At 50.9% G+C, this 288,358-nt stretch overlaps 2 protein-coding genes across 4 annotated transcripts; one reads left to right on the plus strand and one right to left on the minus strand.

Moving 5' to 3' along the window:
• The first annotated feature begins 53,345 nt into the window (after window positions 1-53,345).
• LENG8 (leukocyte receptor cluster member 8) lies at window positions 53,346-214,831 on the plus strand. 2 transcript variants are annotated; one of them, XM_075327596.1, is made up of 16 exons: window positions 53,346-53,537; window positions 63,459-63,512; window positions 63,611-63,758; window positions 64,192-64,287; window positions 64,597-64,704; window positions 65,544-65,799; window positions 66,016-66,196; window positions 66,327-66,506; window positions 160,588-160,860; window positions 160,955-161,092; window positions 192,291-192,579; window positions 192,778-192,879; window positions 193,368-193,436; window positions 193,760-193,889; window positions 195,278-195,485; window positions 213,305-214,831. In XM_075327596.1, the coding sequence occupies exons 2-16, from the start codon at window positions 63,478-63,480 to the stop codon at window positions 213,465-213,467; spliced, it is 2,376 nt and encodes a 791-aa protein (XP_075183711.1). In that variant the 5' UTR covers window positions 53,346-53,537; window positions 63,459-63,477; the 3' UTR covers window positions 213,468-214,831. The 2 variants fall into 2 exon arrangements, with proteins under 2 accessions (XP_075183711.1, XP_075183712.1); XM_075327597.1 differs by having other exon boundaries at window positions 64,600-64,704.
• Window positions 214,832-264,002: 49,171 nt separating this feature from the next.
• Window positions 264,003-268,977, minus strand: LENG9 (leukocyte receptor cluster member 9). Of its 2 annotated transcripts, XM_075328917.1 has the most exons (3): window positions 268,787-268,977; window positions 268,448-268,608; window positions 264,003-266,725 (listed from the first exon to the last, which is right to left on the minus strand). In XM_075328917.1, exon 3 carries the CDS (start codon window positions 266,707-266,709, stop codon window positions 265,393-265,395), a length of 1,317 nt encoding a protein of 438 aa, XP_075185032.1. In that variant the 5' UTR covers window positions 266,710-266,725; window positions 268,448-268,608; window positions 268,787-268,977; the 3' UTR covers window positions 264,003-265,392. The 2 variants fall into 2 exon arrangements, with proteins under 2 accessions (XP_075185032.1, XP_075185031.1); XM_075328916.1 differs by lacking the exon at window positions 268,448-268,608.
• Between the last annotated feature and the right edge of the window lie 19,381 nt (window positions 268,978-288,358).

A 288,358-nucleotide genomic window follows, 5' to 3' on the forward strand; every position in this document is an offset into this window, starting at 1 on the left:
TGAGTGAAAGTGTGAGTGTGAAAGTGTGAGTGTGAAAGTGTGAGTGTGAAAGTGTGAGTGTGAGTGTGTGAGTGAGAGTGTGAATGTGAAAGTGAGAGTGTGAGTGTGTGTGAAAGTGTGAGTGTGAAAGTGTGAGTGTGAAAGTGTGAGCGTGAGTGTGAAAGTGTGAGTGTTAAAGTGTGAGTGTGAGTGTGAAAGTGTGAGTGTTAAGGTGTGAGTGTGAAAGTGTGAGTGTGAAAGTGTGAGTGTGAAAGTGTGAAAGTGTGAGTGAGTGTGAAAGTGTGAGTGTGAGTGTGAAAGTGTGAGTGTGAGTGTGAAAGTGTGAGTGTGAAAGTGAGTGTGAGTGTGAAAGTGTGAGTGTGAAAGTGTGAGTGTGAAAGTGTGAGCGAAAGTGAGAGTGTGAGTGTGAAAGTGTGAGTGTGAGTGTGAAAGTGTGAGTGAAAGTGAGAGTGTGAGTGTGAGTGTGAAAATGTGAGTGTGAAAGTGTGAGTGTGAAAGTGTGAGTGTGAAAGTGAGTGTGAGTGTGAAAGTGTGAGTGTGAAAGTGTGAGTGTGAGAGTGTGAGTGTGAGTGTGAAAGTGTGAGTGTGAAAGTGTGAGTGTGAGAGTGTGAGTGTGAAAGTGTGAGTGTGAAAGTGTGAGTGTGAAAGTGTGAGTGTGAGTGAGAAAGTGTGAGTGTGAAAGTGTGAGTGTGAAAGTGTGAGTGAAAGTGTGAGTGTGAGTGTGAAAGTGTGAGTGTGAAAGTGTGAGTGTGAAAGTGTGAGTGTGTGAGTGTGAAAGTGTGAGTGTGAGTGTGTGTGAAAGTGTGAGTGTGAAAGTGTGAGTGTGAAAGTGTGAGTGTGAGTGTGTGAAAGTGTGAGTGTGTGTGAAAGTGTGAGTGTGAAAGTGAGTGTGAAAGTGTGAGTGTGAGTGTGAAAGTGTGAGTGTGAGTGTGAAAGTGTGAGTGTGTGTGAAAGTGTGAGTGTGAAAGAGTGAGTGTGAAAGTGTGAGTGTGAAAGTGTAAATGTGAGTGTGAGAGTGAAAGTGTGAGTGTGAAAGTGTGAGTGTGAAAGTGTGAGTGTGAAAGTGTGAGTGTGAAAGTGTGACTGTGAGTGTGAAAGTGTGAGTGTGAAAGTGTAAGTGTGAGTGTGAAAGTGTGAGTGTGAAAGTGTGAGTGTGAAAGTGTGAGTGTGAGTGTGAAAGTGTGAGTGTGAAAGTGTGAGAGTGAAAGTGTGAGTGTGAAAGTGTGAGTGTGAGTGTGAAAGTGTGAGTGAAAGTGAGAGTGTGAGTGTGAAAGTGTGAAAGTGTGAAAGTGTGAGTGAGTGTGAGTGTGAAAGTGTGAGTGAAAGTGAGTGTGAAAGTGAGTGTGAGTGTGAAAGTGTGAGTGTGAGTGTGAGAGTGTGAGTGTGAAAGTGTGAGTGTGAGTGTGAAAGTGTGAGTGTGAAAGTGTGAGTGTGAAAGTGTGAGTGTGAGTGAAAGTGTGAGTGTGAAAGTGTGAGTGTGAAAGTGTGAGTGTGAGTGTGAAAGTGTGAGTGTGAAAGTATGAGTGTGAGTGTGTGTGAGAGTGTGAGTGTGAAAGTGAGTGTGTGAAAGTGTGAGTGTGAAAGTGTGAGTGTGAAAGTGTGAGCGTGAGTGTGAAAGTGTGAGTGTTAAAGTGTGAGTGTGAAAGTGTGAGTGTGAAGGTGTGAGTGTGAAAGTGTGAGTGTGAAAGTGTGAGTGTAAAAGTGTGAGTGTGAAAGTGTGAGTGTGAAAGTGTGAGTGTGAAAGTGTGAAAGTGTGAGTGTGAAAGTGTGAGTGTGAAAGTGTAAGTGTGAGTGTGAAAGTGTGAGTGTGAAAGTGTGAGTGTGAGTGTGAAAGTGTGAAAGTGTGAGTGTGAAAGTGTGAGTGTGAAAGTGTTAGTGTGAGTGAAAGTGTGAGTGTGAAAGTGTGAGTGTGAGTGTGAAAGTGTGAGTGAAAGTGAGAGTGTGAGTGTGAAAGTGTGAGTGTGAAAGTGTGAAAGTGTGAGTGTGAAAGTGTGAGTGAGTGTGAGTGTGATTGTGAAAGTGTGAGTGAAAGTGAGAGTGTGAGTGTGAAAGTGTGAGTGTGAAAGTGTGAGTGTGAGTGTGAAAGTGTGAGTGTGAGTGAAAGTGTGAGTGTGAAAGTGTGAGTGTGAAAGTGTGAGTGTGAAAGTGTGAGTGTGAAAGTGTGAGTGTGAGTGTGTGAGTGAGAGTGTGAATGTGAAAGTGAGAGTGTGAGTGTGTGTGAAAGTGTGAGTGTGAAAGTGTGAGTGTGAAAGTGTGAGCGTGAGTGTGAAAGTGTGAGTGTTAAAGTGTGAGTGTGAGTGTGAAAGTGTGAGTGTGAAGGTGTGAGTGTGAAAGTGTGAGTGTGAAAGTGTGAGTGTGAAAGTGTGAAAGTGTGAAAGTGTGAGTGAGTGTGAAAGTGTGAGTGTGAGTGTGAAAGTGTGAGTGTGAGTGTGAAAGTGTGAAAGTGTGAGTGTGAAAGTGAGTGTGAGTGTGAAAGTGTGAGTGTGAAAGTGTGAGTGTGAAAGTGTGAGTGTGAGCGAAAGTGAGAGTGTGAGTGTGAAAGTGTGAGTGTGAGTGTGAAAGTGTGAGTGAAAGTGAGAGTGTGAGTGTGAGTGTGAAAATGTGAGTGTGAAAGTGTGAGTGTGAAAGTGTGAGTGTGAAAGTGAGTGTGAGTGTGAAAGTGTGAGTGTGAAAGTGTGAGTGTGAAAGTGTGAGTGTGAGAGTATGAGTGTGAGTGTGAAAGTGTGAGTGTGAAAGTGTGAGTGTGAGTGTGAAAGTGTGAGTGTGAAAGTGTGACTGTGAAAGTGTGAGTGTGAAAGTGTAAGTGTGAGTGTGAAAGTGTGAGTGTGAGTGTGAGTGTGAAAGTGTGAGTGTGAGTGTGAGTGAAAGTGAGAGTGAAAGTGTGAGTGTGAGTGTGAAAGTGTGAGTGAAAGTGAGAGTGTGAGTGTGAAAGTGTGAGTGTGAAAGTGTGAAAGTGTGAGTGTGAAAGTGTGAGTGAAAGTGAGTGTGAAAGTGAGTGTGAGTGTGAAAGTGTGAGTGTGAGTGTGAAAGTGTGAGTGTGAAAGTGTGAGTGTGAAAGTGTGAGTGTGAGTGTGAGTGAAAGTGTGAGTGTGAAAGTGTGAGTGTGAAAGTGTGAGTGTGAAAGTGTGAGCGTGAGTGTGAAAGTGTGAGTGTTAAAGTGTGAGTGTGAGTGTGAAAGTGTGAGTGTGAAGGTGTGAGTGTGAAAGTGTGAGTGTGAAAGTGTGAGTGTGAAAGTGTGAGTGTGAAAGTGTGAGTGTGAAAGTGTGAGTGTGAAAGTGTGAGTGTGAAAGTGTGAGTGTGAGTGTGAAAGTGTGAGTATGAAAGTGTAAGTGTGAATGTGAGTGTGAAAGTGTGAGTGTGAAAGTGTGAGTGTGAGTGTGAAAGTGTGAGTGTGAAAGTGTGAGTGTGAAAGTGTGAGTGTGAAAGTGTGAGTGTGAGTATGAAAGTGTAAGTGTGAATGTGAGTGTGAAAGTGTGAGTGTGAAAGTGTGAGTGTGAAAGTTTGAGTGTGAGTGTGAAAGTGTGAAAGTGTGAGTGTGAAAGTGTGAGTGTGAAAGTGTGAGCGTGAAAGTGTGATAGTGTGAGTGTGAGTGTGATGTGATGTGAATGTGTGTGTGTGTGTGTGTTCCGCCGCTGCAGGACCTTGATGCGCTCACCTCGGGGCGAGAAGCCATTCCGTGTGGGGGGCGGAGCCTGGGCGAGCGGCCAATCCGTGCGGGGGGGCGGAATTGAGGTGAGGAGAGTGGCCAATCCGTGCGGGGGGCGGAGCCGAGACGAGGAGAGCGGTCAATCCGTGCGGGGGGCGGACCCGAGGCGAGGCGAGCGGCCAATCCGTGCGGGGGGGCGGGGCCATGGCGAGGCCAGCGGCCAATCCGCTGTTTGTCACCGTAAGGACATGTCACGGTAAGGACACAATTTTGGAGCAAGACAGACAAACAGACAGACAGAATAAGGCAATCATATATATAGATGGCGGTGTGCGCTCCAAGGTTAGTCTTAATAAATCGTCCGCAGAGACTTATAAAAAAAAATCTAAAAAGTGCATGTTTTAAAAATTTGTTAAGTTTGTGTTATTTAAAGGGGTTGTTGCTTTGTAAGCAATTAATACCCTCGGGTGCTTTTGGTTGCAAAAAAAACCCAAACCACACTTTACTCACTCTCCCCAAGGGTAGCGCTGAGTCTCTCCCACTGCCCCTGGTGTCTATCATTGACCTGCTGCGCTGACAATACATCGACAGTAGAGAGCTGCTGAGCTCAGAGATCGGCCGCTGTGCTTTGTGATGCAGCCAATAATAGGAGCAGAAATGGACACTTAGAACTGGATGCAATGATGCTATTAAAACACAGTTTTCTTTTTTTGGAAAAAAAACAAACCCTAAACTTCTCCGGGGGACCAGAAAAAGGAAAATCCCTTTAAGTACTATCAGCCTCTCTTTACTGTCTCCGCTATGTCTGATTTGGAGTAGTTACTTAGGCAAAGCCAAACCCAAGCATCACAATATGGCTCCACCTGGGTTCAGGACCAGTTGTCTCCTTAGCCAGTTCTCCCCTCTTGAGGGTATCAGATATAAGTAGGGCATGTCCACCTGTTAGATTCAGATCACCTGTCTTACCTGCTGAAAGCATAATGTTACATGTGACAGTCATGTGGTTTCAGGCAATAGAAGGTCACAGCGCTTGGCTGTGTAGAATGCTCAATGACTTCCCATTGTTCCTGGTGTCATTGGTATAGGTAGCTTTCCTGCTGGATTCATCTCTCCCCCTTTTGGACCCAGCAGGAGCTCGCCTTCCACCCAGCTGCTGATCATCAGCATTCTCTTGGTGCTTAAATACCCCTTCCTTGGACTGGTACTGATGATAGTTTCAGTTCATTCAAGCTCTGGTTGCAAGCAGGAGGCTTGTACTCCTCTGTGGATTTGTTTCTGAAAACTTTGCTGAACTTCTACCTAAGTCATCTGTAGATAAGTAGTTCATGTATTTTCCCCCGTGTGTCCTTCTTGTGTTGTCTCTAGTGTTTAGTGGGGTTGATGAAGAGCTCATCCTATCTGTTCCCTATTTAGGCCCCAGCACTAGGGATACATAGGGTAAGGTATCCGGCTTGGCGCATAGGTGCGGAACCTATCTATGGTAGTGAGGGACCCCAGGTACCAGCACTAGGTTTGGTCAGAGGTCACCATCTTCTCCTACCCTAGACACAGGGTTTCCTTTCCCCTCCTTTTCGCCATTCACTTGGTAATTAACGTGACAATAACTTTGATAACAACTATGTAAATAAGATAGTGGGCACACATCTTCTCGGATGTTTCATTATAAAGGTGGTGTCACACATAGCGACGACGACAACGACGTCGCTGCTAAGTCACCATTTTCTGTGACGTAGCAGCGACGACCCGTCGCTGTCGCTGTGTGTGACATCCAGCAACGACCTGGCCCCTGCTGTGAGGTCGCTGCTCGTTGCTGAATGTCCTGCTTCATTTTTTGGACATTGCTCTCCCGCTGTGAAGCACAGATCGCTGTGTGTGACAGCGAGAGAGCGACGAACTGAAGCGAGCAGGGAGCCGGCATCTGGCAGCCTGCGGTAAGCTGTAACCATGGTAAACATCGGGTAACCAAGAAGCCCTTTCCTTGGTTACCGGATATTTACCTTAGTTACTAGCGTCCGCCGCTCTCACGCTGCCAGTGCTGGCTCCCTGCACACGTAGCTGGAGTACACATCAGGTAATTAACCCGATGTGTACTCTGGCTAGGAGTGCAGGGAACAGGGAGCCGGCACTGGCAGCGTGAGAGCGGCGGACGCTAGTAACTAAGGTAAATATCGGGTAACCAAGAGAAGTGCTTTCCTTGGTTACCCGATATTTACCTTAGTTACGCTTCCACGCGTCGCTGCTAGCTGGGGGCTGGTCACTGGTGAGATCTGCCTGTTTGACAGCTCATCAGTGACCATGTAACGACGCAGCAGCGATCCTGATAAGGTCAGATTGCTGGTCGTGATCGCTGCTGCGTCGCTATGTGTGACACCACCTTTAGAATAGTGTCCCACATCTTTCACCACCACTCATCTCAACATTAGACCAGAGTTTGTGAAAGTCATCCTGTCTTCTCTGCGGTTCCGTGTTTTGTTCTCCTTGTGAAGGAGATGGTTCACCAATATGGCCGGACTAGGCTCGGAGCCTACTGACGCCTTAGGGACTGACGCCTAAGACACTCTCTTCTTCTCACATACTATTTTGTCCTGGCCCGTTACCTTCAGAGCTACAAGCTGCTGGGGTCAAATTGCTAAGTTAAGGACCCGTCTCACTCAGTAGCATTAATTGAGAAAATTGTCTTCATCACTACAAGTATATTAGACTAGTAATATGTTTTATTTCAGCACGGGTTTTGGATTCCACTATGGAATCTTTCTATTGTGATATACTTATATTGATGAGGCCACGTTTGCACAGTACAATCAATGTGACTACTGAGATAGTATATGCACTTTACCTATAGCGGACTGTATATATAATATTTATGCAGGAATTGTACCTCATAAGGTCTAGCTATTTATTGTTTTGTTAAATTCATAATTGTATGCATTATTCATTTAAGTGTACTATTATACTGCTGCACTGCACATAGCTTTATACATGAATACCATACTTTTCGTTTTATAAGACGCTCTGGATTATAAGACGCACCCCACATTTAGAGGAAAGAAAAAGGTAAAAAAAATATGGAGTCCTTCTTCTAATCTGGTGGTGTCTTATAAAACTAAAAGTATGGTTCCGGGTCACAGGAGGCAGAGGTGTGATGCCCTGGGCAAGCCAGGGGTCACAGGTCACAACACCACACACACCCCACATTCCCTGCAGGTACACCAGCTAACCTACAAATCCTTGTTGCCTTCCTCCAGGGGCTGGTGTTCACACCAGGGGGTGGAGCCAGGCGGTTGGTGTCCGCCCACCAAGGAGTTCACAGCTCTGGAGGCAGGAAGTACCAGGCAGATAAGGGGAGAGGAGTTAAGGAGTAGGAGATGAACAGAGTGTAGCTCAGGAGGGAGCTAGAGTGAAGTGAAACAGCAGTGGAAGTGACAGAAAGCCTGAAGTTGGTCTGTGGCTATGTGCCCAGACGGAGTCAGCAAGGTCAGCAGACGGCGGTGAAGGTCTGCAGTGGGGCTGTCTGGAGGTTGCTGAAAGGACCACGGAGGCTGTGTGCCCGGGGGTCTGGAGCAGTATACAAAGGGCAGTCAGCACCAGGGCAGGGGCCTTTCGGATCCCGGCAAGGCTTGGAGTCGCCGTAAATTGCCAAATCCGTTAGTGAAGGGGACGTAGATCTCCCAACAAGCAAGTCCTGATTGACGGCAAAGGTCCAACCACAACGGGGAAACACCGCCACCGCCAAGGCACCAGTTTCCCAGGGCCGGCGCCTGCGGGCAAAGTGTGGAGCTCCTCCGGCCCAGATTGTAGTCGGGGAGCGGGTAACCGGTGGGAATCCATCGCTACCAAACAGACATTTCAAAGGTGCAGGGAAGAGACCGTCACCGCTAACTGCAGGGCACCGCAGCACCGTGAACCGTCCGAGGGACCCGTCCAACCAGCCGTTTGTTTACCGAGAACTGTGTCGTGTTTACTGGCTGAGTGAGTACCTCAGTGCCGCAAGGCACAGCGCTGCCCCTGCGCCCCTGTACCTCACTGGGCCCCGGGATCACCAACCCCTACCCACGGAGGGACAACAATACAACTGGCTGCTCCGCCTCACCATCCCCGGGACCCCCATATAGAGCAGCGGTGGTGTACACTCAATCACCACAACCGTGGGTGGCGTCACGGACAATAGACTTTATTTCCCCACAACACCAACCCCTTTTCACTCACGGGCGAGGAGTGCCGCTCGAGAACCCCCCCGGGATCCGGCCTACAGCTCGAGCCACCACTGAGCAGCGGCCGCCGGACCCGAGCAGAAGGGGGTGAGCGTAGTGTGCTGACACCCTCCTCCCCGCCCGCGACAGAGGTAGTGGTGGAATAGGGAGAGGGTGCGGCGGGTGAGTGAGGCAGGAACATCTAGAAATTGCGGGCTTCAAAGAAATACCACCTGGAGTCGGCGCATGCGTAGATTGCACTATTGGCTCAATGATGGGCTGAGATCTCATCTATGCACGTACCACCTCCAGGCGCCATTTTCCTTAATTCCACTGCTGGGAGATCAATGGGCCGGAGGCGGAGCATGCGCAGATGAGGTCTTGAGCCAAGAGCTCAATTTTTGCACGTGCCAACTCTGGGCACCATTATTTGAAGCCTGCACCACCGACATTTAGGCGGGCTTTGCACGTTGCTATGTCACACGCGATAGTCCCCGCCCCCCATCGCAGGTATTGCATAATGTAAGGGTGGCTTTGCAGGTTGCGATGTCGCAACGTGCAAAACCACCCTTACATTATGGCCCCTGACTCACCCCGCGCAATGGAGCACACAGGCCCGGACTAAGCACAGCGCATCACCCGCAGCAAAGCACAATGCACAGCTCGCAGCAAAGCCCACAGCTTTGCCCCTGCCTCCTTTGACCACTCTCTACCACCCACCAGTAAGCTACATTCGGCCTATAAGACGCACCCCTCATTTTTCTTCCAAATTTTTGTTAGGAAAAGTGTGTTTTATAATCCAAAAAAAAAATCGGTATATCTCTTTAAACATATTCTTTGTAGATAATAATAAGTTACGCATATATATATATATATATATATATATATATACTTGAAGGTGGCCCGATTCTACGCATCGGGTATTCTAGAATTTACGTATTGTGTAGTTCATGTATGATTTTTGTTATATATATATATAGATGTTGTTGTGTGTAGTTACCAAGTGTTTGTGTAGGGCGCTGTACATGTTCTGGGTGTTGTCTGGGTGTGGCGGGGGGTGAGAGCGGTGTTGTATGTGTGTTGCGTGTGTTGCGTTGTTTGTGGAGCGCTGTGTGTCTGTAGCGTTGTGTGTGTGTGTTGCACGGTTTGTGTGTGTGTGGTGTGTTTTGGGGGGAGGTAAGTTTTGTGCAATGTGTGTGTTGTGCGGTATGTGCGTATATTTGTGTGTGCCGCGGTGTTTGTGTGTTGGGTGTTGTGTGTGTGCAGCGTTGTCTGTGTGTGTGGGTGTCTGTGTAGGGCAGTTGTTTGTGGTTCCCAGTGTGTGTGTGTGGTGTGTTGTGCAGTGCGCGCGCGTGTGTGTGTGTTGGGGGGAGGTGTGCACTTCCCATCGTGCTCCATCCCCCATGCAGCGCACTCCCCATCGTGCTCCATCCCCCATGCAGCGCACTCCCCATCGTGCTCCATCCCCTATGCTGCGCACCCCCCATCGTGCTCCATCTCCCATGCTGTGCACTCCCAAACGTGCTCCATCCGCCATGCTGCGCACTCCCAAACGTGCTCCATCCACCATGCTGCGCACTCCCAAACGTGCTCCATCCGCCATGCTGCGCACTCCCAAACGTGCTCCATCCGCCATACTCCGCACTCCCCATCGTGCTCCATCCCCCATGCAGCGCACTCCCCATCGTGCTCCATCCCCTATGCTGCGCACCCCCCATCGTGCTCCATCTCCCATGCTGCGCACTCCCAAACGTGCTCCATCCGCCATGCTGCGCACTCCCAAACGTGCTCCATCCGCCATGCTGCGCACTCCCAAATGTGGTCCATTCGCCATGCTGCGCACTCCCCATCGTGCTCCATCCCCCATGCAGCGCACTCCCCATCGTGCTCCATCCCCTATGCTGCGCACCCCCCATCGTGCTCCATCTCCCATGCTGCGCACTCCCAAACATGCTCCATCCGCCATGCTGCGCACTCCCAAACGTGCTCCATCCGCCATGCTGCGCACTCCCAAACGTGCTCCATCCGCCATGCTGCGCACTCCCAAACGTGGTCCATCCGCCATGCTGCGCACTCCCAAACGTGCTCCATCCGCCATGCTGTGCACTCCCAAACGTGCTCCATCCGCCATGCTGCGCACTCCCAAACGTGCTCCATCCGCCATGCTGCGCACTCCCAAACGTGGTCCATCCGCCATGCTGCGCACTCCCAAACGTGGTCCATCCGCCATGCTGCGCACTCCCAAACGTGCTCCATCCGCCATGCTGCGCACTCCCAAACGTGCTCCATCCGCCATGCTGCGCACTCCCAAACGTGCTCCATCCGCCATGCTGCGCAGTCCCAAACGTGCTCCATCCCCCATGCTGCACCAGCATCAGCCTCTCTACCCGCAGCATCAGCCTCTCTGCCCGCAGCATCAGCCTCTCTCCTCCTAGCATCAGCCTCTCTACCCGCAGCATCAGCCTCTCTCCTCCCAGCATCAGTCTCTCTCCTCCCAGCATCAGCCTCTCTGTCCCCAGCATCAGCCTCTCTCATCCCAGCATCAGCCTCTCTCCTCCCAGCATCAGCCTTTTCTGTCCCCAGCATCAGCCTCTCTCCTCCCAGCATCAGCCTCTCTCCTCCCAGCATCAGCCTCTCTCCTCCCAGCATCAGCCTTTTCTGTCCCCAGCATCAGCCTCTCTCCTCCCAGCCTACCCCAGCCTCAGCCTCCCCCAGGATCAGCCTCCCCCAGCATCAGCCTTTTCTGTCCCTAGCATCAGCCTCTCTCCTCCCAGCATCAGCCTTTTCTGTCCCTAGCATCAGCCTCTCTCCTCCCAGCATCAGCCTCTCTCCTCCCAGCCTACCCCAGCCTCAGCCTCCCCCAGCATCAGCCTCTCTCCTCCCAGCATCAGCCTCTCTCCTCCCAGCATCAGCCTCTCTCCTCCCAGCATCAGCCTTTTCTGTCCTCAGCATCAGCCTCTCTCCTCCCAGCCTACCCCAGCATCAGCCTCCCCCAGCATCAGCCTCCCCCAGCATCAGCCTCTCTCCTCCCAGCATCAGCCTCTCTCTTCCCAGCATCAGCCTCTCTCCTCCCAGCCTACCCCAGCCTCAGCCTCCCCCAGCAACAGCCTCTCTCCTCCCAGCATCAGCCTTTTCGGTCCCCAGCATCAGCCTCTCTCCTCCCAGCCTACCCCAGCCTCAGCCTCCCCCAGCATCAGCCTCTCTCCTCCCAGCATCAGCCTCTCTCTTCCCAGCATCAGCCTCTCTCCTCCCAGCCTCAGCCTCCCCCAGCATCAGCCTCTCTCCTCCCAGCATCAGCCTTTTCGGTCCCCAGCATCAGCCTCTCTCCTCCCAGCCTACCCCAGCCTCAGCCTCCCCCAGCATCAGCCTCTCTTCTCTCAGCCTCCCCATCCCAGCCTTCCCCAGGATCAGCCTCTCTCCTCCCAGCCTCCTCCAGCACGCCGTGCTCCTCTGCCGACACTCACAGATCCGAACGCATACACTCACACACACCCACACACACCCGATCGCATACACTCACACACACCCGATCGCATACACTCACACACACCCGATCGCATACACTCACACACACCCGATCGCATACACTCACACACACCCGATCGCATACACTCACACACACCCGATCGCATACACTCACACACACCCGATCGCATACACTCACACACACCCGATCGCATACACGCACACACACGATCGCATACACTCACTCACACATACACTGACGATATTGCACATACGCGCTCATACTCACAACATCCGGAGATACCACATGCTTCTGGCCATGTGATCCTCCGGCAGGTCCTGGAAGCTCACAGCACAGTATCGCCACCGAGAAGCAAGCGATATCCCAGGATGTTGTATGTGGATGCGATGTGATGTGTGTGTGAGGTGTGTGTGAGAGTGAGTGTGATCTGGTGTGTGTGTGTGTGTGCTGTTATGTGTGTGCGTGTGTGTATGTTCCGCCGCTGCAGGACCTTGATGTGCTGGTAACTATGCTACCATGGTTACCAGCGTATCTCGTCCCCCGCTCGCACGGGAGCCCACACCAGCATACGCCGGCAAGCCCCAGCAATGCGAGGGTATGTGTCGGCTGGTTTGGCGGCGTACGCTGATGTGGGCTCCCAGGGGTACAGTACTCACCTGGTAGTCGTGGCTCCGTGACCGTGTCGCTTCGGGGAATGCGTGGGGGGGCGGGGCCAGAGCTAGCGTGCATTGCGTGAGGGGGGCGGGGCGTGGCCAAGTTGCCAATGCCTGTAGGGTGCCGGGGCGAGAGGCCAATCTGTGGGAGGGGCGGAGCCTGGGCGAGCGGCCGGCCAATCCGTGTGGGGGCGCAGCCTGGGCGAGCGGCCAATCCGTGCGGGGGGGCGGGGCCATGGCGAGTCCAGCGGCCAATCAGCTTTGTGTCACCGTAAGGACACAATTTTGGAGCAAGACAGACAGACAGACAGACAGACAGAAGATAGACAGACAGACAGACAGAATAAGGCAATTATATATATAGATATATATATATAATCTTTAGGCTTTAGTAATAACCAATCTGTTGTATATTGCTATATATGGCTTGTTCTAATATTTTCTACATTTGTATTAATTTTTATATGTGAGTCAGTGAACAATATAACTTTGTACGTACATGGACATTAGCATTGCTTTGTTTAAAAAAAAAATTTGCCTCTTGACCCTGACGATATATTTTAGTGTATATATATATATATATATATATATATATATATATAATATATATTTTATATTTAGGATATTTTAGTATGTGATAACCGTTTTCATGTGTGTGCTCCTTTTTTCTTCTCTTTGTTGTTACCCATTACTTGAATTAATGAAACCTTTTTGGATGACTTTGTCCATGATCTTTGTACTAAGTGTTTTTCTTTTTGGTTTCAGTTAATTTCCGAATGGTCCAGTATTTAGGTCCGACAGATTTATGTACTGTTATATTTACTAAAAGCAATACAAAATACAATTTATACTACCGTAGCATCAGTGTATGAATTACCTACATTAGTCCTTATTGTGGTTCTATGACCTTACAGTGTACATAAACATACAGTGTATTCTAAACAGAGATTAGCTTTTGATGATGTGCCAAACATCCATGGTAGAGGCAGAGCAGTGCTGCGACTTGCTGGAAGGTGCTGCTGTTTGCACATGTATCAGTCAGCCAACTTCCAGCACAGTTTTTAGTTAACTCAGAGAAGTAAAACTAGTAAAGAACAAACAGGAGAGGGAGGTGTTTGCAGCATTACGGAGAAGCAGGGTGCTGCTTGAAGATGTAGTTTTAGCAGAGTAAGAAAAGGCTGACCATGAATCCAAACTTTTAATGTTTTGTTCACCAAGCCACTCAGTTATCCCTTTTGCATTATGACATAGAAGCTTTGTGTAACGGAGTATGTAATGAAAGGACAGCGGCCCCTAGGCTGGTCCTCAGACTTGAGACTCTGCGCTGTCCCTTATCTCAGAGGTATGCTTGCTGGTAGTCAGGTCCAAGCCCCCAGCATGACCCTAACTCTTGTCCGAGCTCTGATCTTAGTCCCCCTCTCCAACAACCTTGGGGCGAACCGGAAAACACAATGACAAAACTCCACAAAATGATGCGGACAATGGAGAATGGAAACTGGTACACTACACACAGCACTCAAAACACACAGGAAAAACAATATGTGTACAGAGGAATAACGAAAAAGGGAAGGAACTAACGCACAACAGGGCAACACTAACACCACTCAGAAGCACAGCATGGATCCCCATAAACAGGATAACCTGCAAAACCAGGATCGCTGGATCTTATGCTGAAGCTATCATCGGCACATACTGGAAGAAAGCTGGACTTTATAGGGAAGAGACAGCTGCACATGACAATTAGAAATCTTAGCTCTTAGGTCCTCCTCATAAGTCTGCAGGAATTAACTCCTGCAGAGCTGAAGACCAGTGAACCCGAAGCAGCCGACGTCGGGCTCTGGTTGAACAATCCAGAAGCCTCAGGTTGCTTGTCAGACACTGTGATGTGAACCGTGTCTGATGATGTCGTTCCAGCAGGTGTGTGTGGAGTTGAACATCGCATGACATTTTTTTGCTCAGTGGTTAGCATTGTTGCTTTACAGTGCTGGGGTCCTGGGTACAAATCTAACTAGGGAAAACATCTGCAAGGAGTTTGTATATTCTCTAAGTATTTGAATAGGCTTCCTTCAAATCAGGTTTAATCCCACACTCCATACTTATAGGGAATTTACAGTTAGGTCCAGAAATCTTTGGACAGTGACACAATTTTCGCGAGTTGGGCTCTGCATGCCACCACATTGGATTTGAAATGAAACCTCTACAACAGAATTCAAGTGCAGATTGTAACGTTTAATTTGAAGGTTTGAACAAAAATATCTGATAGAAATTGTAGGAATTGTACACATTTCTTTACAAACACTCCACATTTTAGGAGGTCAAAAGTAATTGGACAAATAAACCAAACCCAAACAAAATATTTTTATTTTCAATATTTTGTTGCGAATCCTTTGGAGGCAATCACTGCCTTAAGTCTGGAACCCATGGACATCACCAAACGCTGGGTTTCCTCCTTCTTAATGCTTTGCCAGGCCTTTATAGCCGCAGCCTTCAGGTCTTGCTTGTTTGTGGATCTTTCCGTCTTAAGTCTGGATTTGAGCAAGTGAAATGCATGCTCAATTGGGTTAAGATCTGGTGATTGACTTGGCCATTGCAGAATGTTCCACTTTTTTGCACTCATGAACTCCTGGGTAGCTTTGGCTGTATGCTTGGGGTCATTGTCCATCTGTACTATGAAGCGCCGTCCGATCAACTTTGCGGTATTTGGCTGAATCTGGGCTGAAAGTATATCCCGGTACACTTCAGAATTCATCCGGCTACTCTTGTCATGTCATCAATAAACACAAGTGACCCAGTGCCATTGAAAGCCATGCATGCCCATGCCATCACGTTGCCTCCACCATGTTTTACAGAGGATGTGGTGTGCCTTGGATCATGGGCCGTTCCCTTTCTTCTCCAAACTTTTTTCTTCCCATCATTCTGGTACAGGTTGATCTTTGTCTCATCTGTCCATAGAATACTTTTCCAGAACTGAGCTGGCTTCATGAGGTGTTTTTCAGCAAATTTAACTCTGGCCTGTCTATTTTTGGAATTGATGAATGGTTTGCATCTAGATGTGAACCCTTTGTATTTACTTTCATGGAGTCTTCTCTTTACTGTTGACTTAGAGACAGATACACCTACTTCACTGAGAGTGTTCTGGACTTCAGTTGATGTTGTGAACGGGTTCTTCTTCACCAAAGAAAGTATGCTGCGATCATCCACCACTGTTGTCATCCGTGGACGCCCAGTCCTTTTTGAGTTCCCAAGCTCACCAGTCAATTCCTTTTTTCTCAGAATGTACCCGACTGTTGATTTTGCTACTCCAAGCATGTCTGCTATCTCTCTGATGGATTTTTTCTTTTTTTTCAGCCTCAGGATGTTCTGCTTCACCTCAATTGAGAGTTCCTTAGACCGCATGTTGTCTGGTCACAGCAACAGCTTCCAAATGCAAAACCACACACCTGTAATCAACCCCAGACCTTTTAACTACTTCATTGATTACAGGTTAACGAGGGAGACGCCTTCAGAGTTAATTGCAGCCCTTAGAGTCCCTTGTCCAATTACTTTTGGTCCCTTGAAAAAGAGGAGGCTATGCATTACAGAGCTATGATTCCTAAACCCTTTCTCCGATTTGGATGTGAAAACTCTCATATTGCAGCTGGGAGTGTGCACTTTCAGCCCATATTATATATATAATTGTATTTCTGAACATGTTTTTGTAAACAGCTAAATAACAAAACTTGTGTCACTGTCCAAATATTTCTGGACCTGACTGTAGGTTCTTAGCCAAAATAGGGACAGTGATGACAATGTCTGTAAAGTGAAATGTGTTTCGTTATATAAGCAACGCATACTAAATAAAACTACGTTTTTTATGTTATCCCCAAAAAATATTTAGTAACTTTCTGCTTTTAACATGTGTGACCTTTAGTTGAAAAATACCTGTGCTCTTAATAGAAGGAGGGGGGGCAGAAAATATTTGAGGGGCTGCTGATAAAGAGACGAGATAGGATGATGAAACTTTCCCTTTATTCCACATACTCTCCACTGATGACAACGCACTTCTTACATCGGTATTCCAAGTTCTGTAAGCCTAGCAAAAAGAAGGATTTCGGTTGTGCTTCAAACCAAGCATCCATAGCAGCCATGGCATCAGCAATGGTGTGAAATTTGGTACCCTTGAGGTGTTTCTTCAGATACAGATGATAGTCAGAGGGAGCTAGATCTGGTGAATAAGGTGGGTGGTCAACCAGCTGGACGCCCAGCTCTGCCAGTTTTCCTGTGGTCTCTTGTGCAGTATAAGCGGAGGCGTTGTCTAACACGAAAAAGATTCCTTTGGACAGCTTGCCGCACATTTTGTCCTTCAGAGCTGCCTTCAATTAGTCTAAAAGTTCAATGTAATACCTTGCATTGATGGTGAAACCCTTTTTAAGGTAGTCCACTAGCAGCACGCCCTGCTTATCCTAGAACACAGACACCATTACCTTAGTGGCTAATTTTTGCACCCTGAACATCTTTGGAAGAGGAGAACCACTGCCTCCACTCTTTTCACTGCTCCTTCTTTTCAAGGTCATACAAATAAATCCAGGTGTCATCCATAGTGACTAGTCGATCCAGGAAGTTCTTATCAGTCCGGAAACGCTGACAAATGGACCGGGAAGTTGTCACTCGCATGCTTCTCTAATCTGTTGTCAAACATTTGGGGACCCACTTTGCAGATCGCTTCCTCATGTCCAAATGTTCATGGAAAATGACACAAACACATTCACGGGAAATCCCCATGATGTCTGCTATTGCTTTAGCTGAAATTCGTGGATTCTCCAGTATGAGGTTGTGCGCAGCATCAACGATCTCCGGAACAACAACCACTCTCGGTCGTCCAGGACGTTCCTCATCATTGGGGCTGAAGTGGCCCGCTTTAAATTTGGCAACCCAGTTCTTACCTGTAGAATATGAAGGGCATTGATCCCCCAATGTCTGTGACATATCACCATGAATATCCTTCACGGACTCTCCTTGCAGAAACAAGAATTTTATCGCTCCTCTGCTCTCATTTGCTGTGAATATCGCATTAGACTCCATTTTGTTTTCCCGCGTGCGTAGAACACTGTTTCCATAAGCAACAAACACGACATTTTGAGAAAATATTAGACACATAAGACTTTCATGTGATGTAACATTCGTTACCATAGAAACAGAAAAAGATCACAAAGCCAAAGACTTATCAGCAGCCACTCGTAGTTAAAGAGTTATAGAAGTTCTGTAGATGACCATTGCTGAAGTAGTTATATCTCTAATTAAAAGTTTCTGGGATTCATTCTACGGTGCCAGTGAGAATTAAAGAAATATACTGACATCTGAATGTGTAAATACACAATGGCTGTAGAATGTGTAAATGGAGAAAGAAATTAAAGCGAAGGAAGGAAGAAAAGGAATGGAAGGAAGAGAGGGTGAATAGGAAGGAAGAGATGGAGGAAAGGAAGGAAGAGAGGAAGGAAGAGAGGAAGGAACAAAGTAATCAGGAAAGGAGAGCAAGGAAAAGAGGGAACACAGGAAGGAAGAGCGTGAGAACAGAAAGGAAGGTGTCACGTCCCCACCAGATTCCGCTCCTGCAACTTCTTCTTTGATCACCAGGCGGCGCCGTGTTCCCGCTGTGGGTAGTGCTGGTAATAGGAGAGGAGTTGGTGCCAGTGGCTTTGGTGGGCGCAGGCTCCGCTCATCCACTAAGCTGGATTTCCCTGGGACCTGCAGTACCACTGGCTGACTGTAGGTGGCATGTGTCTTTCAGCTGAAGATACCACCATTCAGCTGCAGCCAATGGGAAGACATCACACCCTTTTTATTGCTCCTCTTGTCTGCTGGACCCTGCCAGAGATAGTTCTTTATTCCTGGTTCCCGTGCTGTTTTTTGATTCCAGTATTTTGACTTCTGCTTGTTTTCTGACTACCCTTCTGCCTGCCATTTTTGTACCTCGTTGCCTGATCTGGATTTGACCTCTGCTTTGTTTCCTCATTACATCCTTGCCTGCCTGATTTTGTCCCTGTTTTGCATTTCCTGGTTTGACCCTGCCTGACTACTACTCTCATCAGACTGCAACCTACCAGGACAGTATGGACAGAAAGGAAGGACAGTATGTTAGAAAGGGTGAAAAATAATCGAATAAAGGGAGGGAAGGAAGAAAGAGATGGAGGAAAGGAAGGAAGAAAAGGAGGAAAGGAAGGAAGAGAGGGAGCATAGTGTGGCAGAAAGTGAGGAAAGGAATGAAAGAGAGGGAGGAAAGGAAGGAAGAGAGGGAGCATAGTATGGCAGAAAGTGAGGAAAGGAATGAAAGAGAGGGAGGAAAGGAAGGATGAGAGGGAGCATAGTATGTCAGAAAGTGAGGAAAGGAATGAAAGAGACGGAGGAAAGGAAGGAAGAGAGGGAGAATAGTGTGGCAAAAAGTGAGGAATGGTATGAAAGAGAGGGAGGAAAGGAAGTGTGGCGCCCCTGACCTGGTCAGGCACCACAGAGTATTGCACCCATGCGGGAGCAATGCTTCCAGGCAATCTCCAAAGGCCAGGATGAGGTGCACACACAAACATATAGTGACCAGGCCTCCCACATTACCAGAGGGGACCCTTGGGTAGCCATAAGGAGTTAACTTTCAATTCCCAGCTGGGGGTGTGTTCAGGGGCTGGTTGCTAGGAAGCAGGGCAGAGAGAGAGAGGAAGAGGAGAGTCTGGAGGAAGAAGTTGAAGTGTGTGGAAGGGAGCAGAGGAGCTCTCGTGTCAGACAGGTCCTGAGGAGTGCAGTAGCTGAAAGCGGGGGAGAAAGGAGTACTGTGGGTCGGCCTGAAAATCATCCAGAGAGAAGGGTGGCTGAGTACGGAGATCCCGGTATCCGAGCACACAAGGGGAACTAGGTCCCCAGTACAGGCAGCAGATCATCCAGAGCTGCTTAACCTACAGGTGGGGGGGGGTACTTCATGCCCTCACCACGACTACACAGAGCTTGAGCCAAGCAGCAATCACCAGGCCCATAAGGGGACAGGGCCAGAAGCCATCCCACCAAGGCCACGCTGCTGGCAGACGAGCCAGAGAGAGGGGAGCAGGGTGGTAACAGCTTCCCTGGAGGGGTCCTACCACGCTTCAAGCAAAGGATCCTCCTAAAACAGAAAGAGTGCAAGGAAGGCGAGTGGACAGCTACCCTCAGAACGGCCTCCTGGAATTCCTGGTTCAACCTGGTTATCACAGTGTCGCCCGGGCATCTCACCGTGACCTCCAAACAGTGAGTAAACACGTTGAAAGACTTCTTGGACTGTGTTTGAGTCATTCTGCGACCTGTGGTCCCACACACATACACCGGGGCCTGGGGCTTGCCTCACTCTCAGGGGGCTAATATACTGACTGCACCCACCATCAGCCCCAGGCATCCCTTAATCTGCAGTGGCGGTCCCCGCTGACCGCAATACTGAGAGTGGCGTCACGACAATCCCAAATAGAAGATTTCCTACCTGTGACCAGACTGTTCCATCCACGTGGAGTCCCTGAAGGTACTGCACCGACACATACTAGCGGGGCTTCACAAGATCTGGCGTCACGAACAGGATTTGGACTAGACCTGTTCAGACAGGTGACCGTGTGCCTCAGAGGTCCGACCGCAAAAATTGAACCGCCGCCATATTGCCATCTTCAAAAGCGCGCGCTGCAGCCCGCGCGAGGGAGAAGAGCACCGCCCACGAAGAGGTGTGGCCGCCCCAGAATCCCCACAATTCGGAGAGCGTTCTGACCCAGGAAGTGGAAAGGGAGCGCGCAGATTCTTGAAGAAAAATGGACGCTGCAGGAGGTAATGCCCCTGGTCAGGGCGACGCAGCCCAAGCGATGCCAGCCCCCGTCGCGCTGGACGCAGCAGCGCCTGGTGCCGGTGCCGCGGTCGCAGCTGCGCCGGCCGAAATCTCCCCCATAATGCCAGTTTCCTTGCTGTATGTCCCAGGAGCGCAATGGCTGCCCCAATACGCCGGTAAAATAGACACGCTGACCGGGTTTAAGAAGAAGATCAACACCCTGCTAGACATGCACGCGATGACTGGTAAGCAGAGGGCCGCTGTGGTGCTGGGACAATTGACTGGAGCAGCAGAATTGGAAGCTGAGTCCTGGACCAATGATGACCGGGGCTCTGTTGAGACCATCTTTGCCAAACTAGCAGCTGCTTTTGAACACCGCACAGAGGGAGAGCTGAGGACGGACTTCTATAACTGCCGTCAGAAGCCCCAAGATAGTATAAGAGACTATGCCCTCAGGCTGCAGGCTGCACTACGGGCTCTCAAGCTGGTGGACCCTGTCAGTGATCAGGAAGGAAACCGGATGATGAAGGAACAATTCTTGCGGGGCCTGCGCTCTCCTGAGGATGGGAAGCAGATGAAGCTGTGGTCCCTGGAACACCCTGACGTGGACTTTGCCATTCTGAAAGACAGGGCAGTGAAAGCACTCCAACCTACTGTGGACACAGACCCCGTCGCACCCGCATGGCCTGCCAGTTCCACGGCTGCAGGAGCGGAATCCTCCTCGCAGGCCCTGGTAACTGCAAAAGGACTCAACACGCCAGCAGAGACCATAAATACACTATCCTCCCAGGTGCAACAGCTCACTAAGGACGTCGCACAAATCCTGAAAGCAATGCAGTTGCCCTCAGAGACCAAAGTCCCTCATCGGATCCTGCTAGCTGACAACCCAGAGGACGTCCCTTGGATGCGGAGGAGAAGAGGTCCCCCAACCCGAGGCAGGAGCAGTGATCGCTATGACTCATCTGGACAACCCATCTGTCGTCGTTGCCAGGAGGCAGGACACTATGCAAGGGCCTGTCCTTTAAACGAGCCAAACCTGGGGCCGGGGGCCAGTCCTCAGGATTAAGAAGATCAGGCCCAAGTCGCTGCTGTGATCAGTACGTGGGTGGACGTCCTGTCCTGTCCATCGTCCTGGACGGGATCCCTACCCCGGCGTTATTGGACACCGGCTCTCAGGTAACCACGATCCCGTATGTCCTGTATCGTAGGTTTTGGTCGGACGACGATCTCCGACCACCGGACCCCTCCCTCACCATCTATGCTGCCAACGGACAACCTATAGACCAGATTGGGGTCAAGGACGTAACCATAAAGGTGGGAAGGCAGGAAATGAAGGGACAAGGACTGATTGTTGTGGACACTGATATTAGAGAAAGGAACCCGCAAATGATTTTAGGCACTAATGTCATAGAAAATTGCCTAGGGGAAGTGTTGTTGTTGCTTCACCAGATTGTTGAAGGTGCTGAGGGCAGGTCGCAAAGAGCCTTGCAAAAGGAGATCCGAATCATTCTGAGGAAGCAACAGGTAAAACAGACTGGCGGTGAGATTGGTAGTGTACGGGTGATGGATGCAAACCCCATTGTGATACCCCCACGGAGTGAAATGATGATGTGGTGTAGAGCAGCGGTAGGTCTCAGAGGACAAGATTACCAGGCTGTACTAGAGCCCACTCATTCAGACCACTGGCCCACGATTCTGACCGCCAGGGGGGTAGTTGATGTACACAAGGGACGAGTGCCTGTACGAGTGTTGAACTGTGGGGAGGAGGAAGCCAGACTACCAAGGTACGCTACCATAGCCAAACTGTTTACATGCTCAGATGACGCCATAACACCTGTAGGTCCCCTGACACAAGCTGACTCAAAAGAGGGCGAGACCTCCCAAAAGCAGTTAGAGGATTGGTGCCAGAAACTACACGTGGGGACTGACTCTACACCCGACTACCAGAAACATGGGGTTTACAGGGTCGTGCAGGAATACGAGCAGGTCTTTAGTAAGAACCCACTAGACTTTGGTAGGATCAAAGGGGTGCAACATCACATACCCACAGGCAGTCATCCTCCCATTAAGGAAAGACATAGGCCTATTCCACCAGCCCATTACCAGCGCACAAAGGACATGCTGAAGGACATGAAGGAGGCAGGCGTCATAAGGGACAGTTGTAGCCCCTGGGCGGCTCCCCTGGTCCTGGTAAGAAAGAAGGATGGCACGATGAGGATGTGTGTGGATTACAGACGGATAAATCAGATAACACACAAGGATGCCTACCCTTTGCCAAGGATAGAGGAATCCCTCGCTGCCTTGAAAGCCTCTAACTACTTTTCTACCCTAGATCTTACTAGTGGCTACTGGCAAGTATCTGTAGCAGAAGAAGATCGGGAGAAGACGGCCTTCACCACCCCAATGGGCCTCTGTGAGTTCAACAGCATGCCATTTGGACTCTGCAATGCCCCCGGGACCTTCCAGAGGCTTATGGAATGCTGCCTAGGGCACCTCAACTTTGAAACCGTCCTGCTCTACCTGGATGATGTCATCGTGTACTCCAAGACCTACGAGGACCACCTGAAACACCTGGCTGAAGTCTTTGAAGCACTATCCCGATATGGAATGAAGCTGAAACCATCCAAGTGCCATTTACTGAAGCCAAAGGTCCAGTACCTAGGTCACGTGGTCAGTGCAGAAGGAGTAGCACCGGACCCAGAGAAGGTCACAGTCATCCAGGAATGGCCCACACCTACTACCGTCCGGGAGGTACGTCAGTTCCTTGGCTTGGTAGGCTACTACAGAAGGTTCATCAAGGGCTACACGAAAATGGCAGCGCCTTTGCAAGAGCTCCTGGTAGGCCACCCAAAGAAGAGAGGAAAGATCTCCGGCCCGCCATTTCACTGGGGAGAAGCAGAAGAACACTCCTTCAGACAAATGAAAGGGGCCTTGACGGGTGAAGAGATCCTAGCCTACCCTGACTACGGTCTGCCATTCGTACTGTACACAGATGCCAGTAATGTGGGACTGGGAGCAGTGCTTTCACAGGTGCAGGGAGGCAAAGAGCGTGTGATTGCTTACGCCAGCAGGAAGCTCAGGCCTACTGAAAGAAACCCAGAAAATTATAGCTCATTTAAGCTAGAGTTCCTGGCCATGGTATGGGCTATCACAGAGCGGTTCAAACACTACCTGGCAGCCACCAAATTCATTGTCTTCACGGACAACAACCCCCTGACCCACTTGGATACTGCTAAATTGGGTGCCATGGAGCAGCGTTGGGTAGCCCGACTGGCGAATTATGACTTTACTGTCAAGTATCGAGCTGGCCGCAAGAACGGCAACGCAGATGCTCTGTCCAGGATGCCTCACCTAGCAGACGAGGGTGAAGATGTAGATGATCTTGAAGAGACTGAGCTGCCAGCGTTCCATCGCCATGGAGCAAAACAGTGTCGGCAGTTGCGTGCCAACCGCCAAGAGGTGACCCTGAACCCACTACCTCACTACAACTGGAAGGAGACCCAGGAAAATGATCCAGCGGTAGGCTTGGTAAAGAAACTGATCAGCCAGCCGGGCGCCAGCCTTGACAAAGGAGCCCCACCTGAGGCACAGTACCTATGGAAGGAGAGGGGTCGATTATTCATCTATCAAGACAAACTTTACAGGAGCATCATTGACCCGAGGACGCATGAGAAGGTGTGGCAAGTGATTGTACCACAGAAGGATACGAGGATGGTGCTAGAAGCCTATCACAATGGTGCAGGCCACTTTGGTTGGAAGAAACTGGAGGCCCTACTTAAAGTAAGATTCTACTGGGTGGGCATGAGATCTGCCCTAGAGAAGTGGTGTCGAAACTGCGGGCCCTGCAATCTTAGAAGAAAAGACCAGCACAGCCAGAGAGCACCACTCCAGCCAATCCAAACTAAACGGCCCCTGGAGATCGTGGCCCTGGACCATGTAAAGTTGGCACCCAGCAGACAAGGCTACAACTACGCTCTCACTATGGTTGACCACTACTCCAGATTCCTGGTGGTAGTACCAGTCAAGGACTTGACAGGTCAAACTGCAGCCAAAGCTTTCCAGACACACTTCTGTCGACCACATGGCTATCCAGATCAAGTGCTCACTGACCAAGGACCAGCCTTTGAAGCTGAAGTGTTTAAGGAGTTTTGTAACCTATACGGCTGCCAGAAGATCCGTACTACGCCTTACCATCCTCAGACCAATGGCATGTGTGAGAAGATGAACCACATCATTCTCGACCTTCTGAAGACGCTCCCACTAGAAGAACGAAGTCAGTGGCCGGAAAAACTGCCCGATCTAGTGGACATGTATAACAACATCCCTGTGAGTTCCACGAACTGCACACCGGCATACCTGATGAGGGCCAGACCAGGGAGATTGCCAGTAGATCTGGAAATGGGAGTTGAGACCCCTGAAGACCATCTACAAGGTGCTGATTGGGATTCCAACCGCCAAGCCCAATACAAGAAAGTACAAGAGTGTGTGGAGCGAAGCCTGACTCAGCAGCGTGAGAAACAAGAAAAGGCCTACAATCGAAAAGCACCTGCTGTTCCCTTGATGCCAGGAGATATAGTTCTCAAAAGGAAGAGAAGACGTCATAAACTTGACAATCACTGGGAAGAAGAACCCTATACTGTGTTACCATCGACGCTTAGCAATGAAAAGACATGCCTTGTCAGCAAAGATGGAGGAAAAACAACAGCTGTCGTTTCTAGAGATCGCTTAAAGAAATGTCCTGAACAACTAAGAATCCCTGAAGAAATTCTCAACCCTTTGCCAGTTCAAGAACCAAAAGAAAAGATGATCCATACTGTACTTGGAGATTTTCCAGCAAGTTGGCCTCAATACAATGGAGCAGTAGTTATTCCGGTTATTACATTCCCTCAATCTGGAGAAGTAAGAGACCCAGAAGAACCTGTTCAGAACCTGGAAGAGCCAAATGTAGCTGAAGCAGAAGACCATGCACTGGTATCAATACCCAGTACACCCATTATTCACATTGAGACACATACATCGGGTGGGAGGACACAACCTCAGACAGATGACAGTATAGTACTGCGTAGATCAACCCGCAGCAACTTTGGTCAGCTCCCATTACGCTATAGAGAAAGTACAGTTTAGTTCAAAGTGACGGTATGAAATGTAATGTTTAACCTGTTTACAGTTAAGTAACGTTTAAGTGAAATGTGCCCACAAGGACTATTGTGAGACCTCCTTAAAATGTTAGACCACTGGTTATGAACTGGCTTTAACCACAAACTCTTGCATTGTAAAAAGTTACCTCCTTGGTACCAACCACAGAGTCTGCCTGTTGAGGGGCATGGCTCTGCACCAACAAGGGGGCACGCCTGTTTATGGGGCCTGCCCTCCAACACTCGGAAGCGGGTACGCCTGTTTATGGGGCCTACCTTACACCACTCTCCTCAGGAAAGGAAGATTGGAGGAAAGGTCTGGGGAATGTGATGGCCCAGACCTGGTCACCAAAAGGACCGGCGACCTACCTCCTGGAGGTTTTTGGGTGGGGTTCGGACATGTGGGTGGTTGGTGGTGGAATGGTACCTGGTATGTTTAAATGTAAATAATTGCCCCTGTGTGGGAAAAGTTTGTATTTACCTTTTTCTCTTGTCTTTGCAGCCCGAGGACGTGCTGATGATAACTAAGGGGGAATGTGGCGCCCCTGACCTGGTCAGGCACCACAGAGTATTGCACCCATGCGGGAGCAATGCTTCCAGGCAATCTCCAAAGGCCAGGATGAGGTGCACACACAAACATATAGTGACCAGGCCTCCCACATTACCAGAGGGGACCCTTGGGTAGCCATAAGGAGTTAACTTTCAATTCCCAGCTGGGGGTGTGTTCAGGGGCTGGTTGCTAGGAAGCAGGGCAGAGAGAGAGAGGAAGAGGAGAGTCTGGAGGAAGAAGTTGAAGTGTGTGGAAGGGAGCAGAGGAGCTCTCGTGTCAGACAGGTCCTGAGGAGTGCAGTAGCTGAAAGCGGGGGAGAAAGGAGTACTGTGGGTCGGCCTGAAAATCATCCAGAGAGAAGGGTGGCTGAGTACGGAGATCCCGGTATCCGAGCACACAAGGGGAACTAGGTCCCCAGTACAGGCAGCAGATCATCCAGAGCTGCTTAACCTACAGGTGGGGGGGGGGTACTTCATGCCCTCACCACGACTACACAGAGCTTGAGCCAAGCAGCAATCACCAGGCCCATAAGGGGACAGGGCCAGAAGCCATCCCACCAAGGCCACGCTGCCGGCAGACGAGCCAGAGAGAGGGGAGCAGGGTGGTAACAGCTTCCCTGGAGGGGTCCTACCACGCTTCAAGCAAAGGATCCTCCTAAAACAGAAAGAGTGCAAGGAAGGCGAGTGGACAGCTACCCTCAGAACGGCCTCCTGGAATTCCTGGTTCAACCTGGTTATCACAGTGTCGCCCGGGCATCTCACCGTGACCTCCAAACAGTGAGTAAACACGTTGAAAGACTTCTTGGACTGTGTTTGAGTCATTCTGCGACCTGTGGTCCCACACACATACACCGGGGCCTGGGGCTTGCCTCACTCTCAGGGGGCTAATATACTGACTGCACCCACCATCAGCCCCAGGCATCCCTTAATCTGCAGTGGCGGTCCCCGCTGACCGCAATACTGAGAGTGGCGTCACGACAATCCCAAATAGAAGATTTCCTACCTGTGACCAGACTGTTCCATCCACGTGGAGTCCCTGAAGGTACTGCACCGACACATACTAGCGGGGCTTCACAGAAGGATGAGAGGGAGCATAGTATGGCAGAAAGTGAGGAAAGGAATGAAAGAGAGGGAGGAAAGGAAGGACGAGAGGGAGCATAGTATGGCAGAAAGTGAGGAAAGGAATGAAAGAGAGGGAGGAAAGGAAGGATGAGAGGGAGCATAGTATGGCAGAAAGTGAGGAATGGAACGACAGAGAGGGAGGAAAGGAAGGAAGAGAGGGAGTATAGTATAGCAGAAAGTGAGGAAAGGAATGAAAGAGAGGGAGGAAAGGAAGGACGAGAGGGAGCATAGTATGGCAGAAAGTGAGGAAAGGAATGAAAGAGAGGGAGGAAAGGAAGGATGAGAGGGAGCATAGTATGGCAGAAAGTGAGGAAAGGAATGAAAGAGAGGGAGGAAAGGAAGGATGAGAGGGAGCATGGTGTGGTAGAAAGTGAGGAATGGTATGAAAGAGAGGGAGGAAAGGAAGGACGAGAGGGAGCATAGTATGGCAGAAAGTGAGGAAAGGAATGAAAGAGAGGGAGGAAAGGAAGGATGAGAGGGAGCATAGTGTGGCAGAAAGTGAGGAAAGGAATGAAAGAGAGGGAGGATAGGAAGGACGAGAGGGAGCATAGTATGGCAGAAAGTGAGGAAAGGAATGAAAGACAGGGAGGAAAGGAAGGATGAGAGGGAGCATAGTGTGGCAGAAAGTGAGGAAAGGAATGAAAGAGAGGGAGGATAGGAAGGACGAGAGGGAGCATAGTATGGCAGAAAGTGAGGAAAGGAATGAAAGAGAGGGAGGAAAGGAAGGATGAGAGGGAGCATAGTATGGCAGAAAGTGAGGAAAGGAATGAAAGAGAGGGAGGAAAGGAAGGATGAGAGGGAGCATGGTGTGGTAGAAAGTGAGGAATGGTATGAAAGAGAGGGAGGAAAGGAAGGACGAGAGGGAGCATAGTATGGCAGAAAGTGAGGAAAGGAATGAAAGAGAGGGAGGAAAGGAAGGATGAGAGGGAGCATAGTGTGGCAGAAAGTGAGGAAAGGAATGAAAGAGAGGGAGGATAGGAAGGACGAGAGGGAGCATAGTATGGCAGAAAGTGAGGAAAGGAATGAAAGAGAGGGAGGAAAGGAAGGATGAGAGGGAGCATAGTATGGCAGAAAGTGAGGAAAGGAATGAAAGAGAGGGAGGAAAGGAAGGATGAGAGGGAGCATAGTATGGCAGAAAGTGAGGAAAGGAATGAAAGAGAGGGAGGATAGGAAGGATGAGAGGGAGCATAGTATGGCAGAAAGTGAGGAAAGGAATGAAAGAGACGGAGGAAAGGAAGGATGAGAGGGAGCATAGTATGGCAGAAAGTGAGGAAAGGAATGAAAGAGAGGGAGGAAAGGAAGGATGAGAGGGAGCATAGTATGGCAGAAAGTGAGGAAAGGAATGAAAGAGAGGGAGGAAAGGAAGGATGAGAGGGAGCATAGTATGGCAGAAAGTGAGGAAAGGAATGAAAGAGAGGGAGGAAAGGAAGGATGAGAGGGAGCATAGTATGGCAGAAAGTGAGGAAAGGAATGAAAGAGAGGGAGGATAGGAAGGATGAGAGGGAGCATAGTGTGGCAGAAAGTGAGGAAAGGAATGAAAGAGAGGGAGGAAAGGAAGGATGAGAGGGAGCATAGTATGGCAGAAAGTGAGGAAAGGAATGAAAGAGAGGGAGGAAAGGAAGGATGAGAGGGAGCATAGTATGGCAGAAAGTGAGGAAAGGAATGAAAGAGAGGGAGGAAAGGAAGGATGAGAGGGAGCATAGTGTGGCAGAAAGTGAGGAAAGGAATGAAAGAGAGGGAGGAAAGGAAGGATGAGAGGGAGCATAGTATGGCAGAAAGTGAGGAAAGGAATGAAAGAGAGGGAGGAAAGGAAGGATGAGAGGGAGCATAGTATGGCAGAAAGTGAGGAAAGGAATGAAAGAGAGGGAGGATAGGAAGGATGAGAGGGAGCATAGTATGGCAGAAAGTGAGGAAAGGAATGAAAGAGACGGAGGAAAGGAAGGATGAGAGGGAGCATAGTATGGCAGAAAGTGAGGAAAGGAATGAAAGAGACGGAGGAAAGGAAGGATGAGAGGGAGCATAGTGTGGCAGAAAGTGAGGAAAGGAATGAAAGAGACGGAGGAAAGGAAGGATGAGAGGGAGCATAGTATGGCAGAAAGTGAGGAAAGGAATGAAAGAGACGGAGGAAAGGAAGGATGAGAGGGAGCATAGTGTGGCAGAAAGTGAGGAATAGTATGAAAGAGACAGAGGAAAGGAAGGAAGAGAGGAAAGTATGGAAGGCAGGAATGTAAAGACAGGTAAACTGACAGAGGGCATGTGCAGTAGTAAGCTCTGCTGCTGTGACCTGGAGATAATATATACAGTGGAAACCTGGTTTTCGAGAACAATCCGTTCTGGGGGTGTGCTTGTAAACCAAGTTACTCGTCTAACAAAGCAAGATTTCCCATAAGAAATTGAGCAAGCTCAAACAATTCGTTCCACAACTTGTTCAATGTCCCATCCTGGTCCCCTTTTGCGCCATTGCACACATGTACAAACAAACACACACACACACAATGCTCACCTTACCTTCCATTCCCTCGCCGGCCTCCTGGTTCTTGTAGTCCACAGATACAGGATGTGTATCCGGTAACCATTGTGACGATGCAGGAGCTTCCACTGTCAGCGTCCACGTCATACGCAGGAGCCGATTGCCGTTGAGAAGCGGCTGACAGCGGAAGCTCCTCCATCGCCGTGATGGTTACCGGATACACATCGTGAACCTGTGGACTACAAGAACCAGGAGGCCGGCAATGGAACAGAAGGTAAGGTGAGCATAATATGTGTGTGTGCGTGCGGACTGTAAGTGCGGGTCAGGGCGCGGTTGATGTACGGAACCGGAAGTGTGTGCGGTGAGGATTTTGCTTGTACAGCAAAGCTTTCTCGTAAACCGAGTTACAAATTTACACCAAGCTTTGCTCGGATAGCGAAATACTCGCACACCAAGTTACTCGTTAACCGAGATTCCACTGTACTACGTTCTGTATCTCTAGGTCACAGCAGTGGAGGGTCTGACTGCACATGCTTACAGGCTCTTTGCTTACTCTTGGGGGTACTTTGCACGCTGCAACATCGCTAGCCGATGCTAGCGATGCCGAGCGCGATAGTCCCCGCCCCCGTCGCACATGCGATATCTTGTGATAGCTGCCATAGCGAACATTATCGCTACGGCAGCTTCACACGCACTTACCTGCCCTGCGACGTCGCTCTGGCTGGCGACCCATCTCCTTCCTATAGGGGCGGGTCGTGCGGCGTCACAGTGATGTCACACGGCAGGACGGCCAATAGAAGCGGAGGGGAGGAGATGAGCAGGACGTAAACATCCCGCCCACCTCCTTCCTTCCGCATAGCCGGTGGAGGCAGGTAGGAGATGTTCCTCGCTCCTGCGGCTTCATACACAGCGATGTGTGCTGCCGCAGGAACGAGGAACAACATCGTACCTGTTGCTGCAGCGAAATTATGGAAATGACCGACACTACACAGATCACCGATTTACGACGCTTTTGCGATTGTTTATTGGTGCTTCTAGGCTTCACACGTTGCGAAGTCGTTACCGGCGCCGGATGTGCGTCACTTTCGATTTGACCCCGACGACATCGCAGTATCGATGTCGCAACGTGCAAAGTACACCTTACATTATAGGACAAGTTTCTGGCAAGGTAACAAGACAGCAGCCATTTTAATGTACTGTTGTGATTACATCTATAGAAAAACAAACAATGTGATTTGATAAGTAAAGGTATTTAAGAGTTTATCTAATATATTACTAATACTTTATTATTTTCTGGTCTCGGATAACTTCTTTACGTTGCGTTCTTCTATTATGCTTTTGCCATTCCTCAGTCCACTATCAGCAGAGCAGGTCCAGGGTGAGCCATGCCACTCTCTGCTAAAGGATCTTTTCGATGTCCCTGAAATAGTGACCTAAAAGGTCATCCTTGGAATGAAGAAATGAACTTCACAGGCAGACAGAACCTTTTGCACTGCTATGTTTAGTTCTGCTTATACGGCTAAGTGTCAATGCATTGCATTTACAGTCTGAAGCTACATTTACAAATCCGTGCTACTTGTCCTAGTTCTGTGCATTTTTTTTTTCTTTGACCAATGAAGATTTCTTGACCCATACACAGATCAAAGAAAAAGACTGATGGCACTTCCTACCTTTCTAATGTGAACGGGTGCAAACTGAACATGAAACATAGTAACAAAAAGGAGACAGTTGCACTCTGTAGTGCTAAGATATGTGGAACAATGAATGTGGGAATATAGACATGCATTACTGCTATGAAAAACATGTAAAAAGTGAGATACTTAGCACCCAAAAATGGCGAGTTTTATGTGAGCCAAACAGCCAACGCCAAGCTGACCTCTTATAATTGGGTCCCTGCCTACTCTAATGCCTCTGTTTAGGTTAAAAAAAAACCCTTGCCACTGGCTGTTGAACTCACATACACCTGGCCATTTTTGGGTGTTATGTATCTCAATTTTTACATGTTTTTCATAGCAGTAGTGCATGTCTATATTCCCATATTCATTGTTCCACATGTCTTAGCGCTACAGAGTGCAACTTTCTCCTTTGTGTTACTATGCTTCATCTTCACTTTGCACCTGTTCACATTAGAAAGGAAGGAAGTGCCATCAGTCTTTTTCTTAGAATACATGGCTATGCCTTCTGATTGAGCACTCCTGCTCTTCAGACTCAGGCGATTTTAATTCTTCATTTGCAGGTTCCTGTCCTGGCCGTAAATTGGAGGTTTCTTAACCCAAAGAGAGGCATTAGAGTAGGCAGGGACCCAACAAAATGAGGTTACCTTGCCATTGGCTGTTGGGCTCACATAAAACTGGCCATTTTTGTGTGCTACGTATCTCAATTTTTACATGTTTTTCATAGCAGTAATGCATGTCTATATTCCCATATTCATTGTTCACATATCATAGTACTACAGAGTGCAACTGTATCCTTTTTTAATACAATGAGAGTCATTAGAGTAGGCAGGGACCCAACAAAAAGAGGTCGCCTTGCCGTTGGCTGTTGGGCTCACATAAAACTGGCCATTTTTGTGTGATGAGTATCTCAATTTTTCCATATTTTTCATAGCAGGAATGCATGTCTATATTCCCATATTCATTGTTCCACATATCTTAGCACTGCAGAGTGCAACTGTATCCTTTTTGTTACTATGCTTCATCTTCACTTTGCCACTTTGCACCTGTTCACATTAGAAAGGAAGGAAGTGCCATCAGTCTTTTTCTTAGATTACAGGGTTATGCTTTCTGATTGAGCCCTCCTGCTCTTCAGCCTCAGGCAATTTTAATTCATTTGCAGGTTCCTGTCTTGGCCGTAAATTGGAGGTTTCTTAACCCAAAGAGAGGCATTAGAGTAGGCAGGGACCGAACAAAAAGAGGTCACCTTGCCGTTGGATGTTGGGCTCACATAAAACTGGCCATTTTTGTGTGCTACGTATCTCAATTTTTACATGTTTTTCATAGCAGTAATGCATGTCTATATTCCCATATTCATTGTTCACATATCATAGCACTACAGAGTGCAACTGTATCCTTGTTTAACACAATGAGAGTCATTAGAGTAGGCAGGGACCCAACAAAATGAGGTTGCCTTGCCGTTGGCTGTTGGGCTCACATAAAACTGGCCATTTTTGTGTGCTACATATCTCAATTTTTACATGTTTTTCATAGCAGTAATGCATGTCTATATTCCCATATTCATTGTTCACATATCATAGCACTACAGAGTGCAACTGTATCCTTTTTTAACACAATGAGAGTCATTAGAGTAGGCAGGGACCCAACAAAAAGCCTTGCCGTTGGCTGTTGGGCTCACATTAAACTGGCCATTTTTGTGTGATAAGTATCTTAATTGTACATGTTTTCCATGCACAGATCAGTTATTCACTTTTTCAGTAAAGTGCTACCTTACATACATGCAATAAAGAAACATGTTCTCCAAGGAGACAGCAGTATGCATTTGGTACATCACTCTTTCTTGAGCAGGCGACAGTAGATCATTTCGGGCGGCTGCTTTACATTACTGACAATCTTTGGAAATAACTGTATTCAGATGGGAATAGGAGCTAAATGATTTTTGATGACCTCTACAAACTACAAAGCAACAAGACAGATAAGGAAACTTTTATATAGGCACTTCTGTAATTAGTGCAGAGCTATAATCATTGCTGCGGTGCTACGACCTGCAGTGGTATAATAATATATCAGTGTCTGATGAGAAAAGTCATTTCTTCTTATGTATAAACTTGTTATGCTCAGTCTAGTATATACCTCCAATATGGGCCACTGTGTAGCCATGCAGTACGTGATTAAGGGAATTGGAGGTCATAAAGGGAGAGGTAAAATGCCGATACGATTATATATATATATATATATATATATATATATATATATATATATATATATATATATATATATACAGTACAAACCAAAAGTTTGGACACACCTTCTCATTCACAGAGTTTTCTTTATTTTCATGGCTCTAAAAATTGTAGATTCACATTGAAGGCATCAAAACTATGAATTAACACATGTGAAATGAAATACTTAACAAAAAAGTGTGAAACAACTGAAAATATGTCTTATATTCTAGGTTCTTCAAAGTAGCCGCCTTTTGCTGTGATTGCTGCTTTGCACACTCTTGGCATTATCTTGATGAGCTTCAAGAGGTAATCACCGGAAATGGTCTTCCAACAGTCTTGAAGGAGTTCCCAGAGATGCTTAGCACTTGTTGGCCCTTTTGCCTTCACTCTGTGGTCCAGCTCACCCCAAACCATCTCGATTGGGTTCAGGTCTGGTGACTGTGGAGGCCAGGTCATCTGGTGTAACACCCCATCACTCTCCTTCTTAGTCAAATAGCCCTTACACAGCCTGGAGGTGTGTTTGGGGTTCATTGTCCTGTTGAAAAATAAATGATTGCCCAACTAAACGCAAACCGGATGGAATAGCACGCCACTGCAAGATGCTATGGTAGCCATGCTGGTTCAGTATGCCTTCAATTTTAAATAAATCCCCAACAGTGTCACCAGCAAAGCACCATCACACCTCCTCCTCCATGCTTCACGGTGGGAACCAGGCATGTAGAGTCCATCCATTCACCTTTTCTACAAAGATACGGTGGTTGGATCCAAAGATCTCAAATTTGGACTCATCAGACCAAAGCACAGATTTCCACTGGTGTAATGTCCATTCCTTGTGTTCTTTAGCCCAAAAAAGTCTCTTCTGCTTGTTGCCTGTCCTTAGCAGTGGCTTCCTAGCAGCTATTTTACCATGAAGGCCTGCTGCACAAAGTCTCCTCTTAACAGTTGCTCTGGAGATGAGAAGGCGTGTCGAAATTTTTTGTCTGTACTGTATATATATATATATATATATATATATATATATATATATATATATATATATATACTGTATACACACAGTGTGTCCACCCATATCCTGTCCACCGCCATTAACTTGAGAACGGCGGCAGCTATAGGCATAGAAGTGGTGTCTAGGTATAGTAAAGTAGCCATGTGCTACGCAATGAAACCCCCTATAGCTCCACCTGGTGGAAAACAACGAAGTTAGCATTTTAATCTCAAAAACGGAACGAGATAGAGAAAAAAAGTGAATTATAAAATTGTGGGGCATCATCAATTCAATACGAATCGACACCTTGCATACAGAAATGCTATGATATGAAACCCATGACCCCCCAAAACATTGAATGCTGGTCACGCATATGGCGCTCATTTATCTTTGATGCTCAAAGTGTGCCCCGTCAGCTGCAATGCACATCTGTACTCTGCACAGCATACTGTATCTTGCTGCACGTTGTGCAATATGGTAGGTGACACGTTTGCACAAGCATCTGTGATACGTCGTCGTAGGTCCTGCAATGTTGGTGGAGGGGTCGCATACACCTGCTGTTTGATGTGACCTCACAGAAAGAAGTCCAATGGGGTCAGGTCAGGTAAGTGTGGAGGCCACTTCATCCAGTCACCATACCCAATGACTTGTAGGAAGGTCTCCATGAGGTATCGCTTCACGTCCGCAGCCTTGTGAGTTTTGCACGTTCTATTCATAGCATTTCTGTATGCAAGGTGTCGATTCGTATTGAATTGATGAAGCCCTACAACTTTGTAATTTACTTTTTTTCTTTATCTCGTTCCGTTTTCGAGATAAAAATGCTAAATCCAGTGTTTTCCACCAGGTGGCGCTATAGGTGGTTTTATTGCGTAGCGCATGGATACTTTACTATACCTAGACACCAATTCTCTGCTTATAGCTGCCGCCGTTCTCAAGTTAATGGCGGAGGACAGGATATGGGTGGACACACTGTATATATATAATATAAATGCATAAAAATTCGTCTGTCTCCACATGGTAGCCCAAAAACTGAATTTGTAGAAATGATAGATCCATTTTTCCATTTACCTTCTTTATCCTGTCACCACCAGATTATGAGCTCTCATTGGATTATAGCTAGCATTAAAGATTATTTGTTTAATTTCCAATATTTGTAAATATGTGTAGCAACCACAACACCAGAAGAAAGACTGATCTGATCTGCTGCTGAGCAAACACAAGATTACTCAGGATCCAATCCTCATGGATCACTGCAACTTTACTTTCATAATGATGTCAGTTTTTGGCAAATTGCCTGTAGTCTTTATTTCCAGGAGGAATAATAGAGGAATGGCACACGACAGTTCTAAGAAAAAATGTGTTTTGGATCATTGTCCTGCTCAATAACCCAAGTGCGCCCCAGCTTGAGGTCACTAACAGATGAACAGACATTCTTCTTAAGAATTTTTTGGTAGAGAGCAGAATTCATGGTTCCATTTACCACCCCAAGTCTTCCAGGTCTTGAAGCAGCAAAACAGCCTTTGATGCTAGTCACTACTTACAGACCGCATAGATGGAAGGGTAGTCAGAGAAGCTAGGGTCAGGAAACAGGAGGACACGACAGGACACAAGGAGTAAACAGAAATGCGGTCAAGTCACAGGCCGAGGGTTAAAATTCCAGGAGAGTACCTATTAGATTCAGGAAGCACGCAAAGACGTGATCAGGTAACAGTCCGAGGTCAGAAGCCAGGAGGAAATGACAAGAAGAGGGAGCGGGCAGAAAGGAGTCAATGAATGGTCTGGGGTCAAGAAGCCAAGATCAGAATACTAGCAGACACAAAAGCCAAGAGCACAACTCCAGAACCAGAGAGTACAACTGGCGAGATTCTGGGAGTGCCTGCTCAGTAATGAAGCAGAGCAATTACCAGAAAGGTGGAACACCTGAGTAAAAGCACTTCCCAGAACCTGCATGGAATCCTGCGCTGTCAAACAACCTGAGAGTTAGTGCTCAAAGAAACACAGCAGAGCATCTCCAAATGTAAGATGCTCTGCTGTGTTTCTTTGAGCACTAGCTGACATGTCACTGCAGGCTCTGAAGTTCAGGAAGGCGCGGCAGAGCATCCCCTGTGTGCAAGATGGCCTGCACCGAGGAATCGTGACACAGCCCCAGACCATCACATTACGACCACCACCATATTTTACTGTTGGTATGCTGTTCCTTTTCTGAAATGCTGTGTTATTTATTTCTACGCTAGATGTAATGGGACATACACCTTCTAAAAAGTTCATCTTTTGTCTTGTCAGTCCACAGAGTATTCTCTCAAAAGTGTTGGGAGAATACTCTGTGAACTTAAGAGACAAAAGTTCAACTTTTTGAAGGTGTATGTCCCATTCCATCTGGCATAGAAGTAACACATCATTTCAGAAAAGGGGTTACCTGTTACCTGCTACACTCACCTGCATTTCCTAATGTCCCTATACGGGTCCTTCCCACCGTCGTGGTCACAGGCCGAGACCCTCGCTAGCCCTAAACTCATCCTGGCTAGTGAAAAGGTTGGCAAGAGCACTAGTCTTACCACTACAAAAATACAACAAAAGGGGAGGGAGACAGACAGGGAGAAAATGGAACCAATGTAAAACACTCCAAGCCAGTATTGGGCCCCCTGCAATGGAGCTAAACACAACAGCTACAATTGTCACGACTCCTCAGTTTCTTCCAGAGACAGGCTCCTTCGAAAGTGGTCAGCATAAGAATGATGAGAATCTATAACCGGCATCAGATGGTAAGACACTTGAATATTGAATATTTATAGGGAAGGGGGTGATCACAAAATGCTGCACCTGAGATTAAGGCTCCAAAGGACAGCCAGATATAAAAAAAACCCTTAACCCCTGCAGCACCAAAAGAAAGCAGATACATTTAAACGCAAGCTTCAGGCCTGCACATAACAAGGTGCTGTGACCTTCTAGTTCCAGGCTCACCAGAAGTCTCTTCAGAGGTCTTGCCAGAGCGGGGCAATTCATGAGAGGAGAGGGGAGGAGGAGTGAGTGATGTGGGGGTACTATAATGTGTGATGGTTTTTGGGGGCATCATACTGTGTGGGGCCATCATAATGTGTGGGGGCTTCATTCTGTATGAAGGGCTGTGGTCACATTACGCTGTGTGAGGAGCATCATGCTCTGTGGAGGGATGTAGGGGTACTATACTGTGTGATGTTTTGTTGGGCATCATACTGCATGGGTGGGCTGTGGGGGTTAGCATACTGTGGGAGGCTGTGAGGATTTCATACTGTATGAGGGGCTATGGACATATCACACTGTGTGACGGGATTCATGATATGTGGAGGGATGTAGGGGTACTATACTGTGTGAGGGATTGTGGGGGCATCATACTGCATGGGGGGGCTGTGAGGGTCATCATACTGTGTTGGAGGCTTTGAGGGTTTCATACTGTATGAGGGGTATGGACACATCACACTGTGCGATGGGAATTATACTATGTGGAGGGATGTAGGGGTACTATACTGGGTGACGGTTTGTGGGGGAATAATACTGCTTTGGGGGTCTGTGGGAGTCATCATACTGCATGGGTGGGCTGTGGGAGTTAGCATACTGTGGGAGGCTGTGAGGGTTTCATGCTGTATGAGGGGCTATGGACAAATCACACTGTGTGACGGGATTCATGATATGTGGAGGGATGTAGGGGTACTATACTGTGTGAGGGATTGTGGGGTATCATACTGCATGGGGGGGCTGTGAGGGTCATCATACTGTGTTGGAGGCTTTGAGGGTTTCATACTGTATGAGGGGCTATGGACACATCACACTGTGCGATGGGAATTATACTATGGGGGGCATAATACTGCTTTGGGGGTCTGTGGGAGCTTCATACTGCATGAGAGGCTGCGCTCATATCATGCTGAGGGGCATTATACTGTGTGGAGGAATGTAGGGGTACTATACTGTGTGATAGTTTGTGGGGGCATCATACTATGTGGGAGGCTGTGAGGGTTTCATACTGTAAGAGGTGTATGGACACATCACACTGTGCGAGGGGAATTATACTATGTGGAGGGATGTAGGGGTACTATACTGTGTGATGAATTGTGGGGGCATCATACTGCATGAGGGGGCTGTGAGGGACATCATACTGTGTGGGAGGCTGTGAGGGTTTCATACTTTATGAGGGGCTATGGACACATCACACTGTGTGAGGGGACTCATACTATATGGAGGGATGTAGGGGTACTATACTGTGATGGTTTGGGGGGGGGCATTATACTCCATGGTGGGCTGTGGAACCATCCTATTGTGGGGGTACCATACTATGTGATCATCATGCTGTGGGGCTGTCATACTGTGCGGGAAGCTGTAGACCCATCATACTGTTTTGGGAGGCTGTTGGATGTCATACTGTGGGTAAAGTATGGGGGATTTCAGGGGCCATCATAGTGAGGGATATACAGTCATGCATTATACTGCGGGAATGACTCTGGTTATTTGGATATTATCAGGAGAGGTTGTATCTTTCTTTTCATTGGGTTTAACCATAAAAATGTCTTCATTTCTGTGGTTTATAGGAATGATACTGTGGAGTAATAGCACATTTGCAGTGGCTTAGTATCACCATGTGGATTTCATTACCGTACAGTAGTACTTACGATGCTCGAGCCCAGAGAGACATTTCATGGCTGACTGTGACAAACTAATCCCAGCCATGGTATAAAGACAGAAATGTAAAGAATGTGCATTGGCCGCGCACCGTACATCAGACCCGCATCGCTACTGACTGCAATAAAAGCTCTATTTTTAAGCTCGGCTTTCATCACTTTTGTAGCATTTTTTCAATATATTCATATTCAATAACTATATTGATATAAATGTCATTCTGTACAATATGTACCGGAGCGAAAAAGATTATTGGCCAGCTCTGTAGATTATCACAATGGATGACATGAGCAAGAAAAATTCTTAACTTTCCACCCTAACCCCATGGTGAAAAATGACTCACTGGTATGCAGTCAATGGGTGATCATGCTAACAAAAATGCCAAGTACGTGCTTGTCAGGGCGAGTGTAACGCTTGCTGACGGCGTAGGGACAGCGAGCGAGATTAGTGGACCCACTGGACCACAGGAGGGACCCGGTCTTACCCTTTAGTGAGAGGGGCTTAACTAAGCGCCCACTGTGAGGCGGACGTCAGGTGCCACTCCCAGGGCAGTCACCAGGACTGTGGCAGCTGACCCCTAGGATAGAAGATAGACTTTGTTATAGACACAGATGCAGGCAGGTACAGGTGGAATGACAAAGGCAGAAAGGCAGGCAGGCGGGTATGGACAGGTATGGTGGGCATGGCAGGGACAGATAGATATGGGAAGGCAGACTCTGGTACAGGTGACGGACACAGGGATAACGACACCTGACAACTAGCTAGACAGACAGGACACTAACTAACTGAAGGTGTCATGCAGGCACCTCCCCTAATGGGAGTGTGCCTTAAATACATAGTGCTAGGTATAGGCTGAGAGGCATTTCTTTGAAATGGCACGCTGGCCCTTTAAGAGGAGGGATAATGTGTGCGCGTGCTCCCTAAGCGCATTCCTAGGGAGCCTGTGTGGCGTGCACAGGCCCCAGGGGAGAAAAGGAGGCAGCAGCATATGTGGATGGCCGGGGGGTGCGGGGAAGGATGCGACCCGGCCGGGAAAGTGAGTAAGTCGGGGTCTCTCCAGGGATGCCAGCATTACAATGAGTATTATCCTGGCTGTATGAACGATATGTCTAATATTGATGGATTCCATAATAGCGGGGTCTGTACCGCAGGACTGGCGCAGAGCAAATGTGTCAATATTCAAAAAGGGCATAAAATCTTAGCCTGGAAATTATAGGCTGGTCATTTTAACCTCTAATGTGGGTAAAACCCTTGAGGGTTTCCTAAGAAATGCTATCCTGGAGTATCTCAATAAGGATAACCTCATGACCCAGTATCATCTTTGGTTTATGAGGGATCAGTCCTGTCAAAGTAATCCGATCAGCTTCTATGAGGAGGTAAGTTCCAGACTGGACCAGAGTAATGCTGTGGATGTTATCTATCTGCCCTTTTCATTGGTGTTTGATATGTTGCTCATAAAAGGTTATTACATAAAATGAGAGCAATAGGACTAAGGGAAATATGTGTAATTGAGTTAAGAATTGGCTCAGTGATCGGTAACAAGGGGTGGTTATTAATGGAACACACTCAAATTGAGTCACAGTTAACAATGGGGCATCACAGGAGTCAGTATTGGGCCCTCTTCTTTTTAACATATTTATTATTGACCTTGTAAGGGGCATGTAGAGTAGAAATTCATTATTTACAGATGTTATTAAACTGTGCAAAGTAAAAACACTATTTGTAAGCTGGATGCTTGAACTGAGAAATGCCAATTGAACCTTAATGTAGATAAAAGTAAGGTCATGCACTTGGGGAAAGAAAATAAAATGTATAATTACAGCATATACTAAATGGTAAACCACTGAGTAGAAATGCCACTGAAAATGACTTGTATTTATGGGTAGAAAGAATACTTGTCTGTAGTGATCAGTGCCAGGCAGCTGCTGCCAAGGGAAAACAATTCATGTGATGCAATAACAGAGCCATAGATGCCCATGACAAAAACATACTTTAGTTTTGCCCCTATACAAATCACTACTGCGACCACACTAAGCTGTGTACAATGTTGGTCTCCGGTGTATAAGGACAAAGCTGAACTACAGTGGGTGCAAAGAAAAGCAACCAAAGTTATAAACTACAGAAGACAGGTTATCAAACTTGGGGTTATTCAGTTTGGAAGATTGAGGGCTTATGTGCGATCTTATTACATTATACACACATATGAGGGGACCATAGAGAGATCTTTCTAATTACCTTATTACACCTTGGCCTGCGACAAAGAGGCATTATCTATGTTTAAAAAAGGAGGCTTAATCACAAACTGCAATTCTTTACTGTAAGAGCAGTGAGAATATGGATTCTTTACTGTAAGAGCAGTGAGAATATGGATTCTTTACTGTAAGAGCAGTGAGAATATGGAATCTTTACTGTAAGAGCAGTGAGGATATGGATTCTTTACTGTAAGAGCAGTGAGAATATGGATTCTTTACTGTACGAGCTGTGAGACTATGGATTCTTTACTTTAAGAGCAGTGAGAATCTGGATTTTTTACTGTAAGAGCAGTGAGAATATGGATTCTTTACTGTAAGAGCAGTGAGAATATGGATTCTTTACTGTAAGAGCAGTGAGAATATGGATTTTTTACTGGGGTTATTCAGTTTTGAAGACTAAAGGCTTAGGTGAGATCTTAATAAATTGTACACACATATGAGGGGACCATACAAATATCTTTATCTTTTTACACCTTAAACTGCGACAAAGAAAAAAAGGCATTATCTATATTTAAAAGAAATAAGGTTTAATCACAAACTGCAATTCTTTACTGTAAGAGCAGTGAGAATATGAATTCTTTACTGTAAGAGCAGTGAGAATATCGATTCTTTACTGCAAGAGCTGTGAGACTATGGATTCTTTACTGCAAGAGCAGTGAAAATATGGATTCTTTACTGCAAGAGCAGTGAAAATATGGATTATTTACTGCAAGAACAATGAAAATATGGATTCTTTACTGCAAGAGCAGTGAAAATATGGATTCTTTACTGCAAGAGCAGTGACAATATGGATTCTTTACTGCAAGAGCAGTGAAAATATGGATGGATTCTTTACTGGGGGTTATTCAGTTTGGAAGAATGAAGGCTTAGGTGTGATCTTATTACATTGTACACACATATGAGGGAACCATACAGAAATCTTTATAATTATCTTTTTACACCTTAACCTACAATAAAGAAAAAGAGGCATTATCTATGTTTAAAAGAAATAAGGTTTAATCCCAAACTGCGATTCTTTACTGTAGGAGCAGTGAGAATATGAATTCTTTACTGTAAGAGCAGTTAGAATATGGATTATTTACTGTAAGAGAAGTGAAAATATGGATTCTTTACTGTAAGAGCAGTGAGAATACAAATTATTTACTGTAAGAGCAGTGAGAATATGGATTCTTTACTGTAAGAGCAGTTAGAATATGGATTATTTACTGTAAGAGCAGTGAGAATATGGATTCTTTACTGTAAGAGCAGTGAAAATATGGATTCTTTACTGTAAGAGCAGTGAGAATACAAATTCTTTACTGTAAGAGCAGTGAGAATATGGATTCTTTACTGTAAAAGCAGTGATATTATGTAACTCTCTTTCCCATGATATTGTAATGCTTGATTCCCTAAAAAAGTTCAAAGAGGACCTGGATGCCTTTGTTAATATAATATTACAAGTTATGGTAAGTAGATTCTGTAATGGGACATTGATCCAGGGAACTGGCCTGATTGCCATATGTTGATTTGGGAAGGAATAATCCCCAAACATACGCAATTAATGAATGCTTCTTTGGGTTTTTATTATGTATCTCTGGATGAACATGATCCAGCTTGGCTAGAATGCCAGATTTCTCCAGATTTATGGCCGGAAAACCTCTAAACAGTATTATTTTTCAACCATGCAACCACTCCTAGCATTATTAGCAAAAGAGATAATATATTTAGTTCATTGAATGGAAATATAACAGCATGTTTCAGCATTTTAATTTATAACCAATGTGCTGTCAGCTGTATGAGTGAATTACACACTTGGGAAAAATGCAGTACTGCTGTGCACCACAAGGTGGCACAAGTAATCTAAAGCTCCATTATTGTTGTTATTATTATTATTATTATTATTATTTTCTATTTTTTCTAAAGCACCATTAATCCCAGGGTTCTGCACATGGGGAAATTTTTTCTTTTATATATATATATATATATATATATATATATATATATATATATATATATATATGTAAAGCAAACATACAGTATATATATATATATATATATATATATATATGGTTTTTTATTATTTATTTGAAAGGGTGAAAAGCTGTGAAAGCTCTGAAAGAATTGACATCCTACCAATGTCACAGTGTTTCAAATCTGCAAGGTAAAATAAAGCAATGTGTGATGATATTTCAGAAATTGCGTTCACTTTGTTGGTACAGTAAAACGCAGCATCAAAAATGCGCCAAAAATAACGCATAAAGTTAGTGGTTTGAGATGTGATATTTACATGTATATAATTTATGATCTTGCTGTCCTCATCGACTCTAACAAGCTAAAACAGCTTTTAATGACTCCTCGATATCAGCATTCTACCGTTACTATATGTGCTGGTACTTCCTTTTCCTCGCTTCCCAGCATACAGAATTGCCCAATGGCTCGCCTTTCCTGACCTAAAGTCCATCGCTCTGTTATGTCCAAATGTAATATAGCAGACAGGAAAGCAGGAGCAAAGAGACAAAAACCTCTTCAAACTCCTAGTAATTAGGGATGAGCGAACCTGATCCGTAAAGTTTGGAATTTGTACCGGACACCTAGTGTCCGGGGCTCGAAATCAAACTTTTCACTGAAGTCCATGTCTAGTTCGGAAGCAGAATAAAGCTTGTTGAAAGGCTGCAGCGCCTCCAATTAACAAGCTTTTGGCATGGGGAAGTTGCCTGGACATTGCTTGGAACAAAACTAAAAAAATAAAATTATATGGGATCCCCCTATTTTTGATAACCAGCCAAGGTAAAGCAGACAGCTGTGGGCTGCAGCCCTCAGCAGTCTGCTTTACCTTAGCTAGTTATCATAAATAGAAGGGATCCCACGCCATTTTTAAGTTATTTCTTTATAAATAATTAAAAAAAAAACGTGTGAAGTCCCCCCTATTTTTGATAACCAGCTAGGGTAAAGCAGACAGCTGGGGGCTGCAGCCCTCAGCTGTCTACTTTACCTTAGCTGGTTATCAAAAATAGAGAGGATCCCGTGCTGATTTTAAACACATAATTTAAAAAAAACGGCATGCAGACCCTCCTATTTTTGATAACCAGCCAAAGTACAGCAGACAGCTGGGGAGTGATATTACCAGGCTGGAAAGGTCCATGTTTATTTGGCCCCTTCCTAGCCTATAAATAACGCTCCACAATCGCCCCAGAAGTGGTGTATTACATTGGATACGGCATTTCTGGCACTTTACCTGGCTCTTCCTCATTTCCCAGGTGCGATGTCAATCTGCGTAATACTTTTGGGGTTGATGTCAGCTGTGAATTGACATTTAGCACAGCCCAGGGGTTAGTAATGGAGACTCATCTATCAGACCTGCCCATTACTAACCCGGCAAGTGTACAGTTAAAAAGCACACATACAAACATGAAAAAAAATAGTTTATTTGAATAAGGACTCCCAATAACAGCCAAGCAAAGGTATGAAAAAATGTGGTAACAATTAAAATGCAACCTTTAATAGGTAATAGTTAAAAAGTCATAAACCACACAACAATTACGATTGTATAACCAACCCAATAAAATGGAGCAGATGTCGGGCTCCTAATATTGCCAACATAGGACAACCTTCACATGGAGGGGGAACTCCTTCCTCCGTAGTGATGGTAATAAAGACAACACTAAGTGAGTTGTCAGACACAATAAACAGTATTCAGCAGGGTTAGATAGACAAGACTAAAGGGGGCTTTACACGCTACGACATCGCTAATGCGAACTCGTTGGGGTCACGGAATTGGTGACGCACATCCGGCCGAATTAGCGATGTTGCTGCGTGTGACACCGATGAGCGATTTTGCATCGTTGCAAAAACGTGCAAAATCGCTCATCAGTGACATGGGGGGTCCATTCTCAAATATCGTTACTGCAGCAGTAAGGAGGTTGTTCCTCGTTCCTGCGGCAGCACACATCGGTACGAGTGACACCGCAGGAACGAGGAAGCTCTCCTTACCTGCCTCCCGGGCCACAATGCGGAGGGAAGGAGGTGGGCGGGATGTTACGTCCCGCTCATCTCCGCCCCTCCGCTTCTATTGGGCGTCCACTCAGTGATGTCGCTGTGACGCCGCACGGACCGCCCCCTTAGAAAGGAGGCGGTTCGCCGGTCACAGCGACGTCGCCGGGCAGGTAAGTAGTGTGACGGGTCTGGACGATGTTGTGCGACACGGGCAGCGATTTGCCCGTGTCCTGCAACAGATGGGGGCGGGTACCCACGCTAGCGATATCGGGACCGATATCGCAGTGTGTAAAGCCCGCTTTACTATAATCTCAATATCAAAAAGAGAAAAAAACACACAAAGTTGTCCAATATATAGAGGGGGGGGGGGGGCGATCGTTACAGCCTCACACTACCCCTGGCTTTATGCCAGGCCCAGACACAACATGCTGGAGGTCCATTATACTGAAGCTCTCTCATGACCATAGTCCCCTGAGGAGTAAGCGAATTATGAAACGCGTCGGGAGGTCTAGGAGCATACCAGGTCAGATGGTTGCCAATTGAGGGGTAGTGTGAGGCTGTAACGATCTCCCCCCCTTCTATATATTGGACAACTTTGTGTGTTTTTTTCTCTTTTTGATATTGAGATTATAGTAAGTCTTGTCTATCTGACCCTGCTGAATACTGTTTATTGTGCCTGACAACTCATTTATTGTTGTCTTTATTACCATCACTACGGAGGAAGGAGTTCCCCCTCCATGTGAAGGTTGTCCTGAGTTGGCAATATTAGGAGCCCGACATCTGCTCCATTTTATTGGGTTGGTTATACAATCGTAATTGTTGTGTGGTTTATGACTTTTTAACTATTAACTATTAAGGCTATGTGCGCACTAGAAAAGTGATTTTTCTCAAGAAAATTTCTTGAAAAACGCCTGGGAGTTGAAGATTTCCGCACCTACGGAAAAATCCGCGGGAAAAACGCATGCGCAGATTTGCCGCGGATTTACCGCGGATTTACCGCAGGTTGGTCCCTGCGGTTTTGCAATAAATAATATAGATAATCGATAGATAGATAATAGATAGAGGTAAAGATGGATAGATGAATAGATAGATAGATAGATGAATAGATGAATAGATAGATAAATAGATAAGAAAGACCTATATAATGTCCCACCCCCTTGCATTTTCTAAGCTGGCACCCTTTAGTGACTTTCATGTGGCACTAAAGGGTGCCTAGCCTTGTATTTAGCCATAAAATAAATAAATAATTAAAAAAAAAACCAAAAACCGACGTGAGGTCCCCCCATCTTTTGTAGCCAGCTAGGGTAAAGCACACGGCTGCAGCCTGCAGACCACAGCTGGCAGCTTCACCTTGGCTGGTAATCCAAAACAGAGGGCACCCCACACTGTTATATTACATTAAATAAATAATTTAAAACAAAAAACGTGGGGTCCCCCCCCAAATTGCATCACCAGCCGAGGTAAAGCGGACAGCTGTGGTCTGGTATTCTCAGACTAGGGAGGTCCACTGTTATTGGACACTCCCCAGCCTAAAAAAAGCAGGCCGCAGCCGCCCCAGAAGTGGCGCATCCATTAGACGTGCCAATCCTGGCGCTTCGCCCCAACTCATCCCGTTGCCCTGGTGCGTTGGCAAACGAGGTAATATATGGGGTTGATGCCAGATGTGTAATGTCACCTGGCATCAAGCCCTGGGGTTGGTGAGGTCAGGCGTCTATCAGATACCCGACATCACCAACCCAGTCAGTAAGAAATAAAAAATGGCCAACAAAAAAAGTTTTATTTGAAAAAACACTCCCCAAAACATTCCCTCTTTCACCAATTTATTGAAAAGAACAATCAATTCCACGTCCGGCGTAATCCAATAAGGGGGGGGTCCCACGGCGATCCATACCATAGTCGCTGTCTCAGTCAATGAAGAACAGAATGTTCCCCATTGGCTGGGAGAGCAATGCAGTGACCTGAGCTAACATCAATAGCCCAGGTCACTGCATGGGATGCCGAGCGCTGCTGCCAGGAGGATAGATGAGATCATTACCTGCTGTGATATTCTCCTGTACTGCTGACGTCAGCGCTGTCACTGACTTCTATGCCCGCCGCGTTTTCAGAAGTATCGCGAGAGCCCGTGACGTCACCGCTAGTGACAGTCTCGGGCCGCTCGCGAGACGGGCATAGACAGCAGTGACCGCGGTGACGTCAGGAGGCAGGAGATCGTCACAGCAGGTAATGATCTCACCTCCTGACAGCAGCGATCGTCATCCCCGCGGCTGCCAGCACTGCAGGGTGTCAGTGTCTGCCTGCGCTGCTGCGTGACAGGCTGCTGACACTGCGGGCAGACACAGACACCCTGCAGTGCAGTGTCAGTGTCTGCCTGTGTCAGTGTCTGCCTGCGCTGCAGCGGGACAAGCTGCTGATACTGCGGACACACACTGACACGCTGCAGTGCAGGCAGCCGCGAGGCTGGAGCGGGACACAGACTGCACGGGCACCTGGAGGTCGCACGGAAGTGCTTCTGTGCCTCGTCCAGGCAGTGAGACGTCTGTGTTTACTCTGCTCCGCTTCCTCTTCCTGGCATAATGACATCGCTTCCTGCAAAACCGCAGGCAGCGATGAGCATTACCGCAGGTAAATCGCGGCTATACGGGGGGTATACCGCACATCATTTGCTACCTGCGGTATACCCCCGGAATTTCGCGATTACATTACAGTGAATGGAGTGAAATTCCGGGGGTATTCCGCAGGTACCTGCGGAAAATAATGGACATGCTCATTTTCTCAAGAAATTTTCTCAAGAAATTCTTCTCAAGGAAATTTCTTGAGAAAAATCTGCAGTGTGCGCACAGCTATTTTTTTTCCACATAGGATTTGCTGGGAAATGTCTGCACAAAGATTGCAGACATTTCTCAAGAAATTTCCGCGGCAAATCCGCGGGTAAATCCGCGGGTAAAACGCACTAGTGCGCACAGGGCCTAAAGGTTACATTTTAATTGTTACCACATTTTTTCATACCTTTGCTTGGCTGTTATTGTGATTTTGGTAGAGCAAACGACACTATGTATATACATTTTGAATAAGGACGCCCCCACAATCCTTCATTCACATAAATATTACCCCAAATGGATTCGCCACTTCTGGGGCAGATGTGGGCTTCCATTTATAGGGAAGGAAGGGCCAAATAATCATGGTTCTTCCTGGCTTGATAATACTAGCCCCTAGTTGTCTGCTTTATCTTGGCTGGGTATTAAAAATGGGGGGACCCCTTGCCATTTTACTTTTTTATTTATTCCCTAGACACATATATTTGCAGGGCAATTTCTCTCCTCTTAGTCGCATTTTGCCTCCTTTTGCAGCCCCTTAGCCCTTACTATGACCATTTTATAGCACTAAAGTTTGTGTCCCCATTGACTTATATGGGATTTTGGGTCAAGTGCAGGTCCCGAACTGAACTTTTAATGAAAGTCCAGCTTGAAGTAGTGTTGCCCAACAGAATAGCAGAGCTGTGTTTGTCTGTGAACTCAATAGGCATAGCAGAGCCCAGCGGCATAGAAGAGCTGGGTTTGTCATAAGGCACCCCATGTGAGAAAATCAAACAGCCTGGAAGAATCATAGTGGAGGAAACACCTAACTATCTGAATACCTAGATGGCCTAGGCATGTGCGAAGCGGAGTGAGCCAGCCGCCGGGTAAGGAGGGCACAAAGCCTGGTGCTGGAGCCGGGACAAGTATCATTAAGATAATATAATTTTTGAATAAGATAATTTATAACATTACTAACTAGCTGTAGTACCCGGCGTTGCCCGGGATAGTAACTCTTTCTCTGGCTCTCTCCCAGTCTCTGTCTGTCTGCCTTTCTCTTTTTGTCTGTCTCTTTCTGTCTGTCTCTTTATCTCTTTCCCTGTCTGTCTCTGTCTGTGTCTGTCTCTATCCATGTGTGTCTCTGTCTCTATCAATGTCTCTCTGTCTGTGTCTATCTCTCTGTCTGTCTCTGTATCAGTCTCTCTGTCTCTCTCTATCTCTGTGTCTGTCTGTCTCTTTCCTCTTCTTCTCTTTCCCGGTCTGTCTCTTTCCCCGTTTATCTTGTTCCAGGTCTGTCTCTTTCCCCGTCTGTCTCCCTGTCTGTCTCTTTCCCCATTTGTCTCTTTCCCCATCTGTCTCTGTCTTTTTCCCTGTCTCTTTCCCTGTCTCTGACTCTTTCTCTGTCTATTTCCCTGTCTCTGTCTCTTTCAATGTCTCATTTCCTGTCTCTGTCTCATTCCCTTTCTCTGTCTTATTCCCTGTCTCTGTCTCATTCCCTGTCTCTGTCTCATTCCCTGTCTCTGTCTCATTCCCTGTCTATGTCTCATTCCCTGTCTCTGTCTCATTCCCTGTCTCTGTCTCATTCCCTGTCTCTGTCTCATTCCCTGTCTCTGTCTCATTCCCTGTCTCTGTCTCATTCCCTGTCACTGTCTCATTCCCTGTCACTGTCTCATTCCCTGTCACTGTCTCTTTCCCTGTCTCTGTCTCTTTCCCTGTCTCTTTCCCTGTCTCTTTCCCTGTCCCTGTCTCTGTCTCTTTCCCTGTCTCTTTCCCTGTCTGCCTCTTTCTCTGTCTGCCTCTTTCTCTGTCTGCCTCTTTCTCTGTCTGCCTCTTTCTCTGTCTGCCTCTGTCTCTTTTGACTGTATGTCTCTTTCTCTCACACACACACACACACACACACACACACACACACACACACATACAGCTTTATAAAGTCTGAAGGTGCAAGGACTATGTAAACATGAAACATCTGTGGACAGAACAGTCAGTGCTGATATGGCATATCATGTAATCATTAGCAATAACTTCACATTTTATGACAAAGTTTACTGCTAACAGGAAGTATATGTACACATATGCAGTATATACATATAGGGAAGTAGAGAACAGTGACGGTTAAAGGGGCAAAGAATCAGAATGTTTATAGTATGAATCAACTCAGAATCGCGGTAATACATGGTTTTTGCTAATATGGAAACATAAAACACAATGATAGAAAAGCTCAGGGTTTTACGGCTTCTCCCCATCATGTGCTGGATGTGAGTCACAGGGTATTTGCTCGGTTCCAGTAAAATGAAGCAAACAACATAACCGGATTCCAGACGTCTCAAAACAATCGCAGGTGATTATACGATGGCGAAAGCCTTTAGGCTGTGAAACCTGTCACGCTGCCAGTGCCAACTGCAATCAATCACCTCCTATAGAGCCACAAGCTTCTTACTCCTCTCACCTGGAATTTTGGGCTCTTCTTTTGCAAACTGCTCCAAACATCAGGTGAACTCATTGAACCCCATGCGTCCACATTCTGGTAATCAGGCATTGAGTTTTATGCTGCTGGAATACCGGATTATTGATTTAAAAGGGGGGCCTGTTAATCAGGTAATCTGGCACCAATGAAGTCAGTTATACGATAATTCTGCAGCATTGAACTCAATGGCGGATTACTGGATTTGAGTTCTATGATGATCTACCACTAGGTGTCACTAGATACAGCTAGTGGAGGGGAAGACAAATAGGCCGAGGTCTGGAGCCAGGAGGTCATGTATGGAACAAGGGGGAGAAGCAAAGCCAAAGTCGGGGTACAAGTCAGAGGTCAGAAGCAAGGCAGTCACGTAAGGTACCAAGGAAAAACAATGAGCTGAAGTCAGGGTATGAGTCAGAGGTCAGAAGCCAGGAATTCACGTACGGTACACAAGGAGAGAGCAGAGTCAAAGTCAGAGTACGAGCCACAGGTCAGAAACCGGAGGGTAAATGTCAGAGTCGGGGGAACAGGCGGAGAAGGGTAACACAGAGCTATGGTAGGGAGACGAGATCAGAGCAAGTACATATGGGAACGAGGGCACTCACTGCAGAGCAGAAACTATGACTGGAGGCGTACCGGGTAAGGTTGCTCCCTAATGAAGCAGAGCACTCACCTGGAACAAGGCACCTGAGGAGAGGACCCTCCTAAGCCAGCGTAGGACCCGAGAATGGGAACAACCTGTCCACCGGAACATATACAAAAAATAGCACATGCTCTACTGAATAGAAGAGCACCACGGATCAGAGCCATGACAAGTTCAGTGAGTTCACCTAAGGTGAGTTCACCTGAGGTCATAGCTGGGGTACCGTGGGAACCATACTGTACAAAGTCAATCACTTAAAGTAGTCAGCATTATTTTGGAGACCCCGCGATTTTCACATAGTCAATTCTGCGCTTCTTGAAATTTAACTGCACGCTTACTCAATACTTGCGACATCTATGGCATTGTGCTGTGTGATAAAACTGCTCATTTTAGAGTGGCCTTTTATTGTGGCCAGCCTAAGGCACACCTGTGCAATAATCATGCTGACCAGCCTAAGGCACACTTGTGCAATAATCATGCTGTCTAATCAGCATCTTGATATGCCACACCTGTGAGGTGGATGGATTATCTCAAAAAGGAGAAGTGCCCACTAAGGTATCCTTTACACATACGTGTTTCTGCTATGTGTGGCATCCGTTTCCACACGTAGAGCCATTAAAATCAATGGGTTTGTGCACACGTCCATGTTTTGACACCATGTGTCCATGTGGAACACATGCGTGTCTGTGTGTGCCACACGGCAACATGTCCTTTTTTGGCCAGAAGCACGGGTGTGACACGGACTGCACACTGATGTGATCCTTGTGACATCAGTGTAGCACATACCAGAGGACACTCATTCACTAGAATTAAATGTATTTTTATACTTACCTGTCTCCGGCGCTGCTGTCTCTGCTGGTACTTCCGGGCCCACTCATTATGCCTCATGAATATTTACTGCACTGACAGCGGACCTGGAAGTAAGTGTGACAGCAGCGAGGAGACAGGTAAGTATACAAGTTCATGCTGTCTGTGTGCTATATGGATGTTACAAGTGTGCCGCCCCCACGTCAGTAGCAGCCGGGCTGCTCGGATCCGGACCCGCAGTGTGGCTCGAGGGACTCTCTGGACCCGGGGGTCACGCAGACACTCTGAATGAAAAGGGGACGTATTTGTGCGGGGCTTGCCGTAGTCAGTCTGTGACGCCACCCACGGTGTGGTGAAGTATGGCATCATCGCTGCTTTTGTGGGACACCCGGGGCGATGGGATGGCAGCTGGTTGTTAACCCCTCCATGGGTAGGGATGGTTGCCCCGGGACCCGGTGACTTGGTGTAGGGGACGGTGATGGCAGGGGCCGGCGCGCCTGGTCAGACCAGGGAGTTTCAGCCTACTCACGGTTAAAGAAATCAGACAAGTCCAGTGATTAACCAAGGTGCTGTTGGCCGGCCACCGTGGCCGGGTGTACTCTGGTCCCCCACCCGGGCTGGTGGTCTGTGTCACTTTCCTCTGCACTGTGTTGTGATGTGGTGGACTTCCCGGTGTGGAACGCGGGAGTCCGCTCCCAGTACTATTGTTGGGAGTCGTGCCCGTCAGACGCTGACCCGCCAGGGCCTGGTAGATCCCACGGATGCACTATCGCTCTCTGTGGGTGGTTGTCTACTTTTCGGGACTTAGGTTGGGACAGGACCTATAATCCTGCCCTCAACTGGTTAATTAGCTAGGCCGTTGGTTCCGGTCCTGGCTTCAGGGTCAAAGTACCCCCACTGTGCACGGTTTACGGGTTGGTACTCCGATGTCGGTACCGGCGGGCTCCAACCCTGTCCCGGTCCACCTCGGATCTCCGGCTGCCGTTTTCCCGTCTCCTGCTAGACACGGGCCACCGTCTGCCACCTAGCCAATGCACCAGGGCTCCAACCCTGGCGCCTCTGCTCTCGAGCTTCAATTCCTCACTCCACTCCACTCGAGCTCTAAACCTGAACTACTGCTTTTCCCGCCCCGGGCTCTCCAGACCCCTAGGTGGGCGTTCTCCATCCGCCGGGTCCCGCCCACTGGTGTGCCTGTCTTTCCATGGGGGGGGGACTAGGGTTTCAGGTCGGCTGTGTGTAACCCTGTGAGGGAAGCTGCTATGTGGGGGCCTCTGTGTGTGACTACCTGGTTTTGCCAGGGCGTCACACAAGGACAGCACACTAACAGCACACAGAGAACATACACAGGGACACAAGGACGGCCATATGGACCTGAACCCAATTGTTTATAAATTAGGAGTCATTTATTCCTTGGAAGGCAAAAGGGGAAATACAAAAAATGAAGAGGGGGCCACTGTCACCCCCACATATCCACACTAATTTGGAGCTGGCCCTGCATGAACTACCCTGAAATCTAGTCCTGTAAGAAGATCGCAGTGTGTGACATCTGGGATATCAATTGGAAACCATTATCAAATCAATAAACCTATGCATAACCCACCAACAAAATGGCGACATGTCTCTCCCTTCTAAGCGACATATTGTACAAGACGGAAATGACTACGTCACTCCGCAATGTGATTGGAGAAGCTAAGTGTCATTCAATGGTTTAAACCAATTGAAATACTTTTAGGAAAACTCATTCTGATTGGATAACAGAGCCCGACCGGAAATAGTGGTAGAAAAAATAGCGGAAGTAGAACAGGGCGGGGAGCCGTTACGTCAGGAAGACGACGATTTTTTTTGCGGCCGCCATTTTGTGCTTGTAGGAGCCATTTCTGAGGCTTCGGCTACAGCGGAAAAAGCCGCAGGAGTGAAGAACAGTAACGCGCTGTGACGTCCCGGGAAGGAGGCGGTTGGTCTTGAGGAGACTTCGTCCGTAGTGGAGGAGGACACACGGGGGGCCCTGTATGAGCGGCCGGGCTGAGGTAACGCTGCGGGCGGCCGTTATCGGGCGGTATTTCTCTCAGCAGTGTACACAGCAAAGATGGCGGCTCCGTGACTCCTCACTACCCGGGCCGTATGGGAAGGGCTCTGTGCTCCGAGGGCTCCGCACATGGTTAACCCTTATATTAGCTGCTTTGCGGACACAGCCCATCCCCCACAGCCCCCCAATTCTGATGACGGCGCTTGCTTGTGAGGGGCTCAGTTCATTATATCGCTATTTGGGGGGTGGCTCTCAATTTAAAGGGTCTTTCCTCTATTGGATAATGCTTTTATTAAAGCACCACTCCAGTGGGTTTTCTTCCAGGTCTGGAGTGGTGCTTTTAATCTATTCTTATACTCCCCCTCAGGGGTCTTCATCGTCTTTCAGAGCGGCTCCGGTACCGCGGCACCATCTTATTCCTGTAGCTTCCAACTGCCTAGAAGTCAGACGTTACGTCGCAAGGTCTCAATATAAGTCTATGGGAGCCAGAACAAGGCCCCCATAGACTTGTAATGAGTTTCAGCCGCCAGATCCATAAAACACTGGAGTTGCCGGCAAATCACAGGAGGCCGAGCAGAGCGACGCTGGGAAAGGATGAAGACTAAGATAGGGGACTTACATTTCAAGGAGTTTTCCCACTAACAAAGTTGATTTTAATTAATAGATGTTGGAAACAATAGCACCATAATTGGATATGATTAAAGGGAACCTGTCACCACTTTTTTGGCCTATAAGCTGTGGCCACCACCACCGGGCTCTTATATACAGTATTCTAACATGCTGTATATAAGAGCCCAGGCCGCTGTGAGAACATAAAACTCACTTTATAATACTCACCTAACGGTCGTGCTGTGGACCTTATGAGCATCTCTGTTGTCCGGTGCCGGTGCCGCCTCTTTCAGCCATCTTCGTCCTTTCTGAAGCCTGGGTGCATGACACGGCTACGTCATACACACTCGCCGGTCCTGCGCAGGCGCACTACAATACTGTGATCTGCCCTGCTCAGGACCTGAATGCCGGCGAGTGTGGATGATGTCGGACCCGTCATGCACCGCGGTTAGAAAAGAACAAAGATGGCCAAAAGAGGCGGCGCCGGAGACGCCCATACGGCCAACCATGCGACCGTTAGGTAAGTATTATAAAGTGTTTATGTTGTCACAGCGGCCTGGGCTCTTATATACAGCATGTTAGAATGTGTATATAAGAGCCCAGTGGTGGTGGTGGTGGCCGCAGCTTAGGCTACTTTCACACATCAGTTTTTTTCCATCAGGTACAATCCGGAAAAAAATGGGTAAAATGGATCTGGTACCGCATCCGTTTTATCACCATAGATTTGCATTGTTACCGGATTGTACCTGATGGCTTTGCGTTGCATCCGTTTTTTTCCGGATGCGGCAAAATTAATCAAAGCGGCGGCCGGAGGCAACGTGTCTTGCAACGTTTTTTGTCCGGCAAAAAAGCGCATCGCGCCGGGTTTTACAATGAAAGCCTATGGACGCTGGATCCGGCGCAATGCGGTAAAAAATAGATGCGGCTGCCGGATCCGTTTTTGTAAACTGCGCATGCACCAAATTAATTAAAAAAACTGATCCATCAAAAAAACGGACAAAACGGATGCAAAACGGATCAGGTTTTTTACGCATCCGGCATAACGGATCCGTTAAAAACCGGATCCGGTGGATACGGTTTTACATTTTTTTTTCCGGATCCTTTGGATCAGGAAAAAAAAGGATTGTGCCTGAATGCAGAAAACTGATGTGTGAAAGTAGCCTTATAGGCCAAAAAAAGTGGCGACATGTTCCCTTGGGGCTTATAAGCTGCAGCCACCACCACCAGGCTCTTATATACACATTCTAACATGCTGTATATAAGAGCCCAGGTTGCTGTGTAGAACGTAAAAATCACTTTATAATACTTGCCTAAGGGGCGGGGCGGTGCAGACTGGTCAGATGGGTGTCCCCATTTTCGGCGCCGCCTCTTTCGGCCATCTTTGTTCTCTTTCTTCTGAATCCAGGGTGCATGACACGTCCTATGTCATCCTCACTCGCCAGCATTGAGGTCCTGCGCAGGCGCACTACAATACTTTGATCTGCCTTGTTCAGGACCTGAATACCGAAAAGGATGAAGACTAAAATAGAATAGACGTAGCAGAGTATGTCTGGGTGTCCGGCTGCAGAAAGCGTATACGCCCGAAAATGGTGCAAGACAGAGCACACACTGACTCTGTCTGCTCCATTATAGTCCATGGCCCCGTCGGCGTATGTGTTTGAAGCAGCTGTTTTTTTGCATAGAATATTCCCTTATGAACAGTAAAATAACATAATGAACATCTCCTCCGGTGCCTCACATCTGCTGTCGATTAAAGAAACGTTCTCAGTACACCGTTATGGATCTCCTGGTGTAGGAATCTATGGGAGATCTGTTACACATTTAAAGGGGTGATCGAGAGAACAGCTCAGTGTATTTCTGCCCAGTGGGAGCTAACGATTGCCTCGGTATGATGGACCATAGGGGCAATGGTTTCCACCAGAGTAATCCTAAACATGGGTCCAGCTATGATCCACAGAGCCATAGGCAAAGGGTTGGAGAGGTTGTCTTCATATCTTGTCCCCCCGCACCCTTCCTTATAGTAATTGGGGCACTGGGTCTCCCCTCAGGAATCTTAGGCTACATGCGCACACTGCGGTTTTGGCTGCAGTTTTGTTGTCAGAACTTTCTGACTTCCCAGCAAAGTCTAGAAGTCAGATTTGCTGCGCACATTGCAGTTTATTTGTCAGCGTTTTAGTTGTCAAAAGTTTGTGACAAAAAATGCAGCATGTTCATTCTTCCTGCGTTTTGTCAACATAACGCAGCACAAACACATGTTGTGAAAACACCGCTACAATTTCAAGCATTTTTTAGTGACATTTCCAGACTCTCTGACAACGTCCAGTTTTGGCTGCAGTTTGTGAGCACAAAAAGATGCAGCGTGCGCATATAGCCTAAGGCCCCGTTACACGCAACGACATCGCTAACGAGATGTCGTTGGGGTCATGGAATTTGTGACGCACATCCGGCCTCGTTAGCGACGTCGTTGCGTGTGACACGTACGAGCGACCGCTAACGATCAAAAATACTCACCTTATCGTTGCTCGTTGACATGGTGCTCTAATCCCAGATATCGTTGGTGCAGGATGCAGGTTGTTTGTCGTTCCTGAGACAGCACACATCGCTACGTGTGACACCCCAGGAATGACAAACAGCATTCCTGCGTCCTCCGGCAACGATGTGCGCGTCACTTTCTTCGGCGCTCCATTGGGAGACCCAGACGATTGGGTGTATAGCTACTGCCTCCGGAGGCCACACAAAGCATTACACTAAAAAGTGTAAGGCCCCTCCCCTTCTGGCTATACACCCCCAGTGGGATCACTGGCTCACCAGTTTTCTGCTTTGTGCGAAGGAGGTCAGACATCCACGCATAGCTCCACTGTTTAGTCAGCAGTAGCTGCTGACTATATCGGATGGAAGAAAAGAGGGCCCATATAGGGCCCCCAGCATGCTCCCTTCTCACCCCGCTTGTGGTTTGTAAGGTTGAGGTACCTATTGCTGGTACGGAGGCTGGAGCCCACATGCTGCTTTCCTTCCCCATCCCCCTGAGGGGCTCTGAGGAAGTGGGATCTTACCGGCCCCAAAGCCCTGAGGCCGGGCTCCATCCACAGACCCATTGAACCTGCTGGATACGGAGCTGGGTACCGTTCAGGGACATGGCCCTGCACCATTCAGGTACTCTGTGTCCCCGTACACACAGGCACAGCACACTCCAGACTTGCTGGGTGTGCTAGTGCGCCGGGGACAGTAAAGGGTTACAGTCACTGCAGCCTAGCTGAGTGACTTTATGTATGGGGAACTACCGCGCCGGACGCTCCGGGAGCGGCGGCGCGGCTGGGACTTGTAGTGCGCCGGGGACTTAGCGCCGACCGCGCTTTTACGGCGGCGGCGCTTATAAATCCAGTCCCCGGCTTTTGCGGCCTAGCTCCGCTTCGTTCCCGCCCCCACCCTGTCAATCAGGGTAGGGGAGAGACGCTGTACAATCAGCAGCGCCGAGGGCTGGAGCCTTATTTACATGCTCCAGCCCTCTCACTGGACACTGTGGGACGCCGGTTTCCCGCTCTGACTTGGGGGCACGCCCACGGCCCGCCCCTACCCACACGAGCTGGAGAAGGACGCCGGCAGCCATTCCTGCAGTCCGAGCTGAGAGATCGGACTCTGGGCAACCAGGCACAGGACTAGGGCGACCACACACCCGCTTATACGCGGGCGGTAAGCGGCACCTGAAGTGCTGAACCCACTAAATACCGCAGTTGTCCATTTGTGTTTTATGCTTACACTGCATAGGTCGCTATTTTTGGCTATATGCCCTCTTAGATGGCGACACATCAGCAGCAGGAAAGCAAGGGTGCTAAGGCACAGGCTTTCTATGCTGCTTGTATTGCATGTACTGAAGTGTTCATGTGTATTTATGCTTGTATGCTATACACTGCACTGTACGGTCGCTAGTCTGGGCTATTTTCGCCTAGAATGACTAGGCTACAGCAGCAGAAAAGCAAGGGTGCTGAGGCACAGGTTTTTTCTATGCTGCTTGTATTGCAGGGGTTGCAGTGTTCATTTGTACTTATGCTTGTATGTTATACATTGCACTGTATGGTCGCTATTCTGGGCTATATTCCCCTAGATGGCTAGTCTACAGCAGCAGAAAAGCAGGGGTGCCAAGGCACAGGCTTTCTATGCTGCTTGTATTGCATGTGCTGCAGTGTTCATTTGTACTTTATGCTTGTATGCTATACATTGCACTGTACGGTCGCCATTCTTGGCTCTATATCCTAGATGGCTAGCCGGCAGCAGCATATAAGCAACACAGGCTTTCGATGCTGTTTTTACTGCATGTGATACTGTTCCACGGCACTGAACCCCATTGTGTGCAATGCTCCCCTGTAGCACTTGGTCAGCCGGGGTCTCTACTAGACGTGGCCAAAGGAACCACCTGTCAACCCTGTCCAAGGACAGGGATGGAGTTGCAATGGGATAGAGACTTGCAGTCCGGACAGGCCATGGGCAATCTGGATCATTGCTCCCTGGCCACCCTCATTTGGAATAAAATCGGTGCTCCGGGGGGGGTCCCAGGAGGCTCTCTGTATGATGAGGCAGACGTAGCTCATCAGGACTTGATCCTGACACCGCTCTCAATCCGGATACACCGGATGGTGACGCCATAAGGAATGATCCTATAGCGTCCATCAATGGAATGTTGGATCTTTCTCCCTCAGCTCCCCCAGCGGAGGAGTCAGCTTCACAGCAGGAGAAGTCCCATTTCAGTAGCTCAAACGTATATTGAGTATTTTTCTGGCCACGCTGACTTCAGAGAAGCAGTCCAGGAACACCACGCTTACCAGATAAGCGTTTTCTCCAAACGTATTAAGGATACACGTTATCCTTTTCCCCCTGACGTGGTCAAGCGCGGGACCCAGGGTCCAAGGGTGGATTCTCCAATTTCCAGGCTTGCGGCTAGAGCATAGTTGCAGTGGAGATGGGACTTCACTTAAAGATGCCAGACAGATGGACTCTGGTTGAAATCTGTCTATGAGGCTATCGGCGTGTCGGTTGCTCCGGCATTTACAGCCGTATGGGAACCCTAAGCTTTTCAGCTGTTCTTGCACAGCTGGTCTTGAGCATATGTACATTTGTGCCGCAGGGGCGTCCGTAACCTCGCAATGTCTGCATTGCGACTTACCCTAATGATGCTGTCCTGGAAGGACAGTCGAGGTTTCGGTCCTTCCCAAGCTCGGGCAGGTCCCAATTGTCCTCGTCCAAAAGAGCTTAAAAGCCTCAGAGGGGCTCAGCTTCCGGGGGCTCAATCACGCCCAAGGAAGGCAGCCGGAGGAACCGCTACCAACGCGGTCTCCTCATGACTCTCAGCTCTCTCATCTCTCCGCATCCGCGGTTGATGGCAGACTCGCTCGCCTTGGCGACATTTAGCTGCCACAGGTCACAGACCGGTGGGTGAGGGACATTGTGCCCACGTGCACAGGACAGAGTTCTGTTCTCGTCCTCCGACTCGATTCTTCAGAACGTCCCCACCTCCCCACCGAGCCGATGCTCTTCTGCAGGCAGAAGGAGTGGTAATCCCTGTTCCTCTTCAGGAACAAGACACGGTTTTCCTCCAATCTGGTTGTGGTGCCAAAAAAGGACGGCTCTTTCCGTTCCGTTCTGGACCCAAAACTGCTCAACAAGCACGTGGAGGCCAGGCGGTTCCGGATGAAACCCTCCGCTCCGTCATTGCCTCAATGTCTCAAGGAAATTTCCTAGCATCAATAGACATCAAAGATGCTTATCTCCACGTACCGATTGCTACAGAGCACCAACGTTTTCTACGTTTTGTGATAGGAGACGAACATCTCCAGTTCGTAGCTCTGCCATTTGGTCGGGCGACAGCCCCACGGGTGTTCACCAAGGTCATGGCGGCAGTGGTAGCAGTCTTGCACTCACAGGGACACTCTGTGATCCCTTACTTGGACGATCTACTTGTCAAGGCACCCTCTCGAGAGGCATGCCAACACAGCCTGAATGTTGCGCTGGAGACTCTCCAGACGGTCGGGTGGATCATCAACTTCTCAAAGTCAAACCTGTCACCGACCCAATCACTAACGTATCTTGGCATGGTGTTTCATACCCTCTCAGCGCTAGTGAAGCTTCCGCTGGACAAGCAGCGGTCACTACAGACCGGGGTGCAGACTCTCCGTCACGGTCAGTCGCACTCCTTAAGACGCCTTATGCACTTCCTCGGGAAGATGGTGGCGGCAATGCAGGCGGTTCCGTTTGCGCAGTTTCATCTGCGTCCTCTTTATTGGGGCATTCTCCGCCAATGGGACGGGAAGTCAACATCCCTGAACAGGAAAGTATCCCTTTCACAGACGGCCAAGGACTCTCTGCAATGGTGGCTTCTTCCCACCTCATTATCACAGGGAAGATCCTTCCTACCACCGTCTTGGGCGGTAGTCACGACAGACGCGAGTCTGTCAGGGTGGGGAGCAGTGTTTCTCCACCACAGGGCTCAGGGTACGTGGACTCAGCAGGAGTCCACCCTTCAGATCAATGTTCTGGAAATCAGAGCAGTGTATCTTGCCCTACTAGCCTTCCAACAGTGGCTGGAAGGGAAGCAGATCCGAATTCAATCGGACAACTCCACAGCGGTGGCATACATCAATCACCAAGGGGGGACACGCAGTCGGCAAGCCTTCCAGAAAGTCCGGCGGATTATGATGTGGGTGGAAGCCACGGCCTCCACCGTATCCGCAGTTCACATCCCCGGCGTAGAAAACTGGGAAGCAGACTTCCTCAGCCGCCAGGGCATGGACGCAGGGGAATGGTCCCTTCACCCGGACGTGTTTCAGGAAATCTGTAGCCGCTGGGGAAGGCCGGACGTCGACCTAATGGCGTCCAGGCACAACAACAAGGTCCCAACCTTCATAGCACGGTCCCGCGATCACAGAGCTCTGGCGGCAGACGCCTTAGTGCAAGATTGGTCGCAGTTCCGGCTCCCTTATGTGTTTCCACCTCTGGCACTCTTGCCCAGAGTGCTACGCAAGATCAGATCCGACTGCAGCCGCGTCATACTCGTCGCCCCAGACTGGCCAAGGAGGGCGTGGTATCCGGATCTGTGGCATCTCACGGTCGGCCAACCGTGGGCACTACCAGACCGACCAGACTTACTGTCCCAAGGGCCGTTTTTTCCATCGGAATTCTGCGGCCCTGAACCTGACTGTGTGGCCATTGAGTCCTGGATCCTAGGGTCTTCAGGATTATCCCAAGGGGTCGTTGCCACCATGACACAGGCTAAGAAGCCCACGTCCGCTAAGATCTACCACAGAACGTGGAGGATATTCTTATCCTGGTGCTCTGCTCAGGGAGTGTCTCCCTGGCCATTTGCATTGCCTACCTTTCTTTCTTTCCTGCAATCTGGGTTAGAAAAAGGTTTGTCGCTCGGCTCCCTTAAAGGGCAAGTCTCGGCGCTATCCGTCTTTTTTCAGAAGCGTCTAGCAGGACTTCCTAAGGTGCGCACGTTCCTGCAGGGGGTTTGTCATATTGTACCCCCGTACAAGCGGCCGTTAGATCCATGGGATCTGAACAGGGTACTAGTTGCCCTCCAGAAGCCGCCCGTCGAGCCTCTGAGGGAGGTTTCACTTTCTAGACTATCACAGAAAGTGGCTTTTCTGGTAGCGATCACATCTCTTCGGAGAGTGTCTGAGCTAGCAGCGCTGTCATCCAAGGCTCCCTTCCTGGTCTTCCACCAGGACAAGGTAGTGCTGCGCCCCATTCAGGAGTTTCTCCCGAAGGTGGTATCCTCTTTTCATCTTAATCAGGATATCTCTTTGCCTTCGTTTTGTCCTCATGCAGTTCATCGGTATGAGAAGGATTTACATTTGTTAGATCTGGTGAGAGCACTCAGAATCTACATTTCCCGCACGGCGCCCCTGCGCCGTTCGGACGCACTCTTTGTCCTTGTCGCTGGTAAGCGCAAAGGGTCGCAGGCTTCTAAGGCCACCCTGGCTCGATGGATCAAAGAACCAATTCTTGAAGCCTACCGTTCTGCTGGGCTTCCGGTTCCATCAGGGCTGAAGGCCCATTCTACCAGAGCCGTGGGTGCGTCCTGGGCATTGTGACACCAGGCTACGGCTCAACAGGTGTGCCAGGCAGCTTCCTGGTCGAGTCTGCACACTTTCACCAAACATTATCAGGTGCATACCTATGCTTCGGCGGACGCCAGCCTAGGTAGAAGAGTCCTGCAGGCGGCAGTTGCCTCCCCGTAGGGGAGGGCTGTCTTGCAGCTCTAACATGAGGTATTTCTTTACCCACCCAGGGACAGCTTTTGGACGTCCCAATCGTCTGGGTCTCCCAATGGAGCGCCGAAGAAGAAGGGAATTTTGTTACTTACCGTAAATTCCTTTTCTTCTAGCTCCTATTGGGAGACCCAGCACCCGCCCTGTTGTCCTTCGGGATTTTTGGGTTTTTTCGGGTACACATGTTGTTCATGTTGAACGGTTTTTCAGTTCTCCGATGTTACTCGGAGTGAATTTGTTTAACCAAGTTATTGGCTTTCCTCCTTCTTGCTTTTGCACTAAAACTGGTGAGCCAGTGATCCCACTGGGGGTGTATAGCCAGAAGGGGAGGGGCCTTACACTTTTTAGTGTAATGCTTTGTGTGGCCTCCGGAGGCAGTAGCTATACACCCAATCGTCTGGGTCTCCCAATAGGAGCTAGAAGAAAAGGAATTTACGGTAAGTAACAAAATTCCCTTCTTCTTTCGGCTGCTCTCCGCTTCTATTGGACGGCTGCCGTGTGACATCGCTGTTACGCTGCACAAACCGCCCCCTTAGAAAGGAGGCGGTTCACCGGCCACAGCGACGTCGCTAGGCAGGTAATTGTGTGATGGGGACTAACAGTATTGGTCACCACGGGCAGCGATTTGCCCGTGACGCACAAACGACGGGGGCGGGTACTTTCACCAGCAACATTGGCTACGTGTAAAGCCCCCTTTAGTCAGTGACTTGTCAAAAGGTGAAGTATTCTGCTGGTCATCTTTCTAGATTGGGGGCCTCTGCTTAAAATTATAAATTATACTGAAGGGTCCCCTGTATAACCGGGGGGGTTTAACTGCCTTTTATGAATCATGAACATAATAGGATTGTGGCCGGAAAGCATTGAGGATTTCTGGTAACGATAAAGTTGTCTGCCTGAGCTGTGTACAGCCGTGCTATATGGGGAATGTATATTTTAGGACTGGCCGTCGTGGTGCTGGCAGTATCTCTCGCCATACATAGATATTACTGTGTATATACAGCTATATACTTGTGCTCATATTGAACATCTGTTCAATTTTCTATCAACAGGTCACACTTGAACGCTGCAATGTCTAACCTGGGAGACCAACTGAGCCCTGAATGGTGAGTTTCCTCCACTAACTAAATAGTCACATCCTATTGATATATAGATAAGGCTGATTAACATTCTTTTTTTTTTTTCCCGATCTGATTCTTTGCAGGGCTCAGCAGTACAGTGCGGGTAGAGATGGCAATTTAGAAAGCCCAATGCATGAGAATCCCGAGTGGGAGAAGGCGCGGCAAGCTCTGGCAAATATAAGTAAAGCGAATACCGCTAAGGGATCAACTGATGGGCAAGATAACGCACAGGTAATAAGGGGAGACGATGAGCCCATGCGGTGTGGATGGGATTTTGGTTTGGTAAGGGAAGGCACAACACTGTACGTTACATTTCTTATATATGTACTCGAACAAATCCGATTAAAGTACCCCTGTGCTCTGATCATACACTGAGCTATCTATTAAAAGCCCAGCATGTATCTTCTGGAGCATTAAACCAGATTGAGAATCTGGAATATGTACGATTTGTAGGTTCGGAAAAATATAGAGGCATTGTCCCCAGAGCACAGAGCCTCCATTTCTCAACTATAATGTACATTCACAGGTTGACATTTGACTGACAGTTTGCAAAGGGGATGTGCTGCTGTCAATATTCATATTGTATGAAGGCCAATCTTGTTGGTTTTTTTTTTTGTTTTTGTTACTATTAATGCAATTTTTTTTTCCCCTTTCTCTTTTCCAGTATTCAGCATCACAGAACGATGCAGCGATGCAACAGTATTATCAGTGGTATTCACAGTACAATTACCCCTATGCTTACAACTACTATTACCCCATGGTAGGTATCTGATTTCTGTTCACCTTTGTGGAGTAAGAGGTGCTATAATAGTGGTTGCATAATTTCATTTATTGGGACGAGAATAGACGAGTGGGTCTCTCCACCATTGTCCATGGTATGTAAAGAAATTATCTTACAAAGTACGATGGACGGGGATGTAAAATGCCACCAAGAGCAAGGCTGTATATCCCTGTATATAGTGCTTGATCTTTGCTCGTCCTGATAAACGCAATCTATTTCAATTTAATTATTGATTGTACTTCTAATCTGAAGAATATAGTTAATATATTATTTCTATGTATTTTGTAGCAGAATGTGTATGGAGGATACAATGCCTCTGGTCAGTATGGTATGTCTGGTGGTTATCAAGGATCGCAGGGTCAGCAAAGTGGACAGCACCAGGGGAGTGTAAATCAGGTATGCCGGGTTATATATCTGGAGACGCCGGTTATTATTATCCTTTTTAAACATTAATGGGATTAGGTCATGTAACAGTATTTAACATCTACCAGATCGGTGATAATGTAGATCTCCTGGGGTCACACCTCTGTGGCCCAGATGGGTCATGAGAAATTAAGGGGCCATATTCACTTTGGATCAGGAGACACTACCTCTCCAATCTATGGTCTAATGATCACAATGAACAGAGCCTGACTATCTATCGTTCTGGTGATTGGTACCAGTGTCTCAGTTGGGACCCCCAACTATCGAATTTTACATTTACAGTCTATCCTGTGTTTTGATATGAACCTTGCTCAGCAACCTGGGGTATTACCTAATGTTACCGTCCCATCCTCTTAAGTGAGTTTCATGATTTAAAAGGGGCTTCTGATTTTAGAAAACTTGTGTTCCTTGGCTGCAGTCTTTAAAAAAAAAATAAAAAAAATTTATATATATATATATATATATATATATATATATATATATATATATATATATAATATATATATGTGTGTAGCGTCGCTGCTCTTTGTGGCTGTTGTGATGTCATCACTGTTAACAGCTACACCTAATAACTAAGCTCAGTGGCTCTGCCCGAGTTGATGACCTGCGCTGATCTCGCTGATTGGCTGCAGCGCTGTCAAAGTGGCATAAGCGCTGCAGAAAATTACTCGCCCCTAGCATCAGTGGAGACTGCGCTGGAGCTGGGGATTATGAGTGAAGCACAGGTGTGGTAGAAGATTTCCAAAACTATAGAACCCCTTTAACCTGCTGCTTTTCTGTCACATATTGATACGTTACATTCATGTTTCCAGCCCGGTGTTCCTGGTCTAGAAGATGGGATGCCTTACTCAGCAATCCAGTCTCAAGCGGCTGCCTCTACTAACCCGACTTCGCCACATCACCAACATGCCCACCATAATATGTCGCAGTCCTGTCCACAAAACACAGCAGGTGGCAAACAACTCTCGCCCCAGCATTCATCCAATAATGCCATCAACTACAATCAGCATTCCTATGGCGAGAGCCCCAAATCCAAGAAAGGGCAACAACTATGGAACCGAATGAAACGTAAGTTGTCCCTTCCATAGAGCAGCAGCTTGGAACTGTTCATAGGCAGAAAACGCCCCCAATGTCAGCGCTTTCAATGAACGCAGAGGCTGTAAAAAGCTTCTGTTCTGATTGAGTGCAGATAATGGTTCAGTTGGGTGGGATCTGACTGTTTTCTTACTAACCTTAGTGAGTGTGTGTGCCATTTTCTCATTTTGTCCTTTCTGTTTTTAATAGAGGCTCCAGGAGCGGGTGGCCTGAAGTTTAATATCCAGAAGCGTCCACTTGTAATGTCCAATCAGAACTTTGCACCCAATGAGCCGCACGGTAGCCATACTGGCCTGTCACAGCACGGTCGCGTGCATCACCACATGCTACAGCAGCAGCAGCAGCAACCGGAGAAGATCCATGAACACAGGTAGATTTTGGTTTCTCTTTCTGTAGGACTCTATTACTTGAACACTGTTTATCGCTGTTTTAGCTATACACTTTCTTTTAATCTGAAAAAATTCCAATGCATTTTTTTTTTTCATATTTTTGCTGAGTAGTTCCTCAAAGCCTGAAGATTGGCCTCCAGCTATGAAGGAGTATGTCCAACGCTGCTTTACAGCATGTGAGAGTGAGGAAGACAAAGATCGAACAGAAAAGCTGCTAAAAGAAGTCTTGCAGGCCAGATTACAAGATGGATCTGCCTACACCATAGATTGGAGTCGAGAGCCTTTGCCAGGGTATGTGTTAAAATGACTATCCAATATGTCCTTATTTAAAAAAAAAAAAAAAAATTACAAATGGACCTATGAAGTATAAAAGCAAAAAAGAACATATATTCTAACAGACCTCATCTGTTCTGCCATACTGCTGCCTTTCTCCCTTTTAGTATCTTGGCTTCCTCTTAAGGCAGGGGGCATCACGTGATCACTGCAGCAGCCTGATCGGCTGCAGCCTTCACGTTCTAGCTAAGGCTAAGTTCACACTTTCATTGTTTTGCTTCCGTCGCATTGAGGAATTACAAAATATTTCTTTCTTTTTCGCTCCTAATTGGGAGACCCAGACAATTGGGTGTATAGCTACTGCCTCCGGAGGCCGCACAAAGTACTACACTTAAAAGTGTAAGGCCCCTCCCCTTCTGGCTATACACCCCCCCGTGGGAGCACGGGTCCCTCAGTTTTTGCTTTGTGCGAAGGAGGTCAGACACGCACGCATAGCTCCACTGTTTAGTCAGCAGCAGCTGCTGACTATGTCGGATGGAAGAAAAGAGGGCCCATTCTAGGGCCCCCAGCATGCTCCCTTCTCACCCCACTTTCTGTCGGCGGTGTTTGTTAAGGTTGAGGTACCCATTGTGGGTACGGAGGCTGGAGCCCACATGCTGATTCCTTCCCCACCCCCATTAGGGCTCTGGGTGAAGTGGGACTTTACCGGTCTCCAGGCACAGGAGACCGTGCTCCATCCACAGCCCCTGGAGAAGCCGCTGGATATGGAGCTGAGTATCGTCAGGGACATGGCCCTGCTCCGTCAAGGTACTCTGTGTCCCCGTGCATACGCGCGCACACCGCAGCATTGCTGGGTGTGTTAGTGCGCCGGGGACATCAGCGCTGCTGCGCTTGTGCCATTTCCTCACTACAGCTCGGCTGAGTGGGTAGACCAGGGCGAACGGTCGCGCCGGCCGCTGGGGTCAGTCGCACTGTGACACGGCTGGGACTTGTGGTGCGCCGGGGACTTCCGCGCTGGCCATGCATATATCTCGGCCGCGCTTATTACTACAGTCCCCGGCTTTTGCGGCCTAGTTCGTCTCGTGCCCGCCTCCGCACCTGCCAGTCAGGAGGAGGGCGGGACGCTGTACAGAGCATCAGCACTGAGGGCTGGAGTCTTTTTTACATACTCCAGCCCTCACACTAGGCACAGGGGGACTCAGTTTCCCGCACTTTTGTCTGTGGCACGCCCACGGTCCGCCCCTCTTCACAGGACGCCGGCAGCCATTCCTGCCTGCACGCTGAGCTGCAGAGGGGAGACGGGGAGACCCAGACACGGGATTCTACGGCCTCATACCCGCTGTTCAGCGGGCGGTAAGCAGCCCTCAAGGGCTCACCCCCACTTGTGCCGTTTTGTGTACCTGGTATTTTGTGTTTGCAAATACTGACACTGTACGGTCGCTGGTGTTCTCGGCTATATACCCTCCTAGATTACAAGGAGGCAACAGCATGTCGTCCGCAAAACGCAAGGGTGCCAAGGCACAGACGTTATATGCTGCCTGTACCGCATGTGGGGCTGCTCTACCGGCAGGTTCCACTGACCCCCATTGTGTGCAGTGCTCGGCCCCTGTGACACTTGCACCAGGTGACAGGAACGGAGTTTGCAGCTTTTGCTGACAGATTGTCTATGACTATGTCTAAAATTCTTGAAACATTGCAGTCTAGACCAGTGACTCAGATCACGGACACTGTTGAATCATTGCTCCCTGGTCCCCCTCAGCTGGAACACTTCCGTGCTCCGGGGGGGTCACACGCACCCCAGGGTGACGTCTCTGACTCGGACGACAGTCCCAGACACCCTAAACGGGCTCGCTATGAGGGGCCCTCAACTTCGTCTCACTGGTCAGGATCCCAGCGGGATGAATCTATGGGTGATGAGGCGGATGTAACTGACCAGGATTCTGATCCTGGGACCGCTCTCAATCTGGATACACCGGATGGTGACGCCATAGTGAATGATCTTATAGCGTCCATCAATAAGATGTTAGATATTTCTCCGCCAGCTCCTCCTGCGGAGGAGTCAGCTTCACAGCATGAGAAATTCCATTTCAGATATCCCAAGCGTAAATTAAGCTCTTTTCTGGACCACGCTGACTTTAGAGACGCAATCCAGAAACACCACGCTTATCCTGATAAGCGGTTTTCCAAACGGCTTAAAGATACACGCTATCCTTTCCCCCCTGACGTGGTCAAGGGCTGGACCCAGTGTCCCAAGGTGGATCCTCCAATCTCCAGGCTCGCAGCTAGATCCTTAGTTGCAGTAGAAGATGGAGCGGCACTTAAAGATGCCACTGATAGACAGATGGAGCTCTGGTTGAAATCCATCTATGAAGCTATTGGAGCGTCGTTGGCGCCAGCATTCGCAGCCGTATGGGCACTCCAAGCTATTTCAGCTGGGCTTACGCAAGTCGACTCAGTCACACGTACATCTGCTCCGCAGGTGGCACCATTGACCTCTCAAATGTCTGCATTCGCGTCTTACGCGATTAATGCTGTCCTAGACTCTACGAGCCGTACGGCGGTGGCGTCAGCCAACTCCGTGGTTTTACGCAGAGCCCTGTGGTTGAGAGAATGGAAGGCAGATTCTTCTTCCAAGAAGTGCTTAACCAGTTTGCCTTTTTCTCGTGACCGATTGTTTGGTGAGCGTTTGGATGAAATCATTAAACACTCCAAGGGTAAGGATTCATCCTTACCTCAACACAGACAAAACAAACCCCAACAAAGGAGGGGTCAGTCTGGTTTTCGGTCCTTTCGAGGCTCAGGCAGGTCCCAATTCTCCTCGTCCAAAAGGACTCAAAAGGATCAGAGAGGCTCAGATTCTTGGCGGACTCAATCACGCCCAAAAAAGACAGCAGGAAGAACCGTTACCAAGACGGCTTCCTCATGACTCTCAGCCTCCTCTCTCCGCATTCTCGGTCGGTGGCAGGCTCTCCCGCTTTGGCGACATTTGGCTGTCACAGGTCAAAGACCGTTGGGTGAGGGACATTCTGTCTCACGGGTACAGGATAGAGTTCAGCTCTCGTCCTCCAACTCGTTTCTTCAGAACTTCTCCACCGCCCGACCGGGCCGATGCTCTGCTGCAGGCGGTGGCCGCTCTAAAGGCGGAAGGAGTGGTGACTTCCGTTCCTCTTCAGGAACAAGGTCACGGTTTTTACTCCAATTTGTTTGTGGTGCCAAAGAAGGACGGGTCGTTTCGTCCCGTCCTGGATCTAAAGTTGCTCAACAAACACGTAAAAACCAGGAGATTCCGGATGGAATCTCTCCGCTCCGTCATCGCCTCAATGTCTCAAGGAGATTTCCTAGCATCAATAGACATCAAAGATGCTTATCTCCACGTACCGATTGCGCCAGAGCATCAGCGTTTTCTACGCTTCGTTATAGGAAGCGAACACCTGCAGTTCGTAGCGCTTCCTTTCGGGCTGGCAACAGCCCCTCGGGTCTTCACCAAGGTCATTGCAGCAGTAGTAGCAGTCCTGCACTCACAGGGTCACTCTGTGATCCCGTATCTGGACGATCTGCTGATAAAGGCACCCTCTCAAGAGGCATGCCAACACAGTCTGAACGTGGCACTGAAGACTCTCCAGAGGTTCGGGTGGATTGTCAACTTTTCAAAGTCAAATCTAACCCCGACCCAATCACTAACATATCTTGGCATGGAGTTTCATACTCTCTCAGCGATAGTGAAACTTCCACTGGACAAGCAGTGCTCGCTGCAGACAGGGGTGCAATCTCTTCTTCAGAGCCAGTCGCACTCCTTGAGGCGCCTCATGCATTTCCTAGGGAAAATGGTGGCAGCAATGGAAGCAGTCCCTTTCGCGCAGTTTCATCTGCGCCCTCTACAATGGGACATTCTCCGCCAATGGGACGGGAAGTCGACGTCCCTCGACAGGGATGTCTCCCTCTCTCAGACAGCCAAGGACTCTCTCCGGTGGTGGCTTCTTCCCACCTCATTGTCAAAAGGAAGGTCGTTTCTACCCCCATCCTGGGCGGTGGTCACGACAGATGCGAGCCTATCAGGGTGGGGAGCAGTGTTTCTTCACCACAGGGCTCAGGGTACGTGGACTCAGAAAGAGTCCACCCTTCAGATCAATGTTCTGGAAATCAGAGCAATTTTTCTTGCCCTGCGAGCCTTCCAACAGTGGCTGGCAGGCAAGCAGATCCGGATTCAGTCGGACAATTCCACAGCGGTGGCGTACATCAACCACCAAGGGGGAACACGCAGTCGGCAAGCCTTCCAGGAAGTCCGGCGGATTCTGACGTGGGTGGAAGACACAGCATCCACCATATCCGCAGTTCACATCCCAGGCGTGGAAAACTGGGAAGCAGACTTTCTAAGTCGCCAGGGCATGGACGCAGGAGAATGGTCCCTCCACCCGGACGTGTTTCAGGAGATCTGTCGCCGCTGGGGGATGCCGGACGTCGACCTGATGGCGTCACGGCACAACAACAAGGTCCCGGTTTTCATGGCACGGTCTCACGATCACCGAGCTCTGGCGGCAGACGCCTTAGTTCAAGATTGGTCGCAGTTCCAGCTACCTTATGTGTTCCCACCTCTGGCATTATTGCCCAGAGTGCTCCGCAAGATCAGGTCCGACTGCCGCCGCGCCATTCTCGTCGCTCCAGACTGGCCAAGGAGGTCGTGGTACCCGGATCTGTGGCATCTCACAGTAGGCCAACCGTGGGCGCTACCAGACCGTCCAGACTTGCTGTCTCAAGGGCCGTTTTTCCATCTGAATTCAGCGGCCCTGAACCTGACTGTGTGGCCGTTGAGTCCTGGATCCTAGGGACCTCAGGTTTATCTCATGAAGTTGTTGCCACCATGAGACAGGCTAGGAAACCATCCTCCGCCAAGATCTACCACAGGACGTGGAAGATATTCCTATCTTGGTGCTCTGCCCAGGGAGTTTCTCCCTGGCCATTTGCATTGCCTATTTTTCTTTCCTTCCTGCAGTCTGGGTTGGAAAAAGGTTTGTCGCTGAGCTCCCTTAAAGGTCAAGTTTCCGCGCTATCCGTATTTGTTCAGAAACGCCTAGCGCGACTTCCTAAGGTACGCACGTTCCTGCAAGGGGTTTGTCATATCGTTCCCCCTTACAAACGGCCATTGGAACCCTGGGATCTGAACAAGGTTCTAATTGCTCTCCAGAAGCCGCCTTTCGAGCCTATGAAGGAGATTTCTTTTTCTCGGCTTTCACAGAAAGTGGCTTTTCTAGTGGCGGTCACGTCTCTTCGGAGAGTGTCAGAGCTGGCGGCGTTATCTTGCAAATCTCCCTTCCTGGTGTTTCACCAAGATAAGGTAGTTCTGCGTCCAATTCCAGAGTTTCTTCCCAAGGTGGTATCTTCCTTTCATCTCAATCAGGATATCACTTTACCATCTTTGTGTCCGCATCCAGTTCACCAATTTGAAAAGGGTTTGCATCTGTTGGACCTGGTGAGAGCACTCAGGATCTACATTTCCCGCACGGCGCCTATGTGCCGTTCGGATGCACTCTTTATCCTGGTCGCTGGTCAGCATAAAGGGTCGCAAGCTTCCAAATCCACCCTTGCGCGGTGGATCAAGGAACCAATTCTTCACACCTACCGTTCTGCTGGGCTTCCGATTCCATCTGGACTGAAGGCCCATTCTACCAGAGCCGTGGGTGCGTCCTGGGCATTACGGCATCAGGCTACGGCTCAGCAGGTGTGCCAGGCGGCTACCTGGTCGAGTCTGCACACTTTTACCAAGCATTATCACGTGCATACCTACGCTTCGGCGGATGCCAGCCTAGGTAGACAAGTCCTTCAGGCGGCGGTGGCCCACCTGTAAGAAAGGGCTGCTTGACAGCCCTATCATGAGGTATTCTTTTACCCACCCAGGGACTGCTTTTGGACGTCCCAATTGTCTGGGTCTCCCAATTAGGAGCGAAAAAGAAGGGAATTTCTTCGTCGCTCCATTGGGAGACCCAGACGATTGGGTGTATAGCTACTGCCTCCGGAGGCCACACAAAGCATTACACTAAAAAGTGTAAGGCCCCTCCCCTTCTGGCTATACACCCCCAGTGGGATCACTGGCTCACCAGTTTTCTGCTTTGTGCGAAGGAGGTCAGACATCCACGCATAGCTCCACTGTTTAGTCAGCAGTAGCTGCTGACTATATCGGATGGAAGAAAAGAGGGCCCATATAGGGCCCCCAGCATGCTCCCTTCTCACCCCGCTTGTGGTTTGTAAGGTTGAGGTACCTATTGCTGGTACGGCGGCTGGAGCCCACATGCTGTTTTCCTTCCACATCCCCCTGAGGGGCTCTGAGGAAGTGGGATCTTACCGGCCCCAAAGCCCTGAGGCCGGGCTCCATCCACAGACCCATTGAACCTGCTGGATACGGAGCTGGGTACCGTTCAGGGACATGGCCCTGCACCATTCAGGTACTCTGTGTCCCCGTACACACAGGCACAGCACACTCCAGACTTGCTGGGTGTGCTAGTGCGCCGGGGACAGTAAAGGGTTACAGTCACTGCAGCCTAGCTGAGTGACTTTATTTATTGGGAACTACCGCGCCGGACGCTCGGGAGCGGCGGCGCGGCTGGGACTTGTAGTGCGCCGGGGACTTAGCGCCGACCGCGCTTTTACGGCGGCGGCGCTTATAAATCCAGTCCCCGGCTTTTGCGGCCTAGCTCCGCTTCGTTCCCGCCCCCACCCTGTCAATCAGGGTAGGGGAGAGACGCTGTACAATCAGCAGCGCCGAGGGCTGGAGCCTTATTTACATGCTCCAGCCCTCTCACTGGACACTGTGGGACGCCGGTTTCCCGTTCTGACTTGGGGGCACGCCCACGGCCCGCCCCTACTCTCACGAGCTGGAGAAGGACGCCGGCAGCCATTCCTGCAGTCCGAGCTGAGAGATCGGACTCTGGGCAACCAGGCACAGGACTAGGGCGACCACACACCCGCTTATAGGCGGGCGGTAAGCGGCACCTGAAGTGCTGACCCCACTAAATACCGCAGTTGTCCATTTGTATTTTTATGCTTACACTGCATAGGTCGCTATTTTTGGCTATATGCCCTCTTAGATGGCGACACATCAGCAGCAGGAAAGCAGGGGTGCTAAGGCACAGGCTTTCTATGCTGCTTGTATTGCATGTACTGAAGTGTTCATGTGTATTTATGCTTGTATGCTATACACTGCACTGTACGGTCGCTAGTCTGGGCCATTTTCGCCTAGAATGACTAGGCTACAGCAGCAGAAAAGCAGGGGTGCTGAGGCACAGGTTTTTTCTATGCTGCTTGTATTGCAGGGGTTGCAGTGTTCATTTGTACTTATGCTTGTATGCTATACATTGCACTGTATGGTCGATATTCTGGGCTATATTCCCCTAGATGGCTAGTCTATAGCAGCAGAAAAGCAGGGGTGCCAAGGCACAGGCTTTCTATGCTGCTTGTATTGCATGTGCTGCAGTGTTCATTGTACTTTATGCTTGTATGCTATACATTGCATTGTACGGTCGCCATTCTTGGCTCTATGTCCTAGATGGCTAGTCGGCAGCAGCATATAAGCTACACAGGCTTTCGATGCTGTTTTTACTGCATGTGATACTGTTCCACGGCACTGAACCCCATTGTGTGCAATGCTCCCCTGGAGCACTTGGTCAGCCGGGGTCTCTACTAGACGTGGCCAAAGGAACCACCTGTCAACCCTGTCCAAGGACAGGGATGGAGTTGCAATGGGATAGAGACTTGCAGTCCGGACAGGCCATGGGCAATCTGGATCATTGCTCCCTGGCCACCCTCATTGGGAATAAAATCGGTGCTCCGGGGGGGGTCCCAGGAGGCTCTCTGTATTATGAGGCAGACGTAGCTCATCAGGACCTTGATCCTGACACCGCTCTCAATCCGGATACACCGGATGGTGACGCCATAAGGAATGATCCTATAGCGTCCATCAATGGAATGTTGGATCTTTCTCCCTCAGCTCCCCCAGCGGAGGAGTCAGCTTCACAGCAGGAGAAGTCCCATTTCAGTAGCTCAAACGTATATTGAGTGTTTTTCTGGCCACGCTGACTTCAGAGAAGCAGTCCAGGAACACCACGCTTACCAGATAAGCATTTTTCTTCAGCGCTCTATTGGGAGACCCAGACGATTGACGATTGGGGTATAGCTACTGCCCTCTGGAGGCCACACAAAGCACTACATCAAAAGTGCAAGGCCCCTCCCCCTCTGGCTATACCCCCCCGTGGTATCACGGGTTCTCCTGTTTTAGCTTTGTGTGCGAAGGAGGTCAGACATCCATGCATAGCTCCACAGATTTTAGTCAGCAGTAGCTGCTGACTATTTCGGATGGAAGAAAAGAGGACACATATAGTGTCCCCAGCATGCTCCCTTCTCACCCCTGGATGGTGTTGTAAGGTTGAGGTACCTATTGCTGGTACAGGGCTGGAGCCTGACATGCTGTTTTCCTTCCACATTCCCTGGTAGGGCTCTGTGGAAGTGGGATCCTGCCGGCCTCTCAGCTCTGACGCCGGGCTCCATCCACAGACCCATTAGAACCTGTTGGAGACGGAGCAGGAGTACGATCAGGGACAGGCCCTGCATCATACAGGTACTCTGTGTCCCCGGCAGGCACAGACACACTCCGGGCTGGCTGGGTGTTGTAGTGCGCCGGGGACCGCAACGTTGGAGTTAGTGTCCCTACAGATTACTGGGGGATTTTTTGTGTATGGGAACGCAGCGCCGACCCCCTCTGGACCGGGCGGCGCTGCTGTGACTTGTGGTGCGCCGGGGATCCGCCGTCCGCGCTTTTACGGCGGCGGCGGTTATAAATTGAGTCCCCGGCTTTTTGGGCCTAGGACGCCGGCAGCTCCGATTCGTTCCCGCCCCCACCCTGTCATTCAGGGTAGGGGAGAGACGCTGTTCGCTAGCAGCGACGAGGGCTGGAGCCTGATTTACATGCTCCAGCCCTCACACTAGGCACAGAGGGAAGCAGGCTTCCCGCTCTTGGCCAGGAACGCCCAGGGCCCGCCCCCCTTCTCTCTCAGACGCCGGCAGCCATTACATGCAGTCTGGCTGGAGGAAGGACGCAAGGCTCTGGGAGACCTGGACTAGGGGCTATCTGGCGACCACACACTCGCTTTTTAAGCGGGCGGTAAGCGATTTGTCTGTGCTGGTTCCTCTAGTGCCTCACGGTGTATCGGTGTACTGTACAGATATATAGATATTGTATTTCTTGCACTGTGAGGTCGCTTCTGGCTGCATCTCCCAGATCATTCTGTGGAAGCAGCAACATGCCATCCTCAAAACGCAAGGCTGCCAAGGCCAGGGCTGTGTGTGCTGCGTGTGCTGCATGTGGGGCTAATCTACCAGCAGGCTCCCATTGTGTGCAATGCTCCGACCCGGTGCTGCTTCGCCAGCCGGAGTCAGGAGAGGTAGTGACCCAGGCTGAGACGCTTGTAAGTTCTGCCCCGGTGACAGGGACAGACTTTGCAGTTTTTGCGGATAATATGTCTGTGTCTATGGCAAAAATCCTTGAAACCTTGCAATCTATGCATGGGGCTCAGTCTTTGGACACGGCGAGGCCTCTGTCCTCAGGTCCCCCTCACTTGGATTTAATCCAGCCCACAGGGGGGTCCCCGGCTTCACAGGCCGAGGATTATGACTCAGATGATAGCCCCAGCCACCCTAAGCGAGCTCGCTGGGAAAGACCCTCGACGTCATCACACTGCTCAGGGTCTCAGCGCAATCAGTCTCCCTGTGATGTGTCTGATGAGAGTGATCAGGAATCCATTCCTGGAATCCCTCTCAACCTGGATACCCCTGATGGGGATGCCATGGTAAACGACCTTATCTCAGCCATCAATAGGCTGTTGGATATTTCTCCCCCAGCCCCTTCAGCAGAAGAGGCGGCTGCGGAGCAGGAGAAGTTTCGTTTCCTTTATCCCAAGCGTAAATTGAGTGCTTTGTTGGATCACGCTGACTTCAGAGAATCAATCCAGAAGCACGACGCTCACCCAGAAAGGCGTTTCTCTAAACGATCTAAAGATACGCGTTTCCCTTTCCCCCCTGAGGTGGTCAAGCGCTGGACACAGTGTCCAAAGGTAGACCCCCCGATTTCCAAACTCGCAGCTAGGTCCATAGTTGCAGTGGAGGATGGGGCTTCACTTAAAGATGCCAATGACAGACAGATGGACCTTTGGTTAAAATCTGTCTATGAAGCTATCGGCGCGTCGTTTGCTCCGGCATTCGCAGCCGTATGGGCACTCCAGGCTATTTCAGCTGGCTTAGCAAAAGTGGATGCTATCATACATCCAGCAGTGCCGCAAGTGGCGCACCTTACCACGCAGATGTCGGCGTTTGCGTCTTACGCTATCAATGCGGTCCTAGAATCTACCAGTCGCACCTCAATGGCGTCCGCCAATTCGGTAGTTTTGCGCAGAGCCTTGTGGTTAAAGGACTGGAAAGCAGATGCTGGTTCCAAAAAATGTTTAACCAGTTTGCCTTTATCTAGAGATAGACTGTTTGGCGAGCCATTGGCTGATATCATTAAGCAGTCCAAGGGTAAAGACTCCTCTTTACCACAACCCAGAACAACCAAACCTCAGCAGAAAAAGTGGCAGCAGAGGGTTCAGTCCTTTCGAGGTTCGGGCAAGTCACCATTTACCTCGTCCAAAGGGACTCAGAGGACGCAAAGAAACTCAGATTCGTGGCGGGCTCACACGCGCCCCAAGAAAGCAAATGGAGGTACCGCTTCCAAAGCGGCTACCTCATGACTTCCAGCCCCCTCCCTCCGCATCGCCGGTCGGGGGCAGGCTCTCCCGCTTTTCCGGCATTTGGATGTCACAGGTCAAAGACCGGTGGGTGACGGACATTTTGTCTCGCGGGTACAGAATCGAGTTCAATTCTCGTCCTCCAGCTCGGTTCTTCAGAACCTCCCCACATCCAGACCGAGCAGATGCTCTGCTGCAGGCGGTGGACTCCCTAAGAGCGGAAGGAGTGGTGATCCCAGTCCCTCCTCAGGAACAAGGGCAAGGGTTTTACTCCAATCTCTTTGTGGTTCCAAAAAAGGACGGCTCGTTCCGTCCTGTTCTGGACCTAAAACGGCTCAACAAACATGTGCACGCCAGGAAGTTCCGGATGGAAACCCTGCGTTCTGTCATTGCCTCAATGTCCAGAGGAGACTTCCTTGCCTCAATAGACATCAAAGATGCTTATCTCCACGTGCCAATTGCTACAGAACATCAACGTTTTCTACGTTTTGTGATAGGAGACGACCATTTTCAGTTCGTAGCTCTGCCATTTGGTCTGGCGACAGCCCCACGGGTCTTCACCAAGGTCATGGCGGCGGTGGTAGCAGTCTTGCACTCTCAGGGACACTCGGTGATCCCTTACCTAGACGATTTACTGGTCAAAGCTCCCTCTCAAGAGGCATGTCAGCACAGCCTGAATGCTACGCTGGAGACCCTACAGTCTTTCGGATGGATCATCAACTTTCCAAAGTCGATCCTATCACCGACTCAATCACTAACGTATCTTGGCATGGAGTTTCATACTCTAGCAGCGATAGTGAAGCTTCCGCTGGTCAAGCAGCGGTCACTACAGACAGGGGTGCAATCTCTTCTGCAGGGCCAGTTGCATCCCTTGCGGCGCCTCATGCATTTCCTAGGGAAGATGGTGGCAGCCATGGAAGCAGTTCCCTTTGCGCAGTTTCATCTGCGCCCACTTCAATGGGACATTCTCCGCCAATGGGACGGGAAGTCAACGTCCCTGGACAGGAAAGTCTCGCTTTCCCAGACGGCCAAGGACTCCCTACAATGGTGGCTCCTTCCCACATCATTGTCTCAGGGAAGATCCTTCCTGCCCCCATCCTGGGCAGTAGTCACGACAGATGCGAGTCTGTCAGGGTGGGGAGCAGTATTTCTCCACCACAGGGCTCAGGGGACGTGGACTCCGCAGGAGTCCACCCTTCAGATCAATGTTCTGGAGATCAGAGCAGTGTATCTTGCTCTACTGGCCTTCCAACAGTGGCTGGAAGGAAAGCAGATCCGAATCCAATCGGACAACTCCACAGCGGTGGCATACATCAACCACCAAGGAGGGACGCGCAGTCGGCAAGCCTTCCAAGAAGTCCGGCGCATTCTAATGTGGGTGGAGGACAGAGCATCCACCATATCCGCGGTTCACATCCCAGGCGTAGAAAACTGGGAAGCAGACTTCCTCAGTCGCCAGGGCATGGACGCAGGGGAATGGTCCCTTCACCCGGACGTGTTTCAGGAAATCTGTCGCCGCTGGGGAGTGCCGGACGTCGACCTAATGGCATCCCGGCACAACAACAAGGTCCCGGCATTCATGGCGAGGTCGCGCGATCAAAGAGCTCTGGCGGCAGACGCCTTGGTTCAAGATTGGTCGCAGTTTCAGCTCCCATACGTGTTTCCGCCTCTGGCGCTCTTGCCCAGAGTGCTACGCAAGATCAGATCGTGGTCACTGCCAGACCGACCAGACTTACTGTCCCAAGGGCCGTTTTTCCATCAGAATTCTGCGGCCCTGAACCTGACTGTGTGGCCATTGAGTCCTGGATCCTAGCATCTGCTGGATTATCTCAGGGAGTCGTTGCCACAATGAGACAAGCTAGAAAGTCGAATTCGGCTAAGATCTACCACAGAACGTGGAAGATTTTCTTGTCCTGGTGCTCTGCTCAGGGAGTGTCTCCCTGGCCATTTGCATTGCCCAAGTTTCTTTCCTTCCTGCAATCGGGGTTAGAAAAGGGCTTGTCGCTCAGCTCCCTTAAAGGGCAAGTTTCGGCACTATCCGTGTTTTTTCAGAAGCGTCTAGCACGTCTTCCTAAGGTGCGCACGTTCCTGCAGGGGGTCTGTCATATTGTGCCCCCGTACAAGCGGCCGTTAGATCCATGGGATCTGAACAGGGTACTAGTTGCTCTCCAGAAGCCGCCCTTCGAGCCTCTGAAGGAAGTTTCCTTTTCTCGGCTGTCACAGAAAGTGGCGTTTCTTGTTGCGATCACATCGCTTCGGCGAGTGTCTGAGCTGGCAGCTTTGTCATCCAAGGCTCCCTTCCTGGTCTTCCACCAGGACAAGGTAGTGCTGCGCCCTATTCCGGAGTTTCTCCCTAAGGTCGTATCCTCTTTTCATCTTAATCAGGATATATCCTTGCCTTCTTTTTGTCCTCATCCGGTTCACCGGTATGAAAAGGACTAACGTTTGCTAGATCTGGTGAGAGCACTCAGAATCTACATTTCCCGAACGGCGCCCATGCGCCGTGCCGATGCACTTTTTGTCCTTGTCGCTGGTCCGCGCAAGGGGTTGCAGGCTTCTAAAGCCACCCTGGCTCGATGGATCAAAGAACCAATTCTAGAGGCCTACCGTTCTGCGGGGCTTCCGGTTCCTTCAGGGCTAAAAGCCCACTCAACCAGAGCCGTGGGTGCGTCCTGGGCATTTCGTCACCAGGCTTCGGCTCAACAGGTGTGCCAGGCAGCTACCTGGTCCAGTCTGCACACTTTCACCAAGCATTATCAGGTGCATACCTATGCTTCGGCGGATGCCAGCTTAGGTAGAAGAGTCCTGCAGGCGGCAGTGACACCCCTGTAGGGGAGGGCTGTTTTGCAGCTCTAACATGAGGTATTTCTTTACCCACCCAGGGACAGCTTTTGGACGTCCCAATCGTCTGGGTCTCCCAATAGAGCGCTGAAGAAGAAGGGAATTTTGTTACTTACCGTAAATTCCTTTTCTTCTAGCTCTTATTGGGAGACCCAGCACCCGCCCTGTTGTCCTTCGGGATGTTTTTTTGTTGTTTGCGGGTACACATGTTGTTCATGTTGAACGGTTTTTTCAGTTCTCCGATGTTATTCGGAGTTAATTTGTTTAAACCAGTTATTGGCTTCCTCCTTCTTGCTTTGGCACTAAAACTGGAGAACCCGTGATACCACGGGGGGGTATAGCCAGAGGGGGAGGGGCCTTGCACTTTTGATGTAGTGCTTTGTGTGGCCTCCAGAGGGCAGTAGCTATACCCCAATCGTCAATCGTCTGGGTCTCCCAATAAGAGCTAGAAGAAAAGGAATTTACGGTAAGTAACAAAATTCCCTTCTCTCCAAACGTATTAAGGATACACGTTATCCTTTTCCCCCTGACGTGGTCAAGCGCGGGACCCAGGGTCCAAAGGTGGATTCTCCAATCTCCAGGCTTGCGGCTAGAGCTATAGTTGCAGTGGAGTTGGGACTTCACTTAAAGATGCCAGACAGATGGACTCTGGTTGAAATCTGTCTATGAGGCTATCGGCGTGTCGGTTGCTCCGGCATTTACAGCCGTATGGGCACCCTAAGCTTTTCAGCTGTTCTTGCACAGCTGGTCTTGAGCATATGTACTTTTGTGCCGCAGGGGCGTCCGTAACCTCGCAATGTCTGCATTGCGACTTACCCTATTAATGCTGTCCTGGAAGGACAGTCGAGGTTTCGGTCCTTCCCAAGCTCGGGCAGGTCCCAATTGTCCTCGTCCAAAAGAGCTGAAAAGCCTCAGAGGGGCTCAGTTTCCGGGGGCTCAATCACGCCCAAGGAAGGCAGCCGGAGGAACCGCTACCAAGGCGGTCTCCTCATGACTCTCAGCTCTCTCATCTCTCCGCATCCGCGGTTGATGGCAGACTCGCTCGCCTTTGGCGACATTTAGCTGCCACAGGTCATAGACCGGTGGGTGAGGGACATTGTGCCCACGTACACAGGACAGAGTTCTGTTCTCGTCCTCCGACTCGATTCTTCAGAACGTCCCCACCTCCCCACCGAGCCGATGCTCTTCTGCAGGCAGAAGGAGTGGTAATCCCTGTTCCTCTTCAGGAACAAGACACGGTTTTCCTCCAATCTGGTTGTGGTGCCAAAAAAGGATGGCTCTTTCCGTTCCGTTCTGGACCTAAAACTGCTCAACAAGCACATGGAGGCCAGGCGGTTCCGGATGAAACCCTCCGCTCCGTCATTGCCTCAATGTCTCAAGGATATTTCCTAGCATCAATAGACATCAAAGATGCTTATCTCCACGTGCCGATTGCTACAGAGCACCAATGTTTTCTACGTTTCGTGATGGGAGACGACCATCTTCAGTTCGTAGCTCTGCCATTCGGTCTGGCGACAACCCCACGGGTGTTCACCAAGGTCATGGCGGCAGTGGTAGCAGTCTTGCACTCACAGGGACACTCTGTGATCCCTTACTTGGACGATCTACTTGTCAAGGCACCCTCTCAAGAGGCATGCCAACACAGCCTGAATGTTGCGCTGGAGACTCTCCAGACGTTCGGGTGGATCATCGACTTCTCAAAGTCAAGCCTGTCACCGACCCAATCACTAACGTATCTTGGCATGGAGTTTCATACCCTCTCAGCGCTAGTGAAGCTTCCGCTGGACAAGCAGCGGTCACTACAGACTGGGGTGCAGACTCTCCGTCAAGGTCAGTCGCACTCCTTAAGACGCCTCATGCACTTCCTCGGGAAGATGGTGGCGGCAATGGAGGCGGTTCCGTTTGCGCAGTTTCATCTGCGTCCTCTTATTGGGACATTCTCCGCCAATGGGACGGGAAGTCAACATCCCTGAACAGGAAAGTATCCTTTTCACAGAAGGACTCTCTGCAATGGTGGCTTCTTCCCACCTCATTATCACAGGGAAGATCCTTCCTACCACCGTCTTGGGCGGTAGTCACGACAGACGCGAGTCTGTCAGGGTGGGGAGCAGTGTTTCTCCACCACAGGGCTCAGGGTACGTGGACTCAGCAGGAGTCCACCCTTCAGATCCATGTTCTGGAAATCAGAGCAGTGTATCTTGCCCTACTAGCCTTCCAGCAGTGGCTGGAAGGAAAGCAGATCCGAATTCAGTCGGACAACTCCACAGCGGTGGCATACATCAATCACCAAGGAGGGACACGCAGTCGGCAAGCCTTCCAGGAAGTCCGGCGGATTCTGACGTGGGTGGAAGCCACGGCCTCCACCGTATCCGCAGTTCACATCCCCGGCGTAGAAAACTGGGAAGCAGACTTCCTCAGCCGCCAGGGCATGGACGCAGGGGAATGGTCCCTTCACCCGGACGTGTTTCAGGAAATCTGTAGCCGCTGGGGAAGGCCGGACGTCGACCTAATGGCGTCCAGGCACAACAACAAGGTCCCAACCTTCATAGCACGGTCTCGCGATCACAGAACTCTGGCGGCAGACGCCTTAGTGCAAGATTGGTCGCAGTTCCGGCTCCCTTATGTGTTTCCACCTCTGGCACTCTTGCCCAGAGTGCTACGCAAGATCAGATCCGACTGCAGCCGCGTCATACTCGTCGCCCCAGACTGGCCAAGGAGGGCGTGGTATCCGGATCTGTGGCATCTCACGGTCGGCCAACCGTCGGCACTACCAGACCGACCAGACTTACTGTCCCAAGGGCCGTTTTTCCATCGGAATTCTGCGGCCCTGAACCTGACTGTGTGGCCATTGAGTCCTGGATCCTAGGGTCTTCAGGATTATCCCAAGGGGTCGTTGCCACCATGAGACAGGCTAGGAAGCCCACGTCCGCTAAGATCTACCACAGAACGTGGAGGATATTCTTATCCTGGTGCTCTGCTCAGGGAGTGTCTCCCTGGCCTTTTGCATTGCCTACCTTTCTTTCTTTCCTGCAATCTGGGTTAGAAAAAGGTTTGTCGCTCGGCTCCCTTAAAGGGCAAGTCTCGGCGCTATCCGTCTTTTTTCAAAAGCGTCTAGCACGACTTCCTAAGGTGCGCACGTTCCTGCAGGGGGTTTGTCATATTGTACCCCCGTACAAGCGGCCGTTAGATCCATGGGATCTGAACAGGGTACTAGTTGCCCTCCAGAAGCCGCCCTTCGAGCCTCTGAGGGATGTGTCACTTTCTAGACTGTCACAGAAAGTGGCCTTTCTGGTAGCGGTCACATCTCTTCGGAGAGTGTCTGAGCTGGCAGCGCTATCATCCAAGGCTCCCTTCCTGGTTTTCCACCAGGACAAGGTAGTGCTGCGCCCCATTCAGGAGTTTCTCCCGAAGGTGGTATCCTCTTTTCATCTTAATCAGGATATCTCTTTGCCTTCTTTTTGTCCTCATGCAGTTCATCGGTATGAGAAGAATTTACATTTGTTAGATCTGGTGAGAGCACTCAGAATCTACATTTCCCGCACGGCGCCCCTGCGCCGCTCCGATGCACTCTTTGTCCTTGTCGCTGGTAAGCGCAAAGGGTCGCAGGCTTCCAAAGCCACCCTGGCTCGATGGATCAAAGAACCAATTCTTGAAGCCTACCGTTCTGCTGGGCTTCCGGTTCCATCAGGGCTGAAGGCCCATTCTACCAGAGCCGTGGGTGCGTCCTGGGCATTGCGACACCAGGCTACGGCTCAACAGGTGTGCCAGGCAGCTACCTGGTCGAGTCTGCACACTTTCACCAAACATTATCAGGTGCATACCTATGCTTCGGCGGACGCCAGCCTAGGTAGAAGAGTCCTGCAGGCGGCAGTTGCCTCCCCGTAGGGGAGGGCTGTCTTCGCAGCTCTAACATGAGGTATTTCTTTACCCACCCAGGGACAGCTTTTGGACGTCCCAATCGTCTGGGTCTCCAATGGAGCGCCGAAGAAGAAGGGAATTTTGTTACTTACCGTAAATTCCTTTTCTTCTAGCTCCTATTGGGAGACCCAGCACCCGCCCTGTTGTCCTTCGGGATTTTTGGGTTTTTTCGGGTACACATGTTGTTCATGTTGAACGGTTTTTCAGTTCTCCGATGTTACTCGGAGTGAATTTGTTTAACCAAGTTATTGGCTTTCCTCCTTCTTGCTTTTGCACTAAAACTGGTGAGCCAGTGATCCCACTGGGGGTGTATAGCCAGAAGGGGAGGGGCCTTACACTTTTTAGTGTAATGCTTTGTGTGGCCTCCGGAGGCAGTAGCTATACACCCAATCGTCTGGGTCTCCCAATAGGAGCTAGAAGAAAAGGAATTTACGGTAAGTAACAAAATTCCCTTCTTTGTTTACTTACCGTAAATTCCTTTTCTTCTAGCTCCAATTGGGAGACCCAGCACCCGCCCTGTTTTTTCTTAGAGTATTTGTTTTTCGGGTGCACATGTTGTTCATGTTGATAAGTTGTGTTCTCCGATATTGTCTATCGGATTGAATTTGTTTTTGAAACAGTTATTGGCTTTCCTCCTTCTTGCTTTTGCACTAAAACTGAGGGACCCGTGCTCCCACGGGGGGGGTGTATAGCCAGAAGGGGAGGGGCCTTACACTTTTTAGTGTAGTACTTTGTGCGGCCTCCAGACGCAGTAGCTATACACCCAATTGTCTGGGTCTCCCAATTGGAGCTAGAAGGAAAGGAATTTACGGTAAGTAAACAAAATTCCCTTCTTCTTTGTCGCTCCATTGGGAGACCCAGACCATTGGGGTGTATAGCTATGCCTCCGGAGGCCACACAAAGTATTACACTAAAAGTGTAACGCCCCTCCCCTTCTGCCTATACACCCCCCGTGCTCACGGGCTCCTCAGTTTTTATGCTTTGTGCGAAGGAGGCTGACATCCACGCATAAGCTCCACAACTTAGTCAGCAGCAGCTGCTGACTAGGTCGGATGGAAGAAAAGAGGGCCCATAACAGGGCCCCCAGCATGCTCCCTTCTCACCCCACTCTGGTGGTTGGCGGTGTTGTTAAGGTTGAGGTACCCATTGCGGGTACACAGGCAGGAGCCACATGCTGTTTTCCTTCCCCATCCCTTAATGGGCTCTGGGTGAAGTGGGATCCGGGATCGGTCTCTAGGCACTGGGACCGTGCTCCCTCCGCAGCCCCTGGGAATCTGCAGGATAGGAGCTGGGTATCGTCAGGGACAAGGCCCTGCTACTATGAGGTACTCTGTGTCCCCGTGGGGACCGCGCATGGAGCGCTGGTGCCATACACATTACAGCACTGCTGGGTGTGTTAGTGCGCCGGGGACTACCGCGCATGGAGCGCTTGTGCCATACACATCGCAGCACTGCTGGGTGTGTTAGTGCGCCGGGGACTACCGCGCGGCCGCGCTTATGCCGACCGCGCTTATAACTTTAGTCCCCGGCTTCTGCGGCCTAGTGTCGTATATTCCCGCCCACAGGCCTGCCAGTCAGGGGAAGGGCGGGAAGCTGCACAGATCGTCAGCGCTGAGGGCTGGAGCATACATTAGTATCCTCCTCCCTCCTCACTCAGTACACTGGGGCACTAGATTCCCGCACTTTTCTTGGGCACGCCCACAGTCCCCTCCTCCCCACAGAACGCCGGCAGCCATTCCTGTCAGCGATTCAGACGCTGGAGATGAGAGACAACACAGGGAGACCCAGGCAGGGAATCTGGTGATCACACAACCGCTCTAAGCGGTCGGTAAGCAGCACCTGTGGTGCTGGCCCCACTGAGTACCGAAGTGTGTGTGTATATATATATATATAGACTTATAGGCTATACATTTGCACTGTACGGTCGCTCTGTTGATTTTTGGCTATATACCCTCCTGGTTGTTCTCAGAGGAGACAACATGTCATCCGCAAAAAGCAAGGGTGCCAAAGCACAGGCGTACTTTGCAACATGTACCTCATGTACAGCTGTACTACCGGCAGGTTCCACTGACCCTCATTGTGTGCAATGCTCGGCCCCTGTGGCACTTACTCAGCCGGAGCCTCTGCGACTGGTGGCCCAGGTGGAACCACCTGCTACCACTGTCCAGGTGACAGGGACGGAGTTTGCAGCCTTTGCTGACAAACTGTCTGAGAGTATGGATAAATGGTCTGCTAAAATACTGGAAGCATTGCAGTCCAGACCGGTGATTCAGGCCCCGGGCACTATCCAATCCTGGACCCCTGGTCCCCCTCAATTGGAACAGCAAAGTGCCCCTGGGGTATCCCATAGGTCCCAGAGTGAGGTCTCTGACACGGACCGTAGTCCCAGGCCGCCCAAGCGGGGTCGCTGGGAAATTCCCTCCACTTCATCACACTGTTCAGGGTCCCAGCAGGGGGACTCTCTGGAGGATGAAGCGGAGGTATCAGATCAGGATTCTGATCCTGAAGCCGCTCTCAACCTAGATACACCTGAAGGTGACGCAGTAGTGAATGACCTTATAGCGACCATCAATCAGGTGTTGGATATTTCTCCCCCAGCTCCTACAGTTGAGGAGTCTGCTTCTCAGGAGAAATTCCGTTTCAGGTTTCCCAAGCGTACATTAAATATGTTTCTGGATCACTCTGACTTCAGAGAGGCAATCCAGAAAAAACGAGACTGTCCAGACAAGCGTTTTTCCAAGCGCCTTAAGGACACACGTTATCCCTTCCCCCCCCGAGGTTGTCAAGGGCTGGACTCAGTGTCCTAAGGTGGATCCTCCACAATCTCCAGACTGGCGGCTAGATCCATAGTTGCAGTGGAAGATGGGGCTTCACTCAAAGATGCCACTGACAGACAGATGGAACTATGCTTGAAATCCATCTATGAAGCTATCGGCGCATCTTTTGCTCCAGCATTCGCAGCCGTATGGGCACTCCAAGCTATCTCAGCTTGTCAGGCGCAGATTAATGCAGTAACTCGTACATCTGCTCCTCAAGTGGTGTCCTTAACCACTCAGGCATCGGCGTTTGCGTCCTACGCCATTAATGCGATCCTGGACTCGGCGAGCCGTACGGCGGTGGCATCCGCCAATTCGGTGGTACTCCGCAGGGCCATGTGGCTACGTGAATGGAAGGCAGACTCTGCTTCCAAAAAGTTCCTAACCGGTTTGCCATTGTCTGGCGACCGCTTGTTTGGTGAGCGATTGGATGAAATCATTAAACAATCCAAGGGAAAGGATTCATCCTTACCCCAGTCCAAACCAAACAGACCTCAACCACGGAAGGTACAATCGAGGTTTCGGTCCTTTCGGACCGCGGGCAGGTCTCAATTTTCCTCGTCCAAAAGGCCTCAGAAAGATCAGAGGAGCTCCGATGCATGGCGGTCTAAGTCACGTCCTACAAAGACCGCCGGAGGAACCGCTCCCAAAGCGGCCTCCTCATGACTTTCGGCCTCCTCAAACCGCATCCTCGGTCGGTGGCAGGCTCTCCCGCTTTTGCGACGCCTGGCTGCCACAAGTAAAAGACCGATGGGTGAGAGACATTCTATCTCAAGGTTACAGGATAGAGTTCAGCTCTCGTCCTCCGACTCGTTTCTTCAGAACATCTCCGCCCCCCGACAGAGCCGAGGCTCTTCTGCAGGCGGTGGGCACCCTGAAGGCGGGAGGAGTGGTGATCCCGGTTCCTCTTCAGCAACGGGGTCACGGTTTTTACTCCAACTTGTTCGTGGTGCCAAAAAAGGACGGATCCTTCCGTCCCGTTCTGGACCTAAAACTGCTCAACAAGCATGTGAAAACCAGGCGGTTCCGGATGGAATCGCTCCGCTCCGTTATCGCCTCAATGTCCCAAGGAGATTTCCTGGCATCAATAGACATCAAAGATGCTTATCTCCACGTACCGATTGCACCAGAGCATCAGCGCTTCCTGCGTTTCGCCATCGGGGACGAACACCTTCAGTTCGTAGCACTGCCTTTCGGCCTGGCGACAGCCCCACGGGTCTTCACCAAGGTCATGGCAACAGTGGTGGCGGTCCTACACTCTCAGGGACACTCGGTGATCCCTTACTTAGACGATCTCCTTGTGAAGGCACCCTCTCAAGGGGCATGCCAACACAGCCTGAACATTGCTCTGGAAACTCTCCAGAGTTTCGGGTGGATCATCAATTTTCCAAAGTCAAATCTGACACCGGCCCAATCACTAACATATCTTGGCATGGAGTTTCATACCCTCTCAGCGATAGTGAAGCTTCCGCTGGACAAACAGCGTTCACTACAGACAGGGGTGCAATCTCTCCTTCAAGGTCAGTCACACCCCCTGAGGCGCCTCATGCACTTCCTAGGGAAGATGGTGGCAGCAATGGAGGCAGTCCCTTTTGCGCAGTTTCATCTGCGCCCACTTCAATGGGACATTCTCCGCAAATGGGACAGGAAGTCGACGTCCCTCGACAGGAACGTCTCCCTTTCTTTTTCGCTCTATTGGGAGACCCAGACAATTGGGTGTATAGGCTATGCCTCCGGAGGCCGCACAAAGTACTACACTTAAAAGTGTTAGGCCCCTCCCCTTCTGCCTATACACCCCCCGTGCTCCCACGGGCTGCTCAGTTTTTGCTTTGTGCGAAGGAGGTCAGACACGCACAGCTCCACAGATTGGTCAGCAGCAGCTGCTGACTATGTCGGATGGAAGAAAAGTGGGCCCATATAGGGCCCCCAGCATGCTCCCTTCTCACCCCACTCTTGTCGGCGGTGTTGTTAAGGTTGAGGTATCCATTGCGGGTACGGAGGCTGGAGCCCACATGCTGCTTTCCTTCCCCATCCCCCTCTGGGCTCTGGGTGAAGTGGGATCTTACCGGTCTCCAGGCACTGAGACCGTGCTCCATCCACAACTCCTGTGGAGCCTGATGGATAGGAGCCGAGTATCGTTCAGGGACATGGCCCTGCATCTTGGAGGTACTCTGTATCCCTGTGGGGACCGCGCACGGCATCACCTCAGCTTTGCTGGGTGTGCTAGTGCACCGGGGACCGCGGCGCTGACCGGGTCTATATGTGCCATTACACACTCAGCGTCGCTGAGTGTGTTTATATGTAAGGGCTACCGCACTAACCGCCGCTGCCATGGGACACTGCGGCGCGGCTGGGACTTGTAGTTCGCCGGGGACTTTCACGCCGGCCGCGCTTTTACGGCGGCCGCGTTTATTACTAGAGTCCCCGGCTTCCTTGCGGCCTAGTTTACTTTTCTCCCGCCCTCAGCCCTGACAGGCAGGGGGAAGGGCGGGACGCTGCACGGAGCGAGCAGCTCTGAGGGCTGGAGTATGATTTACATACTCCACCCCCCTCACTGTGCACGGTGTGAGCACCAGTTCGCGCTCTTTCTCGGCCACGCCCACAGCTCCCTCATCTCGTCAGGACGCCGCAGCCATTCCTGTCAGCTCCACCGACGCTGCAGAAGAGGGACAAGTCCTGGGAGACCCAGACACGGTCTCTGGTGGCCTCACAACCGCTTTAGGCGGCTGGTAAGCAGCACCTGTTGGTGCTAGCCCCATGGTGCTGTAGTGTATTGGTACATTATTTGTGTATCATATATACTTTACACTGTATGAGCACAGTGCATTCTGGCTATATACCCTTTTGTGTAACTCAAGGAAAACTATAGCATGGCGCCCACAAAAGGCAGGGGTGCCAAAACACAGGCTTATTATGCTGCCTGCGCCGCTTGTAAGACCCCACTACCGGCAGGTTCCACTGACCCTCATTGTGTGCAGTGTTCGACCCCTGTGCCACTTCTTCAGCCGGAGCCTCTGCTAAGAGGGGCCCAGGGGGAGACACCTGTTGACACTGTCCAGGTGACGGGGACTGAGTTTGCTAAACTCTCTGAGACTATGGCTAAGATACTAGAAGCCTTGCAGTCCAGGCCGGTATCTCAGCAACGGGACCCTGTTGAATCGTTGTTCCCGGGCCCCCCTCAGTTGGACCAACAATGTCCTCCCGGGGTATTTCCTACATCCCAGTCTGAGGGTTCTGACTTAGACCCCAGCCCCAGATTGACTAAGCGGGCTCGCTTAGAATTTCCCTCGACATCATATTGTTTAGGGTCTCAGCGGGGGGAATCTTTGGTTGATGATGCGGAGACAGCTGATCAGGATTCTGATCCTGAGAGCGCTCTCAATCTTAATACTCCAGACGGGGACGCCATAGTAAACGATCTTATTGCGTCCATCCATCAGTTGCTGGATATTTCTCCCTCAGCCCCTCTGGCGGAGGAGTCAGCTTCTCAGCAGGAGATATTTCGTTTCAGGTTTCCCAAGCGGACACAGAGTATGTTTCTAGACCACTCTGATTTCAGAGAGGCAATCCAGAATCACCATGCTTGTCCAGATAAGCGTTTTTCTAAGCGCCTTAAGGATACACGTTATCCTTTCCCCCCGGACGTGGTTAAAGGTTGGACTCAATGTCCCAAAGTGGATCCTCCAATCTCCAGACTGGCGGCTAGATCCATACTTGCAGTGGAAGATGGGGCCTCGCTCAAAGATGCCACTGACAGGCAGATGGAGCTCTGGTTGAAATCCATCTATGAAGCTATCGGAGCTTCTTTTGCCCCAGCATTCGCAGCCGTATGGGCGCTGCAAGCTATCTCAGCAGGTCAAGCGCAAATTGAAGCAGCCACTTGCACGGCCGCGCCACAAGTGGCATCCATTACCACCCAGACCTCGGCAATTGCGTCTTACGCTATTAATGCTGTCCTGGACTCTGTGAGCCGTACGGCGGTGGCGACCGCCAATTCGGTGGTACTCCGCAGGGCCTTGTGGCTACGGGAATGGAAGGCAGATTCTGCTTCCAAAAAAGCGCTTAACCAGTTTGCCAATTTCTGGCGACAGGCTGTTTGGCGAGCGTCTGGATGAAATCATCAAACAATCCAAGGGAAAGGATACATCCTTACCCCAGCCCAAACAGAACATTCCCCAACAGAGGAGAGGGCAGGCGAGGTTTCGGTCCTTTCGGGGCGCGGGCAGGTCCCAATTCTCCTCGTCCAAAAGGTCTCAGAAAGAACAAGGGAACTCTGATGCATGGCGGTCTAAGTCACGTCCTAAAAAGAACATTGGAGGCACCGCTAACAAGGCGGCTTCCTCATGACTTTCGACCTCCTCTAGTAGCATCCTCGGTCGGTGGCAGGCTCTCCCGCTTTTGCGACGCCTGGCTGCCACAAATAAAAGACCGCTGGGTGAGAGACATTCTGTCTCACGGTTACAAGATAGAGTTCATCTCTCGTCCCCCGACTCGATTCTTCAGGTCTTCTCCGCCTCCCGAGAGAGCCGAGGCTCTTCTGCAGGCGCTGGGCACTCTGAAGGCAGAAGGAGTGGTGGTCCCTGTTCCTCTTCAGCAACAGGGCCACGGTTTTTACTCCAACTTGTTTGTGGTCCCAAAGAAGGACGGGTCTTTCCGTCCTGTCCTAGACCTGAAACTTCTCAACAAACACGTAAAGACCAGACGGTTCCGGATGGAATCCCTTCGCTCCGTCATCGCCTCAATGTCCCAAGGAGATTTCCTTGCATCGATCGATATCAAAGATGCTTATCTCCACGTTCCGATTGCCCCAGAGCACCAGCGCTTCTTGCGCTTCGCCATAGGAAACGAACACCTGCAGTTCGTGGCACTGCCATTCGGCCTGGCAACAGCCCCACGGGTTTTCACCAAGGTTATGGCTACTGTAGTAGCGGTCCTCCATTCTCAGGGTCACTTGGTGATCCCGTACTTGGACGATCTGTTGATCAAGGCACCCTCTCAAGAGGCATGCCAACACAGCCTCGACGCTACCCTGGAGACTCTCCAGAGTTTCGGGTGGATCATCAATTTTCCAAAGTCAAATCTGACACCGGCCCAATCGCTCACATATCTTGGCATGGAGTTTCATATCCTCTCAGCGATAGTGAAGCTTCCGCTGATCAAGCAGCGGTCACTACAGACAGGGGTACAATCTCTCCTTCAAGGCCAGTCACACCCCTTGAGGCGCCTCATGCACTTCCTGGGGAAGATGGTGGCAGCAATGGAAGCAGTCCCTTTCGCGCAGTTTCACCTGCGTCCTCTTCAATGGGACATCCTACGCAAATGGGACAGGAAACCGACGTCCCTCGACAGGACCGTCTCCCTCTCTCAGGCGACCAAAGCTTCCCTTCGGTGGTGGCTTCTTCCCACTTCATTATCGAAGGGGAAATCCTTCCTACCCCCATCCTGGGAAGTAGTCACGACGGACGCAAGTCTGTCAGGGTGGGGAGCGGTTTTTCTCCACCACAGGACTTAGGGTACGTGGTCCCGGCAAGAGTCCTCGCTTCAGATCAATGTTCTGGAAATTCGGGCAGTGTATCTTGCCCTGAAAGCGTTCCAGCAGTGGCTGGAAGGCAAGCAGATCCGAATTCAGTCGGACAATTCCACAGCGGTGGCATACATCAACCACCAAGGCGGCACACGCAGTCGACAAGCCTTCCAGGAAGTCCGGCGGATTTTGATGTGGGTGGAAGCCACGGCCTCCACCATATCCGCAGTTCACATCCCAGGCGTGGAAAACTGGGAAGCAGATTATCTCAGTCGCCAGGGCATGGACGCAGGGGAATGGTCCCTTCACCCGGACGTGTTTCAGGAGATCTGTTGCCGCTGGGGGGTGCCGGACGTCGACCTCATGGCGTCCCGGCACAACAACAAGGTACCAACGTTCATGGCACGGTCTCAAGATCCCAGAGCTCTGGCGGCAGACGCCTTAGTTCAGGATTGGTCGCAGTTTCAGCTCCCTTATGTGTTTCCTCCGCTGGCACTGTTGCCCAGAGTGTTACGCAAGATCAGGGCCGACTGCCGCCGCGCCATCCTCGTCGCTCCAGACTGGCCGAGGAGGTCGTGGTACCCGGATCTGTGGCATCTCACGGTCGGCCAACCGTGGGCACTACCAGACCGACCAGACTTGCTGTCTCAAGGGCCGTTTTTCCATCTGAATTCTGCGGCCCTCAACCTGACTGTGTGGCCATTGAGTCCTGGATCCTAGCGTCTTCAGGGTTATCTCAAGAAGTCATTGCCACTATGAGACAGGCTAGGAAACCAACGTCCGCCAAGATTTATCACAGGACGTGGAAAATTTTCCTGTCGTGGTGCTCAGCTCAGGGTTTTTCTCCCTGGCCATTTGCATTACCTATTTTTGTCCTTCCTTCAATCTGGACTGGAAAAGGGTTTGTCGCTCGGTTCCCTTAAGGGACAAGTTTCAGCGCTCTCTGTGTTTTTCCAGAAGCGCCTAGCTAGACTTCCACAGGTACGCACGTTCCTGCAGGGAGTTTGTCACATCGTTCCACCTTACAAGCGGCCGTTAGAACCCTGGGATCTAAACAGGGTGCTGATGGTTCTTCAGAAACCACCATTCGAGCCAATGAGAGATATCTCCCTCTCACGACTTTCGCAGAAAGTGGTTTTCTTCGGCGCTCCATTGGGAGACCCAGACGATTGGGTGTATAGCTACTGCCTCCGGAGGCCACACAAAGCATTACACTAAAAAGTGTAAGGCCCCTCCCCTTCTGGCTATACACCCCCAGTGGGATCACTGGCTCACCAGTTTTCTGCTTTGTGCGAAGGAGGTCAGACATCCACGCATAGCTCCACTGTTTAGTCAGCAGCAGCTGCTGACTATGTCGGATGGAAGAAAAGTGGGCCCATATGGGGTCCCCAGCATGCTCCCTTCTCACCCCACTTGCGGTTTGTAAGGTTGAGGTACCCATTGCGGGTACGGAGGCTGGAGCCCACATGCTGTTTTCCTTCCCCATCCCCCCTCAGGGCTCTGGGCGAAGTGGGATCTTACCGGTCTCCAGGCACTGAGACCGGGCTCCATCCACAGACCCAGGGAACCTGCTGGATATGGAGCTGAGTATCGTCAGGGACAGGCCCTGCTACATTAAGGTACTCTGTGTCCCCGGGCAAGCGCGCACACACACACCAGCATTGCTGGGAGTGTTAGTGCGCCGGGGGCAACAGCGCGGAGCGCTCGTGCTATTATTCACTACAGCGTTGCTGAGTGACTTTATGTATTGGGAACTGCCGCGCCGGCCGTTGCTGGGTGTTTTTGACATTGTGGCGCGGCTGGGACTTGTGGTGCGCCGGGGACTTCCGCGCTGGCCGTGCACATGGACGGCCGCGCTTATTACTCGAGTCCCCGGCTTTGCGGCCTAGTTTTCGTTTCGTTCCCGCCTCCAGCCCTGCCAGTCAGGGGAGAGGCGGGACGCTGTACAGACAGTCAGCACAGAGGGCTGGAGTCTGCTTTGCATTCTCCAGCCCCCTTCACTGGACACAGTGGGACGCCAGTTTCCCGCTCTTGTCTGGGGCACGCCCACGGCCCGCCCCTCGTCACACGAGCTGGAGAAGGACGCCGGCAGCCATTCCTGCACGCAGTCCGAGCTGGGGAACGGAGACATGCTCTGGGCAACCAACACAGGGCTCTGGCGACCACACACCCGCGTTATAGGCGGGCGGTAAGCAGCACCTGAAGTGCTGACCCCACTAACTACCGAAGTGTCCATTTGTATTTTATGCTTGTATGCTATACACTGCACTGTAGGTCGCTATCTTTGGCTATATGCCCTTCTAGATGGCGAGATAACAGCAGCAAAAACGCAAGGGTGGTAAGGCACAGGTTTTCTAGGCTGCTTGTATTGCATGGCTGAAGTGTTCATTTGTACTTATGCTTATATGCTATACATTGCACTGTACGGTCGCTACTCTTGGCTATATTCTCCTAGAGGGCTGGACAACTGCAGCAAAAAAGCATGGGTGCCAAGGCACAGGCTTTATAGGCTGCTTGTACTGCATGTGCTGAAGTGTTCATTTGTATATATGCTTGTATGCTATACATTGCACTGTACGGTCGCTACTCTGGGCTATATTCTCCTAGATGGCTGGACAACAGCAGCAAAAAAGCAAGGGTGCCAAGGCACAGGCTTTCTATGCTGCTTGTATTGCATGTGCTGAAGTGTTTATGCTTGTATGCTATACATTGCATAGATGACTAGAATACAGCAGCAAAAAAGCAACACAGGCTTTCTATGCTGCTTTTCCTGCATGTGATACTGTTCCACCGGCAGGTTCCACTGACCCCCATTGTGTGCAATGCTCCCCTGTAGCACTTGGTCAGCCGGGGTCTCTACTAGAGGTGGCCAAAGGAACCACCTGTGAACCCTGTCCAGGGACAGGGACGGAGATTGTCATGGGATGGAGACTTTGCAGTCCAGACAGGCCATGGGCAATCTTGATTAATGCTCCCTGGCCACCCTCATTTGGAACGTACTCAGTGCTCCGGGGGGGTCCCAGGCATTCCAGGGTGAAGGCTCTGACACGGACGGCAGTCCCAGACAGCCTAAGCTAGCTCGCTGGGTGCGGCACTCGGCTTCATCACTGGTCAAGGTCCCAGCAGGACGACTCTCTGTATGATGAGGCAGACGTAGCTGATCAGGGCTTTGGTCCTGACACCGCTCTCAATCCGGATACACCGGATGGTGACGCCATAGTGAATGATCTTATAGCGTCCATCAATGGAATGTTGCATATTTCTCCCTCAGCTCCCCCAGTGGAGGAGTCAGCTTCACAGCAGGAGAAATCCTTTTTCAGTACTCATGCGTAGATTGAGTACTTTTTCTGGCCACGCTGACTTCAGAGACGCAGTTCAGAAACACCACGCTTACCAGATAAACGTTTTCTCCAAACGTATTAAGGATACACGTTATCCCTTTTCCCTGACGTGGTAAAGCACTGGACCCAGGGTCCAAAGGTGGATCCCCCAATCTCCAGGCTTGCGGCTAGATCCATAGTTGCAGTGGAGATGGGAATTCACTTAAAGATGCCATTGACAGACAGATAGACCTCTGGTTGAAATCTGTCTGTGTAGCTATCAGCGTGTCGGTTGCTCCGGCATTCGCAGCCGTATGGGCACTCTAACCTATTTCAGCTGGTCTTGCGCAGCTGCTCTTGAGCACATGTACATCTGTGCCGCAGGTGGTGTCCTTAACCTCGCAATGTCTGCATTGCGACTTACCCTAGTAATGCTGTCCTGGGGGGACAGTCGAGGTTGGTCCTTCCCAGGCTCGGGCAAGTCCCAATTGTCCTCGTCTAAAAGGGCTCAAAAGGCTCAGAGGGGCTCAGATTCCGGCCGGGCTCATTCACGCCCAAGGAAGGCAGCAGGAGGAACCGCTACCAAGGCGATCTCCTCATGTATTTCAGCTCTCTCTCTCCGCATCCGCGGTTGGTGGCAGAATCTCCCGCTTCTGGGTACATTTAGCTGCCACAGGTCACAGACCGGTGGGTGAGAGACATTGTGTCTCACGTGTACAGGATAGAGCTCTGTTCTCGTCCTCCGGCTCGACTCTTCAGAACTTCCCCCCCCCCCCCCACACCGAGCCGATGCTCTTCTGCAGGCAGAAGGAGTGGTAATCCCTGTTCCTCTTCAGGAACAAGACACGGTTTTTTCCTCCAATCTTATTGGGGTGCCAAAAAAGGGTGGCTTTTTCCGTTCCGTTCTGGACCTAAAACTGCTCACCAAGCACGTGAAGGCCAGGCGGTTCCGGATGTAACCCTCCGCTCCGTCATTGCCTCAATGTCTCAAGGAGATTTCCTAGCATCAATAGACATCAGGATGCTTATCTCCACGTGCCGATTGCTCCAGAGCACCAGCGTTTGCTACGTTTCGTTATTGAAGACGAGCATCTTCAGTGCGTACCACTGCCCTTCGGTCTGGCGACAGCCCTACGGGTTTTCACCAAGTTCAGGGCAGCAGTGGGAGCAGTCCTGCACTCTCAGGGTCACTCTGTGATCCTTACTGGACGATCCACTTGTCAAGGCACCCTCTCAAGAGGCATGCCGACACAGCCTGAACGTGGCGCTGGAGACTCTCCAGAGTTTCGGGTGGATCATCAACTTTTCAAGGTTAAATCGGGCACCGACCCAATCGCTGACATATCTGGGCATGGAGTTTCACACTCCCTCAGCGATAGTGAAGCTTCCGCTGGACAAGCAGCGTTCACTACAGTCGGGGGTGCAGTCTCTCCTTCAAGGCCAGTCACACCCCTTAAGACGCCTCATGCAGAGGCAGTCACTTTCGCGCAGTTTCATCTGCGTCCACTTCAATGGGACATGCTTTGCCAATGGGTTGGGGAGTCGACGTCCCTAGAAAGGAACGTTTCCCTTCTCAGACGGTCAAGGACTCTCTTCAGAGGAGTCCATCCTTCAGATCAATGTTCTGGAAATCTGGGCAGTGCATTTTGCCCTGCAAGCCTTCCAGCAGTGGCTGGAAGGAAAACAGATCCGAATTCAGTCGGACAATTCCACAGCGGTGGCAGACATCGCCCACCAAGGCGGAACACGCATCGCCAAGCCTACCAGGCAATCCGGCGGATTCTGATGTGGGTGGGGGACAGAGCATCCACCATATCCGCAGTTCACATCCCGGGCGTAGAAAATTGGGAAGCAGACTTCCTCAGTCGCCTGGGCATGGACGCAGGGGAATGGCCTCTGCACCCAGTATGGTGTCAGGAAATCTGTAGCCGCTGGGGGATGCCGGACGTCGACCTAATGGCGTCTCGGCACAACAACAAGGTCCCGATTTTCATGGCGCGGTCTCACGAGCAAAGAGCTCTGGCGGCAGGCACCCTAGTTCAGGATTGGTCGCAGTTCCAGCTACCCTATGTGTTTTCTACTCTGGCACTGTTGCCCAGAGTGCTACGCAAGCTCAGCTCCGCTTGCCGCCGCGCCATCCTCGTCGTCCCAGACTGACCGAGGAGGTCGTGGTCCCGGATCTGTGGCATCTCACGGTCGGCCAACCGTGGGCACTCTCAGACCGGCCAGACTTACTGTCCCAAGGGCCGTTCTTTCCACTGAATTCTACGGCCCTGATCCGGACTGTGCGGCCATCGAGTCCGAGATCCTAGCGTCTTCAGGATTATCTCAAGACGTCATTGCCACCATGAGACGGGCTAGGAAGCCGACGTCTGCCAAAATCTACCACAAGACGTGGAAGTTATTCTTATCTTGGTGCTCTGCTTAGGGAGTGTCTCCCTGGCCATTTGCATTGTCTCCTTTTTCCCCCCTTCCTGCATCTGGATTGGGAAAAGGTTTGTCGCTCGGCTCCCTTAAAGGACAAGTCGCAGCGCTGTCGGTATTCTTTCAGAAGCGCCTAGTACGACTTCCTCAGGTACGCACGTTCCTGCAGGGGGGTTATCACATTGTCCCTCCGTACAAGAGGCCGTCAGACCCATGGGATCTGCACAGGGTATTAATTGCTCTCTAGGAGCCGCCCTTCGAGCCTCTGAGGGATGTTTTCACTTTCTCGACTTTCACAGAAAATGGCCTTTCTGGTAGCGGTCACGTCTTTTCGGAGAGTGTCCGAACTAGCAGCGCGGTCATCCAAAGCTCCCTTCCTGGTGTTCACCAAGATAAGGTAGAGCTGCGTCCGATCCCAGAGTTTCTCCCTAAGGTGGTATTCCCTTTTTATCACAATCAGGATATCTCCTTACCTTCCTTTTATCCATTTCATCGATATGTAATGGCTTTGCATTGTTGGATCTGGTGTAGAGCACCCAGAATCTACATTCCCGCACGGCGCTCCTGCGCCGCTCGGATGCACTCTTTGTCCTTGTCACTAGTCAGCGCAAGGGATCGCAGGCTGCAACATCCACCCTGGCTCAATGGATCAAGGAACCAATCCTTGAAGCCTACCGTTCTACTGGGCTTCCGGTTCCATCAGGGCTGAAGGCCCATTCTACCAGAGCCGTGGATGCGTCCTGGGCATTACGGCACCAGGCTACGGCTCAACAGGTGTGCCAGGCAGCTACCTGGTCGAGTCTGCACACTTTCACCAAACATTATCAGGTGCATACCTATGCTTCGGCGGACGCCAGCCTAGGTAGAAGAGTCCTGCAGGCGGCAGTTGCCTCCCCGTAGGGGAAGGCTGTCTTGCAGCTCTAACATGAGGTATTTCTTTACCCACCCAGGGACAGCTTTTGGACGTCCCAATCGTCTGGGTCTCCCAATGGAGCGCCGAAGAAGAAGGGAATTTTGTTACTTACCGTAAATTCCTTTTCTTCTAGCTCCTATTGGGAGACCCAGCACCCGCCCTGTTGTCCTTCGGGATTGTTGGTTTTTTTCGGGTACACATGTTGTTCATGTTGAATGGTTTTCAGTTCTCCGATGTTACTTCGGAGTGAATTTGTTTAAACCAGTTATTGGCTTTCCTCCTTCTTGCTTTTGCACTAAAACTGGTGAGCCAGTGATCCCACTGGGGGTGTATAGCCAGAAGGGGAGGGGCCTTACACTTTTTAGTGTAATGCTTTGTGTGGCCTCCGGAGGCAGTAGCTATACACCCAATCGTCTGGGTCTCCCAATAGGAGCTAGAAGAAAAGGAATTTACGGTAAGTAACAAAATTCCCTTCTTTCTAGTAGCAGTCACTTCTCTTCGGAGAGTGTCTGAGCTAGCAGCGCTGTCGTGCAAAGCCCCTTTTCTGGTTTTTCACCAGGACAAGGTGGTTCTACGTCCGGTTCCGGAATTTCTCCCTAAGGTGGTATCCCCCTTTCATCTCAATCAGGATATTTCCTTACCCTCTTTTTATCCTCATCCAGTTCACCAATGTGAAAAGGATTTGCACTTGTTAGATCTGGTGAGAGCACTCAGACTCTACATTTCTCGTACGGCGCCCCTGCGCCGCTCGGATGCACTCTTTGTCCTTGTCGCTGGCCAGCGTAAAGGGTCACAGGCTTCCAAATCAACCCTGGCTCGGTGGATCAAGGAGCCAATTATCGAAGCTTACCGTTCGGCTGGGCTTCCGGTTCCCTCAGGGCTGAAGGCCCATTCTACCAGAGCCGTGGGAGCGTCCTGGGCTTTGAGGCACCAGGCTGCGGCTCAACAGGTGTGTCAGGCGGCTACCTGGTCGAGCCTGCACACTTTCACGAAGCACTATCAGGTGCATACCTATGCTGCGGCGGATGCCAGCCTAGGTAGACGAGTCCTTCAGGCGGCGGTTGCCCACCTGTAGGAAAGGGCCGTTTTACGGCTCTCTTACGAGGTATTATTTTACCCACCCAGGGACTGCTTTTGGACGTCCCAATTGTCTGGGTCTCCCAATAGAGCGAAAAAGAAGGGAATTTTGTTTACTTACCGTAAATTCCTTTTCTTCTAGCTCTAATTGGGAGACCCAGCACCCGCCCCTGTTTTTTTGTGTACACATGTTGTTCATGTTGAATGGTTTCAGTTCTCCGAGTTTCCTTCGGATTGAAGTTACTTTAAACCAGTTTATAATTATATTTCCTCCTTCTTGCTTTTGCACCAAAACTGAGCAGCCCGTGGGAGCACGGGGGGTGTATAGGCAGAAGGGGAGGGGCCTAACACTTTTAAGTGTAGTACTTTGTGCGGCCTCCGGAGGCATAGCCTATACACCCAATTGTCTGGGTCTCCCAATTAGAGCTAGAAGAAAAGGAATTTACGGTAAGTAAACAAAATTCCCTTCTTCTCGGGCAGCCAAAGCTTCCCTTCAGTGGTGGCTCCTCCCCACTTCTCTGTCGAAGGGGAAATCCTTCCTGCCCCCATCCTGGGCGGTGGTCACGACGGACGCGAGCCTGTCAGGGTGGGGAGCGGTCTTTCTCCACCACAGGGCTCAGGGGATTTGGACTCAGACAGAGTCCTCCCTTCAGATCAATGTTCTGGAGATAAGGGCAGTGTATCTTGCCCTAAAGGCGTTCCAGCCGTGGCTGGAAGGCAAACAGATCCGAATTCAGTCGGACAACTCCACAGCGGTGGCATACATCAACCACCAAGGCGGGACACGCAGTCGGCAAGCCTTCCAGGAAGTCCGGCGGATTCTGCTGTGGGCGGAAGTCACAGCCTCCACCATATCCGCAGTTCACATCCCGGGCGTAGAAAACTGGGAAGCAGACTTTCTCAGTCGCCAGGGCATGGACGCAGGGGAATGGTCACTTCACCCGGACGTGTTTCAGGAGATCTGTTGCCGCTGGGGCACGCCGGACGTCGACCTAATGGCGTCACGGCACAACAACAAGGTCCCGACATTCATGGCACGGTCTCAAGATCACAGAGCTCTGGCGGCAGACGCCTTAGTTCAGGATTGGTCGCAGTTTCAACTCCCTTATGTGTTTCCTCCTCTGGCACTGTTAACCAGAGTGTTACGCAAGATCAGGGCCGACTGCCGCCGCGCCATCCTCGTCGCTCCAGACTGGCCGAGGAGGTCGTGGTACCCGGATCTGTGGCATCTCACGGTCGGCCAACCGTGGGCACTACCAGACCGACCAGACTTGCTGTCTCAAGGGCCGTTTTTCCATCTGAATTCTGCGGCCCTCAACCTGACTGTGTGGCCATTGAGTCCTGGATCCTAGCGTCTTCAGGATTATCTCAAGAGGTCATTGCCACTATGAGACAGGCTAGGAAACCAACGTCCGCCAAGATCTACCACAGGACGTGGAAAATATTCCTGTCGTGGTGCTCTGCTCAGGGTTTTTCTCCCTGGCCGTTTACCTTGCCCACTTTTCTGTCCTTCCTTCAATCCGGATTGGAAAAGGGTTTGTCGCTTGGCTCCCTTAAGGGACAAGTCTCTGCGCTCTGTCTTTTTTCAGAAGCGCCTAGCCAGACTTCCACAGGTGCGCACGTTCCTGCAGGGGGTTTGTCACATCGTCCCTCCTTACAAGCGTCCGTTAGAACCCTGGGATCTGAACAGGGTGCTGATGGTTCTTCAGAAACCACCGTTCGAGCCAATGAGGGATATCTCTCTCTCACGCCTTTCGCAGAAGGTGGTTTTCCTAGTAGCAGTCACTTCACTTCGGAGAGTGTCTGAGCTAGCAGCGTTGTCGTGCAAAGCCCCTTTCTTCGTCGCTCCATTGGGAGACCCAGACAATTGGGGTGTATAGGCTATGCCTTCGGAGGCCGCACAAAGTATTACACTAAAAGTGTAAAGCCCCTCCCCTTCTGCCTATACACCCCCTGTGCTCCCACGGACTCCTCAGTTTTTTGCTTTGTGCGAAGGAGGCAGTCATGCACGCACAGCTCCACAGATTAGTCAGCAGCAGCTGCTGACTATGTCGGATGGAAGAAAAGTGGGCCCATATAGGGCCCCCAGCATGCTCCCTTCTCACCCCACTCTTGTCGGCGGTGTTGTTAAGGTTGAGGTATCCATTGCGGGTACGGAGGCTGGAGCCCACATGCTGTTTTCCTTCCCCATCCCCCTTGGGGCTCTGGGTGAAGTGGGATCCTATCGGTCTCCAGGCACTGAGACCGTGCTCCATCCACAGCTCCCGAGGACTCTGCTGGATAGGAGCCGAGTATCGTTCAGGGACATGGCCCTGCTACTTGGAGGTACTCTGTGTCCCAGTGGGGACCGCGCACAGCGACACTCCAGCATTGCTGGGTGTGCTAGTGCACCGGGGACCGCGGCGCTGACCGGGTTAAATGTGCCATTACACACTGCAGCGTCGCTGAGTGTGTTTGTGTATGGGGACTACCGCGCTGACCGCCGCTGCCATGGTTAACACTGCGGCGCGGCTGGGACTTGTAGTGTGCCGGGGACTTCCGCGCCGGCCGCGCTTATACGGCGGCCGCGCTTATTACTCGAGTCCCCGGCTTTTGCGGCCTAGTCTCTTTTCCTCCCGCCCCCAGCCCTGACAGGCAGGGGAAGGGCGGGACGCTGTTCAGGACGAGCAGCAATGAGGGCTGGAGCATGCTTTGCATACTCCACCCCCCTCACTGTGCACAGTGGGGCACCAGTTCCCGCACTTTCTGGGTCACGCCCACGGCTCCCTCCTCTCCTCAGGACGCCGGCAGCCATTCCTGTCAGCTCCTCGGACGCTGCAGAGGGGGACAAATTCTGGGAGACCCAGGCAGGGATTCTGGTGGCCTCACAACCGCTTTAAGCGGGTGGTAAGCAGCACCTGTGGTGCTAGCCCCATTGTGCAGAAGTGTAATTATAAATTATATGTTTATGGTATATACTTTTACACTGTATGGTGCACAGTTGATTTCTGGCTATATACCCTATTGTGTTGCTCAGGGAAGACAATAGCATGGCGCTCACAAAAGGCAGGGGTGCCAAAACACAGGCTTACTATGCTGCCTGCGCCGCATGTACGACACCGCTACCGGCAGGTTCCACTGACCCTCATTGTGTGCACTGCTCGGCCCCTGCGGCACTTACTCAGCCGGAGCCTCTGCTAAGGGGGGCCCAGGGGGAACCACCTGCTGACACTGTCCAGGTGACGGGGACGGAGTTTGCAGTCTTTACGGATAAACTCTCTGAGACTATGGCTAAGATACTAGAAGCTTTGCAGTCCAGACCGGTATCTCTGCACAGGGACACTGTTGAATCATTGCTCCCTGGCCCCCCTCAGTTGGACCAACAATGTCCCCCCGGGGTGTCTCATAGATCCCAGGCTGAGGACTCTGACACAGACCCCAGCCCCAGACCGTCTAAGCGAGCTCGCTGGGAAATTCCCTCGACATCATATTGTTCAGGGTCTCAGCGGGGGGAATCTTTGGTTGATGAAGCGGAGACAGCTGATAAGGATTCTGATCCTGAGGCCGCTCTCAATCTTGATACTCCTGACGGGGACGCCATAGTGAATGATCTTTTCTTTGTCGCTCCATTGGGAGACCCAGACAATTGGGTGTATAGCTACTGCCTCCGGAGGCCACACAAAGTATTACACTTAAAAGTGTAAGGCCCCTCCCCTTCTGGCTATACACCCTCCCGTGGGATCACGGTCTCCTCAGTTTTCATGCTTTGTGCGAAGGAGGCACACATACACGCATAGCTCCACTGTTTAGTCAGCAGCAGCTGCTGACTATGTCGGATGGAAGAAAAGAGGGCCCATACTAGGGCCCCCAGCATGCTCCCTTCTCACCCCACTTTTTGTCGGCGGTGTTTGTTAAGGTTGAGGTACCCATTGCGGGTACGGAGGCTGGAGCCCACATGCTGCATCCTTCCCCATCCCCCTTAGGGCTCTGGGTGAAGTGGGATTTTACCGGTCTCCAGGCACAGAGACCGTGCTCCATCCACAGCCGCTGAGAACCTGCTGGAATGGAGCTGAGTATCGTCAGGGACAGGCCCTGCTACGTCAAGGTACTGTGTGTCCCCGTACATATCGCGCGCACACCGCAGCGTTGCTGGGTGTGTTAGTGCGCCGGGGACAACAGCGCTGCGCGCTGGTGCCATTCCTCTGCAGCTTTGCTGAGAGGGGATACGTATGTGAAACTGCCGCGCGGCCGCTGCTGTCAGTTTTTTCGCTGCGGCCCGGCTGGGATTTGTGGTGCGCCGGGGACTTCCGCGCTGGCCGTGCATATATCACGGCCGCGCTTATTACTCGAGTCCCCGGCTTCTGCGGCCTAGTTTCATTTCGTTCCCGCCCCCAGGCCTGCCAGTCAGGGGAAGGGTGGGACGCTGTACAGAACGTCAGCGCAGAGGGCTGGAGTCTGCTTTGCATACTCCAGCCCTCACACTGGGCACAGTGGGACGCCAGTTTCCCGCACTTTGTTTGAGGCACGCCCACGGTCCACCCCTCTTCACAGGACGCCGGCAGCCATTCCTGATCTGCAGTCTGAGCTGGAGAGAGGAGACTGGGAGACCCAGACACGGGATTCTGGTGCCCACACACCCGCTTTTCAGCGGGCGGTAAGCTGCCCTCAAGGGCTGACCCCCACTGGTGCTGAAGTGTATATTGTATTTTATGCTGGCAGCTTTACATTGCACTGTACGGTCGCTGGGGCTTCTCTGCTATATACCCTCCTAGATTTCTCTGAGGACACAACAGCATGTCGACCGCAAAAAGCAAGGGTGCCAAAGCACAGGCTTTCTATGCTGCTTGTACCGCATGTGGGACTGTTCTACCGGCAGGTTCCACTGACCCCCACTGTGTGCAGTGCTCGGCCCCTGTGGCACTTGCTCGGCCGGGGCCTCTGCTGGACGTGACCCAGGCAGAACCTCCTGTGAATCCTGTCCAGGTGACAGGGACGGAGTTTGCAGTCTTTGCTGACAGATTGTCTGTGACTATGACTAAAATTCTTGAAACATTGCAGTCTAGACCAGTAACTCAGGCCATGGACTCTGTTAACTCATTGCTCCCTGGTCCCCCTCAGTTGGAACAGTTCCGGGATCCGGGGGTGTCTCTGGCATCCCAGGGTGATGGCTCTGACACGGACGACAGTCCCAGACAGCCTAAACGAGCTCGCTATGAGCGGCCCTCGACTTCATCACACTGGTCAGGGTCCCAGCAGGAGGACTCTCTGTATGATGAGGCGGAGGTAGCTGATCAGGATTCTGATCCTGAGACCGCTCTCAATTTGGATACTCCTGATGGTGACGCCATAGTGAATGATCTTATAGCGTCCATCAATAAAATGCTGGACATTTCTCCACCTGCTCTTCCTGTGGAGGAGACAGCTTCACAGCAGGAGAAATTCCATTTCAGGTATCCCAAGCGTAAATTAAGTGTATTTCTGGACCACTCTGACTTTAGAGAGGCAATCCAGAAACACCACGCTTATCCAGATAAGCGTTTCTCCAAACGGCTTAAGGATACACGTTATCCTTTTCCCCCGGACGTGGTCAAGGGCTGGACCCAGTGTCCCAAGGTGGATCCTCCAATCTCCAGGCTTGCAGCTAGATCCTTAGTTGCAGTGGAAGATGGGGCTTCACTCAAAGATGCCACTGACAGGCAGATGGAGCTCTGGTTGAAATCCATCTATGAAGCTATCGGCGCGTCGTTTGCTCCAGCATTCGCAGCCGTATGGGCACTCAAAGCTATTTCAGCTGGTCTTACACAGATTGACACGGTCACACGTACATCTGCTCCGCAGGTGGCTCCCTTAACCTCTCAAATGTCTGCATTTGCGTCTTACGCGATTAATGCTATCCTAGACTCTACGAGCCGTACGGCAGTGGCGTCAGCCAACTCCGTGGTTTTACGCAGAGCCTTGTGGTTAAGAGAATGGAAGGCAGATTCTGCTTCCAAAAAGTGTTTAACCAGTTTACCATTTTCTCGTGACCGACTGTTTGGGGAGCGCTTAGATGAAATCATTAAACACTCCAAGGGTAAAGATTCATCTTTACCTCAGCCCAGACAAAATAAACCCCAACAGAGGAGAGGACAGTCGGGGTTTCGGTCCTTTCGAGGCTCAGGCAGGTCCCAATTCTCCTCGTCCAAAAGGACTCAAAAGGATCAGAGAAGCTCAGATTCTTGGCGGACTCAGTCACGCCCAAAAAAGACAGCCGGAAGACCCGCCACCAAGGCGGCTTCCTCATGACTTTCGGCCTCCTCTCTCCGCATCCTCGGTCGGTGGCAGGCTCTCCCGCTTTGGCGACATTTGGCTGCCACAGGTCACAGACCGTTGGGTGAGAGACATTCTGTCTCACGGGTACAGGATAGAGTTCAGCTCTCGTCCTCCAACTCGCTTCTTCAGAACTTCTCCACCTCCCGACCGAGCCGATGCTCTGCGGCGAGCGGTGTCCACTCTAAAAGCGGAAGGAGTGGTGATCCCCGTTCCTCTTCAGGAACAAGGTCACGGTTTTTACTCCAACTTGTTTGTGGTGCCAAAAAAGGACGGCTCCGTCATCGCCTCAATGTCCCAAGGAGATTTCCTAGCATCTATAGATATCAAGGATGCTTATCTCCACGTGCCGATTGCCCCAGAGCACCAGCGTTTTCTACGCTTTGTTATAGGAGACGAACACCTTCAGTTCGTAGCTCTGCCTTTCGGGCTGGCGACAGCCCCACGTGTCTTCACCAAGGTCATGGCAGCAGTAGTAGCAGTCCTGCACTCTCAAGGTCACTCTGTGATCCCGTATTTGGACGATCTACTGGTCAAGGCACCCTCTCAAGAGGCATGCCAGCACAGCCTGAACGTTGCGCTGGAGACTCTCCAGAGTTTCGGGTGGATCATCAACTTTTCAAAGTCAAATCTGACTCCGACCCAATCGCTAACATACCTTGGCATGGAGTTCCATACTCTCTCAGCGATAGTGAAGCTTCCGCTGGACAAACAGCGTTCACTACAGACAGGGGTGCGATCTCTCCTTCAAGGCCAGTCTCACCCCTTGAGACGCCTCATGCACTTCCTAGGGAAGATGGTAGCAGCAATGGAAGCAGTCCCGTTCGCGCAGTTTCATCTGCGTCCACTACAATGGGACATTCTCCGCCAATGGGACGGGAAGTCGACGTCCCTCGACAGAGACGTCTCCCTGTCTCAGGCGGCCAAGGACTCTCTTCGGTGGTGGCTCCTTCCCACCGTTTTGTCGAAAGGAAAGTCCTTTCTACCCCCATCTTGGGAGGTAGTCACGACAGACGCGAGTCTATCAGGGTGGGGAGCAGTGTTTCTCCACCACAGGGCTCAAGGGACGTGGACTCAGGAAGAGTCCACCCTTCAGATCAATGTTCTAGAAATCAGAGCAGTGTATCTTGCCCTACAAGCCTTCCAGCAGTGGCTGGCAGGCAAGCAGATCCGAATTCAGTCGGACAACTCCACAGCGGTGGCGTACATCAACCACCAAGGCGGAACGCGCAGTCGGCAAGCCTTCCAGGAAGTCCGACGGATTCTGACGTGGGTGGAAGACACGGCTTCCACCATATCCGCAGTTCACATCCCAGGCGTGGAAAACTGGGAAGCAGACTTCCTCAGTCGCCAGGGTATGGACGCAGGGGAATGGTCCCTTCACCCGGACGTGTTTCAGGAGATCTGTCGCCGCTGGGGGATGCCGGACGTCGACCTGATGGCGTCACGGCACAACAACAAGGTCCCGGTTTTCATGGCACGGTCTCACGATCACCGAGCTCTGGCGGCAGATGCCTTAGTTCAAGATTGGTCGCAATTCCGGCTACCTTATGTGTTCCCGCCTCTGGCATTGTTACCCAGAGTGCTGCGCAAGATCAGGGCCAACTGCCGTCGCGCCATCCTCGTCGCTCCAGACTGGCCGAGGAGATCGTGGTACCCAGATCTGTGGGACCTCACGGTAGGCCAACCATGGGCACTACCAGAACGACCAGACTTGCTATCTCAAGGGCCGTTTTTCCACCTGAATTCTGCGGCCCTGAACCTGACTGTGTGGCCATTGAGTCCTGGATCCTAGCGTCTTCAGGATTATCTCGAGAGGTTATTACCACCATGAGACAGGCTAGAAAACTATCCTCCGCCAAGATCTACCACAGGACGTGGAAGATATTCTTATCTTGGTGCGCTGCTCAGGGAGTTTCTCCCTGGCCTTTTGCATTGCCTACTTTTCTTTCCTTCCTGCAATCCGGGTTGGAAAAAGGTTTGTCGCTCAGTTCCCTTAAAGGACAAGTCTCAGCGCTATCTGTATTTTTTCAGAAACGCCTAGCACGACTTACTCAGGTACGCACGTTCCTGCAAGGAGTTTGTCATATCGTCCCTCCTTACAAGCGGCCGTTAGAGCCCTGGGATCTGAACAAGGTGCTAATTGCCCTCCAGAAGCCGCCTTTCGAGCCTATGAAGGATGTTTCCCTTTCTCGTCTTTCACAGAAAGTAGCCTTTCTAGTAGCGGTCACGTCTCTTCGGAGAGTGTCCGAGCTAGCGGCGCTCTCATGCAAATCTCCCTTTCTGGTGTTTCACCAGGACAAGGTGGTTCTACGCCCGATTCCTGAGTTTCTCCCTAAGGTGGTATCCCCCTTTCATCTCAATCAGGATGTCACATTGCCTTCCTTGTGTCCTCATCCAGTTCATCAATTTGAGAAAGGTTTGCATTCGTTGGATCTGGTCAGAGCACTCAGAATCTACATTTCCCGCACGGCGTCCTTACGCCGCTCGGATGCACTCTTTGTCCTTGTCGCTGGTCAGCGTAAAGGGTCGCAAGCTTCCAAGTCCACCCTGGCTCGGTGGATCAAGGAACCAATTCTTGAAGCCTACCGTTCTGCGGGGCTTCCGGTTCCTTCAGGGCTGAAGGCCCATTCTACCAGAGCCGTGGGTGCGTCCTGGGCATTACGGCACCAGGCTACGGCTCAGCAGGTGTGCCAGGCGGCTACCTGGTCGAGTCTGCACACCTTTACCAAGCATTATCAGGTGCATACCTACGCTTCGGCGGACGCCAGCCTAGGTAGACAAGTCCTTCAGGCGGCGGTTGCCCACCTGTAGGACAGGGCTGTTTGACAGCCCTATCACGAGGTATTCTTTTACCCACCCAGGGACTGCTTTTGGACGTCCCAATTGTCTGGGTCTCCAATGGAGCGACAAAGAAGAAGGGAATTTTGTTTACTTACCGTAAATTCCTTTTCTTCTAGCTCCAATTGGGAGACCCAGCACCCGCCCTGTTTTCTTAGGGATTTTTGGTTTTTTCGGGTACACATGTTGTTCATGTTGAATAGTTTCAGTTCTCCGATGTTTCTTCGGATTGAATTTGTCTTTAAAACTGTTATTGGCTTTCCTCCTTCTTGCTTTTGCACTAAAACTGAGGAGCCCGTGATCCCACGGGAGGGTGTATAGCCAGAAGGGGAGGGGCCTTACACTTTTAAGTGTAATACTTTGTGTGGCCTCCGGAGGCAGTAGCTATACACCCAATTGTCTGGGTCTCCCAATTGGAGCTAGAAGAAAAGGAATTTACGGTAAGTAAACAAAATTCCCTTCATTGCGTCCATCAATCAAATGTTGGATATTTCTCCCTCAGCTCCTCCGGTGGAGGAGTCAGCTTCTCAGCAGGAGAAATTCCGTTTCAGGTTTCCCAAGCGTACACCGAGTATGTTTCTTCGGCGCTCTATTGGGAGACCCAGACGATTGGGTGTATAGCACTGCCTCCGGAGGCCACACAAAGCAATTACACTAAAAAGTGTAAGGCCCCTCCCCTTCTGGCTATACACCCCCAGTGGGATCACTGGCTCACCAGTTTTCGGCTTTGTGCGAAGGAGGTCAGACATCCACGCATAGCTCCACTGTTTAGTCAGCAGTAGCTGCTGACTATATCGGATGGAAGAAAAGTGGGCCCATATAGGGCCCCCAGCATGCTCCCTTCTCACCCCACTGGTGGTTTGTAAGGTTGAGGTACCTATTGCTGGTACGGCGGCTGGAGCCCACATGCTGTTTTCCTTCCCCATCCCCCTGAGGGGCTCTGAGGAAGTGGGATCTTACCGGCCCCAAAGCCCTGAGGCCGGGCTCCATCCACAGACCCATTGAACCTGCTGGATGTGGAGCGGGAGTGCCGTTCAGGGACATGGCCCTGCACCATTCAGGTACTCTGTGTCCCCGTACACACAGGCACAGCACACTCCAGACTTGCTGGGTGTGCTAGTGCGCCGGGGACAGTAAAGGGTTACAGTCACTGCAGCCTAGCTGAGTGACTTTATTTATTGGGAACTACCGCGCCGGACGCTCCGGGAGCGGCGGCGCGGCTGGGACTTGTAGTGCGCCGGGGACTTAGCGCCGACCGCGCTTTTACGGCGGCGGCGCTCATAAATCCAGTCCCCGGCTTTTGCGGCCTAGCTCAGCTTCGTTCCCGCCCCCACCCTGTCAATCAGCAACGCCGAGGGCTGGAGCATTATTTACATGCTCCAGCCCTCTCACTAGACACTGTGGGACGCCGGTTTCCCGCTCTGACTTGGGGCACGCCCACGGCCCGCCCCTACTCACACGAGCTGGAGAAGGACGCCGGCAGCCATTCCTGCAGCCCGAGCTGAGAGAACGGACTCTGGGCAACCAACAGGAATAGGGCGACCACACACCCGCTTATAGGCGGGCGGTAAGCGGCACCTGGGGTGCTGACACTAAATACCGCAGTTTGTCTATTTGTATTTAAGTGCACTGCATAGGTCGCTATTTCGGGCTATATGCCCTCTTAGATGGCGACACATCAGCAGCAGGAAAGCATGGGTGCTAAGGCACAGGCTTTCTATGCTGCTTGTATTGCACGTACTGAAGTGTTCATGTGTATTTATGCTTGTATGCTATACACTGCACTGTACGGTCACTAGTCTTGGCTATATTCGCCATAGAATGGCTAGACTACAGCAGCAGAAAAGCAGGGGTGCTGAGGCACAGGTTTTTTTCTATGCTGCTTGTATTGCAGGTGTTGCAGTGTTCATTTGTACTTATGCTTGTATGCTATACATTGCACTGTATGGTCGCTATTCTGGGCTATGTTCCCCTAGATGGCTAGTCTACAGCAGCAGAAAAGCAGGCTTTCTATGCTGCTTGTATTGCATGTGCTGCGGTGTTCATTTGTACTTTATGCTTGTATGCTATACATTGCACTGTACGGTCGCCATTCTTGGCTCTATAAGTCGGCAGCAGCATATAAGCTACACAGGCTTTCGATGCTGTTTTTACTGCATGTGATACTGTTCCACGGCACTGAACCCCATTGTGTGCAATGCTCCCCTGTAGCACTTGGTCAGCCGGGGTCTCTACTTGACGTGGCCAAGAGAATCACCTCTCAACCCTGTCCATGGACAGGGACGGAGTTGCAATGGAATAGAGACTTGCAGTCCGGACAGGCCATGGGCAATCTGGATCATTGCTCCCTGGCCACCCTCATTTGGAATAAAATCGGTGCTCCGGGGGGGGGTCCCAGGAGCCTCTCTGTATGATGAGGCAGACGTAGCTCATCAGGACTTTGATCCTGACACCGCTCTCACTCCGGATACACCGGATGGTGACGCCATAAGTAATGATCCTATAGCGTCCATCAATGGAATGTTGGATCTTTTCTCCCTCAGCTCCCCCAGCGGAGGAGTCAGCTTCACAGCAGGAGAAGTCCCATTTCAGTAGCTCAAACGTATATTGAGTATTGTTCTGACCACGCTGACTTCAGAGAAGCAGTCCAGGAACACCACGCTTCCCAGATAAGCGTTTTCTCCAAACGTATTAAGGATACACGTTATCAGTTTCCCCCTGACGTGGTCAAGCGTTGGACCCAGGGTCCAAAGGTGGATCCCCCAATCTCCAGGCTTGCGGCTAGAGCCATAGTTGCAGTGGAGATGGGACTTCACTTACAGATGCCATTGACAGGCAGATGGACTCTGGTTGAAATCTGTCTATGAGGCTATCGGCGTGTCGGTTGCTCCGGCATTCACAGCCGTATGGGCACCCTAAGCTTTTCAGCTGTGCTTGCGCAGCTGGTCTTGAGCACATGTACATCTGTGCCGCAGGGGGTGTCCTTAACCTCGCAATATCTGCATTGCGACTTACCCTATTATTACTGTCCTGGAGGGACAGTCGAGGTTTCGGTCCTTCCCAGGCTCGGGCAGGTCCCAATTGTCCTCGTCCAAAAGGGCTGAAAAGCCTCAGAGGGGCTCAGCTTCCGGCCAGGCTCAATCACGCCCAAGGAAGGCAGCCGCAGGAACCGCTACCTAGGCGGTCTCCTCATGACTCTCAGCTCTCTCATCTCTCCGCATCCGCGGTTGATGGCAGACTCGCTCGCCTTTGGCGACATTTAGCTGCCACAGGTCACAGACCGGTGGGTGAGGGACAGTGTGCCCACGTGCACAGGACAGAGTTCTGGTCTCGTCCTCCGACTCGATTCTTCAGAACGTCCCCACCTCCCCACCGAGCAGATGCTCTTCTGCAGGCAGAAGGAGTGGTAATCCCGGTTCCTCTTCAGGAACAAGACACGGTTTTCCTCCAATCTGGTTGTGGTGCCAAAAAAGGATGGCTCTTCCCGTTCCGTTCTGGACCTAAAACTGCTCAACAAGCACGTGGACGCCAGGCGGTTCCGGATGATACCCTCCGCTCCGTCATTGCCTCAATGTCTCAAGGAAATTTCCTAGCATCAATAGACATCAAAGATGCTTATTTCCACGTGCCGATTGCTACGGAGCACCAACGCTTTCTGCGCTTCGTGATAGGAGACGAACATCTTCAGTTCGTGGCTCTGCCATTTGGTCTGGCGACTGCCCCACGGGTGTTCACCAAGATCATGTCAGCAGTGGTAGCAGTCTTGCACTCACAGGGACACTCTGTGATCCCTTACTTGGACGATCTACTTGTCAAGGCACCCTCTCAAGAGGCATGCCAACTCAGCCTGAATGTTGCGCTGGAGACTCTCCAGACGTTCGGGTGGATCATCACCTTCTCAAAGTCAAATCTGTCACGATCCAATCACTAACGTATCTTGGCATGGAGTTTCATATCCTCTCAGCGGTAGTGAAGCTCCCGCTGGACAAGCAGCGGTCACTACAGACTGGGGTGCGGACTTTCCTTCAGGGTCAGTCGCACTCCTTAAGACGCCTCATGCACTTCCTCGGGAAGATGGTGGCGGCAATGGAGGCGGTTCCGTTTGCGCAGTTTCATCTGCGTCCACTTCAATGGGACATTCTCCGCCAATGGGCGGGAAGTCGACATCCCTGAACAGGAAAGTATCCCTTTCACAGACGGCAAGGACTCTCTGCAATGGTGGCTTCTTCCCACCTCATTATCACAGGGAAGATCCTTCCTACCACCGTCTTGGGCGGTGGTCACGACAGACGCGAGTCTGTCAGGGTGGGGAGCAGGCTTTCTCCACCACAGGGCTCAGGGTACGTGGACTCAGCAGGAGTTCACCCTTCAGATCAATGTTCTGGAAATCAGAGCAGTGTATCTTGCCCTACTAGCCTTCCAGCAGTGGCTGGAAGGAAGGCAGATCCGAATTCAGTCGGACAACTCCACAGTGGTGGCATACATCAACCACCAAGGGGGGACACGCAGTCGGCAAGCCTTCCAGGAAGTCCGGCGGATTCTGATGTGGGTGGAAGCCACGGCCTCCACCATATCCGCGGTTCACATCCCCGGCGTAGAAAACTGGGAAGCAGACTTCCTCAGTCGCCAGGGCATGGACGCAGGGGAATGGTCCCTTCACCCAGACGTGTTTCAGGAAATCTGTCGCCGCTGGGGGGTGCCGGACGTCGACCTAATGGCATCACGGCACAACAACAAGGTCCCAACCTTCATGGCACGGTCTCGCGATCAAAGAACGCTGGCGGCAGACGCCTTAGTGCAAGATTGGTCGCAGTTTCGGCTCCCTTATGTGTTTCCACCTCTGGCACTCTTGCCCAGAGTGCTACGCAAGATCAGATCCGACTGCAGCCGCGTCATACTCGTCGCTCCAGACTGGCCGAGGAGGGCGTGGTATCCGGATCTGTGGCATCTCACGGTCGGCCAACCGTGGGTACTACCAGACCGACCAGACTTACTGTCTCAAGGGCCTTTTTTCCATCGGAATTCTGCGGCCCTGAACCTGACTGTGTGGCCATTGAGTCCTGGATCCTAGCGTCTTCAGGCTTACCCCAAGGGGTCGTTGCCACCATGAGACAGGCTAGGAAACCCACGTCTGCTAAGATCTACCACAGAACGTGGAGGATAGTCTTATCCTGGTGCTCTGCTCAGGGAGTGTCTCCCTGGCCATTTGCATTGCCTACCTTTCTTTCTTGCCTGCAATCTGGGTTAGAAAAAGGTTTGTCGCTCGGCTCCCTTAAAGGACAAGTCTCGGCGCTATCCGTCTTTTTTCAGAAGCGTCTAGCTCGACTTTCTAAGGTGCGCACGTTCCTACAGGGGGTTTGCCATATCGTTCCCCCGTACAAGCGGCCGTTAGATCCATGGGATCTGAACAGGGTACTAGTTGCCCTCCAGAAGCCGCCCTTCGAGCCTCTGAGGGAGGTTTCACTTTCTAGACTATCACAGAAAGTGGCTTTTCTGGTAGCGATCACATCTCTTCGGAGAGTGTCTGAGCTAGCAGCGCTGTCATCCAAGGCTCCCTTCCTGGTCTTCCACCAGGACAAGGTAGTGCTGCGCACCATTCAGGAGTTTCTCCCGAAGGTGGTATCCTCTTTTCATCTTAATCAGGATATCTCTTTGCCTTCGTTTTGTCCTCATGCAGTTCATCGGTATGAGAAGGATTTACATTTGTTAGATCTGGTGAGAGCACTCAGAATCTACATTTCCCGCACGGCGCCCCTGCGCCGTTCGGATGCACTCTTTGTCCTTGTCGCTGGTAAGCGCAAAGGGTCGCAGGCTTCTAAGGCCACCCTGGCTCGATGGATCAAAGAACCAATTCTTGAAGCCTACCGTTCTGCTGGGCTTCCGGTTCCATCAGGGCTGAAGGCCCACTCTACCAGAGCCGTGGGTGCGTCCTGGGCATTGCGACACCAGGCTACGGCTCAACAGGTGTGCCAGGCAGCTACCTGGTCGAGTCTGCACACTTTCACCAAACATTATCAGGTGCATACCTATGCTTCGGCGGACGCCAGCCTAGGTAGAAGAGTCCTGCAGGCGGCAGTTGCCTCCCCGTAGGGGAGGGCTGTCTTGCAGCTCTAACATGAGGTATTTCTTTACCCACCCAGGGACAGCTTTTGGACGTCCCAATCGTCTGGGTCTCCCAATAGAGCGCCGAAGAAGAAGGGAATTTTGTTACTTACCGTAAATTCCTTTTCTTCTAGCTCTTATTGGGAGACCCAGCACCCGCCCTGTTGTCCTTCGGGATTTTTGGTTTGTTTGCGGGTACACATGTTGTTCATGTTGAACGGTTTTCAGTTCTCCGATGTTACTCGGAGTGAATTTGTTTAAACCAGTTATTGGCTTTCCTCCTTCTTGCTTTTGCACTAAAACTGGTGAGCCAGTGATCCCACTGGGGGTGTATAGCCAGAAGGGGAGGGGCCTTACACTTTTTAGTGTAATTGCTTTGTGTGGCCTCCGGAGGCAGTGCTATACACCCAATCGTCTGGGTCTCCCAATAAGAGCTAGAAGAAAAGGAATTTACGGTAAGTAACAAAATTCCCTTCTTCTGGACCACTCTGATTTCAGAGAGGCAGTCTAGAATCACCATGCTTGTCCAGATAAGCGTTTTTCTAAGCGCCTTAAGGATACACGTTATCCCTTTCCCCCGGACGTGGTCAAAGGTTGGACTCAGTGTCCCAAGGTGGATCCTCCAATCTCCAGACTGGCGGCTAGATCCATACTTGCAGTGGAAGATGGGGCTTCACTCAAAGATGCCACTGACAGGCAGATGGAGCTCTGGTTGAAATCCATCTATGAAGCGATCGGCGCTTCTTTTGCCCCAGCATTCGCAGCCGTATGGGCGCTACAAGCTATCTCAGCAGGTCAAGCGCAAATTGACGCAGCCACACGCACGTCCACGCCGCAGGTGGCGTCCATAACCTCTCAGACGTCGGCATTTGCGTCTTACGCTATTAATGCTGTCCTGGACTCTGTGAGCCGTACGGCGGTTGCATCCGCCAATTCGGTGGTACTCCGCAGGGCCTTGTGGCTACGGGAATGGAAGGCAGATTCTGCTTCCAAAAAGCGCTTAACCAGTTTGCCAATTTCTGGCGACCGATTGTTTGGCGAGCGTTTGGATGAAATCATCAAACAATCCAAGGGAAAGGATACATCCTTACCCCAGCCCAAACCGAACATACCCCAACAGAGGAGGGGGCAGTCGAGGTTTCGGTCCTTTCGGGGCGCGGGCAGGTCCCAATTCTCCTCGTCCAAAAGGCCTCAGAAAGATCAAAGGAACTCTGATTCATGGCGGTCTAAGTCACGTCCTAAAAAGACCACCGGAGGTGCCGCTACCAAAGCGGCTTCCTCATGACTTTCGGCCTCCTCAATCCGCATCCTCGGTCGGTGGCAGGCTCTCCCGCTTTTGCGACACCTGGCTGCCACGAGTAAAAGACCGTTGGGTGAGAGACATTCTGTCTCACGGTTACAAGATAGAGTTCACCTCTCTTCCCCCGACTCGATTCTTCAGGTCATCCCCGCCTCCCGAGCAAGCCGAGGCTCTTCTGCAGGCGCTGGGCACGTTGAAGGCAGAAGGAGTGGTGGTCCCTGTTCCTCTTCAGCAACAGGGTCACGGTTTTTACTCCAACCTGTTTGTGGTCCCAAAGAAGGACGGGTCTTTCCGTCCGGTCCTGGACCTGAAACTGCTCAACAAACACGTAAAGACCAGGCGGTTCCGGATGGAATCCCTCCGCTCCGTCATCGCCTCAATGTCCCAAGGAGATTTCCTTGCATCGATCGATCGATATCAAAGATGCTTATCTCCACGTACCGATTGCTCCAAAGCACCAGCGCTTCTTGCGCTTCGCCATAGGAGACGAACACCTGCAGTTCGCGGCACTGCCGTTCGGCCTGGCAACAGCCCCACGGGTTTTCACCAAGGTTATGGCTACTGTAGTAGCGGTCCTCCACTCTCAGGGTCACTCGGTGATCCCTTACTTGGACGATCTGCTGATCAAGGCACCCTCTCAAGAGTCATGCCAACACAGCCTCGACGCTACTCTGGAGACTCTCCAGAGTTTCGGGTGGATCATCAATTTTCCAAAGTCAAATCTGACACCGGCCCAGTCGCTGACATATCTTGGCATGGAGTTTCATACCCTCTCAGCGATAGTGAAGCTTCCGCTGATCAAGCAGCGTTCACTACAGAAAGGGGTGCAATCTCTCCTTCAAGGTCAGGCACACCCCTTGAGGCGCCTCATGCACTTCCTGGGGAAGATGGTGGCAGCAATGGAGGCAGTCCCTTTCGCGCAGTTCCACCTGCGCCCTCTTCAATGGGACATCCTACGCAAATGGGACAGGAAGCCGACGTCCCTCGACAGGAACGTCTGCCTCTCTCAGGCGACCAAAGCTTCCCTTCGGTGGTGGCTTCTTCCCACTTCATTATCGAAGGGGAAATCCTTCCTACCCCCATCATGGGAGGTGGTCACGACGGACGCGAGTCTGTCAGGGTGGGGAGCGGTTTTTCTCCACCACAGGGCTCAGGGTACGTGGACCCAGCAAGAGTCCTCACTTCAGATCAATGTTCTGGAAATACGAGCAGTGTTTCTTGCCCTGAAAGCGTTCCAGCAGTGGCTGGAAGGCAAGCAAATCCGAATTCAGTCGGACAATTCCACAGCGGTGGCATACATCAACCACCAAGGCGGCACACGCAGTCGGCAAGCCTTCCAGGAAGTCCGGCGAATTTTGATGTGGGTGGAAGCCACGGCCTCCACCATCTCTGCAGTTCACATCCCAGGCGTGGAAAACTGGGAAGCAGATTATCTCAGTCGCCAGGGCATGGACGCAGGGGAATGGTCACTTCACCCGGACGTGTTTCAGGAGATCTGTTGCCGCTGGGGGGTGCCGGACGTCGACCTCATGGCGTCCAGGCACAACAACAAGGTACCGACGTTCATGGCACGGTCTCAAGATCCCAGAGCTATGGCGGCAGACGCCTTAGTTCAGGATTGGTCGCAGTTTCAGCTCCCTTATGTGTTTCCTCCGCTGGCGCTGTTGCCCAGAGTGTTACGCAAGATCAGGGCCGACTGCCGCCGCGTCATCCTCGTCGCTCCAGACTGGCCGAGGAGGTCGTGGTACCCGGATCTGTGGCATCTCACGGTCGGCCAACCGTGGGCACTGCCAGACCGACCAGACTTGCTGTCTCAAGGGCCGTTTTTCCATCTGAATTCTGCGGCCCTCAACCTGACTGTGTGGCCATTGAGTCCTGGATCCTAGCGTCTTCAGGATTATCTCAAGAGGTCATTGCCACTATGAGACAGGCTAGGAAACCAACGTCCGCCAAGATCTACCACAGGACGTGGAAAATTTTCCTGTCGTGGTGCTCTGCTCAGGGTTTTTCTCCCTGGCCTTTTGCCTTGCCCACTTTTCTGTCCTTCCTTCAATCTGGACTGGAAAAGGGTTTGTCGCTCGGCTCCCTTAAGGGACAAGTCTCAGCGCTCTCTGTGTTTTTCCAGAAGCGCCTAGCCAGACTTCCACAGGTACGCACGTTCCTGCAGGGGGTTTGTCACATCGTTCCTCCTTACAAGCGGCCGTTAGAACCCTGGGATCTGAACAGGGTGCTGATGGTTCTTCAGAAACCACCATTCGAGCCAATGAGGGATATTTCTCTCTCACGCCTTTCGCAGAAAGTGGTTTTCTTTGTCGCTCCATTGGGAGACCCAGACAATTGGGTGTATAGGCTATGCCTCCGGAGGCCACACAAAGTATTACACTAAAAGTGTAAAGCCCCTCCCCTTCTGCCTATACACCCCCCGTGCATCACGGGCTCCTCAGTTTTTATGCTTTGTGTTGAAGGAGGCACACATGCACGCATAGCTCCACAATTTAGTCAGCAGCAGCTGCTGACTATGTCGGATGGAAGAAAAGAGGGCCCATATCAGGGCCCCCAGCATGCTCCCTTCTCACCCCACTCTGGTCGGCGGTGTTGTTAAGGTTGAGGTACCCATTGCGGGTACATAGGCAGGAGCCACATGCTGTTTTCCTTCCCCATCCCTTAAGGGCTCTGGGTGAAGTGGGATCCTAATCGGTCTCCAGACACTGGGACCGTGCTCCCTCCGCAGCCCCTGGGGAATCTGCTGGACAGGAGCCGGGTATCGTCAGGGACAAGGCACAAGGGACAAGGCCCTGCTACTGTGAGGTACTCTGTGTCCCCTTGGGGACGGCGCATGGAGCGCTTGTGTCATACACGCTGCAGCACTGCTGGGTGTGTTAGTGCGCCGGGACTACCGCGCTGACCGCGCTTGTTTGCCGTCCGCGCTTATAACTTTAGTCCCCGGCTTTTGCGGCCTAGTACCGCATATTCCCGCCCCCGGGCCTGCCAGTCAGGGGAAGGGCGGGACGCTGCACTGGACGTCAGCGCTGAGGGCTGGAGCATACTTTGTATCCTCCTCCCCCCTCACTCAGCACAGTGGGTCATCAGGTTCCCGCACTTTCTAGGGCACGCCCACGGCCCCCTCCTCCTCACAGAACGCCGGCAGCCATTCCTGTCAGCACTTCTGTAGCTGGAGAGGAGAGACAACACTGGGAGGCCCAGGCAGGGAATCTGGTGGTCACACAACCGCTTTGGGCGGTCGGTAAGCCGCACCTGTTTCTAGGTGCTGGCCCCCCTGGGTGCCGAAGTGTGTATGTGTGTATGCTCTTTGTCTGCACACGCCCAGGGCCCGCCCCTCTCCACAGGACGCCGGCAGCCATTCCTACATGCAGTCTGGCTGGAGAACGGACACAGGCTCTGGGAGACCCAGACAAGGGATTTCTGGCGACCACACACCCGCGTTAAGCGGGCGGTAAGCAGCACATTAGTGCTGGCCCCACTAGTGCCACAGTGTTATATTGGTGTATTTTTTTCTCTATACCATATATATAGATATATTGCACTGTAAGGTCGCTTCTTGGCTGTATACCCTATATTGCTCTGAGGAGACGACAACATGTCATCCGCAAAACGCAAGGGTGCCAAGACACAGGCTGTATACGCTGCTTGTGCCGCTTGTGGGGCTGATCTACCGGCAGGTTCCAAAGACCCCCATTGTGTGCAATGTTCGGTCCCTGTGCCACTTCGTCAGCCGGAGTCTATGGTGGTAGTGGCCCAGGCAGAGTCACCGGTGAACCCTGTCCCGGTGACAGGGACAGAGTTTGCAGTTTTTGCTGACAAGATGTCTGTCACTATGACAAAAATCCTAGAGACCTTGCAGGCCAGGCCAGTTACTCAGACCATGGACACTGCTGCGTCAATGTTCCCAGGTCCCCCTCAGTTGGAGTTAATCCATGCTTCAAGGGGGGTCCCAGGCATCTCAGGCTGAAGGCTCTGACTCAGATGACAGTCCCAGGCAGCCTAAGCGAGCTCGCTGGGAGAGACCCTCCACGTCATCACGTGGATCAGGGTCTCAACGAGAAGAGTCTCTGCGTGATGAGACAGAGGAGGGTGATGAGGAGTCTAATCCTGAGACCGCTCTCAATCTGGATACTCCTGATGGTGACGCCATGGTAAATGACCTTATAGCGGCCATCAATAGACTGTTGGATATTTCTCCCCCAGCCCCTTCAGCAGAAGAGGCAGCTGCACAGCAGGAGAAGTTCCATTTCAGGTATCCCAAGCGTAAACTGAGTACTTTTCTGGACCACGCTGACTTCAGAGACTCAGTCCAGAAACACCATGCTTATCCAGACAAGCGTTTCTCTAAACGTCTTAAGGATACGCGTTATCCCTTTCTCCCTGACGTGGTCAAACGCTGGACCCAGTGTCCAAAGGTGGATCCCCCAATCTCAAGGCTTGCGGCTAGATCCATAGTTGCAGTGGAGGATGGGGCTTCACTTAAAGATGCCAATGACAGACAGATGGACCTTTGGTTGAAATCTGTCTATGAAGCTATCGGCGCGTCGTTTGCTCCAGCATTCGCGGCCGTGTGGGCACTCCAAGCTATTTCAGCTGGTCTGGCACAGGTGGACTCTATCATACGTCCAGCAGTGCCGCAAGTGGAGTCCTTAATTTCGCAAATGTCTGCGTTTGCGACCTATGCTATCAACGCTGTCCTGGACTCTACGAGTCGTACCTCAATGGCGTCGGCCAACTCGGTGGTTTTGCGCAGAGCCTTGTGGTTATAAGAATGGAAAGCGGATTCTGCTTCCAAAAAATGTTTAACCAGCTTGCCACTATCTGTAGACAGACTGTTTGGTGAGCAATTGGCTGAAATCATTAAACAGTCCAAGGGTAAAGACTCCTCCTTACCCCAGCCCAGATCAAGCAAACCTCAACAGAAGACCGGTGGGTAACAGACATTTTGTCTCACGGGTACAGGATAGAGTTCAATTCTCGTCCTCCGCCTCGGTTCTTCAGAACTTCCCCACATCCCGACCGAGCAGATGCCCTTCTGCAGGCGGTGGGCTCTCTAAGAGCAGAAGGAGTGGTGATCCCTGTTCCTCCTCAGGAACAAGGGCAAGGTTTTTACTCCAATCTCTTCGTGGTTCCAAAAAAGGACGGCTCGTTCCGTCCTGTTCTGGACCTAAAGCTGCTCAACAGGCATGTGAACGCCAGGCGGTTCCGGATGGAATCCCTCCGCTCCGTCATTGCCTCAATGTCTCAAGGAGATTTCCTTGCATCAATAGACATCAAAGATGCTTATCTCCACGTGCCGATTGCTACAGAACATCAACGTTTTCTACGTTTTGTGATAGGACACGAACATCTCCAGTTCGTAGCTCTGCCATTTGGTCTGGCGACAGCCCCACGGGTTTTCACCAAGGTCATGGCGGCAGTGGTAGCAGTCTTGCACTCCCAGGGACATTCGGTGATCCCTTACTTGGACGATCTACTTGTCAAGGCACCCTCTCAAGAGGCATGCCAACACAGCCTGAATGTTGCGCTGGAGACTCTCCAGACTTTCGGGTGGATCATCAACTTTTCAAAGTCAAATCTGTCACCGACTCAATCACTAACGTATCTTGGCATGGAGTTTCATACTCTCTCAGCGATAGTGAAGCTTCCGCTGGACAAGCAGCGGTCACTACAGACAGGGGTACAGTCTCTCCTTCATGGTCAGTCGCACTCCTTAAGGCGCCTCATGCACTTCCTAGGGAAGATGGTGGCAGCAATGGAGGCAGTCCCGTTTGCACAGTTTCATCTGCGCCCACTTCAATGGGACATTCTCCGCCAATGGGACGGGAAGTCAACTTCCCTGGACAGGAAAGTCTCCCTTTCCCAGACGGCCAAGGACTCTCTGCAATGGTGGCTTCTTCCCAACTCATTATCACAGGGAAGATCATTCCTGCCCCCATCCTGGGCAGTGGTCACGACAGACGCGAGTCTGTCAGGGTGGGGAGCAGTTTTTCTCCACCACAGGGCTCAAGGACGTGGACTCAGCAGGAGTCCACCCTTCAGATCAATGTTCTGGAAATCAGAGCAGTGTATCTTGCCCTACTAGCCTTCCAGCAGTGGCTGGAAGGAAGGCAGATCCGAATTCAGTCGGACAACTCCACAGTGGTGGCATACATCAACCACCAAGGGGGGACACGCAGTCGGCAAGCCTTCCAGGAAGTCCGGCGGATTCTGATGTGGGTGGAAGCCACAGCCTCCACCATATCCGCGGTTCACATCCCCGGCGTAGAAAACTGGGAAGCAGACTTCCTCAGTCGCCAGGGTATGGACGCAGGGGAATGGTCCCTTCACCCGGACGTGTTTCAGGAGATCTGTCGCCGCTGGGGGGTGCCGGACGTCGACCTAATGGCGTCACGGCACAACAACAAGGTCCCGACGTTCATGGCACGGTCTCGCGATCAAAGAGCTCTGGCGGCAGACGCCTTAGTGCAAGATTGGTCGCAGTTCCGACTCCCTTATGTGTTCCCACCTCTGGCACTCTTGCCCAGAGTGCTACGCAAGATCAGATCCGATTGCAGCCGCGTCATACTCGTCGCCCCAGACTGGCCGAGGAGGTCGTGGTATCCGGATCTGTGGCATCTCACGGTCGGCCAACCGTGGGCACTACCAGACCGACCAGACTTACTGTCCCAAGGGCCGTTTTTCCATCAGAATTCTGCGGCCCTGAACCTGACTGTGTGGCCATTGAGTCCTGGATCCTAGCGTCTTCAGGATTATCCCAAGGAGTCGTTGCCACCATGAAACAGGCTAGGAAGTCCACTTCTGCTAAGATCTACCACAGAACGTGGAGGATTTTCTTATCCTGGTGCTCTGCACAAGGAGTATCCCCCTGGCCATTCGCGTTACCTACTTTTCTTTCCTTCCTGCAATCTGGGTTGGAAAAGGGCTTGTCGCTCGGCTCCCTTAAAGGGCAAGTCTCGGCACTATCCGTGTTTTTTCAGAAGCGTCTAGCACGACTTTCTCAGGTGCGCACGTTCCTGCAGGGGGTTTGTCATATCGTCCCCCCGTACAGACGGCCGTTAGATCCATGGGATCTAAACAGGGTACTAGTTGCTCTCCAGAAGACGCCTTTCGAGCCTCTGAAGGATGTTTCACTTTCACGACTCTCACAGAAAGTGGCCTTTCTGGTAGCGGTCACGTCTCTTCGGAGAGTGTCTGAGCTAGCAGCGCTGTCATCCAAGGCTCCCTTCCTGGTGTTCCACCAGGACAAGGTAGTGCTGCGTCCCATTCAGGAGTTTCTCCCTAAGGTGGTATCCTCTTTTCATCTTAATCAGGATATTTCCTTACCTTCCTTTTATCCTCATCCACTTCATCGGTATGAAAAGGATTTGCATTTGCTAGATCTGGTGAGAGCACTCAGAATCTACATTTCCCGCACGGCGCCCCTGCGCCGCTCGGATGCACTCTTTCTCCTTGTCGCTGGTAAGCGCAAAGGGTCGCAGGCTTCCAAAGCCACCCTGGCTCGATGGATCAAAGAACCAATTCTTGAAGCCTACCGTTCTGCTGGGCTTCCGGTTCCATCAGGGCTGAAGGCCCACTCTACCAGAGCCGTGGGTGCGTCCTGGGCATTACGACACCAGGCTACGGCTCAACAGGTGTGCCAGGCAGCTACCTGGTCGAGTCTGCACACTTTCACCAAACATTATCAGGTGCATACCTATGCTTCGGCGGACGCCAGCCTAGGTAGAAGAGTCCTGCAGGCGGCAGTTACCTCCCCGTAGGGGAAGGCTGTCTTTGCAGCTCTAACATGAGGTATTTCTTTACCCACCCAGGGACTGCTTTTGGACGTCCCAATCGTCTGGGTCTCCCAATGGAGCGCCGAAGAAGGGAATTTTGTTACTTACCGTAAATTCCTTTTCTTCTAGCTCCTATTGGGAGACCCAGCACCCGCCCTGTTGTCCTTCGGGATTGTTGGGTTTTTTCGGGTACACATGTTGTTCATGTTGAACGGTTTTCAGTTCTCCGATGTTACTTCGGAGTGAATTTGTTTAAACCAGTTATTGGCTTTCCTCCTTCTTGCTTTAGCACTAAAACTGATCAGCCCGTGATCCCACGGGGGGTGTATAGCCAGAAGGGGAGGGGCCTTACACTTTTTAGTGTAGTGCTTTGTGTGGCCTCCGGAGGCAGTGCTATACACCCAATCGGCTGGGTCTCCCAATAGGAGCTAGAAGAAAAGGAATTTACGGTAAGTAAACAAAATTCCCTTCTTGTCGCTCCATTGGGAGACCCAGACAATTGGGTGTATAGCTTCTGCCTCCGGAGGCCACACAAAGTATTACACTTTAAAAGTGTAACCCCTCCCCTCTGCCTATACACCCTCCCGTGCATCACGGGCTCCTCAGTTTTATGCTTTGTGTGGAAGGAGGCACACATCCACTCATGCATTCTCAACTTAGTTATGTCGGTTGGAAGAAAAGAGGGCCCTCACGGGGCCCCCGGCATGTTCCCTTCTCACCCCACTATGTCGGCGGTGCTGTTAAGGTTGAGGTACTCATTGCTGGTACAAAGGCCGGAGCCTCATGCCGTTTTCCTTCACCATCCCTTAGTGGCTCTGGGAGAAGTGGGATCCTGACCGGTCATCCATTCACTGGGACCGGGCTCCCTCCGCAGCCCCTGTGGGAATTTGCTGGACAGGAGTCTATTCATCCTCAGGGACCGGGCCCTGCATCTATAAGGTACTCTGTGTCCCCATGGGGATTGTGCATGGAGCGCCTTCTTCCCGGACGCTGCAGCAGCTGCTGATTTGTGAAGACCGGCGGACTTCCGCGGCGACCGCGCCTGCTTGTCGGCCGCGGTCTTAAATTTAGTCCCCGGCTTCATCGCGGCCTAGTAGCAAAAATCCCGCCCCCGGGCCTGCCTGTCAGGGGTAAGGGCGGGACGGCCGGCCTGACGTCGGCTGTGAGGGCCGGAGCATCCTGTATGTTTCCTCCCCCCCTCACTGATCACTGTGGGGACCCCAGATTCCTGCACTTTTCTAGCACCGCCCACGGCTCCACTCCTCCATGTTTTTGGCATTCTACCGGTGGAGGATTATCAGAGAAGAGCTCTGCAGCTCTGGGAGACCTAAGGCAGGGAATCTGGAGGGCACACACTCCGCTTTTTAGCGGTCGGTAAGCCACACCGGTCACCCGGTGCTATTCCCCCCCCAGGGTGCCGGAATAGATACGTATTTATATACATATTTCTGTTCGGTCGGGCTGTATACCCCCTTCCCATATACCCTCAGTGATCACTCTCCTAGGAGACAACAGCATGTCGTCCACAAGGAGCAAAGGTGCTAAGGCACAGGGTTTTTCTTCGTCGCTCCATTGGGAGACCCAGGACGATTGGGTGTATAGCTACTGCCTCCGGAGGCCACACAAAGCATTACACTAAAAAGTGTAAGGCCCCTCTCCTTCTGGCTATACACCCCCAGTGGGATCACTGGCTCACCAGTTTTCTGCTTTGTGCGAAGGAGGTCAGACATCCACGCATAGCTCCACTGTTTTTAGTCAGCAGCAGCAGCAGCTGACTATGTCGGTTGGAAGAAAAGTGGGCCCATATGGGGCCCCCAGCATGCTCCCTTCTCACCCCACTTGTGGTTTGTAAGGTTGAGGTACCCATTGCGGGTACGGAGGCTGGAGCCCACATGCTGCTTTCCTTCCCCATCCCCCTGAGGGCTCTGGTGAAGTGGGGATCTTACAGGTCTCCAGGCACTGAGACCGGGGCTCCATCCACAGACCCAGAGAACCTGCTGGATATGGAGCTGAGTATCTTCAGGGACAGGGCCCTGCTACATTAAGGTACTCTGTGTCCCCGGGCAAGCGCGCACACACACACCAGCATTGCTGGGAGTGTTAGTGCGCCGGGGGTAACAGCGCGGTGCGCTCGTGCTATTATTCACTGCAGCTTAGCTGAGTGAATTTATGTATTGGGAACTGCCGCGCCGGCCGCTGCTGGGTGTTTTTTACATTGTGGCGCGGCTGGGACTTGTGGTGCGCCGGGGACTTCCGCGCGGGCCGTGCACATGGACGGCCGCGCTTATTACTTGAGTCCCCGGCTTTGCGGCCTAGTTTTCGTTTCGTTCCCGCCTCCAGCCCTGCCAGTCAGGGGAGAGGCGGGACGCTGTACAGACAGTCAGCACAGAGGGCTGGAGTCTGCTTTGCATTCTCCAGCCCCCTTCACTGGACACAGTGGGACGCCAGTTTCCCGCTCTTGTCTGGGGCACGCCCACGGCCCGCCCCTCGTCACACGAGCTGGAGAAGGACGCCGGCAGCCATTCCTGCACGCAGTCCGAGCTGGGGAAAGGAGACATGCTCTGGGCAACCAACACAGGGCTCTGGCGACCACATACCCGCGTTATAGGCGGGCGGTAAGCAGCACCTGAAGTGCTGACCCCACAAAATACCGCAGTGTCCATTTGTTTTTGATGCTTGTATATACACTGCACTGTAGGTCGCTATCTTTGGCTATATGCCCTCCTAGATAGCGAGATAACAGCAGCAGAAAAGCAAGAGTGCTAAGGCACAGGCTTTCTAGGCTGCTTGTATTGCATGTGCTGAAGTGTTCATTTGTACTTATGCTTGTATGTTATACATTGCACTGTACTGTCGCTACTCTTGGCTATATGCCCTCCTAGATGGCGAGATAACAGCAGCAAAAAAGCAAGGGTGCTAAGGCACAGGCTTTCTATGCTGCTTGTATTGCATGTGCTGAAGTGTTTATTTGTATATTTGCTTGTATGCTATACATTGCACTGTACGGTCGCTACTCTGGGCTATATTCTCCTGGATGGCTGGACAACAGCAGCAAAAAAGCAAGGGTGCCAAGGCACAGGCTTTCTATGCTGCTTGTATTGCATGTGCTGAAGTGTTTATGCTTGTATGCTATACATTGCATAGATGACTAGAATACAGCAGCAAAAAAGCAACACAGGCCTTCTATGCTGCTGTTCCTGCATGTGATACTGTTCCACCGGCAGGTTCCACTGACCCCCATTGTGTGCAATGCTCCCCTGTAGCACTTGGTCAGCCGGGGTCTCTACTAGAGGTGGCCAAAGGAACCACCTGTGAACCCTGTCCAGGGACAGGGACGGAGATTCTCATGGGATGGAGACTTTGCAGTCCAGACAGGCCATGGGCAATCTTGATTAATTCTCCCTGGCCACCCTCATTTGGAACGCACTCAGTGCTCCGGGGGGGTCCCAGGCATTCCAGGGTGAAGGCTCTGACACGGACGGCAGTCCCAGACGGCCTAAGCTAGCTCGCTGGGTGCGGCACTCGGCTTCATCACTGGTCAAGGTCCCAGCAGGAGGACTCTCTGTATGATGAGGCAGACGTAGCTGATCAGGGCTTTGGTCCTGACACCGCTCTCAATCCGGATACACCGGATGGTGACGCCATAGTGAATGATCTTATAGCGTCCATCAATGGAATGTTGCATATTTCTCCCTCAGCTCCCCCAGTGGAGGAGTCAGCTTCACAGCAGGAGAAATCCTTTTTCAGTACTAATGCATAGATTGAGTACTTTTTCTGGCCACGCTGACTTCAGAGACGCAGTTCAGAAACACCACGCCTCCAGATAAACTATTTCTCCAAACGTATTAAGGATGCACGTTATCCCTTTACCCTGACGTGGTAAAGCACTGGACCCAGGGTCCAAAGGTGGATCCCCCAATCTCCAGGCTTGCGGCTAGATCCATAGTTGCAGTGAGATGGGAATTCACTTAAAGATGCCATTGACAGACAGATGGACCTCTGGTTGCAATCTGTCTGTGAAGCTATCAGCGTGTCGGTTGCTCCGGCATTCGCAGCCGTATGGGCACTCTAACCTATTTCAGCTGGTCTTGCGCAGCTGGTCTTGAGCACATGTACATCTGTGCCGCAGGTGGTGTCCTTAACCTCGCAATGTCTGCATTGCGACTTACCCTAGTAATGCTGTCCTGGAGGGACAGTCGAGGTTGGTCCTTCCCAGGCTCGGGCAAGTCCCAATTGTCCTCGTCTAAAAGGGCTCAAAAGGCTCAGAGGGGCTCAGATTCCGGCCGGGCTCATTCACGCCCAAGGAAGGCAGCAGGAGGAACCGCTACCAAGGCGATCTCCTCATGTATTTCAGCTCTCTCTCTCCGCATCCGCGGTTGGTGGCAGAATCTCCCGCTTCTGGGTACATTTAGCTGCCACAGGTCACAGACCGGTGGGTGAGAGACATTGTGTCTCACGTGTACAGGATAGAGCTCTGTTCTCGTCCTCCGGCTCGACTCTTCAGAACTCCCCCCCCCCCCCCCCCCCCCCCCACCGAGCCGATGCTCTTCTGCAGGCAGAAGGAGTGGTAATCCCTGTTCCTCTTCAGGAACAAGACACGGTTTTTTCCTCCAATCTTATTGGGGTGCCAAAAAAGGGTGGCTCTTTCCGTTCCGTTCTGGACCTAAAACTGCTCACCAAGCACGTGAAGGCCAGGCGGTTCCGGATGTAACCCTCCGCTCCGTCATTGCCTCAATGTCTCCAGGAGATTTCCTGGCATCAATAGACATCAGGATGCTTATCTCCACGTGCCGATTGCTCCAGAGCACCAGCGTTTGCTACGTTTCGTTATTGAAGACGAGCATCTTCAGTGCGTACCACTGCCCTTCGGTCTGGCGACAGCCCTACGGGTTTTCACCAAGTTCAGGGCAGCAGTGGGAGCAGTCCTGCACTCTCAGGGTCACTCTGTGATCCTTACTGGACGATCCACTAGTCACGACACCCTCTCAAGAGGCATGCCGACACAGCCTGAACGTGGCGCTGGAGACTCTCCTGAGTTTCGGGTGGATCATCAACTTTTCAAGGTTACATCGGGCACCGACCCAATCGCTGCCATATCTGGGCACGGAGTTTCACACTCCCTCAGCGATAGTGAAGCTTCCGCTGGACAAGCAGCGTTCACTACAATCGGGGGTGCAGTCTCTCCTTCAAGGCCAGTCACACCCCTTAAGACGCCTCATGCAGAGGCAGTCACTTTCGCGCAGTTTCATCTGCGTCCACTTCAATGGGACATGCTTTGCCAATGGGTTGGGGAGTCGACGTCCCTAGAAAGGAACGTTTCCCTTCTCAGACGGTCAAGGACTCTCTTCAGAGGAGTCCATCCTTCAGATCAATGTTCTGGAAATCTGGGCAGTGCATCTTGCCCTGCAAGCCTTTCAGCAGTGGCTGGAAGGAAATCAGATCCGAATTCAGTCGGACAATTCCACAGCGGTGGCAGACATCGCCCACCAAGGCGGAACACGCATCGCCAAGCCTACCAGGCAATCCGGCGGATTCGGATGTGGGTGGGGGACAGAGCATCCACCATATCCGCAGTTCACATCCCGGGCGCAGAAAATTGGGAAGCAGACTTCCTCAGTCGCCTGGGCATGGACGCAGGGGAATGGCCTCTGCACCCAGTATGGTGTCAGGAAATCTGTAGCCGCTGGGAGATGCCGGACGTCGACCTAATGGCGTCTCGGCACAACAACAAGGTCCCGTTTTTCATGGCACGGTCTCACGAGCAAAGAGCTCTGGCGGCAGGCGCCCTAGTTCAGGATTGGTCGCAGTTCCAGCTACCCTATGTGTTTTCTACTCTGGCACTGTTGCCCAGAGTGCTACGCAAGCTCAGCTCCGCTTGCCGCCGCGCCATCCTCGTCGTCCCAGACTGACCGAGGAGGTCGTGGTCCCGGATCCGTGGCATCTCACGGTCGGCCAACCATGGGCACTCTCAGACTGGCCAGACTCACTGTCCCAAGGGCCGTTCTTTCCACTGAATTCATACGGCCCTGATCCGGCCTGTGCGGCCATCGAGTCCGAGATCCTAGCGTCTTCAGGATTATCTCAAGACGTCATTGCCACCATGAGACGGGCTAGGAAGCCGACGTCTGCCAAAATCTACCACAAGACGTGGAAGTTATTCTTATCTTGGTGCTCTGCTTAGGGAGTGTCTCCCTGGCCATTTGCATTGTCTCCTTTTTCCCCCCTTCCTGCATCTGGATTGGGAAAAGGTTTGTCGCTCGGCTCCCTTAAAGGACAAGTCGCAGCGCTGTCAGTATTCTTTCAGAAGCGCCTAGTACGACTTCCTCAGGTACGCACGTTCCTGCAAGGGGGTTGTCACATCGTCCCTCCGTACAAGAGGCCGTCAGACCCATGGGATCTGCACAGGGTATTAATTGCTCTCTAGGAGCCGCCCTTCGAGCCTCTGAGGGATGTTTTCACTTTCGCGACTTTCACAGAAAGTGGTCTTTCTGGTAGCGGTCACGTCTTTTCGGAGAGTGTCCGAACTAGCAGCGCGGTCATCCAAAGCTCCCTTCCTGGTGTTCACCAAGATAAGGTAGAGCTGCGTCCGATCCCAGAGTTTCTCCCTAAGGTGGTATCCCCTTTTTATCACAATCAGGATATCTCCTTACCTTCCTTTTATCCATTTCATCGATATGTAATGGCTTTGCATTGTTGGATCTGGTGTAGAGCACCCAGAATCTACATTTCCGCACGGCGCTCCTGCGCCGCTCGGATGCACTCTTTGTCCTTGTCACTGGTCAGCGCAAGGGATCGCAGGCTGCAACATCCACCCTGGCTCAATGGATCAAGGAACTAATCCTTGAAGCCTACCGTTCTACTGGGCTTCCGGTTCCATCAGGGCTGAAGGCCCACTCTACCAGAGCCGTGGATGCGTCCTGGGCATTACGGCACCAGGCTACGGCTCAACAGGTGTGCCAGGCAGCTACCTGGTCGAGTCTGCACACTTTCACCAAACATTATCAGGTGCATACCTATGCTTCGGCGGACGCCAGCCTAGGTAGAAGAGTCCTGCAGGCGGCAGTTACCTCCCCGTAGGGGAAGGCTGTCTTGCAGCTCTAACATGAGGTTTTTTTTTACCCACCCAGGGACAGCTTTTGGACGTCCCAATCGTCTGGGTCTCCCAATGGAGCGACGAAGAAGAAGGGAATTTTGTTACTTACCGTAAATTCCTTTTCTTCTAGCTCCTATTGGGAGACCCAGCACCCGCCCTGTTGTCCTTCGGGATTGTTGGGTTTTTTCGGGTACACATGTTGTTCATGTTGAATGGTTTTCAGTTCTCCGATGTTACTTCGGAGTGAATTTGTTTAAACCAGTTATTGGCTTTCCTCCTTCTTGCTTTTGCACTAAAACTGGTGAGCCAGTGATCCCACTGGGGGTGTATAGCCAGAAGGGGAGGGGCCTTACACTTTTTAGTGTAATTGTTTGTGTGGCCTCCGGAGGCAGTAGCTATACACCCAATCGTCTGGGTCTCCCAATAGGAGCTAGAAGAAAAGGAATTTACGGTAAGTAACAAAATTCCCTTCTTTTGCGACCTGTACCTCTTGTGCGGCTATGTTACCTGCGGGTTCCACCTACCCTCACTGTGAGCAATGCTCGACCCCTGTTTCGCTTGCTCAGCCGGAGCCTCGGTCACTAGTGGGCCCCTCGGCTCATGTAGACCCCCCCTGCTCCCCCTGTCCAGGCGTCAGGGTCAGAGTTTGCTGCATTTGCTGAGAAACTCTGAGTCACTTTCACAATCCATGGCTCAGTCTATGGACAAATGGTCTGCCAAGCTGCTAGAAGCTTTGCAGTCCAGACCGGTCCTTACACAGGCCCCGGTCCCCGTTAACTCGTCGCCTCCAGGCCCCTCTCGGTCCGCGCCGCAGCGCGCTCCCAGGTTGGGCCCTAGGTCCCACGCGGAGGACTCCTGCCCGGACCTCAGTCCCAGACCGACTAAGCGGGCCCGCTGGGAATCTTCCCCGACTTCTTCACGCTGCTCGGGTTCCCAGCTCGAGGACTCTCTGGAGGACGAGGCGGACGTCGCAGCTCAGGGCTCTGAACCTGATGTTGCCCTCAATCTTGATACACCTGAAGGGGACGCCTTAGTAAATGATCTTATCTCGTCCATCAACCAGGTGTTAGATTTATCTCCCCCGCCTCCACCTATAGAGGAGTCGGCTTCTCAGCAGGAGAAACACCAGTTTCGGTTCCCCAAACGTACACGGAGTGCGTTTTTCGATCACTCTAACTTCAGAGCTGCTGTCCAGAAGCACATGGCTTTTCCGGACAAGCGCTTTACTAAGCGCCTTACTGACACACGTTACCCCTTCCCCTCTGACGTAGTCAAGGGTTGGGCTCAGTGTCCCAAGGTGGATCCTCCAGTCTCTAGATTGGCGGCTAGATCTGTGGTATCGGTGGCAGGATGGTTCATCGCTAAAGGATGCCACTGACAGGCAGATAGAGCTCCTGGTGAAATCCATCTATGAAGCCACGGGCGCGTCTTTTGCCCCGGCCTTTGCAGCCGTGTGGGCACTCCAAGCTATCTCAGCTTGTCTGGCTGAGATTAATGCAGTCACACGTAATTCTGCTCCGCAGGTTGCGTCTCTGACCTCTCAAGCGTCAGCTTTTCTTTGTCGCTCCATTGGGAGACCCAGACAATTGGGTGTATAGCTACTGCCTCCGGAGGCCACACAAAGTATTACACTTTAAAAAGTGTAACCCCTTCCCTCTGCCTATACACCCCACCCGTGCATCACGGGCTCCTCAGTTTTTATGCTTTGTGTTGAAGGAGGCACACATTCACTCATGCTCCCATTTTAGTCAGCAGCAGCTGCTGATTATATCGGATGGAAGAAAAGAGGGCCCATAACAGGGCCCCCGGCATGCTTCCTTCTCACCCCACTGAGTCGGCGGTGTTGTTAAGGTTGAGGTACCCATTGCGGGTACACAGGCTGGAGCCACATGCCGTTTTCCTTCCCCATCCCTTAGGGGCTCTGGGAGAAGTGGGATCCTATCCGGTCATCCAGGCACTGGGACCGGGCTCCCTCCGCAGCCCCTTTGGGATTCTGACGGACAGGAGACTGAGTATCATCAGGGACAGGGCCCTGCATCTACAGGTACTCTGTGTCCCCTTGGGGACGGTGCATGGAGCACTTTGGCCTCAGACGCTGCAGCAACTGCGGTGTTGGTATGAGACCGGGACTACCGCGCCGACCGCGCCTGCTTGCCGGCCGCGGTTTTAACTTTAGTCCCCGGCTTTTGCGGCCTAGTGCCTTAAACTCCCGCCCCCGGGCCTGCCAGTCAGGGGAAAGGGCGGGACGGTCGGTCTGACGCCGACAGTGAGGGCTGGAGCACACTTAGCTGTCCTCCTCCCCCCTCACTAATCACTCTGGGGCACCAGTTTCCCGCACTTTTTTCGTTACGCCCACGGCTCCCTCCTCCCCTGTGAACGCCGACAGCCATGTTTTAAGCACATTCTGCCGGTGGAGGACTGCTGGCTGCAGCTCTGGGACACCAGAGGCAGGGAATCTGGTGGCCACACACCGCTTGAGCTGTCGGTGCTGGTCCCCCTAGAGTGCCGAACCATATATATATATATATATATATATATATATATATATATATATATATATATATATATATATATATATATATATATATATATATATATATATATATATATATATATATATATATATATATATATATATATATATATATATATTAGTATACTTTTTCTCGGTTCGGCTATACTGTTAGCTTGTGGCTATAGATCCATCAGGGATCACTCTCCTGGGAAGGAGCAAGTGTGCCAAGACACAGGGTTATTTTGCAACCTGTACCTCTTGTGCGGCTATGCTACCTGCAGGTTCCACCTACCCTCATTGTGAGCAATGCTCGGGCCCGGTGGCACTCGCTCAGCCGGAGCCTGGGGCACTGGTGGGACCCTCGGCCCAGGTAGAATCGCCGGCTTTCCCCGTCCAGGTGGCAGGGACAGAGTTTGCAGTTTTAGCTGAGAAACTCTCTGAGTCACTGTCACAATCCATGGCTCAGTCTATGAACAAATGGTCTGCTAAGGTACTAGAAGCATTGCAGTCCAGACCGGCCCTTACACAGGCCCCGGGCACTGCGGGATTGCCCCCAGGCCCCTCTCGGTCTGCGACGAAGCGTGCTCCTGGGGTGGCCTCTAGTTATTACGTGGAGGACTCCGGCACGGACCGCAGTCCCAGACCGGCTAAGCGGGCTCGCTTAGAATCTTCCCCGACTTCATCACACTGTTCTGGGTCTCAGCTTGAGGACTCTCTAGAGGATGAGGCGGAGCTCGCAGCCCAGGACTCTGATCCTGACGTTGCTCTCAATCTTGATACACCTGAAGGGGACGCCATAGTAAATGACCTTTATAGCGTCCATCAACCAGGTGCTAGATCTTTCTCCCCCAACTCCACCTATAGAGGAGTCAGCCTCACAGCAGGAGAAGCACCAGTTTAGGTTTCCCAAACGTACTCGGAGTGCTTTCTTCGATCACTCTAACTTCAGAGATGCTGTCCAGAAGCACAGGGCTTTTCCGGACAAGCGCTTTACTAAACGCCTTAATGACACACGTTACCCCTTCCCCTCTGACGTAGTTAAGGGTTGGGCTCAATGTCCAAAGGTGGATCCTCCAGTCTCTAGACTGGCGGCTAGATCCGTAGTATCAGTGGCAGATGGTTCATCGCTCAAGGATGCCACTGACAGGCAAATAGAGCTCCTGATGAAATCCATCTATGAAGCCATAGGCGCGTTCTTTGCCCCAGCCTTTGCAGCAGTGTGGGCACTCCAGGCTATCTCAACTTGTCGGTCTGAGATTAATGCGGTCACCCGTACCTCCGCTCCGCTCGACTAGCCGTACAGCGGTAGCATCCGCCAATTCGGTGGCAGTCAGCAGGGCCATATGGCTACGCGAATGGAAGGCAGACTCTGCTTCCAAGAAGTTCTTGACCGGTTTGCCTTTTTCTGGCGACCGATTGTTGGGCGAGCAATTGGATCCAAGGGAAAGGACTCGTCCTTACCCCAGCCAAAACCAAAGAGACCTCAGCAACGAAAAATTCAAGCGAGGTTTCGGTCCTTTCGGCCCTCAGCCAGATCCCAATCCTCCTCGTCCAACAGGCCACAGAAGAGCCAGAGAAACTCTTCTGCATGTCGGTCTAAGTCATGTCCAAAGACCGCCGGAGGCACCGGCTCCAAGGCGGCCTCTTCATGACTTTCGGCCTCCCCAAACCGCATCCTCGGTCGGTGGCAGGCTCTCCCGCTTTTGCGTCGCCTGGTGGCCACATGTCCAAGACAGATGGGTGAGAGACATTCTGTCTCACGGTTACAGGATAGAGTTCAGCTCTCGTCCTCCGACTCGTTTCTTTCAGAACATCTCCGCCCCCCGAGCGAACCGTCGCACTTTTTCAGGCGGTGGACACTCTGAAGACAGAAGGAGTTGTGATCCCCGTTCCCCTTCAGGAACGTGGTCGCGATTTTTTTTACTCCAACCTGTTCGTGGTGCCAACAAAAAAGGACGGTTCATTCCGTCCCGTTTTGGACCTCAAATTGCTCAACAGACATGTGAGAACCAGGCGGTTTCGCATGGAATCCCTCCGCTCTGTCATCGCTTCGATGTCTCAAGGAGACTTCCTAGCATCAATCGACATCAGGGATGCCTATCTCCATGGGCCGATCGCTCCAGAGCATCAACGCTTCCTGCGTTTCGCCATTGGACGAACACCTTCAGTTGTGGCACTGCCTTTCGGCCTGGCGACAGCCCCACGGGTCTTCACCAAGGTCAAGGCATCCGTTGTGGCAGTCCTTCACTCTCAGGGCCACTCGGTGATCCCGTACTTAGACGATCTACTAGTCAAGCCACCCTCCCAGGTGGCATGTCAACACTGTCTGACCGTTGCTCTGGAGACTCTCCAGAGGTTCGGGTGGATCAGCAATTTCCCAAAGTCAAAATGGAATCCGACCCAATCACTGAATTGCCTCGGGATGGAGTTTCATACTCTCTCAGCGATAGTCAAGCTACCGCTGGACAAACAGCGTTCGCTGCAAACAGGGGTGCAATCTCTCCTTCGGGCCCAGTCACACCCCTTCAGGCGCCTCATGCACTTCCTGGGGAAGATGGTGGCAGCAATGGAGGCAGTTCCCTTTGCGCAGTTTCATCTGCGTCCACTCCAATGGGACATTCTCCGCAAATGGGACAAGAGGTCGACATCCTTAGACAGGAACATCTCTCTTTCTCTGGCAGCCAAGACCTCTCTTCAGTGGTGGCTTCTTCCCTCTTCGCTGTCGAAGGTAAAATCTTTCCTGCCCCCATCCTGGGCTGTGGTCACGACTGACGCGAGTCTGTCAGGGTGGGGAGCGGTTTTTCTCCACAAGGCTCAGGGAACCTGGACTCCGACAGAGTCCTCCCTTCAGATCAATGGTCTGGAGATAAGGGCAGTGTATCTAGCCCTAAAGGCGTTCCTCTGGCAATTCTGCCCAGAGTGTTGCGCAAGATCAGGTCCGGCTGCCGCCACGCCATCCTCGTCGCTCCAGACTGGCCGAGGAGGTCGTAGTACCCGGACCTGTGGCACCTCACGGTGGGTCAACCGTGGGCGCTCCCAGGCAGACCAGACTTGCTGTCTCAAGGGCCATTTTTTCCATCTGAATTCTGCGGCCCTCAACCTGACTGTGTGGCCATTGAGTCCCGGCTACTAGCGTCCTCAGGGTTATCTCAAGAGGTCATTACCACTATGAGACAGGCCAGGAAACCAACGTCAGCCAAGATCTATCACAGGACTTGGAGGATCTCCTTAGCCCGGTGCCCTGATAAGGGGTTTACCCCCCCGGCCGTTTGCCTTACCCACGTCTCATTCCTTCCTTCAATCCGGAAGGGACAAGGGTTTGTCTCTCGGCTCTCTCAAGGGACAAGTATCGGCGTTTTCCGTGTTTTTTCAAAAGCGTCTAGCCAGGTTTCCGCAGGTCCGCACGTTCCTGCAGGGAGTTTGCCACATAGTCCCACCTTACAAGCGGCCGCTGGAACCCTGGGATCTCAACAGGGTTCTACGGGCTCTTCAGAGACCACCTTTGAGCCGCTGCGGGATGTCTCTCTATCACGTCTTTTGCAGAAGGTGGCATTTCTAGTGGCAGTTACATCACTCCAAAGAGTGTCAGAGCTTGCAGCGTTGTCATGCAAAGCCCCCTTCCTGGTATTTCACCAGGATAAGGTGGTTCTGCGTCCGGTCCCGGACTTTCTCCCTAAGGTGGTGTCCCCTTTTTCATCTCAATCAGGAGATCTCCTTACCTTCTGTTTGCCCTCATCCAATTCACCAATGTGAAAAGGATTTGCATTTGTTAGATCTAGTGAGAGCAATCCGGATCTACGTGTCTCGCACGGCGCCACTGCGCCGTTCTGATGCGCTCTTTGTTCTTGTCGCTGGCCAGCGTAAGAGGTCGCAGGCTTCCAAGTCAACCTTGGCTCGGTGGATCAAGGAACCGATTGTTGAAGCCTACCGTTCTTCAGGGCTTCCGATTCCTTCAGGGCTGAAAGCCCATTCTACCAGAGCCGTAGGGGCGTCTTGGGCATTGAGACACTGGGCTACGGCTCAGCAGGTGTGTCAGGCGGCTATCTGGTCTAGTCTGCACACTTTCACGAAACACTATCAGGTGCATACCTATGCTTCGGCGGATGCCAGTCTAGGTAGGCGAGTCCTTCAGGCGGCGGTTCCCACCTGTAAGAGGAGGGCCGTTGTCGGCTCTTTTTTATCGGGGTATTCTTTTACCCACCCAGGGACTGCTTTTGGACGTCCCAATTGTCTGGGTCTCCCAATGGAGTGACAAAGAAGAAGGGAATTTTGTTTACTTATCGTAAATTCCTTTTCTTTGTCGCTCCATTGGGAGACCCAGACAATTGGGGTGTATAGCTTCTGCCTCCGGAGGCCACACAAAGTATTACACTTTAAAAAGTGTAACCCCTCCCCTCTGCCTATACACCCCCCCGTGCATCACGGGCTCCTCATGCTCCCATTTTAGTCAGCAGCAGCTGCTGATTATATCGGATGGAAGAAAAGAGGGCCCATAACAGGGTCCCCGGCATGCTCCCTTCTCACCCCACTGAGTCGGCGGTGTTGTTAAGGTTGAGGTACCCATTGCGGGTACACAGGCTGGAGCCACATGCCGTTTTCCTTCCCCATCCCTTAGGGGCTCTGGGAGAAGTGGGATCCTATCCGGTCATCCAGGCACTGGGACCGGGCTCCCTCCGCAGCCCCTGTGGGATTCTGACGGACAGGAGACTGAGTATCATCAGGGACAGGACCCTGCATCTACAGGTACTCTGTGTCCCCTTGGGGACGGTGCATGGAGCACTTTGGCCTCAGACGCTGCAGCGACTGCGGTGTTGGTATGAGACCGGGACTACCGCGCCGACCACGCCTGCTTGCCGGCCGCGGTTTTAACTTTATTCCCCGGCTTTTGCGGCCTAGTGCCTTAAACTCCCGCCCCCGGGCCTGCCAGTCAGGGGTAAGGGCGGGACGGTCGGTCTGACGCCGACAGTGAGGGCTGGAGCACACTTAGTTGTCCTCCTCCCCCCTCACTAATCACTCTGGGGCACCAGATTCCCGCACTTTTTTCGTTACGCCCACGGCTCCCTCCTCCCCTGTGAACGCCGACAGCCATGTTTTAAGCACATTCTGCCGGTGGAGGACTTCTGGCTGCAGCTCTGGGACACCAGAGGCAGGGAATCTGGTGGCCACACACCGCTTGAGCGGTTGGGAAGCCACACCGGTCACCCGGTGCTGGTCCCCCTAGAGTGCCGAACTGTATATATATATATATATATATATATATATATATATATATATATATATATATATTATATTTGTATACATTTTCTCGGTTCGGCTGTACTGTTAGCTTGTGGCTATATATCCCTCAGTGATCACTCTCCTGGGAGACAACAGCATGTCGTTCACAAGGAGCAAGGGTGCCAAGACACAGGGTTATTTTGCAACCTGTACCTCTTGTGCGGCTATGCTACCTGCAGGTTACACCTACCCTCACTGTGAGCAATGCTCGGGCCCGGTGGCACTCGTTCAGCCGGAGCCTGGGGCACTGGTGGGACCCTCTGCCCAGGTAGAATCGCCGGCTTTCCCTGTCCAGGTGGCAGGTACAGAGTTTGCAGTTTTAGCTGAGAAACTCTGAGTCACTTTCACAATCCATGGCTCAGTCTATGGACAAATGGTCTGCTAAGATACTAGAAGCCTTGCAGTCCAGACCGGCCCTTACACAGGCCCCGGGCACTGCGGGATTGCCCCCAGGCCCCTCTCGGTCTGCGACGAAGCGTGCTCCTGGGGTGGCCTCTAGTTATTACGTGGAGGACTCCGGCACGGACCGCAGTCCCAGACCGGCTAAGCGGGCTTGCTTAGAATCTTCCCCGACTTCATCACGCTGTTCGGGGTCTCAGCTTGAGGACTCTCTAGAGGATGAGGCGGAGGTCGCAGCCCAGGACTCTGATCCTGACGTTGCTCTCAATCTTGATACACCTGAAGGGGACGCCATAGTAAATGACCTTATAGCGTCCATCAACCAGGTGCTAGATCTTTCTCCCCCAACTCCACCTATAGAGGAGTCGGCCTCACAGCAGGAGAAGCACCAGTTTAGGTTTCCCAAACGTACTCGGAGTGCTTTCTTCGATCACTCTAACTTCAGAGATGCTGTCCAGAAGCACAGGGCTTTTCCGGACAAGCGCTTTACTAAACGCCTTAATGACACACGTTACCCCTTCCCCTCTAACGTAGTTAAAGGTTGGGCTCAATGTCCCAAGGTGGATCCTCCAGTCTCTAGACTGGCGGCTAGATCCATAGTTGCAGTGGCAGATGGTTCATCGCTCAAGGATGCCACTGACAGGCAGAGCTCCTAATGAAATCCATCTATGAAGCCATAGGCGCGTTCTTTGCCCCAGCCTTTGCAGCAGTGTGGGCACTCCAGGCTATCTCAGCTTGTCTGTCTGAGATTAATGCGGTCACCCGTACCTCTGCTCCGCAAGTAGCGTCTTTGACTTCTCAGGCGTCGGTATTTTCATCCTACGCCATGAATGCTGTCCTGGACTCGGCTAGCCGTACAGCGGTAGCATCCGCCAATTCGGTGGCAGTCCGCAGGGCCAGGTGGCTACGCGAATGGAAGGCAGACTGCTTCCAAGAAGTTCTTGACCGGTTTGCCTTTCTTCTGGCGACCGATTGTTTGGCGAGCAATTGGATGAAATTATTAAGCAATCCAAGGGAAAGGACTCGTCCTTACCCCAGCCCAAACCAAAGAGACCTCAGCAACGAAAAATTCAAGCGAGGTTCGGTCCTTTCGGCCCTCAGCCAGATCCCAATCCTCCTCGTCCAACAGGCCACAGAAGAGCCAGAGAAACTCTTCTGCATGGCGGTCTAAGTCATGTCCAAAGACCGCCGGAGGCACCGTCTCCAAGGCGGCCTCCTCATAACTTTCGGCCTCCCCAAACCGCATCCTCGGTCGGTGGCAGGCTCTCCCGCTTTTGCGACGCCTGGTGGCCACATGTCCAAGACAGATGGGTGAGAGACATTCTGTCTCACGGTTACAGGATAGAGTTCAGCTCTCGTCCTCCGACTCGTTTTTTCAGAACATCTCCGCCCCCCCGAGCGAACCGTTGCACTTTTTCAGGCGGTGGACACTCTGAAGACAGAAGGAGTTGTGATCCCCGTTCCCCTTCAGGAACGTGGTCGCGATTTTTACTCCAACCTGTTCGTGGTGCCAAAAAAGGACTGTTCATTCCGTCCCGTTTTGGACCTCAAATTGCTCAACAGACATGTGAGAACCAGGCGGTTTCTCATGGAATCCCTCCGCTCTGTCATCGCTTCGATGTTTCAAGGAGACTTCCTAGCATCAATCGACATCAGGGATGCCTATCTCCATGGGCCGATCGCTCCAGAGCATCAACGCTTCCTGCGTTTCGCCATTGGACGAACACCTTCAGTTGTGGCACTGCCTTTCGGCCTGGCGACAGCCCCACGGGTCTTCACCAAGGTCATGGCATCCGTTGTGGCAGTCCTACACTCTCAGGGCCACTCGGTGATCCCGTACTTAGACGATCTCCTAATCAAGGCACCCTCCCAGGTGGCATGTCAACACAGTCTGACCGTTGCTCTGGAGACTCTCCAGAGGTTCGGGTGGATCATCAATTTCCCAAAGTCAAAATTGACTCCGACCCAATCACTGACTTACCTCGGGATGGAGTTTCATACTCTCCCAGCGATAGTCAAGCACCGCTGGACAAACAGCGTTCGCTGCAAACAGGGGTGCAATCTCTCCTTCGGGCCCAGTCACACCCCTTGAGGCGCCTCATGCAATTCCTGGGGAAGATGGTGGCAGCAATGGAGGCAGTTCCCTTTGCGCAGTTTCATCTGCGTCCACTCCAATGGGACATTCTCCGCAAATGGGACAAGAGGTCGACATCCTTAGACAGGAACGTCTTTCTCTGGCAGCCAAGACCTCTCTTCAGTGGTGGCTTCTTCCCACTTCTCTGTCGAAGGGAAAATCTTTCCTGCCCACATCCTGGGCTGTGGTCACGACGGACGCGAGTCTGTCAGGGTGGGGAGCGGTTTTTCTCCACCACAAGGCTCAGGGAACCTGGACTCCGACAGAGTCCTCCCTTCAGATCAATGGTCTGGAGATAAGGGCAGTGTATCTAGCCCTAAAGGCGTTCCTCTGGCAATTCTGCCAAGAGTGTTGCGCAAGATCAGGTCCGGCTGCCGCCACGCCATCCTCGTCGCTCCAGACTGGCCGAGGAGGTCGTAGTACCCGGACCTGTGGCACCTCACGGTGGGTCAACCGTGGGCGCTCCCAGGCCGACCAGACTTGCTGTCTCAAGGGCCATTTTTTCCATCTGAATTCTGCGGCCCTCAACCTGACTGTGTGGCCATTGAGTCCTGGCTCCTAGCGTCCTCAGGGTTATCTCAAGAGGTCATTGCCACTATGAGACAGGCCAGGAAACCAACGTCAGCCAAGATCTATCACAGGGCTTGGAGGATCTTCTTAGCCTGGTGCCCTGATAAGGGGTTTACCCCCTGACCGTTTGCCTTACCCACGTTTCTTTCCTTCCTGCAATCCGGAATGGACAAGGGTTTGTCTCTCGGCTCTCTCAAGGGACAAGTATCGGCGCTTTCCGTGTTTTCTTCGGCGCTCTATTGGGAGACCCAGACGATTGGGTGTATAGCTACTGCCTCCGGAGGCCACACAAAGCATTACACTAAAAAGTGTAAGGCCCCTCCCCTGCTGGCTATACACCCCCAGTGGGATCACTGGCTCACCAGTTTTAGTGCAAAAGCAAGCTTTGTGCGAAGGAGGCACACATCCATGCATAAGCTCCACTGTTTAGTCAGCAGTAGCTGCTGACTCTATCGGATGGAAGAAAAGATGGCCCATACTAGGGCCCCCAGCATGCTCCCTTCTCACCCCACTTGCGGTTTGTAAGGTTGAGGTACCTATTGCTGGTACGGAGGCTGGAGCCCACATGCTGTTTTCCTTCCCCATCCCCCTGAGGGGCTCTGAGGAAGTGGGATCTTTCCGGCCACCAAGCCCTGAGGCCGGGCTCCATCCACAGACCCATAGAACCTGCTGGATGTGGAGCGGGAGTGCCGTTCAGGGACAAGGCCCTGCAACTTTCAGGTACTCTGTGTCCCCGTATGGCAGGCCACGCACACTCCAGGCTTGCTGGGTGTGCTAGTGCGCCGGGGACTGTAGCGCTGTGCGCTGGGCTTATAGTCCCTGCAGATTACTGGGGGACTTTACGTGTGGGGACCGCCGCGCCGACCGCCCCTGGAGCGGCGGCGCAGCTGCGACTTGTAGTGCGCCGGGGACGCGCCGACCGCGCTTTTACGGCGGCGGCGCTTCTAACTTTAGTCCCCGGCTTTTGCGGCCTAGCGCCGCTTCGTTCCCGCTCCCTCCCTGTCACTCAGGGAAAGGGAGAGACGCTGTTCTATAGCAGCGCCGAGGGCTGGAACCTTATTTGCATCTCCAGCCCCCTTCACTAGACACAGTGGGCGCCGGGTTCCCGCTCTTGTCTCGGGCACGCCCTCGGCCCGCCCCTCTCCTCTGGACGCCGGCAGCCATTCCGGCACGCAGAGCGGGAAAACGGAGACAAGCAAGCACAGGATTCCGGCGCCACACACCCGCTTTGTGCGGGCGGTAAGCGGCAACTAAAGTGCTGACCCACTAATGCCGAAGTGTCCTGTTGTACTTTTGTACGGTCGCTATTCAGGATGCAGACCTAGAAACAGCAGCAAAAGATCAGGGGTGCTAAAGCACAGACTCTATATGCTGCTTGTCTTGCATGTGCTGCAGTGTCATGTGTCCTTTATGCTTGTATGCTTTACATTGCACTGTAAGGGCTATTCTTGGCTGTCTACCCGCCTAGATGGCTAGACAGCGGCAGCAAACAGCAATGGTGCTAAGGCACAAGCTTTCAATGCTGCTTGGATTGCATGTACTGCAGAGTTTATTTTCATGCTTGTACATTCACTGCATGTCGCTATTCTTGGCTAATGCTCCTTGATGACTAGACAACAGCAGCAGAAAAGCAAGGGTGCTAAGGCACAAGCTTTCAATGCTGCTTGGATTGCATGTGCTGCAGTGGTTATTTTCATGCTTGTATGCTATACATTCACTGTATGTCGCTTTTCTTGGCTAATGCTCCTGAATAACTAGACAACGGCAGCAGAAAAGCAAAGGTGCCAAGGCACAGGCTTTCTATGCTCCTTGTACTGCATGTGCTGAAGTGTTTATTGTACTTCCTGCTTGTATGCTATACATTGCACTGTACGGTCGCTATTCTTGGCTAATGCTCCTAGATGGCTAGACAGCAACAGCAAAAAAAAAAAAAAAATAAAAAAGCATGGGTGCCAAGGCACAGGCTTTCTATGCTGCTTGTACTGCATGCGATACTGTTCCAGGACCCCCAGTGTGTGCAATTACTCAACGGGGTCTCTGCTACAGGTGGCCAAAAGAACCACCTGTGATCCCTGTCCAGGGACAGAGACGGAGTTGCAGTTTCCGCTGATATATTGTCTGTGACTATGACTAACATCTTACAGACTTTGCAGTCCAGACAGACCTTGGGCAATGTTGATTCAATGCCCCTGGCCACCCTGATTTCGAAACAAATCATGGCTCCAGGAGGGTCCCATGCATCCCAGGGTGCAGGCTCTGACACGGACGACAGTCCCAGACGGCCTAAGCGAGCTCCCTAAGAACGGCCCTCGACTTCATCACAGTACTCTCTGTATGATGATGCAGACGTAGCTGTTCAGGACTCTGATCCTGAGACCGCTCTCAATCCGGATACACCGGATGGTGACGCTATAGTGAATAATCTTATAGCGTCCATCAATGGAAGGTTGGGTATTTCTCCCTCAACTCCTCCAGTGGAGGGGTCAGCTTCACAGCAGAAGAAATCCCTATTTCGGTATCTCAAGCGTATATTGAGTACTTTTCTGGTCACTCTGACTCCAGAGCAGCAGTCCAGGAACACCACGCTTATCCCGATAAGCGTTTCTCCAACCGTATTGAGGATACGCGTTGTCTCTTCCCCCCCTGACGTGCTCAAGCGCTCCAAGGGTGGATCCCCCAATCTCCAGACTTGCGGCTAGATCTATAGTTGCAGTGGAAGATGGGACTTCACTTAAAGATGCCATTGACAGACAGATAGCCCTCTGGTTGCAATCTGTCTATGAAGCTATCGGCGGGTCGGTTGCCCCGGCATTCGCAGCCATAGAGGCACTCCAAGCTATTTCAGCTAGTATTGCGCAGAGGGACGCGGTCACATGTACATCTTGGCCGAAGTAGCGTCCTTCACCTCGCAATGTCGGCATTGCGACTCAAGCTGTTTATGCTGTCCTGGACTCTACGAGCCGTACGTCAGTGGCGTCCGCCAACTCCGTGTTGTTACGCTCCTAGTGTTAAGGGATTGGAGCAGATGCTGCTTCCACAAAAGTGCTTAACCAGATTGCCTTTATCTGGTGACAGACTGTTTCGTGAGCGGTTGGATTAAATCATTCAACTGTCCAAGGGTACGGATTCTTCCTTACCCCAGCTATCAAACAAGACCCATCAGGAGAAGGGACAGTCGAGGTTTCGGTCCTTCCCAGGCTCGGGCACGTCCCAATTGCCCTCGTCCAACAGGACTCAAAAGGCTCAGAGGGGCGCAGGTTCCTGGCGGGCTCAATCACGCCCGGAGAAGGCAGCCGGAGGAACCGCTACCAAGGCGGTTTCCTCATGACTTTCAGCCCTCTCTCTCCGCGTCCGCGGTCGGTGGCAGACTCCCCCGCTTTAGCGACATTTAACTGCCACAGGTCAATGGCCGGTGGGTGAGAGACAGTTTGTCGCAAAAACTTCCTCACCGGCCGAGCCGAGGCTCTTCTGCAGGCAGTAGGAGTCGTAATCCCGGTTCCTCCTCAGGAACAAGAGACACTTTTTACTCCGATCTGGTCGGGGTGACAAAATAGGACGACTCCTTCCGTTCCGTTCTGGACCTTAAACTGCTCAACAAGCACGTGAAAACCAGGCGGTTCCGGATGGAATCCCTCCGCTCCGTCATTGCCTCAATGTCTCAAGGAGATTTCCTAGCATCAATAGACATCAGGATGCTTATCTCCACGTGCCGATTGCTCCAGAGCACCGGCGTTTGCTACGATTCGTTATTGAAGACGAGCATCTTCGGTTCGTAGCCCTACCCTTCGGTCTGGCGACAGCCCCACGGGTTTTCACCAAGTTCATGGCAGCAGTGGGACCACTCCCGCACTCTCAGGGTCACCCTGTGATCCCTTACTTAGACCATCTACTTGTCAAGGCACTCTTTTAAGAGGCATGCCAACACAGCCTGAACATGGCGCTGGAGACTTCCCAGAGTTTCGGGTGGGTCCTCAACTTTTCAAAGTTAAACCCAATCGCTGGCATATCTTAGCTTGGGGTTTCACACTCTCTCAGCGATGGTGAAGCTTCCACTGGACAAACAGCGGTCACTACAGACGGGGGTGCAGTCTCTCCTTCAAGGAGACACCTCATCCAGAGGCAGTCCCTTTCACGCAGTTTCATCTGCGTCCACTTCAATAGAACATTCTTCGCTAATGGGAGGGGAAGTCGATGTCCCTACACAGGAACGTCCCCCTTTCTCAGACGATCAAGGACTCTCTTCAGAGGAGTCCACTCTTCAGATCAATTGTCTGGAGCTCTGGGCAGTGTATATTGCCCTGCAAGACTTCCTGCAGTGGCTGGAAGGCAAACAGATCCGAATTCAGTCGGACAATCCACAGCGGTGGCATACATCAACCACCAAGGCGGACTACGCAGTCGGCGAGCCTCCCAGGAAGTCCGCCGGATTCTGCTAGGGGTGGAAGACAGAGCATACACCATATCCGCAGTTCACATCCCGGGACTTCCTCAGTCACCAGGGCGTGGACGCAGGAGAATGGTCTCTGCACCCGGACGGGTTTCACGAATCGGCACAACAGCAAGGTCCCGGTTTTCATGACGATCAAAGAGCTCTGGCGACAGGCATCTCACGGTCGGTCAACCGTGGGCACTACCAGACCGGCCAGACTTACTGTCCCAAGGGCCGTTTTTCCATCTGAATTCTACGGCCCTGAACCTACTGTGTGGCCATTGCGTCCTAGATCCTAGTGTCCTCAGGATTATCCCAAGGGGTCGTTGCCACCATGAGACAGGCTATGAAGCCCACGTCTGCTAAGATCTACCACGGAAGTGGAAGATTTTCTTTTACTGGTGCTCTGTACAAGGAGTGTCCCCCTGGCCATTGGCATTGCCTACTTTTCTTTCCTTCCTGCAATCTGGGTTGGAAAAGGGCTTGTCGCTCGGCTCCCTTAAAGGGCAAGTCTCGGCGCTATTGGTGTTTTTTCAGAAGCGTCTAGCACGACGTCCGCAGGAACGCACGTTCCTGCAGGGGGTCTGTCATATCGTCCCCCCGTACGAGCGGCCGTTAGATCCATGGGATCTGAACAGGGTACTAGTTGCTCTCCAGAAGCCGCCTTTCGAGTCTCTGACGGATGTTTCACTCTCTCGACTATCACAGAAAGTGGCCTTTCTGGTAGCGATCACGTCTCTTCGGAGAGTGTCTGAGCTAGCAGCGCTGTCATCCAAGGCTCCCTTCCTGGTGGTCCACCAGGACAAGGTAGTGCTGCGCCCCATTCAGGAGTTTCTCCCTAAGGTAGTATCCTCGTTTCATATTAATCAGGATATCTCCTTACCTTCCTTTTGTCCTCATCCGGTTCACCGGTATGAAAAGGATTTACATTTGTTAGATCTGGTGAGAGCACTCAGAATCTACATTTCCCGCACGGCGCCCCTGCGCCGCTCTGATGCACTCTTTGTCCTTGTCGCTGGCCAGCGCAAGGGGTCGCAGGCTTCTAAAGCCACCCTGGCTCGATGGATCAAAGAACCAATTCTGGAAGCCTACCGTTCTGCGGGGCTTCCGGTTCCTTCAGGGCTGAAGGCCCATTCAACCAGAGCCGTGGGTGCGTCCTGGGCATTACGACACCAGGCTTCGGCTCAACAAGTGTGCCAGGCAGCTACCTGGTCGAGTTTGCACACTTTCACCAAACATTATCAGGTGCATACCTATGCTTCGGCGGACGCCAGCCTAGGTAGAAGAGTCCTGCAGGCGGCAGTGGCCTCCTCGTAGAGGAGGGCTGTCTTGCAGCTCTAACTTGAGGTATTTTGTTACCCACCCAGGGACTGCTTTTGGACGTCCCAATCGTCTGGGTCTCCCAATAGAGCGCCGAAGAAGAAGGGAATTTTGTTACTTACCGTAAATTCCTTTTCTTCTAGCTCTTATTGGGAGACCCAGCACCCGCCCTGTTGTCCTTCGGGATTTTTGGTTTGTTTGCGGGTACACATGTTGTTCATGTTGAACGGTTTTCAGTTCTCCGATGTTACTCGGAGTGAATTTGTTTAAACCAGTTATTGGCTTTCCTCCTTCTTGCTTTAGCACTAATACTGAGCAGCCCGTGATCCCACGGGGGGTGTATAGCCAGAAGGGGAGGGGCCTTACACTTTTTAGTGTAATGCTTTGTGTGGCCTCCGGAGGCAGTAGCTATACACCCAATCGTCTGGGTCTCCCAATAAGAGCTAGAAGAAAAGGAATTTACGGTAAGTAACAAAATTCCCTTCTTTTCAAAAGCGTCTAGCCAGGCTTCCGCAGGTCCGCACGTTCCTGCAGGGAGTTGGCCACATAGTCCCACCTTACAAGCGGCCGCTGGAACCCTGGGATCTCAACAGGGTTCTACGGGCTCTTCAGAGACCACCTTTTGAGCCACTGCGGGATGTCGCTCTATCACGTCTTTCGCAGAAGGTGGCATTTCTAGTGGCAGTTACATCACTCCGAAGAGTGTCAGAGCTTGCAGCGCTGTCATGCAAAGCCCCCTTCCTGGTATTTCACCAGGATAAGGTGGTTCTGCGTCCGGTCCCGGACTTTCTCCCTAAGGTAGTGTCCCCTTTTCATCTCAATCAGGAGATCTCCTTACCTTCATTTTGCCCTCATCCAATTCACCAACGTGAAAAGGATTTGCATTTGTTAGATCTAGTGAGAGCAATCCGGATCTACGTGTCTCGCACGGCGTCACTGCGCCGTTCTGATGCGCTCTTTGTTCTTGTCGCTGGCCAGCGTAAGGGGTCGCAGGCTTCCAAGTCAACCTTGGCTCGGTGGATCAAGGAACCGATTGTTGAAGCCTACCGTTCTTCTGGGCTTCCGATTCCTTCAGGGCTGAAAGCCCATTCTACCAGAGCCGTAGGGGCGTCTTGGGCATTGAGACACCGGGCTACGGCTCAGCAGGTGTGTCAGGTGCGGCTACCTGGTCTAGTCTGCACACTTTAACGAAACACTATCAGGTGCATACCTATGCTTCGGCGGATGCCAGTCTAGGTACGCGAGTCCTTCAGGCGGCGGTTGCCCACCTGTAAGAGGAGGGCCGTTGTCGGCTCTTTTTATCGGGGTATTCTTTTACCCACCCAGGGACTGCTTTTGGACGTCCCAATTGTCTGGGTCTCCCAATGGAGCGACAAAGAAGGGAATTTTGTTTACTCACCGTAAATTCCTTTTCTTCTAGCTCCTATTGGGAGACCCAGCACCCGCCCCTGTTCCCTTCGGGCTGTTTGTTCTTTTGTGTACACATGTTGTTCATGTTGAATTGTTCTTTTGGTTCATGGTTTTCAGTTCTCCGAACATCCTTCGGATTGAATTTACCTTAGACCAATTTATAAGTTTCCTCCTTCCTGCTTTTGCACCAAAACTGAGGAGCCCGTGATGCACGGGGGGTGTATAGGCAGAGGGGAGGGGTTACACTTTTTAAAGTGTAATACTTTGTGTGGCCTCCGGAGGCAGTAGCTATACACCCAATTGTCTGGGTCTCCCAATAGGAGCTAGAAGAAAAGGAATTTACGGTAAGTAAACAAAATTCCCTTCTTTCTTCCTACGCCATGAACGCAGTCCTAGATTCTGCTAGCCGTACAGCGGTGGCATCCGCAAATTCTGTGGCAGTCCGCAGGGCCATGTGGCTGCGCGAATGGAAGGCAGACTCGGCCTCCAAGAGGTTCTTAACCGGTTTGCCGTTTTCTGGCGACCGATTGTTTGGCGAGCGATTGGATGAGATTATTAAGGAATCCAAGGGAAAGGACTCCTCCTTACCCCAGTCCAAACCTAAGAGACCTCAGCAACGGAAAATTCAATCGAGGTTTCGGTTCTTTCGTCCGTCCGCCAAGTCCCAATCCGCTTCGTCCAGCAGTCCGGAGAAAGGCCAGAGGAACTCCTATGCGTGGCGGTCTAAGTCACGCCCCCAAAAGGCCGCCGGAGGCGCTGCCTCCAAGGCGGCCTCCTCATGACTCTCGGCATCTCCGAACCGCATCCTCGGTCGGTGGCAGGCTCTCCCGCTTTGGCGACGCCTGGTGGCCACATGTTCAAGACCGATGGGTGAGAGACATTCTGTCTCACAGTTACAGGATAGAGTTCAGCTCTCGTCCTCAGACTTGTTTCTTCAGAACCTCTCCGCCCCCCGCTCGGGCCGACGCACTTTTTCAGGCAGTGGTCACTCTGAAGACAGAGGGAGTTGTGATCCCTGTTCCCCCTCAGGAACATGGTCGCGGCTTTTACTCCAACTTGTTCGTGGTGCCAAAGAAGGACGGATCATTCCGCCCCGTTCTGTACCTCAAACTGCTCAACAGACATGTGAGCACCAGACGGTTTCGGATGGAATCTCTCCGCTCGGTCATCGCCTCGATGTCACAAGGAGACTTCCTAGCATCGATCGACATCAAGGATGCTTATCTCCATGTGCCGATCGCACCCGAACATCAACGCTGCTTGCGTTTCGCCATCGGGGACGAACACCTTCAGTTCGTGGCATTGCCTTTCGGCCTTGCGACAGCCCCACGGGTGTTCACCAAAGTCATGGCATCCGTTGTGGCGGTCCTACACTCTCAGGGCCACTCGGTGATTCCCTACTTAGACTATCTCCTAGTCAGGGCACCTTCTCGGGTGGCGTGTCAACACAGCCTTACAGTCGCTCTGGCGACTCTCCAGCAGTTCGGGTGGATAATCAACTTCCCAAAATCCCAGTTGACACCGACCCAATCACTGACTTACCTCGGGATGGAGTTTCATACACAGTCAGCGGTAGTCAAGCTACCGCTGGACAAACAGCTTTCCCTGCAGGCAGGGGTGCAATCTCTTCTTCGGGGTCAGTCATACCCCTTGAGGCGCCTCATGCACTTCCTGGGGAAGATGGTGGCAGCGATGGAGGCAGTGCCGTTCGCGCAATTCCATCTGCGGCCACTCCAATGGGACATTCTCCGCAAATGGGACAGGAGGTCGACTTCCCTCGACAGGAACGTCTCTCTGTCCCTTGCAACCAAGACGTCTCTTCAGTGGTGGCTCCTTCCCAATTCTCTATCGCAAGGAAGATCCTTCCTACCCCCAACCTGGGCTGTGGTCATCACGGACGCGAGCCTGTCAGGGTGGGGAGCGGTTTTCCTCCACCACAGGGCTCAGGGAACCTGGACTCCGATAGTCATCCCTTCAGATCAATATTCTGGAGATAAGGGCAGTGTATCTAGCCCTATTGGCCTTCCATCGGTGGCTGGAGGGCAGACAGATCCGTATACAGTCGGACAACGCCACTGCCGTCGCATACATCAACCATCAGGGCGGCACGCGCAGTCGTCAGGCCTTCCAGGAAGTCAGGCGAATTCTGCAGTGGGTGGAAGCCACAGCCTCCACGATCACCGCAGTTTACATCCCGGGCGTAGAAAACTGGGAAGCAGATTTTCTCAGTCGTCAGGGCATGGACGCGGGGGAATGGTCTCTGCACCCAGACGTGTTTCGAGAGATCTGTCGCCGCTGGGGAACGCCGGACGTCGATCTCATGGCGTCACGACACAACAACAAGGTCCCGGCCTTCATGGCACGGTCTCAGGATCACAGAGCTCTGGCGGCGGACGCATTAGTTCAGGATTGGTCGCAGTTTATACTGCCTTATGTATTTCCTCCTCTGGCGATGCTGCCCAGAGTGTTACGCAAGATCAGGTCCGACTGTCGTCGCGCCATTCTCGTCGCTCCAGATTGGCCGAGGCGATCGTGGTACCCGGATCTGTGGCATCTCACGGTGGGTCAACCGTGGGCGCTTCCAGACCGCCCAGACTTGCTGTCACAAGGGCCGTTTTTCCATCTGAATTCTGTGGTCCTCAACCTGACTGTGTGGCCATTGAGTCCTGGCGTCTTCAGGATTATCTCAGGATGTAATTGCCACCATGAGACAGCCCAGGAAACCAACGTCCGCCAAGATCTATTACAGATCTTGGCGGATCTTCTTATCCTGGTGCTCTGATAATGGTTTTTCTCCCTGGCCGTTTGCCTTACCCACTTTTCTTTCATTCCTTCAATCCGGAATGGACAAGGGTTTGTCACTCGGCTCTCTCAAGGGACAAGTATCGGCTCTATCCATATTTTTTCAAAAGCGCCTGGCCAGGCTTCCGCAGGTCCGCACGTTCCTGCAGGGAGTTTGCCACATAGTCCCACCTTACAAGCGTCCGCTGGAACCCTGGGACCTTAACAGGGTGCTAACGGCTCTTCAGAAACCACCTTTCGAGCCGCTGAGGGATGTTTCTTTATCACGTCTTTCGCAGAAGGTGGCATTTCTAGTGGCAGTTACATCATTCCGAAGAGTGTCGGAGCTTGCAGCGCTGTCATGCAAAGCCCCCTTCCTGGTTTTTCACCAGGATAAGGTGGTTCTGCGTCCTGTCCCGGAATTTCTCCCTAAGGTGGTATCCCCTTTTCATCTAAATCAGGATATCTCCTTGCCTTCCTTTTGCCCTAATCCAAGTCACCAATGTGAAAAGGATTTGCACTCTTTGGATCTGGTGAGAGCACTCCGGTTCTACGTGTCTCGCACGGCGCCCCTGCGTCGTTCAGATGTGCTCTTTGTCCTTGTCGCTGGCCAGCGTAAGGGTTCGCAGGCTTCCAAGTCAACCTTGGCTCGGTGGATCAAGGAACCGATTCTTGAAGCCTACCGTGCTTCTGGGCTTCCGCTTCCTTCAGGGCTGAAAGCCCATTCTACCAGAGCCGTGGGTGCGTCCTGGGCATTGCGGCACCGGGCTACGGCTCAGCAGGTGTGTCAGGCAGCTACCTGGTCTAGTCTGCACACTTTCACGAAACACTATCAGGTGCATACCTATGCTTCGGCAGACGCCAGTCTAGGTAGGCGAGTCCTTCAGGCGGCGGTTGCCCACCTGTAAGAGGGGGCCGTTTTCGGCTCTTTTTATCGAGGTATTCTTTCTTTGTCGCTCCATTGGGAGACCCAGACAATTGGGTGTATAGCTTCTGCCTCCGGAGGCCACACAAAGTATTACACTTTAAAAGTATAACCCCTCCCCTCTGCCTATACACCCCCCGTGCATCACGGGCTCCTCAGTTTTTATGCTTTGTGCGAAGGAGGCTGACATCCACGCATAGCTCCACATCTTAGTCAGCAGCAGCTGCTGACTAGGTCGGATGGAAGAAAAGAGGGCCCATAACAGGGCCCCCAGCATGCTCCCTTCTCACCCCACTCTGGTCGGCGGTGTTGTTACGGTTGAGGTACCCATTGCGGGTACACAGGCAGGAGCCACATGCTGTTTTCCTTCCCCATCCCTTAGGGGCTCTGGGTGAAGTGGGATCCTAATCGGTCTCCAGGCACTGGGACCGTGCTCCCTCCGCAGCCCCTGGGGAATCTGCTGGACAGGAGCCGGGTATCTTCAGGGACAAGGCCCTGCTACTGTGAGGTACTGTGTCCCCTTGGGGGACCGCGCATGGAGCGCTTGTGCCATACACACTGCAGCACTGCTGGGTGTGTTAGTGCGCCGGGGACTACCGCGCCGACCGCGCTTATTTGCCGGCCGCGCTTATAACTTTAGTCCCCGGCTTTTGCGGCCTAGTATCGCATATTCCCGCCCCCAGGCCTGCCAGTCAGGGGAAGGGCGGGACGCTGCACAGGACGTCAGCGCTGAGGGCTGGAGCATACTCTGTATCCTCCTCCCCCCTCACTCAGCTCAGTGGGGCACCAGATTCCCGCACTTTCTAGGGCACGCCCACGGCCCCCTCCTCTTCACAGAACGCCGGCAGCCATTTCTGTCAGCACTTCTGACACTGGAGAGGAGAGACACGGCTCTGGGAGACCCAGGCAGGGATTCTGGTGACCACACAACCGCTTTGAGCGGTCGGTAAGCAGCACCTAAGGTGCTGGCCCCACTGAGTGCCGAAGTGTACATATATATATATATATATGCTATAGATTTACACTGTACGGTCACACTGTTGATTTTTGGCTATATACCCTCCTGGATTGTACTCAGAGGAGACAACAGCATGTCGTCCGCAAAAAGCAAGGGTGCCAAAGCACAGGCTTACTTTGCAACCTGTACCTCATGTGCGGCTCTACTACCGGCAGGTTCCACCGACCCTCATTGTGTGCAATGCTCGGCCCCTGTGGCACTTACTCAGCCGGAGCCTCTGCTACTGGTGGCCCAGGTGGAGCCACCTGCTACCACTGTCCAGGTGACAGGGACGGAGTTTGCAGTATTTGCTGACAAACTGTCTGCGAGTATGGATAAATGGTCTGCTAAGATACTAGAAGCCTTGCAGTCCAGACCGGTAACTCAGGCCAGGGGCACTGTTGAATCATTGACCCCAGGCCCCCCTCAGTTGGAGCAGCAAAGCGCTCCTGGGGTGACCCATAGGTCCCAGGGTGAGGTCTCTGACACGGACCGCAGTCCCAGGTCGCCTAAGCGGGCTCGCTGGGAAATTCCCTCGACTTCATCACACTGTTCAGGGTCTCAGCAGGAGGACTCTTTGGATAATGAAGCGGAGGCAGCAGAGCAGGATTCTGATCCTGAGGCCGCTCTCAACCTAGATACACCTGAAGGTGACGCCATAGCGAATGACCTTATAGCGACCATCAATCAGGTGTTGGATATTTCTCCCCCAGCTCCTCCAATTGAGGAGTCAGCTTCTCAGCAGGAGAAATTCCGTTTCAGGTTTCCCAAGCGTACAATGAGCACGTTTCTGGATCACTCTGACTTCAGAGAGGCAGTCCAGAAACACCGAGCTTGTCCAGATAAGCGTTTTTCTAAGCGCCTTAAGGATACACGTTACCCCTTTCCCCCTGACGTTGTCAAGGGCTGGGCTCAGTGTCCCAAGGTGGATCCTCCTGTCTCCAGACTGGCGGCTAGATCCATAGTTGCAGTGGAAGATGGGGCTTCACTCAAAGATGCCACTGACAGGCAGATAGAGCTCTGGATGAAATCCATCTACGAAGCTATCGGTGCGTCTTTTGCTCCAGCATTCGCAGCCGTATGGGCACTCCAAGCTATCTCAGCTTGTCATGCGCAGATTAATGCAGTCACACGTACGTCTGCTCCGCAAGTGGTGTCCTTAACCTCTCAGGCGTCGGCATTTGCGTCCTACGCCATTAATGCTGTCCTGGACTCTGCGAGCCGTACGGCGGTAGCATCCGCCAATTCGTTGGCAGTCCGCAGGGCCATGTGGTTACGGGAATGGAAGGCAGACTCTGCTTCCAAAATGTTCTTAACCGGTTTGCCATTTTCTGGCGACCGCCTGTTTGGTGAGCGATTGGATGAAATCATTAAACAATCCAAGGGAAAGGACTCATCCTTACCCCAGTCCAAACCAAACAGACCTCAACAACAGAAGGTACAATCCAGGTTTCGGTCCTTTCGGTCTACGGGCAGGTCTCAATTCTCCTCGTCCAAAAGGCCTCAGAAGGATCAGAGGAACTCCGATTCATGGCGGTCTAAGTCACGTCCTAAAAAGACCGCCGGAGGAACCGCTCCCAAAGCGGCCTCCTCATGACTCTCGGCCTCCTCACACCGCATCCTCGGTCGGTGGCAGGCTTTCCCGCTTTTGCGACGCCTGGCTGCCACGGGTAAAAGACAGTTGGGTGAGAGACATTCTGTCCCACGGTTACAGGATCGAGTTCAGCTCTCGTCCTCCGACTCGATTCTTCAGAACATCTCCGCCCCCCGAGCGAGCCGATGCTCTTCTGCAGGCGGTGTGCACTCTGAAGGCAGAAGGAGTGGTGATCCCTGTTCCTTTTCAGCAACAGGGTCAAGGTTTTTACTCCAACTTGTTCGTGGTGCCGAAAAAGGACGGATCCTTCCGTCCTGTTCTGGACCTAAAACTGCTCAACAAACACGTAAAAACCAGGCGGTTCCGGATGGAATCGCTCCGCTCCGTCATCGCCTCAATGTCCCAAGGAGATTTCCTAGCATCAATCGACATCAAAGATGCTTATCTCCACGTACCGATTGCACCAGAGCATCAACGCTTCCTGCGTTTCGCCATAGGGGACGAACACCTTCAGTTCGTGGCTCTGCCTTTCGGCCTGGCGACAGCCCCACGGGTCTTCACCAAGGTCATGGCAACAGTAGTAGCAGTTCTGCACTCTCAGGGACACTCGGTGATCCCTTACTTAGACGATCTGCTTGTCAAGGCACCCTCTCAAGGGGCATGCCAGCACAGCCTGGACATTGCTCTGGAGACTCTCCAGAGTTTCGGGTGGATCATCAACTTTCCAAAGTCAAATCTGACACCGGCCCAATCACTGACATATCTTGGCATGGAGTTTCATACTCTCTCAGCGATAGTGAAGCTTCCGCTGGACAAACAGCGTTCACTACGGACAGGGGTGCAATCTCTCCTTCAAGGTCAGTCACACCCACTGAGGCGCCTCATGCACTTCCTAGGGAAGATGGTAGCAGCAATGGAGGCAGTTCCTTTTGCGCAGTTTCATCTGCGTCCACTTCAATGGGACATTCTCTGCAAATGGGACAGGAAGTCGACGTCCCTCGACAGGAACGTCTCCCTTTCTCGGGCAGCCAAGGCTTCCCTTCAGTGGTGGCTTCTTCCCACTTCTCTGTCGAAGGGGAAATCCTTCCTGCCCCCATCCTGGGCTGTGGTCACGACGGACGCGAGCCTGTCAGGGTGGGGAGCGGTCTTTCTCCACCACAGGGCTCAGGGTACCAGGACTCAGCCAGAGTCCTCCCTTCAGATCAATGTTCTGGAGATAAGGGCAGTGTATCTTGCCCTAAAGGCGTTCCAGCCGTGGTTGGAAGGCAAGCAGATCCGAATTCAGTCGGACAACTCCACAGCGGTGGCATACATCAACCACCAAGGCGGAACACGCAGTCGGCAAGCCTTCCAGGAAGTCCGGCGGATTCTGCTTTGGGTGGAAGCCACAGCCTCCACCATATCCGCAGTTCACATCCCGGGCGTGGAAAACTGGGAAGCAGACTTTCTCAGTCGCCAGGGCATGGACGCTGGGGAATGGTCCCTTCACCCGGACGTGTTTCAGGAGATCTGTTGCCGCTGGGGGATGCCGGACGTCAACCTAATGGCGTCCCGGCACAACAACAAGGTCCCGACGTTCATGGCACGGTCTCAAGATCACGACCTCTGGCGGCAGACGCCTTAGTTCAGGATTGGTCGCAGTTTCAACTCCCTTATATGTTTCCCCCTCTGGCACTGTTGCCCAGAGTGTTACGCAAGATCAGGTCCGACTGCCGTCGCGCCATCCTCGTCGCTCCAGACTGGCCGAGGAGGTCGTGGTACCCGGATCTGTGGCATCTCACGGTGGGCCAACCGTGGGCACTACCAGACCGACCAGACTTGCTGTCTCAAGGGCCGTTTTTCCATCTGAATTCTGCGGCCCTCAACCTGACTGTGTGGCCATTGAGTCCTGGATCCTAGCGTCTTCAGGGTTATCTCAAGAGGTCATTGCCACTGAGACAGGCTAGGAAACCAACGTCCGCCAAGATCTACCACAGGACGTGGAGGATATTCTTATCTTGGTGCTCTGATCAGGGTTTTTCTCCCTGGCCATTTGCCTTGCCCACTTTTCTTTCCTTCCTGCAATCCGGATTGGAAAAAGGTTTGTCGCTCGGCTCCCTTAAGGGACAAGTCTCAGCGCTCTGTGTTTTTTCAGAAGCGACTAGCCAGACTTCCACAGGTACGCACGTTCCTGCAGGGGGTTTGTCACATAGTCCCTCCTTACAAGCGGCCGTTAGAACCCTGGGATCTGAACAGGGTGCTGATGACTCTTCAGAAACCACCTTTCGAGCCAATGAAAGATGTTTCTCTCTCACGTCTTTCGCAGAAAGTGGTCTTCCTAGTGGCAGTCACATCACTTCGCAGAGTGTCTGAGCTAGCAGCGCTGTCATGCAAAGCCCCTTTCCTGGTGTTTCACCAGGACAAGGTGGTTCTGCGTCCGGTTCCGGAATTCCTCCCCAAGGTGGTATCCCCCTTTCATCTCAATCAGGATATCTCCTTACCCTCTTTTTGTCCTCATCCAGTTCACCAATGTGAAAGGGATTTGCACTAGTTAGATCTGGTGAGAGCACTCAGACTCTACATTTCTCGTACGGCGCCCCTGCGCCGCTCGGATGCACTCTTTGTCCTTGTCGCTGGTCAGCGTAAAGGGTCACAGGCTTCCAAATCAACCCTGGCTCGGTGGATCAAGGAACCAATTCTCGAAGCTTACCGATCTTCTGGGCTTCCGGTTCCCTCAGGGCTGAAGGCCCATTCTACCAGAGCCGTGGGCGCGTCCTGGGCTTTGCGGCACCAGGCTACGGCTCAGCAGGTGTGTCAGGCGGCTACCTGGTCGAGCCTGCACACTTTCACGAAACACTATCAGGTGCATACCTACGCTTCGGCAGATGCCAGCCTAGGTAGGAGAGTCCTTCAGGCGGCAGTTGCCCACCTGTAGGATGGGGCCGTTTTACGGCTCTATTCCAAGGCATTATTTTACCCACCCAGGGACTGCTTTTGGACGTCCCAATTGTCTGGGTCTCCAAATGAAGCGACAAAGAAGAAGGGAATTTTGTTTACTTACCGTAAATTCCTTTTCTTCTAGCTCCAATTGGGAGACCCAGCACCCGCCCCTGTTCCCTTCGGGCTGTTGTTCTTTGTGTACACATGTTGTTCATGTTGAATGGTTTCAGTTCTCCGAAATTCCTTCGGATTGAATTTACTTTATACCAATTTATAATTTTTCCTCCTTCTTGCTTTTGCACCAAAACTGAGGAGCCCGTGATGCACGGGGGGTGTATAGGCAGAAGGGGAGGGGTTTACACTTTTTAAAGTGTAATACTTTGTGTGGCCTCCGGAGGCAGAAGCTATACACCCAATTGTCTGGGTCTCCCAATTGGAGCTAGAAGAAAAGGAATTTACGGTAAGTAAACAAAATTCCCTTCTTTACCCACCCAGGGACTGCTTTTGGACGTCCCAATTGTCTGGGTCTCCCAATGGAGCGACAAAGAAGAAGGGAATTTTGTTTACTTACCGTAAATTCCTTTTCTTCTAGCTCCTATTGGGAGACCCAGCACCCGCCCATGTTCCCTTCGGGCTGGTTGTTTTTTTGTGTACACATGTTGTTCATGTTGAATTGTTCTTTTGGTTCATGGTTTTCAGTTCTCCGAACATCCTTCGGATTGCATTTACCCTAGACCAATTTATAAGTTTCCTCCTTCCTGCTTTTGCACCAAAACTGAGGAGCCCGTGATCCACGGGAGGGTGTATAGGCAGAGGGGAGGGGTTACACTTTTAAGTGTAATACTTTGTGTGGCCTCCGGAGGCATAGCCTATACAACCCAATTGTCTGGGTCTCCCAATAGGAGCTAGAAGAAAAGGAATTTACGGTAAGTAAACAAAATTCCCTTCTTTGCAGGAATCCGGTTTTTTTTCCCATAGACTTCTATTAGCGATGGATGGCCCTGTGTTGCATCCGCTGCGTGACTGATCAGTCGCTTACTGACTGACCGTCAGGCGGGAGCAACGCTGAATGTAACATTTTTTGGAGCAGCTAAAAAACGGACTCCGCAAGTGTCTGTCGCCATCCTTCAAAAGCTATAATGGTTGTCTATGGTGCTGGATTCCGCCGTAATCTGTCACACGACGAAATCCAGTGTTGGATTCTGTCATGCTCTACTGAGCATGCCCAGCATGTTTGACACACCCATTGGGCTGTCCCAAACACAAACGGATCATGACGGATACGTAAAAAAACTAACGCACAACAGATGTTAACGGACGCAACGGATCAGTTTTTTCACAGGATTCCTGTGAACGGAATCCTGTACAATAACACATCCTTTGCATCAGTTCACATCTAAACGATGGATCCGTTGTTGCGTTGCAACGACGGACCTGACGGAAGCAAAACAACGCAAGTGTGAACTTAGCCTAAGCCAGAAGAGGCTAACAGAAGCCACAGGCAATGGTATAATGAGGTTCTAGTAGGTGCGCAGATGTCTGTCTTTTATGTTGGATAATCCAATGTGGACTATTTTGCTGATTTCCATTGTGGAAATAATCATCTTGAATATCACAGACACACATTAAACTGTTAACCTGTCTTGTCCTGGGATGTCATAGTAATAAATGCAGCGGCCTCAGGAACCAAACTCATCAATACTTTTCTTCCTGCCAGTCTCTTACCTTTTCACCTCCCAAAAAATGAAATAAAGTGCTACATTTAGTTTTTTGGGGTTTTTTTTAACCTTTTGTTTTAATTTTTTTTTATTTTTTTTTATTTTTACAGCAAAGAAAGTGTGAAGGAAAGTCCAAAGAAAAAGCGCTGGGAGCAGGGTACTTTGCAGTCTTCTCTTGGCAGTACCATTACTATCACACAGTCCTCTCGCGGCGGTGTCCATAACAATACTAGTACACTCCGGGGACGCGGCGGCGGCAGCATTCCTGCAAGGTTTGGAAACAGGAATGTTTTCATGAAAGACACCAGCTCTTCTTCAAGCACTGGTTCAAGGTCCAGATCAAGGTCATCTTCGCGATCCCCTCACAGGCGATACCGTCGCAGGTAAAAAAAAAAAAATAATGTAAATTTTGCAGGAATGGTTGTAATTTCGCTCTGAAGTTGTACAATTTAATAGAACTAGATGTTTTCTTTTCAGTAATTCTCATTCAGATTCTGAAAGCAGTTCATTATCTGGAAACGACACTCGATCAAATAGTCGCCGAAACGTTCAGAAGGGTCGTGGCCGTGGAGGGCATATGGATCGTGGCCGCGGACGAAATCAGCGAGGCAAGAGGTGGGAGTAGGATTCTTGTGTATTACAAATTCTGTCCATTATTCATGTCCACTCTTCATGATAGTGGTATGAATTGTCTATATAAATGAAATTGCGCTGTCCAATTTAGAGCTTAGCAACTTGTATTACATAAATACTGCCATTACACTGCAGGTGCAAATATGTTAAAGTGATGTCAAAATAGTAATTATTTGATATTGTCAAAAAATGGGTTGTCGCTAACCAACCCATCAGTAAGTTATATCCCATGAATCAGACCGGTTCTGGTGATGAGATCGGGAGCGGTCCATCATTAAAGTGAACAATGGCGCTCAAATCCATCCCTTGGCAGGAGGTGAGCTTGTGAGTTGTTCTCCATAGTGATAAGTGGTGTCGGAAATGGCCACATAATGAGCATTTGCATGCTTCTGATGGTGCAGATCTGTGTGAAGAATAACAACATATGTTCATCCTGCTGAGAAGAGTTTGTGGCTTTGTTCTCTGCATCATTAGAGCTCCCAGTGGGAACAGATTGAGCATTAGAACTCAAAGGGATGATGGGCAGAAATTGTTTGACTTGGGCCCCTTTCACACTGCGCTTTTACATACGTTTGCTGGTCCAGTCAGGGCATCCGTCCGAAACGCCTCTCCCCCACCCTGCAAAACGTGTTTTGTACGCATGCGCCGATAGGGCCATTGACTATAATGGAGCAGACTCCGGTAGCGTGTGGTCTGTCTTGCTCCATTTTTTCTTTATCGTTCCTTTGGGAGACCCAGACCTTGGGTGTTTAGCTTCTGCCTCCGGAGGACACACAAAGTACTACACCTAAAAGTGTAGCTCCTCCCTCTGAGCCTATACACCCCCTGGTGAGCCAGTCCCAGCCAGTTTATCGCTTTGTGTTCAAGAGGCATACATCCACACATGCATGCTCATATGATTGTTTTCCTTTTTGGAATGAGATTGAAGAAGTGCGGGTCCACGTCTGGACCCCCGGCATGTCCCTTCTCACCCCACTGTGTCGGTGGTGTTGTAAGGTTGATTTCCAAGGCTGGAGCCTTACATGCCGTGCTCCTTCACCATCCCTCCTGGGCTCTGGCTTGAAGTGGGAGCCAGCGCGGTCTCCATGCCTGGCAGGAGACCGGTCTCCATCCGCAGCCCTTTAGGACCCTGCTGGACCGGAGCACTCATCCCCAGGGACCTTGCCCTGCGTCTCAGCAGCTAAGTACCTGAGATGTTTATTTGTTGGGGGTCCCTATGCTTTATTGTATGGGGAGAGTGTGCTTACTGTACTTATTTTGGCATTTCCGGCGGGTTCTATAGCTTTCGCCCGAGAACCGCGCCGATGGTGCCTGCGCGTCGGCCTCGCCGCTCAAATTTAGGCCCCGGCTTTGCCGGAGGCCTAGTTTCTGTTCACTGCCCTCGCATGTCACTCATGCAGAGGGACAGGCACGGCTCCTCCCGGCGGCCGTCCTGCACAGGGGAGGGACACTCCCCACTGCTGTGCGTGTCTCCTCCCCTGCAGGTCTCTATGGCCCTCCAGATCCCGCTTTCCTACAGGAACGCCCCCAAGTCCCGCCCCCTCTCTTCGCTCTGGCGGCCATTTTCTCAGACAGGGTTCACTCTGCGCTGGCCTGCACTCTGCATCCCTGCTGAGGTGCTGTGCATTGGGGGTCCGGGCTTCGGGATCTGGAGGGCACAAAACACCGCTTCCAGCGGTCTGGTAAGCCACAACCGGTCTCTGGTTGTGGACCTCTGTATATACTCCCTGGGGTTCATTCTCTTTGTAGAGTCCCCACTCCAGCAGCATGTCTCACACGAGGAGCAAGGCTCCGAAGCTTTATACTGTATGCGCTGCATGTAAGCTCCTGCTGCCTGAACCGAGCACCTATCCACATTGTGATGTCTGCTCTAACTTGGCGGTGCCACAGCCTGGAGTCTCACCCCCAGTGGTCTCTCAGGCTGCTCCTGTGGCTGAGCCCCCGGCATGGGTAGAATCCTTTTCTAGGTCTATGTGACGCCCTGGGCAAGCCAGGGGTCACAGGTCAACACACCACCACACCCTACATCCCAGTTAGGAACACCAAAGCTACTAAAATCCTTGTTGCCTTCCTCCAGAGGCTGATGTTCACACCAGGGGGTGGGCCAGGCGGTTGGCTCCGCCCACCGAGGAGTTCACAGCCCTGGAGGCGGGAAGAACCAGGCAGTTAAGAAAAGTTAGTGGAAGTAGAAGGAAGTGGTAGAGGAGCTAAGTGAAAGTGAAGTGGTAGTGGAGCAAAGAAGAAAAGAGTAAAAGTGAGCTTAGAAAGCCCTGAAGTTGGTCCGGCTAAGTGCAGGACCGTGTCAACAAGGTCAGCAACAGCGGTGATTGTCTGGAGGGGGACTGCTCGGAGGTTGCTGGAAGGACCGCGGACGGGTAGTGGCCCGGCGGTCTGGAGCAGTATACGAAGGACAGTCAGCACCAGGGCAGGGGCCTCTCGGACCCCGGCAAGGCTAGGAGTCGCCATAATTTGCCAAATCCGTCAGTGAAGGGGACGTCGATCCCCCAACAACCAAGTCCCGACTGAAGGCAAAAGTCCAACCATTAAGGAGGAACACCGCCACCGCCAGGGCACCAGTTCCTCGGGGCCAGCGTCTGCGGGCAAAGTAGGGCTCCTCCGGCCCATATCCAAGCCGGGGAGCGGGTTACCAATGGGAACCCATCGCTACCAACACAGAAACACTAGGTGCAGGTCAAAGGGACATCACCGTTACCTACTGGGAGAGCAAGTGCAGCCGTCCGTGGGAACAGTCTTTCCAGCCGTGTGGTTTACCGTAAAACTGTGTCAACGTCTCAGGCTGAGTGAGTACCACAGTGCCGCAAGGCACCGCGCTGCCCCCGCGTCCCTGCGCCCACCAAGCCCTGCATCTCCCACCTCCTCACTGGGCCCCGGGATCACCAACCCCTACCCACGGAGGGGCAACACAACAACTGACTGCTCCATACCACCCTTCCCGGGATCCCCATACAGAGCAGCGGTGGTGCCAATAAATCACCACAACCGTGGGTGGCGTCACGGACAATAAACCATTCCCACACCCAACTACCCCCTTTCACTCACGGGCGAGGAGCGCCGCTAGAGTCCCCGGGATCCGGCTCATCGCTCGAGCCACCGAGCAGCAGCAGGCCGCAGCAGCCGCGGCGACCGGACCCGAGCAGCAGAGGGAGAGCGCGGCGTCCCCTCCTCCGCCCGCGACATCTATCTCCCAGTCTTTTGCTGAGTCCATGGGACTTCTGTCCAGGACTTTGATGAATATGCATCAGCCCCCTTCACAGGGTGCCTCTACTGCAAAGGGTCCCTTAGGATCTCTATCATCTGACCTCCGTCCACCGGAGCTCACAGAGGATTCATCATCAGGGCCCAGACCCCGTCCTCCTAAGAGGAGGCGCAGGGTTTCCTCTCCCTCCTCATCCCGCGGCTCTGATTCAAGAGCTGACTCGCAGGATGAGGAGGATGCCTTTACAGGGGGCTCGGAGGCTAACTCCATGTACCCCATTGATCTTTCCGAGGGTGACTCAGATCTTAGTGACTTGATTGCTTCCATTAATTCTGTACTGGATCTCAATCCGCCAGTATCAGAGGAGCAACCCTCTCTGGCAGAAAAGCACCAGTTTACCTCGCCTAAAAGGGCAAAGAGTGTGTTCTTTAACCACTCCAGTTTTCAGACCGCTGTGACCAAGCCTAGGGCCTGTCCTGACAAACGCTTCCCAAAGCGTGGTTCTGATGAGTTTTCCCTTTCCACCTGAGGTGGTCAAGGAGTGGGCTCATTCCCCAGAGGTAGACCCTCCGGTGTCTAGACTCTCAGCCCGGACCGTTGTGTCGGTGGCTGATGGCACCTCCCTTAAGGATTCCACTGACCGTCAGATTGACCTTCTGGCCAAATCCGTGTATGAAGCGGCGGGGGCCGCGTTTTCCCCAACTTTTGCAGCAGTGTGGGCTCTCAAAGCCATCTCTGCTTCTCTAGAGGAGATGCATTCCCTCACCAGGGAATCTATGCCCAAGATGGTTGCCTTAACTTCTCAAGCTTCAGCTTTTTCATCTTATGCCATGTCTGCCATGCTAGAGGATTCTCACCGCACTGCGGTGGCTTCGGCTAATTCCCTCGTTATCCGCAGGATCTTGTGGCTTCGAGAGTGGAAGGCAGATACTTCTTCAAAGAAGTACCTTGCTGGGCTCCCTTTTGCTGGGTCCCGGCTGTTCGGTGAACAGCTGGATGACATTATTAAAGAAGCTACTGGCGGGAAGAGTACTTCCATGCCACAAACCAAAACCAGGAAACCTGCCCAGGGTAGGAATCAGTCGAGGTTTCGCTCCTTTCGTTCCTCCAACTGGTCGTCCTCTAAGCCCTCCGCCTCGTCCGCTAACTCAGCTAAGGACCAGAAATCCAACTGGCGCCCAAAAGCGCGTCCACAGAAGACCGCAGGAGGTGCTGCCACTAAGGCCTCCTCGTGACTATCTGCCCACTCCAGCAACGTCCTTAGTCGGTGGCAGGCTCTCCCACTTTGGCGACGCTTGGTTTCAACAAGTCTCCGATCAGTGGCTGAGAGATATCATCTCCCACGGCTACAGGATAGAATTCTCTTCCAGCCCGCCAAACAGATTTTTTCTCTCAACTCCCCCCTGCTCCAAGGCTGCCGCCTTCTTACAGGCCGTGGCAGCCTTGCAGGCCAACGGAGTAATTGTACCAGTTCCCGCCCGGGAACGGTTCAGAGGTTTCTACTCGAACCTCTTCCTAGTTCCCAAAAAGGACGGTACCTTCCGGCCCATCCTGGATCTCAAGCTTCTCAACAGCCATGTTCGGGTGCGGCACTTTCGCATGGAGTCTCTGCGATCAGTCATTGCCTCAATGACCCAAGGGGATTTCCTGGCGTCCATCGACATCAGAGATGCCTATCTACATGTGCCAATTGCAGTTTCACACCAGCGTTGGCTACGTTTTGCAATAGGAGAAGATCATTTCCAATTCGTGGCTCTCCCCTTGGGGTTAGCCACGTCCCCTCGGGTATTCACCAAGGTCATGGCAGCAGTGATTGCGGTTCTGCACCTCCAGGGGTTGGCAGTGATCCCTTACCTGGACGACCTTCTAGTCAAGGCTCCATCCAGTGCAGACTGTCAGCGGAGTGTCTCGCTCTCGCCACTCTAGCCCAATTCGGGTGGCTTGTGAATCTTCCCAAGTCCACTCTGACTCCGACCCAGAGTCTCACGTACCTAAGGATGCAGTTCGAGACTTTGCCGGCACTCGTGAAGTTGCCCTTAAACAAACAGCTGTTACTCCAGCCGTTATACTCTCAGGCGTCTGTTGCAGGTGCTGGGTCAAATGGTGGCGTCCATGGAGGCTGTTCCCTTTGCCCAGTTCCATCTGCGCCCCCTGCAGCTGGACATTCTCCGCTGTTGGGACAAGCTGCCTTCCTCCTTACACAAGTTAGTGGCTCTGTCGCCACGGACCAGGAGCTCTCTTCAGTGGTGGCTTCGGCCCCTCTCCCTGTCCCAAGGGCGCTCCTTCCTGGCCCCGTCCTGGGTGATTCTCACCACGGATGCCAGTCTATCCGGCTGGGGAGCGGTACATCTCCACCACAGAGCGCAGGGCACTTGGACTCCGTCCGAGTCAGCCCTTTCAATCAATGTGCTGGAAACCAGAGCCGTGCTTCTAGCTCTCCTAGCATTTCACCATCTGCTGGCGGGCAGGCACATTCGAGTCCAGTCAGACAACGCGACAGCGGTTGCCTACATCAATCATCAAGGCGGGACACGCAGCCGCCTGGCAATGATGAAGGTACAACGCATTCTTCAATGGGCGGAGGACTCCAGGTCCACCATATCCGCAGTCCACATCCCAGGCGTGGACAACTGGGAGGCAGATTATCTCAGCCGTCAAAGCGTGGACGGTGGCGAGTGGTCCCTGCACCCGGCAGTGTTTCAGTCGATCTGCCGCAAATGGGGCACTCTGGACGTGGACCTAATGGCATCCCGTCACAACAAGGTTCCTGTTTACGTGGCTCGCTCCCACGATCCTCAGACCTTCGCCACGGACGCCCTGGTTCAGGACTGGTCCCAGTTTCGTCTGTCCTACGTGTTTCCCCCTCTAGCTCTTTTGCCCAGAGTCCTGCACAAGATCAGAATGGAGGGCCGTCGAGTCATCCTCATTGCACCGGACTGGCCCAGGCGAGCTTGGTATCCAGACCTGCTCCATCTGTCCGTAGAGATGCCGTGGCATCTCCCGGACCGTCCAGACAAACTCTCGCAAGGTCCGTTTTTCAGCCCGAATTCTGCGGCTCTCAAATTGACGGCGTGGCTCTTGAGTCCTGGATTTTGACGGCTTCTGGTATCCCTCCTGAAGTCATCTCCACTATGACTCGGGCCTGTAAGTCTTCCTCCGCTAAGATCTATCACAGGACTTGGAAAATTTTCCTGTCCTGGTGTCGCTCTAACGGCCATCCTCCTTGGCCATTCTCCTTGCCGACCCTTCTGTCTTTTCTACAGTCCAGTCTGCAGCTACGACTGTCCCTCAACTCTCTCAAGGGACAAGTTTTTAAGCTCTGTCAGTTTTGTTCTAGCGGCGTCTCGCTCGGCTGTCTCAGGTCCGCACCTTCATGCAAGGCGCGTCTCACATCATTCCGCCTTACCGGCGGCCCTTGGATCCCTGGGACCTTAACTTGGTTCTCACGGTCTTGCAGAAGCCCCCCTTTGAGCCTCTTAGGGATGTTTCTTTGTATCGGCTTTCACAGAAAGTGGCCTTTCTGGTTGCCATAACTTCTCTCAGGAGAGTCTCTAATTTAGCTGCGCTCTCCTCGGAGTCACCTTTTTTAGTCTTTCATCAAGACAAGGTGGTTCTCCGTCCGACTCCGGACTTTCTTCCTAAGGTGGTCTCTCCCTTCCACCTTAACCAGGACATTACCTTACCTTCCTTCTGTCCGGCCCCTGTTCATCGCTTTGAAAAGCGCTGCATACTCTAGATCTGGTGTGTGCTCTCCGGATCTATGTGTCTCGCACCGCTGCGCTTAGGCAGTGCACCTCTTTCTTTGTCGCTCTATTGGGAGACCCAGACAATTGGGTTGTATAGGCTATGCCTCCGGAGGCTGCACAAAGTATTACACTCAAAAGTGTTAAGCCCCTCCCCTTCTGCCTATACATCCCACGGGCTCCTCAGTTTTTTGCTTTGTGCGAAGGAGGTCAGACACGCACAGCACAGCTCCACAGATTGGTCAGCAGCAGCTGCTGACCATGTCGGATGGAAGAAAAGTGGGCCCATATAGGGCCCCCAGCATGCTCCCTTCTCACCCCACTCTTGTCGGCGGTGTTGTTAAGGTTGAGGTATCCATTGCGGGTACGGAGGCTGGAGCCCACATGCTGCTTTCCTTCCCCATCCCCCTCAGGGCTCTGGGTGAAGTGGGATCCTATCGGTCTCCAGGCACTGAGACCATGCTTCATCCACAACTCCTGTGGAGACTGCTGGATAGGAGCCGGGTACCGTTCAGGGACATGGCCCTGCTACTTGAAGGTACTCTGTATCCCTGTGGGGACCGCGCACGGCAACACCTCAGCTTTGCTGGGTGTGCTAGTGCACCGGGGACCGCGGCGCTGACCGGGTTTAACTGTGCCATTACACACTCAGCGTCGCTGAGTGTGTTTATATGTAGGGGCTACCGCGCTAACCGCCGCTGCCATGGGAAACTGTGGCGCGGCTGGGACTTGTAGTTCGCCGGGGACTTCGGCGCCGGCCTCGCTTTTACGGCGGCCATGCTTATACTCGAGTCCCCGGCTTTCTTGCGGCCTAGCTTCCTTTTCTCCCGCCCCCAGCCCTGACAGGCAGGGGAAGGGCGGGACGCTGCACGGAACGAGCAGCACTGAGAGCTGGAGTATGATTTGCATACTCCACCCCCCTCACTGTGCACAGTGTGAGCACCAGTTCCCGCACTTTCTCGGCCACGCCCACGGCTCCCTCCTCTCGTCAGGACGCCGCAGCCATTCCTGTCAGCTCCTCCGACGCTGCAGAGAGGGACAAACCCTGGGAGACCCAGACACGGTCTCTGGTGGCCTCACAACCGCTTTAGGCGGCTGGTAAGCAGCACCTGTGGTGCTAGCCCCATGGTGCTGTAGTGTATTGATACATTATTTGATTATAGTATATACTCTACACTGTATGAGCACAGTTCATTCTGGCTATATACCCTATTGTGTTACTCAGGGAAAACAATAGCATGGCGCCCACAAAAGGCAGGGCTGCCAAAACACAGGCTTATTATGCTGCCTGCGCCGCATGTAAGACCCCGCAACCGGCAGGTTCCACTGACCCTCATTGTGTGCAATGTTCGGCCCCTGTGACACTTCTTCAGCCAGAGCCTCTGCTAAGAGGGGCCCAGGGGGAGCCACCTGTTGACACTGTCCAGGTGATGGGGACTGAGTTTGCAAAACTCTCTGAGACTATGGCTAAGATACTAGAAGCCTTGCAGTCCAGGCCGGTATCTCAGCAAAGGGACTCTGTTGAATCATTGTTCCCTGACCCCCCCTCAGTTGGTCCAACAATGTCCTCCCGGGGTATCTCATACATCCCAGGCTGAGGGTTATGACTTAGACCCCAGCCCCAGACCGAATAAGCGGGCTCGCTTAGAATTTCCCTCGACATCATATTGTTTAGGGTCTCAGCGGGGGGAATCTCTGGTTGATGATGCGGAGACAGCTGATCAGGATTCTGATTCTGAGGGCGCTCTCAATCTTAATACTCCAGACGGGGACGCCATAGTGAACGATCTTATTGCGTCCATCAATCAAATGCTGGATATTTCTCCCTCAGCTCCTCCGGCGGAGGAGTTAGCGTCTCAGCAGGAGAAATTCCGTTTCAGGTTCCCCAAGCGCACACCGAGTATGTTTCTAGACCACTATGATTTCAGAGAGGCAGTCCAGAATCACCATGCTTGTCCAGATAAGCGTTTTTCTAAGCGCCTTAAGGATACACGTTATCCTTTTCCCCCTGACGTGGTTAAAGGTTGGACTCAATGTCCCAAAGTGGACCCTCCAATCTCCAGACTGGCGGCTAGATCCATACTTGCAGTGGAAGATGGGGCCTCGCTCAAAGATGCCACTGACAGGCAGATGGAGCTCTGGTTGAAATCCATCTATGAAGCTATCGGAGCTTCTTTTGCCCCAGCATTCGCAGCCGTTTGGGCGCTACAAGCTATCTCAGCAGGTCAAGCGCAAATTGAAGCAGCCACATGCACGGCCGCGCCACAAGTGGCATCCATTACCACCCAGACCTCGGCAATTGCGTCTTACGCTATTAATACGGTCATGGACTCTGCGAGCCGTACGGCGGTTGCGGCCGCCAATTCGGTGGTACTCCGCAGGGCCTTGTGGCTACGGGAATGGAAGGCAGATTCTGCTTCCAAAAAGCGCTTAACCAGTTTGCCAATTTCTGGCGACAGGCTGTTTGGCGAGCGTCTGGATGAAATCATCAAACAATCCAAGGGAAAGGATACATCCTTACCCCAGCCCAAACAGAACATACCCCAACAGAGGAGAGGGCAGTCGAGGTTTCGGTCCTTTCAGGGCGCGGGCAGGTCCCAATTCTCCTCGTCCAAAAGGTCTCAGAAAGAACAAGGGAACTCTGATGCATGGCGGTCTAAGTCACGTCCTAAAAAGACCACCGGAGGCGCCGCTAACAAAGCGGCTTCCTCATGACTTTCGACCTCCTCTAGTAGCATCCTCGGTCGGTGGCAGGCTCTCCCGCTTTTGCGACACCTGGCTGCCACAAATAAAAGACCGCTGGGTGAGAGACATTCTGTCTCACGGTTACAAGATAGAGTTCACCTCTCGTCCCCCGACTCGATTCTTCAGGTCATCCCCGCCTCCCGAGCGAGCCGAGGCTCTTCTGCAGGCGCTGGGCACTCTGAAGGCAGAAGGAGTGGTGGTCCCTGTTCCTCTTCAGCAACAGGGTCACGGTTTTTACTCCAACTTGTTTGTGGTCCCAAAGAAGGACGGGTCTTTCCGCCCGGTCCTGGACCTGAAACTGCTCAACAAACACGTAAAAACCCGACGGTTCAGGATGGAATCCCTCCGCTCCGTCATCGCCTCAATGTCCCAAGGAGATTTCCTTGCATCGATCGATATCAAAGATGCTTATCTCCACGTACCGATTGCTCCAGAGCACCAGCGCTTCTTGCGCTTCGCCATAGGAAACGAACACCTGCAGTTCGTGGCACTGCCGTTCGGCCTGGCAACAGCCCCACGGGTTTTTACCAAGGTTATGGCTACTGTAGTAGCGCTCCTACACTCGCAGGGTCACTCGGTGATCCCGTACTTGGACGATCTGCTGATCAAGGCACCCTCTCAAGAGGCATGCCAACGCAGCCTCGACGCTACCCTGGAGACTCTCCAGGGTTTCGGGTGGATCATCAATTTTCCAAAGTCAAATCTGACACCGGCTCAATCGCTGACATATCTTGGCATGGAGTTTCATACCCTCTCAGCGATAGTGAAGCTTCCGCTGATCAAGCAGCAGTCACTACAGAAAGGGGTACAATCTCTCCTTCAAGGCCAGTCACACCCCTTGAGGCGCCTCATGCACTTCCTGGGGAAGATGGTGGCAGCAATGGAGGCAGTCCCTTTCGCGCAGTTTCACCTGCGTCCCCTTCAATGGGACATCTTACGCAAATGGGACAGGAAGCCGACGTCCCTCGACAGGACCGTCTCCCTCTCTCAGGCGACCAAAGCTTCCCTTCGGTGGTGGCTCCTTCCCACTTCATTATCGAAGGGGAAATCCTTCCTACCCCCATCCTGGGAAGTAGTCACGACGGACGCGAGTCTGTCAGGGTGGGGAGCGGTTTTTCTCCACCACAGGGCTCAGGGTACGTGGACCCAGCAAGAGTCCTCGCTTCAGATCAATGTTCTGGAAATACGGGCAGTGTATTTTGCCCTGAAAGCGTTCCAGCAGTGGCTGAAGGGCAAGCAGATCCGAATTCAGTCGGACAACTCCACAGCGGTGGCATACATCAACCACCAAGGCGGCACACGCAGCCGGCAAGCCTTCCAGGAAGTCCGGCGGATTTTGATGTGGGTGGAAGCCACGGCCTCCACCATATCCGCAGTTCACATCCCAGGCGTGGAAAACTGGGAAGCAGATTCTCAGTCGCCAGGGCATGGACGCAGGGGAATGGTCCCTTCACCCGGACGTGTTTCAGGAGATCTGTTGCCGCTGGGGGGTGCCGGACGTCGACCTCATGGCGTCCCGGCACAACAACAAGGTACCAATGTTCATGGCACGGTCTCAAGATCCCAGAGCTCTGGCGGCAGACTCCTTAGTTCAGGATTGGTCGCAGTTTCAGCTCCCTTATGTGTTTCCTCCGCTGGCGCTGTTGCCCAGAGTGTTACGCAAGATCAGGGCCGACTGCCGCCGCGTCCTCCTCGTCGCTCCAGACTGGCCGAGGCGGTCGTGGTACCCGGATCTGTGGCATCTCACGGTCGGCCAACCGTGGGCACTACCAGACCGACCAGACTTGCTATCTCAAGGGCCGTTTTTCCATCTGAATTCTGCGGCCCTCAACCTGACTGTGTGGCCATTGAGTCCTGGATCCTAGCGTCTTCAGGGTTATCTCAAGAGGTCATTGCCACTATGAGACAAGCTAGGAAACCAACGTCCGCTAAAATCTACCACAGGACGTGGAAAATTTTCCTGTCTTGGTGTTCTGCTCAGGGTATTTCTCCCTGGCCTTTTGCCTTGCCCACTTTTCTGTCCTTCCTTCAATCTGGACTGGAAAAGGGTTTGTCGCTCGGCTCTCTTAAGGGACAAGTCTCAGCGCTCTCTGTGTTTTTCCAGAAGCGCCTAGCCAGACTTCCACAGGTACGCACGTTCCTGCAGGGGGTTTGTCACATCGTCCCTCCTTACAAGCGACCGTTAGAACCCTGGGATCTGAACAGGGTGCTGATGGTTCTTCAGAAACCACCATTCGAGCCAATGAGGGATATTTCTCTCTCACGCCTTTCGCAGAAAGTGGTTTTTCTAGTAGCAGTCACTTCACTTCGGAGAGTGTCTGAGCTAGCAGCGCTTTCATGCAAAACCCCTTTCCTGGTGTTTCACCAGGACAAGGTGGTTCTACGTCCGGTTCCGGAATTTCTCCCTAAGGTGGTATCCCCCTTTCATCTCAATCAGGATATCTCCTTACCTTCTTTTTGTCCTCATCCAGTTCACCAATGTGAAAAGGATTTGCACTTGTTAGATCTGGTGAGAGCACTCAGAATCTACATTTCTCGTACGGCGCCTCTGCGCCGCTCGGATGCACTCTTTGTCCTTGTCGCTGGCCAGCGTAAAGGGTCACAGGCTTCCAAATCAACCCTGGCTCGGTGGATCAAGGAGCCAATTATTGAAGCTTACCGTTCGGCTGGGCTTCCGGTTCCCTCAGGGCTGAAGGCCCATTCTACCAGAGCCGTGGGCGCGTCCTGGGCTTTGAGGCACCAGGCTACGGCTCAGCAGGTGTGTCAGGCGGCTACCTGGTCGAGTCTGCACACTTTCACGAAGCACTATCAAGTGCATACCTATGCTTCGGCGGATGCCAGCCTAGGTAGACGAGTCCTTCAGGCGGCGGTTGCCCACCTGTAGGAAGAGGCCGTTTTACGGCTCTCTTACGAGGTATTATTTTACCCACCCAGGGACTGCTTTTGGACGTCCCAATTGTCTGGGTCTCCCAATAGAGCGACAAAGAAGAAGGGAATTTTGTTTACTTACCGTAAATTCCTTTTCTTCTAGCTCTAATTGGGAGACCCAGCACCCGCCCCTGTTTTTTTGTGTACACATGTTGTTCATGTTGAATGGTTTCAGTTCTCCGATATTCCTTCGGATTGAAGTTACTTTAAACCAGTTTATAATTCTTTTTCCTCCTTCTTGCTTTTGCACCAAAACTGAGGAGCCCGTGGGAGCACGGGGGGTGTATAGGCAGAAGGGGAGGGGCTTAACACTTTTGAGTGTAATACTTTGTGCGGCCTCCGGAGGCATAGCCTATACAACCCAATTGTCTGGGTCTCCCAATTAGAGCTAGAAGAAAAGGAATTTACGGTAAGTAAACAAAATTCCCTTCTTTTGTGCTAACCACAGGGCGGCGCAAGGGCCTCTCTGCTTCTAAGCCGACCTTGGCCCGTTGGATTAGGTTGACCATTTCGGACGCCTACCAGAGTACTCGGGTGCCTCCCCCGCCGGGGATCAAGGCACACTCGACCAGAGCTGTCGGTGCCTCTTAAGCTTTTAGGCACCAGGCTACGGCTCAACAAGTCTCAGGCTGCCACTTGGACTAGCCTGCATACCTTCTCGAAGTACTACCAAGTGCATGCTCTTGCTTCGGCAGATGCGAGCTTGGGCAGACGCATCCTTCAGGCGGCTGTCGTCCATTTGTGAAGTTAGGTTCCGCCTACTTCTTAGTTTTTCTGTTTATTCCCACCCAGGGACTGCTTTGGAACGTCCCAAGGTCTGGGTCTCCCAAAGGAACGATAAAGAAAAAGAGAATTTTGTTACTTACCGTAAATTCTTTTTCTTATAGTTCCGTCTTGGGAGACCCAGCACCCTCCCTGTTGCCTGTTGGCAATTTTCTTGTTCCGCGTGTTCTCACCGGCTGTTGTCGTGGACAGAGGTTCCGGTTGTTCCGGCTCTTGCTCTGTTCTACTTGTGGGTGGCTATTCTCCTTCAGCTTTTGCACTAAACTGGCTGGGACTGGCTCACCAGGGGGTGTATAAGCTCAGAGGGAGGAGCTACACTTTTAAGTGTAGTACGTTGTGTGTCCTCCGGAGGCAGAAGCTAAACACCCAAGGTCTGGGTCTCCCAAGACGGAACTATAAGAAAAAGAATTTACGGTAAGTAAACAAAATTCTCTTTTTTGGGCACATACGTTTTTCGGGCGCATAGTTGACTATGTTTCAGTGTCCGCCTGCAGAAAATGTATGTGCCCGAAAATGGAGCAAGACAGACCACACGCTATTGGAGTCTGCTCCATGATAGTCAATGGCCCTGTCGGCGCATGCTTCCGAAACACATTTTGCGGGGTGGTTCGGACGGATGCCCCGACAGGACCAGCGAACGTATGTAAAAGCGCAGTGTGAAATACGTAATTACTTACCAGTAATGTGTTTTCTCTGACACCTCATTGGGGGACACAGGACCATGGGTGTTATGCTGCCTATCCATAGGAGGACACTAAGTAGATGCAAAAGACATTAGCTCCTCCTCTGCAGTATACACCCACTGGCCGGACCAGGCAACCTCAGTTTTAGCTTAGTGTCTGTAGGAGGCACATCCTTTCAAGGTTTTGTTATTTTTTGAGGGCGACGGTTTCCCCTAGGGACCGATCTCCCAATACCATCAACGGGCGGGAACGCGGAGTGTCGCCTCCACGTACCCCCTCCAGCGACGCTGGATCCTGGGCTGCCTTTTACTGGACGACGGGTCCCACAGACACCGATTTTTCCAGAGCCCAGGGCAGAGGCACACTTCCTGAGCTCCTTATTGCAGGCTCTGAGTTGATACATTGCACCTGTGTGGCCGGACACAGCAAGCTGACTCTGCTGTTTCCACTGCCTGGACTGAGGCAATGTTAAGGTGAGATCCCCCCTGACTGGTTTCCCAGGCAAAGGGAGAAAGACTGTACAGGGAATCCTGCAGAGACAATGCCAGCGGTGGGGGAAGGCTCCCAGGACTACTGAATTTGCAGTCTTAATTCCCACCATAGCTGCGTGCTGGCTGTAGGAGGGGGAGTCCCTTGCTGATTGCAGGGAACCCTACAGAGATAATCTACCGGTGGCGGGGGAGTGTTCCCAGGGCTCATGAACTCGCAGTCTTTATTCCCACTAGCTGTGTGCTGGCTGGAGGGAGGGGGAGAAAAACTGTCACAGAAGCTCCCTTCCCGACGTTTTTTACTACCGACAGCAGGGGGGCACACTGACTTCTTCTTGGCGCTCTTTTAGCGCTAAGCCCTGCGGGCCGTGATGAGCCCCAACTCCCGCCCCCCACGGAAAGCGCGCGACGATCTCCACAGAGCGGGCTTACTCTTTCCTGAGGACGCAGGGCCATCAGCTGATTCTGGTGACGTACACCGAAGCAAATACAATCCTTGCTTCCCACTGCTTCACTTGTAGCTCTGCTGAGCATTGCTCCCCCTCCTGGCATTCTCCTATTAGGAACATGCAGAATTCTAAGGGTACTAAGAGTGCTAAGGCTCACAGTCTATTATTCAGCCTGCACTGCCTGCCACGCTGAGCTACCACGTAAACACACCTCTTCTCTCTGTGAGTCCTGTGCCCCTATAGCCCCCCAATTACCCCCCACCCACCCTCCCGCCACCACCGCCGCAACCGTCAGCCCAGAGCCTAGGGCTCCTAGCCCACCGGAATGGGCACGGTTTCTGTCCCAATCCATGGAAAAACTGTCACAGAACCTGGTGCTGGCTATGCAATGTCGTCCTCCACACCCTTCTGGGCCCCTGGACGGAACGCAGCCTGAGGATACCCCTATGGAGGGTCCTTCTGAGGTAATCCGGGCGCATGCTTCACCGGTTGCAGGGATCAGGAAAAGGGCACACGGCCGGGTGTCTCCAGCACTCTCCATCGGGAGCACACGGCAGACTCTCCCACACGCTCCACGGCTTCTGAAGAGCTGGAGGAGGGAGAATGCTGTTTGTACCAGGAGGATTCATTGGTTTCAACCTCCCCAGATGATCAAACTGCAATAGACTCCCTTATAGCAGCAATCAACCAAACTGCATGTGGAGGATCCCCCATCCACTACCACTGACCATGCGGTCTCCTTTAAGAGGGCAAGGAAACCCCAAAAGGCTTTCGCTGATCACCCAGAGTTCAGGATATCCTCACAAAGCAAAGGGAGAAGCCTGACCGGCGCTTCGGTAACCGAAAACTCATGGTGTCCCGGTACCCTTTTGCCTCACCAGCCCGTAAGGGCTGGGCCGATCCGCCCTCGGTCCCCCAATGATGGCTAAAAGAAAACGATTTTACGGTGAGTACACAAGTCCATTTTTTTCTGAACCCATGACGGCACCCTTACATCGTGGTGCCGTCATGGATGCTGGAAAAAGTAGCCTTATATGTGGGATAGGTCATCAATATGAGATCCGTGGGGGTCCAAATCCCAGCGCTCACACAAATTGACTGAAAACTGCTCCTGCGGTCTCCAGATTTGAATGCATTAAAAAGTGCTGCGCAGCTTTAGTCAATGTGTAGTGGCTGCTGCTGGAAACTGCAGAACCTCTTCTATTCAAAAGAATGTGGGCATGCTGGGTATCAAACCTCACCTATTTCAGCTGTGGATAGACCAACAATACATTCCCTCTGGACAACCCCTATTATATGGGCTGCCTGAAATTGTGATAATTTTTATCATTTCAATCTGCGACCAGCCCTCGTCATGTGTCAGGACAGTGCAGCTGAAAAAAAGAAAATCACTGCTCAAGGTATAGATATTTATTTTGACTATCAAAGGAGTAACATTGTGAACAAACATAGCTGATCTAGTCACTCAGCCGGGAAGCAGGGGCGTATCAGGAGAAAAATAAATCTCAGCTGACTGAGGACTGTTTTTCTATTTTTTTTTTTTTTTTTGATCTCCAGCTTCATTCTTCCTCCATGCTCATTTGTAAATCCATTCTGCGGAGTCAGGCTGACACGAAAACTGACCCCTGCACAGCCATGCTCCACGGCTCAGGGAGCAGATTAGCTGTTTTCTAATGATGTTGCTCCTCGGGACAGTCAACGCATGTCGGGGAGCAGTGTTCGTTCAGCCTGCAGCTTGATATAGTCATGACCAAAAGTGTTGGCTTCCTTGAATTTGCTCCACAAAATGAAGTATATCTCCCAGAATATCATTCCACTTACCTATGTTATGTTATACACATTCATTTCCTTTGTGTGTATTGTATACAAAAAAGAGAAAAATGCAAATTGGACATAGTTTCACACACAGCCCCAATAACGGGCCGCACAAAATTTGTTGTCCCCCTCAACTTAATATTTGGTTGCACACCGTTTGGAATAAATAACTGCAATCACTCTCATCCTATAACCATTCACAAGCTTCTTACTCCTCTCACCTGGAAGTTTGGACTCTTCTTTATAATCTGCTCCAGGTTTCTCATATTTGAAGACGTCTTCTACCAAGAGCAATTTTAAGTTCAATGGGATTTATATCCAGATTCATTGATGTAATTTCAGGACTCTCCAGCGCTTTGTCCCCAGACAGTTCTCGTCCTTCTGTTCTCTATGCTTAGTGTGGTGCACACAGACACAGAACTCAAAGATTGAGTGAACTTCTCCCCTTTTTATCTGGTTCCAGGTGTGATTTCCATATTGCCCACACTTGTTTACATATTTTTTTATTTTAAAATTTTGGTTCAAATAAAACAAATTGTTCACACAGTAAAACTTAACAACAATCAGTGAAATTACAATCTAAAGTTAAATTAACATTCAATTTTTGAAATAGAAAAAGTGGAGCACGGGAAAGGGGGAAAACAAAAAAAAAAAAAAAAAAAGGGGGGGGGGGGAGAGGGAAAGGTTATATGATTAAAGAAAAAGGTAAACTAGTTATAGTAGAGTTTTGGCTGAAAATTTAAACTGAATCTCTTAACACATAAATTGCTAAACGTAACTATTAGAATAAAAAAGACTGAGAATATAATTAAATAATTTTCTTTGTCGCTCCATTGGGAGACCCAGACAATTGGGTGTATAGCTTCTGCCTCCGGAGGCCACACAAAGTATTACACTTAAAAGTGTAAACCCCTCCCCTCTGCCTATACACCCCCCCGTGCATCACGGGCTCCTTCAGTTTTTATACTTTGTGTTGAAGGAGGCACACATGCACGCAAGCTCCACAATTTAGTCAGCAGCAGCTGCTGACTATATCGGATGGAAGAAAAGAGGGCCCATAACAGGGCCCCCGGCATGCTCCCTTCTCACCCCACTCTGGTCGGCGGTGCTGTTAAGGTTGAGGTACCCATTGCGGGTACAAAGGCTGGAGCCACATGCTGTTTTCCTTCCCCATCCCTTAGGGGCTCTGGGTGAAGTGGGATCCTAACCGGTCACCATGCACTGGGACCGTGCTCCCTCCGCAGCCCCTGGGGGAATCTGCTGGACAGGAGACCGGGTATCGTCAGGGACAGGCCCTGCTCCTCTGAGGTACTCTGTGTCCCCTTGGGGACGGCGCATAGAGCGCCTGTGTAACGGACGCTGCAGCACCTGCCGGGTGTTTCGCGTCGCCGGGACTACCGCGCCGACCGCGCTTGTTTGCCGGCCGCGCTAATAAATTTAGTCCCCGGCTTTTGCGGCCTAGTACCGCAAACTCCCGCCCCCGGGCCTGCCAGTCAGGGGTGAGGGCGGGACGCTAGACTGCATGTCAGCGGTGAGGGCTGGAGCATACTGAGGTATCCTCCTCCCCCCTCACTGAGCACTGCGGGGCACCAGATTCCCGCACTTTCTGAGGCACGCCCACGGCTCCCTCCTCCTCTCAGAACGCTGGCAGCCATTCCTATCAGCACTTCTGACGCTGGAGAACTTCAGAGGGGAGACAACACCGAGCTCCACAGCTCTGGGAGGCCCAGGCAGGGAATCTGGTGGTCACACAACCGCTGAGGGCGGTCGGTAAGCCACACCTGTTACTAGGTGCTGGCCCCCCTGGGTGCCGAAGTGTATATTTATATGCTTATATTGTATACATTTACTCTGTACAGCCGCACTATTTGCTTTTGGCTATATACCCTCACTGATTGCTCTAAGAGGAGACAACAGCATGTCGTCCGCAAAAAGCAAGGGTGCCAAGGCACAGGCTTATTTTGCAACCTGTACCTCATGTGCGGCTATGCTACCTGCAGGTTCCACCTACCCTCATTGTGTGCAATGCTCGGCCCCTGTGACACTCACTCAGCCGGAGCCTCAGCCACTGGTGGGACCCTCGGCCCAGGTGGAACCACCTGCTGCCACTGTCCAGGTGACAGGGACAGAGTTTGCAGTGTTGGCTGACAAACTTTCTGAGTCAATTTCTCAATCCATGGCTCAGTCTATGGATAGATGGTCTGCTAAGATACTAGAAGCTTTGCAGTCCAGACCGGTAACACAGGCCCCGGGCACTGTTGAATCATTGCCCTCAGACCCCCCTCGGTCGGCGCAGCAAAGTGCTCCTGGGGCGACTCATAGGTCCCACGGTGAGGACTCCGACACGGACCGCAGTCCCAGACCGGCTAAGCGGGCTCGCTGGGAGCTTCCCTCGACTTCATCACACTGCTCAGGGTCTCAGCATGAGGACTCTCTGGAGGATGAAGCGGAGGTGGCAGATCAGGGCTCTGATCCTGACGCCGCTCTCAACCTTGATACACCTGAAGGGGACGCCATAGTAAACGACCTTATAGCGTCCATCAATCAGGTGTTAGAACTTTCTCCTCCAACTCCTCCGATTGAGGAGTCAGCTTCTCAGCAGGAGAAATTCCAATTTAGGTTTCCCAAACGTACACGGAGTGCGTTTCTTGATCACTCCAACTTCAGAGATACAGTCCAGAAACACCGAGCTTTTCCGGATAAGCGCTTTACTAAGCGCCTTAATGACACACGTTACCCCTTCCCCCCTGACGTAGTTAAGGGTTGGGCTCAGTGTCCCAAGGTGGATCCTCCAGTCTCTAGACTGGCGGCTAGATCCATAGTTGCAGTGGCAGATGGTTCATCGCTCAAGGATGCCACTGACAGGCAGATAGAGCTCCTGATGAAATCCATCTATGAAGCTATAGGCGCGTCTTTTGCTCCGGCATTCGCAGCCGTATGGCCACTCCAAGCTATCTCAGCTTGTCAGTCTGAGATTAATGCAGTCACACGTGCCTCTACTCCGCAGGTTGTGTCTTTAACCTCTCAGGCGTCGGCTTTTGCGTCCTACGCCATGAATGCTGTCCTGGACTCTGCGAGCCGTACGGCTGTAGCATCCGCCAATTCAGTGGCAGTCCGCAGGGCCATGTGGCTACGTGAATGGAAGGCAGACTCTGCTTCCAAGAAGTTCTTAACCGGTTTGCCATTTTCTGGTGACCGCCTGTTTGGCGAGCAATTGGATGAAATCATTAAACAATCCAAGGGAAAGGACTCGTCCTTACCCCAGTCCAAACCAAACAGACCTCAACAACGGAAGGTACAATCGAGGTTTCGGTCTTTTCGGCCCTCAGCCAGGTCTCAATTCTCCTCGTCCAACAGGCCACAGAAGGGCCAGAGGAACTCTGATTCATGGCGGTCTAAGTCACGTCCTAAAAAGACCACCGGAGGAACCGCTCCCAAAGCGGCCTCCTCATGACTTTCGGCCTCCCCAAACCGCATCCTCGGTCGGTGGCAGGCTCTCCCGCTTTTGCGACGCCTGGTTGCCACATGTCCAAGACCGATGGGTGAGAGACATTCTGTCTCACGGTTACAGGATAGAGTTCAGCTCTCGTCCTCCGACTCGTTTCTTCAGAACATCTCCGCCCCCCGAGCGAGCCGATGCTCTTCTTCAGGCGGTGAGCACTCTGAAGGCAGAAGGAGTGGTGATCCCGGTTCCCCTTCAGGAATGGGGTCACGGTTTTTACTCCAACTTGTTTGTGGTGCCGAAAAAGGACGATCTTTCCGTCCCGTTCTGGACCTCAAACTGCTCAACAGACACGTGAAAACCAGGCGGTTCCGGATGGAATCTCTCCGCTCCGTCATCGCCTCGATGTCCCAAGGAGACTTCCTAGCATCAATCGACATCAGGGATGCTTATCTCCACGTGCCGATTGCACCAGAGCATCAGCGCTTCCTGCGTTTCGCCATCGGGGACGAACATCTTCAGTTCGTGGCACTGCCTTTCGGCCTGGCGACAGCCCCACGGGTCTTCACCAAGGTCATGGCAACAGTGGTAGCAGTCCTACACTCTCAGGGACACTCGGTGATCCCTTACTTAGACTATCTTCTTGTCAAGGCCCCCTCTCGGGTGGCATGCCAACACAACCTGAACATTGCTCTGGAGACTCTCCAGAGATTCGGGTGGATCATCAATTTCCCAAAGTCAAAATTGACACCGACCCAATCGCTGACATATCTCGGGATGGAGTTTCATACTCTCTCAGCGATAGTGAAACTTCCGCTGGACAAACAGCGTTCACTACAGACAGGGGTGCAATCTCTCCTTCGAGCCCAGTCGCACCCCTTGAGGCGCCTCATACACTTCCTAGGGAAGATGGTGGCAGCAATGGAGGCAGTTCCATTTGCGCAGTTTCATCTGCGTCCACTTCAATTGGACATTCTCCGCAAATGGGACAGGAGGTCGACGTCCCTCGACAGGAACGTCTCCCTTTCTCGGGCAGCCAAGGCCTCCCTTCAGTGGTGGCTTCTTCCCACTTCTTTGTCGAAGGGGAAATCCTTCCTGCCCCCATCCTGGGCTGTGGTCACGACGGACGCGAGTCTGTCAGGGTGGGGAGCGGTCTTCCTCCACCACAGGGCTCAGGGTACCTGGACTCAGCCAGAGTCCTCCCTCCAGATCAATGTTCTGGAGATAAGGGCAGTGTATCTAGCCCTAAAGGCGTTCCATCGGTGGCTGGAAGGCAGGCAGATCCGAATTCAGTCGGACAACGCCACGGCGGTGGCATACATCAACCACCAAGGCGGCACACGCAGTCGTCAAGCCTTCCAGGAAGTTCGGCGGATTCTGCTGTGGGTGGAAGCCACAGCCTCCACCATCTCCGCAGTTCACATCCCGGGCGTAGAGAACTGGGAAGCAGACTTTCTCAGTCGCCAGGGCATGGACGCAGGGGAATGGTCTCTTCACCCGGACGTGTTTCAAGAGATCTGTTGCCGCTGGGGAACGCCGGACGTCGACCTAATGGCGTCCCGGCACAACAACAAGGTCCCGGCATTCATGGCACGGTCTCAAGATCACAGAGCTCTGGCGGCAGACGCATTAGTTCAGGATTGGTCGCAGTTTCGACTGCCTTATGTCTTTCCTCCTCTGGCACTGCTGCCCAGAGTGTTACGCAAGATCAGGTCCGACTGCCGCCGCGCCATCCTCATCGCCCCAGACTGGCCGAGGAGGTCGTGGTACCCGGATCTGTGGCATCTCACGGTGGGTCAACCGTGGGCACTACGAGACCGACCAGACTTGCTGTCTCAAGGGCCATTTTTCCATCTGAATTCTGCGGCCCTCAACCTGACTGTGTGGCCATTGAGTCCTGGATCCTAGCGTCTTCAGGGTTATCTCAAGAGGTCATTGCCACTATGAGACAGGCCAGGAAACCAACGTCCGCCAAGATCTACCACAGGACGTGGAGGATCTTCTTATCCTGGTGCTCTGATCAGGGTTTTACTCCCTGGCCATTTGCCTTGCCCACTTTTCTGTCCTTCCTTCAATCCGGAATGGAAAAGGGTTTGTCTCTCGGCTCTCTTAAGGGACAAGTCTCGGCGCTCTGTGTTTTTTCAAAAGCGTCTAGCCAGGCTTCCGCAGGTACGCACGTTCCTGCAGGGGGTTTGCCACATAGTCCCTCCTTACAAGCGTCCGCTAGAACCCTGGGATCTGAACAGGGTGCTAACGGCTCTTCAGAAACCACCTTTCGAGCCAATGAGGGATATTTCTCTTTCACGCCTTTCGCAGAAGGTGGTCTTCCTAGTGGCAGTCACATCACTTCGGAGAGTGTCTGAGCTAGCTGCACTGTCATGCAAAGCCCCCTTCCTGGTGTTTCACCAGGATAAGGTGGTTCTGCGTCCGGTTCCGGAATTTCTCCCTAAGGTGGTATCCCCTTTTCATCTCAATCAGGATATCTCCTTACCTTCTTTTTGCCCTCATCCAGTTCACCAATGTGAAAAGGATTTGCACTTGTTAGATCTTGTGAGAGCACTCAGACTCTACATTTCTCGTACGGCGCCCCTGCGCCGCTCGGATGCGCTCTTTGTCCTTGTTGCTGGCCAGAGTAAAGGGTCGCAGGCTTCCAAGTCAACCTTGGTCGGTGGATCAAGGAACCAATTCTTGAAGCCTACCGTTCTTCTGGGCTTCCGGTTCCTTCAGGGCTGATAGCCCATTCTACCAGAGCCGTGGGTGCGTCCTGGGCATTGTGGCACCAGGCTACGGCTCAGCAGGTGTGTCAGGCGGCTACCTGGTCGAGTCTGCACACTTTCACGAAACACTATCAGGTGCATACCTACGCTTCGGCAGATGCCAGCCTAGGTAGGCGAGTCCTTCAGGCGGCGGTTTCCCACCTGTAGGAAGGGGCCGTTTTACGGCTCTTTTACCGAGGTATTCTTTTACCCACCCAGGGACTGCTTTTGGACGTCCCAATTGTCTGGGTCTCCCAATGGAGCGACAAAGAAGAAGGGAATTTTGTTTACTTACCGTAAATTCCTTTTCTTCTAGCTCCTATTGGGAGACCCAGCACCCGCCCCTGTTCCCTTCGGGCTGTTGTTCTTTTGTGTACACATGTTGTTCATGTTGAATTGTTCTTGGTTCATGGTTTTCAGTTCTCCGAACATCCTTCGGATTGAATTTACCTTAGACCAATTTATAAGTTTCCTCCTTCCTGCTTTTGCACCAAAACTGAGGAGCCCGTGATGCACGGGGGGGTGTATAGGCAGAGGGGAGGGGTTTACACTTTTAAGTGTAATACTTTTGTGTGGCCTCCGGAGGCAGAAGCTATACACCCAATTGTCTGGGTCTCCCAATAGGAGCTAGAAGAAAAGGAATTTACGGTAAGTAAACAAAATTCCCTTCTTTACAGCTAGTAGCTCCACTAACTCAAGGATTTAATATAATAAGATTGGGATTTAACTTCTTTGACCAAAGATTCCATCTCACCGAGTACTTATCATATAATCTATCTTTCAAAGCAAACTTAAATTCGTAAAGATTGTGAGAGGAAATTCTTTCTATTACTTCATGTATAGATGGAATGTTAGTATTTCTCCAGTTGGCAGCGAGGAGATTTTTAATCACTTGTATGATATGACAGGTAATATGTCTATAATTTAAGTTAAGTTCATCTATCCCAATTGATAGCAGAACTAATTCCGCAGAGAGACTAATTTCAGATTAGGTTACATTATGGAGGAGAATTTCTGTATCTCTCCACAATTCCTTTAGTTTTGGACAACTCCAAAAAATATGACTGGTAGTACCTCCCTCTCCACATTCTCTCCAACACAAATCAGAATTTTGAGAAGAGAATCTATGTAGTTTTTGTGGGGTATAATACCACTCAACCAGAATCTTATAATAAGATTCTTGTATGGATATACAGGTAGACATCGAGTATGTATAGGTTAATGCAGATTTCCATTTGTTAGATTGAAATGTCGTATTCAATTGTTTTTCCCAAGATTCCATATTTCTTTGTCGCTCCATTGGGAGACCCAGACAATTGGGGTGTATAGCTTCTGCCTCCGGAGGCCACACAAAGTATTACACGTTAAAAAGTGTAACCCCTCCCCTCTGCCTATACACCCTCCCGTGCATCACGGGCCCATCAGTTTTATGCTTTGTGTTGATGGAGGTTGACACTCACACAATGCTCCACATTTTAGTCAGCAGCAGCTGCTGATTATATCGGATGGAAGAAAAGAGGGCCCCTAACAGGGCCCCCGGCATGCTCCCTTCTCACCCCACTGAGTCGGCGGTGCTGTTAAGGTTGAGGTACCCATTGCGGGTACACAGGCTGGAGCCACATGCCGTTTTCCTTCCCCATCCCTTAGGGGCTCTGGGTGAAGTGGGATCCTAACCGGTCATCCAGGCACTGGGACCGGGCTCCCTCCGCAGCCCCTGGTGGTATCTGCCGGACAGGAGACGGAGTATCATCAGGGACATGGCCCTGCATCTACAGGTACTCTGTGTCCCCTTTGGGACGGTGCATGAAGCACCTTGGCCTCAGACGCTGCAGCGACTGCTGTGTGATTTTTTTTTTTTTGTGACCGGGACTACCGCGCCGACCGTGCCTGTTTGCCGGCCGCGGTTTTTACTTTAGTCCCCGGCTTTTGCGGCCTAGTGTATTGAACTCCCGCCCCTGGGCCTGCCAGTCAGGGGGAAGGGCGGGACGGTCGGTATGACGTCGACGGTGAGGGCTGGAGCACACTTCGCTGTCCTCCTCCCCCCTCACTGTTCACTATGGGGCGCAGATTCCCGCACTTTTGTGGTTCCGCCCTCGGCTCCCTCCTCCCCTCGGAACGCCGGCAGCCATTGTTATATGGCATGATTCTGCCGGTGGAGATCTCAGAATGTGCTCTGTTCGGCAGCACTGCAGCTCTAGAAGAGGGGGTTCATAACCGGTCGCCATGCGCTGGGACCGGGCTCCATCCGCAGCCCCTGGGGGATTCTGACGGACAGGAGACAGGACATCATCAGGGACAGAGCCCTGCATCCATAAGGTACTCTGTGTCCCCTTTGGGGGACGCTGCATACAGCACCTGGGTTACAAACGCTGCAGCGGTTGCTGTGTGGTTTGTGAGTCCGGGACTACCGCGCCTGTTTGCCGGCCGCGTCTTTAACTTTAGTCCCCGGCTCTTGCGGCCTAGTACCATATACTCCCGTTCCCGGGCCTGCCAGTCAGGGGTAACGACGGGACGGCCGACGGGAAGTCGGCAGTGAGGGCTGGAGCATACTTGGTATCCTCCTCCCCCCTCACTGTGCACTGTGGGGCACCAGTTTCCCAATCGGGTGCTGGCCCCCCTTAGGTGCCGAAGTGTATGTATGTATATATATATATGTATATATATGTATATATATGTATATATATATATATATATATATATATATAATGATTTCACTGTTCCGCAGCACTATTTGCTTTGGCTATATACCCTCGCTGATTACTAAGAGGTGACATCAGCAGGTCGTCCGCAAACAGTAAGGGTGCCAAGGCACAGGCTTTCTTTGCAACCTGTACCTCTTGTGCGGCTATATTGCCGGCAGGTTCCACCTATCATTGCAAATGCTTGGCCCCTGGGGCACTCACTCAGCCGGAGCCTCTGGCACGGGTGGGACCCTCGGCTCAGGTGGTACCACCGGTTTCCACTGCACAGATGGCAGGGACAGAGTTTGCACGTTTGACTGAGCAACTCTCTGAGTCATTCCATGGCCCAGTCTATGAACAGAGAGGCTGCTAAGCTGGAAGCTTTGCAGTCCAGAACGGTAACACAGGGCCAGGGAGCTGTGAGTTCATCGCCCCCAGGCCCCTCTGGGTCGGTATAACAAGGGGCTCCTGGGGTAACACCCAGATCCCACGGTGAGAACTCCGACACGGACCGCGGCCTCACACAGGCTAACCGGGCTCGCTGGGAACCTTCCACGACTTCACTGTCGTAGTTAAGGATGAAGCGGAGGTCGCAGCTCAGGGCTCTGGACCTAACGTTGCGCTCAATCTGGATACACCTGAAGGGGACGCCATAGTAAACGACCTTATAGCGTCCGTCAACCAGGTGATAGACCTCTCTTCCCCATCTTCTCCTATGGAGGAGTCGGCTTCACAGCGGGAGAAACACCAGTTTAGGTTTCCCAAATGTACACGGAGTGCGTTTTTTTCGATCACTCTAACTTCACAGAGGCTGTCCAGAAACACAGAACTTTCCGGACAAGCGCTTTACTAAGCGCCTTAATGAACCCTTTTCCCCCCCCTGACGTAGTTAAGGGTTGGGCTCAGTGTCACAGGGTGGATCCTCCAGTCTCCAGACTGGCAGCTAGATCCGTAGTATTAGTGGCAGATGGTTCATCTCTCATGGATGCCACTGACAGGCAAATAAAGCTTATGATGAAATCCATCTTTGAAGCCATAGGCGCATCTTTTGCTCCGGCCTTCGCAGCCGTGAGGGCTCTCCAAGCTATCTCAGCTTCTCTGGCTGAGATTAATGCGGTCGCACGTATCTCTGCCCCGCAGGTTGTGTCCTTGGCTTCTCAAGCGTCCCAGCCCTCCTCGTCCAACAGGCCACAGAAGAGCCAGAGGAACTCTTCTCCACGGCGGTCTAAGTCACGTCCTCCAAAGACCACCGGAGGCACCGTCTCCAAGGCGGCCTCCTCATGACTTTCGGCCGCCCCAACCGCATCCTCGGTCGGTGGCAGGCTCTCCCGCTTTTGCGACGCCTGGGGCCACATGTCCAAGACCGAGGGGTGAGAGACATGGACCGTTGCGCTTTTCAGGCGGTGGACACTCTGACAACAGAAGGAGTGGTGATCCCCGTTCCCCTCAGGAACGCGGTCGCGGTTTTTACTCCAATCTGTTCGTGGTGCCAGAAAAGGACGGCTCATTCCGTTCCGTTTTGGACCTCAAATTGCTCAACAAACATGTGACAACCAGGCGGTTTCGCATGGAATCCCTCCGATCTGTCATCGCTTCGATGTCCCAAGGAGACTTCCTAGCATCAATCGACATCACAGATGCCTATCTCCATGGCAGATCGCTCAAGGGCATCAACGCTTCCTGCGTTTCGCCATCGGGGACGAACACCTTCAGTTTGTGGCACTGTCTTTCGGCCTGGCGACAGACCCACGGGTCTTCACCAAGGTCATGGCTCCGTCGTAGCGATCCTACACTCTCAGGGCCACTCGGTGATCCCTTACCCAGACGTTCTCCTAGTCAAAGCACCCTCTTGGGTGGCTTGTTAACACAGTCTGACCGTTGCTCTGGAGACTCTCCAGAGGTTTCGGGTGGATCATCAATTTTCCAAAGTCAAAATTGTCTCCGACCCAGTCACTGACGTACCTCAGGATGGAGTTTCATACTCTCTCAGCGATGGCCAAGCTGCCGCTGGACAAACAGCGGTCGCTGCAGACAGGGGTGCAATCCCTTCTTCGGGCCCAGTCGCACCCCTTGAGGCGCCTCATGCACTTCCTGGGGAAGATGGTGGCAGCAATGGAGGCAGTTCCATTTGCGCAATTTCATCTGCGTCCTCTCCAATAGGACATTCTCAGCAAATGGGACAAGAGGCCGACGTCCTTAGACAGTAACGTCTCTCTGTCTCTGGAAGCCAAGACCTCACTTCAGTGGTGGCTTCTCCCCACTTCTCTGTCGAAAGGAAAATCCTTTCTGCCCCCATCCTGGGCTGTGGTCACGACGGACGCGAGCCTGTCAGGATGGGGAACGTTTTTTCTCCACCACAAGGCTCGCAGTCGTCCAGCCTTCCAAGAAGTCCGGCGGATTCTGCTGTGGGCGGAGGCCACAGCCTCCACCATCTCCGCGGTTCGCATTCCGGGCGTAGAAAACTGGGAAGCAGACTTCCTCAGTCGCCAGGGCATGGACGCGGGGGAATGGTCTCTCCACACGGACGTGTTTCAAGATATCGGTTGCCGCTGGGGAACGCCGGACGTCGATCTCATGGCGTCTCGGCACAACAACAAGGTCCCGGCATTCATGGCACGGTCTCAGGACCACAGAGCTCTGGCGGCGGACGCCTTAGCTCAGGATTGGTCGCAGTTTCAACTGCCTTATGTATTCCCTCCTCGGGCAATGCTGCCCAGAGTGTTGCGCAAGATCAGGTCCGACTGCCGCCGCGCCATTCTTGTTGCTCCAGATTGGCCGAGGCGGTCGTGGTACCCCGATCTGTGGCATCTCACGGTGGGGCAACCGTGGGCGCTCCCAGACCGACCAGACTTGCTATCTCAAGGGCCATTTTTTCCATCTGAATTCTGCGGCCCTCAACCTGACTGTGTGGCCACTATGAGACAGGCCAGGAAACCGTCAGCCAAGATCTGTCGCAGAACTTGGAGGATCTTCTTAGCCTGGTGCTCTGAGAGGGGGTTTACCCCCTGGCCGTTTGCCTTACCCAGTTTTTTTTCCTTCCTTCAATCGGGATTGGACAAGGGTTGTCTCTCGGCTCTCTCTAAGGTCAAGTCTCGGCGCTTTCCGTGTTTTTTCAAAAGAGTCTAGCCAGGCTTCCGCAGGTCCACACGTTCCTGCAGGGAGTTTGCCACATAGTCCCACCTTACAAGCATCCGCTGGAACCCTGGGATCTCAACATGGTTCTACAGGCTCTTCAAAAACCACCTTTTGAGCCGCTGTGGGATGTCTCTCTATCACGTCTTTCGCAGAAGGTGGCATTTCTAGTGGCGGTTACTTCACTCCGTAGAGTGTCAGAGCTTGCAGCGCTGTCATGTAAAGGCCTTTTCCTGGTATTTTCACCAGGATAAGGTGGTTCTGCGTCCGGTCCCGGACTTTCTCCCTAAGGTGGTGTCCACTTTTCATCTCAATCAGGATATCTCCTTATCCTTCATTTTGCTCTCATCCAATTCACCAATATGAAAAGGATTTGCATTTGTTAGATCTAGTGAGAGCACTCCGGATCTACGTGTCTCGCACGGCGCCATTGCGCCGCTTTGATGCGCTCTTTGTCCTTGTCGCTGGCCAGCGTAAGGGGTCGCAGGCTTCCAAGTCAACCTTGGCTCGGTGGATCAAGGAACCGATTTTTGAAGCTTGCCGTTCTTCTGGGCTTCCGATTCCTTCAGGGCTGAAAGCCCATTCTACCAGAGCCGTGGGTGCGTCCTGGGCATTGCGGCACCAGGCTACGGCTCAGCAGGTGTGTCAGGCGGCTACCTGGTCGAGTCTGCACACTTTCACGAAACACTATCAGGTGCATGCCTATGCTTCGGCAGATGCCAGCCTAGGTAGGCGAGTCCTTCAGGCGGCGGTTGCCCACCTGTAAGAGGGGGCCGTTGTTTCGGCTCTTTTTATCGAGGTATTCTTTTACCCACCCAAGGACTGCTTTTGGACGTCCCAATTGTCTGGGTCTCCCAATGGAGCGACAAAGAAGAAGGGAATTTTGTTTACTTACCGTAAATTCCTTTTCTTCTAGCTCCTATTGGGAGACCCAGCACCCGCCCCTGTTCCCTTCGGGCTGTTTGTTCTTTTGTGTACACATGTTGTTCATGTTGAATTGTTCTTTTGGTTCATGGTTTCAGTTCTCCGAACATCCTTCGGATTGAATTTACCTTAGACCAATTTATAAGTTTCCTCCTTCCTGCTTTGGCACCAAAACTGATGGGCCCGTGATGCACGGGAGGGTGTATAGGCAGAGGGGAGGGGTTTACACTTTTTAAAGTGTAATACTTTGTGTGGCCTCCGGAGGCAGAAGCTATACACCCCAATTGTCTGGGTCTCCCAATAGGAGCTAGAAGAAAAGGAATTTACGGTAAGTAAACAAAATTCCCTTCATTTCAATTTCTTAAATGTATAGTCATCATTTAAAAATTGAATATATGTTTCTGGTATTCCATAAACCTATGTTTAATGGGTTGTTTAGTAAGTCTATGATGAAGGTGGGTAATTTTTTTGATAGAAGATGTGTTTCTTGCAGAAACTCCCATATACGAGTCCATTTATATTTCTCTGATATTGGTAGATTGTATTTTATAAGTAATATGTCAAAAGGAATAATATCTTTATTACTTACAATATCGTCAAGGAAATGTATACCACATCTTTTCCAATTTAATAATTTAATTCTTGGTATCATCAGTTCCACAGTATCTATCGAGATGTTTTATAAACTTGTCATCGAGACCTTTTGTGCCCACACTTGTTACTTGCTACAGGAGTGTTTGAATGATCATCACATGCTTGAAACAGAGTTGTTTACTTACAATTTTGGAAAAGTGGGAACAATTTTTTGTTCAACTTATTTTTTGGGGTTCTTTGTGAAAATATATCCAATTTGCCATTTTTCATGTGTCTCAGTGGTTTGTCCTCCTCCACCCCCAAATACACACAAATTAAATGTGTATAGGATAAAAAATTTGTAATTGCAACAATTCCTTACTGGAATAATTTCAAGGGTGCCAACACTTTTGTCCATGACTGAATGTGACAGTAGGCAGTTTGATCACATTGTCAAGGACCCCCTTTAAAAAGAGGCTGTGGTGGGAGAACCCTGTGACTGCATAAAATTGGCAATTGAAAGATCATAGTAACTTTGTAAAAAAAAAATATATATATATATATATATATATATATATATATATATATATATATATATATATATATATATATATATATATATATATATATAAATATATAAATATAATAAAGTATAGTAGCTTTGTAAAAAAAAAAATAAAAATTAAATAAATATATATATATATATATATATATATATATATATACATACATATTATAATATATATTTTTTTTTTTTTTTTATAATTACAATCTTCCAGTTTGACCCATTCTTTCTTTTTTTTTTTTTTTTTTCTTGTTAGGAATGATCAAAATCTAAACAAGCGAAATCGCAAAAAGAACATGACTATGGATTTTGATGACCCAGAAAGAGATTTCAAGAAGGAGAAGCGTGCAGCGCGGTTTCAGCATGGGCACAGCCCTAAGAAGCTGCGGCTGGAGCCTTTAGTTCTGCACATTAATCTAGATCCAAGTGACTCTGGTAATATGGACTGGAATGAGCTGAAAATTGTAGGAACGTCACAGGACATCACAAAAACGTACCTACGCTTGACTTGTGCTCCAGATCCATCAACCGTTCGACCTGTTCCTGTAAGACTTCACTACTTCTGCTTTTTTCAATATTCACATTTCACCTTTTAGTATATGTATTCATTGTAGTTATGGCTGTAATTATATCTTTGTGGGGTCATCACAAACATGATGTAGCAAATCTATTACCACCAAATGTAACGTGTTTTTAATGTTCACCTAATATTAGCATTTACTCATCTTATTCTTGATTCGTAGGTTTTGCGCAAGTCTTTGACCATGGTAAAAGGGCACTTTAAAGATAAACAAGACTATGCATTCGCTTGCGAGCAGTTAAAATCGATTCGTCAAGACCTAACGGTACGTGCCACTACTGGCTCCTTCACACTAAACATTTGTAAAAAGAAATGCAAAATTATAGTGAATTTCATCCAAGAATTTTCAGAAAATGGCTGGCTGCGGAGTTTTTTGGGGCTTTCTTTGTGGGTCTTTGCCTGAGAAAACTGCAGGTCTGAAAGATGGCTTGTTCACATACCCTTAGACACATTCTTGTCCACGATTTAAACAGAAGTGTACTGCTCTCTTCCTCCCGGATTCCTTTTGTGTGGGGTGATGCACTCCTGAGGTTAGATGCGCTTCAGGGCCGGCAAGGCGGGACCGCGCGTCACTGAAGCTGGGCAGATCAGTCCTCTTCAGAGCTGCGCTTCCAGGCAGCGCCACACGCATCGGTATACTGGGGAATAGTGACAGCGTGCACTTAAATGACTGCAGATGTTTGGTTCCAAACCCTTTTAATTACTATCCCATTTTCCAGCACATTGAGTTTATTTATTTTGTATGTTCTGCAGGTCCAAGGCATTCGCACAGAGTTCACTGTGGATGTGTACGAGACCCATGCACGGATAGCACTGGAAAAGGTAATTTATTATTAATACATGTGAACAGTTGTATGGAGAACGGAGAACGCCACGTAGCTTTATAAAATTTATGGGGGGGGGAGATGGATGTACCGGAAGTCAGACTATGATGGAGAGTAAGAGACCTTAAAGGGTTGTTCCTGATGGGTCATGCTTGAACGTTGTCAGTCATTGGATATCTCAAGAAGTCTTTATAGTCCTCTATAAAAGCATCGAATTAAATAGTTAAATTTCCTAAGCTTCGTATTTTTTTGTTCTAGCACGTAATTTTCGTCCATGTACTTGCTTGTAGCCTAAGCTTTTTGTTTATATTTCTAATGTAGGGCGATCACGAGGAATTTAACCAATGTCAGGCACAACTGAAATCCTTGTACTCCGAAAATCTCACCGGAAACGTAGGGGAGTTCACAGCGTACCGTGTATTGTATTACATCTTTACGAAAAACTCTGGGGGTAAGTACATGCGTAACCCTCACCTGGGGATATGTTCACACTGCGCTTGCAATGCATGTTTGGCAGATGACTTCTACTAAACAGTCATGTGTCAAGAAAAGCATTTTTTTTCCATACGTCTAGGTGGAGTATATTAGTGGGCCTGTTTTTTTGGTTTTTTTTGTGTATGTGTGTGTAATATATATATATATATATATATATATATATATATATATATATATATATATATATATATATATATATATATATATATATATATATATATATATATATATATATGTCCATCCATATCCTGTCCACTGCCATGAACTTGAGAACGGCGGCAGCTATAGGCACAGAAGTGGTGTCTAGGTATAGTAAAGTAGCCATGCGCTACGCAATGGAACCACCTATAGCGCCACCTGGTGGAAAAGAACGGAGTTAGCATTTTTAACTCAAAAACGGAACGAGATAGAGGAAAAAAAAGTGAATTACAAAGTTGTAGGGTGTCATCAATTCCATACGAGTCGACACCTTGCATACAGAAATGCTATGATATGAAACCCATGACCCCCCAAAACATTGAATGCTGGTCACACATATGGCGCTCATTTAACTTTGATGCGCAAAGTGGCCCCCGTCGACTGCAACGCACATCTGGACAGCATACTGTATCTTGCTGCACGTTGTGCAATCTGGTAGGTGACACGTTTGCACAAGCGTCTGTGATACGTCGTTGTAGGTCCTACAATGTTGGTGGAGGGGCCGCATACACCTGCTGTTTGATGTGACCTCACAGAAAGAAGTCCAATAGGGTCAGGTCAGGTGAGCGTGGAGGCCACTCCACGCAGCCACCATACCCAATGACTCATAGGAAGGTCTCCATGAGGTATCGCTTCACGTCCGCAGCCTTGTGAGTTTTACACGTTCTAATCATAGCATTTCTGTATGCAAGGTCGATTTGTATTGCATTGATGATGCCCCACAACTTTGTTAATCACTTTTTTCCTGTGTCCCCCAATGAAGACTCAGAGAAAGAGATTTTACGGTGAGTACACAAAAATCCCTCTTTTTTTTTTTTTTTTTTTTTTCTCTCGTTCCGTTTTCGAGATAAAAATGCTAACTCCGTTGTTTTCCACCAGGTGGCGCTATAGGTGGTTTCATTGTGTAGCGCATGGCTACTTTACTATACCTAGACACCACTTCTATGCCTATAGCTGCTGCATTCTCAAGTTAATGGCGGAGGACAGGATATGGGTGGACACACTGTATAATATTTAAAGTCAATGGGCAGGTTTTGCATAATGGACCTAACATGTGCTGCACACGCAGTGTGGACATAGGCTGACAGGTATAGGTTTTGCACTTCTGTGGCTTTTGATTTGTCATTTTTCTTTTCCCTCTTGCAGATCTGACTACAGAGATGGCCTATCTGACTAAAGAGCTGAAGGAGGACCCTTGTGTTGCACACGCGCTCTCTCTTCGCAGTGCTTGGGCTCTTTCAAATTATCACCGGTTTTTCAAGCTTTATAGAGAAGCCCCGCGCATGTCTGCTTATCTCATCGACAAGTTTGCAGAAAGGGAGAGGAAGGCAGCCCTTAAGGCCATGATTAAAACGTATGTGCAGGCTGCCCAATTAGTGTATCTAATGAAGCCTTCTTTTTTCAGCTTCTTCGGCATGCTTAATTATTTTTTTATTAGTGTGGACAGGTAGATACTGGGGAGACACATAGTATTTCTAAAAATGGCCCACACATGACTTTTACATAAAGGATTGTGCCAGATGGTCAACACGCAAATGCTTTATAGAAGGGCTGATAGATCGGGTCTAGTGATCCACAGGTGAGAAAGGGATAGAAAAAAAATCTACCTCTGAAAGGTACAAATAGCAAATGGGGTCAGTTATCACTACCCATAGAGGTGTGTAAAAAATGTCTTCCTGTAGGTCTGTCCCATAGGAGACACTTCTATAATTATTCAGACTGGGGCTGGATTCAGGAAATCCATTTCTTTAAAGGCTACACATGAGAAATATTTTTTTTATTTTATTTTTAAACATTCATTTTCTCTGACGCCTCATTGGGGGACACAGGACCATGGGTGTTATGCTGCCTATCCATAGGAGGACACGAAGTAGATGCAAAGATGTTAGCTCCTCCCCTGCAGTATATACCCCCTGGCTCAGCCAGGCTACTTCAGTTTTAGTTTAGTGTCTATAGGAGGCACATCTCTGCAGACTACTGCAGCAAGAATTTTTTGTTTTTAGAGGGCGACTGTTTCCTTCGAGGACCGATTTCCCAAAACCATCAACAGGCGCGAACGCAGAGTGTTGCCTCCCTGTACTCCTCCTGCGACGCTGGATCCTGGGCTGTTACTCACTGGACGACAGGTCTCATGGCACTGATTTTCCACAGCCCAGAGCCGATGACAAACTTCCTCAGTCCCTCTGGTAGGCTCTGAGTTGATACACGCTCTGCACCAAGTGTGACCAGACACAGCAGGCGTCAGAATCTCCACACTGGAGCTGAGGTGAGATCCTCCCTGACAGGAATTTTACCTGAGAAATCCTCCCTGACAGGAATTTTACCTGAGAAATCCTCCCTGACAGGAATTTTACCTGAGAAATCCTCCCTGACAGGAATTTTACCTGAGAAATCCTCCCTGACAGGAATTTTACCTGAGAAATCCTCCCTGACAGGAATTTTACCTGAGAAATCCTCCCTGACAGGAATTTTACCTGAGAAATCCTCCCTGACAGGAATTTTACCTGAGAAATCCTCCCTGACAGGAATTTTACCTGAGAAATCCTCCCTGACAGGAATTTTACCTGAGAAATCCTCCCTGACAGGAATTTTACCTGAGAAATCCTCCCTGACAGGAATTTTACCTGAGAAATCCTCCCTGACAGGAATTTTACCTGAGAAATCCTCCCTGACAGGAATTTTACCTGAGAAATCCTCCCTGACAGGAATTGGAGCAAAGGTCACTGTCTGGATTTACATGGGCTGTTTGCAGACTCCTGCATAGCTTTCCACCTGTGGCGGGGAGAGGGGAAGAGATCCCAGGACTCAGTGCAACCGCAGCTGCGGAACACTTATGGAGCACAACTACAGTAACAGCTATAAGGCTGTGTGCACACGATGCGTTTTTTACCGCGGAAACGCTGCGTTTTGAACCGCAGCGTTTCAGTGGCAAATTGCATGCGTTCAGCTTTCCCAGCAAAGTGTATGGGAAAGCTGAAAAATCAGTGCACATGCTGCGTTTCTTTCCGCAGCGTTTTGGATGCCAAAAATCGGTGCGGAAAGAAAAGCAGCATGTCACTTCTTTTGTGCGTTGTGGCTGCGTTCTCTCCCCCATTGAAATCAATGATGTGGGGTCAGAACGCAGCCACAACGCATGGACCTGCTTTTTTGTTGCGGTCCGCGGCCTTTGTCGGCACGCCAGAACGCAGGCATTTACCTGGAAGTGAGGTCAAGAGGCTTCCTGTTGACCTCACTTCCTGGCAAAGCCCCCGGTGTCGCCAAAGTGCCCGCCCCGACCCCCGACCCCCCTCCCGAAAATCCAACATGGCCGCGCGCACAGTAGCGCATCGGCCGCCCTGCTCCTATGATTTCTGTCGCATGTGCAATAACACATGCGACAGAAAACTGTCCCCCAGGCCCTGCCCGGTCACCCCTATTCCCCCCGGTGTCATACATACCTGTCCGGTCGCAGCGCTGATCCCCCGCGGCCCCCTCCTCCTCCTTCACAGTGCACGCTGGCCGGTCACATGTGCAGAGCAGCTGACAGCCAGCACTGTGTTCAGTGTGAGCTGTGCTGGCTGCTCGCACTCTGCAGCTGTGACCCGGGGAGAGTGGGTGCAGATTTTTGCACCCACTCTCCTCAAATGGAGGGTCTGCCCTCCTAGAAAATGGGGGATACGTTCCCTGAACGTGCCCCCATATTCTAGAAGGTCCAGAGGCGACGTGGGACATCCATATGGATTTCTGCGGACCCATTTTTTTTAATTAAATTGGAGAACAAGGGAATGATTTGGGGAGTGTTTTTTCTAATAAAACATTTTTCTTTGTCGCTCCATTGGGAGACCCAGACAATTGGGTGTATAGCTATTGCCTCTGGAGGCCACACAAAGTATTACACTTAAAAGTGTAAGGCCCCTCCCCTTCTGGCTATACACCCCCAGTGGGATCACTGGCTCACCAGTTTTGTGCTTTGTGCGAAGGAGGCAACACATCCACGCATAGCTCCACTTTTTAGTCAGCAGCAGCTGCTGACTATGTCGGATGGAAGAAAAGAGGACACATATAGTGTCCCCAGCATGCTCCCTTCTCACCCCACTGTATGTCGGAGGTGTTTGTAAGGTTGAGGTACCCATTGCGGGTACGGCGGCAGGAGCCCACATGCTGATTCCTTCCCCATCCCTTTTTACAGGGCTCTGGGTGAAGTGGGATTTACCGGTCTCCAGGCACTGAGACCGTGCTCCATCTACAGCCCCTGGAGAAGATTCTGGATGGAGCGGAGTACATCAGGGACATGGCCCTGCTTCCTCAAGGTACTCTGTGTCCCCGTGCATTTGGCGCTCACACCGCAGCATGCTGGGTGTTGTAGTGCGCCGGGGGACATCAGCGCTGCGGCGCCTGTGCCATGGCCTCATTCAGCTTTGCTGAAGCAGGCTCACTTATGGGAATTGGTCGCGCCGGCCGCTGGGACTGCGGCGCGGCTGGCACTTGTAGTGCGCCGGGGACTTCAGCGCGGCCTGCGCTTTTACGGCGGCCGCGCTGATAACTAGAGTCCCCGGCTTTTGCGGCCTGCTTCCGTTCGTTCCCGCCCCCAGACCTGCCAGTCAGGAGAGGGGCGGGACGCTGGCCACTTCCAGGAATCGGTCGCGCCGGCCGCTGGCAGCGGCGCGGCTGGCACTTGTGGTGCGCCGGGGACTTCAGCGCGGCCCGCGCTTTTACGGCGGCCGCGCTGATAACTAGAGTCCCCGGCTTTTGCGGCCTGCTTCCGTTCGTTCCCGCCCCCAGACCTGCCAGTCAGGAGAGGGGCGGGACGCTGGCCACTTCTATGAATCGGTCGCGCCGGCCGCTGGAACTGCGGCGCGGCTGGCACTTGTGGTGCGCCGGGGACTTCAGCGCGGCCCGCGCTTTTACGGCGGCCGCGCTGTTAACTCGAGTCCCCGGCTTCTGGGCCTAGTCTCCCTTCGTTACCGCCCACAGCCCTGACAGTCAGGGTAGGGGCGTGACGCTGCATAGAGCAGAGCTGAGAGCTGGAGTATGTTTTGCATACTCCACCCCTCTCACTGTGTGCACTGTGAATCCGGATTCCCGCACTTTCTCAGGCACGCCCACGGCTTCCTTCTCTACAAGGACACCGGCAGCCATTAGTGTCAGTTTCTGTACGATACAGAGACAAGTGTGGAAGACCCTGGCATTCTGATAGTCACACAATCGCTGTAACAGGCGTTAAGCAGCACCTGTGGTGCTAACCCCACTAGTGCAGAAGTGCACTTATAGATATGCTTGTACTATATACATTGCACTGTTTGGTCGCACGTTGTATATACCCTCCTGGATTATGCGGAGGAGTTATCAGCATATTCTCTGTGTAAAACAAAGGTGCAGAACCACATGTTTTTCTATACAGCTGGTACAGCATGTACGGCTATACGGCCGGCAGGTACATAGACTCCCATTGTATGCACTAATGGCCAGGGGATGAGGACGGTGTCTGCAGTATTTACTGACAGTTTTTCTGAGACTATGGCTATGATACTAGAAGCCTAGCAGTCCGGACATGTCTCTCACAATATGGGCACTGTTGAATCATTGATCCATGGCCCCCCTCAGTGTGAATAACTAACAGCTCCGGGAATGTCACACGCATCCCAGAGTCCGGCTCTGCACGGACGTCAGTCCCAGACAGCCTAAGTGGGCTCGCTATGAGCGGCCTCGGTTTCATCAGGGTCCTAACAGAAGGACTCGCTGTGTAATGAGGCGGAAGTAGCGGCTCAGGATTCTGATCCTGAGACCGCTCTCAATCTGGATACACCTGATTGTGACGCCATAGTAAATAATCTTATAGCGTCCATCTATAGAATGTGGGTTATTTCTCACAGCTCCTCCAGTGGAGGAGTCAGCTTCACGTATTTTTCTGGACCACTCTGCCTTCAGAGAGGCAGTCCAGGAACACCACGCTTATCCAGATATGCGCTTCTCCAAACGGCTTAGGATACACGTTATCCCTGTCCCCTGACTTGGTCAAGGACTGGACCCAATGTCCCGAGCGGCATCCTCCAATCTCCAGGCTTGTAGCTAGATCCATAGTTGCAGTGGGAGATGGAACTGCAAACTCAAAGATGCCACTGACAGACAGATGGATCTCTGGTCGAAAGCCATCTATGAGGCTGTCGGCGCACCGTTGGCTCCGGCATTCTCTCCCTTGGGGCACTCCAAGCTATTTCAGCTTGTCTTACACAGATTGACACGGTTACACGTACATCTGTGCCGCAGGTGGCATCCTTAACCTCTCAAATGTCTGCATTTGTTTCTTACGCGATTCAGGTTGTCCTGGACTCTGCGAACCGTGCGGCGGTAGCCTCCGCTACTCCGTGTTTTTAAGCAGAGCCTGGTCTGCTCGTTAAGTGAATGGAAGGCAGATTCTGCTTCCAAAAAAGGTTGCCTAACCAGTTGCCTTTTTCTGCTGACCGACTGTTTGGTGAGCGTTGGATGTAACCATCAAACAGTCCAGGGGTAAGGATTCATCCTTTCCTCAGCCCGGACACAACAAACCCCAACAGAGCAAGAGGCAGTCGGGGTTTTCGGCCTTTTCGAGGCTCGGGCAGGTCCCATTTTTCCTCGTCCAATGTGGACTCAAAAGGATCAGAGGAGCTAAGATTCTTAGCGGGCTCAGTCTCGCCCAAAAAAGCGACAGTCTGAAAACCCGCTTCCAAGGCGGCTTCCTCATGACTTGCGGCCTCGGTCGGTAGCAGGCTCTCCCGCCTTGGCGATATTTAGCTGCCATAGGTCAATGACCATTGAGTGTGAGACATTCTGTCTCACGGGTACAGGATAGAGCTCACTTCTCGTCCTCCAACTCGATTCTTCAGAATTTCTCCACCTCCCGGCCGGGCCGCTGCTCTTCTGCAAACAGGGTGCACTCTATAGGCAGAAAGAGTGATGACCCCCGTTCCTCTTCAGGAACAAGGTCACGGTTTTTACCCCAAATTCTTTGCGGTACCTATAACAACGGGCCGTTCCGTCCCGTTCTGGATCTAAAAATGCTCAGCAAGCTCGTGGACACCAGGCGGTTCCGGATGGAATCCCTCCGCCATGTCATCGCCTCAAGGTCCCAAGGATATTTCCTAGCATCATTAGGCATCAAGGATGCTTATCCACACGTGCCGATTGATCCAGAGCACTAGCGTTTCTACGCTTCGTTATAGGAGACGAACACCCTCTGTTCGTAGCTCTACCTTCCGGCTAGCGACAGTCCAACTGGTCTTCGCCAAGGTCAGGGCAGCAGTAGTCACAGTCCTGCACTCTCAGTGTCACTCTGTGGTCCCGTATTTAGACGATCTACTTGTCAAGGCACTCTCTTAGGAAACATGCCAACGCTGCCCGAACGTTGCGCTGGAGACTCTCTAGAGTTTTGGGTGGATCATCAACTTTTTAAAGTCAGATCCGACCCCGACCCTATCGATAACATATCTAGGCATAGAGTTTCTTACTCTCTCAGCGATAGTGAAGCTGCCGCTAGACAAACAGCATTCACTACGGGCTGCAAGCTCTTCTTTAAGAACCAGTCGCACACATTGAGACGCCTCATGCACTTCCTACGTAAGATGGTAGCAATGGAGGCAGTTCCTTTCGCGCAGTTTTACTGCGTCCACTACAATGGGACATTCTCCGCCAATGGGACGAGGAGTCGACGTCCCTCAACAGAGTCGTCGTTCTTTCTCAGGCGGCCAAGGAATCTCTACGGTGGTGGCTTCTTCTCACCTCTTGGTCAAAAAGAAGGTCCTTCCTATCCCCGTCCTGGGCGATAGTTACGACAGACGCGAGTCTATCAGGGTGGGGAGCAGTTTTTCTCCACTACAGCGCTCAGGGTACGTGGACTCAGCAAGAGTCCACTCTTCAGATCAATGTTCTTGAACACAGAGCAGTGTATCTTGCCCTACAATCCTTCCAACAGCGGCTGGAAAGCAAGCATATCCGACTTCAGTCGGACAGCTCCACAGCGGTGGCATACATCAACCACCAAGGAAGAACGCGCAACCGGCAAGCCTTCCAGGAAGTCCGGCAGGTTCTGATGTGGGTGGAAGACACGGCATCCACCATATCCACAATTCACATCCCAAGTGTGGAAACTAGGAAGCTGACTTCCTAAGTCGCTGAGGTGTGGCCGAAAGAGTATGGTCTCCTCACCCGGACGGGTTTCAGGAGATCTGGCGCCGCTGACAGAGGCCGGACGTCGATCTAATGGCGTCACGGCACAACAACAATGTGCCAGCTTCATGGCACGGTTTCACAATCATCGAGCTCTGGCGGCAAACGCCTTAGTTCAGCATTGGTCGCAGTTCCAGCTACCTTAGGTGCCACCTCTGGCATTGTTGCCCAGAGTACTGCGCTAGATCAAGACCGACTGCGGCCGCGCCATCCTCGTCGCTACAAATTGGCCGAGGATGTTGTGGTACTCGGTTCTGTGGTGCCTCACGGTAGGCTAACCGGGGGCACTACCAGACCAATCAGACTGGCTGTCTCAAGGGCCATTCTTCCATTTGAATTCTACGGCCCTCAACCGGATGGTGTGGCATTGAGTCCTGGAACCTAGTGTCGTCAGGATTACCTCAGGACGTGGTTGCCACCATGAGACAGGCTAGCATACCAACGTCCGCCAAGATTGACCACAGGACGTGGAAGATGTTCTTATCTCGGTGCTCGGCGCAGGGTGTTTCTCCCTGGCCGGTTGCATCGTCTATGTTTCCTTCCTTCCTGCAATCTAGGTAGGAAAATGGGTTGTCGCTCAGTTCCCTTTAGGGACAAGTCTCAGCGCTATCTGTATTTTTTCAGAAACGACGACTTCCTCAGGTACGCACGTTCCTACGGGGAGTTTGTCTTCTCAGCACTCCGTACAAGCGGCCGTTAGAGCCCTGAGATCTGAACAAGGTTCTAATTGCTCTCCAGATGCCGCCTTTCGAGCCTTTGAAGGATGTCTCCCTTCCCGTTTTTCACGGGAAGTGGCCTTCTAGTAACGGTCTCGTCTCTTAGGAGAGTTTCCGAGCTAGCAACGCTCTCATACAAACTCCCTTCCTGGTCCTTCACCAGGACAGGGTAGTTCTGCGTCCGGTTCCGGAATTTCTCCCTAAGGTGGTATCCCATTTTCATATCAATCAGGATATCACCTCACCTTCTTTGTGTCCTCGTCCAGTCCATCAATTTCAGAAAGATTTGCATCTGTTGGTTCTGGTGAGAGCACTCAGGTTCTACTTCCCGCATGGCGCTCCTGCGCCACCCGGATGCACTCTTTGTCCTTGTCGCTGGTCGGCGTAAACAGTCGCAAGCTTCCAGATCCACCCTTGCTCGGGGGCTCGAGGAACCAATTCTTGAAACCTACAGTTCTACTGGGCTTCTGGTTCTCTCAAGGCCGAAGGCCCATTCTACCAGAGCCGTGGGTGCATCCTGGGCATTACGGCACCAGGCTACGGCTCAGCAGGTGTGTCAGGCACCCACCTGGTCGAGTCTACTTACTTTTACCAAGCATTATCAGATGCATACCTACGCTTCGGCAGACGCCAGCCTAGGTAGATAAGTCATTCAGGCGGCGGTTGGCCACCTGTAGGAGAGGGCCGTTTGACGGCCCTATCATGAGGTATTCTTTTACCCACCCAGGGATTGCTTTTGGACATCCCAATTGTCTGGGTCTCCCAATGGAGCGACAAAGAAGAAGGGAATTTTGTTTACTTACCGTAAATTCCTTTTCTTCTAGCTCCAATTGGGAGACCCAGCACCCGCCCTGTTTTCTCGGGGTTTTTCTGTTTTTTCGGGTACACATGTTGTTCATGTGGTATGGTTCAGTTCTCCGATGTTTCCTCGGATTGAATTGGTCTTTAAACCAGTTATTGGCTTTCCTCCTTCTTGCTTTGGCACTAAAACTGGTGAGCCAGTGATCCCACTGGGGGTGTATAGCCAGAAGGGGAGGGGCCTTACACTTTTAAGTGTAATACTTTGTGTGGCCTCCAGAGGCAATAGCTATACACCCAATTGTCTGGGTCTCCCAATTGGAGCTAGAAGAAAAGGAATTTACGGTAAGTAAACAAAATTCCCTTCTTTGTTGTCTTTTTTTGATTTTGTTTACTGTCAATTAGTTATGTCGGGTGTCTGATAGACGCCGTGACATCACTAATTGCTGGGCTTGATGCCAGGTGACATTACACATCTGGTATCAACCCCATTTATTACCCCGTTAGCCAACGCACCAGGGCGCGGGATGAGTTGGGGCGAAGCGCCAGGATTGGCGCATCTAATGGATGCGCCACTTCTGGGGCGGCTGCGGCCTGCTATTTTTAGGCTGGGAAGAGTCCAATAACCATGGCTCTTCCCACCCTGAGAATACCAGACCCCAGCTGTCAGCTTCACCTTGGCTGGTGATCTAATTTGGGGGGACCCCACGTTATTTTTTTTTTTATTCTTTATTTATAAATAAAAAAAAAAACATGGGGAGCCCTCCAAATTGATCACCAGCCAAGATGAAGCTGCCAGCTGTGGTTTGCAGGCTACAGCTGTCTGCTTTACCCTGACTGGCTATCAAAAATAGGGGGGACCCCACGCCATTTTTTTCATTTTTTTTTTTTTTTTTTTTTTTTTATTGGATAAATACTAAGCTAGGCACCCTTTAGTGCCACATGAAAGGTACTAAAGGTGTCAGCTTAGAATATGCAGGCGGGGGTGGGACGTTCTATATATTTGACATCCCTTCATCCATTGACGCTTTTTAGGCTGTGTGTCCACAATCAGGGTTTGCAGCGTTATGGGCGCTGAGTGTTTTCCCTGCGTCCATAACGCTGCGTTGTGCAGTAGAAGCACAGTGGAAGGATTTTTGGAGATCCCATGCCCACTGTGCTTCTTTTCTCCGCAGCATAAACTGACCGGTAGCGTGGCTTCCCGAGCCTCAGCATGTCAATTTATGCTGCGGAGACGAGTGTTCTCTGCAGGTAGCATAGAGCTCCACAGCAGCCTGAACCCAAATCGTGGGCATGGGCAGCTGCAGGAAGGCTGGCACTGTGTACTATACGCCATGTCGCTGGATCATGGCCACATAGCCTTAGGCCCCTTTCACACGTCAGTGATTCTGGGACGTTTGTGCTTTTTTAAATGTACCAGAATCACTGACATACGCAGACCCATTATAATGAATGGCTCTGCTCACACGTCAGTGATTTTTCACTGCACGTGTCTCCATGCGGCGTACCCGCGTGTGCGTGATTGCCGCACGGAGACATGTCCATTTTTTTCTGGCATCACTGATGTCCCACGGACCACGCAGTGGTGTGATCCGTGAAACACGTGCCAGAAAAAAAACGTGCTTTTAAAATAAAAAACATTTTAACTCACCCGGCGTCCTGCGATGTCCTCTGCAGCCCGTGCAGCTTGCTGCTTCTGAGCCGGCTCATTATTGTCGCGCATATTCATGATGCACGACACAGCCGACCCGGAAGCAGCTGCTGCGGGGGTCAGCGCCGGCCGGATGCTGCACCGCGGGAGCGATCAGCACCATGGAGAGCGGGAGCGGGTGCAGGTGAGTTAATCTCTAAGTGCAATCACGGGCCACAGAGAACGGAGCCCGGATTGCACTTAGACAACCCACGTGTGCCGTGATTCACGGCACACGGAGGGACATGTGCGTGTTTTACACGCCAGTGAAAAACGTCAGTGTTTTTCACTGACATGTGAAGCGGGCCTAAAAGTGAGAATATTGTTGCTACAGCAACATTTTGGGTGAAGTAGCTGTGGATTTAAAATGCTTAATATACTCCTGAATAAAATCCTTGATGGGTGCAGATTCCAAAATGGGGTCACTTGTGGGGGTTTTCTGACGTATAGGTACCTAAGGGGCTTGGTGCGCGAAGTTTATTTCAACTTTTCCAAAATTCAAATGGTGCTCCTTCCATTCCAAGCCCTCCCATTTATCCAAACAGAATGTGGAGAAGGAAATGACATCACAGGTTTTTTTTTCCAAAGGTCTGTGTTCAACCAACTTTATTATCACTGACAAGTCTTAAAAAACGCACCTAAAAAAACGCATGAAAAACGCATGAAAAACGCATGAAAAACGCATGAAAAACGCATGAAAAACGCATGCGTTTTCGATGCGTTGTTTCTCAAAAAGCATTGTTTACAATTCTCCCCTCTGCCAGAGGGTGCGTTTTTTTCCGCGCGGAAAAAAAAGCAACGTGTGCACATACCCTAAGACTTCTAATGTTCAGCCTGAACTACCTGCCACACTGAACTACTAGGGTTTGATAGCACCTCTTCCTTCCGGGAGTCCGGTGCTACTGTAGCTCGCAACCCCCCCCGCTACCACTGCAGCAACCCCTGCCAGCCCAGTGCCTATGGCTCCCAGTCCCCTGGAATGGGCACAGTTCCAAGAACCTGGTGCTGGCTATGCAACATCGTCCTCACACCCCTTGGGGCCCCTGGACAGAACGCGGCCTGATGACACCTCTATAGAGGGTCCTTCTGATAAGAATCAGCCCTGTGCTTCACCGGTTGCAGATCAGAAAAAGGGCATGACCCCCAGGGTTCTTCCTTGGGGGTACACAGATGGGGTTCTCCCACATGTTCCGCGGTCTCTGAGGAGCCGGAGGAAGGGGAATGATGTTTGTACCAGGATGATTCCTTGGTTTCAACCTCCCCGAGCGATCAAGCTGCGATGGACTCCCTTATTGCAGCAATCAACCAAACTGCATGTGGAAGATCTCCCATCCACTACTACTGACCCTGCGGTCTCCTTTAAAAGGGTGAAGAAACCTCAAAAAAATAAAAAAATTGACGCCGCTTCGGTATCCGTAAACTCATGGAGTCCCGGTACCCCTTTGGCTTAGCTGTCTCTAAGGGCTGGGCCGATCCGGCCTCGGTGGACCCTCACCCGGCTTCCCGCCTGCCTGAAGGACCCTCCTGTCTTTTACTTGATGGATCCTCCTTCAAGGACCCGACAGACAGACAAGTGGAGCAGCTCGATCGCTCCGCCTTGAGGACGCGGGTCCCTCTCTCCTTCCGTGTGGGTCGCACAGGGACCTGGAATACCAGTTTTCCTCAGACCCTCACAGATGTAACAGTTCACATTGCTGCGGCGGCGGAGTACCTCATGCAGGCCTCCCTCGACGCTGCTATCTGCGCAGTTTTTGCCGCCTCAAATACCATAGCCATCCGTAAGGCCCTCTGGTTCCGATAATGGAGAGCGGACCCGGTCCCTAACAAGCCTCTCACAGTACTTCTTTCCAGACCAATGGTTTGGCGATCGTCTGGACAGGCTCTTTTTCCTGACGCCACGGGAGTAAAAGAGTACCTCCCTTGCTCAACACTAGCCCAGGACGGTTTTTACTAGACACGTAGGGCCCGACCTTCTCAGCCCTTCCCGAGTCCACCTCGTCCTGGCAGTCTAGACAAAGACCGAGGAGTCTCATCCTCCTCCATCTGGGCTGCCGCCTCAGACCACAAATGGGGGCGACACCCTGTGTCTTCCGGTTACCACATTGAATTCCGGACTTGATTCCCGGGTCGGTCTTTTCTCTCAAACCCTCCCCAAAGGCTCCAAAACACCGCAAGGCCTTCTCCTCAGCAATCCACTCCCTCCAAACGGCAGGGGTAATGGTACCTGTTCCGGACGGTGAGAGGTTCAAGGTCTTCTATTCCAACCTCTTGTGGTCCCCAAAAAAGGACGAGTCAGTTCGACCCATCCTGGACCTCTAACACCTGAGCAAACGTGCACGTAAGGAGATTCAGAATGGAGTTCCTATGGTCCATTATTACCTCTATGGTCGAAGGAAAATTCCTTGCCTCCATAGCTATCAGGGACGCGTACCTGCACATATCCATCACCCCAGCTCTCCAAAAGTTCCTTCGCTTTGCGGTTCAGGACTTCTTTTTTTCATTTGTAGCCCTACCCTTGAGCCTGCCACAGCACCAAGGGTCTTCACCAAGGTCATGGCGGCCGCCATGAGTGCCCTTCACGCCAGGAGAGTGGCGGTTCTCCCTTGCTTGGATGACCTCTTCATCGGCTCAACCAGCGTGCAGATCTCTGGGCACCCTATCCCGCTTAGGGTGGCTTCTGACTCCAGTCAAATCATCCCCGGTCCCGTCAAAATCCGTCTCCTCCCTGGGCATGTCCCTGGACACCCTTCGGGGCTTGATATTTCGCCCTCAAGACAAGGCGAGCACTCTACAACAAGCAGTACATTGCTTTCTACGTACTCCTCTCGCTCCATACAATTCAGTGTGAGAGTGCTAGGGAGGATAGCGGCGACTATAGAGGCAGTGCCGCTCGCTTAGCCACTCCAGTGTCCACTGCAGCTTGCGCTTCTAGCTGCCCTGGAACAAGAGCCCCCTTTTTTTTCCTTGGACGAACTTTTCACCTGACACCTTCAGTGAGGTATGCGCCTTTCTGGTGGCTTCAGCCCTCTTCCATATCGAGAGGGAGATTTTCTCTCCCAAGTGGACTGGCTACTCCTGACCACGGACGCCAGCCTCTTAGGCTGGGGAGCAGTGTACTGGCTCCACACTGCTTCGGGACGTTGGACGCCCCAGGAGTCTTCCCTTCCCAGAAATCTTCCTGAAAATCAGCGCGACCTTTCTCGCGCTCAGGTCGTTCCCTCCCCCCCCCCCATCTGCTAACAGGTCGTTTGATTCGGGTCCAATTGGACAATGCAACAGCTGTGGCCTTTGTCTATCGGCAGGGAGGTACCAGCAGCAGCAAGACAGCTTATCTCGAGTTCCCCAGGATCCTCACCTGGGCCGAATCGACGGGGTCTGTGATTTCAGCGGTACACATACCGGGAGTAGAGAACTGGGCGGACTTCTACGTCGCCAAGGCCTGGCCGCCGGAGAGTGGTTTCTCCACCCAGAAGTGTTCCCACACATCTGCACTCGCTGGGGTACACCAGACGTGGCTCTAATGGCCTCAATGTTGAACGCAAAGGTACCCGCGTTCTTAGTCAGGTCACGTGATCCACAGTCCATCGGCGCGGATGCTTTAGTCTCCTGAAGTTGCTTCCGTCTATCTTAAATGTTTTTCACCTCTGCCCCTGCTGCCGTAAGTAATCAGGAAAATCGAGGCAGAAGGAGTCCCGGTGATACTAATAGCACCGGACTAGCCCAGGTGCGCCTGGTATGCAGAATTAGTACAATTGCTCATGGCGCCACGTAAGCATCCCAGACCTGCTGACCCAAGGGCCCATTTCCCATCAGAATTCCAGAGCCCTGAAGCTGACTGCCTGGCCATTGAGACCTGGACTTTAACAAGAGCGAAATTCTCTCCCGTGGTCAACTCCACCATGTACAGTGCCTGAAAGCCGGCCTTCATCCAATATTTACCACCGTACGTGGAAAGTTTTTCTTTCCCAGTGCAGGGAATCTAATGTCCAACCTATGCCTCTGGCGATCCCCAGAATACTTGATTTTTTTTTTTGCAGTTAGGTTGCAAAAGGGGTTGGCCCTCAGCTCCCTTAAGGGGCAGGTTTAATCTCTCTCAATATTCTATCAATACCGCCTAGCTTGCAATACGCAAGTCAAGACTTTGCTCAAGGGCGTTTCCGATATAGTTCTCCCGTACAAACGGTCGCTGGACCCATGGGACCGCAATCTCGTTTTGGACGGTATCCAGAGGTCCTCCTTTGAACCTCTTAAGGAATCTTCTCTTGCTCTTCTCTCCTGGAAGATAACATTCTTAGTGGCGATTTCGTCCATCAGACAAGTTTTGGAACTGACAGCACTCTCTTGCCAGGAACCCTTTATGATCTTTCACCAGGATAGGGTGGTTCTACGCCCCCTTCCAGATTTTCTTCTGTAGGTTACTTCCCCGTTTCATTTGAACGAGGACATAGTTCTGCCTTCCTTTTGTCCACACCCAGTCCATAGGGTGGATAAGTCTCTACGTTCGCTAGACCTTGTGAGGGTTTTCAGATATTACGTATCCAGGACAGCCCCTTTAGGAACATGGACTCCTTGTTAGTCATTCCTGAAAGGCCTAAGAAAGGACAGGCAACTTCATAGGCAACGCTGGATTCGCTCTGCGATCCAGAAAGTCTACCGCTTGCAACTCAAGCCCATTCCTAGTGGGCTGTGGACTCATTCTACACGACCAGTTGGCACCTCTTGGGCCAATAGGCATCAGGCTTCAGTGGAGCAGGGGTGTAAGGCTGCGACCTTGTCTTGCCTACATACTGTTTCAGAACATTACCAAGTCCATACCCAGGCTTCGGCTGAGGCGATCCTAGGTAGGAAAATTCTGCAAACGACAGTAGAGCACCTATGTCAGTAGGCGCTCCTGGCTATCCGGGACTGGTTCCTAGTCCTTGGGTTGCGTTGTTTATTATTTACCTGCCCAGGGACTGCTTTAGGACGTCCCATGGTCCTGTGTCCCCCAATGAGGCGTCAGAGAAAAACGGGTTTTTGTGTACTCACCGTAAAATCGTTTTCTCTTAGCCATCATTGGGGGACACAGCACCCGCCCTGTTGGGCCTTAATGTTTTGTTTCTCAATACATTTTTGTTATGAGTATTCACTCACGTTTTTTGTTAGTTGTTCTCCTACTGCTTGTGTACTAAAACTGAAGTAGCCTGGCTGAGCCAGGGGGTGTATACTGCAGGGGAGGAGCTAACATCTTTGCATCTACTTAGTGTCCTCCTATGTATAAGCAGCATAACAGCCATGGTCCTGTGTCCCCCAATGATGGCTAAGAGAAAACGATTTTAGGATGAGTACACAAAAATCTGTTTTTTTGTTAGAATATAAAATCATATTACAACATATGTTTGAACAGGGATAATACTTCTTATCACAACAAGTTATTTGGACAGAAATGTTTTTCTAATTCTCCCAAAAACTGCACCGTATCTGTCCAAGTGGAGACTAAAGATAGTGCGATTACAGTCATTGATCTTACAATCTCCAAGAATGTTACTTGGACCCGAAACCTTTTCTTCGACAATTTACGGGAACACGTACGGGAATACTTAACAAAATGTTCTGTGCCTGTGCAGATTGAGTGACCTCGGGCAAAATGCAGAAATAGCTGTTTGTTGGGGGGGGGATGTTTTGCCAATGTTCCCGAGGTAATAGAATAGAGATCTCTGGTACATACAGGCTTGTAATATGTAACGGTGTCCAGAGCAGATTCTGGCATGTAGTATTGCGTCACGGCAGAGTTTGTGGTGTTGAGCATTTTTACAAACCTGTTTCTGTGGTTTTATTATTTTTTTTTATGATGGTAAGTATTGAAGTGATGTAAACTGGAAGTTTATTATTGTGGGGGGAGTGTGCAGTATTTGGTTTCTCAGGCTGCTAGATCTCCTCCTTGTTCTGCACAAATACTCAGATACAGATCTAGTAGGATGTGGTGAAGTAATTGGGGGTGCAATACTAGGCACCCCCCCCCCTCCCCGGCTGATCTGCTTTAACCGGTGGTGACCATAAGTCCTCTACTGTCGCAGCTCCTGCTCTTCTATTACATTGCATGATAATTGGATATTACAAGTCCAATTATAAGACCAACTCAGGTCCCCATTTTAGCATCAAGTTGGTAGCATTTAAAGGTTTTATCATAAAGCGCTCTTCTAATATGTTTAAAGGAAGATTTACTTGCAAAATAGTAAATCAGTTTATGAATATCAATGTATGTAAAGTTCTGCACACCTAGCTTTCTTATACCAGCGCAATAGGCCCCCGTATAACCAAAATACGTTAGACCTTTATAATCATTGGCTTGCTGAATAGGGAAAACAGGGCATGGTATATTATTGGTGAATTAGGCTTACAACGTCTCCAGCATTATTACTGCATGCAGCAGCATCATTACATCATGTCTGGTTCGGCGAATGTAGACACTTGTGTTACTTTTTTTCCCCCATGAGCAAATTGCAGTAACACCGCCTGCTGACTTGTAAATGCCTCTCCGGTCAGGCTATAGTCATTAACCGTATTTGCTCCAATTCAATAAAATCGGTCCGATTTATGCTAATCACACTGGATCATAGTTTCATCAGTGTGATCTGAATTTCTCTGCTGGGGAGAAAATGGTGGAAAAAAAATTATTCTTCTTTGAGAACACTTTTATTTGCACAGCCGAGAGGGATCTGGTTTACAGATGCAAATCGTTCATGCTGCTGCTCTCCCACTTCCACAGATTTGGTCCGAATAAAAAAATTAGACATGTGCCCGGCCCCATAAAATAATATTGGACCGAAAATATGATTTTCTTCTCTTGCACAAAAGGAGTTGTTTCAGTAGAAACCTTTTTTCAACCATTGCTCTTCAACTGCTACTAAGGATGCTCTCTATTCCTGTTACTAAAAGCTCTAGTACTTGTGTGTTCACAGTAGTCATGCCATAAATCCTATTCAGTTAGCCCATGGTTGCATTACAAAGGACTAGTGATGAGGGAGCCACTGCCATGTTCAGTACTCATAACTAATAACTAGTGATGAGAGGGCACTATCATGCTTGGGTGCTTGGTACTTGTAACTAGTGATGAGTGGGCACTACCATGCTCAGGGGCTCAGTAATCTTAATAAGCAGTTGGATGCTTGGATGGGCTCGACTTCTGTACAGAGTATTATGGGAGTCAATGGGGAACACGAGTATTTTTCGGAAGATCTTTAAAAATGCTTGTATTCCCCATTGACTTCCTTTTATACTCGGTACACGAGTCAAGCCTGTCCAAGTGTCCGACTGCTGGTTACGAGTACCGAGCATGGTGGTGATCGCTCATCACTAGTTACGAGTACTGAGCACCCGAGCATGGCAGTGCCCGCTCATCACTAGTTACATGTACATGTACTAAGCACCCGAGCATGGTAGTGCCTTCTCATCACTAGTTACGTGCACCCAAGCATGGTAGTGTAAACTTTGTTGGCACATTTCTCATCAGAGTGAAGAATACATTTCCAATATTCACAGAATTTGTATCTTAGATGGCTTTTAATTAGTAAGGTATATTCTGAAATTAGGAAATATGAGAAAAATGTAGCGTGAGACGAGCTAGCCGCCGGTGTTCAGTATGTTTCAGCACACTTAGATAGTGACTGAAGGTGGGTATATGTTGTTGTAAATGGGTTATTTTGTTGTGCAAGGTTATGTTGAATATTTCCATTATCATACTAACTTGTCTTTTTTTCTTTTTGCTCCTTTTTTTTCTCTACTGCTTTTTTTATTTTGACTCTTTAGTTTTCGTCCGGTGCTACCAGTTTCCTACGTTCAGTCAGAGCTGGCCTTCGAAAGTGAGGAGGAATGCCAGAGTTTCCTGGCTTCCCTGTCTCTTACGTATTCAGGGAACGACAGCAGCAAGATTGACTGCAAGCAAAGCTTAGCAGTCTTGCCTAACTTCTAAACCAGGCTTTTCCTACCAATGTGTTACGACACATGATAAAAGCTCACACTGTGTGTGCACGTGAATTTCCAGATATCTCTAGTGGATCTGTTTGTTCCGTATCGAATACCTCTGGATCAGAGGGTGCAGGCTAAGACCGGGCTTCCCAAAAACAAGGCTTTAGTTGGGTTTCTCTGTTTTGCCAGAATGTCAGCAGTTGAAAGTGCCGCATCGGCCGTTGGTAATTTCCTGTGTTCTGTGGACTGACTTACTATCTCTCTCTCAAATATGTGTGTGTATATATATTTATATATATATATATCACCTTTAACATGAAATTACCAACCAAATCGGCAAGAAGAAATGTTTTGTTAACGGGTGTTCTGAATTTCTTCGGTGACTGGGAAAATACAGATGTCTTCTACAGATCTGCATTGTATTTCGACATTTGTATATCCTTTGTGTTCAGACCACTTGTCAGCAGTAAGGAAGCGCCGCCTGTCTTCTTTACTGTGACTACAATATTTAGATGTACTGGCTTTTTCGTAAGCTATGTGAATATTTTGTGAATAGATTTTACATTTCAAAGTGGGTAAAAGGGATATTAATTTTTTTCTTTTTTTTTTGTACGTGATTTATTGTTAAAACTGTTACATTTTTTTTTTTTTTTGAAAATCCTTATTATCAGAAACTAACGATGTCTCAGTTTCTTTTCTCTCTTTATCTCACGTGCACAAAGCCTCTGTCCATACGCCGCACAAGACACCGCACCTATGTGGCTCTGGGGAGAAGGCACCAAACACAGGAAAAGTCAACTCAAAAGATTGGGAGAAGTGATGCAAAGTTCCAGAAACAAACAAAATAAAAAAAGAGACTTTCTAATGTAAAGAACTTTAACATCTAACAAGTTTACTATCCTGAGAAAGAAGCTTATGATAAATTTTAAAGTAGAAGAAAATCCTCCTCCTTTCATCAATGGAATCGCTGCTGCTGGAACCTGTGAGATGTGTTTGTACCATTACTCATTCATTTAAGAATTCCCCCCCCCCTTTTTATTTTCTTCTTTTTCTTTTCTACCCTCTTTCCCTTGCTGGATTAGTATAATTTATCAGGTAAATATTAGGTAATAGCTATGTGAACCTTCTTTCTCCACTTTTTTTCTTTCACTGATTCTTCTATTGTTTTTTTTTTCTTTCCTCTTTTCTCCACCCACCTTTATTCCCTCTTCCTTTTTTTTAATTTTTATTCTATTCTCCCATTTCGAGGATGTAATTGTGAGAAAATGTGCAATATTGAGCAGTTGTCACCAGTTGCTCCTTTCTTTGCAGATGTTTGTTTTTAATTTTCCTTTCTCCCTCCAATAAATATATTTTTGAGTTGCACAAGGCTTTTGTGGTTTTCTTCTTTAAAAACTCGTCAAAGGCAGAAAATGAACTCATGTAGATGCTTTGGTTGTTGCAGTTTAAGGGAAAATGCACACGTCAAAATTGGTGATCTGTTGCAGAAATTTTCTTCAGCGCTCTATTGGGAGACCCAGACGATTGGGGTATAGCTACTGCCCTCTGGAGGCCACACAAAGCACTACATCAAAAGTGCAAGGCCCCTCCCCCTCTGGCTATACCCCCCCCGTGGTATCACGGGTTCTCCAGTTTTAGCTTTGTGTGCGAAGGAGGTCAGACATTCCATGCATAGCTCCACAGATTTTAGTCAGCAGTAGCTGCTGACTATTTCGGATGGAAGAAAAGAGGACACATATAGTGTCCCCAGCATGCTCCCTTCTCACCCCTGGATGGTGTTGTAAGGTTGAGGTACCTATTGCTGGTACAGGGCTGGAGCCTGACATGCTGTTTTCCTTCCACATCCCCTGGTAGGGCTCTGTGGAAGTGGGATCCTGCCGGCCTCTCAGCTCTGACGCCGGGCTCCATCCACAGACCCATTAGAACCTGATGGATTCGGAGCAGGAGTACGATCAGGGACAGGCCCTGCATCATACAGGTACTCTGTGTCCCCGGCAGGCACAGACACACTCCGGGCTGGCTGGGTGTTGTAGTGCGCCGGGGACCGCAACGTTGGAGTTAGTGTCCCTACAGATTACTGGGGGATTTTTTGTGTATGGGAACGCAGCGCCGACCCCCTCTGGACCGGGCGGCGCTGCTGTGACTTGTGGTGCGCCGGGGATCCGCCGTCCGCGCTTTTACGGCGGCGGCGGTTATAAATTGAGTCCCCGGCTTTTTGGGCCTAGGACGCCGGCAGCTCCGATTCGTTCCCGCCCCCACCCTGTCATTCAGGGTAGGGGAGAGACGCTGTTCGCTAGCAGCGACGAGGGCTGGAGCCTGATTTACATGCTCCAGCCCTCTCACTTGGCACAGAGGGAAGCAGGCTTCCCGCTCTTAGCCAGGAACGCCCAGGGCCCGCCCCCCTTCTCTCTCAGACGCCGGCAGCCATTACATGCAGTCTGGCTGGAGGAAGGACGCAAGGCTCTGGGAGACCTGGACTAGGGGCTATCTGGCGACCACACACCCGCTTTTTAAGCGGGCGGTAAGCGATTTGTCTGTGCTGGTCTCTCTAGTGCCTCACGGTGTATCGGTGTACTGTGTAGGATATAGAGATATTGTATTTCTTGCACTGTGAGGTCGCTTCTGGCTGCATCTCCCAGATCACTCTGTGGAAGCAGCAACATGCCATCCTCAAAACGCAAGGCTGCCAAGGCCAGGGCTGTGTGTACTGCGTGTGCTGCATGTGGGGCTAATCTACCAGCAGGCTCCCATTGTGTGCAATGCTCCGACCCGGTGCTGCTTCGCCAGCCGGAGTCAGGAGGGGTAGTGACCCAGGCTGAGACGCTTGTAAGTTCTGCCCCGGTGACAGGGACAGACTTTGCAGTTTTTGCTGATAATATGTCTATGTCTATGGCAAAAATCCTTGAAACCTTGCAATCTATGCATGGGGCTCAGTCTATGGACACGGCGAGGCCTCTGTCCTCAGGTCCCCCTCACTTGGAATTAATCCAGCCCACAGGGGGGTCCCCGGCTTCACAGGCCGAGGATTATGACTCAGATGATAGCCCCAGCCACCCTAAGCGAGCTCGCTGGGAAAGACCCTCGACGTCATCACACTGCTCAGGGTCTCAGCGCAATCAGTCTCCCTGTTATGTGTCTGATGAGAGTGATCAGGAATCCATTCCTGGAACCCCTCTCAACCTGGATACCCCTGATGGGGATGCCATGGTAAACGACCTTATCTCAGCCATCAATAGGCTGTTGGATATTTCTCCCCCAGCCCCTTCAGCAGAAGAGGCGGCTGCGGAGCAGGAGAAGTTTCGTTTCCTTTATCCCAAGCGTAAATTGAGTGCTTTGTTGGATCACGCTGACTTCAGAGAATCAATCCAGAAGCACGACGCTCACCCAGAAAGGCGTTTCTCTAAACGATCTAAAGATACGCGTTTCCCTTTCCCTCCTGAGGTGGTCAAGCGCTGGACACAGTGTCCAAAGGTAGACCCCCCGATTTCCAAACTCGCAGCTAGGTCCATAGTTGCAGTGGAGGATGGCGCTTCACTTAAAGATGCCAATGACAGACAGATGGACCTTTGGTTAAAATCTGTCTATGAAGCTATCGGCGCGTCGTTTGCTCCGGCATTCGCAGCCGTATGGGCACTCCAGGCTATTTCAGCTGGCTTAGCAAAAGTGGATGCTATCATACATCCAGCAGTGCCGCAAGTGGCGCACCTTACCACGCAGATGTCGGCGTTTGCGTCTTACGCTATCAATGCGGTCCTAGAATCTACCAGTCGCACCTCAATGGCGTCCGCCAATTCGGTAGTTTTGCGCAGAGCCTTGTGGTTAAAGGACTGGAAAGCAGATGCTGGTTCCAAAAAATGTTTAACCAGTTTGCCTTTATCTAGAGATAGACTGTTTGGCGAGCCATTGGCTGATATCATTAAGCAGTCCAAGGGTAAAGACTCCTCTTTACCACAACCCAGAACAACCAAACCTCAGCAGAAAAAGTGGCAGCAGAGGGTTCAGTCCTTTCGAGGTTCGGGCAAGTCACCATTTACCTCGTCCAAAGGGACTCAGAGGACGCAAAGAAACTCAGATTCGTGGCGGGCTCACACGCGCCCCAAGAAAGCAAATGGAGGTACCGCTTCCAAAGCGGCTACCTCATGACTTCCAGCCCCCTCCCTCCGCATCGCCGGTCGGGGGCAGGCTCTCCCGCTTTTCCGGCATTTGGATGTCACAGGTCAAAGACCGGTGGGTGACGGACATTTTGTCTCGCGGGTACAGAATCGAGTTCAATTCTCGTCCTCCAGCTCGGTTCTTCAGAACCTCCCCACATCCAGACCGAGCAGATGCTCTGCTGCAGGCGGTGGACTCCCTAAGAGCGGAAGGAGTGGTGATCCCAGTCCCTCCTCAGGAACAAGGGCAAGGGTTTTACTCCAATCTCTTTGTGGTTCCAAAAAAGGACGGCTCGTTCCGTCCTGTTCTGGACCTAAAACGGCTCAACAAACATGTGCACGCCAGGAAGTTCCGGATGGAAACCCTGCGTTCTGTCATTGCCTCAATGTCCAGAGGAGACTTCCTTGCCTCAATAGACATCAAAGATGCTTATCTCCACGTGCCAATTGCTACAGAACATCAACGTTTTCTACGTTTTGTGATAGGAGACGACCATTTTCAGTTCGTAGCTCTGCCATTTGGTCTGGCGACAGCCCCACGGGTCTTCACCAAGGTCATGGCGGCGGTGGTAGCAGTCTTGCACTCTCAGGGACACTCGGTGATCCCTTACCTAGACGATTTATTGGTCAAAGCTCCCTCTCAAGAGGCATGTCAGCACAGCCTGAATGCTACGCTGGAGACCCTACAGTCTTTCGGATGGATCATCAACTTTCCAAAGTCGATCCTATCACCGACTCAATCACTAACGTATCTTGGCATGGAGTTTCATACTCTAGCAGCGATAGTGAAGCTTCCGCTGGACAAGCAGCGGTCACTACAGACAGGGGTGCAATCTCTTCTGCAGGGCCAGTTGCATCCCTTGCGGCGCCTCATGCATTTCCTAGGGAAGATGGTGGCAGCCATGGAAGCAGTTCCCTTTGCGCAGTTTCATCTGCGCCCACTTCAATGGGACATTCTCCGCCAATGGGACGGGAAGTCAACGTCCCTGGACAGGAAAGTCTCGCTTTCCCAGACGGCCAAGGACTCCCTACAATGGTGGCTCCTTCCCACCTCATTGTCTCAGGGAAGATCCTTCCTGCCCCCATCCTGGGCAGTAGTCACGACAGATGCGAGTCTGTCAGGGTGGGGAGCAGTATTTCTCCACCACAGGGCTCAGGGGACGTGGACTCCGCAGGAGTCCACCCTTCAGATCAATGTTCTGGAGATCAGAGCAGTGTATCTTGCTCTACTGGCCTTCCAACAGTGGCTGGAAGGAAAGCAGATCCGAATCCAATCGGACAACTCCACAGCGGTGGCATACATCAACCACCAAGGAGGGACGCGCAGTCGGCAAGCCTTCCAAGAAGTCCGGCGCATTCTAATGTGGGTGGAGGACAGAGCATCCACCATATCCGCGGTTCACATCCCAGGCGTAGAAAACTGGGAAGCAGACTTCCTCAGTCGCCAGGGCATGGACGCCGGGGAATGGTCCCTTCACCCGGACGTGTTTCAGGAAATCTGTCGCCGCTGGGGAGTGCCGGACGTCGACCTAATGGCATCCCGGCACAACAACAAGGTCCCGGCATTCATGGCGAGGTCGCGCGATCAAAGAGCTCTGGCGGCAGACGCCTTGGTTCAAGATTGGTCGCAGTTTCAGCTCCCATACGTGTTTCCGCCTCTGGCGCTCTTGCCCAGAGTGCTACGCAAGATCAGATCCGAGTGCAGCCGCATCATACTCGTCGCTCCAGACTGGCCGAGGAGGTCGTGGTATCCGGATCTGTGGCATCTCACGATCGGTCGACCGTGGTCACTGCCAGACCGACCAGACTTACTGTCCCAAGGGCCGTTTTTCCATCAGAATTCTGCGGCCCTGAACCTGACTGTGTGGCCATTGAGTCCTGGATCCTAGCATCTGCGGGATTATCTCAGGGAGTCGTTGCCACAATGAGACAAGCTAGAAAGTCGAATTCGGCTAAGATCTACCACAGAACGTGGAAGATTTTCTTGTCCTGGTGCTCTGCTCAGGGAGTGTCTCCCTGGCCATTTGCATTGCCCAAGTTTCTTTCCTTCCTGCAATCGGGGTTAGAAAAGGGCTTGTCGCTCAGCTCCCTTAAAGGGCAAGTTTCGGCACTATCCGTGTTTTTTCAGAAGCGTCTAGCACGTCTTTCTAAGGTGCGCACGTTCCTGCAGGGGGTCTGTCATATTGTGCCCCCGTACAAGCGGCCGTTAGATCCATGGGATCTGAACAGGGTACTAGTTGCTCTCCAGAAGCCGCCCTTCGAGCCTCTGAAGGAAGTTTCTTTTTCTCGGCTGTCACAGAAAGTGGCGTTTCTTGTTGCGATCACATCGCTTCGGCGAGTGTCTGAGCTGGCAGCTCTGTCATCCAAGGCTCCCTTCCTGGTCTTCCACCAGGACAAGGTAGTGCTGCGCCCTATTCCGGAGTTTCTCCCTAAGGTCGTATCCTCTTTTCATCTTAATCAGGATATATCCTTGCCTTCTTTTTGTCCTCATCCGGTTCACCGGTATGAAAAGGACTTACGTTTGCTAGATCTGGTGAGAGCACTCAGAATCTACATTTCTCGCACGGCGCCCATGCGCCGTGCCGATGCACTTTTTGTCCTTGTCGCTGGTCCGCGCAAGGGGTTGCAGGCTTCTAAAGCCACCCTGGCTCGATGGATCAAAGAACCAATTCTAGAGGCCTACCGTTCTGCGGGGCTTCCGGTTCCTTCAGGGCTAAAAGCCCACTCAACCAGAGCCGTGGGTGCGTCCTGGGCATTTCGTCACCAGGCTTCGGCTCAGCAGGTGTGCCAGGCAGCTACCTGGTCCAGTCTGCACACTTTCACCAAGCATTATCAGGTGCATACCTATGCTTCGGCGGATGCCAGCTTAGGTAGAAGAGTCCTGCAGGCGGCAGTGACACCCCCGTAGGGGAGGGCTGTTTTGCAGCTCTAACATGAGGTATTTCTTTACCCACCCAGGGACAGCTTTTGGACGTCCCAATCGTCTGGGTCTCCCAATAGAGCGCTGAAGAAGAAGGGAATTTTGTTACTTACCGTAAATTCCTTTTCTTCTAGCTCTTATTGGGAGACCCAGCACCCGCCCTGTTGTCCTTCGGGATGTTTTTTTGTGGTTTGCGGGTACACATGTTGTTCATGTTGAACGGTTTTTCAGTTCTCCGATGTTATTCGGAGTTAATTTGTTTAAACCAGTTATTGGCTTCCTCCTTCTTGCTTTGGCACTAAAACTGGAGAACCCGTGATACCACGGGGGGGGTATAGCCAGAGGGGGAGGGGCCTTGCACTTTTGATGTAGTGCTTTGTGTGGCCTCCAGAGGGCAGTAGCTATACCCCAATCGTCTGGGTCTCCCAATAAGAGCTAGAAGAAAAGGAATTTACGGTAAGTAACAAAATTCCCTTCTTCAAGAAATCTCCTGTGTATAAATTCTATGAGTTTTTTGTTTTATTTCCCATTTGTTTTAGGATGGCAGCCATTAAAAAAGTTGTCCGACCACAAAATCTCAGTTTTAAGCTAATCTATGCTGTTTTGTCATTTAAAACACCCCAGATTATTATAGTGTGTGTATATATATTTATTATTTCTTTGTCGCTCCATTGGGAGACCCAGACAATTAGGGTGTATAGCTTCTGCCTCCGGAGGCCACACAAAGTATTACACTTTAAAAAGTGTAACCCCTCCCCTCTGCCTATACACCCTCCCGTGGATCACGGGCTCCTCAGTTTTATGCTTTGTGTGGAAGGAGGCACACATCCACTCATGCATTCTCAACTTAGTTATGTCAGTTGGAAGAAAAGAGGGCCCCCACGGGGCCCCCGGCATGTTCCCTTCTCACCCCACTACGTCGGCGGTGTTGTTAAGGTTGAAGTACCCATTGCGGGTACAGAGGCTGGAGCCACATGCCGTCTCCTTCACCATCCCTTAAGCGGCTCTGGGAGAAGTGGGATCCTAAGCGGTCATCCATTTACTGGGACCGTGCTCCATCCGCAGCCCCTGTGGGAACCTGCCGGACCGGAGCCTCTTCAACCTCAGGGACCGAGCCCTGCAACTCAAAGGTACTGTGTCCCCATAGGGGACTGTGCAGGGATCGCACCTTCTTCCCGGAAGTCGCGGCGGCTGCTGAATTCAGGAGGCCGGTGGACTTCCGCGCCGACCGTGCCTGATTGTCGGGCACGGTCTCAAACTTAGTCCCCGGCTTCATCGCAGCCTAGTCGCAAAAATCCCGCCCCCGGGCCTGCCTGTCAGGGGTAAGGGCGGGATTACCGACCTGACGTCGGATGTGAGGGCTGGAGCATCCTGCATGTTTCCTCCCCCCTCACTGATCACTGTGGGGACCCCAGATTCCCGCACTTTGCTGGCGCCGCCCACGGCTCCACTCCTCCCCTGAGAGCTCCGGCAGCCATTTTTTGGCATTCTGCCGGTGGAGGATTCTCAGTGAACAGCTCTGCAGCTCCGGGGGATCCAAGGCAGGGAATCTGGAGGACACACTCCGCTCGTTAGCGGTCGGTAAGCCACACCGGTCACCCGGTGCTGGTCCCCCTAGGGTGCCGGATTAGATACGTTTATATCTATATCTATCTGTTCGGTGGGCTGTATACCCTTTCCCATATACCCTCAGTGATCGCTTTCCTAGGAGACAACAGCATGTCGTCCACAAGGAGCAAAGCTGCTAAGGCACAGGGTTTTTTTGCGGCCTGTACCTCTTGTGGGGCTATGTTACCTGCGGGTTCCACCTACCCTCACTGTGAGTAATGCTCGACCCCTGTTTCGCTTGCTCAGCCAGAGCCTCGGACACTGGTGGGCCCCTCGGCTCATGTAGACCCCCCTGCTCCCCCTCACCAGGCTGCAGGGACAGAGTTCGCCTCTTTTGCTGAGAAACTCTCTGAGTCACTTTCTCAATCCATGGCTCAGTCTATGGACAAATGGTCTTCTAAGCTGCTAGAGGCTTTGCAGTCCAGACCGGACCTTTCACAGGCCCCGGCCCCTGTTGGCTCGTCGCCTCCAGGCCCCTCTCGGTCCGCGCCACAGCGCGCTCATAGGTTGGCCCCTCGGCCTCAGGCGGAAGACTCCTGCCCGGACCGTAGTCCTAGACCGGCTAAGCGGCCTCGCTGGGACTCTTCCCCGACTTCCTCTCGCTGCTCGGGATCCCAGCTTGAGGACTCTCTGGAGGACGAGGCGGACGTCGCAGCTCAGGGCTCTGACCCTGACGTCGCCCTTAACCTTGATACACCTGAGGGGGACGCCTTAGTAAATGATCTTATCTCGTCCATCAACCAGGTGTTAGATCTCTCTCCCCCGCCTCTTCCTGTAGAGGAGTCGGCGTCTCAGCAGGAGAAACACCAGTTTCGGTTCCCCAAACGTACACGCAATACGTTTTTTGATCACTCTAACTTCAGGGACGCTGTCCAGAAGCCCAGAGCGGTCCCGGACAAGTGCTTTACTAAGCGCCTCACTGACACGCGTTACCCCTTCCCATCTGAAGTCGTTAAGGGTTGGGCTCACTGTCCTAAGGTGGATCCTCCAGTCTCAAGATTGGCGGCTAGATCCGTGGTGTCGGTTGCAGATGGCTCATCGCTAAAGGATGCCACTGACAGACAGATTGAGCTCCTGGTGAAGTCCATCTGAGGCCACGGGCGCGTCTTTTGCCCCGGCCTTTGCAGCCGTGTGGGCACTCCAAGCTATCTCGGCTTGTCTGACTGAGATTAATGCTGTCACACGTAATTCTGCTCCGCAAGTTGCGTCTTTGACCTCTCAGGCGTCAGCCTTTTCATCCTACGCCATGAACGCCGTCCTGGACTCTGCTAGCCGTACAGCTGTAGCATCCGCTAACTCTGTGGCAGTCCGCAGGGCCATGTGGCTGCGCGAATGATAGGCAGATTCGGCTTCCAAGAGGTTCTTAACTGGTTTGCCGTTTTCTGGCGACCGTTTGTTTGGCGAACGATTGGATGAGATTATTAAGGAATCCAAAGGAAAGGATTCCTCCTTACCCCAGGCCAAACCTAAGAGACCTCAACAGAGAAAGGTTCAATCGAGATTTCGGTCCTTTCGTCCCTCCGCCAAGTCCCAATCCTCTTCGTCCACCAGGCCGGAGAAAGGCCAGAGGAACTCCTATGCGTGGCGATCCAAGTCTCGCCCACAAAAGGCCGCAGGAGGCACTGCCTCCAAGACGGCTTCCTCATGACTCTCGGCCTTCCTGACCGCATCCTCGGTCGGTGGCAGGCTCTCCCGCTTTGGCGACGCCTGGTGGCCACATGTTCAAGACCGATGGGTGAGAGACATTCTGTCTCATGGTTACAGGATAGAGTTCAGCTCTCGTCCTGCGACTCGCTTCTTCAGAACTTCTCCGCCCCCCGCTCAGGCCGACGCACTTTTTCAGGCAGTAGCCGCTCTAAAGATGGAAGGAGTTGTGATCCCCGTTCCCCTTCAGGGACGTGGTCGCGGATGGTGCGAAAAAAGGACGGGTCATTCCGTCCCGTTCTGGACCTCAAGCTACTCAACAGACGTGAGAACCAGACGGTTCCGGATGGAATCTCTCCGCTCGGTCATCGCCTCAATGTCACAAGGAGTCTTCCTAGCATCGATCGACATCAAGGATGCTTATCTCCATGTACCGATCGCACCCGAGCATCAACGTTTCCTGCGTTTCGCCATCGGGGACGAACACCTTCAGTTCGTGGCATTGCCTTTCGGCTTGGCGACAGCACCACGGGTTTTCACCTAAGTCATGGCATCCGTTGTGGCGGTCCTGCATTCTCAGGGCCACTCAGTGATTCCCTACTTGGACGATCTCCTAGTTAGGGCGCCGTCTCGGGTGGCGTGTCAACAAAGTCTATCTGTCGCTCTGGCGACTCTCCAGCGGTTCGGGTGGATCATCAACTTCCCGAAATCCAAGTTGACACCGACCCAATCACTGACGTACCTTGAGATGGAGTTTCATACCCAGCAAGCGTTAGTCAAGCTTCCGAGCGACAAACAGCTTTCTCTGCAGGCAGGGGTGCAATCCCTTCTTCGGAGTCAGTCACACCCCTTAAGGCGCCTCATGCACTTCCTGGGGAAGATGGTGGCAGCTATAGAGGCAGTCCCGTTCGCGCAATTCCATCTTCGGCCACTCCAATGGGACATTCTCCGCAAATGGGACAGGAGTTCGGCTTCCCTCGACAGGAACGTCTCTTTCCCTTGCAACCAAGACGTCACTTCAGTGGTGGCTCCTTCCCAACTCTGTCGCAGAGAAAATCCTTCCTACCCCCAACCTGGGCTGTGGTCACCACGGACGCGAGCCTGTCAGGGTGGGGAGCGGTTTTTCTCCACCACAGGGCTCAGGGAACCTGGACTCCGATAGTCATCCCTTCAGATCAATATTCTGGAGATAAGGGCAGTGTATCTAGCCCTATTGGCTTTTCATCGGTGGCTGGAGGGCAGGCAGATCCGTATCCAGTCGGACAACGCCACTGCCGTCGCATACATCAACCACCAAGGCGGCACTCGCAGTTGTCAAGCCTTCCAGGAAGTCCGACGGATTCTGCAGTGGGTGGAAGCCACAGCTTCCACCATCTCCGCAGTTCACATCCCGGGCGTAGAAAACTGGGAAGCAGATTTTCTCAGTCGTCAGGGCATGGACGCGGGGGAATGGTCTCTGCACCCAGACGTGCTTCGAGAGATCTGTCGCCGCTGGGGAACGCCGGACGTCGATCTCATGGCGTCACGGCACAACAACAAAGTCCCGGCATTCATGGCACGGTCTCAGGATCACAGAGCTCTGGCGGCGGACGCGTTGGTTCAGGATTGGTCGCAGTTTTGACTGCCTTATGTGTTTCCTCCTCTGGCGATGCTGCCCAGAGTGTTACGCAAGATCAGGTCCGACTGCCGTCGCGCCATTCTCGTCGCTCCAGACTGGCCGAGGCGGTCGTGGTACCCGGATCTGTGACATCTCACGGTGGGTCAACCGTGGGCGCTTCCAGACCGCCCAGACTTGCTGTCACAAGGCCCGTTTTTCCATCTGAATTCTGTGGCCCTCAACCTGACTGTGTGGCCATTGAGTCCTGGCTCCAAGCGTCTTCAGGGTTATCTCAGGATGTCATTGCCACCATGAGACAGGCCAGGAAGCCTACATCCGCCAAGATCTATTATAGGTCTTGGCAAATCTTCCTATCCTGGTGCGCTAATAACTGTTTTACTCCATGGCCGTTTGCCTTACCCACTTTTCTTTCATTCCTTCAATCCGGAATGGACAAGGGTTTGTCACTTGGCTCTCTCAAGGGCCAAGTATCGGCGCTCTCCGTGTTTTTTCAAAAGCGCCTAGCCAGGCTTCCGCAGGTCCGCACGTTCCTGCAGGGAGTTTGCCACATAGTCCCACCTTACAAGCGTCCGCTGGAACCCTGGGATCTTAACAGGGTGCTAACGGCTCTTCAGAAACCACCTTTCGAGCCACTGCGGGATGTCTCTCTATCACGTCTTTCGCAGAAGGTGGCCTTCCTAGTGGCAGTCACATCACTTCGGAGAGTGTCTGAGCTAGCAGCGCTATCATGCAAAGCCCCCTTCCTGGTGTTTCACCAGGATAAGGTGGTTCTGCGTCCGGTCCCGGAATTTCTCCCTAAGGTAGTATCCCCTTTTCATCTCAATCAGGATATCTCCTTGCCTTCATTTTGCCCTAATCCAATTCACCAGTGTGAAAAGGATTTGCACTCTTTGGATCTTGTGAGAGCACTCCGGCTCTACGTGTCTCGCACGGCGCCCCTGCGTTGTTCAGATGCGCTCTTTGTCCTTGTCACTGGCCAGCGTAAGGGCTCGCAGGCTTCCAAGTCAACCTTGGCTCGGTGGATCAAGGAACCGATTCTCGAAGCCTACCGTTCTTCTGGGCTTCCGCTTCCTTTAGGGCTGAAAGCCCATTCTACCAGAGCCGTGGGTGCGTCCTGGGCATTGCGGTACCGGGCTACGGCTCAGCAGGTGTGTCAGGCAGCTACGTGGTCTAGTCTGCACACTTTCACGAAACACTATCAAGTGCATACCTATGCTTCGGCAGACGCCAGTCTAGGTAGGCGAGTCCTTCAGGCGGCGGTTGCCCACCTGTAAGAGGGGGCCGTTTTTTCGGCTCTTTTTATTGAAGTATTCTTTTACCCACCCAGGGACTGCTCTTGGACGTCCCAATTGTCTGGGTCTCCCAATGGAGCGACAAAGAAGGGAATTTTGTTTACTTACCGTAAATTCCTTTTCTTCGGCGCTCTATTGGGAGACCCAGACGATTGGGGTGTATAGCACTGCCTCCGGAGGCCACACAAAGCAATTACACTAAAAAGTGTAATGGCCCCTCCCCTTCTGGCTATACACCCCCAGTGGGATCACTGGCTCACCAGTTTTCTGCTTTGTGCGAAGGAGGTCAGACATCCACGCATAGCTCCACTGTTTGTAGTCAGCAGTAGCTGCTGGCTATATCGGATGGAAGAAAAGAGGGCCCATATGGGGCCCCCAGCATGCTCCCTTCTCACCCGCGGTGGTGCTTGTAAGGTTGAGGTACCTATTGCTGGTACAGAGGCTGGAGCCCACATGCTGTTTTCCTTCCACATCCCCTGGAGGGCTCTGTGGAAGTGGGATCTTGCCGGCCCCCAAGCCCTGGGGCCGGGCTCCATCCACAGACCCAGAGAACCTGCTGGATTTGGAGCGGGAGTGCCGTTCAGGGACAAGGCCCTGCAACTTTCAGGTACTCTGTGTCCCCGGCAGGCACGGACACTCTCAAGGCTTGCTGAGCGTTATAGTGCGCCGGGGACAGTAGCGCTGTGCGCTGGGGTTGGGTCACTGCAGCTTTGCTGAGTGACGTTACATGTTGGGAACTACTGCGCCGACCGCTACTGGAGCGGCGGCGCAGCTGCGACTTGTGGTGCGCCGGGGACTTTGCGCCGACCGCGCTTTTACGGCGGCGGCGCTTCTAACTTTAGCCCCCGGCTTCTGCGGCCTAGCGCCGCTTCGTTCCCGCCCCCACCCTGTCAATCAGGGTAGGGGAGAGACGCTGCTCAATTGGCAGCGCCGAGGGCTGGAGCTTTATTTACATGCTCCAGCCCTCTCACTAGGCACAGTGGGAAGCAGGCTTCCCGCTCTTCGTCTGTATACGCCCAGGGCCCGCCCCCCCTCTCCACAAGGACGCCGGCAGCCATTACACATGCGGTCTGGCTGGGGAAAGGCAGCAGGCTCTGGGAGACCCAGACTAAAGGGATTTCGGCGACCACACACCCGCTCCTAAGCGGGCGGTAAGCTGCACTTTAGTGCTGGCCCCACTAGTGCCTCAGTGTTATATTAGTGTACTTTTTTCTTGGTACCATATATATATATAGTTGCACTGTAAGGTCGCTTCTTGGCTGGACACCCTGTACTGCTCTGAGGAGGCAGCAACATGTCATCCGCAAAACGCAAGGGTGCCAAGGCACAGGCTGTGTACACTGTTTGTACTGCATGTGGGGCTAATCTACCAGCAGGCTCCAACGACTCTCATTGTGTGCAATGTTCAGTCCCAGTGGCACTTCGTCAGCCAGAGCCTATGGTGGTAGTGGCCCAGGCAGAGACGCCTGTGAACCCTGCCCCGGTGACGGGGACAGACTTTGCAGTTTTTGCTGATAAAATGTCTGTGACTATGGCAAAAATCCTGGAGACCTTGCAGTCCAGGCCAGTTGCTCAGACCATGGACACTGCTGTGTCTATGCTCTCCGGTCCCCCTCAGTTGGAACTAATCCGTACTTCAGGGGGGTCTCAAGCATCACAGGCTGAAGTCTCTGACTCAGATGACAGTCCCAGGCAGCCTAAGCGAGCTCGCTGGGAAAGACCCTCCACGTCATCACACTGCTCAGGGTCTCAGCGACAAGAGTCTCTCTGTGATGAGACTGAGGACGGTGATCAGGATTCTAATCCTGAGGCCCCTCTCAATCTGGATGCCCCTGATGGTGACGCCATGGTTAATGACCTTATATCGGCAATTAATAGACTGTTGGATATTTCTCCCCCAGCCCCTTCTGCAGAGGAGGCAGCTGCACAGCAGGAGAAGTTCCATTTCCTATATCCCAAGCGTAAATTAAGTGCTTTTTTGGACCACTCTGACTTCAGAGAATCGATCCAGAAACACGACGCTCATCCAGACAAGCGTTTCTCTAAACGTTCTAAGGATACCCGTTATCCTTTTCCCTCTGAGGTGGCCAAACGCTGGACCCAGTGTCCAAAGGTGGATCCCCCAATTTCCAAGCTTGCGGCTAGATCCATAGTCGCAGTAGAGGATGGCGCTTCACTTAAAGATGCCAACGACAGACAGATGGACCTTTGGTTGAAATCTGTCTATGAATCTATCGGCGCGTCGTTTGCTCCAGCATTCGCGGCCGTGTGGGCACTCCAAGCTATTTCAGCTGGTTTAGCACAGGTGGATGCTATCATACATCCAGCAGTGCCGCAAGTGGCGTCCCTAACTTCGCAAATGTCTGCGTTTGCGACCTATGCTATCAATGCTGTCCTAGAATCTACGAGCCGTACCGCTATGGCGTCCGCCAATTCTGTGGTTTTGCGCAGAGCCTTGTGGTTAAAGGACTGGAAAGCAGATGCTGGTTCCAAAAAATGCTTAACCAGCTTGCCATTATCTAGAGACAGACTGTTTGGTGAGCCATTGGCTGAAATCATAAAACAGTCCAAGGGTAAGGACTCTTCCTTACCACAGCCCAGAGCAAGTAAACCTCAACAGAAAAAGTGGCAGTCGAGGTTTCGGTCCTTTCGAGGCTCGGGCAAGGCCCAATTCTCCTCGTCCAAAAGGACTCAGAAAGAACAAGGGAGCTCAGATTCCTGGCGGGCTCACTCACGCCCCAGGAAAGCAAATGGAGGAACCGCTTCCAAAGCGGCTACCTCATGACTTTCGGCCTCCTCCCTCCGCATCCTCGGTCGGTGGCAGGCTCTCCCGCTTTTGCGACATTTGGCTGTCACAGGTCAAAGACCGGTGGGTAACAGACATTCTGTCTCGCGGGTACAGAATCGAGTTCAGTTCTCGGCCTCCACTTCGGTTCTTCAGAACCTCCCCACACCCCAACCGAGCAGATGCCCTGCTGCAGGCGGTGGACTCTCTAAGAGCAGAAGGAGTCGTGATCCCTGTCCCCCCTCAGGAACGGGGGCGAGGATTTTACTCCAATCTCTTTGTGGTTCCAAAAAAGGACGGCTCCTTCCGTCCTGTTCTGGACCTAAAACTGCTCAACAAGCATGTGAACGCCAGGCGGTTCCGGATGGAATCCCTCCGCTCAGTCATTGCCTCAATGTCTCAAGGAGATTTCCTAGCATCAATAGACATCAAAGATGCTTATCTCCACGTGCCGATTGCTACAGAGCACCAATGCTTTCTACGCTTCGTGATAGGAGACGACCATCTTCAGTTCGTAGCTCTGCCATTTGGTCTGGCGACAGCCCCTCGGGTGTTCACCAAGATCATGGCGGCAGTGGTAGCAGTCTTGCACTCTCACGGACACTCTGTGATCCCTTACTTGGACGATCTACTGGTCAAGGCACCCTCTCAAGAGGCATGCCAACTCAGCCTGAATGTTGCACTGGAGACTCTCCAGGCGTTCGGGTGGATCATCAACTTCCCAAAGTCAAATCTGTCACCGACCCAATCACTAACGTATCTTGGCATGGAGTTTCATACTCTCTCAGCGATAGTGAAGCTTCCGCTGGACAAGCAGCGGTCTCTACAGACTGGGGTGCAGGCTCTCCTTCAAAGTCAGCCGCACTCCTTAAGACGCCTCATGCACTTCCTCGGGAAGATGGTGGCGGCAATAGAGGCGGTTCCGTTTGCGCAGTTTCATCTGCGTCCACTTCAATGGGACATTCTCCGCCAATGGGACGGGAAGTCAACATCCCTGGACAGGAAAGTCTCCCTTTCCCAGACGGCCAAAGACTCTCTGCAGTGGTGGCTTCTTCTAACCCTCATTATCACAGGGAAGATCCTTCCTACCACCGTCTTGGGCGGTGGTCACGACAGACGCGAGTCTGTCAGGGTGGGGAGCAGTCTTTCTCCACCACAGGGCTCAGGGTACGTGGTCTCAGCAGGAGTCCACCCTTCAGATCAATGTTCTGGAAATCAGAGCAGTGTATCTTGCCCTACTAGCCTTCCAGCAGTGGCTGGAAGGAAGGCAGATCCGAATTCAGTCGGACAACTCCACAGCGGTGGCATACATCAACCACCAAGGGGGGACACGCAGTCGGCAAGCCTTCCAGGAAGTCCGGCGGATTCTGATGTGGGTGGAAGCCACAGCCTCCACCATATCCGCAGTTCACATCCCCGGCGTAGAAAACTGGGAAGCAGACTTCCTCAGTCGCCAGGGCATGGACGCAGGGGAATGGTCCCTTCACCCAGACGTGTTTCAGGAAATCTGTCGCCGCTGGGGGGTGCCGGACGTCGACCTGATGGCGTCACGGCACAACAACAAGGTCCCAACCTTCATGGCACGGTCTCGCGATCAAAGAGCGCTGGCGGCAGACGCCCTAGTGCAAGATTGGTCGCAGTTCCGGCTCCCTTATGTGTTTCCACCTCTGGCACTCTTGCCCAGAGTGCTACGCAAGATCAGATCCGATTGCAGCCGCGTCATACTGGTCGCCCCAGACTGGCCGAGGAGGGCGTGGTATCCGGATCTGTGGCAGCTCACGGTCGGCCAACCGTGGGCACTCCCAGACCGACCAGACTTACTGTCCCAAGGGCCGTTTTTCCATCGGAATTCTGCGGCCCTGAACCTGACTGTGTGGCCATTGAGTCCTGGATCCTAACGTCTTCAGGATTGTCCCAAGGGGTCGTTGCCACCATGAGACAGGCTAGGAAGCCCACGTCCGCTAAGATCTACCACAGAACGTGGAGGATATTTTTATCCTGGTGCTCTGCTCAGGGAGTGTCTCCCTGGCCATTTGCATTGCCTACCTTTCTTTCTTTCCTGCAATCTGGGTTAGAAAAAGGTTTGTCGCTCGGCTCCCTTAAAGGTCAGGTCTCGGCGCTATCCGTCTTTTTTCAGAGGCGTTTGGCACGCCTTCCTAAGGTGCGCACGTTCCTACAGGGGGTTTGCCATATCGTACCCCCGTACAAGCGGCCGTTAGATCCATGGGATCTGAACAGGGTACTAGTTGCCCTCCAGAAGCCGCCCTTCGAGCCTCTGAAGGAGGTTTCACTTTCTAGACTATCACAGAAAGTGGCTTTTCTGGTAGCGATCACATCTCTTCGGAGAGTGTCTGAGCTGGCAGCACTATCATCCAAGGCTCCCTTCCTGGTCTTCCACCAGGACAAGGTTGTGCTGCGCCCTATTCAGGAGTTTCTCCCGAAGGTGGTATCCTCTTTTCATCTTAATCAGGATATCTCTTTGCCTTCGTTTTGTCCTCATGCAGTTCATCGGTATGAGAAGGATTTACATTTGTTAGATCTGGTGAGAGCACTCAGAATCTACATTTCCCGCACGGCGCCCTTGCGCCGTTCGGATGCACTCTTTGTCCTTGTCGCTGGTAAGCGCAAAGGGTCGCAGGCTTCTAAGGCCACCCTGGCTCGATGGATCAAAGAACCAATTCTTGAAGCCTACCGTTCTGCTGGGCTTCCGGTTCCATCAGGGCTGAAGGCCCATTCTACCAGAGCCGTGGGTGCATCCTGGGCATTACGACACCAGGCTACGGCTCAACAGGTGTGCCAGGCAGCTACCTGGTCGAGTCTGCACACTTTCACCAAACATTATCAGGTGCATACCTATGCTTCGGCGGACGCCAGCCTAGGTAGAAGAGTCCTGCAGGCGGCAGTTGCCTCCCCGTAGGGGAGGGCTGTCTTGCAGCTCTAACATGAGGTATCTCTTTACCCACCCAGGGACAGCTTTTGGACGTCCCAATCGTCTGGGTCTCCCAATAGAGCGCCGAAGAAGGGAATTTTGTTACTTACCGTAAATTCCTTTTCTTCTAGCTCTTATTGGGAGACCCAGCACCCGCCCTGTTGTCCTTCGGGATTGTTGGTTTGTTTGCGGGTACACATGTTGTTCATGTTGAACGGTTTTCAGTTCTCCGATGTTACTCGGAGAGAATTTGTTTAAACCAGTTATTGGCTTTCCTCCTTCTTGCTTTTGCACTAAAACTGGTGAGCCAGTGATCCCACTGGGGGTGTATAGCCAGAAGGGGAGGGGCCATTACACTTTTTAGTGTAATTGCTTTGTGTGGCCTCCGGAGGCAGTGCTATACACCCCAATCGTCTGGGTCTCCCAATAAGAGCTAGAAGAAAAGGAATTTACGGTAAGTAACAAAATTCCCTTCTTCTTCTAGCTCCTATTGGGAGACCCAGCACCCGCCCCTGTACCCTTTGGGCTGGTTGTTTTTTTGTGTACACATGTTGTTCATGTTGAATTGTTCTTTTGGTTCATGGTTTGCAGTTCTCCGAACATCCTTCGGATTGCATTTACCCTAGACCAATTTATAAGTTTTCTCCTTCCTGCTTTTGCACCAAAACTGAGGAGCCCGTGATCCACGGGAGGGTGTATAGGCAGAGGGGAGGGGTTACACTTTTTAAAGTGTAATACTTTGTGTGGCCTCCGGAGGCAGAAGCTATACACCCAATTGTCTCAGTCTCCCAATAGGAGCTAGAAGAAAAGGAATTTACGGTAAGTAAACAAAATTCCCTTTTTCTTTGTCGCTCCATTGGGAGACCCAGACAATTGGGTGTATAGCTACTGCCTCCGGAGGCCACACAAAGTATTACACTCAAAAGTGTAAGGCCCCTCCCCTTCTGGCTATACACCCCCAGTGGGATCACTGGCTCACCAGTTTTGTGCTTTGTGCGAAGGAGGCCAGACATCCACGCATAGCTCCACTGTTTAGTCAGCAGCAGCTGCTGACTAAGTCGGATGGAAGAAAAGAGGGCCCATACTAGGGCCCCCAGTATGCTCCCTTCTCACCCCACTTTTGTCGGAGGTGTTTGTTAAGGTTGAGGTACCCATTGCGGGTACGGAGGCTGGAGCCCACATGCTGTTTTCCTTCCCCATCCCCTTTCGGCTCTGGGTGAAGTGGGATCTTATCGGTCTCCAGGCACTGAGGCCGTGCTCCATCCACAGCTCCTGGGAATCTGCTGGACATGGAGCGGAGTATCCTCAGGGACATGGCCCTGCTACGTTGAGGTACTCTGTGTCCCTGTGGGGACCGCGCACGGACACACGGCAGCATTGCTGGGTGTGTTAGTGCGCCAGCGACGGCGGCGCTGCCCGCACTAGTGCCATCGCACACTACAGCTTGCTGGGTGTGTTAGTGTAATAGGGGACTACCGCGCTAACCGCCGTTGCCATTTTTATTTCGGGCGCGGCTGGGACTTGTGGTGCGCCGGGGACTTCCGCGCCGACCAAGGCTTATATGCCGGCCGCGCTTATCACGCGAGTCCCCGGCTTGCGCGGCCTAGTCTCACTTCGTTTCCGCCCACAGACCTGCCAGTCAGGGTAGGGGCGTGACGCTGCACAGCACGGCAGCGCTGAGAGCTGGAGTATGCTTTGCATACTCCACCCCTCTCACTGTGTGCACTGTGAAACAGGCAGCGCTGAGAGCTGGAGTATGCTTTGCATACTCCACCCCTCTCACTGTGTACACTGTGAAGCCGTATTCCCGCACTTTCTCAGGCACGCCCACGGCTTCCTCCTCTACACAGGACGCCGGCAGCCATTCTTGTCAGTGTTTTCTGTAGCGACAGAAGAGACAAGTTTAGGAATCCCTGGCAGGGATTCGGATAGTGACACAACCGCTGTGACCAGGCGTTAAGCAGCACCTGTGGGGCTGACTCCACTAGTGCCGAAGTGCACATATACATATATGCTTATTCACTATGCATTGCACTGTTTAGCTGCATTTTTGTATATACCCTCCTTGATTGTGCGGAGGACATAACAGCATATTGTCTGTGTAAAACAGAGCTGCAGAAGCACATGTTTTCTATGCAGCCGGTACAGCATGTACGGCTATATGGCCGGCAGTGTACATAGACCCCCATTGTATACTACGGAGTCTCTGCTAATCGTCCAGGACATGGGGACGGAGCCTGCAGTATTTACTGACAGATTTTCTGAGACTATGGCTATGATACTAGAAGCCTTGCAGTCCAGACAAGTCTCTCAAATCCATGGCCACTGTTCATTCATTATCCATGGTCCCCCTCAGTGGGCACAACTTTGAGCTCCGAGGGTGTCATGTGCTTCCCAGAGTGACGGCTCTGACACGGACGACAGTCCCAGACAGCCTGAGAGGCTCACTATGAGTGGCCCTCGACTTCATCACACTAGTCAGGGTCCCAGCACGGACTCTCTGGGTGATGTGGCGGAGGTAGCTGCTCAAGATCTAATCCTGAGACCGCTCTCACTCTGGATACACCTGATGGTGACGCCATAGTCAATAATCTCGTAGCGTCCATCAATAGAATGTTAGTTATTTCTCCCCCAGCTCCTCCGGTGGAAGAGTCAGCTTCATAGCAGGAGAAATTCCATTCACGTATCCCAAGCGTAAATTAAATACTTTCCTTGACCACCCTGACTTTACACAGGCAGTCCAGGAACACCACGCTTATCCAGTTAAGCGCTTCTCCAAACGGCTGAGGATACACGTTATCCCTACCCCCTGACGTGGGCAATGGCTGGACCCAGTGTCCCAAGGGGCATCCTCCAATCTCCAGCTTGCAGCTAGATCCATAGTTGCAGTGGAAGATGGGGCTGCACTGAAAGATGCCACTGACAGACAGGGATCTCTGGTCGAAATCCATCTATGAGGCTATCGGCGCGCTGTTAGCTCCAGCATTCGCAGCCGTAGAGGCACTCCAAGCTACTTCAGCTTGTCTTACACAGATGGACACGGTCACACGTACATCTGTTCCGCAAGTGTCATCCTTAACCGCTCAAATGTCTGCATTTGCGTCTTATGCGATTAATGCTGTCCTAGACTCTACGACCCGTACGGCAGTGGCGTCCGCTAACTCCGTGGTTTTACGCAGGGCCTGGGTGTTAACTGAATGGAAGGCAGATTCTGCTTCCAAAAAAGGGCTTAACCAGTTTGCCTTGTTCTGCTGACCGACTGTTTAGTGTGCGTGAGATGTAATCATTAAACAGTTCAAGAGTAAGGATTCTTCCTTACCTCAGCCCAGACAAAACAAACCCCAACATACCAAGGGACAGTCGGGGTTTTCGGTCTTTTCAAGGCTCGGGCAGGTCCCATTTCTCCTCGTCCAAAGAGGACTCAAAAGGATCAGAGGAGCTCAGTTTCTTGGCGGGCTCAGTCACGCCCAAAAAAGACAGCCTGAAAACCCGCTTCCAAGAGGCTTCCTCATGACTTGCGGCCTCCTCTCTCCGCATCCTCGGTCGGTAGCAGGCTCTCCCGCCTTGGCGATATTTAGCTGTCACAGGTCAAAGTCCGTTGGGTGAGAGACATTCTGTCTCACGGGTACAGGATAGAGTTCAGTTCTCGTCCTCCAACTCAATTCTTCAGAACTTCTCCACCTCCCGACCGAGCCGATGCTCTTCTGCAGGCGGTGGGCGCTCTAAAGGCACAACGAGTGGTGACCCCCGTTCCTCTTCAGGAACAAGGTCACGGTTTTTACTCCGGATTATTTGCGGTGCCAAGAAAGGACGAGTATTTCCGTCCCGTTCTGGATCTAACACGGCTCAACCAGCTCGTGAACACCAGGCGGTTCCGGATGTAATCCCCCCGCTCCGTCATCGCCTCAATGTTTCAAGGAAATTTCCTAACAACGATACACGTCAAGGATGCTTATCCCCACGTGCCGATTGATCCAGAGCTCCAGCGTTTCTACGCTTTGTTATAGGACGCGAACACCTTCAGTTCGTAACTCTGCCTTCCGGCTGGCGATAGCCCCACGGGTCTTCGCTAAGGTCATGGCAGCAGTAGTACCAGTCCTGCAATCTCAAGGTCACTCTGTGATCCCGTATTTGGGAGATCTACTTGTCAAGGCACCCTCTTAAGGAACATGCCAACACAGCCGAACGTTGCGCTGGAGACTCTCCAGAGTTCGGGTGGATCATCAACTTTTCAAAGTCAGATCCGACCCCGGGCCAATCACTAACATATCTAGGCATGGAGTTTCATACTCTCTCAGCGATAGTGAAGCTTCCGCTAGACAAACAGCGTTCACTACAGACAAGACTGCAATCTCTCCTTAGGATCAGTCGCACACATTGAGACGCCTCATGCACTTCTCACGTAAGACGGTAGCAATTGCGGCAGTCCCGTTCGCGCAGTTTCATCTGCGTCCACTACAATGGGACATTCTCCGCCAATGAGACGGGAGGTCGACGCCCATCGACAGAGACGTCTCCCTTTCTCAGGCGGCCAAAGAATCTCTACGGTGGTGGCTTCTTCCCACCTCATGGTCAGAAAAAAGGTCCTTCCTACCCCCATCCTGGGCGGTAGTTACGACAGGCACGAGTCTATCAGAGTGGAGAGCAGTTTTTCTCTACCACAGGGCTCAAGGTACGTGGATTCAGCAAGAGTCCACCCTTCAGATCAATGTTCTGGAAATCAGAGCAGTGTATCTTGTCCTACAAGCCTTCCAGCAGTGGCTGAAAAGCAAGCACATCCGAATTCAGTCGGATATCTCCACAGCGGTGGCATACATCAACCACCACGGAAGAACACGCAGCCGGCAAGCCTTCCAGGAAGCCGGCGGATTCTGACGTGGGTGGAAGACACGGCATCCACCATATCCGCAGTTCACATCCCAGGCGTGGTAAACTAGGAAGCAGACTTCCTCAGTCGCCAGGGTATGGACGCAGGGGAATGGTTTCTTCACCCGGACGGGTTTCAGGAGATCTGTCGCCGCTGCGGGATGCCGGACGTCGACATAATGGCGTCACGGCACAACAACATTGTCCCGGCTTCATAGCACAGTCTCACGATCATCGAGCTCTGGCGGCGGACGCCTCAGTTCAACATTGGTCGCAGTCCCGGCTACCTTATGTGTCCCACCTCTGGCATTGTTGCCCAGAGTGCTGCGCAAGATCAAGTCCGACTGTCGCCGCGCCATCCTCGTCGCTCCAGATTGGCCGAGGAGGTCGGGGTTCCCGGATCTGTGGTACCTCACGGTAGGCCAACCGTGGGCACTACCAGACCGACCAGACTTGCTGTTTCAAGGGCCCTTTTTTCCATCTGAACTCTGCGGCCCTGAACATGACGGTGTAGCCATTGAGTCCTGGATCCTAGCGTCTTCAGGATTATCTCAGGAGTGGTTGTCACCATGACGCAGGCCAAGAAGCCAACGTCCGCCAAGATCTACCACAGATCGTGGAAGATATTCTTATCTTGGTGCTCTGCTCAAGGAGTTTCTCCCTGGCCATTTGCATCGCCTATTTTTCCTTCCTTCCTACAATCTTGGTTGGAAAATGGTTGGTCGCTCAGCTCCCTTAAAGGACAAGTCTCAGCGCTATCTGTATTTTTTCAGAAACGCCTAGCCGACTTCCGCAGGTACGCACGTTCCTGCAGGGAGTTTGTCTTCTCATCACTCCGTACAAGCGGCCGTTAGCGCTCTGGAGTCTGAACAAGGTTCTAATGACTCTCTTGAAGCCGCCTTTCGAGCCTTTGAAAGTTGTTTCCCTTTTCCGTCTTTCACAGAAAGTGGCCTTTCTAGTAGCGGTCACATCTCTACAGAGTGTGTCCGAGCTAGCAGCGCTGTCATGCAAATCTCCATTCCTGGTCTTCACCAGGACAAGGGAGTTCGGCGTCCGATTCCGGACTTTCTCCCTAAGGTGGTATCCCACTTTCATCTCAATCAAGATATCGCCTTACCTTCTTTGTGTCCTCATCCAGTCCATCAATTTGAAAAGGATTTGCATCTGTTGGATCTGGTGGGAGCTCTCAGGATCTACATTCCCGCACGGCGCTCCTGTGCCGCCCGGATGCACTCTTTGTCCTTGTCGCTGGTCAGCGTAAAGGGTCGCAAGCTTCCAAATCCACCCTGACTCGGTGGATCAAGGAACCAATTCTTGAAACCTACCGTTCTGCTAGGCTCCCGGTTCCCTCAGGGCTGAATACCCATTCTACCAGAGCCGTGGGTGCGTCCTGGGCATTACGGCACCAGGCTACGGCTCAGCAGGTGTGCCAGGCACCTACCTGGTCGAGTCTGCACACTTTTACCAAGCATTATCAGGTGCATACCTACGCTTCGGCAGACGCCAGCCTAGGTAGACAAGTCCTTCAGGCGGCGGTTGCCCACCTGTACGAAAGGGCTGTTTGACGGCCCTACCACGAGGTATTCTTTTACCCACCCAGGGACTGCTTTTGGACGTCCCAATTGTCTGGGTCTCCCAATGGAGCGACAAAGAAGGGAATTTTGTTTACTTACCGTAAATTCCTTTTCTTCTAGCTCCAATTGGGAGACCCAGCACCCGCCCTGTTTTCTTAGGGTTTTTTTCGGTACACATGTTGTTCATGTGAATGGTTGCAGTTCTCCGATGTTTCTTCGGATTGAATTGGTCTTTAAACCAGTTATTGGCTTTCCTCCTTCTTGCTTTTGCACTAAACTGGTGAGCCAGTGATCCCACTGGGGGTGTATAGCCAGAAGGGGAGGGGCCTTACACTTTTGAGTGTAATACTTTGTGTGGCCTCCGGAGGCAGTAGCTATACACCCAATTGTCTGGGTCTCCCAATTGGAGCTAGAAGAAAAGGAATTTACGGTAAGTAAACAAAATTCCCTTCTTTATCATCATTATTATTCGGGTTGATCGAATACCTCAGATATTTGGCTTTGCGAATATTTGCCGAATAGGTTGCCACTATTCGCGAATATTCGATGCACAATGTAAGTATGGGAAACCCGACTAACAACTATTCTGGCTTCCCATAGACTTGCATTACGCATCGAATATTCGCATAGCGGCGACTTATTGGTCGGATATTCGTGAATCCGAATATTTGAGTTATTCGATCATACCTAATTATTATATATTTTATTTTATTTTTTTTGTTCCTCTTGAATTATCACTCTATCTACAGGTCAAGCAAACTTGACATCTTCCTGTGCTTGATTGCCAAACTTGACAATCAGAGCTGGCACCACACCCGGTTTCACTGTCTAGCCTGGCCCTCTGCCTGCCCTCTGCACAATCATTGACTGTCAGTAATCTGCCCCAGCACTTGATAGATAGATAAAAGAACACTGTGTAATGAAAACATTATATGTACAACCCCTGGAAAAAGTTATGGACTCCCCTGGCTCTAAGGATGTTCATTCAGTTGTTTACTTTTGTTTAAAAAAAAAAGCAGATCAGACATGGCACAAAACTGAAGTAATTTCAAATGTCAACGTTCTGGCTTTAAGAAACACTAAAAAAAAAATCATGAAAACATAATGTGCTAGCCAGTAACTTACTTATCAAGACCCAAACGGGGAAAATTATGGAATCATCCTGTAAAGTTTCATTCCCAAAACGAACACCTGCATCAAATAAGATCTGCTTGTTAGTCTGCATCGAAAAGGAGAGGATTATCAAACTCTTAAGGCTGCTTTCACACATCTGGTTTTTTGCAGTGCGGCTCAATCCGGCTCAAAAACCAATGCAACAGATGCCGCGAAAAAAAACCGGATCTGTTGCATAAGTTTTTCCCATGCGGCCCGTCCGTTTTATGACGGATGCGGCTTGATACTGAGCATGCGCAGTGCAAAAAACCGCATCCAGCGGCCGGATGCGGTTTTTGCCGCAGGACGCCGCATCTGGTGTCCATAGGCAGGCATTGTAAATCGCGCCGGATCCGGCACAATGCGGTTGTTTCGTGCCAGGCAACGTTCCATCCGGCCGCCGCATGGGCTAAATATGCCGCATCCGGCAAAAACCGGATGAAACGCAAGGCCACGCGGCACAATACGGTGCTAATGCAAGTCTATGTGGGAAAAAACGCAACCGGCGGCAAAAAAGAAAACTTGCGTTTTTTCTGCAGAGCGCCGTATTGTGCCGCACTGCAAAAACCGGATGTGTGAAAGCAGCCTAAGGCCATGTGCCCACGGGAGCTTTTTGCTGCGAAGTTTGCCGCGGAAAACCTGCAGATTTTTCTGGATTTTCCAGATAAATCCGCAGGTTCTAGCATGTACAGGCACTCCCCATGTTACCCTATGGGACATGGGGAGTGTCTGTGTCCACGCTGCGGAAAGTGCGGCTGCGGAATCTCCTGCGGAGATCCCTCAGCCGCACCTAACTGCATGTCACTTATTCATGCGGATTTACTTGCGGAGATCCCGGCCCTCCGCTATGGAGATAGAGGCCGGGACGTCCGCAGGTAAATCGCGTGAATCTCCGCATGTTTCCCGCAGCTATTCCGCTGGAAACTCGCAGCTAAAAATAGCTGCGGCTGCCGGTGGGCAGCTGCGGGAAACATGCGGCCGTACCTGCGAATATATCCGCAGGTACGAGCGTCCCGTGGGCACATGGCCTAAGAGGGTAAATCATCACGCAATGTTGCAAAAGATGTTGGTTGTTCAGTCAGCTGTGTCTAAAATCTTGACCAAATTCAAACATGGGACGGTTGTTAAAGGCAAAGATACTGGTAGACCAGAAAATGAAAGCAATATGTCTCCAAAACAGGAAATACAAAACAATTGTGGAACGAATGGGAGGAAACTGGAGTCAATGTCTGTGACCGAACAGTAAGAAACCGCCTAAAAGAAATGGGATTTACATACAGAAAGCTAAACAAAAGCCATCAACAACACCTAAAAAGAAAAAAACAAGGCTACAATGGGCTAAGGAAAAGCAATCATGGACTGTGAATGACTGGAGGAAAGTAATATTTGGTGATGAATCGCGAATCTGCTTTGGGCAAGGTGATGATGCTGGAACTTTTGTTTGTCGTTCCACTGAGATTTATAAAGATGATGCCTGAAGAGGACATGTAAATTTCCACGTCATTGATGATATGGGGCTGCATGTCAGGTAAAGGCACTGGGGAGATGGCTGTCATTACATCTTCAATAAATGCCCAAGTTTACATCGAAATTTTGGACACTTTTCTTATCCCATCAATTGAAAGGATGTTTGGGGATGATAAATTATTTCATCAAGATGATAATGCATCTTGCCATAGAGCAAAAACTGTGAAAACATTCCTTGAAAGAAGACACATAAGGTCAATGTCATGGCCTGCAAATAGTCCGGTTCTCAATCCAATTGAAAATCTTTGCTGGAAGTTGAAGAAAATGGTCCATGACAAGGCTCCAACCTGCAAAGCTGATCTGGCAACAGCAATCAGAGAAAGTTGGAGCCAGATTGATGAAGAGTACTGTTTGTCTCTCATTAAAGGCCCAGTCACACTAAACAACTTACCAGCGATCCCAACAACGATCCAACCTGATAGGGATCGCTGGTAAGTTGCTAGGAGGTTGCTGGTGAGATGTCACACTGCGACGCTCCAGCGATCCCACCAGCAACCTGACCTGGCAGGGATCGCTGGAGCGTGGCTACACGAGTTGCTGGTGAGCTGTCACCAGCAACCAGTGTCCCAGCCAGCAGCGCCGCGTGGAAGATGCTGCGCTTGGTAACTAAGGTAAATATCGGGTAACCAACCCGATATTTACCTTGGTTACCAGCGCACGCAGCTACACGTGCATAGAGCAGGGAGCAGCGCACACCGCTTAGCGCTGGCTCCCTGCTCTCCTAATTACAGCACACATCGGGTTAATTACCCGATGTGTGCTGCAGCTACATGTGCACAGAGCAGGGAGCAGCGCACACTGCTTAGCGCTGGCTCCTTGCTCTCCTAGCTACAGCACACATCGGGTTAATTACCCGATGTGTACTGCAGCTAAATGTGCACAGAGCAGGGAGCAGCGCACAATGCTTAGCGCTGGCTCCCTGCTCTCCTAGCTACAGTACACATGGGGTTATTTACCGATGTGTACTCTGCTACACGTGCAAGAAGCAGGAGCCGGCACTGACAGTGAGAGCGGAGGAGGCTGGTAATGTGGCGGAGGGGACGCCGCGCTCTCCCTCTGCTGCTCGGGTCCGGCTGCCGCGGTTGCTGCGGCCTGCCGCTGCTTGGTGGCTCGAGCGATGGGCCGGATCCCGGGGACTCGAGCGGCGCTCCTCGCCCGTGAGTGAAAAGGGGGAATTGGTGTTTTGGGATAGGTTATTGTCCGTGACGCCACCCACGGTTGTGGTGATTTGTTAACACCACCGCTGCTCTGTATGGGAAGCCCGGGAGTGATGGTATGGAGCAGCCAGTTGTTGTGTTGCCCCTCCGTGGGTAGGGGTTGGTGATCCCGGGGCCCAGTGATGGGGTGTTGGATGGTGGACAGGCGGCTATGGGGCCTGTGGAGGTGCAGGGGCAGCGCTGTGCCGCACGGCACGGAGGTACTCACTCAGCCAGTAAACACGACACAGTTCTCGGTAAACAAACGGCTGGTTGGACGGGTCCCTCGGACGGTTCACGGTGCTGATGTTCCCTGCAGTTAGCGGTGACGGTCTCTTCCCTGCACCTATGAAAGTCTCTTTGGTAGCGATGGGTTCCCACCGGTTACCCACTCCTCGGCTTCAAGCTGGGCCGAAGGAGCTCTACTCTTGCCCGCAGGCGCTGGCCCTGGGAAACTGGTGCCTTGGCGGTGGCGGTGTCTCCCCTTATCGGTCGGACTGTTGCCTTCAATCAGGACTTGGTTGTTAGGAGACAGACGTCCCCTTCACTGACGGATTTGGCAAATTATGGCGACTCCTAGCCTTGCCGGGATCCGAAAGGCCCCTGCCCTGGTGCTGACTGTTCTTCGTATACTGCTCCGGTACCACCGGGGCACCACCCGTCCGCGGTCCTTCCAGCAACCTCCGAGCAGTCCCCCTGCAGACTATCACCGCCGTCTGCTGACCTTGCTGTCACAGTCCGGGGCACACACCCGGACCAACTTCAGGCTTTACTACTGTCACTTTCCTTTCACTTCAGCTTCTCTCCTTTACCACTTCACTGTTTTACTCCTTACTCCTCCACTTCCCTAGCTTAACTCCGTTCCTCACTCAAGCTCTGCCTGAGCTCCACCCTTGGTTCCTCCCGCCTCCAGGGCTGTGTACTCCTCGGTGGGCGGAGCCAACCGCCTTTCCCACCCCCTGGTGTGGACATCAGCCCCTGGAGGAAGGCAACAAGGATTTTGGGTTAGCTTGGTGTACCTGCAGGGAATGTGGGGTGCGTGTGGTGTTGTGACCTGTGACCCCTGGCTTGCCCAGGGCGTCACAGTAACGAAGGTAAATATCGGGTAACCAAGGACAGGGCTTCTTGGTTACCCGATGTTTACCGTGGTTACCAGTGTCCGTAGAAGCCGGCTCCTGCTGCCTGCACATTCAGTTGTTGCTCTGTCGCTGTCACACACAGCGATGTGTGCTTCACAGCGGGAGAGCAACAACTAAAAAATGGCCCAGGACATTCAGCAACAACCAGCGACCTCACAGCAGGGGCCAGGTTGTTGCTGGATGTCACACACAGCGACATCTCTAGCAACATCGCTGCTACGTCACAAAAGTTGTTCATTAGCAGCGATGTTGCTTAGTGTGATGGGGCCTTAAGACTAGAGATGAGCGAACCGGTCGCGGTTCGGCTCGAGGTTGGTTCGCCGAACGGACCTCCCGTTCGAGTTCGGTTCGTCGAACGTTCGACGAACCGAACTCGAACTGCATAGGAAACAATGGCAGGCAATCACAAACACAGAAAAACACCTAGAAAACACCCTCAAAGGTGTCCTAAAGGTGACAAACAACTCAAACACATTGGAAAGTGACAAGGACATATACTCATGCGAAAACAAAACAGCTGGACAAGGAAAAAGAGGAGGACACACAGATATAGGCATGGCACGCCCTTCTAAAATCATGTAAAACACCGCAAGGTGACTCCAAGCGGAGTCTCCATTTTTTCCAAAAATTGGGCCACACACACACCCACCCCTTCAGTGGCAGCAGTTGTGCCCCAGTTGTACACTTCACAGCTACATTTGCATCAAGCACATTCAAAAATACGCCATTCTTATCCATCCCCAGGATGACACCGGGGTAGGTAGCAAAGTCTTTGCTGACCCATGACTTGTTCATCTTGGCTTCTTTTAAAAACAATGTAAGCAAGGGTTACTCCAAGCGGAGTCTCCATTTTTTCCAAAAATTGGGCCACACAGACACCCACCCCATCAGTGGCAGCACTTGGGCCCTAGTTGCAAACAGGATGTTTTGATTTGCATCAAGCACATTCAAAAATACGCCATTCTTATCCGTCCCCAGGATGACACCGGGGTAGGTAGCAAAGTCTTTCCTGATCCCAGCTCTGTTCATCTTGGCTTCTTTTAAAAACACATCAAGCAAGGGTTACTCCAAGCGGAGTCTCCCTTTTTTTCCAAAAATTGGGCCCCACACACCCACCCATTCAGTGGCAGCAGTTGTGCCCCAGTTGTACACTTCACAGCTAGATTTGCATCAAGCACATTCCAAAATACGCCATTCTTATCCGTCCCCAGGATGACACCGGGGTAGGTAGATAAAGTCTTTCCTGATCCCAGCTCTGTTCATCTTGGCTTCTTTTAAAAACACAGCAAGCAAGGGTTACTCCAAGCGGAGTCTCCCTTTTTTTCCAAAAATTGGGCCACACAGACACCCACCCCATCAGTGGCAGCACTTGGGCCCTAGTTGCAAACAGGATGTTTTGATTTGCATCAAGCACATTCAAAAATACGCCATTCTTATCCGTCCCCATGATGACACCGGGGTAGGTAGCAAAGTATTTCCTGATCCCAGCTCTGTTCATCTTGTCTTCTTTTAAAAACAATGTAAGCAAGGGTTACTCCAAGCGGAGTCTCCCTTTTTTCCAAAAATTGGGCCACACAGACACCCACCCCATCAGTGGCAGCACTTGGGCCCTAGTTGCAAACAGGATGTTTTGATTTGCATCAAGCACATTCCAAAATACGCCATTCTTATCCGTCCCCAGGATGACACCGGGGTAGGTAGCAAAGTATTTCCTGATCCCAGCTCTGTTCATCTTGGCTTCTTTTAAAAACACAGCAAGCAAGGGTTACTCCAAGCGGAGTCTCCCTTTTTTTCCAAAAATTGGGCCACACAGACACCCACCCCATCAGTGGCAGCACTTGGGCCCTAGTTGAAAACAGGATGTTTTGATTTGCATCAAGCACATTCAAAAATACGCCATTCTTATCCGTCCCCAGGATGACACCGGGGTAGGTAGCAAAGTATTTCCTGATCCCAGCTCTGTTCATCTTGGCTTCTTTTAAAAACACATCAAGCAAGGGTTACTCCAAGCGGAGTCTCCCTTTTTTTCCAAAAATTGGGCCCCACACACCCACCCATTCAGTGGCAGCAGTTGTGCCCCAGTTGTACACTTCACAGCTAGATTTGCATCAAGCACATTCCAAAATACGCCATTCTTATCCGTCCCCAGGATGACACCGGGGTAGGTAGCAAAGTCTTTCCTGATCCCAGCTCTGTTCATCTTGGCTTCTTTTAAAAACACAGCAAGCAAGGGTTACTCCAAGCGGAGTCTCCCTTTTTTTCCAAAAATTGGGCCACACAGACACCCACCCCATCAGTGGCAGCACTTGGGCCCTAGTTGCAAACAGGATGTTTTGATTTGCATCAAGCACATTCAAAAATACGCCATTCTTATCCGTCCCCAGGATGACACCGGGGTAGGTAGCAAAGTCTTTCCTGATCCCAGCTCTGTTCATCTTGGCTTCTTTTAAAAACACATCAAGCAAGGGTTACTCCAAGCGGAGTCTCCCTTTTTTTCCAAAAATTGGGCCACACAGACACCCACCCCATCAGTGGCAGCACTTGGGCCCTAGTTGCAAACAGGATGTTTTGATTTGCATCAAGCACATTCAAAAATACGCCATTCTTATCCGTCCCCAGGATGACACCGGGGTAGGTAGCAAAGTCTTTGCTGATCCCAGCTCTGTTCATCTTGGCTTCTTTTAAAAACACATCAAGCAAGGGTTACTCCAAGCGGAGTCTCCCTTTTTTTCCAAAAATTGGGCCACACAGACACCCACCCCATCAGTGGCAGCACTTGGGCCCTAGTTGCAAACAGGATGTTTTGATTTGCATCAAGCACATTCAAAAATACGCCATTCTTATCCGTCCCCAGGATGACACCGGGGTAGGTAGCAAAGTCTTTCCTGATCCCAGCTCTGTTCATCTTGGCTTCTTTTAAAAACACATCAAGCAAGGGTTACTCCAAGCGGAGTCTCCCTTTTTTCCAAAAATTGGGCCACACAGACACCCACCCCATCAGTGGCAGCACTTGGGCCCTAGTTGCAAACAGGATGTTTTGATTTGCATCAAGCACATTCAAAAATACGCCATTCTTATCCGTCCCCAGGATGACACCGGGGTAGGTAGCAAAGTCTTTCCTGATCCCAGCTCTGTTCATCTTGGCGTCTTTTAAAAACACAGCAAGCAAGGGTTACTCCAAGCGGAGTCTCCCTTTTTTTCCAAAAATTGGGCCACACAGACACCCACCCCATCAGTGGCAGCACTTGGGCCCTAGTTGAAAACAGGATGTTTTGATTTGCATCAAGCACATTCAAAAATACGCCATTCTTATCCGTCCCCAGGATGACACCGGGGTAGGTAGCAAAGTATTTCCTGATCCCAGCTCTGTTCATCTTGGCTTCTTTTAAAAACACATCAAGCAAGGGTTACTCCAAGCGGAGTCTCCCTTTTTTCCAAAAATTGGGCCACACAGACACCCACCCCATCAGTGGCAGCACTTGGGCCCTAGTTGCAAACAGGATGTTTTGATTTGCATCAAGCACATTCAAAAATACGCCATTCTTATCCGTCCCCAGGATGACACCGGGGTAGGTAGCAAAGTATTTCCTGATCCCAGCTCTGTTCATCTTGGCTTCTTTTAAAAACACAGCAAGCAAGGGTTACTCCAAGCGGAGTCTCCCTTTTTTTCCAAAAATTGGGCCACACAGACACCCACCCCATCAGTGGCAGCACTTGGGCCCTAGTTGCAAACAGGATGTTTTGATTTGCATCAAGCACATTCAAAAATACGCCATTCTTATCCGTCCACAGGATGACACCGGGGTAGGTAGCAAAGTATTTCCTGATCCCAGCTCTGTTCATCTTGGCTTCTTTTAAAAACACAGCAAGCAAGGGTTACTCCAAGCGGAGTCTCCCTTTTTTTCCCAAAATTGGGCCCCACACACCCACCCATTCAGTGGCAGCAGTTGTGCCCCAGTTGTACACTTCACAGCTACATTTGCATCAAGCACATTCAAAAATACGCCATTCTTATCCGTTCCCAAAATGACACCGGGGTAGGTAGCAAAGTCTTTCCTGATACCAGCTCTGTTCATCTTGGCTTCTTTTAAAAACAATGTAAGCAAGGGTTACTCCAAGCGGAGTCTCCCTTTTTTCCAAAAATTGGGCCACACAGACACCCACCCCATCAGTGGCAGCACTTGGGCCCTAGTTGCAAACAGGATGTTTTGATTTGCATCAAGCACATTCCAAATCCACAAGCATTTACTCTCCCCAGGATGACACAGGGGTAGTAAATTCCTTCTGGATCCATGACTTGTTCATTTTGATGAACGTCAGTCTGTCCACATTGTCACTGGACAGACGCGTGCGCTTATCTGTCAGCACACACCCAGCAGCACTGAATACACGTTCAGAGACAACGCTGGCAGCTGGACACGACAAAATCTCCAAGGCGTAACTGGAGAGCTCTGGCCATTTTTCTATGTTTGAAGCCCAAAAGGAGCAAGGCTCCAGTTGCACAGTCATGGCATCGATGTTCATTTGGAGATACTCCTGTATCATCTTCTCCAGCCGTTGAGTATGTGTCAGACTTGTTGTCTCTGGTGGCCTTGCAAAAGAGGGTCTAAAAAAATTATGAAAAGATTCCATAAAATTGCTGTTACCGGCACCAGATACGGTCCTACTGGTACGGGTAGACTGGTGAAGATGACGAGACCGTCCCATGTTTGTCAAGTTACAACTGGGAGATTCCCTCCCTGCACCTGCACGGTTGTTTGGTGGAAAAGCCGAGCTAAGATCGAGTAACAGCTTCTGCTGATACTCCTGCATACGTGCGTCCCTTTCTATGGCTGGAATTATGTCACAAAATTTGGACTTGTACCGGGGATCTAATAGTGTGGCAATCCAGTAGTCATCATCACTTCTAATTTTGACAATACGACTGTCATGTTGGAGGTAGTGCAACAAGAAGGCACTCATGTGTCTTGCGCAGCCATGCGGACCAAGTCCACGCTGTGTTTGTGGCATAGAGGTGCTACCCGTTCTTTCTTCCTCTGACATCTCCCCCCAACCTCTTTCAACTGAAATTTGACCAAGGTCTCCCTCATCCGCTGAGTCTTCCATGTCCATGGACAGTTCGTCCTCCATTTCTTCATGTTCTCCTGCACCTTGCTCAACATTTCGCCTGCTACTATGCGCCCTTGTCGATCCCTGTTCCCCATGGTCCCATGCCTGCTGCGTTGGTGATGATGAACGTCTGGACCTTGGTGATGTTGTTGTCCCTTGCGCATATGAATCCTCCTGTAGTTCCTCCCCTTCATGTTGTCCCACCCCCTGACTCCGAATAGTGTTTAGCGTGTGCTCCAGCATGTAAATGACTGGAATCGTCATGCTGATAATGGCATTGTCAGAGCTAAACATATTCGTCACCATGTCGAAACTGTGCAGAAGGGTGCATAGGTCCTTGATCTGAGACCACTCCATCAGGGTGATCTGCCCCACCTCTGCATCTCGTTGGCCCAGGCTATACGTCATGACGTATTGCACCAGGGCTCTGCGGTGCTGCCACAGTCGCTGTAACATGTGGAGAGTTGAATTCCAGCGTGTCGCCACATCGCATTTCAGGCGATGAACCGGCAGGCCGAAAGACTTCTGGAGCGATGAAAGTCGCTCAGCTGCGGCGCTTGAACGCCGGAAGTGAGCAGACAGTTTTCGTGCCCTGTTCAGAAGGCCATCTAGGCCGGGATAGTGTGTTAAAAATTGCTGCACGACAAGGTTCAACACGTGAGCCATACAAGGTACGTGTGTCACCTTGCCCAGGCGAAGGGCCGCACCCAGGTTTGCAGCATTGTCGCACACGGCCTTACCAGGCTGCAGGTTGAGTGGAGACAACCATTTATTAAACTCGGACCGCAGAGCTGACCACAACTCCTCAGCTGTGTGACTCTTATTACCAAGACATGTCAAGCTAAAGACCGCCTGATGCCGTTGCGCTCGGCTGCCAGCATAGTAATGAGGCGTGCGTGATTCCTTCTGCGCAGTGAGAACGCTGGTGGCCTGACCAGGCAGGCTTGGGGCGGAGGTGGAGGACCCAGATGAGGTGGAGGATGCAGAAGCTGTGGCGGAACTTGGACAGACAGAGGATTGACACACAAGTCGTGGGGACGGCAAGACTTGTGCAGCAGACCCTTCACCATCTATCACCATAGTTACCCAGTGCCCAGTCAGCGACATGTAACGTCCCTGTCCATGCTTACTGGTCCAAGTATCGGTGGTGAAATGCACCCGTTCACACACAGAGTTTCTCAAGGAAGCGGTGATGTTGTGTGCGACATGCTGGTGTAGCGCGGGCACACCTTTCTTAGAGAAGTAGTGGCGACTAGGCATCTGGTACTGGGGCACAGCGACAGACATAAGCTCTCTAAAATCATGTGTGTCCACTAGGCGGAAAGGCAGCATTTCGGTAGCCAACAGCTTACAGAGGGATAGAGTCAACCTCTTAGCTTTGTCATGGGTCGGAGGAAGTGGCCTTTTATTTGACCACATCTGAGGGACAGAGATCTGGCTGCTGTGTGTAGACGGTGTTGAGTAGGGTGTCCCTGGAAAAATGCAGGTTTGTGAGGAAAGTTCAGGCGGAGACATGATGTTGCCTTCATCCAACGTTGGTGCTATCGATGTCTGAGAGAGCTGTACACACTCACTTGTTTCCCCTTCCAAACCAACTGACGACCTTACAAGCAAACTGCCTGTTGCGGTTACAGTGGTGGAAGTTTTGCGTGGAAAAACAGGTGTGACAGCTGTCCCCACAGTCCTAGAAGATGAAGAGCGCGCGGATGCACTGGAAGGGGCGGGCGGTGGATGGTTCGCTCCGCTAGCCGGCATTGCAGCACGGTGAGCTTCCCACCGGGACTTATGATATTTATTCATGTGACGATTCATGGAAGAAGTTGTCAAACTGCTGAGGTTTTGACCTCTACTAACAGAATCATGACAAATGTTACATATCACATGAGTTGGGCGATCTTTTTCGATGTGAAAAAAGGCCCAGGCTAGGCAAGGCTTAGAGGCCATGCGACCTGTTGATCCACCCCGAATAATGCTCATAGGCAGAGTGGTGGCTGAGGATGCAGTTGTAGACGTGCTACCAGTGCTCCGACTCTGTCCAGGAAGGCGCAAGGTAACTTCGTCGTCGGTTGCATCCTCCTCCACCGCCTCTGTTGACCTCCTCGAGTGCCTGACTGGGGGTTGACAGTAGGTGGGATCTAGAACGTCATCATCAATTGTTGTGTTTGCACTCCCCTCCCCCTCAGACCGAGCCTCTTCTTGCCCTGACCGAATATTTAAGTTGTCATCCCAATCGGGTATCTGAGTCTCATCTTCATCAGTATGTTCCTCATTGTCTATAACCACAGGTGTTACAGTTTGTGACAAAGGGTCAACATTATGCTCAGAAACTTGGTCCTCACGGCCTGAATCTGAGTCACAAAGGTTCTGGGCATCACTGCAGACCATTTCCTGTTCTGTACTCACTGTAGCTTGGGAGCAGACCTCTGATTCCCAGGCTATAGTGTGACTGAACAGCTCTGCAGACTCAGCCATCTCAGTTCCACCATACTGTGCAGGGCTGATGGAGACTTCAGAGCTGGGAGAAATCAAGTGTGATTGGGATGACAACTCAGAGGAATGGTGTTTTTTGGATGCGGTACTTGAAGTGGCTGAGAGGGCACTTGTTGGACCACTTGAGATCCATTCAAGCATTTTCCTTTTTTGCCCATCATCTACCTTTGTTCCTCTTGTTCGTGTCCGTAATAAAGGGAGCACATCGGATTGTCCACAATAAGTAGTAGACATCTTACTTTTGCTAGTAGATGGTCTATCTTCAGCAGATGATAATGGAGCTTTGCCACCTTCCCCACTGACAAAACCTTTTTTGCCTTTTCCACCACGCCTCTTCCCCTTTCCACCAGCATCTGTCATTTTGCCACTCATGTTGATTGCGACAAGATTGTGGACTGAAAATGTGGTAGTAAAAATTGAGAGGTGGTGAAGATTGCAGTGGTGGTCTAGCTTTATTAACAGCAGAATAATAAAGAATAAATATCCCTGACAATGTAACTTAGTTATAATGAGTTGGAGTGTGCAACGCAGGCAGACGTGCTGCAAATGTCTTTGCACTAGTGGGACTATAGCAAAGTCCAATAGCCACGTATAGGATGCCACTAGGTACACTGAGTGTTTGCTAGTATAATGGCTTAGTTATAATTAGTTGGAGTGTGCAACGCAGGCAGACGTGCTGCAAATGTCTTGGCACTAGTGGGACTATAGCAAAGTCCAATAGCCACGTATAGGATGCCACTAGGTACACTGAGTGTGTGCTAGTATAATGGCTTAGTTATAATTAGTTGGAGTGTGCAACGCAGGCAGATGCGCTCTGCAAATGTCTTGGCACTAGTGGGACTATAGCAAAGTCCAATAGCCACGTATAGGATGCCACTAGGTACACTGAGTGTGTGCTAGTATAATGGCTTAGTTATAATTAGTTGGAGTGTGCAACGCAGGCAGACGTGCTGCAAATGTCTTGGCACTAGTGGGACTATAGCAAAGTCCAATAGCCACGTATAGGATGCCACTAGGTACACTGAGTGTTTGCTAGTATAATGGCTTAGTTATAATTAGTTGGAGTGTGCAACGCAGGCAGACGTGCTGCAAATGTCTTGGCACTAGTGGGACTATAGCAAAGTCCAATAGCCACGTATAGGATGCCACTAGGTACACTGAGTGTGTGCTAGTATAATGGCTTAGTTATAATTAGTTGGAGTGTGCAACGCAGGCAGATGCGCTCTGCAAATGTCTTTGCACTAGTGGGACTATAGCAAAGTCCAATAGCCACGTATAGGATGCCACTAGGTACACTGAGTGTGTGCTAGTATAATGGCTTAGTTATAATTAGTTGGAGTGTGCAACGCAGACAGATGCGCTCTGCAAATGTCTTGGCACTAGTGGGACTATAGCAAAGTCCAATAGCCACGTATAGGATGCCACTAGGTACACTGAGTGTGTGCTAGTATAATGGCTTAGTTATAATTAGTTGGAGTGTGCAACGCAGGCAGATGCGCTCTGCAAATGTCTTGGCACTAGTGGGACTATAGCAAAGTCCAATAGCCACGTATAGGATGCCACTAGGTACACTGAGTGTGTGCTAGTATAATGGCTTAGTTATTAGTTGGAGTGTGCAACGCAGGCAGATGCGCTCTGCAAATGTCTTGGCACTAGTGGGACTATAGCAAAGTCCAATAGCCACGTATAGGATGCCACTAGGTACACTGAGTGTGTGCTAGTATAATGGCTTAGTTATAATTAGTTGGATTGTGCAACGCAGGCAGACGTGCTGCAAATGTCTTGGCACTAGTGGGACTATAGCAAAGTCCAATAGCCACGTATAGGATGCCACTAGGTACACTGAGTGTGTGCTAGTATAATGGCTTAGTTATAATTAGTTGGAGTGTGCAACGCAGGCAGACGTGCTGCAAATGTCTTGGCACTAGTGGGACTATAGCAAAGTCCAATAGCCACGTATAGGATGCCACTAGGTACACTGAGTGTTTGCTAGTATAATGGCTTAGTTATAATTAGTTGGAGTGTGCAACGCAGGCAGACGTGCTGCAAATGTCTTGGCACTAGTGGGACTATAGCAAAGTCCAATAGCCACGTATAGGATGCCACTAGGTACACTGAGTGTTTGCTAGTATAATGGCTTAGTTATAATTAGTTGGAGTGTGCAACGCAGGCAGACGTGCTGAAAATGTCTTTGCACTAGTGGGACTATAGCAAAGTCCAATAGCCACGTATAGGATGCCACTAGGTACACTGAGTGTGTGCTAGTATAATGGCTTAGTTATAATTAGTTGGAGTGTGCAACGCAGGCAGATGCGCTCTGCAAATGTCTTGGCACTAGTGGGACTATAGCAAAGTCCAATAGCCACGTATAGGATGCCACTAGGTACACTGAGTGTGTGCTAGTATAATGGCTTAGTTATAATTAGTTGGAGTGTGCAACGCAGGCAGACGTGCTGCAAATGTCTTGGCACTAGTGGGACTATAGCAAAGTCCAATAGCCACGTATAGGATGCCACTAGGTACACTGAGTGTGTGCTAGTATAATGGCTTAGTTATAATTAGTTGGAGTGTGCAACGCAGGCAGACGTGCTGCAAATGTCTTGGCACTAGTGGGACTATAGCAAAGTCCAATAGCCACGTATAGGATGCCACTAGGTACACTGAGTGTGTGCTAGTATAATGGCTTAGTTATAATTAGTTGGAGTGTGCAACGCAGGCAGACGTGCTGCAAATGTCTTGGCACTAGTGGGACTATAGCAAAGTCCAATAGCCACGTATAGGATGCCACTAGGTACACTGAGTGTGTGCTAGTATAATGGCTTAGTTATAATTAGTTGGAGTGTGCAACGCAGGCAGACGTGCTGCAAATGTCTTGGCACTAGTGGGACTATAGCAAAGTCCAATAGCCACGTATAGGATGCCACTAGGTACACTGAGTGTGTGCTAGTATAATGGCTTAGTTATAATTAGTTGGAGTGTGCAACGCAGGCAGACGTGCTGCAAATGTCTTGGCACTAGTGGGACTATAGCAAAGTCCAATAGCCACGTATAGGATGCCACTAGGTACACTGAGTGTTTGCTAGTAAAATTGCTTAGTTTAAAAAAGTTGTAGTGTGCAATGCAGGCAGACGTGCTCTGCAAATGTCTTTGCACTAGTGGGACTATAGCAAAGTCCAATAGCCACGTATAGGATGCCACTAGGTACACTGAATGTTTGCTAGTATAATGGCTTAGTTAGAATGAGTTGGAGTGTGCAGAGGACAGGAGGGTACAGTGGCAGGATTGTGGTGCTCTGGGTAGAGGAATGGAAGCCTGCCTTTCTATTCCCTCCTAATGGTGAAATGCAGGGAGGAAATCCCTGACCTGGGCTACACAGACGCTGTTGCTGTTTGCAGGACCTGTCACTTATGGCTCTCTGACCCTGCCGCTTTGAGCCCTTAAAAGGACTGCTAGAATGTGCTCTCCCTAAGCTGTCTAACGCTGTGTATGCAGCGCATACAGCTGTATCGGCTATAGGACTCAGGAGGACGGAGCTGCGACACTGATGTCTGACACCAAAGACGCAGAAGGCAGATAATGGCGATCGTGAAGAAAATGTCCGGTTTTATAATGCAGGGACATGTGACATGCAGATCCTATCACACATGCCGTTGCTTCTCTGGCTCAAAGTCCACTTAGGTGTGTGTGTGTCTGTGATTGGCTGACATGCTGGCCCGCCCCACAAGACGCGCGCGCTTAGGGAAGGAAGACAAGAAAAAAAAAAAAAAAAAATGGCGATCGCCATTATAGAAACAGCAGTGATCTGAAGGCGCTGTTCACGCACACTATACACTGAAATGTGATAATAGTTTGATTCACAGAGTGACTTACACTATTACAGCAGAAACCAAGCTAGGATTTAGCTGTTTTTTGGCTGCTAGAACCGTTCTCGAACGTTTCTAGAACTATCGAGCTTTTGCAAAAAGCTCGAGTTCTAGTTCGATCTAGAACATGCCCCAAAATCACTCGAGCCGCGAACTGGAGAACCACGAACTACGAACCGCGCTCAACTCTACTTAAGACCATGCCTCAGAGAGTGCAAGCTGTAATAAAAGCCAGAGGTGGTGCAACAAAATACTAGTGATGTATTGGAGGGTTCTTTTTGTTTTCATGATTCCATAATTTTTACCTCAGAATTGAGTGGTTCCATCATTTTCCCCCCAGTTTGGTCTTGAAAAGTAACCGTTACTGGCTAGCATATTGTGTTTTCATTATTTTTTTAGTGTTTCTTAAATCCAGAAAGTTGCCATTTTAAATGACTTTAGTTTGGTGCCATGTCTGTGATCTGCTTTTTTTTTTTTAAACACAAGCAAACAACTGAATGAACATCCTCAGAGCCAGGGGAGTCCATAATTTTTGCCATTGGTTGTTGTCACATATATATATATATATATATATATGTGACAACTGTCGGATTGGCCACTGGGCTCGCCCTGGCCCCGCCCCCCCCACGGATTGGCCTCTCGCCTCGGCCTGGCCCCGCCCCCCCGCATGGATTAGCCGCTCGCCCCGGCCCTCCGCACGCATCGCCCGCTCCAGCGTACACCGGCTCCCGATACACATGTGCAGGGAGCCGGCACCCAGCCCTCCGCACGCATCGCCCGCTCCAGCGTACACCGTCTCCCGGTACACATGTGCAGGGAGCCGGCATACACTGATGCCTCGCCCGCTCGCCCCCGCCACACTCGGCCCCGCCCCCGGCGGACATAACCTTGCGATGCTGGGATCGTGACGGAGCCGGTGTACGCTAGTAACCATGATACACATCGCGTAACTATAGCAAGTGCTTCCCTTAGTTACCCGATGTGTATCATGGTTACCAGCGAAAACCGGCTCCCGGTACACATGTGCAGGGAGCCGGCATACGCTACGGTCAATAATGAAGTGTCATGCAGCAGTGAAAGAGTTAAAGACACTGCAAGACACTTCATTATAGGCAGCGGGCACCCCCAGAAGAGAGAAGAAAGAAGACCCCGCAGTCATACTCACCAGACGCCGACCGGGAGCAGGTGAGCACATCAAGGTCCTGCAGCGGCGGAACACACACGCACACACATAAGAACAGACACACACATCAGATCACACTCACTCACTCTCACAAAACACCTCACATACACATCAGATCGCATCCACACACTCACAACATCCAGTGATATCGCTTACTTCTCGGCGGCGATACTGTGCGTGCAGTGACCTTCCAGGACATGCCGGAGGATCACATGGCCGGAAGCATGTGGTATCTCCAGATGTTGTGAGTGTGTGAGCGCGTATGTGCGATATCGTCAGTGTGTGTGTGCGTGTATGCGATCGGATGTGTGCGTGTATGTGATCGGATGTGTGCATGTATGCGATCGGATGTGTGCGTATGTTCTCATGTGTGAGTGTATGCGATCGGATCTGTGAGTGTCGGCAGAAGGCAGAGGAGCACGGCGTACAGCACAGCTGCTGGGACCGCCCACCGGAGGGCACAGGGAGAAGTGGGGTGTGAGTGTATGCGATCAGATGTGTGCGTGTATACTGTCTGATGTGTGACTGTGGAGCACGATGGGGAGTGCGCAGCATGAGGGATGGAGCACGATGGGGGGTGCGCAGCATGGGGGATGGAGCACGATGGGGGATGCGCAGCATGGGGGATGGAGCACGATGGGGGTGCGCAGCACGGGGGATGGAGCACGATGGGGGATGCGCAGCATGGGGGGTGCGCAGCATGGGGGATGGAGCACGATGGGGAGTGCGCAGCATGGGGGACAGAGCACGATGGGGGGTGCGCAGCTTGGGGGATGGAGCACGATGGGGGGTGCGCAGCTTGGGGGATGGAGCACGATGGGGGGTGCGCAGCATGGGGGATGGAGCACGATGGGGAGTGCGCAGCATGGGGGATGGAGCACGATGGGAGTGCGCAGCATGGGGGATGGAGCACGATGGGAGTGCGCAGCATGGGGGATGGAGCACGATGGGAGTGCGCAGCATGGGGGATGGAGCACGATGGGAGTGCGCAGCATGGGGGATGGAGCACGATGGGAGTGCGCAGCATGGGGGATGGAGCACGATGGGGGGTGCGCAGCATGGGGGATGGAGCACGATGGGGGGTGCGCAGCATGGGGGACGGAGCACGATGGGGAGTGCGCAGCATGGGGGACGGAGCACGATGGGGAGTGCGCAGCATGGGGGACGGAGCACGATGGGGAGTGCGCAGCATGGGGGATGGAGCACGATGGGGAGTGCGCAGCATGGGGGATGGAGCACGATGGGGAGTGCGCAGCATGGGGGATGGAGCACGATGGGAGTGCGCAGCATGGGGGATGGAGCACGATTGGGGGTGCGCAGCATGGGGGATGGAGCACGATGGGGGTTGCGCAGCATGGGGGATGGAGCACGATGGGGGGGTGCGCAGCATGGGGGATGGAGCACGATGGGGGATGCGCAGCATGGGGGGTGCGCAGCATGGGGGATGGAGCACGATGGGGAGTGCGCAGCATGGGGGATGGAGCACGATGGGGGGTGCGCAGCTTGGGGGATGGAGCATGATGGGGAGTGCGCAGCATGGGGGATGGAGCACGATGGGAGTGCGCAGCATGGGGGATGGAGCACGATTGGGGGTGCGCAGCATGGGGGATGGAGCACGATGGGGGTTGCGCAGCATGGGGGATGGAGCACGATGGGGGGTGCGCAGCATGGGGGATGGAGCACGATGGGGGATGCGCAGCATGGGGGGTGCGCAGCATGGGGGATGGAGCACGATGGGGAGTGCGCAGCATGGGGGATGGAGCACGATGGGGGGTGCGCAGCTTGGGGGATGGAGCATGATGGGGGGTGCGCAGCATGGGGGATGGAGCATGATAGGGGGTGCGCAGCATGGGGGATGGAGCACGATGGGGGTGCACACCTCCCCCCAAAACACACACACAGCGCCACACGCGCACCGCACAACACACCACACACACACTGGGAACCACAAACACCGCCCTACACAGACACCCACACACACACAGACAACGCCGCACACACACAACACCCAACACACAAACACCGCGGCATACATAAATATACGCACATACCGCGCAACACACACACTGCACAAAACATACCTCCCCCAAAACACACACACGCACTCCACACCCACACAAACCGCGCAACACACACAGCACCACACACACAGAACGCTGCACACAGCGCTCCACAAACAACGCAACACACACAATGCGACACACAAACAACACCGCTCTCACACACCCCCACACCGAGACAACACCCAGAACATTTACAGTGCCCTACACAAACACTGGCAACTACACACAACAACATCGATATATATAACAAAAAACATACATTAACTACACAATAAATTCTAGAATACCCGATGCGTTAGAATCGGGCCACCTTCTAGTGTGTATATATATATATATATATATATATATATATATATATATATATATATATATACACAGTGCCTACAAGTAGTATTCAACCCCCTGCAGATTTAGCAGGTTTACACATTCGGAATTAACTTGGCATTGTGACATTTGGACTGTAGATCAGCCTGGAAGTGTGAAATGCACTGCAGCAAAAAAGAATGTTATTTCTTTTTTTATTTTTTTTTTAAATTGTGAAAAGTTTATTCAGAGGGTCATTTATTATTCAACCCCTCAAACCACCAGAATTCTGTTTGGTTCCCCTAAAGTATTAAGAAGTATTTCAGGCACAAAGAACAATGAGCTTCACATGTTTGGATTAATTATCTCTTTTTCCAGCCTTTTCTGACTAATTAAGACCCTCCACAAACTTGTGAACAGCACTGATACTTGGTCAACATGGGAAAGACAAAGGAGCATTCCAAGGCCATCAGAGACAAGATCGTGGAGGGTCACAAGGCTGGCAAGGGGTACAAAATCCTTTCCGAGGAGTTGGGCCTACCTGTCTCCACTGTTGGGAGCATCATCCGGAAGTGGAAGGCTTATGGAAATACTGTTAGCCTTCCACAGCCTGGACAGCCTTTGAAAGTTTCCACCCGTGCCGAGACCAGGCTTGTCCGAAGAGTCAAGGCTAACCCAAGGACAACAAGGAAGGAGCTCCGGGAAGATCTCATGGCAGTGGGGACATTGGTTTTAGTCAATACCATAAGTAACGTACTCCACCGCAATGGTCTCCGTTCCAGACGAGCCCGTAAGGTACCTTTACTTTCAAAGCGTCATGTCAAGGCTCGTCTACAGTTTGCTCATGATCACTTGGAGGACTCTGAAACAGACTGGTTCAAGGTTCTCTGGTCTGATGAGACCAAGATCGAGATCTTTGGTGCCAACCACACACGTGACCTTTGGAGACTGGATGGCACTGCATACGACCCCAAGAATACCATCCCTACAGTCAAGCATGGTGGTGGCAGCATCATGTTGTGGGGCTGTTTCTCAGCCAAGGGGCCTGGCCATCTGGTCCGCATCCATGGGAAGATGGATAGCACGGCCTACCTGGAGATTTTGGCCAAGAACCTCCGCTCCTCCATCAAGGATCTTAGGATGGGTCGTCATTTCATCTTCCAACAAGACAACGACCCAAAGCACACAGCCAAGAAAACCAAGGCCTGGTTCAAGAGGGAAAAAATCAAGGTGTTGCAGTGGCCTAGTCAGTCTCCTGACCTTAACCCAATTGAAAACTTGTGGAAGGAGCTCAAGATTAAAGTCCACATGAGACACCCAAAGAACCTAGATAACTTGGAGAAGATCTGCATGGAGAAGTGGGCCAAGATAACTCCAGAGACCTGTGCCGGCCTGATCAGGTCTTATATAAGACGATTATTAGCTGTAATTGCAAACAAGGGTTATTCCACAAAATTTTAAACCTAGGGGTTGAATAATAATTGACCCACACTTTTATGTTGAAAATTTATTAAAATTTAACTGAGCAACATAACTTGTTGGTTTGTAAGATTTATGCATCTGTTAATAAATCCTGCTCTTGTTTGAAGTTTACAGGCTCTAACTTATTTGCATCTTATCAAACCTGCTAAATCTGCAGGGGGTTGAATACTACTTGTAGGCACTGTATATATAATTGTAATATATAATTATAATATATAAAATCACCTAATGTGAGTGTTAAGTAGATATATACATCATGTGTGTATGGTATTTATATTATATACACATACACGTTAGTTCGTACATATGTGTGTCCGGGTCCACCCATCACTAACACCATGTTCGTCTACATATGTGAAATCTTGTTTCCAAGTATGACAAGATCCTTCCTCATCTAGATATTTAGCAAATTTTTATCTTGCTTTAATAAGGACTTTAGAAAAGGTTCCTTATACAGTAAAAGTCCAGATCTCTGCACTTAATTTTGACTAAGGGGCCCTTTGCACACTACGACATCGCAGGTGCGATGTCGGTGGGGTCAAATCGAAAGTGATGCACATCCGGCATCGCAGGCGACATCGTAGTGTGTAAATCGTTTTAACTAAGATTACCGAGTGCAAAAGCGTCTATCGTATGATCGGTGTAGTGTCGGTCATTTTCATTATTTTGGCTGCAGCTATGGTACGATGTTGTTCCTCGTTCCTGCGGCAGCACACATCGCTGTGTATGAAGCTGCAGGAGCGAGGAACATCTCCTACCTGCGTCCCATCTGCAATGCGGAAGGAAGGAGGTGGGCGGGATGTTTACGTCCCGCTCATCTCCACCCCTCCGCTTCTATTGGCCGCCTGCCGTTTGATGTCGCTGTGATGCCGAACGTCCCTCCCCCTTAGGAAGGAGGCTGGTCGCTAGCCAGAGCGACGTCGCAGGGCAGGTAAGTGCATGTGAAGCTGCCGTAGCGATAATATTCGCTACAGCAGCTATCACAAGATATCGCAGCTGCGACAGGGGCGGAGATTATCGCACTCTGCATCGCAGCATCGGCTTGCGATGTCGTAGTGTGTAAAGGGCCCCTAAGACTTGGCTAATTCTAGATAGCTCAAGGACATCATGAACACATCAGCACTGTCTCCAGTAGTTCTTAGCATGCTTTCATTAAGGAATTGTTGCTTTGTACACCAAGCCTTTCTCATGTGATGTAGTGCTCTGGTTATCTGACCACTAATGGAGTGAAAGACCTGTCCATCAGCTTCCTCCAATTAAAAAGAACGGAGCATGAGAAAGCTGTTTTTCACTTGGGGGCGTCTGATGACAAGTGTGGTCACTTTCTTCTCCCATCAGCTGCCATGCTAAGAACAGGAGAGCTATGAAGTCTTATGAGGAAGCCTCCACAAATGAGGTACCTGTAAATCTCCAAACTTTGGAGGAATCGTCAAAATATTATTCTTCTGTTCCAGGGATCTAAGAAAGGGAAGAAGATATTCACAGATGATATCCAATTGTCAATAACCTGCATCGCTGTCAAGGCCAAAAAATTGAGAAAACAATTCCTTTTGTTTGAAATGACTCTTCTGTATTGTATCTGTTGCCCCTTCAGGCTGTATAGTTGTCTCGTACAAGACACATTTTGTCTTGCATAGCAAACTCTCATAAACATACTGATGAATTAGGTTCTGTATAAGGCCCAAGTTGGATTGCTCCAGAACAAGACAAGGAATTGAACGCTGAATCTACCTTCATTTTTCATCTAGGGCCCACAGTTCTCCCAGCAAGTAAACCCAGAAACATACAGCAGTTACATACATGTAAAAAAACCCATCACAACCAGATTGATCTTACTGTATCTCCTAACAAGCATTTTACCATCACCCATGTCCTCCAGTGCACCAACATGTGCCTTCAGTGCACTGTCACAGAGCAACACATCATTGAATGATTCCCCTTTTGTCATCAATGGACCTACACACTTTTAAGTGTTCCACCATTTCTCTTGTGCTAAAATGCACCACCAATACTGCTTCAAAGCATTCCATTGTTCCCTATGTACCTTCCACCCCTCCATACCTTTTCTAAGCCTTCAACTGTTCCCTACGTACCTTCCAAGCATCCACACCTTCGCTAAGCATTCAACTGTTCCCTATGTACCTTTCACCCATCCTCACCTTTGCTAAGCACTCAACTGCTCCCTATGTACCTTCCATCCATCCACACCTTCGCTAAGCCGTTAACTGTTCCCTATACCTTCCACCCATCCACACCTTCGCTAAGCCTTCAACTTTTCCCTATGTACCTTCCACCCATCCACACCTTTGCTAAGCCTTCAACTGTTTCCTACATACCTTCCACCCATCTACACCTTCACTAAGTATCCAACTGTTCCCTTTGTACCTTCCACCCATCTACACCTTCGCTAAGCATTCAACTGTTCCCTATGTACCTTCCACACTGTCGCTAAGCATTCAACTGTTCCCTATGTACCTTCCATCCATCCACACCTTCGCTAAGCCTTCAACTGTTCCCTACGTACCTTCCACCCATCTACACCTTCACTAAGTATCCAACTGTTCCCTATGTACCTTCCATCCATCCACACCTTCGCTAAGCATTCAACTGTTCCTACATCTCTCCACTGTAAACTGCAGTGCTGCCAGTCAAGCATCCGACAGCTCCCCACTACCGGTCAAAACTGTCATGCTTGCCTGTATAAAATAATGGGAATTATGCATGATACTTGGTTTTCAGGAGATCATTAATGAAAATTTTAACCGCCTCTTAAGAGCATCTATTGGACTGGTAATCGGAATAGCGATCACGTAGCCCAGGTGCCCACAATGGTTCAAAATGTGTGAAATGCAACTGAACTGATATAAAAAATGTACACATGTGGCTCGTGATTTGTGGCTCTCTGCTGTCTTCCAGCTTGGTGCATTAGCAGTAGGTCTAGCAAACAGCAATGAAGAGAAGGTGTCCAGATGGTGACCTATGTGAGTGGCCCTACATATAAGAACAAATCTGAATGGGGTAAGGTAGGAACCCCTGAATCTTGGAATTCTGCCTCAATGTGATTTCTGTGGAAAAGCTTTGGCTGTCATCATACCGGTAATGGGGGGCGCTGGGTGCCATTACTGTGAGTGGGGCGGGAGTTGGATGTGGCTCGAGACCCTCTCCCAGAGCTGAGTGTGGCTCTCAAGAGCAGAAAGGTTGGGGATCTCTGCTCTATTGTGAGGATAGATCAGAAGAGGAGTAAGGAGCAGGGTTAGGAAACAGGTAGAGGGAGAAATGGAAAGACTATGATGGCAAGCTTTTTCACACCCAGACAGCTCACCTCTGCTGAATAATATCCTCCACATTTCTTTTGCTTGTCCATATTTGCTGAGAAATGAATGAAGAGCAGAATCCACACTGCACGGGAGAGATCACAGGAGATAGTCTCATTCCACCATTCTCATTACTAGATAGTTTTGGATTCCCTGCGGCTTACGTGAACTTAGATCCCCATAGACCCTTATAGTGGTCTAGTTGCACACACAATGCAGATACTAATAGGCGGCTTTACCACTCATGGACTTACGACCTCGGCTTCACGACAGCACGGTGTCAGGATTATCTATCGAGTAACCAGATGAAGCAGGACAAAAAATTCCCGTTACATTGTTATATCATTTTATTTGCTGGAATTTTGCATTGACAGTATAGATTAGCTCATTATTTCCTTCTATCCATTCTACATGAAAGATTGCATTACACCCAAGGAAACTGAAGGGCTCGTCCACTTATGGACACAATTATACAATTAAAATAGATATAATTGTTTTTAAAAAAGTGCAAGTTTCTTTATAAAAGAATTGTCCTCTTCAAGACAACTGCTTAATTCACCACATTCTATAAAAAAAAAAACCCCAACATACTTCCCTCCTGGAATGTGGGTGCTGTAATTCATGTGATTGGCTGCAGCGGTCACGTAGCAAAATAAGGTCACACTACTATTGGGAAGTGCAGCACCAACATCGCAGGAGAGATACTGATCCGAGAGGTATGTTTTTTTTGTGTTATAGGGTCACTTAAGCCATGAAAAAGGAGTTGTCTAGTAGTGGAATATGTGTTTATTGCTTTCCTGGTACTGATATAGTTTGGATTACAATCAGGGTCTGCTGGATCAGACGAGAAAATTATACAGTCACCAACAATTTGTTGTAATTGTCTTCGTTATTTGTAAACAATCCCTATTATTTGAGCATAACCCAACTAAAAAAGGCAAGGTTCATGTAAACCACGTCCAGAAATGAGCATTTCTGACCCAATGTAGGTGTTCGTACATTCACAGGGGTTGTCCCATTTTGACATGCATGTATTTAAGGCTAAAAATAATTTTTGAAATTCAATAATTACATTTTTCAATTTAAAATTTGTAACCGTTCCGCTGTGCTTTCACGGGCTCATTGATTCCCAAAACATTTATCTTTGATGTGATCTGTGGTCAGAAATCAGTTGAGAGGAGCTGAGACTGGATAAAAGAGTTGACGGAACCAGGGTTTACCAGCCAGTCTCCCTTGCTGGTACTTGCCAAGCCTCAAACAAAGCAACGTCTGTGATCTGATGAGGGCAGGCACAATGAGTTCAGCATGGCCGTCGACGGCCAGGATAAAAAAAGCTACAAACTCTTCTATTGGACTGTCCGATCCTCACTGACATGCCAACGCAACATGCCACGCAACATGGCACTGACCTGACACGCAACACGGAGGCTGCAGAAGGCAAACGGTGCAAAAATTTAACAAAAACTAACCCAATTTTTAGGTAGGTTCACTCCATGTACACTATAAATTGTGTTTAAAGAAAGTTAATTTATGGGTCTGGGAGATTGATTATAATGGATGGGTAGATACCAGGTGTTGCGGCACAAGATGAACACACTACGTGTTTCGAAGATGGTCCACCCCCTCGTTTTGCTTTTTTCCACAATTTATGGGTCTGCTCACATTTTGGATTTTGCCACTACTATTATGAAAATTAAACAATAGAATTATGCATAGTGAAATCAGTAAAGAGGCAATTCTAGAAGCGTTGTGTAAAAGCCATCAGTCCGTCTTGAACTTCCCGCATAACAGAAACTAAGGCAATCAATATTTTGTGCCCCAAAATGTGCCAGGTTAACAGTTCTGTACACCTCGGGCCGGAAGAGAAGGCTTGGGTTTCTGATTGCCACATTTCTGGGCATTTTTGCAATCGTTAAATGGAAGGTGTTGGCTTGTGGTGGATCAATTATTTTTAAACCTTTACTGCGAAAACTTTGGTTTAGCCTGCTAACAAAACTTCCAAAGCCTGGAATGGGCACGGGTTCCAAATAGAGCACTCGTGAATGAAAGTCCTTCAGTCCTTCAAAACTTAGGATAAGACTCGGAGGAAGAAGACGTTGCATGTCGCTTTTTAGTTCTTCAAGTACCGTGTAGGCCACTTCGATATCTTCAGAAGATTCCAAATGCAAAAGGCACAAAGTTAAGTGAAGTTCTGGCAATGGGATACAAAATTCTGCCACATCGGCGCTATGTTTTTGGAGGACATTTTGAACTTCTTTTACTGAACTTTTCACATCTTCACTGCTTATACGCATTGCTATGAAATGCGTTGGCCTCAATTTCTTGGTATCTGCTTGATCTACAGTAGCACAATGCTTCTCTTCGAGTTCTTCAACTTCATGAGTGGTCACGTCTCCTTGCGCCTCTGCACTTTGATCTTCTGCACTGTTTCTTTCTGTTTGCATCATTGATTCATACCGATCAATGATATCCAAGATTGTCATGCCGCTTCCTGTTGACCCGAAGATGTTGTCTACGCGACTGACCTTGTCCCACACCACCAATTTATGATATTTGAAGTACTGGATGCGATGTTTGGGTATGGCAAGAACATCCACTCCTAAAGATGCTAAATCTTCCCAACAAAAAGCCGAGAAAGGTTTTTCAATCGTTCCTAAGAATCTATCGAGATAGCCAACGATGAAATGTTCTTTTGGCAAGTGTGTGTCCCATTGAATCCTGGAGATGACATCACTGGCTGTCTTCATTGGAGGCTTCTTCCCCTTTGGTTTAGATGCTTGATTACTTTTCCCTTTATCTTTTGCTCCATGAGAGTCATTGGATGCTGAAGGTACTCCTACATGGCGGTTCCTACATTTGTCTCCAAACCTGCAGCGCCCTGACAGAAAAAATTGGCAGATGGTATCGTCAGGTGTTACTTCTGCTTCCTCAATGGTAGTTTCCTCCTCATTCTGCGAGGCCGCTCCTTCCATGTTGACCTCATCGTCCACTTTTATTGACTCCTTCATTGTGTCACCATCATTGTCTGTGCTCTCCATCTCGAAGCTTTGATTACTGTCGGAAGATAAAACAAGAAGTGACGGTAAAGATAAATATAACAGTAGGAAGGAAAATCAAGTTAGTAAAATATGTGCTGACCAGGCCTTTGATTGAGACTACAACAAGGCTGGGGATTCATGGCGTTGCATACAAACCAGATATTACTGCAACTGTTCCCAGGTCTTTAATGCACAAGAAATCTTGCGACAATCGTAAAAAGCCGACCCTAATAAATTTTATGGTATGGGCACATGATTTTTCTTTAATGCAATGTTGTGCCATTGTGGACCACTAAAGGGAACCTGTCAGGTCCAATATGCACCCAGAACCTTGAGCCGTTCTGGGTGTATATTGCTAATCCCTGCATCTAGTAGCATATATAAAGAGATCTTTAGAAAAAGTATTTCTAAAGATACTTTATGATATGCTAATGAGTGCAAGGACTAGTCCCAAGGGCACTATTTTTCCTGACTAGTCCACCCTCTTAGCATGTTAGCACGGCCACAGGGGTGTGCTAACTTGCTATTCAATGCACACTGCCTAGCGTCATCACTGGTGACACGTGTACCTGTGTCTGTTGTCACCACTTCAGACGCCAGGTTTAGGGTCAGTGCGCAAGATCAGAAGTCCCAGCACTTCCGATCATGCGCACTAGACGTCTCTGAAGCCAGGAAGCGTCATAGCATAACCGGAAGTGCCAGGACTTCTGATCATGTGCTCTGACCCCTAAACCTGGCATCTGAAGTGGTGACAACAGACACAGGTAGGTGTGACACCGCCGATGACGCTGGGCATTGAATAGTATGTTAGCACACCCCTGTGGGCATACTAACATGTTAAGAGGGCGGCTAGTCGGGGGAAGAAACGCCCTTGCGACTAGTCCCTGCGCTCATTATCATAAAGGATCTTTAGAAATACTTTTTCTAATGATCTCTTTATCTATGCTAGTGTATACAGGGACAGTTAGGCAGGGATTAGCAATATACACCCAGAACTGCCCGTGGTTCTAGGTGCATATTGGACCTGACAGGTTCCCTTTAACCTTGCACCGTATCCATATAAATCCAATGCTATACACTTGATCCATTTGTTATTCAATTTTTTTATGCATTTATAGGCTTAAGTGACAAAAAGAAAATAGTACATACTGTACATCAAATTTTTCCTACACAGACGCTTGGTCCATTTAAAAAAAACCCTCATCTGAACAGCCATGCTGCGATACACTGGTCAGTGCGCGGTCCGGAGATTTCAAGTTTATATAATACATTCGCCTGAACTCTACATTCACACATTCGTGTACTGTCCTTTTTTTTTTTCTCCACACATGAACCCATAGAGAGCCATTGATCCCTACACACTTCAGTTTTACAGTCGGAATCAGAGCAGGTTCTCTTCTCATCCAGCTCGGCCATTATAGCCTACAGCAGTGTTTCTCAACTCCAGTCCTCAAGACCCACCAACAGATCATGTTTTCAGGTTTTCCTCAGTCAGGTTTTCAGGATTTCCTTAATGTTGCACAGGTGATGGAATTATCCCCTGTCTAATATTGAGGAAAACCTGAAAACATGATCTGTTGGTGGGTCTTGAGGACTGGAGTTGAGAAACACTGGCCTACAGGGAACCGTACAGAACGGATGACACCCGGAAGACGGACTTTGTACTTTAGAGTCTGATCTATTTTGTAACTGATCCATCATTACAAGGAAATGTATAAAATAGAAGTTTGGCGCCTACCTGCGTCAGTGAAAGAAAAAAACGGATGCGAAAAAAAACGGAAGCGATTACGATGACACCTGAGAAAAAGGATCTTCCCGATTCTCCCGGATGGTCGCACTCATGGATGAGTCAATTCTGTTATCGCGTATTTTCGGTAGATGCGGTATCTATAGTGGATCCTGTACCAAAACGATACAAAAAATAACCCCGAACAACGGAAAAGCCAGACCTATATATCCACATGTACTAAACGTAATAGTTATTTAGGTAACAGAGCAATAATTGATGTCTACAGTAACTCTGATCCCTCCTGTCGGGAAGCACAGCCCGGATTTAACTTTTAATGTGAAAACTTACAGAAATGAGTGCGTTTCCTCGTCCGTCTTCGTCTCCTCGCCTTCTGTCCTGACACTTTGTACCGTGGGTGATCCGGTTTATGTACATGAGTCACCGGTGACATACGTCATTGTCCCTGACTACTGCAAACAACATAACAAAACATATAGGAAGAGATGGAGTCACATGTCAGCAGCCATAGAGCTGAACGCCCTGACAGAGCGGCTTTCCCTGCAAGGTTTGCTGGGATAGATGTTGTGCACATTTTCACCACTAGATGGCAAACTTATCATGAAAGAAAACTCAAATCCAATGCAAGTGATTTTTTTTTTTGCAAACTTTTTATTTTAATCTGTTTTTTTACGCCAGTTATTAATTGTTATTAATTATTATTATTATTATTAGTTTTGTTGGCTATGCAATAACATTTATTAATATTATCTGTTTTATGTACCTGATTTATTTTTGGTTTTTTTTACTTATTATTTGTTTTGCATTTCAATTATTGGATTTTATTAATTATTTACAATTTTACATGATAATTTGGATTATTGCCCTACATACTATACATAAACTGTAAGCATATTCTGAAAATTGTTATCCCGAGCAGACAGAAGTGAGGACCATTAATTGTAATGGTATAGATCAAGGGTCTCAAACTCAGCTGGGTGTATGGGCCACATATAGAAGAAAAAATTGAGAGGGGCCACATTCTTTGCAGGACAAAGTTACATTTTTAATGATTCCATGTTTTTTTTTCTATACACCTTTGGATCACTATTTTGAACATTTTTTGTTTGTTTATTGGAACAAACCTGCACTTTTTTGTTTAGTTAAGTTTATATATAAAAGCATTTTTAATGGTGCAAAACATCATGCTTTATTTTGAATTTTATCACCTTCTTGTAATATTGTTTTAAAATTAGGAGCATCATCTAGTAATCTTAGCCAACATCTTGTAGTAATGTCCCCATCCTTGTAGTATTGTGCCCTGTAGTATTGTGCCCATCCTTGTAAGATTGTGCCCAGTAGTATTGTACCCATCCTTGTAGTATTGTGCCCAGTAGTATTGTGCCCATTATTGTGGTATTATTCCCATCCTTGTAATATTGTGCCCAGTAGTATTATGCCCATCCTTGTAGTATTGTGCCCTGTAGTATTATGCCCATCCTTGTAGTATTGTGCCCTGTAGTATTGTGCCCATCCTTGTAAGATTGTGCCCAGTAGTATTGTACCCATCCTTGTAGTATTGTGCCCAGTAGTATTGTGCCCATTATTGTGGTATTATTCCCATCCTTGTAATATTATGCCCAGTAGTATTATGCCCATCCTTGTAGTATTGTGCCCTGTAGTATTGTACCCATCCTTGTGGTATTCTGCCCAGTAGTATTATGCCCAGTAGTATTGTGCCCATCTTTGTAGTATTGTGCCCTGTAGTATTGTACCCATCCTTGTGGTATTTTGCCCAGTAGTATTGTGCCCATCCTTGTGGTATTCTGCCTAGTAGTATTGTGCCTAGAAGTATTGTGCTCATCCTTGTGGTATTGTAGCCAGTAGTATTGTGTTCATCCTTGTTGTATTATGCCCATCCTTGTAATATTTTACTCAGTAGTATTGTGCCCAACCTTGTGGTATTTTGCCCAGTAGTATTGTGCCCATCCTTGTGGTATTCTGCCTAGTAGTATTGTGCCTAAACGTTTTGTGCTCATCCTTGTGGTATTGTGGCCAGTAGTATTGTGTTCATCCTTGTTGTATTATGCCCATCCTTGTAATATTGTGCTCAGTAGTATTGTACCCATCCTTGTAATATTGTGCCCAGTAGTATTGTGCCCAACCTTGTAGTATTGTGCCCAGTAGTATTGTGCCCATTATTGTGGTATTATTCCCATCCATGTGGTATTGTGCCCTGTAGTATTGTGCCCATCATTGGGCCCTGTAGTATTGTGCTCATCCTTGTAGTATTGTGCCCTGTAGTATTGTGCTCATCCATGTAATATTGTGCCCAGTAGTATTGTGCTCATCCTTGTGGTATTGTGCCCATCCTTGTAATATTGTGCCCATCCTTTAAGTATTGTGCCCAGTAGTATTGTGCTCATCCTTGTAATATTGTGCCCAGTAGTATTGTGCCCATTCTTGTAGTATTGTGTCCATCCTTGTAATATTGTGGCCAGTAGTATTGTGCCCATTCTTGTAGCATTGTGTCCATCCTTGTAATATTGTGGCCAGTAGTATTGTGCCCATTCTTGTAGTATTGTACCCATCCTTGTAGTATTGTGCTCAGTAATATTGTGCCCATCCTTGTAGTATTGTGCTCATCCTTGTAATATTGTGCCCATCCTTGTAGTATTGTGCTAATCCTTGTAATATTGTGCCCATCCTTGTAGTACTGTGCTCATCCTTGTGGTATTGTGCCCATTCTTTAGTAATACCCAAAAAAAAAATTCTCCTCACCTTTCCTCCGTTCCCTGTTTGCCCACGATCAGTGTTTGCAGTGTTTTGAATGCAACATGTTTCAGCTGCGTCCAAAACGCTGCGATGTACAGTACAAGCAAAGTGGACTGGATTTCTAAAACTACCATGCCCACTGTGATTGTGCTACCAGCAGTGATAACTGTCCTGCGGTGCGGCTTGCAGAAGCTGCAGCATGTGAATTTATGCTGCAGAGTCGCGTACCCTCCATAGGGAAAACACAGTGAGGAGACCGCAGCACCCCGAATCCTGATCGCGGGTACGGGCTGCTGCGTCCAGGACGCAGCGAGTCCTGATCGTGAGCACGTACCTGCTTGTAGAGGCCCATGACTATCGCCGCCCTATGCCCGGGGGTCGGCGCCGGCAGGACTTAACTACAATTGAATCATTTGTGGTTCTGCGCAGAGGAGCTGTCAGCGTCATACCAATGGCTACCGCTGGCCAATCAGATGCAAAGAGGTGACGTCATACAGCAACGTCACATACTTGCATCTGATTGGCGGGTGGCAGCCATTGATATAGTGCAGACAGCTCCTCTGCACAGCACCGCAAATGAATCAATTGTAGTAAAGTCCTGCCGGCGCTGACCCCCAGGCATAGAGCTGCGATTGTCACGGGGTCTGCGAGCCGTAAAAAGGAGCCTCGGCGGCCACATGCGTCCGGTGGGCTGCGTGTTTGAGACCTCTGGTATATTATTGTGGCACCCTCAAATGGTGACTGACGCGTTTTAAGACACCTGGGCAGCAATTAGGGACTATGGTCTCCTGACAGCATTATAAATATAGGTTACAGCATTTGATGCTTGAGTTTAGGCCAATATTGATTTATTTATGAACCATTGAACTAAATAAGCCTATATGCTCTGAGCCAGCAGCCGGGCCGCCGCTCGGATCCGGATCCGCGGTGGCTCGAGGGGTCTCCGGACCCAAGTGGGGTCGCGTGGACACTCAAACTAAAAAGGGGGGTATTTACAGGGGATTTTGTGGTTAGAGTTCATGACGCCACCCACGGTGTGTGGTGAGGTGAGATACCACCGTTGCTGTTTGGGAGCGCCCGGTGGCGGTGGAATGGCAGCCAGATGTTTAACCTCTCCGTGGGTAGGGGGGAGATGCCCCAGGGCTTGGTGATGGTGAGAGGGGAGCACCAATGGGGAGGAAAGGGTCACTGCGTTCTCACTCAGTCCAATAACGCTGACACCGACAACTTGTAAACCAGAATTCTTAGCACTGCTGCAGCCAGGAGGGAGCACGCTGGGATTCTGTGCTCTATGGTGTTGCCTGTTAGCCTGTGACCTTGACCTTGGCACCTCTGTCTGTAGTTGGTCCCTCTTCAGCTTGAAACTGAACGGGTCCCACTCACCAGTATGGCTAATGGAGTGAGCTTGCTCTCAGGGTTCACGCTTGGGATTTTCTGGACTATATATTGGGAAAGTCCTATCCCCCTCGTTGCGCTAGTACCCTGATTTTTGAGTGGGTGGAGGATGAATTGAGAAGTCTTCGCCCTCGTCGGGTAAATTACCAGGACGCGTGAAGCTACTTCCCGGCCTAGGGTCCACGTAACCCGCCATGCCCTGGCCCCTGCCTGGAGATGGCTCGAGGCCGCCGGCTGCCCTGCTCGGCAGTTCTGTGCCCCTTGACACGACCCCCTGCGACCGGGGTTCCAGCTCTTACCAGGCCCAGACCAACGTCTGCCACCTAGTAACTGAGGAGCCCAGCTCCTACCTGTCATGATGTATGTGCTTTTCTCCATCCCATATTTTTTGTATAAGATGCCATGTGATGTATTTTACCTTCTCACTGTATTTGCTGTAATACTATGTCAGGATGTGATGTCACTTTCCTTTGGTTGTACTTACTGAACACTTTGAAATGTCTTGGGATGTAAGTAACCATACCTTCCCCCCATCTCCTGTGTCTCTGGGCCCATAATGCAATTATCTCTTGTCCACACAGCCAGGGGAACTTCTCATTGTTTCGTAAGCAGTGGATAACGCCAACTACACAAACCTGTAGACATCTCGGAGCCAACCTTCTAGAATCTTCTAGTGGGCCCAACCATTGCATAGACCCCTACCCTTGAGGGGCGGGCCCACGAGCTCAGACAATACACTCCTGTTTCTAAATGCAGTTGGGAGTTGAGTTTTTGAAGAGGAAGGGAGCGAGATCTGAATCTGCGGACAGACCTCGCCGTCCAGTGGATTGTGTGGGATTTCTGGGACTCTGAAAAGGACTATTACGTTGTGATCTGGCACTTTGGATTATCGGAAGGTGCCCCCGAATCTGTTTTATTTGGACTTGTCGTGTGCTGTTCCTGTATTCCTGTTAGTAAACCTGTTGGATCATCCTCGGCCTGTTGTCTCTCTTTGCTCTGATGTACACCCCGTCACAAACTGGTGGCAGCGGCGGGATCAGAGCAGAAGAAATGGAGGACAACAGCCAATCGACGTCTGAAACCAGAACCTCAGGATACAGGAACTGGACTGTGGCGAGTCTACAAACAAAGGCCCGTGAATTAGGTGTCGGCTACAAAGGACTCTCTAAGGAGCAACTAATTGAGGCATTGGAACACGCTTGCCTGCAAGATGGCACCGAGGAACAATTTCCACAGCAAGGGGAGCAAAGACGGGAGCCGGAGGTAAATACCCAAAAAAGTCAATGGGTTGTGTGGTACAAGGAAAAGATGGCACTGCTTGGAGATGAGGCCACCATAGAAGATAAGAGGGAGGCCATGCGTGGAGCTGAAGAGAAGGAGCGCAGGATGGAGGAGATAGCATTGCTGGATAAGCAGCTCGCTGTGGAAGCCGCGAGAGGTTCCAGACAGACTGTAACCCCAGCACCCATCATGAGGGAACTTCCCAGAGTGTCCCGCAAAGACTTCAAGCAGTTTAATGAGGCTGCTGGTGACATTGAGGGCTTCTTCCAGGACTTTGAGCATCAGTGTCGATTAATGGAAGTCCCAGAAAGGGAGCGCGTCCGGCATCTGGTTGGGCTCTTAGAGGGTGGAGCTGCTGCAGCCTATAGAGCTATGGACCCTCGGTGGAACTGTGAGTATGCGGATATTAAACAGACTATTCTAGAACATTATGCTGTAACGCCAGACACTTACAGGACTCAGTTCCGTACTCTAGCATGTGATGAGGAAGTGTCCTTCAAGATGTATGCCCACAAACTCAAACATCTGTGGCATCGTTGGTTGGAGGCAGAGGAGGCCTTAACCTTGGAGACCGTCCTCCAGGTCCTCCTAAAAGAGCAGTTTTACTTCAAGTGCCCCGCTGAGATCCGGGAATGGGTGCGTGAAAGGAGACCAGCCACTGTGGAGGAAGCTGCAGCTCTAGCTGATGAGGCTCTCACCATCAAGCCTCAGTGGAAAAAACTACTACCCAGTGAGAAAAAAAACACCAACCCCCCAACGCTGGTGGCCCCTGGTCCTTCTGGCCCCAATGTTCACCATCACCCTAGACCGTCAACTCATGGGGACCTTCGTGTGACTGTGCCTCGCATTACTCATGCTCCACCTTTGGGAATACGACGCGGAGGAAGAATCCCAGAGCGCAGATGTTATGGATGTGGGCAGCCTGGGCACATGCAATTCCAATGTCCAGGTGTTCGTAGACAGAACAGCTACAGACCGCCTTTGCCTGTTCATTACCTACAGACACCTTCACCAGGAGAAGAGCTGGATTCTGTGCCTGATGACTTGCCAAGTGACTCAGATATCCTGGCTCCCCTACCCGGAGTCTATGGGGTGCGAGCTCCAGCCACCTGTTCTTCTGATCTTCAGGACAAACATCTACAGGAGGTCGTGCTGGATGGCCAAAAAGTTGTTGGCTTCCGTGACACTGGGGCTTTCCTCACCATAGCCGATCCCCGAGTAATTCAACCACAAGCAATTCAAAAGGGACCAGGAATTGCCATTGAACTGGCAGGAGGTACCCAGAGATATATTCCAAGAGCGAGTGTGACCCTGGATTATGGCTTTGGGGCAAAACAATGTGTGGTCGGTGTGATGAGCGGCCTCCCTGCAGACGTTCTTCTAGGAAATGATGTGGGGAATCTTCATTGCCACTTTGTCGGTGCGGTAACCAGAAGTCAAGCCAAGAGAGCAGCCCATGTGGACGTGTACAACCCATCCATGGAACTGAGGCCACCAGAACTGCCATTACAGCCGGTGAGTGATTCTTCTTGTGGGGATAATATGAATGTTACTTGGGATAAAGTTCAGTTTAGACAAGAAGTAGAGACTGACCCCACCCTTGCTAGTTTTAGAACTCGGGCTGAAATAGGGCAGCTAGGGGAAAACGGAGAAAGAATTATCAGAGGAAATGGACTTCTGTATCGGGTTGCCAATGCCGACTCCCTAGATAAGCCCTGGACTTATAGCAAACAGCTGATTGTTCCTCAGAAGTACAGAATTCCCCTATTACACCTGGCTCATGACATTCCTACGGCTGGCCATCAAGGCAAAACCCGCACCGAGAGACGATTGACTCAAACTTTTTATTGGCCGGGGATTTCCCAAGCAGTGGCGCATTTCTGCCGAACTTGTGACATATGTCAGCGTAGAGGGCGACCCGGAGATCACCCAAAGGCACCCCTGCAACCGCTCCCTATAATAGAAGAACCCTTTCAAAGAGTAGCTGTTGATATCATTGGACCTCTGGCTAAACCAAGTAAATCTGGAAAGCAGTACATTCTCACTGTTGTGGACTACGCCACCCGATATCCAGAAGCCGTGGCCTTGTCAAGTATCTCTGCAGCCAAGGTGGCCGAGGCCTTGGTTATTATTTTTACCAGAGTAGGATTCCCCAGTGAGATCTTGTCGGACCAAGGCTCCCAGTTTATGTCAGAGTTGGTCCAGTGTCTGTGGCGCACCTGTGGAGTACGAGCAATCCGAACGACCCCGTATCATCCCCAAACAAATGGACTTTGTGAACGATTCAACGGCACTCTGAAGAATATGCTGAGGGCCTTCACGGACCGAGATTCAGACTGGGAGAAGTACCTACCCCATCTCTTGTTTGCCTATCGGGAAGTTCCCCAGGAGTCCACTGGGTTCTCCCCCTTTGAACTACTCTATGGAAGAAAGGTCCGAGGACCCTTAACCCTGCTCAAGGAATACTGGGAGGGGCAAGTTGAAGATACAGGAACCCCTGTTGTCCCTTATGTCCTAAAGCTGCGAGAAACCTTGGCCCAACTTGCTAGTTTTGCACAGAGTCATTTGCGTATGGCTCAAACCAGACAGAAGACATGGTATGACCGTAACGCACGCTATCGGGAGTTTGTAGAAGGACAACAAGTCTTAATGATTGTTCCCCATCGGCAGAATAAACTGCAGACCACATGGGAGGGTCCCTTCCGGGTTCTCAGAAAACTGAATGATACCAATTACCTTCTTGCTTTAGATGATCAGGGGCTAAGGCAAAAGACTGTCCATGTGAATATGATTAAGGAGTACCATGACCGGAACATTCCAATGATAGCAAGCTGTCGGTTGGCTTCAGAAGATGGTCAAGAGGATGAGGACTCTCTACCTGATCTCGTGGAAGCAGCGAGAGCCCCATCCACTGTGGAACAGGTTCCCCTGGGAGATTACCTGGACTCCTTACAGAAAATCCAGATGCTGGAAGTGCTTCAACAGAGACGGGCTGCTTTCTCATCCCAACCAGGTCGAACCACCGTCACCCAACATCATGTGGACACTCAGGGCATCCGTCCCATACAACTGGCTCCTTACCGGGTACCTGAATCAGTTCGAAACACCATGCAGCACGAACTGGAGGAGATGTTACAGCTTGGGGTAATCCAGGCCTCCCATAGCCCTTGGGCCTCCCCTGTGGTGTTAGTACCCAAGAAGGATGGGAGTACTCGATTTTGTGTGGACTATCGGCGACTAAACGACCATACCGTCAGCGATCCTTACCCAATGCCTCGTATTGACGAACTTCTAGACCGACTGGCTGGGTCCCGATATGTCACTACCTTGGATCTCAGTAAGGGATACTGGCAGATCCCTCTAACGGATGAAGGGAGAGAACGGTCCGCTTTTATAACCCCCTTTGGTCTGTATGAATTTCTAAGCATGCCTTTTGGAATGAAAAATGCCCCGGCCACCTTCCAGAGAATGGTGGATCAGATCCTCCGGGGATGTGATGACTTTGCTTGTGCCTACTTGGATGATATCGCCGTCTTCAGCCACACATGGGAGGAACATCTGAATCAAGTAGCCATTATTTTGGACCTGATTCTTGCAGCCGGCCTAACTATTCGACCCGATAAATGCCAATTGGGGATGGGGGAAGTCCAGTACCTAGGACATAGAGTGGGAGGAGGGAAGCTCCGACCTGAGCCTGCCAAAATCCAGGCTATTAGAGACTGGCCTGTACCCCAAACTAAGAAACAAGTTATGGCTTTTCTGGGCACTGCCAGTTATTACCGAAAATTTGTTTCTCATTTCAGTACTGTGGCCAAGCCTCTTACCGACCTGACCAAGAAAACAATGCCCCGGCTGGTGATCTGGACTCCAGCCTGTGATGAGGCTTTTAACCGGCTGAAGGATGCTTTGATCTGCGATCCTGTCCTGGCTGCTCCAGACTACAAGAGGAGATTCATTGTGCAAACGGATGCCTCTGCTTATGGACTGGGAGCTGTCCTCAGCCAGGTGAATGCAGCTGGGGACGAGCACCCCATCGCCTATCTCAGCCGGAAACTGCTGGACCGAGAAGTGGCCTATGCAACTGTTGAGAAGGAATGTCTGGCTGTAGTGTGGGCCCTTAAGAAACTACGGCCGTATCTGTATGGACGGGAATTCACTGTGGTTACTGATCACAATCCCCTCACCTGGCTGAACAGAGTCTCTGGGGACAATGGACGCTTACTGCGATGGAGCCTGGCTCTGCAGCCCTATAACTTTACCATACAATATAGAAGGGGCAGCCAACACCAAAATGCAGATGGACTGTCCAGGCAAGAGGAGCCTTGAGTCCTGTCAGCCATGCCTGCGTGTACTTAACCAGCGACCTGTAGAGGTCCCTAGTACGTACACAAGTTGGGAGGGAAAGGGATTGTCATGATGTATGTGCTTTTCTCCATCCCATATTTTTTGTATAAGATGCCATGTGATGTATTTTACCTTCTCACTGTATTTGCTGTAATACTATGTCAGGATGTGATGTCACTTTCCTTTGGTTGTACTTACTGAACACTTTGAAATGTCTTGGGATGTAAGTAACCATACCTTCCCCCCATCTCCTGTGTCTCTGGGCCCATAATGCAATTATCTCTTGTCCACACAGCCAGGGGAACTTCTCATTGTTTCGTAAGCAGTGGATAACGCCAACTACACAAACCTGTAGACATCTCGGAGCCAACCTTCTAGAATCTTCTAGTGGGCCCAACCATTGCATAGACCCCTACCCTTGAGGGGCGGGCCCACGAGCTCAGACAATACACTCCTGTTTCTAAATGCAGTTGGGAGTTGAGTTTTTGAAGAGGAAGGGAGCGAGATCTGAATCTGCGGACAGACCTCGCCGTCCAGTGGATTGTCTGGGATTTCTGGGACTCTGAAAAGGACTATTACGTTGTGATCTGGCACTTTGGATTATCGGGAGGTGCCCCCGAATCTGTTTTATTTGGACTTGTCGTGTGCTGTTCCTGTATTCCTGTTAGTAAACCTGTTGGATCATCCTCGGCCTGTTGTCTCTCTTTGCTCTGATGTACACCCCGTCACACTACCCTCCTCCAACGATTTGTGACCTCTCCTCTCAAGAGTCACCACTTGACTGACTACTCCTGACACTCCTGACCTCCCCTTACCAACCCCCCAAGTGTCCAGCCCTTTTCCCTTCAGGCTGTTCACTGGTGTGTCTGGTGGATGTGGTGCAGAGTGTTTCTAGGATTCTGATTAGCTTGTTCTTAGCAACACCACAGGCTAGGGACCCGTAACCAAGGAGGAGATGGACACCATGCAGAAGGGCAGATTGCACAATACCCTGTGACGACCTGATAGGCCAGGGCATCACACTCTCCCTAGACTGACAGGTCAATGTATATACACACATAGAGAGAAACCTGTCATTCTAGTTGAATGGAAGACACTAAGGAATAGACAAGCGCAATAGGGTTGTGTTTGTGAGAAAATCAGTAGTACTGAATTTGCTGAGTGCTCACCTGGTGGGGGTTGTGTACCCACAAGCTGCGGCCCCTCAGATTGCAGAAATAGATAACTTCTAACAGATAACTTCTTCGTTAGTAGTTTTTGTCCTGAAGAAGAACTTTATACTTCGAAATGCGTAGACCTAATCAACTACTTGATTATACCTTCTTGGCTTGTCCTCTTGCCATCCTGTGCATCTTGCCCATCAGCAGTGCGGATTGTAACACTTCATTTCCTGTTATCTATTCTAGATGAATGGGCAGGGAGAAGTCAGTGGGGACATACCTCCTTGACTAGTCACATCCTGTAATAGTCTCTCCTTATATAAACATTGGGAGTAACTTCTCAGCTTATCTGACTGGGAAGGGAGAAGCCAGCGGGAGGATACGTCTTGGACTAGTCATCTCTTCGAGTAGCCTCTACTTAAATACACAGAGGGAGAGACTTCTCAGTCTAGCTGGTGGGCAGGGAGAAGCCAGCAGGAGCATACCTCTTGGACTAGTCATCTCTTTGAATAGTTTCTTATATACACAGAGGGAGAGACTTTTCAGTCTAGCTGAATAGGCAGGGAGAAGACAGCGGGAGCATACATCTTGGACTAGTCATCTAGTCATCACTTCAGATAGCTTCTCCTTATATACACAGAAGGAGAGACCTTTCAGCCCCTCTGAGCAGGCAGCGAAAAGCCAACAAGAGTATACCTCTTGGATAAAGATGTTCGGACCCGGGGATATTCGGATTCACCAGGTTCAGCCAAACTTCACTTAAAAGTTTGGTTCGGTACCCGGACTTGACCTGAACTTGAACCCGCACCCCAAATCCCATAGAAGTCAATGTGGACCTGAACTTTTGTGCTGTGTAATGGTCGTAGTAAGGTCTTTGGGGGCTGCAAAAAAAGCAAAATAAGAGTAAGAGCAGGACAATTGCTCTAAAAATAAATGTGGATAGGAAATAAATAAATAATTTAAAAAAACAACATGGGGTCCCCCCTATTTTTGGTAACCAGTCAAGGTAAAGCAGACAGCTCGGGGCTGGTATCATCAGGCTGGGAAGGCCCATGGTTATTTGTTCCTTCCCAGCCTAAAAATGGCAGTCCACAGCTGCCCCAGAAGTGGCTCATCACATTAGATTCACCAATTCTGGTGCTTCTACCCGACTCTACCCGATTGCCGTAGTGTAGAGGAATTTGGGTAATATTTTTGGGGTTGATGTCAGCTGTGAATTGACAGCTGGCATCAAGCCCAGGGGTTATTTATTAGTTAAAACAAGGCTAAAAACACATAAGGTTTGACCTTTCAGTCTAGCTGAACCTGGGGAAAAGAAGCCAGCTCAATAATATCAAATCTATCTCATGAACATATATGTAAAAATCTTCAGTGTGTCCTAGTGTAAAACTGAGGGCACGCTATAGTATGGACCCATATCAGCCCATAGGTACCATATTATGGATCTACAATATACCCATGTTTATGAGCCCTAGACGCACCCATTGCAGGTCTAAACGGGGGTGTGCAGGATTAGAAAAGCATGGCTACTTTCTTCTATGAACAGCGCCACACATGTACCGTGGTTGCATCTGGTAATGCAGCTCAATCTCATTGAAGTGAATAGAGCTAAGTTTCAAAACTACACACAACCTGTGGACAGGTTCGAGGTAGAAATCAGCCTTGTAATATTTTTTAACCTGATGTAAATGCACCATTCTCTTGAAATTGCCTTCGTCTTTATTTTTTTTTGCACCTCTCACTCCAGTGATAAGTAGAGATAAGCGAACCGGTTGTGGTTCGGCTTGAGCTCGGTTCACATAAAAACACCTAGAAAACACCCTCAAAGGTGTCCAAAAGGTGACAAACAACTCACAACACAACACAAACACATGGGAAAGTGACAAGGACATATACTCATGCGAAAACAAAAGAGCTGGACAATGAAAAAGAGGAGGAGACAGAGAGATATATGAGTATATGCAAGGGAACATCTGTGACGCCCTGGGCAAGCCAGGGGTCACAGGTCATAACACCACACACACCCCACATTCCCTGCAGGAACACCAAGGTCAGAACACAAATCCTTGTTGCCATCCTCCAGGGGCTGATGTCCACACCAGGGGGTGGGCCAGGCGGTTGGCTCCGCCCACCGAGGAGTTCACAGCCCTGGAGGCGGGAAAACCAGGCAGTTTAGCTCAGGCAGAGCTTGAGTGAGGAGTAAACAGATAGAGTTGAGAGTTCAAAGTGAGAGGAAGGAGAAGGAGGACAGTGAGAGTAGTGACAGAGAAAGTGACAGTTGAAAAGCCTGAAGTTAGTCCGGGTGTGTGCCCCGGACTGAGACAGCAAGGTTGGCAGATGGCGGTGACCGTCTGCAGGAGAGGCTACTTGGAGGTTGCCGAAAGGACCGTGGACGGGTGGTGGCCCGGCGGTACCGGAGCGGTATACGAAGAGAAGTCAGCACCAGGGCAGGGGCCTTTCGGATCCCGGCAAGGCTAGGAGTCGCCATAATTTGCCAAATCCGTCAGTGAAGGGGACCTCCGGGTCTCCCAGCAGCAAAGTCCCGATTGAAGGCAACAGTCCGACCGTGAAGGGGATACACCGCCACCGCCAAGGCACCAGTTTCCCAGGGCCAGCGCCTGCGGGCAAGAGAGGGGCTCCTCTGGCTCATATCCAAGCTGGGGAGCGGGTTACCGGTGGGAATCCATCGCTACCAAAGAACCGTACTTAGGTGCAGGGAAGTGACCGTCACCGCTAACTGCAGGGAACATCAGCACCGTAGCCGTCCGAGGGACCCGTCCAACCAGCCGTTTGTTTACCGAGAACTGTGTCATCATCCTTGGGCTGAGTGAGTACCTCCGTGCCGTGCGGCACAGCGCTGCCCCTGCGTCCCTGCACCTCCACAGGCCCCATAACCCGCCTGTCCACCATCCCAACCCCATCACCGGGCCCCGGGACAACCAACCCCCTACCCACGGAGGGGAGAACTAACAACTTTGCTGCTCCCTGTCACCGCTCCCGGGATTCCCATACAGAGCAGCGGTGGTGTCCCTACAATCACCACAACCGTGGGTGGCGTCACGGAAAATAAACTATCCCAACAATCAAACCCCTTTCACTCAGGGGCGAGGAACGCCGCTCGAGTGCCCGGGATCCGGCCCATCGCTCGAGCCACCAAGCAGCAGCGGCAGCCGGACCCGAGAAGTGGGAGAGCGCAGCGTCCCCTCCTCCGCCCGCGACACATCAATGCCATTACTGTGCAACTTGAGCCTTGCTCATTTTAGGCTTCCAATCTGGATAAATTGCCTGACCTCGCCACGTATGCCTTGGGGATCTTGTCGTGTCCCGCAGCCAGCGTTCTCGTAGAACATGTCCTCAGTGCTGCTGGGGGTGTGCTGACAGATAAGCACACGCGTCTGTCCACTGACAATGTGGACATACTAACCTTCACCAAGATGAACAAGTCATGGCTCTCAGAGTACTTTCCTTCCCCTGAGTCATCCAGGGGAGGCGAAAGGCACATGTATTTTTGAGAGTGCTTCATGCAAAGCATCTTTTTCATCTTGAAAATGGGGGTCAACTGATGCCAGTCAAGTGGGGTGTGTGTGGTCCAATTAGTGGAAACGAGGGAGACTGTGGTTGGAGTCCCCTCGCTTTTGAAAAAAGAACCAAGATGAACAAGTCATGGCTCTCAGAGGACTTTTCTTCCCCTGGGTCATCCAGGGGAGGCGAAAGGCACGTGTATTGTTGAGAGTGCTTCATGCAAAGCATCTTTTTCATCTTGAAAATGGGGGTCAACTGATGCCAGTCAAGTAGGGTGTGTGTGGCCCAATTAGTGGAAACGAGGGAGACTGTGGTTGGAGTCCCCGCGCTTTTGAAAAAAGAACCAAGATGAACAAGTCATGGCTCTCAGAGGACTTTTCTTCCCCTGGGTCATCCAGGGGAGGCGAAAGGCACGTGTATTTTTGAGAGTGCTTCATGCAAAGCATCTTTTTCATCTTGAAAATGGGGGTCATCTGATGCCAGTCAAGTGGGGTGTATGTGGCCCAATTAGTGGAAACGAGGGAGACTGTGGTTGGAGTCCCCGCGCTTTTGAAAAAAGAACCAAGATGAACAAGTCATGGCTCTCAGAGGACTTTTCTTCCCCTGGGTCATCCAGGGGAGGCGAAAGGCACGTGTATTTTTGAGAGTGCTTCATGCAAAGCATCTTTTTCATCTTGAAAATGGGGGTCAACTGATGGCAGTCATGTGGGGTGTGTGTGGCCCAATTAGTGGAAACGAGGGAGACTGTGGTTGGAGTCCCCTCAGTTTTGAAAAAAGAACCAAGATGAACAAGTCATGGCTCTCAGAGGACTTTTCTTCTCCTGGGTCATCCAGGGGAGGCGAAAGGCACATGTATTTTTGAGAGTGCTTCATGCAAAGCATCTTTTTCATCTTGAAAATGGGGGTCAACTGATGCCAGTCAAGTGGGGTGTGTGTGGCCCAATTAGTGGAAACGAGGGAGACTGTGGTTGGAGTCCCATCACTTTTTAAAAAAGAACCAAGATGAACAAGTCATGGCTCTCAGAGGACTTTTCTTCTCCTGGGTCATCCAGGGGAGGCGAAAGGCACGTGTATTTTTGAGAGTGCTTCATGCAAACCATCTTTTTCATCTTGAAAATGGGGGTCATCTGATGCCAGTCAAGTGGGGTGTGTGTGGCCCAATTAGTGGAAACGAGGGAGACTGTGGTTGGAGTCCCCGCGCTTTTGAAAAAAGAACCAAGATGAACAAGTCATGGCTCTCAGAGGACTTTTCTTCCCCTGGGTCATCCAGGGGAGGTGAAAGGCACCTGTATTTTTGAGAGTGCTTCATGCAAAGCATCTTTTTCATCTTGAAAATGGGGGTCAACTGATGCCAGTCAAGTGGGGTGTGTGTGGCCCAATTAGTGGAAACGAGAGAGACTGTGGTTAGAGTCCCATCGCTTTTGAAAAAAGAACCAAGATAAACAAGTCATGGCTCTCAGAGGACTTTTCTTCCCCTGGGTAATCCAGGGGAGGCGAAAGGCACGTGTATTTTTGAGAGTGCTTCATGCAAAGCATCTTTTTCATCTTGAAAATGGGGGTCAACTGATGCCAGTCAAGTGGGGTGTGTGTGGTCCAATTAGTGGAAACGAGGGAGACTGTGGTTGGAGTCCCCTCGCTTTTGAAAAAAGAACCAAGATGAACAAGTCATGGCTCTCAGAGGACTTTTCTTCCCCTGGGTCATCCAGGGGAGGCGAAAGGCACGTGTATTGTTGAGAGTGCTTCATGCAAAGCATCTTTTTCATCTTGAAAATGGGGGTCAACTGATGCCAGTCAAGTAGGGTGTGTGTGGCCCAATTAGTGGAAACGAGGGAGACTGTGGTTGGAGTCCCCGCGCTTTTGAAAAAAGAACCAAGATGAACAAGTCATGGCTCTCAGAGGACTTTTCTTCCCCTGGGTCATCCAGGGGAGGCGAAAGGCACGTGTATTTTTGAGAGTGCTTCATGCAAAGCATCTTTTTCATCTTGAAAATGGGGGTCATCTGATGCCAGTCAAGTGGGGTGTATGTGGCCCAATTAGTGGAAACGAGGGAGACTGTGGTTGGAGTCCCCGCGCTTTTGAAAAAAGAACCAAGATGAACAAGTCATGGCTCTCAGAGGACTTTTCTTCCCCTGGGTCATCCAGGGGAGGCGAAAGGCACGTGTATTTTTGAGAGTGCTTCATGCAAAGCATCTTTTTCATCTTGAAAATGGGGGTCAACTGATGGCAGTCATGTGGGGTGTGTGTGGCCCAATTAGTGGAAACGAGGGAGACTGTGGTTGGAGTCCCCTCAGTTTTGAAAAAAGAACCAAGATGAACAAGTCATGGCTCTCAGAGGACTTTTCTTCTCCTGGGTCATCCAGGGGAGGCGAAAGGCACATGTATTTTTGAGAGTGCTTCATGCAAAGCATCTTTTTCATCTTGAAAATGGGGGTCAACTGATGCCAGTCAAGTGGGGTGTGTGTGGCCCAATTAGTGGAAACGAGGGAGACTGTGGTTGGAGTCCCATCACTTTTTAAAAAAGAACCAAGATGAACAAGTCATGGCTCTCAGAGGACTTTTCTTCTCCTGGGTCATCCAGGGGAGGCGAAAGGCACGTGTATTTTTGAGAGTGCTTCATGCAAACCATCTTTTTCATCTTGAAAATGGGGGTCATCTGATGCCAGTCAAGTGGGGTGTGTGTGGCCCAATTAGTGGAAACGAGGGAGACTGTGGTTGGAGTCCCCGCGCTTTTGAAAAAAGAACCAAGATGAACAAGTCATGGCTCTCAGAGGACTTTTCTTCCCCTGGGTCATCCAGGGGAGGTGAAAGGCACCTGTATTTTTGAGAGTGCTTCATGCAAAGCATCTTTTTCATCTTGAAAATGGGGGTCAACTGATGCCAGTCAAGTGGGGTGTGTGTGGCCCAATTAGTGGAAACGAGAGAGACTGTGGTTAGAGTCCCATCGCTTTTGAAAAAAGAACCAAGATAAACAAGTCATGGCTCTCAGAGGACTTTTCTTCCCCTGGGTAATCCAGGGGAGGCGAAAGGCACGTGTATTTTTGAGAGTGCTTCATGCAAAGCATCTTTTTCATCTTGAAAATGGGGGTCAACTGATGCCAGTCATGTGGGGTGTGTGTGGCCCAATTAGTGGAAACGAGGGAGACTGTGGTTGGAGTCCCCTCAGTTTTGAAAAAAGAACCAAGATGAACAAGTCATGGCTCTCAGAGGACTTTTCTTCTCCTGGGTCATCCAGGGGAGGCGAAAGGCACATGTATTTTTGAGAGTGCTTCATGCAAAGCATCTTTTTCATCTTGAAAATGGGGGTCAACTGATGCCAGTCAAGTGGGGTGTGTGTGGCCCAATTAGTGGAAACGAGGGAGACTGTGGTTGGAGTCCCATCGCTTTTTAAAAAAGAACCAAGATGAACAAGTCATGGCTCTCAGAGGACTTTTCTTCCCCTGGGTCATCCAGGGGAGGCGAAAGGCACATGTATTTTTTAGAGTGCTTCATGCAAACCATCTTTTTCATCTTGAAAATGGGGGTCAACTGATGCCAGTCAAATGGGGTGTGTGTGGCCCAATTAGTGGAAACGAGGGAGACTGTGGTTGGAGTCAACTCGGGTTTGAAAAAAGAACCAAGATGAACAAGTCATGGCTCTCAGAGGACTTTTCTTCCCCTGGGTCATCCAGGGGAGGCGAAAGGCACATGTATTTTTGAGAGTGCTTCATGCAAAGCATCTTTTTCATCTTGAAAATGGGGGTCAACTGATGCCAGTCAAGTGGGGTGTGTGTGGCCCAATTAGTGGAAACGAGGGAGACTGTGGTTGGAGTCCCCTCGGTTTTGAAAAAAGAACCAAGATGAACAAGTCATAGCTCTCAGAGGACTTTTCTTCCCCTGGGTCATCCAGGGGAGGCGAAAGGCACGTGTATTTTTGAGAGTGCTTCATGCAAACCATCTTTTTCATCTTGAAAATGGGGGTCAACTGATGCCAGTCAAGTGGGGTGTGTGTGGCCCAATTAGTGGAAACGAGGGAGACTGTGGTTGGAGTCCCCGCGCTTTTGAAAAAAGAACCAAGATGAACAAGTCATGGCTCTCAGAGGACTTTTCTTCCCTTGGGTCATCCAGGGGAGGCGAAAGGCACATGTATTTTTGAGAGTGCTTCATGCAAAGCATCTTTTTCATCTTGAAAATGGGGGTCAACTGATGCCAGTCAACTGGGGTGTGTGTGGCCCAATTAGTGGAAACGAGGGAGACTGTGGTTGGAGTCAACTCGGGTTTGAAAAAAGAACCAAGATGACAAGCCATGGCTCTCAGAGGTCTTTTCTTCCCCTGGGTCATCCAGGGGAGGCGAAAGGCATGTGTATTTTTGAGAGTGCTTCATGCAAACCATCTTTTTCATCTTGAAAATGGGGGTCAACTGATGCCAGTCAAGTGGGGTGTGTGTGGCCCAATTAGTGGAAACGAGGGAGACTGTGGTTGGAGTCAACTCGGGTTTGAAAAAAGAACCAAGATGAACAAGTCATGGCTCTCAGAGGACGTTTCTTCCCCTGGGTCATCCAGGGGAGGCGAAAGGCACCTGTATTTTTGAGAGTGCTTCATGCAAAGCATCTTTTTCATCTTGAAAATGGGGGTCAACTGATGCCAGTCAAGTGGGGTGTGTGTGGTCCAATTAGTGGAAACGAGAGAGACTGTGGTTGGAGTCCCTTCGCTTTTGAAAAAAGAACCAAGATGAACAAGTCATGGCTCTCAGAGGACTTTTCTTCCCCTGGGTCATCCAGGGGAGGCGAAAGGCACATGTATTTTTGAGAGTGCTTCATGCAAAGCATCTTTTTCATCTTGAAAATGGGGGTCAACTGATGCCAGTCAAGTGGGGTGTGTGTGGTCCAATTAGTGGAAACGATGGAGACTGTGGTTGGAGTCCCCTCAGTTTTGAAAAAAGAACCAAGATGAACAAGTCATGGCTCTCAGAGGACTTTTCTTCCCCTGGGTCATCCAGGGGAGGCGAAAGGCACGTGTATTTTTGAGAGTGCTTCATGCAAAGCATCTTTTTCATCTTGAAAATGGGGGTCAACTGATGCCAGTCAAGTGGGGTGTGTGTGGACCAATTTTTGGAAACAAGGGAGACTGTGGTTTGAGTCCCCTTGCTGTGTTTTACATGCTTTTAGAAGGGCATGACATGGCTTAGAGGTTGACTTTCAGCATCTGCAAACTAGTGGCTACCAAAATGCTACCTCTCCAACCTTTTTAACCGAGGATTTTCGAGACCTTATGCCCATCGCAGTGCCCCAAGAGCCGATGCCCAGGCGCCACTCCTTCTCCAACAAAGGCGTGCCCGCGCTACACCAGCATGTCGCACCAAACATTACCGCTTCTTTGAGAAACTCTGTGTGACCGGGTGCATTTCACCATAGATACTTAGCCCAGTAAGCATGGACAGGGGTGTTACATGTCGCTGACTGGGCAATGG

The sequence above is a fragment of the Anomaloglossus baeobatrachus genome, chromosome 11 (genome assembly GCF_048569485.1).
Source record: "Anomaloglossus baeobatrachus isolate aAnoBae1 chromosome 11, aAnoBae1.hap1, whole genome shotgun sequence".
NCBI classification, from domain to species: Eukaryota; Metazoa; Chordata; class Amphibia; order Anura; family Aromobatidae; genus Anomaloglossus; species Anomaloglossus baeobatrachus.

Excerpts from the sequence above, each read along its gene's own strand:
- LENG8 (XM_075327596.1), top strand. The coding sequence starts at position 63,478 with ATGTCTAACCTGGGAGACCAACTGAGCCCTGAATG. Across the intron at positions 192,880-193,367 it reads CGATTCGTCAAGACCTAACG|GTCCAAGGCATTCGCACAGA; the intron begins GTACGTGCCACT and ends TATGTTCTGCAG. Across the intron at positions 193,890-195,277 it reads CTTTACGAAAAACTCTGGGG|ATCTGACTACAGAGATGGCC; the intron begins GTAAGTACATGC and ends TCCCTCTTGCAG.
- LENG9 (XM_075328916.1), bottom strand. The coding sequence starts at position 266,709 with ATGGAGAGCACAGACAATGATGGTGACACAATGAAGGAGTCAATAAAA.